The following is a 285,443-nucleotide window of genomic DNA, read 5'->3' as shown; positions in this document are numbered from 1 at the left end:
CAATGGTCTGTAAGTAGTCTATCAAGTGCTGAGGACACAGGACACATGAACCTTTATTCCAGGAGTCCTTGGAGGAGCTTCTCATTTAGTAGCCATCCTTGGTACTTCCTACTTTCCCCGACCTTAAAGGGGATGTTAGGCCCCTGAGTGAGGGTGGGATTCACCCTTGTCTTGCCTGGTACAGTGGAAGGCCCTGCCAGGCTTGGGTCTTGGACCACATACTGTGTTAAACCTGAGCTGTGGGTAAGTCCTCTCCTTCTCCAGGCCTCAGCTACTCACTCCAGGTGACATGGTGTATTAGTTTGTTTTGCATTGCTGTAAAGGGATACCCAAGACTGGGTAATTTATAAAGAAAAGAGGTTTATTTGGCTCTCGGCTCTGCAGGCTGTACAGGCAGCATGGTGCCAGCATCTGCTCAGCTTCTGGTGAGGCCTCTGGAAGCTTCTAGTCATGGTAGACGGTAAAGGAAGGAGCCTGTGTATCAAGTGGTGAGACGGTGCAAGAGGGAGAGGGAGGAAGGGCCAGGCTCTTTTAAATAGCCAGATCTCAGCAGGTGTGGTGGCTCATACCTATAATCCCAGCACTTAAGGAGGCCGAGGCAGGCAGATCACTTGAGGTCAGGAGTTCAAGACCAGCTTGGCCAACACGGTGAAACCCCATCTCTACTAAAAATACAAAAATTAGCCCGATGTGGTGGTGGGTGCCTGTAATCCCAGCTACTCAGGAGGGTGGGGCAGGAGAATCACTTGAACCCAGTAGGCAGAGGTTGCAGTGAGCCGAGATCAAGCCACTGCACTCTCCAGCCTGGGTGACAGAGTGAGACTCTGTCTCAAAAAAAAAAAAAAAAAGAACTCACTCATTACCCCGAGGACAGCACCAAGCCATTCATGAGGGACGAACCCACCCCCATGGCCCAAACACCTCCCACTAGTCCCCACCTCCAATACTGGAGGTCACATTTCAAGGTGAGATTTGGAGGGGACAATACATCCAAACTCTATCAACGGTTTGCTAAACGTGGCAATAATAATAAGGCCACCAAGCAGGCTAGATGCATGTACTAATTCAGTCACATATGTAAAGCAAATACTGGGGGAGACTCTGTCTCAAAATAAAAAATAAAGCCGATAAGTAGGAATCTGAAGCCCAGAGAGGTGATGTAACTTGCTGAGAGTCACACAGCAAGGAACTGCTACACTTGGGGCTAGAACACAAAGCTGCTGCCTGAAGTCTTTGGCTATGGCTCAGAAAGCGTTAAGTCACTGGTGATGATGAGGATATGATGAAGGAGAGTGGCCAGTGAAACCTATAACAGACCCTTCCTCTGGCTCATGGTGAAGGGAGAACAGCCTAAGCTGCTCATCTGATGATGACATTGAGGGAAGCCGGGGCCAGCGGACAGGCTAGTACTTTCCAGTCCTTCTTCCCGGCTGGTCATTTCCTTGGCTTCAGAGCAGCACGGTGCCCACACTCTGAAACACCCACCGCAGGGGACACAGGGCTCTGATCCTTTTTGCGTAAAATAGCAGGATAAGGGCAGGGAATCCTCATGAGGGCTCTTGGGAATTCAGTTCTAGGGAAGAGGGTTGGGCCTGGAACAAGTCCTGGGGCCTTTATTCCTCTTATAAAATCTATGGAACAGCAATAAATTGGCATCAGGTCATCCCTCAACACTTGAGATGGGAGTTCTTCCTGTGCCATGTGCTCAGCCTTCTAGGGCTCAAGGGTCACCTCTTCCAGGAAGCCTTCCTGTATTGTTCTCTCCTCTGCCCACTCCTCCCTGCATTTCTCCACCCCCTTGCTCTGCCCGCACCTCACCTACAGCCCCCAGATCACTGTGCCAAAATCATGGGCCAATGCATCAGTCTCCACCACTTGCCAGGAGAGCCTGAAGTCAGAAACCGTGTCTCCTCCATCCCTGTGCACCCAGGGTCCCATGCAGGGCCCGGCACTACTGAGAGCTCAGTATGGTTGATTCCCTGACTGAACTGTGGGCAGGGGCTAGAGCATGTGTCTCCACCAGAACTGTCTTCCAAAGCCTCCCTAGCAATACCCACAGCAGGACCCCAAACCCTGCCACTGCCTTGAGGCTCTGCCAGGCTGGTCATATCCTAGAAGGAGGTCCCTCGCCTACAAAGTGTTCCTTCATGTATTCAACCATTTACTTCCTCAACAATGTGCCTAGCCCTGCAGTGGGGGCTGGGGACACAGAAATGAAAAAGGCACGATCTTGCCCTCAGGTGGCTCACAGTCAGGTGAGGGAGGCCAAGACTCTCTCCCCTGCCTTCCTCCATCCTTGCCTGTCTTCCTTCTTCTTTTCCATATGTATTTATTGGGCAAGAGACATACAACTATGCAGAGTGACAAGTGCCAGGAAGGTGGCTGTTGAGAGCTCTGCGGGAGTCCCGAAAAGAATCCCCAGTGGTCACTGAGGCCTTGGCGAAGGAGATTTCCAGGAGACTCAGCGTGGATGTCGAATCTTCCTATTGGAGGAGAAGCTGTGAGTCATAAGCCCCGAGCAGCCCTACAGATTTCCCCATGAATCACTCACTGCCCTCTTCTCTTGGTTGGAGGCACACGCCATGGGGAATTCTCCTTCGGACAGGAGGGAGGAAATATGGGGGAAGGGGTAGGAGGACAGGGCTCAGAGTGGAGTCCCCGAGGTAGATTTTCCCGTTATCTTTCTACACCCAAAGCCCTGACCCCAGAAGCTGAGCCCCAGGATGGCCCCGGTCTTGAATGGCCAGGACCCTCGTGTAGCTTCCTGCTTACAAAGTGCTTTCACACACTTTATTTCATCCGCACACCACTGTGTGTTATGGGAAGGTCTCCAAGGGAAACTGCTTCATGAGGAAGGGAAAGAGGCTGGTCGAACAGCAAAGAATCACTTCCCCCTAGCTTGGGACCAGGACCCACCCAGGAGGGAAGGGAATTGTCCGCAGCCTGCAAAGATCTTTCACTTATCCATCACATTCATTGAGCACTCCCCTGCATGCCAGGCACTGTTCTAAGGGCAGGATGGCCAAGGTCCAGGCAGAAAGAAGAGCATGGGGCCCAGTGCAGGAGTGAATGTTGCCAGTGCTAGATAAAGCAATGAGGCCGGGCTGGCTAGAAGAGATGAATGAGGGAGGAGAGTGGCAAAGATGCGGTCAGAGATGTGCAGCAAGACAGTATCAGGTCTTGTAGCCTTTGTTAGGCTGTGTCTTTTAGTCTGAGTGAGATGGGAGCCATGAGAGGGTTTGAATAGAGGAGAAAAATTACCTGATATGCTAAAAGTTTCCCTCTGGATTTTTAAAAGCCTAGCTCCCTTCTAGCCATGGCAGAGCATGGAGTTCAGAACAACTCTACTGGTGAGGACAAGGTAAGTTGGACAAAATATTAACATATTTTCGTTTAAAGGCATTATGACACTAAAAGGCAATGAGGAACTTTGGGACCAAGACCTGGGAAAAGAAAAGTCAGAGGGATGAGCTGGGCGCAGTGGCTCACGCCTGTAATCTCAGCACATCGGGAGGCCAAGGCAGCTGAATCACCTGAGTTCAAGAGTTTGAGACCAGCCTGACTAACATGGAGAAACCCTGTCTCTACTAAAAATACAAAATTAGCCGGGCGCTGTGGTGCATGCCTATAGTCCCTGCTACTCGGGAAGCTGAAGCAGGAGAATTGCTTGCACCCAGGAGGCGGAGGTTGCGGTAAGCCGAGATCACACCGTTGCACTCTAGCCTGGGCAACAAGAGTGAAACTGTGCCTCAAGATGAAAGAAAGAAAGAAAAAGAGAAAGAGAGAGAGAGAGAGAGAAAGAAAGAGAGAGAGAGAAAGAAAGTGAGAGAAAGAAAGAAAGAAGGGAAGGAAGGAAGGAAGGAAGGAAGGAAGGAAGGAAGGAAGGAAGGAGGGAGGGAGGGAGGGAGGGAGGGAGGGAAGGAAGGAAGGAAAGAAGGAAGGGAGGGAGGGAAGGAGGGAGGGAGGAAAGGGAAGGAAGGAAGGCAGTTTCGGTCAGAGGGATGAACACAGCCCTTGGGGCCTCTTTTCCCCAAAGGGTATCTGCCAATTCTGAAATAAAAGGATCAAAGACTAAGAAGTTGAGTGGAACTTTTAAAAGACTCATGGGTCTAATCAGATGAAAGTTAAAGCTCAGGGCACACCAAGGGAGATCCTGGCACACCCCTATGTTTTTGGGAGTATTACCCCCCCAAAAAAAAATCCAGGCTGGAGGGTCTGGTAGATTCACCAAGCTTTTAGTTGAAACTCCAAAGGGATACACCCTTGGACTAAGAATGAACCAGTCATAACAGGATCTAAAGCCCAGCTTCAGGTCATCTCAACCCATCTCAATCTCTGCTTGGATTAAGGTGATGTGGGGTTCCTAACACCCCTAGACACCTCCTACAAATGGAAAATAACATTATCTTAAGCTTCAAATGATCTCTAAAGTTTTTCATATACAATGCCTGACAACCAAAAATATGAGAAAATGAAACATAATCAAAAATCAAGAGAAAAAATAGGCAACAGAAATAAACACAAGGATCCAGATAGTTATTGGTTACACACATTAATTCTGTTTAATATGCTAAAGTATATAAATGAAGCAATAATAACTGAGAATTATCCAAGGCAAATGAAAGGCATCAAACCACAGATTCAAAAACCCCATGAATCACAAGCAGTATAAACAGGAAAAAAAACTATAGGCATATTATAAATAAAACTGCTAAAAATAAAAAACAAAGAGAAATTCCTACAGCAGAGAAAAAATACAGATCACCCTCAGAGGGACAACAAGGCAGTTATAGCTGACTTCTCAGCAGATGTAACAAGTCAGAAGACAATGGATTGTATCTTCAAAGTGATTAAATAAGGTCAAAACTTGAATTCTTTACCCAGGAAAAACTCTTCAATAATGAGGCCGGGCACAGTAGCTCACACCTGTAATCCCAACACTTTGGGAGGCCAAGGCAGGTGGATCAGCTGAGGTCAGGAGTTCGAGACCACCCTGGCCAACATGGTGAAACCCTGTCTCTACTAAAAATACAAAAATTAGCCGGACAGGGTGGCAGACACCTGTAATCCCAGCTACTCAGGAGGCTGAGGCAGGAGAATCGCTTGAACCCAGGGGGGTGGAGGTTGCAGTGAGCCAAGATCACACCACTGCACTCCAGCCTGGGTGACAGAGCGAGACTCCATCTAAAAAAAAAAAAAATTCTTCAATAATGAAGATAAAAACATTTGTAGGGAATTAGAAACTAGAATTTGTTCTCAGAAGCTAATGCCCTAAACGCAACACTAAAAGGATAGCTTTGCCTTCTGGTTGAGAATAGACATAGAGGGGCTGTGCTGAGGCAATGAAGCCAGCTTGGAGGCTGCAGCACTGTAGGCAAGATATGATGGTGGCTGGACCGGAGAGGTAGGTTTGGTCTCAAACTCCTGGCATCAAGTGATCCTCCTGCCACAGCCTCCTAAAGTGCTAGGGTTACAGGCATGAGTCACCATGCCTAGCTCAGAGAAGTGGTTTTGGAAATGATGAGAAGTGATATATTTGGGAAATGGATGTGTTTGAAAGTGGACCTGTCTCAATTTGCCATTGAATGAAATGTAGGTTATGAGGGAAAGGGAGGACTCAAGGGTGTCTCCAAAGTTTTTGACCTGAACTAATGGAAGAATGAAGTTGCTATTAACAAAGGTGGGAAGACTGCAGAAGGAGCTGGTTTTGGGTGACTCAAAGGTTTGTTTTTGGAATTGCCAAATTTGGGAGTCTATTTGACAAACAAATGGAAATGTCAAGGAAGCTACTGGCTATTCAAGTCTGCAGTTAGGGGAGAGGCCTAGGCTAGAGATATGAGTTTCTTTCCTTTTTTCATATTTCCCTTATAATGATGAAGATAATGACAATGATGGTTAAAATAGCTAACATTTATTGTTTACTATGTGTCAGGTACTGTGCAAAACATTTTATACATACTATTTCATTTCATCTTGACAGCTACCATGTGAAGTGAAGCAAATACTTTTTTTTTTTTTTTTTTTGAGATGGAGTTTCACTCTTGTTGCCCAGGCTGGAGTGTAATGGCGCAATCTCGGCTCACTGCAACCTCCGCCTCCCAGGTTTAAGCGATTCTCCTGCCTCAGCCTCCCAAGCAGCTGGGATTACAGGCATGCACCACCATGCCTGGCTAATTTTGTATTTTTGGTAGAGACAGGGTTTCACCATGTTGGTCGGGCTGGTCTCGAACTTCTGACCTCAGGTGATCTGCCTGCCTCAGCCTCCCGAAGTACTGGGATTAACAGGTGTGAGCACCGCACCTGGCCATGAAGCAAATACTGTAACTCCCTTTTTATTTATTTTATTTTTTTTTGACTTGCATCACTTTTTATTACACAAAATAGATTTCAGCCATGTTGCACATTCATTCTCGCTATAGATCTGGCTTTAAAAAAATCCCTAGGGATTCAGTCTCATCGATTTCATGATTTTCCTTTCATTGATGTCATGCCTCGATTGTAGTCAGAGTCCTCTCAAAGGACAAAAGCAGATGTGGCTGCCTTGGATCAGCTGCACACAGTGCACTCCCGGCCTGCCCGCTGGAGGCGCGGCTCCCATCATCTGGACCGCGACTGCTAGGGACTGTCAAAGCGGCAGCATGCCATCGCCTTCTCCAGCCCTTCTCCAGCAGCACAACCAGTCCTCCCAGCTGGTCCTCTGGGGACCAGCCGTCATGGCGACGTGGTGGCAATGTCCCCAGGCATCCGACCATCCTGGGTTTCTCTTTGGGCAGGCCTGGGCCAAGACCTTAGGGGATCTCTGTGTCCACGGTATAAATCTGAATGAGATCAGACACAATATTATCAATGATTGGCTTGATAAGGTCGTCACCAAACACCTGCCACCACGGCTTCTCAGCCTCAACCTCTGCGGGTACCTCAACTCCGTAGACCTGCAGGGCCAGGTAGAGCACCGCCACCGCGATGTGCTGGGCCTGGAAGCGGAGGCACAGCCCCACGTAGTAGCTGTCCCGCAGCAGGGCCCAAGCAGTGACGGCAACCGGGGTCCGCTGCCAGCTGTGGCAGTTCAGCCAGTTCTTGAGGGAAACCAGGTAGTGGAGCAGGTACTTGTGTGGATGCTAGAAGGAGACCTGGAAGCGCGGAACTCTCAGCATGAGAAGCTCACACTGCACAATGCTGTCGCGGAGCTCCCAGAAGCGGGAGTCCAATTCCAGGGGCTCACCGCTTGGGTTAAAATACCTGTTGGACACATTGATGATGTCGCGAGTCCACAGGTGCTGCTCTTCCACTTTGCCGGCCAAGTAAATGGAAGACACGGCAATCAGGTAAGGGTCATAAGCGTCCAGGTTGGTATCGCAGAAGAACTTATGGTAAATGGTGCGAGCAGTGGCAATGGGAACGGACCTCATCCCTAGCTTGACACCTGCCTCCATGATGAACCTCGCCACTCGGAAGTGCACCCTGGCTTCGGGTGCCGGCTGCCCCTCGGGGCCCCGCGCTGCAGGCCCCCCCTCCGCCGCCCTCCAGGGCTTCCATGAGGCCCGGTGGCCCCGGGAGAAGGAGAGGCGGCCCCGCGCGCAGAGGCCAGCAGAGCGGGGGGGTGCTCGCCACTCCTCCGCCCCGCCCCGCAGGGCCCGCACCCAAGGGTCTAACTCCCTTTTTAGAGATGTCAAAACTGAGGGTTTGAGAGGAGAAATAATCCACTCAAAGTCATACAGACACTAGTTGGACCTATCAGTTTTGTCCCAGGTATTTGGAACAGAATCTCAAAATTTCCTTTGGTGGTATGATTTTCACATCTATTGAGTGTTTTACAAACCATGGGTACTTAAAATATGTTTATTGAATGAGTGAATGATTGGTGTCGATCTTGGTGAAACTTTAAATCCCATCTTTGCAGTGTGCTCCACTGCAGAGGGCTGTGCAGGCTGGGAGGGAAGGAGGGCCCAGGGGTCAGAAGTATGCAGTGACCCCACAGGCCCTTTTAGGGGAACCCATTCCTGCAAGAACCAGTCACATCTCCAAAACACCAACCGACCTTCTGAAGGTCCAGGATCCCTCACTGCCTCTTCCCAGAAAGTGTCTATTTCCTCCCCACTTTGTCTCCCTGAACCAGCCTTCAGGAACCCTGGGGATTCCAGGACCCTCCCAAGTTTGGGTATGGAAGGGACTTAGCACTGGCAGATGGGTGGGAGAGGAGAGTAGATGAGGTTCACTGCAGGTTCTTCTTACACATGAGGGTACTGAGGCCCCAAAAGTGGAGCAGGGCTAGATGGGCTCAGAACAGAGGCCACTTCTCCAAAGCTCTGATGGCCCAGAGAAAAGCATTGTCCGATGCGGGCCCAGGGTGCCACTTTGGCGAGGCAGCCCACTTTTGTTTTCCTTTGGGACACTCGGGAGGGGAGCTCCTGCTTGAGGGACAGAATGGGGAGCAGCTGAGTCACAAGAGAACGATATTACTGGGCCATATTACAGATTGGGAAAACAGGTTAAAGAGTTTGACAGCAGGCCGGGCACCGTGGCTCATGCCTGTAATCCTAGTACTTTCGGAGGCCCAGGCAGGTGGATCACAAGGTCAGGAGATAGAGACCATCCTGGCCAACCTGGTGAAACCCTGTCTCTACTAAAAATACAAAAATTAGCTGGGCGTGGTGGCTCGTGCCTGTAGTCCCAGCTACTTAGGAGGCTGAGTCAGGAGAATCGCTTGGGAGAATCGCTTGAACCAGGGAGTTGGAGGTTGCAGTGAGCTGAGATTGCGCCACTGCACTCCAGCCTAGAGGCTGAGCAAGACTCCATCTCAAAAAAAAAAAAAAAAAAGAGTTTGATAGCTTACACACCACTAACAGGTGGCAGAGTCAGGACTTGAACTTAGGTCTAAGCCAACTCCAAATCACATGCTGTATCCACTAGTCCACAAACATACCTCTCAAACCTCAGGTCTTTGCTGCTCTCCTGGCCTTGCAGCCCTCTTTCCAGTTCACCTCTCAAATGGGCAACTGGGTTATATCATTCAGGTCTTAGTTTATCCTGCCTTCATAGCCTTCATCCTTATCTTATTTTGTGATTATCTTATTTCTATAACCCCCTCATATATAGTGCCATGAGATGGCAAGTGACAAAGTAATATTACTTTTGCTGTTTAGCGAAAATAGCAAAAGTAATTTTAGCTACTTATAAGTAGGAATTTTGTCTTGCACCAAAGTATCCCATGAGACTATACTTATCAATATCTGTTGAACACATGAATGAATGAATGAGCGAATGAATGAATGAATGAATGAGTGAATGAATGTGTGGGCCTCCTGCCTAGCTTTAAAAGCCACAGTCAAGGAAAAGGTGGCTATGAGCTTATCTTCCTCGGCAGAGCAGTTTTGTCCACTGTGGCGCTAGCAGAGAGCACACCCTTTGTTCTCCACAGGGTGGAAGACAGCTCCTCGGCGGGCAGAGGGGAGCAGGGCTGCTGGTCTGCACCTACAGGCTGTTCTCAAACAGGCTCACCCCGCAGAGCTCTGGAAAAGAGGTGAGCAGCCCTCCCATCTGCTCTCCAGAAAGCAACCTGCAGAGAAAAACAGCCCGGGATGACCTGGATCCACCCGGCGGGCGTGGGGCGGGGCCGCAGCGGCATTGTTTGCCTCTGTGTATGGCAACCAGAAACCACCGCAGCCAGCACTTCTCAGAGGCACCCCGCCCCCCTTTATTTTAATCTCCTAAACTGATTTGTCAGCAGCAGGAAGTGACATGACAGCTTTCCTCACAAAAGGGAAACTCCTCCGCGTTACCATGGGGATGGAGGCCACTGTAGGATCACAGATTTATATAATCTTAAAGGTGTACACACAATGATGTCATCCTCCGACAGGCCAGGGTAGGGAGGGAAAGGGACGCCAGAGGCTGCAAGTCTAAAGCAAATTAGCTACGATTTGCAAAAATTCCAAGGAAAGGAGAGGATGCGGTGGAGGTGGGGGAAGGGGAGTGTTAGAGGTATAATGAAATAATGGGTGCCTGGAAACCACAGAAAAGCATAAAGTATGCATTGATGCATTTTCTACATCCCAGAATTAGAGAGATGGGAAGAACAGTACTCAGATCCAGTGCAAATTGGTCATTTTACAGGGTGGGAAAACTGAGCCAGGAGAACTGCCAGAAGCCATTAGGACAGAGACAAGGGGATGGAAACATTTCTCCATGGCCCACTGTGTGCCAGGCACTTTACATTCATCAGTCCATGTCTTTCTCACAAGTGAGCCTCAGTTTTGTCCTCTATAAAATGGGGATTGCTGTTAAAGGTTACTTAACCTTAGCAGTACCTGGTACACAGTGCTCACTCTAAAACTGGCAACCATCATTGCCACATTATCAGTATTAAAAGTCTTATTTCAATCTCTTCCTGGGAAACAAACACATTAATAGACTTTAAGTATCTTTCATCACGAGGTATTAATTTTTTCCCAAGGAAAGCAGTTTGAGGCCAAATATGAGATTTTCTGGAGGGTCTGAACACAGTGACTCTGGTACATGGGGATAGGGGGTTATCATCTCTGGCTCTCAGGGCTGGCATGAGGCAGAGTGGCTTGAGCCGGGAGAAGTGAGTGACTTGTTTTCACTGGCGGCTCCCTTAGGCAGCCGCTGTAATTTTCCACTGCGTGGATCACACTGGAGATTAATTTTGGTTCAGCCAGTGCCTGCCAAGCAGAAAGTGAAGGCCCTAGCCCACGGAGAAGTCAGCCATGGCATCTGTCACAGACTCGATGTCGCTGGTACATTTCCACGGAGAGAGAGAGTTACAATAGTAAATTTCTAGGCTTTGATAAAAACACTGGGTACGATTTGTTTTGATAGGCATGAACATACTTGTAATCGGAAACCCAGCTGAGGAAATGAGCTTGCCAGCCCAGGGTAAGTTCTTAGAACTTAGAACACAGGGATCTTTCAGACTCTGGGAGTCAAGTGGCAGACGGTGAGCCAGAGGGGCAAAGTCAAGGGCACTGATTCTGTGTAAAGACCTTGAACAACAGGACAGGACCAGAACCATAGCACAGGGTGCTCCCGGATAAGGCGAATGGGATATTTCCTTTTCTGCTTCCCATAGCACTTTGTCCAGAAACAAAGAATGGGGTGGGGCGCTAAGGGGCCAGTAATCCAAGAGCTTTGCTGTTTCTTAACTCAATATTATAGACTGGATTATGGGTCCGTAGCAATTGCATCTTTTCTGTTTTTTGCCTGCTTGGCAAAGGAGTACAAATTCAGAATATTATCCTAGAACAAGTCAGGTTTAATTGCTTATCTTCAACAAAATTATGAAATCAGAGCAGCAGGTGACCTGAAGGAGGCAACGACCAAAAATGCCACGTCTATATGCAGAAACGACAGCGTGAATGTCCTCCACAATGTTAGCAATGGTCAGGTTGGGGATGGGCTGTTGCGGGTGATTTCTTTACATGGTATTTGCTTATAGTGATTGGATTTTTTTTTTTTTTTTTGCCAATGTATTTAAATTTTCACAATAACAAAAGCCTTTTTAAAAGCAAAAAGATAGGTCAGGAGTTCGAGACCAGCCTGGCCAACATGGTGAAACCCTGTCTCTACTAAAAATACAAAAATTAGCCAGGCATGGTGACGCGCACCTGTAATCCCAGCTACTTAGGAAGCTGAGGCAGGAGAATGGCTTGAACCTGGCAGGCGGAGGTTGCAGTGAGCCAAGCTCACGCCAGTGCACTCCAGCCTGGGCAACAGAGTGAGACTCCGTCTAAAAAAAAAAAAAGCCATGAGATGGGCAGGTGAAAGTCCGAAACAGATGCAGATTCCAATTCTCCTATTTCTGCCACTTAGCCATGCTGGGTCTCAGCATCTCATTTGCAAAAGGCCTTGCTGAGTTTCTCTGGGGGCAGGTAGCACACACCTGCCTTATGTCATGTGTTTGGAAAAACTTTTGTCTCCTCATAACTCCAGCACAGCTCAGAGATGGGAAGGCGACTTTTTATATTAACCTGAGGAGGGTATTAAATGAAGAAGGCAATCCAGGCAAGTGGCTATTTCCTCCTAGCTTTGGCTCTGGGGACACCTTGGCATCCTGGGTGACATGGTAGGTTACAGACCTGCTAAAATGGGCATGGGTAGACACACTGATCCAATACTAAGAGTTCAGCTGTAGCGTCTGGTGTTTCATGATACTCACTTGTCTTCCTCCCTTGCAACCCAGCCATTTCATGGGACCAACGGGCCACCACAGGGCATGGGATCAGATCTCAACACATTCTGCAGGCCCTTGTCGAAATTCTTCCCTAGTTCACTAGTGGGAGAGGGATTGGGTGTGGTTGCCAAAGAAATAAAAGCATTGAAATTTCAATAGAAATGCCATAATTTATTCCATTGTATAAAAAAGTCATCCTTATGTAACAAAATGTCTTCTTAGAAGAAGAAATATATTATTTCAGGTCATAAATAATCAGCAAACATACAACTGTTGGCAACTAAAAAAAACCCAACACTGGTATCTTCCATCAGTGCTGAAAACAAACCTGCTTACGATATATTTACAGGATAGTACAGTACTCAAAAACAAAAATTGAGGTATTTGGTTCTTCTAGGAGTAGACAATGACATTTGTGAAGGCAGACACCTACACAAAAATAAATAAGGTATATTCTCATATGTGTATGTGTCGTCGGGAATGATAATACTGGTAGGTATGTCAAGCATGAAGAGATTCTACAAAAAACAGGGGCGAGCAAAAAGAAACCGGCTCACAGAGTCCTTTCTCTTCTGCCCCATTTTGTCAGATGGACTTGATGTACCCACTCTATATTGGTCCCGAATGTGCTGAGTTCAGCAGATGTCTTGACGCTAAGTCATCACGATGACTGCTTAGGAACCCAGTGGAACTCGGGTGAAGTTAAATAAATAAGGACCAGCCCTCTCGAGCCCCTCCCAGTTATTGCATTTCTCCTCTCAAGGAGCCTGGAGTCCCAGTGGGATGTGAAGAGCCTCACCTCCCGTGGCCTTTCAGCAGCTGGGAGAGGTCGTGATGGGGCTCTGAAGGTAGCTCAGCGCACTGTTCGTGGAGTGGACAGGGATGGAGACGGGGAAGTTGAACACGGTGGTGGTGGAGGTGCCTCGGTCCAGCACAGCCATGGCGGGGCTCCCAGCCTCTGCCGAGCAGTGTGGGGCCAGCACCTGGGACTCAAACTGCAGCAGCTGGCCCATGAAGCTGAAGTTGGGAGAGATGATGCTTCGCCTCTGCTTCACAAACTCAAAGGCCTCGTCCAGCTTGACTCGGTTAGTCCTCATGAGGTAGGCAAGGCAGATGGTGGCTGACCGGGAAATGCCTGCCTGGCAGTGGACAAACACCCTTCCTCCAGCATTCTTGATGGAGTCTGGAAAACAAAAGGAGCAGCTGGTTACTTGAGAGCTCAGGAGAACCACCCCGAGCCCAGGTACAGTGTATCTGAGAAAGGTCATGTGTGTCTTGTCTAGAAATGGTCAAACATCACCACATGCCATCACAGGGATACTGTTCATGGAGGCAACGTGGGCACTGTGCGAAGGATGGCACAGGATTTAAACTCAGTCTGGGGGTTTCCACTTAGCAGACAGATCTCAGTCAATTCAACTTTGTGAGCCCCAGTTTGCAAATCTGTAAAGTGGGACATCGAATCAAATTCCTATCTTACAGGAATGCTGCCCACACCAGACTGATACTGAATGTGTGGAAGAAGGCTCAGAAGACTTCAAGCTCTTGCCACAGAGGTTGGGCTTAGGGGCTAAAATGAGAAGAGAGAGGCAGAAAAGCCCCAGGCATCCATTCCATTTACCTATGAAGTCAATGGCCTCGTTGAACCAGGAGCTGATGTCTGCCTTGTGGTTGTCCTCCACAGGGATGCTCTTGTACTGGTAGTGACCCTCAAAGTGGTTGGGACAATTGGCTGAGACGTTGATCAAGGCAGTGATGCCCAAGGCATCCAGCATGTCCTTGCGGGAAGCGTGATAGGCACTGCCCAGGTAGAGAAAGGGCAGGATTTCCACCGGGCCACCCTGAAATCCAGAAATATCCAACATTCATCAAGCTTGCTCAAAGCTACGGCCAGTGCCCATACCCACAAAAACTTTCTGCTGGAAAAGTCAATTTCAGATACGGAGTGAACTCAGTTGTGTTGCTGGAGGATAAATAAATAGGGAACTAAGCCCATCTGCCTGGGCAGGACCAGCAAGTTCATTTCTGCAGAGCCTACAATTAGAGACTCGGCTCCATCAGACCACTTAACTGTGGATTAAATCATATCCCTGTGTCCCCTCCGTTATAAATAATGATGCAGGTCACTTTCTATATTCTCCCTGGCACTACTCTTCCATGCCTTTGCCAGTTCTTACTTGTCCCCTGTGGCAGGGACACCTACTAACCTGATCGTAGAGTGGGGTACTGCAGGAACTGCACCCAGATTCCGCGCTGTCAGGGACGCTAGTACTCAGGGGAAGGCTGAGCCCCATGGGGGTCGACTGTTTGCTGCACAGCTCTGGGCAGGAAGCCGAAAACGCTTCGTATCCTCCTGGGAATACAAAGACATTTTTTTTTTTTCCCATTAGTGACGCCGGGACAGTGCACCTTCATACAACTCCCCCACCCACCAAAGGCTGGAAGTTTACATCGGAAAGGCCCAGGCAAGTCTTTGTTCCCAGAGCCAAACAAAGCCAATGACAAGTTCCAGAGACAAATGTACTCCAGCGCCCACGCGCTGCAGGTGGGGCGACCTCCCGGGAGCCGAGAGCCAGGGGTACCGGGCAAAACCTCAGGGGTGTGCGGCCCGCCCCGAGCTTCCCCGAGGGCGTACCTTTGAGGAAGAAGACTTGCGCGGCGCGGGCCTCGCGGCAGAGCGCGCCGGCCGCCAGGGCCAGGGTGCCGTCGCGCTTGGCGCCGTCCAGGGCGGCGCTGCGGTCGTCCAGCAACACCACTGCGTGGTAGGCGCCGGCCAGCAGGCGGCCGCGCAGCTCGGCGTTGGGCACGATGTGCTCCAAGCCCATGGCGCCCTTGGCCCGGCGCCGCACGATGGTGCTGAAGCGCACGTTGACAGAGCCGGCGATGTGGCCGGCGTTGAAAGCGAAGAAGGAGCGGCAGTCCAGCAGCAGGCATTGCGCCGCTCGCTCCCCCAGCAGCGCCCGCAGGCCTCCAGCGTCCAGGGTGCCCACTTCCATGACCATGGCCGGCCTCAGCGCCCCCAGCGTGATCGGCCCTGCGGTGCTCTTTGTCTGTCCTCGGGGCCAAGGGCAGGGCGGCGCTTTTCGAGGAAAAGCTAGACGCCCGGGTCTCTCTGCGCCGAACCAAAAGCCGCTTTTGGACTGAGAGTGGAGCGTCACGCGGGGCTCCGGGCTCCTCGGCTTCTTCGCAGTTCCCCCGACTGCCCCTCCGACCCGCGTCGCACACACAGCCCAAATGTCCTTCGCAGCGAGCCTGGTCCGGGGAGCGCGTTTATATGCGGCCTCTGGGGGACTGGGCGGGCCAGACCCGCGCAAAGGGGGAGGGGGGCGTTTGTTTGAATGGTGATCACGTGACGGGGCGGTGACGTCACCCGCCCTGCCAGGCCAGGCGCCGCCGAGCCAGAGGGGAAGACGTCATCAGCCTCGGAGCTGGGTCCGCTCGCCGCGCGCTGGCTCGCGGCCCGGCCCCCGCCCTGCTGTCCGGCCTGCTCTTGGCGCGTCCCCAGGGACCGGGCCCGCGCCGCGCTCCAGGCCCAGCGGGGAGGAGGGCTGGCCGCCAGCTGAGGCTGACCTCCGGGATGCGAGCGGCCGGGAGAACGGGCGACGTGCCACCTGCCTTGGCCTTGCCGCTCCTCCCTCTCTCCCTCCCCGAGTCCCCTTCCCCGTGCCCCTCGGCTGCCGACCTGAACCGAAAGGGGCTTCCTGTGCTTTTGCATACTCTCGTGCCCCCTTCTCTCATTTCCTCATCACTAACAGGCGGGGAAACTGAGGTTCCCCAGGCGAAGCGACTGACTTGCCCAGAACCACACTACTGGGGTGGCGGCAGCAAAGAGGCGCCTAAGATGAAGTTTAGAGAAAAATGAACAACTCTGCCGATAGAAAAGTCGTCCCTACCAAGAACCACTCCAGCGAGTTGGGGCGGAGAGGTTCAGGGCAATGCTTTCCTGTTTCCCAGACTTTAAGGTGGCTTTAAAATACCTACATTTGCCATGAAAGTGTAAGCAAGCAAACCCCCACCGGGAAATAATGCTATTCCTAGTCCTGTGGCCCCCGGAAGACTTGGAGCCAAGGGAGGCAGGTCAGGGGGCTGAAATCCCGGTGAGGAGTCGCAAGGCCCCGCAGTGGATTCCAGGGTTTGGCGTTTGGAGGGGTGAGGGGCGACCCGCAGCGCGACTCGACGGCGCCCCCCAGGGGCCGCTCGACACGTTTCTGTCACCTTTGCTCCAGACCGAGCGTCTCCATTCCTTTCTTTATTATACAAATAGGCAGTATACTGAGTGAGCGCCCACTAAGCTCTGGGCTGGGGGGCTCCAACCCGGAACAGAAGCCGGCCACAACCCTCGCTCCCTGTAGTCGCGGCCGTTATAGGCCGAAAGCAAAATCCAATCCCGGGCCATTCTGGGCGGATTGCCAGGACCTGGATCGCAACGCTTGGGAAGACCCCCGCCCCGCCCAGCGATATCCGTGCCCTGAGTCCCAGTGACGGCCCCCTGGACAGTGGAGCCTGCTGCAGCGACGCGACGCGCTAGGTACACAAACATAAACATTGCGCCACCCACCCGGGTGCCGAGTCAGGAACATTCTGCGGTTTCCTCCCCTCCTGGGGGAGGGGATTTCGCGGGCCACCCTGTGTCGTCGCTGTGCGAGCTGTATCACCAGTGGCAACTTCTGCATTTGCCTCACTTAGCTTGTGTGTTTTCGCCTGCGCAAATGTTCTGCCTGGATTCTTCTAGAAAAGTTCAGGGCATGGAGTGCTTTTTTTAAAAAGGGCGTTTTCTACCTTCATTTGAACATTGGTCGAGGACAGCAAAGAGGTCCTCAGATAAGAGCAACACCCTCCCTGTATGGAGAGATAGAAGAAAAAGAAATTGTTTATACTACTTATTCAGCTGAGGACCTCAACATAGTTTTTGCGTTGAATCATAGAATGTTAACAGCTGCTGACTTTTTACTGCATACCGACTTGATTTGTCCCATTTTTTTTCTCACCAAGAGCATTTATTACACCTTCCCCTACCGAAATTTTTCAAAAAGAAAACTTTTTTAAGAGCTGGGCGCTGTGGCTCACGCCTGTAATCCCAGCACTTTGGGAGGCCGAGGCGGGCGGATCATGAGGTCAGGAGATCGAGACCATCCTGGCCAACATGGTGAAACCCCGTCTCTACTAAAAATACAAAAATTAGCTGGGCATGGTGGTGGGCGCCTGTAATCTCAGTTACTCGAGAGGCTGAGGCAAGAGAATGGCTTGAACCGGGGAGGCGGAGGTTGCAGTGAGCCAAGATCACGCCACTGCATTCCAGCCTGGTGACAGAGCAAGACTCTGTCTCAAAAAAAAAAAAAAAAAAAAAAGAAAGAAAAGAAAACTTTTTAATACCATTATCACAGTAGTAGTGGCACAGAGTCTGGCCCTAGAGCCAGGTGTCTGCTGGCCTCTCTCGCTTTTCTCTCTCCTCCCTTGCTGGAAAGAGTGCAGAGAGTAGACTTGAACCCTGTCATTTTGCTGCTGGATGGTCAGAGGTGAGTCTCAACCCCTACTGAGCCTCCGAGCCCACATCTGTACAGTGCGTCTACACTGGCCCACTTTGTAGATGGTTTGAGGCCCAAGTGAGAGATGGGGGGTTTAGGGAACCCAGGCCCTACCTCACCTCTGCTCTTCATGATTCACTGTATCTCTAGGGTTTCCCCTTCCCAGCAAAATGGTTCTTTATATATCATCATGCCCTGTGCCTTTCAGAGACTTGCCTCAGAACCAGGGAGAAGGTCACTGCAAGCCATCTGCTTATGAGAGACGTCAGTGGACAGGGGCCCAGCTCAGGGAGAGCTCCTCTTTAAGACCCACTAACACACAGTGCTCTTGTCAGTGGGTCACCTGCCCGGAGACAAGTGGTAAACGTGTAGCCACCTAGGCCCCCAATCCAGGCAGTGGAGATGCTGCTTCTGACTGAGGATGGAGCCAAAGAGAGCCCAGCATAATCTGGTCTCTGTACCCACAGAAGGAGTGAGAGACTGGCCTTGTGGGCCTGGCTGCCAGAGGGAGTGAAGCAGATAAATCAGTGTATGTTGACTCAGGGGAGAGAATTGGGCCTTTCTGACCTGGGCTGTTTCCAATTCTACCTAGTCCTGCTTAGGAATCAACCTGGAGACAGTGTGGAATAGCGGGAAGAAGGGTTCAGGGTTCCATACTCCCCAAAAAGCTGGCCTGGATTTTCTACCTTTAATGTGTGGCCTTGAGTAAGTGCCCCCATGGTGCTGAGCTCCACCCCCTCCTTCCCATGATGGAGAGAATAATAATAACATTCACCTCCAGGGACTCTGGGGAGACTCAGTGTAGCCAGGGTTGGCCCTAGCTCACAATCCCTGTCCTAATCCTGCTCTCAAAGGCGGCTTTGGATCTCTCTTGGGATCACAGGAAGAGAAAAGAGTTGAGCTCCCGCTGATGACAGTCAGAAAGAGGCCCCCGCTCACTGTCCGCTCGGTGACCTTGGGCAAGTAGCTTACCATTTCTGTGCCTCTGTTTCCCCGTTTGTAAACTGGGAATAACATCCATTTAGGACCAAGTAAAACAGTGTATAAGAACCTGATGTGGATGACACCCAAAGAGGGTGTTCTCAAGAGGGGGAGCAGGGCCCCACATTCATGTTCCCTCTTTCAGAACCCACGGCCTTTTTCCTATCTCCCCTGTGCTGTTTGGGGGTTCCTCCCCTCAATATCCTTCTATAACTCCCCATTTCTTAGCAAATCCAAAACTCACTGCCACTGGGCCTCAACCATCTATATGGCTCAGCTTCCCACTCTCTGTGCTTTCTCTCTTGTGCTCCAGGAAAATTCTGTGGGCCTGTGTTCCTAGAATGTTCTTGTCCTCTCCCACATCTTTGCTCACATTCCTCCCCCTCCCCCTGCCAGACAGTGGCCCCTCTGGGCTCCCCCACAGTCTTTCCAGGTGAAGACTCCTCTGGTTTCTCCAATTTCTCCCTCTCCTGCGTCTGGAGGACATTGTCCATGTATTCTGATTGTGTACAAGTCACCTGGATCTTTGTCATACTCCCCCCAGGTTGTAAGTTTGTCAGCTTGAGGGCAAGGGGTGTGTTTTTCTCAGCATTGCACTCCCCATCCTACTACCTTTGATGCAGTGCCTGGCACATAGTAGGTTCACAATTTGGGAAACGGTAGAATTGTTTCAAAGGGTACTGTTGAAAAGTGTCAGAAGAGAGAAGGGTGGTCATTGACACTTATTAGGCCTCACCTCTGGGCCAGGTGCATTACAGGTATCATTCCATGAATCTATCAATGATCCTATGAGGTGCTTGTTGTCCCCATTTTATAGGCAAGGAAAGAGGCTCAGAGAGGAGACATGCCAGAGGTCACATGCCTAAGGTTATAAAGCTGATAATCATCAGACACAGATCCAAACCCAGTGCCTGTCTGACTTGAGAGAGGGAGCTGGGCCTGGGTCTGTTGAGGCCTCCGTGTCTGCCAGCCCCATGTCCAGCAGCACTGCCTGAAGCCTCTGCCTCCCAGCTTCCTGGAGCTCTTCTCGCTAGACAGGGTGGTCCCTGGTGTCAGCCCAGCAGGGAGCCTGGAGCCTTCTAAGACTCCCAACTCAGGCCCTAGTGCCGCTGCTAAAGAGACTCTAGCCACTCGGGCCTACCTTGAGGGACTGGCAAGGGGCTGACTTCACCCTCTACACCCAGGCAGTTGGGACAGAGCTAGCTGCCATTGCACAATCTTTACAAACAGATCTCCATGCTCAGACCTGGCAGGGCCCACAGAGCTGTGTCATCCTGTCTAACCTCCTCATTTGAGAGGCAAGGGCCCAGAGAGGTTAGGCAATCTGTCCAAAGTCACACAGTGTTCAGAACATTCTAACTGTAGTCAGCATTGTGTGAGCTGTGTGTCCAAACCCTTAACAGTGTTTATCTGTGGAGGGTGGAGGAGTTCCTCTCATTTTCTTCCTTATGATTCTGAATGATCTGAACTTTTTTTTTTTTTTTTTTTTGAGACGGAGTCTTGCTCTGTCTCCCAGGCTGGAGTGCAGTGGCACAATCTCGGCTCACTGCAAGTTCTGCCTCCCGGGTTCACGCCATTCTCCTGCCTCAGCCTCCTGAGTAGCTGGGACTACAGGCGCCCGCCAACACGCCCGGCTAATTTTTTGTATTTTTAGTAGAGACGGGGTTTCACCGTGTTAGCCAGGATGGTCTCGATCTCCTGACCTCGTGATCCGCCCGCCTCGGCCTCCCAAAGTGCTGGGATTACAGGTTTGAGCCACCGCGCCCGGCCTGATCTGAACTTTTTAAACTTAAATGTGTAACTTTTGTAACAAAGAATAAAAGATAAGATTAGAAGGCAACCATATGTAGGTAACAGCATTGTTGTTAAAACCAAGTTACAGAGTTAGACTGCCTGGATTAGAATCCCAGCTTGCTTACTCACCAGCTGTGTGTATTTGGGCAAGTTACTACCTCTATGAGACTCAGTTTTCTCATCTTTAAAGTGGGAATAATAATCGTATCGATCTTGTAGGGCTGATAGGAAGGTTATGTAAGACAGTGATTGGCACACTAGAGCCTGTGAGCCAAACCTAGCTCACTACCTCCTTCTGTACAAACCACAAACTAAGACTGGTTTTTATATTTTAAATGGTTGGGGGAAAAAATCAAAAGAAGAATCTCATTTTATGACATGTGAATGTCATATAAAATTCAAACTTCAGTGTCCATAAATATTTATTGGAACACAGCCACACCCATTCCTTTACGTGGTATTTGTGGCTGCTGTCACACTACAATGGGAGGTGTATATTGTGACAGAGACAGTATGGCTCAGAAAGCCTCAAATATTTACCCCCGTCCCCTTACAGGAAAAGTTTGCCAACCCCTGATAGGAGCTCATGGATGAAAAGTACTGTAGAACAATGCTTGGCACAAAGTAAGTATTTAGAAAACTTTGTTATTATTATTATATGGATATTTATAAAATCTTCTTCCCTTCCGATGTTTTTAAAAGCAGTAATTGCTTTCATCATATAATTCATTGTGTTGAAGGCACGGTTTTCATATTTTAGCATTTCTCAGAGTGTAACAATTGGAGGCATGTCATTAATTGACAGCATTTTCCTTTCTTAATGGTGCACAAATTAATGAAAGGGCCTCAGAACTGATGACATCTTAGAGCCAGTAGATGCAGTAAAGTACAAAAGGTTTAAGATGGAAAAGAATCAAAGTGCTACAGTCATTCAGTTAACAGCCGTTCTAGTGGTGGGACAGACTTGTTAAGTGCCAGGATAGAAACTGTGTAGCCCAGGAAAGATGCCCAGAGGAGGGGACGTCTGCTTGGAGATGTAAAGGCTGATGTAGGATAGAAATACCTGGAGGAAATGCCTTTGAGAGGTGGGCCTCGGTTACCTACCACTTTCTCCCTGGAAGCCTCACCTCCCCATAAAATAAGAATAGTAATAACCCCTAAAGACCACTTTGTGATTCATTTTCTTTTCTTTTTTTTTTTTTTTTTTCAGTTGGAATCTCGCTCTATCGCCCAGGCTGGACTACAGTGGTGTGATCTCAGCTCACTGCAACCTCCGCCTCCAGGGTTCAAGCGATTCTGCTACCTTAGCCTCCTGAGTAGCTGGGATTACAGGCACCTGCCACCACGCCTGGCTAATTTTTGTATTTTTAGTAGAGACAGGGTTTCACCATGTTGGTCAGGCTGGTCTTGAACTCCTGACCTCATGATCTACCTGCCTTGGCCTCCCAAAGTGCTGGGATTACAGGCGTGAGCCACTGCGACCGGCTTATCAATGATCATTTCTATCTCTCCCACTAGCTTGGAAGCAAGGGCATGGTTTCTTGTCTCTCTTGGTCCCCAGTACAGATCTCAAAGCAAGGCTTGTTGGACAAATAAATGAAGACGAACCCAAGAGCCCAGGAAAGGGACCGGGAACAGCAGGGCCTCCATGACTCACACAAGCTTCATCCCTGAACCAAGGACGCAGCCTGCCAGCAATGGCCCCAAGCCACACCCCGCCACTGGGGGAACTGATGCTGCGGTGAGAGGTGACAGCTTTCTGTTGACTCTTTTTTTTTCTTTTTTAAACAGAATATGAATTGAGACAATTTCATTTTCATAATCAGAACCTAACAGTAACTAATGTTGGTGGAAGCAAATGAGATCACAGTTTGTCTGTTCCAAACTCATCTCTGGGAAAAGGAGGAGGAAAAATTATTGGCACTATGTTCAGAATCATAGCTGAAGATGCAGAAATCGTTCATCCAAATTTTGCCTTTGTAAGTAATGTGGGGGCAGTTCTTATTAGTAGTTGCCGATCTCTACTAAGACACAGTACTTTGCTAGGCCCTTTATATTCATTTCCTGGTATGATCATGACAGTAACCCTGTGAAATGGGTACCCTTACTATCTCCATGTGAAGAAATGGGGGAACTGAGGACCAGAGACGTGAACTAACTTGTCCAAAGACACACAGTAAGGGCTCTGACTCTCCACTTTCTAAGATTTTTGTTCTTATCTCTCCACAGCACATAGCAGGCATAGTATGAAGGTGGCGTGCTGCACAATTTCACTGTTTGTTTCTTGGAATAATAATTTATAGGGGGCTGCTTCTAGATTCCAAAGGAAAGAGAAAAGGAAATATGCCCCAAACTCAGGCTTTCTGCCTGGCCCTGCCTGACTCACTGAGCTGCATTGGACAAATGATTCATTCACTGGCCTTGACCTCAGTGGGTTTGGCCACCCATTGAGAGTGAAGTCACACCTCCAGCACTGCGATGCATTCATTGATCCACTCACCTAGCTTCATGGCAGGCAAGAAACAGGCCTGTGTGAGCCTGCCTGGGATCAGGGACAGGAGAGCACACAAGTGTTTCTGGATATCCTCAAGCTGTAGCTGGGCTGCTCAATTCTTGCCTAGGAGATCCTCCGGGGGCCTGAATTAGTTTGCTAGGTCTTCCGTCACAAAGCGCCACTGACTGAGCGGCTTAAATAAAAATGTGTCATCTCATCGTTCTGGAGGCTGGAAATCTGAGATCAGGGTGCTGGGGATTAGGATTTGAACATACGTTTTTTGGGGGCACACTTCAACCCGTCGGAGGGCCTGTGCCCCCAAAGAGAGCCTCCTGTGTGCAGTGAAGGTGTGAGTTCTAAACATGAGAAAAAAACACCTCTTGTTCTTGGATAGGGTGACTCAATACCACAAACAGGTCCAACTGGCCCAGGTAAATATGTCCGTTTAACATGATCGTCACAAAAATATTGAAGGTAGGTGTTTTTTTCTGGAGTTAAACAAGTTGATTCTGGAGTTGATATGAAATAATAAACAAGCAAAAATAGCCAGAATTGTTTTTTTTAAAAAAGGGCAGTGGGGTGGAGGTAAGCCCTACCAGACATTAAAACATACCATAAAGCTTCTGTAATTGGCAGGGTACAGTGGCTCATGCCTGTAACCCCAGCACTTTGAGAGGCTGTGATGGGAGGATTGCTTGAGCCCAGCAGTTTCAGACCAGCCTGAGCAGTATAGCGAGACTCCATCTCTACAAAAATAAAAAATTAAAAGTTAGCTAAGTCTGGTGGTGTGCACCCATAATCTCAGCTGTTCCAGAAGTTGAGGTGGAAGGTTTGCTTAAGCCAAGGAATCTGAGGCTGCAGTGAGCCATGATGACACCACTGCACTCCAGCCTGAGGGACGGAGTGAGATCGTGTCTCTAAATTTTGTTTTTGTTTTTGTTTTTTTTGAGACAGAGTCTCACTCTGTTGCCCAGGCTGGAGTGCCGTGGTGCGATTTCATCTCACTGCAACCACTGCCGCCCATGTTCAAGCAATTCTCCTTCCTCAGCCTCCCAAGTAGCTGGGATTATAGGTGCCTGCCACTGCGCCCAGCTAATTTTTGTAGTTTTTAGTAGAGACGGGGTTTCATCATCTTGGCCAGGCTGGTCTTGAACTCCTGACCTCATGATCCGGCCTCCTCAGCCTCCCAAATTACTGGGATTACAGGCGTCAGCCACTGTGCCCGGCCTCTAAATATTTTTTTTTTAGTGTTTTAAAGGCTCTGTAATAAAAATGGTGTACCTGGAAACGAATAGCCAGACAGACCAATGGAACACAATAGAAAGTCCAGAAATGTATCCAAGTACACATGAAGATTTGGTGCATGGCCAAGGTGGCGTCTCAGATCACTGGGGCATAAGACTTCTTAATAAGCAGTGCTGCAACCATGGCATTCCATTTGGGAAAAAGATAAAAGTGGATCCATACCTCACACCAAATATCAGAATAAACACCAAATGGTCCAGAGATCCAGATTTTAAAGAATGAAACCTTACAACTTCTTTTTTATTTTTATTTTTTCATTTTTTAAGACTAGTCAACTACAGTAGTGAGAAGAGGGGAAAGGGTAGAACAAGGAGTTTGATCAGTAACTGACAGTCAACAATTCATTGAGATAACTCACTACCTTTGAACCAGCCAAGGAAAGTTTACAACTCTTTTTTTTTTTTTTGAGACAGAGTCTCACTCTGTCACCCAGGCTGGAGTGCTGTGGAGCAATCTCTGCTCATTGTAGCCTCCGCCTCCCGGGTTCAAAAGTCTCCTGCCTCAGCCTCCTGAGTGGCTGAGACTACAGGCACCCGCCACCATGCCTGGCTAATTTTTCTATTTTTAGTAGAAATGGGGTTTCACCATTGTTGATCAGGCTGGTCTCAAACTCCTGACCTCAAGTGATCCATCCGCCTTGGCCTCCCAAAGTGCTGGGATTACAGGTGTGAGCCACCACGCCGGCCAGTTTACAACTTTTAAAAGAAAACAGAGGGAAATGTATTTATAACCCAGGAGAAAGAAAATTTTTTATCTATTTAGGACTCATAAGCCACAAACAATGAAAGAAAATTTTGATAAATTCAACTATATAAAAATTAAAGCCAAATTTTTAGAAAGCTTTTTATGCCTAAAGCTCCATAAGCAAAACTGAATTTTATTTAAAAAAAGGCAAATGGGGCTGGGCATGGTGGCTCATGCCTGTAATCCCAGCACTTTGGGAGGCCGAGGCAGGCGGATCACGAGATCAGGAGATCAAGACCATCCTGGCTAACACGGTGAAACCCCATCTCTACTAAAAATACAAAAAAAAAAAAAAAAATTAGCCGGGTGTGGGGGTGGGCGCCTGTAGTCCCAGCTAGTCAGGAGGCTGAGGCAGGAGAATGGTGTGAACCCAGGAGGTGGAGCTTGCAGTGAGCTGAGCTCACACCACTGCACTCCAACCTGGGCAACAGGGCGAGACTCCGCCTCAAAAAAAATAAATAAATAAAAATAAAAAATAAAAAAAAGGCAAATGGGAAAAAAATTTTGTAATTTACAGATGAAGGCCAATTCCACCAGTCTTAAAGGAATTCTTAAAAACAAAGGATGAAAAAGCCAAAAATATGATTTTAAAATAGACAAAAACTGTGAGCAGATAGTGTACAGAAAAAGAACTACAGTCCTTCTGAACGCGTTAAATGCCCATTCTTTTTTTTTTTTTTTTTCGTTTTTGAGACAGAGTCTCGCTCTGTCACCCAGGCTGGAGTGCAATGGCATGATCTCAGCTAACTGCAACCTCTGTCTCCCGCGTTCAAGCTATTCTCCTGTCTCAGCCTCCCCAGTAGCTGGGACTATGGGCACCCGCCACCACACCTGGCTAATTTTGTAATTTTAGTAGAGACAGGGTTTCACCATGTTGGCCATGCTGGTCTTGAACTCCTGACCTCAGGTGATCTCCCAAAGTGCTGGGATTACAGGCGTGAGCCACCACACCTGGCCAAGATTCCCATTGTTAATCATAATAAGAGACCAGAAAATTACTTAAGAGACTGTTTCTCATCCATCATCAGATTAGCCAAAATCCAAAAACTTGACAGCACCCTCTGGGACAAGGGAACCCTGACTATGGACTGGATATTAGGTGATATGGAATTGTTAACTTTGGTGGGTGCCTAGAAGAATATCTTGTTCTTAAGAGAGGCATGCTGAAGTATTTAGCAGAGAAGGGTCATGATGTTGGCAACTTGGTCTCAAATGGTTTGGGGAAGAAAAATATGCACACAAATAAATCAATTAATCGTGGCAAAACATTAACAATTGTTGAGTCTATGTGATGGGCATAACGGTGTTCACGTGCAATGCTGTTGAGCCCAGAGGGCATTATGCTGAGTGAAATAAGCCAGACACAGAACGGGATCTCACTTACATGTGGAATCTTAAAAGTCGAACTCACAAAATCAAAGAATAGAATGGTGGTTGCAAAGCACTGGGAGGTAGGGGAAATGGGGAGATGCTGGTCAAAGGGTACAAACTTTCAGTTACTGAGGATGAATAAGGGTTAAGGTTAGGGTTAGGATCGAGTACACCTTACATTTATATAATTTTATTTGTCAATTATACCTCAATAAAGCTGAAGAAAGCCACCACTAAGAAAAAGAAAAGAGAAGCAGCAGACTAGGAGAAAATATTTGCAAAACCAAATCTGATAATGGACTTGTATCCAGTATTTGCAAAGAACTTCTACAACTTAATAACAACAGCAACAACAAAGGAGCAAAATCCCTGGTGGTCTAGCAGTTAGGATTAAAAAAGAAAGAGAAAAGAAGCAAGATATATGAACAGCTATTTCTCCAAAGGAGATATACCAATAGCTAATAAACATATGCACAGATGCTCAGCGCCATTAGTCATTAGGGAAATACAGATTAAAATCACCATGAGGTACTACTTCACACACACTAGAATGACTAATCAAAGACAGATAAGAACAGAAGTTGGCTAGGATGTGGAGAAACAGAACTGCTATGGTTTCAATGTCCCCTCTAAAACCTATGTTGAAATTTAATTGCCATTTGCAGTATTAAGTAGTGGGAACTTTATAAATAACCCAGTCTATGGTATTCTGTTATGGCAGCAGAAAACAAACTAAGACAAGAACCCCCATACATTGCAGGTGGGAATATAAAGTGGCGCAGCCTCTTTGGAAAACAGTTTGGAGATTCCTCAAAAAGTTAAACATACAATTACCATATGACCCAGCAATTCCACTCCCTAGGTATCTACCCAAGAGAAATGAAAACAGGTACTATACAAAGACTTGTGAGTCACTGTTCATACAGCATAATCCATAATAGCCAAACACTGGAAACAACCTAAATATCCATCCACTGATGAATGAATAGGCAAAATGTGCTCTATCCATGCACTGGAACACTATTCAACAACAGAAAGGAGCAAACTGCTGACACATGCTGCCATATGGATGAACCTCAAAGGTGGGAAGGTGTAAGAAACCAGACACAAGGAACTAAGTATTGTGTGATTCCACTTACATGAAATGTCCAGAAAGGCAAATTTAGAGAAACAGTAAACAGATTAATGGCTGGGGCTGAGGTGGGAACATGATTATCTGTAAGTGGGCATCAGGGAGGAATCTTCCTGGGAACCATGAGAATGTTCTAGAATTGATTTTTAATTAATTTTTGTTGTTGTTGTTCTTTGAGATGGAGTCTCACGCTGTTGCCTGGGCTGAAGTACAATGGCAGGATCTCGGCTCACTCCGATCTCCACCTCCCAGGTTCAAGGGATTCTCCTGCCTCAGCCTCCCCAGTAGCTAGGATTACAGGTGCCCACCACCACGCCCAGCTAATTTTTTGTATTTTTAGTAGAAATAGGGTTTCACTATGTTGGCCAGGCTGGTATTGAACTCCTGACCTCGTGATCCGCCCGCCTCGGCCACCCAAATTGCTGGGATTACAGGCGTGAGCCAACGCACCTGGCCTTTTCATTAATTTTTTAAGAGATGGGATCTTGCTCTGTTGCCCAGGCTGGAGTACGGTGGTATGATCCTGGCTAACTGCAGCCTCAACCTCCCAGGCACAATCAATCCTCCCACCTTAGCTTTCTGAGTAGCTGGGACTGTAGGCATGAACAACTGTGCCTGACTAGTTTTTAAAATTTTTTTTGTAGAGATGGGTCTTACTTTGTTGCCCAGGCTAGTCTTAAACTCCTGGGCTCAAGCAATCCTCCAACCTCAGCCTCTCAAGTAGCTGGGATTAAAGGCACAGGTAATCGCTCCTGGCTATAAAATTGATTTATAGTGATGGTTGCACTATTTGGTAAAGTTACAAAAAAACATTGAACTGTATACTTGAGTAGGTTGAATTTTACAGTATTTAAATTGTACCTCAATAGATCTATTTTTTAAAAAAGATTCAGGGTTCTTTTTTTATGGTAATCCAGTATTTTATTTGTTCTGCCCATTAATAGCTATTATTTGAGAACATTTACAATATTAATGGAGCTTAATCTAAGATAAATTCAACTTACTTTTGTAAATATCTCAATACTGGGTATTAATAAAAAAAAATAGTCAAAATAATTATGGTCAAAATTGTGCCAAAAACTTGAAAACAAATGCTTCGTATTAGTATGTCTACACACAATTCAGTATTTGGCGTAAAGTTTTTCGGCTGCAAGAAAGGCTGCTAGTTCTACTTCACTGTGGGGAGTATCTCTTAATGCTTGGGTGACCTCTTTTGGTATTCCTTCTGTTGCTGGTTTTTGGCCTAGTTATCTGTGACTGTATGAATGGAGTTGAGTGGAGGGGTATCCATTGTGTTAATTCCAAATTAGAGTGTATAACTTACATAGTTTGGATATTTGTCCTCACCCAAATCTCATGTTGAATTGTAATCCCCAGTGTTGGAGGTGGGGCCTAGTGGGAGGTGTTTGGATTGGGGGGGTAGATCCCTCATGGCTAGGTGCTGTGTTCATGATAGATCTGGTCACACCTGTAATCCCAGCACTTTGGAAGGCCAAGGCGGGCAGATCACTTGAGGCCAGGAGTTCGAGACCAGCCTGGACAATATGGCAAAATCCCGTCTCTACTAAAAATACAAAAATTAGCCAGGCATGGTTGTGGGCACCTGTAATCCCAGCTACTCAAGAGGCTGAGGCAGGAGAATAGCTGGAACCTGAGAGGGGAAGTCTGCAGCAAGCCAAGCTCGTGCCACTGCACTCCAGCCTGGGGGACATAGTGAGATGCCATCTCAAAAAAACAAATAAAATAAAAGTATATGGTACCCCCCACACCCTCTCTCTCTCGTTCCTGCTTTCACTGTGTAATGTGCCTGCTCACCCTTGCCTTCTGCCATGATTAGAAGCTTCCTGAGACCTCCCCAGAAACAGATGCTGGTGCCATACCTCCTGTATAGCCTGCAGAACCATTAGCCAATTAAACCTCTTTTCTTATAAAGTTCCCAGTCTCAGAATTTTTTTTTTTTTTTTGAGACAGAGTATCACTCTGTCCCCCAGGCTGGAGTGCAGTGGCTCGATCTCAGCTCACTGCAACCTCTGTCACCCAGGTTCAAGTGATTCCCCTGCCTCAGCCTCCCAAGTAGCTGGGATTACAGGCTTCTGCCACTGTGCCCAGCTAATTTTTGTATTTTTTTTTTTTTTTTTGAGACAGTCTTGCTCTATTGCCCAGGCTGGAATGCAGTGGCACGATCTCCACTCACTGCAAGCTCCGCCTCCCGGGTTCACGCCATTCTCCTGCCTCAGCCTCCCGAGTAGCTGGAACTACAGGCTCCCGCCACTGCGCCCGGCTAATTTTTTGTATTTTTAGTAGAGACAGAGTTTCACCATCTTGGCCAGGCTAGTCTTAAACTCCTGACCTCGTGATCCACCTGCCTCGGCCTCGCAAAGTGCTAGGATTACAGGTGTGAGCCACCGCGCCCAGCCTCAGATATTTCTTTATAGCAGTGCAAGAATGGCCTAGCACAATAACTGATTTACTAAAATAAGGAATAAGGAGATAGACAATGTAACTGCCCAATAATTTTGAGGCCCATAAGTTAAGCCTAAGGAGTTTAACCATGATTCAGGAATAAAGGCCCACACAATATACAGTATGAAGTTAAACTGGAAACAAGAAAGAAATACAAGGCTGGGCACTGTGGCCACACCTGTAATCCCAGCACTTTGGGAGGCTGAGGTGGGAGGATCGCTTGAGTCCAGGATTTTGAGACCAGCCTGGGCCACATGGCAAATCCCCGTCTCTACAAAAAATACACAACTTAGCTGAGTGTGGTGACACACACCTGTAGTCCCAGCTACTCAGGAGGCCCAGATGAGAGGATCACTTGAGCCCAGGTCAAGGCTGCAGTGAGGCAAGATTATGCCACTGTCCTCCAGCCTGGACGACAGAGCAAGACCCTATCAGAAAAGAAGAGAAGAAGGGGAGGGGAGGGGAGGGGAGGGGAGGGGAGGGGAGGGGAGGGGAGGGGAGGGGAGGGGAGGGGAGGGGAGGGGAGGGGAGGGGAGGGGAGGGGAGAGGAGAGGAGAGGAGAGGAGAGGAGAGGAGAGGAGACAGAAGAGAGAAGAGAAGAAAAGAAAATCCATAAATGCCTCTTTCTGGCAATAGCAAGAGTGAACCTTCCACCATTTTCCCTGTGACTTTGGACAATCTCAGCACGTTGTTCACATTGTTCTCAGCTCAACTCTGGCCAGGGAACTACAGGGTCCAGAGTTCAAGGTTCAAGTTCAATAATTCAATGTTGAACACCTGACCTAAAAGGCCTTCTGGCTGTGCTAGGCAAGGATAGGACCCACTTCTTTTGCCATGGAGCCCTTGCTGGGCGTGGTAGCATTGTAGACACCTCCCCACCCCATGTAGGATGGGTACTGGTCTATATTCATGTATATAGTCAGCTCTCCACTTCGGTGTAAACTTCTGAGGACAAATGGGACTTAATAAAGGCTTGCAAAGTTAGTAAGTGTGATTTGGAAAGCCAGAGCCAAGCAGAAAGAGAATGCCACTTCCGATTTTATTTCGTCAAGGAAGTCTTTGATTGAGATTTACATTAATGTGAGAATAATAAAAAAGAAAAACTTAGCATGGCAAAAGTACAATATATTTAACGTAATGTGATTTTATCCTAGATGTAAGAGAATGCTGGGCAAAAGGGAAAATAGCCCACTTAACGTGAACGAAGTGAGCAAACAACCTACTGTTTCCCTAAAAAGGGTTGGCGGAGAATAGAAAGTAAGAGAAAAATATAGGTAAATGAAAACTTTGGTTGGAGAAGCTGATGCATCTGGAGGATAAAAACATGTTATATGAAAGAAACAGAGAGACAGGAAGAATGAATGAAGAGAAGGAAGGAGAGAGAGAGGAGGCCAGTGTAGGGGGACAGCATAAGTGAGGGGGAGAGAGGAGGAAAGAGTGCAGAAAGGTAGGGGACCAGACTCTGCAGGGCCTCTCAGGCCATCGAAAGGATGGGGGGCTTCTCCCCTGAGTGAAGCAAGAACCCTGGACACAGTGGGCAGAGCAAGGACGGATGGACGTGTATGGTACCGGGACAGTAGGACACACTTCATTTGGGAGGGTGAGGAGGAGATGGGTTCACAAGAAAGTCCCCAGCACAGTGACACACAGTAAGCACCAAGCCCACCACTTATATCATGAGCCCTATTCTATCCCCCAATACCTGCAGGCCCAGAGAGGTCAAGCAGCTGCTCAAGGTCACAGCCACAGAGACACACAGACACACATAGAGACATTTGTCTAGAGGACCGTGGGGAGCCGGGCTAAGCGAGTGGGAAGTCCAGAGGCAGGTTGGCTGCTGGGCAGGAAAGGGCAGAGAGTACATGGTTACCGTGCCACCATTGGCCTCTAAATCTGTTCCTTACCTAGGGGATGGGGGAGTAGCAGTGACATCTCCTACATGAGTCATTTAGGTGGCACACACACACAAAGAAACACACACACAGACACACAGAGACGCACAGAGAGACATAGACACACAGAGGCACACACAGACACACACACAGACACACAGAGACACACATACATACACACAAACACACACAGAGACAGACACACAGACATCTAGAGACACACAGACATACAGAGACACACACATACATACACAGAGACACACAGTTATACAGACATACAGAGACACACACAGACACACAGACACAGACACACACATTCATACACACACACAGAAACACACATGTAAACACACATAATACATTTGTAAACTGAACTGCCAAATTGTCAAAATAACAAATTCCAGAATGAGCTAAGTTTTGATGAAATTCTTTCTGTAGAAATGAACAGAAGAGGTGACACCGGGGCTAACCTACTCAGGAATGACCTGGGTAAGCTCTTCCTAGGACAAGCTGTCACGATCTCCCCAAGGAGAAAGAGAGACTGTGCCATTATGGTTAAAATAAAGGGATATTTCCTTGACTTCCCTCCCACCATTTTCCCAGGCAGAAAGCAGCACAGTGAGATTCAGATGCAAGGACACATTAGTTTTCACCTTGTCAGGCCTCTGAGCCCAAGTTAAGCCATCGTATCACCTGTGACCTGCACGTATACATCCAGATGGCCTGAACTAACTGAAGAATGACAAAAGAAGTGAAAATGGCCTGTTCCTGCCTTAACTGATGACATTACCTTGTGAAATTCCTTCTCCTGGCTCATCCTGGCTCAAAAGCTCCTGCACTGAGCACCTTGTGACCCCCACCCCTGCCCGGCAGAGAATAACCCCCTTTGACTGTAATTTTCCTTTACCTACTCAAATCCTATAAAACGGCCCCACCCCATCTCCCTTCGCTGACTCTCTTTTCAGACTCAGCCCGCCTGCACCCAGGTTTAATAAACAGCCTTGTTGCTCACGCAAAGCCTGTTTGGTGGTCTCTTCACACTAACGCAAGTGAAACACCTCACATGCCACGTGGAGGGCCGGCTCCAACGCTAGCGGCCCAGAGAAGCCCAGAGCAATACTCCATCCCAGGCTCCTCACCTAAGATCTTTCATGATTCCTGCCTCCTGGGTCCCACCTCCAGAACTTCTGATGTCACTCACCTGGGGTAGGCCTGGGCATGTGGACTTTAAACATCTTCACAAGCGTCCCAATGTACAGTCTCAGGGCTGCAAACTACTGACTTAAAGGGTTATCTTTCATGCCCAGCATGTATTATGGAGAGAAAATAGCAAGTCAAGGAATCTGCACGGTGGTTGGCAAATAGTAGGTGCTCAGCATATGTTCACTGGAGGGTTGAAGTATCCAGCATGGATTCCCTCCTGTTATTAGACTTGCCCTTTTCCATGCTTATTTTCTAGCTTTGGCATTCTTTACTCCAAGCTTGTGTGATTTTTTTTTTTTTGAGACGGAGTTTCACTTTTGTTGTCCAGGCTGTAGTGCAGCCTGGACACCGCTGGCTCACTGCAACCTCCGCCTCCTGGGTTCAAGCGATTCTCCTGCCTCAGCCTCCCAAGTAGCTGGGATTACAGGCATGTGCCTCCATGCCCAGCTAATTTCGTATGTTTCGTAAAGACAGGATTTCTCCATGTTGGTCAGGCTGGTCTCGAACACCCGACCTCAGGTGATCTGCCCGCCTCGGCCTCCCAAAGTGCTGGGATTATGGGCGTGAGCCACCGCGCCTGGCCACTTGTATGCTTTTTAAAATCAGTAATAATGGAGACGGTTTGCCAGCTGTTCAAGGACCCACAGGTCAGTTTCTTTTGCTTCCTTTTTCTTTCCCTATTCAAGGGACAGGAAACGCCCATGAATAGCCATGGAAAGGAAACCCCTCAGTTGGGGCTGAATCTGTGAGCTGAAGCCCACAGGGCTGAGCTGCTGAGCCCTCCAAAACCCCTTCAAAAGTCCCTAAGCTCCGCAGCCTGGATCCCGCTGTGGGTTGTGGTAACAGAAAAGCTGGGGAGGCCCTGGAGGCTGGTGGCACTGGTGGGGGTTGGGGGTGGTCCTGGGTTCCTGAGTCAGCTAGCCTTGGAGCTCCACTAGATCACTAGATCAAGGTCATGGAGACAAGTCATTCTAGTGACCTCACACTGACATAGCCACCAGGCCCCGCCTCTGGGTGTTTCAGAGAAAACTCCAGACAGTGGTAGGGAGAATGCTCCAAGGGCTGTGTTATCTAGGGTAAAAGCCACGTGACACTCTGTGAGGGCCAGCTCAGGGTCCTTGGGCTGCTGATAGGGACACCAAGGCTAGGCTCAGGGTCCCTCGGTGCTGGTCCTAAACCACGCAAGCTCCTGAATTTTAGGACCCTGAAATTCATGGCATCCTCAGGCTCGGCTCCCCTCCCTCACTGTCCTGGGACTCTGCCTCGGGCTCTCCTGGCTAGACACAGGGCAGGAGCCAGGTAACTCTACAGCCTAAGGAAGACCCCCAGGAAACCTGAAGCATGGGAAAGCACCGGGAAATCCTCGCTCCAGCCCTAAGCCTGTTGGAGCAGGGTCCTAGCAACTGCTTCCCCAACCAGAAGCGTAGCACCTGCCAGGCCAGGAACTTAGAGAAATGAAGGCCTCCCCTAATCCCAGGGAGGCAATGCTATTATTTCTCCTGTTTACAGACAAGAACCCTGGGGCTGAGAGCCATTTGGTCACATGACCAGGGCCTTCCCTGCAAAAGGGGCAGAGCCAAGTCCCCTGACCCCGAAGTGCAGGCCTCACAGTGCTTTCAGAGCACCTGAATGGTGGAGGGGGCTGAGGGCTTTCTTCCCAGCCCTGTTCATCTCGCCCCAGGCCTCAGCCATGGGCATCTACCCAGGAAGGCCAGGAGAGGCAGGCCTGAAGAAGAATCTGGAAGGAGGAGGTCCACCATGGGGCATCAAATACTTCATTTGTATGCTGAGCCAAGCTGGGCTGGAGGCCGGGGGCGCCTCGAGGGCAAGCCTCTGGGCCGGGAGCCAGGCTGACCTCTGCCCACTGAGACCGGGAAGAGTATGTCCTTTTCTGCCTCCCTCTTTCTTAGAAGTACTCTCAGCCCAATACTTCCTGAGATTTCTGCTGCAGTGCCAAGCAGCCTGCTTAACCCCTCACCTCTCACTCCTTCTGAGGCCACTCAGAACCCAGAGGGGAAGGGTCAGAGGTGCACAGGTGCCCAGGGGTTCCAGGGAAACAGAGCATGCATCCAGCACCCTGGAGGGCTCTGTTTCAGCTTCACCTCTTAGCCTATGCCTTAGATGAACCACTTCACCCCTCAGAGCCTCTTCAGCTTCAAATGGAGTTTGGCAATGACAACAGCCTGGTAGAGCATGCTTGCAGATGGAGCAAAGACAGATGTAGATGGGGCACCAAGCACCTTCTCTGGGCCAGGCACTGGCATTACTGATTGACGTGCATTTCCTATTCATTCCTTGCAATCACCCAGTGAGGTGGAAATTAATATTTCTGCCATTTTATTTTCATGGGACTAAAGCACAGAGAGGGAAGGTAATTGTCCAAGGTCACGCAGCTGGCAGATGGTAGAGCTGGGGGTAGTTGAGTAGAGGCATAAAGAAGTCTCATTTGGCCTCCGATGAGTATTCTCAGCACTTTAGGGGCTTTTGGTAGACTGTGGCTCACGCAGGGATCAGGCCTGGCCCATTCACTCTGCATCCTAGCACAAGCACCTAGCAGGATGCCTGGTGCAGATCGGTACTCTGAATGGCAAGAGAGTAACAGTGCAGACATAGGAAGGAAATTCCCTGGGCTCTGGAGTGAGGACTCCCCTCCGTCCCCTCACCCCCACTGTTTGCCAGCTCTCTCACTTCTCCACTCTGTTACTGCACGATTGTTTCTGCCTCTTGGAACCTCCGTCTCCTCATCTGTAGAATACAATCATAATAATAGTACCACAAAGGGGATTGTGAGGATTCAAGGGTAAGAGGTGCGTATAAAATCCCCTTACACCTGTAATGCTTGATAAATGGTACCTGCCATTATTAATTGGAAATGGGGAACTGTCTGCAAAGGGACTTTGAAGAGCAGACCCAGTGTCTTCGGATATGTTTTGCTGCTATTCAACTTCCTGAGTTCACAGACAGAAGGAGAACTTTCCTAGGTCAGGATGAAGGTGTGAGGGCCTCAGCTCAGAGGAGAGGCTCAGGGATATTTGATGTCACCTTGTGAGCCAGCATGTGATGAGGCCAACCAAGGATGTGAGACATGGCCTGAGACTTGGGTGGGGCCAGCTGGGAGCAGGCTGCCTGCTCTGGCCCAGAAGAACCCGCTGAGGGCTGCCAGCTGGATTCTCAGATCAGAACCTAAGGCTGATGCCAGCCAGGTCGGGGACCTCAGGCAGGTCCTACCCTCACTGCCTTGGCCAGCTCAAAGAGCCTGCCAGGACCACCACCACCCACACCCAGCTTCTTCATTCTGATAGGGAAAAGCAAGGCCCAGTGAGGGGCAGGGACTGGCCAAAGTGCCCAGCAGGCACTTGGCAGGGACCAGGATGCCTGGCTCTTGACCCCAGCCATGCCTGGCACTTGGCTGGGCACTCCAACTGAGGCCACCCTGCCCACCTCCAGTGCCCAAGAGGGGACAGACTGTGGACAGGTTGATTTCTGCCCCATGATTACCAGCACCAAGCTGATCTTCCCTGGTTCAGGCCCTGGCATGTGGTAGGGCTTGGAAATACCCGCTGCTCAAGTGAGACCCTACTTGGTGCTGGGTGCAGGGGGAGGACCCTTGGAGCCTCATGGGGCTGCCCTCCAGGAGACCGTGAGATCACAGAGGTGGAAACCATGTGAATCAGTGAGGAGGGTGACACAGGCGTGATTTATTAGGGTAGCAGATTTATTAGGGTAGCACACTGGTGTGGAGGGTCATGGGCTTTGGGCCGCACTGTCCAGGTTTAAATCCCAGCTCTACCAGGGACCAACTGTGGGGCCTTGGGAAAGTGCCTTAGCCTCTCTGTGCTTCAGTTTGCTGGGTCCTAGAGTGCTGACCCCATAGGGTTGCCATGAGGATTAGTGAGATATATGCACTTGGCATGGCCCAGAGTACAGTCAGCACTCACCCAATGGTGGCCATTGTTGCCCTCCACCATCGTTGTCTCCAAGCCATGCACATGCCTGTATGTGCATGTGGGGTCCCAGAGAGCCGCACTGCTTCCAAAGAGGAGCTGTCACCGCGACTCACTGGGGCAGAGCTTTCTGAAGGGCGTCAGCTCTTCCCTGCTGCTGCTGGTTTTTTTTTTTTTTTTTTTTTTTGAGACGGAGTCTTGCTCTCTCCCCCAGGCTGGAGTGCAGTGGCGCGATCTCGGCTCACTGCAAGCTCCGCCTCCCGGGTTCACGCCATTCTCCTGCCTCAGCCTCCCGAGTAGCTGGGACTACAGGCACCCGCCACCGCACCCGGCTAATTTTTTGTATTTTTTTAGTAGAGACGGGGTTTCACCGTGTTAGCCAGGATGGTCTCGATCTCCTGACCTTGTGATCCGCCCGCCTCGGCCTCCCAAGTGCTGGGATTACAGGCGTGAGCCACCGCGCCCGGCCTGGTTTTTACATTTTTATTTATTTATGTATTAGACAGGGCCTTGCTCTTGTCACCAAGGCTGGAGTGCAGTGGCAATCCTAGCTCACTCCATCCTTAAACTTCTGGGCTCAAGCAATCCTCCTGCCTCAGCCTCCCAAGTAGCTGGGACTACAGGTGTGCACCACCATGCCTGGCTAATTTTTTTGGTTTTTTTGGTCTTTTGCAGAGACAGGATCTCACTATATTGCCCAGGATGGTCCTGGCCTCAAGCAATCCTCCCACCCTGGGCTCTCAAAGTGCTAGGATTACAGGCATAAGCCATTGCATCTGGCCTCTGCTGCTACTGTTAATTCCCTCCGGATCTTTCCAGACGACTCCAGTCCGTCTGAAGCCCCTTAATTCCTGCCCTGGGCTGTCACCCAGCAATTCCTGGGGGTGGGGGCACTGAGGCCCATGAGCATCCTTACTCTAAATGGCCCCAGTCTGCTGGGTGAAGTGAGGTCAGTCAAGAGCCCTGGGCAGTGGAGCAGGGCTTCCATCCTGGCTCTGCCTGTAGTTTGCGGCAGCCTCGGGCGGGGCATCTCTTCCCTCGGGGCCTCCGCATTCTCGTGGTAAGGTAGCGGATGATCTAAAATAAGATTGTGATCTCCACTGCCTCTTTGATGGCACAGACTCCGTTATTCTATTTTTGTGTGTTCTGCGAATAGCATCGTTATCCTCAACAGTAGCGAGCATTTTTATTGAACACCTGTTATATGCCAGAGACTGAACTTGGTGGTTTGTATCACGGTAGCTATCAGTCACTGCATGCTTGGATCCACCAGCCATGAGCGCGTGGCAGGAGCGTCTCATTTAGTCACTACAGCTCCCTTCTGGGGAGGAATTATGATCATTCCAACCATAAGGATGAGCAAAGCAGGTTCCACATGATGAGATGCCCTCATTCTGCCAGTTTGGACGTAATCACCAAACCATACCCAGATCCCACCGCTCTGTGAGGGAGGAATTTTTCATCTCCCATTTACTGATTAAAGAAAAACCAAAACCTGCTGCCCAGAGAGGGGAAGTGACTCAGCCCACATCCCACTGTTTGAGATGGTGGCCTCTGAGGACATTCTGCCTCTACTCTCTATCTTCTTTGATGCCAATGGTCTCAGCTGAGCCTTCAAAGAAATGTGGCCTGGGCTTTGTGACTCCCAGTTCCTCCTCAGAATTCCTCTTCAGTTACTCTGGGCCTACGGTGGACTCCAGGTAACTAAGGGTATAGCCTTTGGCCAGAGGTCTGACCTCCAGATAAACTTGAGCTCTATCTAGGGAAGAAAGGCACAGATCATGGAAGGTCGCACCCTCTCCGCTGCTCCTTCCTCCCTGAAGCTCAAGCAGGGGCTTCTTCCCACCCGGGCCACCTGCTCCGTGATGCACCCATGTTATCTTCTTTTTTTTTTTTTTTTTTTTGAGACGGAGTCTTGCTCTGTCACCCAGGCTGGAGTGCAGTGGCGCGATCTCAGCTCACTGCAAGCTCCGCCTCCCGGGTTCACGCCATTCTCCTGCCTCAGCCTCTCCGAGTAGCTGGGACTACAGGCGCCCGCCACCACGCCCGGCTAATTTTTTGTATTTTTGGTAGAGACGGGGTTTCACCGTGGTCTCGATCTCCTGACCTCGTGATCCGCCCGCCTCGGCCTCCCAAAGTGCTGGGATTACAAGCGTGAGCCACCGCGCCCGGCCAACACCCATGTTATCTTCTTTGTGGCCTGTGACAATTTGCTGGCCCGAGATGAGGAGCTTCATTTTGCAGATGAGGAAATTGAGGTCGAATGGTTTATCCAAGCAGGGAATCACTGAGTGGTGCCCCAGGCAAATAACATTATCAAGGACGCTTTTTAAAATTCCAGCAGACTGGAGAGGGTGGGCTGTTTTTCCACTTTTTGGTAAGGAATTTGGACTTCGACCTGCAGGCCCTGCCTTCAGCCAGGCAGAGGAAAAGGTTGCATGAGAGATGTAGCTCTGATTCAAAGGTCCCTCACGGAGAAGCTTTTCCTTCCAGCAGCCACCACGGAAGGCCGACTTACTTGCTCTTTTCAGGCCTCTATTATACACAGAAGCTGCTGTTTGCTTTCTGAAGGCCCAGGCAAAGTGAAAATAGGAGCACCCATGAGAAAGATGACTCATTCCCTGACGGAGGGACCAGGCCAGCTAGAGCAGAGGGGCCTTGGGAAGACCTGGGCTTTTGTTCCTTTTGGGACCAAAATGAATCACTGATCTCATTAAGTCACACTGGCCAGTCCCAAACTTTCCTGGGTAGAACCACTGCAAGCATCAAATCTTAGGTGAGGCCCCATCAATGGGCGTGAACAGGAGCAAAAAGGCTGAGCTTCTCCTCATTCAAGAGGCCAGACAAGACCTTGTTCTCCTTGGAGCAAAGTGGTAACTGGACCCAGAAGAGGAAGGTCAGGCACGATGCCTCGAACAAGGCTGGTCAGCAAGGTGGTAGCCCCCTACCCAGGCACACTAGTGCTTTGGGACGCCATACAACACACCCACTCATTTGCCCATGGATTCAGACAGGTAGTCAGCAAGCATTGACAGGACATCCAGTTGGTGCCAGGTGTTCTACACGCCATCTCTTCTCCAGACTCTACATAAGAGGAAGAGAAGCCTCATTTCACAGACAAGAAAACAAAGGCAGCTGGGCACAGTGGCTCAGCCCTGTAATCCCAGCACTTTGGAAGGCCAAGGAGGGCTGATCGCCTGAGGTCAGGAATTCGAGACCAGCCTGGCCAACATGGTGAAACCCTGTCTCTACTAAAAATACAAAATTAGCAGGGCGTGGTGGCAGGCACCTGCAATCCCAGCTACTTGGGAGGCCAAGGCAGGAGAATCGCTTGAACCCAAGGGGTGGAGATTGCAGTGAGCCAAGACCACACCATTGCACTCCAGCCTGGGCAAAAAGAGTGAAACTCCCCCACCGCCAACAAAAAGGACAGAAATAAAGAAAAGGAAAGAAAGAAGAAAGAAAAGAAGAAAAAAGAAAAGAAAAGAAAAGAAAAGGAAAGAAAACCAAAGCACTGGCCTGGTTCACACAGCCAGGAATCCATCCCGGAGCTGGCTGACCCTCAGCCTTTCTTCTTTTGATGCTTTCTCTACAGAGACCTACTCTTCATCAGCAGGCACTGAAGGCACATTTCACACATCATCATCTGCGTTTGTCTAGGAGAGCCTAGAAAGCCAGAGATTTTTCTTGACAAAGCAGCCTGGGTTATTTCAGAGGAGGAACCTGCTGCATGGAGAAGCAGAAACTTGGGCCCATCCTCCAAGGCCTCAGCATTCCAGAGACCAGATGTGTGAGCCTGACGTCACCCACCAAGTCGTGGCCCCCTTCCAGGCTGCACTCCGATGGATTGTGACCCCTGTTCCTCCATGCTCTCTCCTCCTCCCTTTCCTCAGCGTGAAGGAGACTGAGTGGTGCTGGCAGCCACTCCCCAGCATCTGGCGGAACATTCTGCCCCATAGTTGAGCTCTTTTCACTCCCCAGCTTCCCCTAGGGATGACCGGTGACTCATATTTCCATTTTCAATGTGGGGCCGGGAGCCCGATCTTTCCATGACCACCAGGACTGCTATATAGCGTCGGAATCAAGGACATGAGCTATGATGTCAGATAGGCCTGAGTTCAAATCCTTCTCTACTGCTTGTTGGCTGTGTGATTTCAGGCAACTAACTCACCCTCTCTGAGCCTGTCTTTCCTCATTTGGAAATGCGGACCACAATGATCCACTCTGATGTCTTCTTTCTTGCAAAAGTCCTTTACCTTTTGCCTGAAGCTCTGAAAAATGAACCGTTCCCTCTATCGGCTTTCTCTTTTAAATATTTACCTTTCATAAGCCAAGGAAAGAGGAAGTTGATATTAGATTTTTTGAAATGGAATAGTAATATTTATATGCCATTTACTATGTGTAAAGGATCTATTATCAGGTGTTATTATTCACCCCATTTTATAGGTGAGGAAACTGAGGCCCAGAGAAGTAAAGTAACTTGCCCAAACCAGTAAGTGGCACAGCTGAAATTCACACCCAGGCTGTCTGTCTTCAGAGTCCGTGCTCTTAATCCCTATAGAGAGAAATGCAAACAAGATGAAATGGGGAAGGCCATGGCACACTGCTGGGCCCACAGTGAACTCCAAGTAAGTGTTTGCTGCTAGTACTATTACTACCATTATTTCACCAGAATGTCTGAGTCTCATCCTTGCACACGAGAAGAAGCAGGGCAGGGATCCCTGCCCTTCTGGCCAAATCCAGCAGTCAAGATGCTCTTGAGTTAAAGAGGCCCAGTTGCTCACCCCAAATGTGGGGGTCCCTTGCATGCCAATGGAATGTTCTTGTCACGTGGCCTGCCAAAGGGGGATGCTGTCCCTTGTCCTTAGGGTGGAAACAGGAGAAGAAGCGCTGGGTGTATATTGCCGCCCCATAGATGTCAGCAGATTTTCAGGTGACTGTCCAGCCCAGGCAGCTTGGCTCCAAGAGGCCAGGTTTAACCACTGGGCTCTCTGCTTCCCTGAGAGACCACTCCTGTCAAAAGGTGAAGCTTGCGATTTGGGCCCCAAAAACAAAAAGCCAATGAGATGCTGGTAACAGAAGCCCTACCAGAGACAAAGTATCCCTTCGTGGTTATAAGCGAAAGGCTGGGCACAGGAGTATCAGGAAAACACAAACAAAAAGAAAGCAGGGCTAGCAATATGGATGACAGACAAGACAGAATTTGAGGAGAAATGCATGAAATTGAGGGATAAGGGGACCTCTTTGTCTCCATGTGCCACCTCCAACTGGCCTCACATTTTTACTATCCTTCCTAGACCTCTTCCACCCCATCCAGTTCTTCTGTGGCCCCTTCGTGGCCAAGGCCCTCCCTCTTCATGCCCCACGAGAGATGAGCCAGCCTCCAGGCCTCCCACTGCTGCTTGGTTTCCTTTCTCAGGGGCCTTTGAGAGGTTGAGATTTTTTTTTTTTTTTTTTTTTTGAGATGGAGTCTTGCTCTGTTGCCCAGGCTGGAGTACAGTGGTGCCATCTTGGCTCACCGCAACCTCCACCTCCTGGGTTCAAGCAATTCTCCTGCCTCAGCCTCCCGAGTAGCTGGAACTGCAGGTGCGCACCACCATGCCCAGCTAATTTTTGTATTTTTAGTAGAGACAGGGTTTCACCATGTTGGCCAGGCTGGACTTGAACTCCTGACCTTGTGATCCACCCATCTCAGCTTCCCAAAGTGCTGGGATTACAGGCGTGAGCCACGGTGCCCAGACGAGGTTGAGATCTTTACTGCTTGGTCTTCTTTGACCAGACAGGGCTATTATCCCCTCTCTCCCCCTGTTTCTGAGGTTCCAACTCTGCCTGTTCTCAGGGCACTAGGGAGCTTGCCTCCCAGAAGGAGTGAGAGCGAGGGTGGACACCCAAAGGCCCTCTGCCTGGCTGGTTGCTCACACAGCTGTCTTTGAGTGAAGCGCCTGGCCCACAGTAGACATCCATAAATGTGTGTTGCCTAAACTCAATTGAACCCTTAGTCTATAAATTCTGTTACTTTAACTTGAAAAAAGTGATGAGGAGGTCTTATCTGACAGTATTCATCCTGAGCTATGGAGATCATTCTAGAAAATTTCCTACCAAATGTTTTCAGCTAGAAAATAAGCTCACTGGAAGCCCCCAAGCCCATGCCTGTCCCTTACTTCCTTCATTCAATGAGCATTGATCAAGATTGCTACCCAGCACTTGATGTAAGAAATGCAAAACTGTGTAAGGCTTCAAGCTGCTAACACTATAGAAAGGACAGGAAGTCGGCCGGGCGCGGTGGCTCACGCCTGTAATCCCAGCACTTTCGGAGACCGAGGCGGGCGGATCACGAGGTCAGGAGATCGAGACCATCTTGGCTAACACGGTGAAACCCCGTCTCTACTAAAAATACAAAAAATTAGCCGGGCGAGGTGGCGGGCGCCTGTAGTCCCAGCTACTCGGGAGGCTGAGGCAGGAGAATGGCGTGAACCCCAGGGGGCAGAGCCTGCAGTGAGCCGAGATCGCGCCACTGCACTCCAGCCTGGGCGACAGCGAGACTCCGTCTCAAAAAAAAAAAAAAAAAAAAAAAAAAAAAAGAAAGAACAGGAAGTCCTCCAGCCACGGGTCGATGTCTATGGAACATCAGCTATTTGCTCCCAGATATTGATTACATACAGTGCAACAGGAAACAGAACACTTCGTGGAGCTCATAGTCTCCAGCGGCGGGTGACAGACATCAAAACCAAAATCACAGCCCCAAGCGCAATCACCCCAAGCCCCCATCACAGTACCAGGCGCCCCATGCAAACAACTGCCTTTCAAGACACTCGCTTCAGAGTTGGGCTCGGCTGGCTAGCACCTCAGCTGCATCACTTACTTTGTGTGACCTTGAGCAAAAGGTATAAACTCCCTGAGGCTTAGTTTCATTTTCTGTAAAATGTAAATAATAATCACTTTCTTCCTGGGGTCATGATAAAAACGAAAAGCAATGACCCAAGTAGCTGGCATATCATTATTGTTATTCTTATCATTATGATAATGACCATGACAATATAATAAATACCAGATGAATGGCACAGAAATAGGAGAGGGAGGGAATACTTCTTCCTGGAGAGAGGGTGGTATGAGGATAATTTTTGGGAGAAGGTGGGTGTTGGTGCTGGGCCCTAAAGGAGGGGTTGGATTTCTATACAAGGAAGTGGCGAAGAGTGAATCAGTTCAAAAGTAGAAAAATGAATGATTCAGAAGGTCATTAAAATAAAACAAATAAAGAATCTAAACCAAATGACTAGGTTCCTTAAAAATAGGACATTGCATTGCCAAGCTAAGAAGCATTAGTCAGGCGGAGGAGGTGGTTACTGGGAAATTTCACCCAGTTCAGCATTACTGAGAAGTTGTGGGTTTCTGAAGCCTTCAGTGGGAGTTGTGCAATCCTGAGGGGTTAAGGTAACCCAAATCCTGGTCCAGGGAGTGAAAGGGAAGTGTTTACGTTGGGGTCAATATTAGAAAAAAGCTCCTTGAAAGGCACAGTGGTCTCCAGGGAAAGCGGTTAAGTGTGTTGGAGGAGTCTGGGGCGGTTCTACGGGCCAGGGAGCATCTGTCCAGGAAGCCATGACAGAGAACATCTGGAAGGCCCGGGATCTGAGTCTGACCCATTCATTCTCCCTGCAGTGTCTTGCAGTCTCTCCTTGCTTCTCTGCGCACTCTTCTGCGACAGGCACACTCCACCTTCCCCATCCAACTGGTGGAGCTTGGGAGATGGGGCTCAAACCCCAGCTCTGCCACTCACTTGCTGTGTGATATTGGGCAAGTCACCTCACCTCTCTGTGCCTTCATTTTCCATCCATAAGAAGGGTGATCATAATAGGATTATGGTGAGAAATAAATGAAACACGCCTGACACATATAGGTCAGAAAATGTTAGTTCCAGCACCTTCTCCCGTTCTCCTCCTTGTCCTGGCCTCATCCTCTCCTTCTCTACCTATTCTGATGATTTCTTGCTGGAGGTGACCATGGATTCTATTGGGCAAATAATTGAACACCTCCTGTCTGGTGTCCTGCCAGACAATGACAAATGTCATTGATTCATTTGTGTCATTCCACTTACATTACCAAATAACTATAACATGATGAGCATTGTTCTTAGAATGAAAACAAAAATATGCTACACAGACAAAGGGACGAGGGGCATACGAGAGGTGCAGAGGAAGAGTCCAGGGACTGGGAAGGGAGAAGCCAACATCTGCAGTGCCCCTGTTGTGTGCTGGGCATGGAGAAGGACCCCCAGGGTCAGGAGGAGAATGGGGCCCAGCCTGGGCTTTGGAGGTGCCACAGCGCAGTGCGAGACAGATGTGCAAGTTGGGGGGCCCAGGAGAGACTGTGGTTTTACTGTCTTGGGTGAGCTGGGGAAGGCTTTTGAGAGGAGATGATAGAGGAGCTGGGTGCTGAAGGATGAGTATTTACCGGGAAAGGCATTTTAAACAAGAACAACCCATGTGAAGGCCGAGCGGCATCAAAGAACACAGTATTTGGGAAATAGTTGGGTGTTTCTTTAGAGTAAGTGAAATTAAACCTTTTCATTTAGCACAGGACCGGACACAGAGTAAGTGCTCAGTTAAGTGATTGAGCATGGGTCCAGCACATTGGTGCTGTTAGATCGTCCATCAATTTGCCCCCAGCTCTAAGCCCATATTCCTCGGGACAGCCCCATCATCTTCCAGGATGAGGGCAGCCTCAGGGTCAGAGGGAGGAGAGAAGTGAGCTACAAACAAAGAGAGGCAGTGGAGTAGGACAGGCCAGGGCTTGTTTCCTGCTTCTCAGGGGCCTGTGCAACATCTTTCCTGCTTGGGGCTGAATGTTCTGTTCCCTTCCCCAGACGGAACCCAAAGGTTGAGCCAGCCCACTGACCCGGGCTCAGCTAACGGGAAAGTGGGCTGACACTGGGCCCCAAGTCATCAGCTCACCCTGGTGAGCCGGGCCCTGGAGATTCCGCCAGCCCCAGGCAGCATTTAGAGAAGTACCAGGTCGAGTCATCAGCTCCGTGTGGTCACTGCCTGCTAGGGCTGCGCAGGGTGAGTGGGGAAATAAGCAGATTGCGGCACTGAGCTGTGGGAACCAAGCGCTGGGGCACTGGAGCTCTCTCCCTGGGTTTGTTAACAGAAGATGGTTATGTAATCGGCTCACTCATACCTTCAACAAGCATATATTGAGTGCCGACTGGGTGCCAGGCACTGTTTCTAGGCTCTGGAAATATAGCTGGGACAGATATAGAGACCCCGTCTCAGGAAGGTGATATTCTGGTGGACAAATGCATGTGAACACTGTCCTCCTGCATTCAGTGAGTGTTTACCGTAAGCCAAGCTCTGTCCCAGGCACTGTGCTGGTGACATCTCATTTCATCCTCTCTGTCACTGTAGGAGGCGATCTTTATTGTTATCCCATTTTACAGAACACACTCTCCTGCCTTAAGAACCCACCAGCAAGAACCTCCTTCCCCACATCTTCCCCTGGTCCTTCTCATCCTTCAGGTCAAATTGCTTCTCAAAAGGCAGTGAGGGCCAGGCGCGGTGGCTCACACCTGTAATCCCAGCACTTTGGGAGGTCGAGGTGAGTGGATCACTTGAGATCAGGAGCTCGAAACCAGCCTGGCCAACATGGTGAAACCCCCTCTCTACTAAAAATAAAATGTAAAAATATTAGCCAGGCATGGTGGCGCACACCTGTAATCCCAGCTACTCGGGAGGCTGAGATAGAGAATCACCTGAACCCAGGAGGTGGAGGTTGCAGTGAGCCAAGATAGTGCCACTGCACTCCAGCCTGGGTGACAGAGCGAGACTCCACTCAAAAAAAAAAAAAAAAAAAAAGGCAGTGAGGTAAGGTGGGGCACAAATGGTGACACCTTGCCTTACTCTCAGCTCTTGGTGATCTAATGGGTCAGGAACGAGGGGCCTGGCATCCTCTGATAACAGTCAGGCCCTGCCCACCCAAAGAGCTCTCCCGAACTCACTGGAACTTAGAACATTCAAATGCTGTCAGAGCCTTGTAATCATGCCTTTTCCAGCATTCCTTAATCATCATTACTCTGGGCTCAGGCATTTAATTGCTCATCAGTTTCTTCATACTTTCACGAATGGAGAATTTCTTCATTCTTTCAGGGCAAGTACAGCCTTTGGTCAAATTGTGCCGTAGGTGAGTCCTCCCTACCCCACCAACTCTACCCCTGCCCCATAACTGGTATTCTGCCATATGCCTTCACTCACTCACGTGAGCCCTGCTGTGTGCCAGGAAATTGGATCAGGAGCCCCAAGGGAGGCAGAGGAAGAAGCAGCCACCATGATCAGGGGCCAGAGAGAAGGTGGCACTGGGGAATTGGTGAGCCCAGGGGTCGTGTCACCCCACAGGGCTGAAAGAAACATTGCCTGCCATCAGCTGCATCTGGAAGGCTAATAGAAGTCATCCAGGTTTAGGGCTGTCTGGGCAGAGAGGAGTGAAAGCACATGTGGCCTTTGGGGAACTTGGACATAGCCAGGGGTGCACCACAACGTCTGGGGGGTAAAGGGGACCAGGCAGCCAAAGGGCAGGCAAAGAGATGAGGGTGGCCAAAAGGGCAAACTCGTGGGAGGTCTTCAGAGTGGAATTAAGAATTTAACTTATTCATTCAAGAATGAATTCAAGTTGTTGAGCCATATTTCTGCCCTAGGAACTGTTCTAGACCTTAGAGAGTTGACTACGAAGAAGAAGGTGAGGCTCCTGCCCTCAGTGGAGTCTACCTGCTAGTGGGAGAGTTGGAGCTAGATTGCAACTGCTCACAAGAACAGGTTGTTTTAGATTTTCAGGAATTTGGACAGCCGTGTGACATCACTCTGATAGCTTGAAATTGGCCACAGTGGGTATGTTTACACCACAGAAATTGGCAGACGCTATAAGGCAGCCTCCCCACTACCCACAACCATCCTGCACCCGTAAGCTGATTGTTAAATATTTGCCAGGATACCACTAGGGGATATAGACAATAAACAAGTAGGCAGATAGGCAAATGTGGTAACAATAGATTGTACGTAAGGGAAAAAAATCAGCAGGGCCTTATGGCACAGAGGGACTGGTGGGATGGGGGTAACCTGGGACGGCTTCTGGGAAGTGAAGTTACCTGAGGCTAATATTTAGATCCTGAGGAGGAAGGAATCAGACTTTTATTTTGTTTTTTTGTTTGTTTGTTTTGTGGTTTTTTGTAGACACAGGGTCCTACTTTGTTGCCCAGTCTAGTCTCAGACTCCCGGGCTCAAGCGATCCTCCCACCCCAGCCTCCCAAAGTGTTGGGATTACAGGTGTGAGCCACCATGCCCAGCTAGAACCAGGCTTTTGAAGAATTGGGACAGTGTTATAGACTGAATTGTTACCCCCTCAAAATTCATATGTGGAAGCCCTAACCCCCAGTACTTCAGTATGTGAATGTATTTGGAGATAAGGCCTTTAAAGAGGGAGTTAAGTTAGAACGAGTCATTACAGTGGGCCCTAATCCAATGACTGGTGTCCTCATAAGAAGAGGAGATTAGAACAGACACCAAGGATGTGTGAGCACAAAGAAAAGACCCTCAGAGGACACCGTGAGAAAATGGTTATCTGCAAGCCAAGGAGAGACCAAACCTGCTGGCACCTTGATCTTGGACACTCAGCCTCCAGAACTGTGAGGAATAAACTTTTGTTTCACTATCACACACTATCCAGTGTATGGGATTTTGTTATGGCAACCTTAGAAAGCTAATAGAGACAGTATTCCAGGTAGATGGTACAGCAAGTGTCAGCAGCCTGGGGACATAGAAGGAGGCCAGTGTGCCTGGAGCACTGCTGGGAAGAGGGGCCTTGATAAGGTACCTTTTCAAAAAATTTTTTGTGGAGACAGGATCTTTCTAGATTGCCCAGGCTTGACTCAAACTCCTGAGCTCAAGAGATCCTCCCACCTCGGCTTCCCAAGTAGCTGGGACTACAGCCACACATCACTGTGCCTGGCTAAAGTACCTGGTTTTCATTTAAGTGAGTTGGTGACCCATTTGGAGAGGTTTTATTTTTTAAATTCATTTGTGACTTATTAAGATGACTTTTTTGGTGATCTAATATTTTCATTAAAAACTTTTAATTGGTATTAATATATAATTGTACATATTTATGGGGTACACGTGATATTTCAATACATACAGACAATCTGTAATGATTAAATCAGGGTAATTGGCATATCCATCATCTCAAACAGTTGTTATTTCTTTGTACTGGGAATTTTCAAAATCCTCTCTTCTAGCTGTTTCAAAATAAATAATAAATTATTGTTTATTATAGTCACCCTGCTGTGCCATAGAACATCAGAACTTATTTCTTCTATTTAACCATTTGTACCCATTATCACCTGTTCCCTACCCCTCCTTACCCGCTTCTCTTCCCAGCCTCTGGTAACCGCTATTCTACTCTCCACCTCTATGGAATCAACTTTATTAGCTCCCACTTATAAGTAAGAACACAGAATTTATCCTTCTGTGCCTGGCTTATTTCACTTAGCATGATGTCCCTCATCTGGAGAGTTTTAAGCAGGGAGTAACAGTATAGAGCTCAACAATAATCATTTCTTCTTCTACCGTATTACGTGGGGGATCCAATGAGATGGTGAGCATTCCAACTGTTAACTGCTCTAAATATGATGAAATGTGAGAGAAATTGGGAGAATGGTAATAACAGGGAACAATCCAACTTAGAACAAGGAGAGTCAGAGGTAGACGGTTTAATGATGGGACGTTCTTCTCCCTCTGTAACAAGCCAAGAGGCAACACACCTGCAGAAATCAGCTTCTAGATTCAATTCACTTCAACAAGCATCTAGTGAGCCATTCCTGATGTGCCAGGCTTGTTCTAGGTTCTGGGGATAACCGAGATTTAAAAACAGCAGACAGTCCAGGTGCACTGGCTCACACCTGTAATCCCAGCACTTTGTGGGGCCGAGGCAGGAAGATTGCTTGAGCCGAGGAGTTCGAAACCAGCCTGGGCAATGTAACGAGACCCTGTCTCTACATAAAATACAAAAATTAGCCAGGTGTGGTGGCACACACCTGTAGTCCCAGCTACTCAGGAGACTGAGGTAGGAGGATCGCTTGAGCCTTGGAGGTTCAAGGATGCAGAGAGCTATGATTACACCACTGCACTCCAGCCTGGTTGACAGAGTGAAAGCCTGACTCAAAAAAAAAAAAACAAAAAAACAAAACAAAGAACAAAACCGGCAGACAAAAATCTCTGTCTTGTGGAGCTGGCATTCTGGGGTGCATGTAGGGGAGTTGGGAGACAGCAAACATGTAGGTAAGATACAGGCTATGTCAGGTAAGTGTGGTGAGAAAATAAAGCAGGGGAGCATGGGGGAGGGTGCTTGGGTGGAGAGGGGTTGCCGTTTTCAACATGACAGCCATGGAAGACCTCAATGAGAACATGACACTGGAGTGAAGACCCCAAGAAGATGACGCGGATGCTGCAGGGCCTGTGGGCCCCAGTGAGATGGGGACCGCTGGAAGGTTGTGGGCAGGAGAGAGACACAATCACTCTGAGTGCTGTGCCAAGAATAAACTCTCACAGGGAGACAAGGAGACTGGGTGGGAGGTTACTTCAAGAATCCAACAAATGCCCTTTTAAAAAATGGAATGGATGACTCCAGGCCTGTCCAGCCCAGAAGCCACATGTGGACATAGTATCTCTTCAACCTTCAAGAATATGTCTCCTAACACATGCAGCCAACTGTGGAAGGGATGTCACAGATCATCATGGGCTGATGTAGCTGTCCAAGCGATGGCATTGAATTTAAAAATTAGGTTGCAGAACAGCATAATCCATTTTGTGCATGAAAAGTGAGTAGGTGATAGATAATAATAGGAGATAGATAGATGATAGATAGATAGATAGATAGATAGATAGATAGATAATAGATAGACAGATAATAGGTAGATGGTAGGGAGGAAGGGAGAGAGAGGGAGTAAGAGAGGACAAAGAAAGGGAGGGAGGCAGGAAGGAAGGGAGGGAGGGAGGCAGGAAGGAAGGGAGGGAGGGAGGAAAGGGAAGGGAACAGAAGAAAAGAAGGAAGGGAAGGAAAGAAAGAAGATATGGAGGGAGGGAGGGAGGAAGGAAAGAGAAAGGAACAGAAGAAAGGAAGGAAGGGAAGAAGGAAGGAAAGAAAGGGAAGGAAGGAAAGAGGGAAGGAAGGAAGGAAGGAAGGAAGGAAGGAAGGAAGGAAGGAAGGAAGGAAAGAAGGAAGGAAGGAAGGAAAGAAGGAAGGAAGGAAGACAGGCAGACTCAATACCCACTTGGTACTAGCTCCTTCAGCTGCTCTCCTGCTGAACTGAGGTCAATCCCACCAGAGCCCATCTCCTTCCAAACCACAAATTCAACCCTATAGTATTGCCAAACATGTGGATTTTAAAAAGTATTTTCTTTATTATGAAATATACATATAAAGAGTATGTATGTTCAGGTCCACCATATTGCCAGAACCCGATGTCTTAATCACACACATTTTACTGCTGTGTTCCTCTAGAGATGGAGGAGGGCGTTGCACCACACAAGGCCCATCAGGGCTTCTGAAAACTCTGCTTAAATGCCCCTTCTCTTTTCCCCAAGCTCCTCTGTCCACGGCATCCCTGACGCCCCACCCTGAGCTGTCTGTCAAACACCCCTCCCAGCTCCGCGGCACTCTGGCTGCCTTGCTTCTCCTTGCTTTTTCTAACATTTCCAAAGCTAAGAGACTGAGAACTGGGCAAAACAAAAACAGTGGGCTGAGGGCCAAACTGAGATGCTGCAGTCCTCCAGGACTTCCCTGGGGGCCTGCTCAGACTCACAAAAAACTCTCTATAGGGGAAGGTTCAGGAGCTTTAGCTTTACCGTTTGCCACCCTTTTGAACAATTTCTTCTTTGGAGATACGTCGGTTTTAGAAAGACAGGAATCATACCCACCCCACCCCGCCCACCCGGCCTGTCACTCCCAGTTTGGGACACAGGGAAAGAGAGCAAAAGGAGGTCCTCAATCCCTGCCTACCCCTTCCTTTCCTACCCCTGATCCAGCCTCTGGGAAGCGGTGTGGACAGCCCAGCCTGAACTTGTCTTGCCCGAACTCTTACCCCCAAAGCTGCCCTTTGGTCATCCCTCAGCCCTAGGTCTACTCTTCTTAGATCAGATGTGGAAAGAGGCCTAGGTAGGCCCTGGAAGTAGATTTGGGGATATTGTAGCAGGGAATTATGTCCTGGGTGCCCAGAGCATGTGGTGTGGAGGGGCAGAACAGAGGGGAGATTAATACTGCATCCACCCAATGATAAAATTACCAGCATGTTTATCCTTTCACCTCTTCCATATTTTTTTTTTTTTTTTTTTTTTTTTTTTGAGATAGAGTCTTGCTCTGTCACCCAGGCTAGAGTGCAGTGGCGTGATCTCAGCTCACTGCCAGCTCCGCCTCCCGGGTTCACACCATTCTCCTGCCTCAAGCCTCCCGAGTAGCTGGGACTACAGGTGCCCGCCACCACGCCTGGCTAATTTTTTGTATTTTTGGTAGACACAGGGTTTCACCGTGTTAGCCAGGATGGTCTCGATCTCCTGACCTCGTGATCCACCCGCCTCGGCCTCCCAAAGTGCTGGGATTACAGGCGTGAGCCACCGCGCCTGACCTGTGTTCTGTATTTTCTATCAAGCAGAACCCTGATGATTTTTGTGTGGTCTCCAAATTGTGCGGCCACATTTGGAGGAATCGAGATGACTACACAGTGAAGCACAGTGAAGGGGAGGCCTGAGGAGCCACGAAGACCTGTAGCACATTCTGGATTTTGTCACATCTTAGCTGGGTGCCCTGAGCAAGTCCCCTTGGCTGTCTTGAGCCTCAATCGCCTTCTCTGTAAAACAGGAATAATAATAACCACGTGAATGGCACAGAGATGTAGTTATTACTATTTTTTAAACGTCAATTGATGCCAGGAACATTCTGCCAGCCCTCCAAGGGTGGTTTCAGCAGGCTTATTTCCTGGTCATAATCACTTCCTCCATCCCCGGCTTCTGTCATGCTCAGCCATGACCTCACCACCGGCCCGCCCTGCCCCTCCCATTAGCTGCGTCACCACTGCCTGCCCCCACTTTTAGCCCAGCCCCCAGCCCAGATCTCAGCCTTAGGTGAAAAGTGTCAGCCCGCACACTTTCTATTTTACCTCTGGCCACTCTTTTAACCTTTACCCTTTCCCTGCCCCCTTTCAGATCCTCTTGCTCACCTCTACAGATGACGTGTAAAAAAGCTCAAATCAGTGTGTTACCTTTCCTGGGGTTATTTTCTTTTTAAACTGAGGTTTTGTCCCTTGGTGAGAAAGCCGGGGTACCGCTGAAAAGAAAACCAGCCTGGGAGGAAGAAACTTGGATTTAAATCTTGCATCTGTACTTTCTAGTTGTGGGGTCTCTGATGAGTTACTTTAGCTCTCTGAACCTCAGGGTCTTCATCTATAAAATGTCCAATGCTTTGGGAGGCTGAGGTGGGGGGATCGCTTGAGCCTAGGAGTCCAGGACCAGCCCGGGCAACGTAGCCAGATCCCATCTCTGAGAAAAAAAACCCCACAAATTAGCTGGGTATGTTGGTTCCCACCCATAGTCACAGCTACTTGGGAGGCTGGGGTGGCCCAATTGCTTGAGCCCAGGAGTCCGATGTTACAGTGAGCTGTGTGATCACACCACTGCACTCCAGCCTGAATGACAGAGCAAGACCCTGTCTCTTTAAAAAAAAAAAAAAAAAAAGAGAATGAATGATTGAACAATTTCTACCCAACAATTTTGAACAATTTTGTATATCGAACCACCAACATGTGTAAGACACAGAAGAGGAGTTTGGTCAGTGATAGGTATGTAACCGCCCAGTGGGTTCATCTTGCCTGCTGCCCAGGGGAACGAAAATAGAGACAGTTTATACACACAGAGCCTGCTGAACAGGAAACCGGAGTTTTATTATTGCGCACATCAGCCTCCCAGAAAATGTGGAGGCTAGGGTTTTTTAAAGATAGTTTAGGGGGCTAGGGTACGGGTGCTGCTGACTGGGTGGGGATGCAATCATAGGGGTGAGGAAAATGGTCCTTGTGTACCGAGTCCACTTCTGGGTGGAGGCCTCGGGACTGGGTGAGTGGAGAGTCAAGGGTCCAGGTAGGGCCATCCATTTGCCAGGAATGCAAAACTCTGAAAAGACATCTTAAAAGGCCAAACTTAGGTTCTACGATAGTAATGTTACTCATGGGAGTAATTGGGGGGTAGTTGCAAATCTTGTGACCTCTGGAATAATGGCTGGTAATCATTTAATGATGCCTACACCTTAGAATTCAGGCCCCTCTCATTCTCCTAAACTGGTGGCCTTTCATTAGTTTTACAAAAGTGGTTTAGTTTTTGGGAAGGGCTACTGTCATTTAAACCAAGCTTGTCCAACCCACAGTCCTCAGGCCATATGTGGCCCAGGACCGCTTTGAATGCTGCCCAATACAAATTCATAAACTTTCTTAAAACATTGTGAGATTTTTTTGTGTGTGTGTTTTTTTTTTTAAGTTCATCAGCTATTATTAGTGTTAATGTATTTTATATGTAGCCCAAGACAATTCTTCTTCTTCCAGTGTGGCCCAGGGAAGCCAAAAGATTGGACATCCTTGATTTAAACTATAAACTAAATTTCTCGGAAAGTTAGCTTGGCCCATACCCAGGAATGATCAAGAGCAGTTTGGAAATTAAAGGCAAATGGAGTTGATTAGGTCAGATCTCTTTTACTGTCATAATTTTCTCACTGTTATAATTTTGCAAAGGTGGATTCAGGTGGAGGCCAGATTATACAGGGCCTAAACAAGCAGATTAATGAGTTTAGACTTCATCTGGAGGGCACTAGGGAGCCATGGAAGGCTCTAATCAGAGGGTGGCACCATTGGGTGGTATAGTTGAGATATGGGAAAGTTTGCTCAGGTGGCAAGATAGGGAGAGGTAGGAGGCAGGGAGACCAGGGAACAGCCATGAGAACTGAACTCGGGCAGTGGCTGGGGAATGGGGACGAAGAAAGGATTCAAGACCCAGCCTGGAGGTGGCATCCTCAAGGGAGGAGGTGTCCTCACACTCCACTCTGCTAGCAACTGGAGGGTCTATAAGCCCTCAGGCCAGCACTGACCACCTGTATTTAGTTCTGGTAAACGAGCGGAAGGAGGAATACTGTGTGAGAGGGAGAAAAGGTGAAAAAGAAAACAGAAATCCTGATTTTTCTGTCCCAATTTTTTGAACACTGATTTCAGCTAGAACAATCAATATACAGCAAAATAGAAGAAAAGGAAAAGTTTTTGTTGAGAAATGGTAATAGCCCACTTTTACTGAGCTCTTGCTGCATGCCAGGCAGCATACTAGGCATTTGACTCTTACCATCTCATTTAACCATCACAGTTAGCTCACGAGGGAGGTATCCCATTCTTTCCTTGTTAAAGATGAGAAGCACAAGCATAGAGGGGTTAAAGATGTGGTCTAAGAGCAAGGATTGCAATTCAAGGTTGTCAGGCCCAAAACCCTAAATTCTTTTTTTTTTTTTCTTTTTCTTTTTTTTTTTTTTTTTTGAGACAGAGTCTTACTCTGCCGCCCAGGCTGGAGTGCAGTGGCGCAATCTCCGCTCACTGCAGGCTCCGCCCCCCAGGTTCATGCCATTCTCCTGCCTCAGCCACCACGCCCAGCCCCCAAATTCTTTTTTTTATTTGATTTTTGTTTGGTTTTGTTTTCTTCTCTTTTCCGAGATGGGGTATCGCTGTGTTGTCCAGGCTGGAGTGCAGTAGCGATATAATGGCTCACTGCAGCCTCAACCTCCCAAGCTCAAGCAATCCTCTTGCCTCAGCCTCCCGAATAGCTGGGACCACAGGTGTGTGCCACCATACCCAGTCAAGTTTTTATTTTTCTGTAGAGATGGGGTCTCCATATGTTGCTCAGGCTGATCTCAAACTCCTGAGCTGAAGCAATCCTCCCACTCAGCCTCGCGAGGTGCTGGGGTTACAGGCATAAACCACTGAGCCCAGCCCCCAAACCCCAAGTTGTTAGGGGAAAACTAAACACCTAGTAAGACTACAACAAAATGAGAACCAGAAATGTGGGTGTCCGATAATAGCAGGTTAGTCACCATAAGGAGAAGAAAAGCACATTATATACAATGTGACTATAAGCACATTTTTAGGAAACCTATACATGGATACAAGATAATATTTACAAAAGCAATCACAAATATAAAGTCTCCAAGATAAGTCGTTGTGGTGTTATGATCTGTATTGATTTTCATCCACAGTTCCTGGTTCATAATCCCATAGCCCTAGTTACAGTGTTTTATTATAATGTTGGGTGAGTTGGGTCTCAGGAAACAAACTCTCCTGACCTCATTTCACTTACTTCAAGGAAGAACTCTAATCTTCCCCCATCTTTTTGACTGTGGGTTTTAAGACCCTCCCCAGAAAGGGTCCTGCCCTATATCCTGGAGGAAGGAATGCTGACTAACATCATTAAGCTTCCATAAAAACCCAAGAGGACGAGGTTTGGAGAGCTTCCAAGTAGCTGAACACGTGGAGGTTTCCAGAGGGTAGCATACCCAGGGAGGGCATGGAAACCCCGCATCCCTTCCCCTATACCTCACCCTACACATCTCTTCTTCTTGGGTTGGGAGAGGATGGCCAGTCTTGGGAGGAGCCCTCACTCTGTGGTATCTGACACTGTCTCCAGGTAGATAGTGTTGAAATTGAATTGGAGGACACCCAGCTGTTATCCATTGCTTGGTGTATGGGGAAAATCCCACACATTTATTTGGTCACAGAAGTCTTCTGCTGTGTTGGTGACTGTTGTGATGGTGTGAGAGCAGAAGAAAAACATGGTTTGAGAGAGGTTTTCCCTGCACGGTTGTCAAGACTTCTTTAAGAAAATTATAAATTATATTAAGTGGCATTAAAGAAAACCTAAATATATGGAGGTGCATATCATGTTCATGGACAGAAAGGCAATTATCTTCACATTGTCCTAATGCTATTTCTTTTTTTCTTCTTCTGTTTTTCTTTTTTTTTTTTGAGAGAGAATCTCACTCTGTTGCCCAGACTGGAGTGCAGTGGTATGATCTCAGCTCACTGCAACCTCCACCTCCTGGGTTCAAGAGATTCTTCTGCCTCAGCCTCCCAAGCAGCTGGGACTACAGTTGTGCGCCACCACACCTGGCTAATTTTTGTATTTTTAGTACAGATGGGGTTTCACCATATTGGCTAGGCTGGTCTTGAACTCCTGACCTCACGATCCACCCGCCTCAGCTTCCCAAAGTGCTGGGATTATAGGTGTGAGCCACTGCATCCTAATGCTATTTCAACCAAAAGCCCCAAGCAGTTTTTCGTATAATTTGACAAGCTGAAACTTCAATTTATATGAAGGAGCAAAGGACCAAGAAAGGCTAAGACTTGCCCAAAACAGAATTCTGGGCAGGTACTTGACCTCCAAATATTGAGATTTACTATAAATAACCACAATTAAGACAGTATGAAGGCCGGGCGCGGTGGCTCACGCTTGTAATCCCAGCACTTTGGGAGGCCGAGGCGGGCGGATCACGAGGTCAGGAGATCGAGACTACAGTAAAACCTCGTCTCTACTAAGAATACAAAAAAATTAGCCGGGCGTAGTGGCGGGCGCCTGTAGTCCCAGCTACTCGGAGAGGCTGAGGCAGGAGAATGGCGTGAACCCGGGAGGCGGAGCTTGCAGTGAGCCGAGATTGCGCCACTGTACTCCAGCCTGGGCGACAGAGCGAGACTCCGTCTCAAAAAAAAAAAAAAAAAAAAAAGACAGTATGAAAATGACATAGAGATTGACAAACAAATGATGGAACAGAATGAAGGGCCTCAAAATGGATCCACACAGGGATCCAGAATACCTGCTTTCTGGTGGAGGATGCCCTGAAGACTCATGGGCAAAGAACAATTTATTTCACAAATAAAGCTGGGATAATTGGCTATCCAAATTGGAAAGACAATACCCCTTAACACATAAAAACTCAATTCTAGGTGGATCAAAGTCCTAAATGTGAAAATAAATCCTTAAAACTCTTAGAAGAAAATGTAGAATATTTTTATGATCTCAGGGTACAGACAGATTTCTTAAGCAAAATACAGAAAATGCAACCACAAAGAAAAAGACTGACATTTTTTTGAAACAGTAAGTATGTGATTAAAAAAAAAAACTGGCACATTTGATAAAATAATTTCTGTTCATTAAAAGACATCATATAGGTCAAGCACAGTGGCTCATACCTGTAATCCCAGCACTTTGGGAGGCCTAGGTGGGAGGATTGCTTGTGGCCAAGAGTTTAAGACCAATCTAGGCAACATAGTAAGACCCTGTCTCTATAAAAAATACAAATTAGCTGTGTGTGGTGGCATGCACCTGTAGTCCTAGCCACTCAGGAGGCTGAAGTGGGAGGATCGCTTGAGCCTGAGAAGTTGAGGCTGCAATGAGCCATGATTACATCACTGCACTCCAGCCTGGGTGACACAGCCAGACTGTCTCTTAAAAAAAATTGTTTTTGTCTGGGCACAGTAGCTCACACCTGTAATCCCAGCCTTTGGGAGGCCAAAGTGGGTGGATCATCTGAGGTCAGGAGTTTGAGAACAGCCTGGCCAACATGGCGAAACCCTGTCTCTACTAAAAACACAAAATTAGCGGGGCATGGTGGTGCACACCTGTAATCCCAGCTACTTGGGAGGCTGAGGCAGGAGAATCACTTGAACCCGGGAGGTAGAGGTTGCAGTGAACAGAGATCACACCGTTGCACTCCAGCCTGGACAATAAGAGTGAAATTCTGTCTCAAAAAAAAATTGTTTTAAATAATAATTTAAAATACATCATAATACATGAAACGATAAGCCATAAATTTAGAGAAGATATTTTAATGTATAATCAATAAATGATTAGTATCCAGAATAAAGTCCTACCAATTCATAACACTAAGATAATCTCATAGAAAAATGGGCAAAAGACTTAAACAGATATTTTACATAACAGGAAACAAATGTGACAAAGGAACTTATGACCAGATGCTCGATTTCATTATCATTCATGGAAATGCAAAATAAAACCACACTGAAATATCATTCTGTACCCACCAAACTGGTAAAAAACAAAAGTCTGACAATAATAAATGTTAGGATGTGGAGCAACTGTGATGACCATATACTCTTGATGACACTGTACGTTGGTGCTGCCACTTTAGAAAATAGAACACTTGGGCTGGGCGCGGTGGCTCACGCCTGTAATCTCAGCACTTTGGGAGGCCGAAGTGGGCGGATCACAAGGTCATGAGTTCAAGACCAGCCTGGCAAAGATGGTGAAACCCCATCTCTACTAAAAAAAAAAAATACAAAAATTAGCCAGGCCGGGTGCGGTGGCTCACGTCTGTAATCCCAGCACTGTGGGAGGCTGAGACGGGTGGATCACGAGGTCAGGAGATCGAGACCATCCTGGCTAACACGGTGAAAACCCGTCTCTACTAAAAATACAAAAAATTTGGAGGGGGCTTGGGGGGCGCCTGTAGTCCCAGCTACTCAGGAGGCTGAGGCAGGAGAATGGCGTGAACCTGGGAGGCAGAGCTTGCAGTGAGCTGAGATCGCACCACTACACTCCAGCCCGGGCAACAGCAAGACTCTGTCTCAAAAAAAAAAAAAAAAAAATTAGCTGGGCGTGGTAGCAGCCGCCTCTTATCCCAGCTACTTGGGAGGCTGAGACAGGAGAATCGCTTGAACCCAGGGGGTGGAGGTTGCAGTGAGCAAGATCACGCCACTGCACTCCAGCCTGGGCGACAGAGTGAGACTCTGTCTCAAAAAAAAATGAAAAAGAAAATAGAACACTCACATCTTATATGACCCAGCAATTCCAACTCTAATTACATAACTAGAAAATCTCTTGTACATGTGCATCAGGGTATATGTACAAGAATGGTCATAGCTGTCGTTTATTAAAAATTCTGGAACCAGCTGGGCGTGGTGGCTCACGCCTGTAATCCCAGCACTTTGGGAGGCTGAGGCGGGCAGATCACTTGAGGTCAGGAGTTTCAGACCAGCCTGGCCAACATGGTGAAATCCTGTCTCTACTAAAAATACAAAAATTAGCCAGGCATGGTGGTGTGTGCCTGTAGTTCCACCTACGTGGGAGGCTGAGGCAGGAGAATCACTTGAACCTGGAAGGCAGAAGTTGTGGTGAGCCGAGATTGTGCCACTGCACTCAAGCCTGGGTGACAGAATGAGACTTCATCTCAAAAAAATAAATAAAATTCTGGGACCATTTTACACACATTAGGATGGCTGTGATAAAAAAAATTTTTTTAAATAAAAATACCAGAAAATAACAGGTGTTGGTGAGCATGTGGGGAAATTAGAACGCTTGTGCACTACTGATGGGAAATGTAGCATGGTACAGAGACTGTGGAAAACACACACTGGATCCTCAAAAATTAAACATAGAATTACCATATGATCCAGCAATTCCACTTTTGAGAATACACCAAAAATAACTGAAAGCAGGGGTCTGGTGCGGTGGCTCATGCCTGTAGTCCCAGAACTTTGGGAGGCCAAGTGTCTCGCGCGTCTGTGTGAAGAGACCACCAAACAGGCTTTGTGTGAGCAATAAAGCTTTTTAATCACCTGCGTGCAGGCAGGCTGAGTCCGAAAAAAGAGTCAGCAAAGGGTGGTGGGATTATCGTTCGTTCTTATAGGTTTTGGGATAGGCGGTGGAGTTAGGAGCAATGTTTTGCGGGCAGGGGGTGGATCTCACAAAGTACATTCTCAAGGGTGGGGAGAATTACAAAGAACCTTCTTAAGGGTGGGGGAGATTACAAAGAATCTTCTTAAGGGTGGGAGAGATTACAAAGCACATTCATCAGTTAGGGTGGGGCAGAAACAAATCACAGTGGTGGAATGTCATCAGTTAAGGCTATTTTCACTTCTTTTGTGGATCTTCAGTTACTTCAGGCCATCTGGATGTATACATGCATGTCACAGGGGATATGATGGCTTAGCTTGGGCTCAGAGGCCTGACACCGAGGCAGTTAGATCACTTGAGGCCAGTAGTTCGAGACCAGCCTGGCCTGAACATGGGGAAACCCTGTATCTACTAAAAATACAAAAATTAGCCAGGTGTGATGGTACGCACCTGTAATCCCAGCTACTTGGGAGACTGAGGCAAGATAATCGCTTGAACTCTCTTGAGGCAGAGGTTGCAGTGAACCGAGATTGTGCCACTGCACTCCAGCCTGAGCGACAGAGCGAAAATGTTAAAAAAAAAAAAAAAAAAAAAAATTGAAAGCAGAAACTCAAACAGATATTTTTTTTTTTTTATTTTTTTATTTTATTTTATTATTATTATTTTTTTATTATACTTTAGGGTTTTAGGGTACATGTGCACAATGTGCAGTTTTGTTACATATGTATCCATGTGCCATGTTGATTTCCTGCACCCATTAACTCGTCATTTAGCATTAGGTGTATCTCCTAATGCTGTCCCTCCCCCCTCCCCCCACCCCACAACAGTCCCCGGAGTGTGATGTTCCCCTTCCTGTGTCCATGAGTTCTCATTGTTCAATTCCCACCTATGAGTGAGAACATGCGGTGTTTGGTTTTTTGTCCTTGCGATAGTTTACTGAGAATGATGTTTTCCAGTTTCATCCATGTCCCTACAAAGGACACGAACTCATCATTTTTTATGGCTGCATAGTATTCCATGGTGTATATGTGCCACATTTTCTTAATCCAGTCTATCGTTGTTGGACATTTGGGTTGGTTCCAACTCTTTGCTATTGTGAATAGTGCCGCAATAAACATACGTGTGCATGTGTCTTTATAGCAGCATGATTTATAGTCCTTTGGGTATATACCCAGTAATGGGATGGCTGGGTCAAATGGTATTTCTAGTTCGAGATCCCTGAGGAATCGCCACACTGACTTCCACAATGGTTGAACTAGTTTACAGTCCCACCAACAGTGTAAAAGTGTTCCTATTTCTCCACATCCTCTCCAGCACCTGTTGTTTCCTGATTTTTTAATGATGGCCATTCTAACTGGTGTGAGATGGTATCTCACTGTGGTTTTGATTTGCATTTCTCTGATGGCCAGTGATGAGGAGCATTTCTTCATGTGTTTTTTGGCTGCATAAATGTCTTCTTTTGAGAAGTGTCTGTTCATGTCCTCTGCCCACTTTTTGATGGGGTTGTTTGTTTTTTCTTGTAAATTTGTTTGAGTTCATTGTAGATTCTGGATATTAGCCCTTTGTCAGATGAGTAGGTTGCAAAAATTTTCTCCCATTGTGTAGGTTGCCTGTTCACTCTGATGATAGTTTCTTTTGCTGTGCAGAAGCTCTTTAGTTTAATGAGATCCCATTTGTCGATTTTGGCTTTTGTTGCCATTGCTTTTGGTGTTTTAGACATGAAGTCCTTGCCCACGCCTATGTCCTGAATGGTATTGCCTAGGTTTTCTTGTAGGATTTTAATGGTTTTAGGTCTAACATATAAGTCTTTAATCCATCTTGAATTAATTTTTGTATAAGGTGTAAGGAAGGGATCCAGTTGCAGCTTTCTACATATGGCTAGCCAGTTTTCCCAGCACCATTTATTAAATAGGGAATCCTTTCCCCATTTCTTGTTTTTGTCAGGTTTGTCAAAGATCAGATAGTTGTAGCTATGCGGCATCATTTCTGAGGGCTCTGTTCTGTTCCATTGATCTATGTCTCTGTTGTGATACCAGTACCATGCTGTTTTGGTTACTGTAGCCTTGTAGTATAGTTTAAAGTCAGGTAGCGTGATGCCTCCAGCTTTGTTCTCTTGGCTTAGGATTGACTTGGCGATGCGGGCTCTTTTTTGGTTCCATATGAACTTTAAAGTAGTTTTTTCCAATTCTGTGAAGAAAGTCATTGGTAGCTTGATGGGGATGGCATTGAATCTATAAATTACCTTGGGCAGTATGGCCATTTTCACGATATTGATTCTTCCAACCCATGAGCATGGAATGTTCTTCCATTTGTCAAACAGATATTTTATACTGATGTTCATAACAGCGTTCTTCACAATAGCTAAAAAAAGGTGGAAGCAACTCAAATGTCCATCAATGGATAAATAAATAAACAAAATATGGTATACACATACAATAGAATATCTTTCAGCCTCAAAAGGAAGGAAATTCTGACATATGCGACAACATGGATGAACCTTGAGGACATTATGCTAAGTGAAATAAGCTAGGCTCACAGAAAGATAAATATTGTATCATTCCACTTATATGAGGTGCCTAAAGTTGTCAAATTCATAGAGTCAGAAAGTAGAATGCTGGTTGCCAAAGGCTGAGGGGTGAGAGGAATGGAGAGTTATGGCTTAATAGGTGCGGAGTTTTAGTTTGGGAAGATGAAAAATTCTGGAGACGGATGGTGGTAATGGTTGCACAACAATGTGAATGTACTTAATACCACTGAACTACACACTTAAAAATGGCTAAAATGAGGCTGGGAGTGGTGGCTCACACCTGTAATCCTGGCACTTTGGAAGACCTAGGCAGGTGGATCACTTGAGTTCCGGAGTTCAAGACCAGCCTGGCCAACATAGAGAAATCCCATCTCTACTAAAAATACAAAAATTAGCCAGGCGTGGTGGCAGGCGCCTGTAGTCCCAGCTACTCAGGAGGCTGAGGCAGGAGAATCGATTGAACCCGGGAGGCAGAGGTTGCAGTGAGCTGAGGTTGTTCCCCTGCATTCCCGTCTGGGAGACAAGAGCAAAACTCTGTCTCCAAAAAAAAAAAAAAAAAAGAAATGGCTAAAATGGTAAATGTTTATATATATAGACAGAGTATAGACATATATACAGATGTATACAACATATACACATGTATATGCTGTATGTACATGTGTATATCATAATAGAAAAATACCAGTAATCATTTAGCTTAATAAAATGTTTAAAAGATAAAAAAAAAAAAAATTCCTGGAAACCACCCACTTGTATATCAGCAGGAGCATAGATAAATAGAGTACAGTATATTCATACAGTATATTATTGTACAGCAATGACAATTAATGATCTAAACCTGCACCATCAACATGGGTGAATCTCACAAACATAATACATGAAAAGGGAAAACTGCAAAATAATACAATCCAATTATATATAAAGGTCAAAAACATTACATCATTTTGGGACTCTGTCTGTCTATCTATCTGTCTGTCTATCTGTCTATCTATCTATCTATCTATCTATCTATCTACAGTAAAACTATATAAAGAAAAGCAAAGGGGCCAGGCGTGGTGGCTCACACCTGTAATCTCAGCACTTTGGGAGGCCGAGGTGGGAGGATTGCTTGAGTTCAGAAGTGTGAGACCAGCCTGGGAAACATGATGAAACTCTGTCTCTACAACAAATAAAAAATTAGCCAGGCATGGTGGTGCATGCCTGTAGTCCCAGCTACTCAGGAGGCTGAGGCAGAAGGACTGCTTGAGCCCAGGAGGTCGAGGCTGAGTGAGCCATGATTATGCCACTGCACTCCAGCCAAGGCAACAGAGCAACAAGACCTTGTCTAAAAAAAAAAGAATGATTCGCACAAATTCAAGATGGTGGCTACTCAGGGTGGGTAGGAAGAGGCACATGATCAGAGTGGGGCATGAGAGGGCTTTTTGGATATTGATGATGGTCTGTTTCCTAAGCTGGGTGATGGATACATGGGTATTCATTCTACATTTATTCTTTAATTTGTACAAATGTGTTATATACACTTTTTGGTATCTGAACGATATCACATAATTATTTTAGAATGCTATATATAGAAAAAAGCTTGGAAGAACTCTAAATATAACAGTGTCTCAGTAGTGGAATTTTCTTTTTACTTTCTACTTTTTGTATTTTTAAAATAGTCTTTTGTACTTTTATAATGAAAAAAAGCATTAAATTACAATAAGAAAAAAAGAAACAGTATTCCCCTCAAATTTGTTCGGAGAAAAGGGAAGTGAGAGAAGATGGGTGAAAGCTCTGGGCTTCCCCCAATTCTACTAGCAATAAAAGATGACATTGGAATTTTGAGGCTAAATGCTACTTAGGAGATAATGAGTTTTAACCGTTATCTCGAGGAGGGAAACGTTCCTCTGAAAAGCAAATTCCCTGGTTCCTTTTCTCAGAAATTCCCTGCCAGTTTCAAGAGTGGGCAGAGAGTTTTGATGTCCTTTGGAAACAAGGGGACATAACCAAGGAGATAAAGCCACGGGACCCAGCCAGTCCTTGATGGGACTGATTTCAAATGAAAATCTTGACACAAATCCCCTTTCAACAGCCTAAAGAGCAGATGAGAGAGATGAAAAAGAGGAAATAACGGAGCTAAGAGAAACTGTAGAGCTGGGAGATGGCTTGAGAATATATGGTCCAACACAGGTAACATACTTCTGGGTAGTGTGATGGCCTTTTGGCTAAATTTGATTCAGGAGATCTTAGGTTTCTCTTCTTAGTACTATCATCTTATGTACCTGGTCTTTTTCCCCTCGTCACTCCCAACACAAGATAACAAACTCAACCATTCTTCTCTTGAGGCATCTATGTGCCCCACAAACACGTATGCAGCACCCACCATGTCTGCAAGCCTTGTTCGGCACCTAGAGATGCAGCTGAATGACACAGTGACTGTCCCTTCAAGGAGCTACCCCTTCAAGGTTGGGAGGCAGATACAATGGCCATTAGAATGGAATGTACAAGACATTGTGGGCCATGCGGAAGGGACCAACCCAGCCTGGGTTAATAGGGAGGGCAACCAAAAAGAGATGGCCCTTGTATGAAGTCGTAAACGATGAGCTGCAACAAGCCAGGCAAAGAGGGGTTAAGGTGAGTTCTTCCAGGCAAAGAGGACTACATGAGCAAAGACATGGAGGAGAAAAACGGCATGGCATGAAGGGAACCGCAAGTACTGTAGTTTATTTCTTTCTGGAAAGGTGACCATGAGGCAGAGCCTGGCCAGGGGAGGGTGGAGAAATTAATGGGAACCATGGCTAGAAGATCCTTTCTCATCAGGTAGAGGGACTTAGACTCTGTTTCTTGGGTACTGGGGAGTCATGGAGGTATTTTAACAGGGAAGGGAGGTGGTCAATGAGTTCTTTGCATTATGACCAATCTTCTATTTAAATGGTCCACTTGATGATGTCAGGGAAAAAAAAAAAAAAGAGAAAGAAAGAAACTATAGGCAGATTAGGGAGAGGACAGATTCATGCTAAACTTGGAGAGACACATCCCTGTCTGAATCCTGCCTCACTACTCACCAGCTGTCATGAGTCGCTTAAACATTCACTGAGCCTCTGCTCATCTGCAAAGTGGGGGCGGTGTGAGCATCCAATGAAATGTTCCATGTGGAAGGCCTTGGCATATAGGCGATGGGTAGATTTGTACTCACCTGATCTCCCAGATATATTGTTAACCCAGAAATTAAGTGGTTGGATAATATGCACAATATCGTTAATCTTAAAAGACTAATAAAGCAAAACACACATGTATGTAAAATGAAGAGAAAGTAGTTGGAAGGAGTCACACCAAATCGAAAATAGGTGTTGCCACTGGAGAGGTGGAAGGAAGCCAAGATTGGAGCTAGAGATCAAAGGGAGATTTAGCCTCATCTGTAGTTTTCATTTGTACAAGGAAAATGTATTCCTACATTACTTTACTTGTGTCCTTAAAAATTAATTTTTAAAGGCCGCATGCAGTGGCTCACAACTGTAATCCCAGCACTTGGGATCACAAGGTCAAGAGATAGAGATCAGCCTGACCAACATGGTGAAACCTTGTCTCTACTACAAATACAAAAATTAGCTGAGCACGGTGGTGCATGCCTGTAGTCCCAGCTACTCGGGAGGCTGAGGCAGGAGAATCGCTTGAACCCAGGAGGCGGAGGTTGCAGTGAGCCGAGATTGTGCCACTGCACTCCAGCCTGGGCGACAGAGCAAGATTCTGCCTCAAAAAAAAAAGAAAAAAAATACTTAATTTTTAAATACCCTAACAAAAGCCCTTGACAGAGAGTAGGTGTCCAGTCTGTGTTATCTCCCTTCCTGTCACTTACACGGTAAAGGTCTTTCCAGTTCCATTTCCTAATTCACCCTCATTCCAACTTCAGTTCAAGGCCAGAGTTATTTCTGGTGCATCATAGTCACTCAATAAATATTCGCAGAAGACCTTCCCTGAAGGGGTCAGTTGATCTCTTGCAAGCGAATTGAAAATTGTCTTGGCAGAACCATGAGCCCAAGGCTTTGATGCCCTGGAGACCACAGAGGAACTGAACTAGTCCTCAGCAGCCATCCTGAGCCATATTGAGGAGCTGCCATCCCTCTAGCCTTCTGGTAGACCCTGAACTCCTTGGGAATTGTCCACTCTTGCTCCTTTCAGGATTCAGAGCTCCTGGCTGGGAAGACAGAGTAATCGCTGCCTTCATTGCCTTCCCAAAGAAAGGCCAAGATTATCCCTGGCACATCAAAGAGCCCAGTCTAACAAAGGAAACCATCAGCAGTGGTGGCCTTTGCACCAGGGGAGGAGGGGGATGCCAGAGAGATTTCACTTCCTGCTTAGGGACCCTTTTCCTTTTTTTTCTTGGGACAGGTCAAAAATCCTCTGTCACGCGTGCTGAAGTACAACGGCATGATCACGGCTCACTGCAGCCTCGACCTCCAGGGCTCAATGAATCCTCCCACCTCAGTCTCCTGAGTAGCTGGGACTACAGATGCACGCCACCATGCCCAGCTAATTTTTGTATTTTTTGTAGAGATGCGGTTTTACCATGTGTCACAGACTGGTCTCAAACTCCTGGACTCAAGTGATTGGCCCACCTTGGCCTCCCAAAGTACTGGGATTACAGGCATGAACCATCACACTTGCCTTCCTTTTTCCTGTTTGAATATCTTGTTTAAATGTTACTTTTTATTTTTTATTTAGTTTTATTTATTTTTATTTTTTTGAGAGAGAGCCATACTCCATCACCCAGGCTAGAGTGCAGTGGCATCATCTCAGATCACTGCAACCTTCATCTCCTGGGCTTAAGGGATGCCCCCACCTCAGCCTCCTGAGTAGCTGGGATCACAGGTATGCACCACCACGCCTGGCTAATTTTTGTATTTTTAGTACAGATGGCGTTTCACTATGTTGGCCAGACTGGTCTTAAACTCCTAGCCTCAAGTGATCCATCCGCCTCGGCCTCCTGAAGTGCTGGAATTATAGGCGTGAGCCACCACAACTGGCCTTACGTTACTTTTTAAATTAAATACATACTATTCCTTTAATTGGATGAGACTGGGTGCATTCAGGGTAGATACAGTATGGTATCCTGTGGGAGTACCCAGGGTAGATAGATAGAGTATGGTATGACCACAGACCATTCTCTTTTTTTTTTTTTTTTGAGATGGAGTTTCTCTCTTGTTGCCCAGGTTGGAGTACAATGGCATGATCTCGGCTCACCGCAACCTCCGCCTCCCGGGTTCAAGCGATTCTCCTGCCTCAGCCTCCCAAGTAGCTGGGATTACAGCCATATGCCACTACGCCCGGCTAATTTTGTATTTTTAGTAGAGACAGGGTTTCTCCATGTTGATCTGGCTGGTCTTGAAGTCCTGACCTCAGGTGATCCGCCCGCCTTGGCCTCCGTGTTGGGATTACAGGCGTTAGCCACTGCTCCCGGCCAAACCATTCTTTTAATTAATTAGATGATGCAAACAAAAGATAAATTTTACAAATGGAAATTCTATTTTGATAACTCTGATTTTGGCCAAATGAGAGTTCTTGGTGAATATATGATTTCGGGGGTTATAGCAGAAAGAACAATGATCATTTGATGATTCCTTTTTTTTGAGACAGAGTCTCGCTCTGTCGCCCAGGCTGGAGTGCAGTAGCGCTATCTTGGCTCACTGCAAGCTCTGCCTCCCGAGTTCACACCATTCTCCTGCCTCAGGCTCCCGAGTAGCTGGGACTACAGGCACCCACCACCACGCCCGGCTAATTTTTTGTATTTTTGGTAGAGATGGGGTTTCACCATGTTAGCCAGGATGGTCTTGATCTTCTGACCTCGTGATCCGCCCGCCTCGGCCTCCCAAAGTGCTGGGATTACAGGTGTGAGCCACCACACCCGTTCGGTCATTTGATGATTCTAAATATGAGCAATGGTGGTATTACTTTTCTGGAGAGGAGGATACAGTTGATGTCTGTATCCTGCCCACATAACTCCTAAAGCACTTCCTGAGGCTTGAGTGAGGATTTATTGAATTTAATTCACATAGGAAGCCAAGTCCAGGGTCTGCTAAAAATGTAACTGTTTTGTACAGGAGGGGAAAAAGTGAAGAGAAGATGGGATGAAGCCACAGAGCAAGGAGAGGCCTCAGTTGCTGTACTGACCAGTCCCCTCACTTCACCAACAAGGCCATGAAACCCAGAGAAGGGATGTGACTTGAGATCCAGCCAGAGCCAGATCCAGAGTTGGGAGGGCGGGGGTGCTACAATACGATCACAGAATCAACACTTGACCCCTCCCAGCGACCTGGCAAAGTGGGCACTAAGTCCATTCTGCAGAGGTGGAAACTGAGGCCAGTGTGGGGAATGGAAATTGACTGGGCTAAGCTTAGAAGCCTGAACTCTGACCCCAAAGCTCTCTCTTGTACCCTTGACCCCCTTGTCTTGTCCTGCAGCTCTTAAGGTTACAGTGAGCCAGTTTTTCATTTTGCCTTTCTCCAACTGAGGCACCTTGGAAAATGGGGATCTGGCTGGAGCTACCTGGAACATTTGATGATTGGGCTTATTTATATCTATAATTATCTATAGAGTGATAAGCACTTATATGCAGAAGGACAGAGCTCCTGTCCTGCTCACTTATGTATCATCAACTTGCTAATGAATGAATGAATGAACAAATGCTAATCCTCACAGATCCCCTCTCTACAGAGGCAGAGGCTGAGGCTCAGGGAGGTGCAGTGACTTGCTTCGGAGACACAGGGATCATGCCAGGAATCGTCAGGCCTCCCTTTTTTCTCAGAGAAGAAAGATTGTTTCTATTTCCTCCTCCGTCATGCTGGGCTTGTCAACCAGCCAGTCACCGGCCCTCCCTGAGGAAGTGCAGCACAGTCACCAGCCAGGAGAACAGATCCACCTGCCCCGGGGATGTCAGCGCTGCCCACACACGGTGCCACCCACGCACTGACACACACTCACATTTGGGCCCCAGACTCCCCAGGTCCAATCCAGGAGCAGGAATGGCAGAGGAGCGTGCAGGGATGGGGCAGGCACTGAACCCCGCTGGGGAATGGAGGGGGAAACGGTGGGACAGGCCCCACCCAGCCCCAAATGTCAGACAACGAAAGAAAGGGTGCAGGTGGGCTCCAGGTTGGAGAGGAAGAAGGTGAGCCAGCAGAGCCAAGTCACGGCAGCCTGCCAAGCCGACTGCTGAGGCAGGGTTAGCACTGGCTAGATGAGCCACTTCACACTTCACAGCTCCTGAAAAGTGTGGAGGAAATGCCCGCCACACCCTACATAGACCAGAGGGCCACTATCTGCTTGAAACAAATGGCCCCTTCCTGGACTCCAGACATGCAAATTATCAGACACTGACTGTAACATAATTATGCTTCCTATGTTTAAGGAGATTAAAAGTCATGCTTGAAAATTCTGTAAGGAGACTGGAAACTATACAAAGTAACTGTGTCAGTCACGTCCTGTCCTGAACATGATGGCATAATCCAGGTGGTTAGAGGGGAGTTTAACTAAGGGATGCTTTTATTTTTATTTTCATCATTTTTTTGAGACAGTCTCTGGCCCAGTCACCCAGGCTGGCGTGCAGTTGCATGATCTTGGCTCACTGCAACCTCTGCCTCCCAGGTTCGATCCATTCTCGTGCCTCAGCCCCCCGAGTAGCTGGGATTACAGGCATGTGCCACCAGGCCCAGCTAATTTTTGTATTTTTAGTAGAGACGGGGTTTCACCATGTTGGCCAGGCTGGTCTCAAACTCCTGACCTCAGGTGATCCACCCATCTTGGCCTCCCAAAGTGCTGGAATTACAGGCATGAGCCACTGCGCCTGGCGAGATCCTTTTAACAGAATGAAAAGAGTATAGGGAAACTACAAGAGATACTCTAGAGCTAGTACCCTGGAGTAAGTAACAGTGGAGTGTTATTACCATCCCAAGGCCTGAAAGGGCAAGGAGAAGAAGTGGTTACTGGAACTAAGAAGAGTGGACCTAGGTGAAGAGTACCGCCTGATAGAAATTATGATGTTCACTGAAGGACACAATCAACCTGGGTGACCACTCAGGGCAGAAGCTGGGCAAATACATACCAAAACTTCATTCTTCTCCTTCCTTCCAATCTACTGCAGGCACTCCCCACAGGCTGAAATCAGTCAGAAGCCAAAAATAAGGAGCCATCAAAACAGGTCAACCTCCCAGCACACAGAAAAGAGTGAAGAAGCAGAGTTATTCTGGAGGGACAAATAGAAGGCACCTGGCACAGTGAAGTCACATGTCTCAAAAGAACTAAACACAAATTCCAAAACTGGAAAATACAATGATAAAATTAATAATTCAATGGTCAGGTTTAATAGCAGATTCAACACAACCAAAGAGAGAATTAGTAAACTAGAAAACAGGTCAGAAGAAGCTATGTAAAATGAACAGAGAATAAAAGCAAGACGAGAGAAGACAGATGACAGGGCAAAGTTAATATCCACAAATAAGTAGTTGGTAATTTTCCAGGACATTGAAAAAACATCAATCCACAGATTCAGTAAGTCCAATGAACCTCAAGTCTACACTCATACTCATTATAGTGACCTGCAGAGACAGAGAGGAGTCAGGGATGATGGTAAGGATAACAGGCAAATGGAAGTTAATGAAGTTGCCCCGGACTGAGAGGAGGAGACTGACAGGAAGGAAAATTTGGGAAATTTGAGGAATTGTCTGCCTGGCCCCTGTAAGCCCTTGTGTTTGACCCCCCTAGTCCCCGAATCTTCTGAGTAGTTCTACTGCCTCCAGACCCATTCCCCACTCCCATTGACTTGGGCCTACCCCCATCTCTTCTCAGGAGACTGTAGCAACACTCCAGTCCATTCTCCACGTTGGCTGCCAGAGTCATGCTTCTAAAAATGGCAAATTGTTGGTGGTGTGATGTGGCCTAATTGTGGGTGATATACTTTCCTACTGCTCTGGTTTCTACAAAGAAAGATTTCCCCTCAATACTCTGGGCTCCCATCAAGCCCCACCATGTAAGATGGGTGAATCCTGACTGGTGAGTGTGGGACTGGAGTCTGAGACGGTGGTGCTCAGCTCTTCCTTTCTTCTCCCTTTTGGGAGAAGACCATCCGCATTTTGCTCTCCCCTCCCTGAGAAGACCTGTACTTTTTCTTTGCTTTTTGTGCCTCCTGTGTGAGTCTGTCTGCCAAATTCTGAGGTTCACCATTAGGAAGCCCTCTGCAGATAGAAATCACATTTGTTCAGAGCATTGGCAGAAAAGAGAAACTATATTGGTTTCCCCAAAACCCCCAAACCAAAATATTGCAATCCTAACTGAAAATGCTTCAGGGCCCCTAACTGTCTCCCAGAGAAAGTTCACATTTTTAACACAGCCCTCAAAGTCCTTCACCATCCAGCCCCTACCTCTCCAGCTTGATATTAGCCCAGGCTACATCCATGCTGTCCTCTTTCCCACCACCCATGTTATTTGGATCCTTACCCAGTATGTACCCAGCCAGTCTCTTGAAGACTACTTTATAAAAGGCAGACTCTCTTTCCTCACTCACATTGGGAAAGTGATATCATGAGCAGCATTATGGAGAGGTCCATGTGAGAAGGACTGAAGCCTCCAGCCAACAGCCAAGTGAGTGAATGTCTATCCCCCAGCTCCAGTCATCTGCAGAGTCTGTAGCGTTGACTGTGCCAGAACCACCCAGCTAAGCTGCTCTTGGATTCTTGATCCTCAGACATGGGGGCATAATAAATGTATGCCATGGTTTAAATCCATCACCCAAATTTTATGTATTGGAAACTTAATCTCCTAATTCATGTTGATGGTATTTGGAGGTGGGGCCTCCGGAAAGTAATTCGGACTATGTAAGGCCATCGGGGTGGAGAACCCATAATGGTACTGGTGGCCTTAAAAGAAGAAGAGGTCAAACGCGGTGGCTCACATCTGTTAATCCTAGCACTTTGGGAGGCTGATGCAGGCAGATCACCTGAGGTTGCCAGTTCGAGACCAGCCTGGCCAACACGGTGAAACCCCGTCTCTACTAAAAAAAAAGAAAAAGGCAAAGAGAGGCCTGAGCTGACATGCTCATGCCCTCTTACAATGCTATGCCTTCCACCATGTTATGACACAGGAGAAAGGTCCTCACCAGAGGAAGGTCCTCACCAGAGGCAGCCCCTCAGCCTTGCCCTTTTCACAGCCCCTAGAACTGTAAGAAATATATTTATTTTCCTTATAAATTCCCTAGTCTGTGGTATTCTGTATAGCAACAGAAAATGGACTAAGACCATGTGTATTGTTTCAAAGTTTTAAATTTTGGGTAATGTATTTTGCAGCAATAGGTAACTAATATACCCAGCCTGCTTCTCTCCCCTTGACTCACTTCTTCATCAGGTCTCAGCTCAGTCTCTTCCTCCTCCCAGAAGCTTTCCTTGACTCTGTCCAAGACACCTGATGGTTTAGCCTCCCAATACCTCCTCTGGCAGCACTGCCCAGACTTTTCTTTAGGGAACCACTCTTCTTCCATCTGAGTCTGTGTGTGTAGGATGAGGGTGACTCCACCCCAGGCTTAAGGGTCTGGCTGCCAGCCTAGGTTTGGCACTCTCCAAACCTCTGGTGCCACTGTTTAGGCTGTGACCTAAGCCAGACCCTTGGGGGGTTAGCCCAGGAGCCTTTCAGGAGGTACGGGGAAGTGGTAATCTTTATCTCCTGGCATTGCTGAGTGGGAAAATATCAGCCTGGAGCTACAGGCACACATTTTGCCAGCACAAGGAGAAGCCTGCCTCAAGATGAAGCCAGAGGGAAAAAAGAAGGACCTGGGGATGGGAAGAGACAGATTCCTGATGCAATTGTTGAAGCGCCTGGATTCAACCGTGCCTGAAATCTAAATCTACCTCTGGACTTTTGGACTTTAATTTTTCTTCTTTCTTTCTTTCTTTCTCCCTCCTTCCCTCCCTTTCTTCCTTCCCTCCTTCCTTCCTTCTTATCTTTTTCTTTTTTTTTTTTTCTTTGAGTGCCGTAGACAGTGTGTGTTGATTTTAGATGATTTCTGGCACTTTCAGCTGAAAGAGTTCAGACCAATTCATCCCCATGGGTGGAATCAGGGACTCCCTCCTAGACTCCCAGATCCTCTGGTACCACCCTTGTCACTGCACTTATCACAAAAAACTGCACCAGAGATACGTGACCCTGTCCCTGTCCCTGATTTTTTTGTGATGGTATCACACTTTTGCTTACCTCCTCCTTTTTTTCTTGAAATTTGAGGTATGTGAGGTTCATTTCTATATCCAGAGTACCTGCCTAAAAGAGGTATTCAGTAAATAATGGTATAACGAACAAATACAAGAAAGGATGAATGAATGAACACATGAGTGTCTTCTAGTTGGTCAAGAGACTTTAATAGAGTGAGAAAGGAGAGTTGTTTCTCCAGAGACCTACCTGCTATGAGATCTAAGTTACACTAAAGTCCTCTCTGAGCTGACAAAGGATTATTATTTTTAAATCTCTCTTCACCCAGACCACAGCTGAACCGGCCGCACCCATGGGACACAAACCAATCTCCCATTACAGAAAAACAAATCTGACCCGGCCATTCTCTGCTTAAAACAACTTTCGGTGACGTTTTTGACAGGAATGGGTGGAAGGGAGTGAGCATTTGGATTCAGAGAACATTCTGTGTTATAGAACATTCATTTGTTTATTCACTGACTCATTAAGCAAGCAATGAATTAGCACCTACTATGTGTGGGCACTATACGTTACTCCATCCTCACAGCAAGCTTTGTCTTAGGGCAATGTATTTGTTATCTGCTACTGCATAACCAATTCCCCTAAACCTAGGGGCTAAAGCAACAAACATTTGTTATCACACAGGAATCCAGGTGCAACTCAGCTGGCTGCCTGTGGCTCAGAGTCCTCTTATGAGGTTGCAGTCAAGCTGGGGGCCAGGGCCGGGGTCATGTCAAGACTCCACTGGAGCAGAAGGGTCCATTTCCAAATTCATTCACAGGGTTGTTGTCAGGCCTTAGCTCAACCTTGTCCAACCTGTGGTCTGCAGGCTGCCTGTGGCCCAGGGTGGCTTTGAATGCATACCAGGACAGCTTTGAATCCAGCCCAACACAAATTCTTGAACTTTCTTAATACATTATGAGATTTTTTTTGTGATCTTTTTTTCCTCATCAGCTATCGTTTGTGTTACTGTTTTTTTGTTTGTTTGTTTTTGTCTGTTTTTTGAGATGGAGTTTTGCTCTTGTTGCCCAGGCTAGAGTGCAATGGTGCAATCTCATTGCAACCTCTGCCTCCTGGGTTCAAGCCATTCTCCTGCCTCAGCCTCCCGAGTAGCTGGGATTACAGGCACCCACCACTACACCCGGCTAATTTTTTGTATTTTTAGTAGAGACGGGGTTTCATCATGTTTGTCAGGCTGGTCTTGAACTCCTGACTGCAGGTGTTCGGCCTCGTCCTCCCAAAGTGCTGGGATTACAGGTGTGAGTCACCGCACCCAGCCCATGTTACTGTATTTTATGTGTGGCCCAAGACAATTTTTCTTTCTTTCTTTTCTTTCTCTCTTTCTCCTTTTCTTTTCTTTCTTTCCTTCTTTCTTTCTTTCTTTCTTTCTTTCTTTCTTTCTTTCTTTCTTTCTTTCTTTCTTTTTCTTTTCTTTCTTTCTTTCTTTCTTTCCTTTCTTTCTTTCCTTTCTTTCTTTCTTTCTTTCTTTCTCTTTCTTTCTTTCTTTCTTTCTTTCTTTCTTTCTTTCTTTCTTTCTTTCTTTCTTTCCTTTCTTTCTTTCTTTCTTTTCTTTGAGACGGGGTCTCCCTCTGTCACCCAGGCTGGAGTGCAGTGGCTCCATCTCTGCTCACTGCAACCTCTGCTTCTCAGGTTCAAGCAATTCTCCTGCCTCAGCCTCCTGAGTAGCTGGGATTACAGGCGTGAGCCACCCTGCCCGCCCCTAAGACAGTTTTTCTTCTTCCAGTATGGCCCAGGGAAGCTAAAAGATTGGACACCCCTGCCTTAGAAGAATCACTTGCAAACTCACCCACAGGGGCTTTTCCTTAGGACACGGAAGCCACACACAGAAGCCAGCTTATCCAGGGTGACTGATCCAAGAGATAGCAAGAAAGTGTCCAAGACGGAAGTCACCATCTCTTGATAACCTAATCTCAGAAGCAACATGCTCATCACTTCTGCCATATTTTGTGCATTAGAAATGAGTCGATAAGTCCAGCCTACACTTGAAGGGAGGAAATTACACAAGGGTATGAATACCAAGAGGTGGGTTAATTGGGGCAATTTCAGAGGCTACCTGCCACAGGTAAGGTATTATTATCCTTCATTTCATACCTAGACACCCAGCTAGTTAAGCAACTGGTCCAGGTCACCCAGCAGAGAGTGATCTGAGTCCGAAGTGGTTTTCTATTTCCCCAGGCTGGCGGGGGGTGAGATGGAGGAAGGCAGGGAGAAGTTACTGGTAGGAAAAAAAAATAATGAGGATGGAGTCTCTGTTATTTATCTACTGCTGTGTAACTAATTACCCACAACTTAATGGCTTAAAGCAAACATTTATTATCTTATAGTTTCTATGGATCAGGAATTCAGGAGCAGCTGAGCTGAGTGTTTATCAGGGTCTCTCAAGAGCCTGTGGTTAAGCTGTGGGCTGGGGATGCAGCTTTGAAGACCTGACCAGGGCTGAGCCGCTATTTCCAAGAGAGTCCACTCACATGGCTGTTGGTGGGAGGCTTCATTCCTCACCGACCAGGTCCCTTTATAATCACGCTTGAGCCTCTTTAGGACAGGCAGTTGGCTTCCCTCAGAACGAGTGATTCAAGAGTGGCTAAGCAGAGCCTCAGTCTTTTGTGACGTAGCCTCAGGAGTCATAACTGTCATTTCTGCAATATCCTGTTGATTACACAGGATAGGTCAGCCCTATTCATTGTGGGAGGTGATTCTAGAAGGGCATGGGAATACCAGGAGATCAGGGTCACTGGAGGCTGGCTACCTACCACAGGGTTCCACAAGATTGATAATCCAAAAACTTAACTTTTATTGTTGTTCCCCTGCTCAAAGAGACCCAGAGCCTTCCCACGTACTGCAGACACAATCTGATTTTCTTAGCTCCATCTCCCACTGGCTCCTGAGTGGATGGACCATCTGGGACTGACAGCCTGGTCTGCTCACAGACCTCACTAGTCCCATGGCGGAGGCCCATGTTGATACCTCCCCTCCCATCCGCTGTTCTGTGGGAAGGCCTGCCTCTGTGGGAAGCCTCCATTCAGACTTCAACGCATAGTTAGTGCATCCCCAGCATGTGCAGGGTCTGGCTGGATGCTAGGATATGATGGTGATACCATCTTCTCTCAGGGAACTTTCTTTCTTTCTTTCTTTCTTTTTTTTTTTTTATTGTTCTTTAAGTTCTGGGATACATGTGCAGAACGTGCAGTTTTGTCACACAGGCATACACGTGCCATGTGTGTATGACATCATCGTTTGTGTACCCATCAACCCATCATCTACATTAGGTATTTCTCCTAATGCTATCCCTCACCTAGCCCCCTACTCCCCGACAGGCTCCTCTCAGGGAATTTTCACTCAGATGGGATAGTAGTTACTAGCGAATTAATAATAACCTAATCACACATCATGCCGAGTTCTCCCAAGGAAACCTACAGGGTACCATGCGATTATATAATTGGGGACTGGCCTAGTCCATGACCATTGGGGCAGTCAAGTAGTTAACCAGGCTGCATAGGTGTATCAGCATTGGGTTTAGGTGTGAGTGTCTGAAAATACAGAATAATAATTGCTTAAATAAGATAGATGTTTGTTTCTCTTGGGCAGGTGTTTGAGGACAGGTATTTTGCCACTTAGAGACGGGAACTCAGGCTCTTTTTTTTTTTTTGAGACGGAGTCTCGCTCTGTCGCGCAGGCTGGAGTGCAGTGGTGCGATCTCGGCTCACTGCAACCTCTGCCCCCCGGGTTCAAGCGATTCTCCTGCCTCAGCCTCCTAAGTAGCTGGAATTACAGGCGTGCGGCACCATGCCCGGCTAATTTTTGTATTTTTAGTACAGATGGGGTTTCACCACATGTTGGTCAGGCTGGTCTCAAACTCCTGACCTCAGGTGATCCGCCCACTTCGGCCTCCCAAAGTGCTGGAGTTACAGGCGTGAGCCACTGCGCCCGGCAGGAACTCAGGCTCTTTTTGTCTTGTTGCTCTGCTCTGTGTGGCCTCCACCTTATGGTCCAGGATGGTGACACCTACATTCCCGGCAGCCAGATGGAGAAAGGGACACAGAAGGTAAAGCAGACATACCAACTATCCCAGACGCTCCACAAGACACTTCCTTTTACTTCTCAGTGTCGCATCTAGCTACAAAGAAAGCTGGGAAATGCAACTTTCACTGTGAGCACCCACATGCCCAGCCAAAAGTTGGGAGCTCTATCCCCACTCGAAAAGAGCAATGATAGTCAACCCTGTCTTGCATTTACTCTGTGCCAGGCATTTGCTGACCTTGGAGATCATCCTAAATGCACACTTGATTCAGTAGATCTGACCTGGGGACAAGAGTCTGTCCTGTGATGGCCATGTGGCTGGTCTGTGGACCACAGTTTGAGGAGGGAGGATGCGAGGTCAAAGATCCATCATTGCATGTTTCCTCCCACACGAGGCCAACAAATGGCTATTTGGAAGCAGTGGCTGCTCAAGGCCCCTTAACTCTCCCTGCTGCCCCTAGGTTTCCAGTTCAGGCTGAGATTTCCTTCTCTCCCCCAACAGTGTCAGACCACTGACACTGAATGAATGAATGAATGAGTGAGTGAATGAATTAAAAGGGAACGCAGAGGTCAGGTCCTGCCATATGCTCCAGGGGAAGGGTTTGGTTCATCATGCCACCCTACCCCAGACCCCATGCTGGTGCTGTCCCTTCTGAATCCTCCTGGCACTGCGGTTCCCCTCTATTTACACAGGAGGAAACTGTCCATTGGTTGTGCTTTTTGAACCCGAGCCCTCACCATCCTCCCCTCGGTTTTTTCAAGCCCTGTGCCACCACAACCTTGGAGAAAGGGCCAGTGACAGTACCTGGGGGAAGTTCAGAGTGAGTTTCCTCTACTCAGGTCTTGTGTGACCTCAACTACCGCCTCCTCTAATCCAGCAGTCACGGAGGCAGCTGCTCTGTATTCCTGAGGAGGAAACTGAGGCTCTAAGAAGGAGACAATTGGCACAGTTCACGTTGGCCAAGCCACAGTGCAGGCCCCATCTGCCTCTGCCACAACCCTGCATGTTCTCGATGGACCTGGTTCAGAGCAGATGCTCTACGAATGCCCACTGGAGTGAACCACAGGGGCAGATGCAAGCAGGGACAGCCACTGCCAGCCTCAATAGTTTCAGGTGCCTGGCACTGTGCTAAGCCAGTCTCCTGTTTCTCAGCTGATCCCCAGGAAAACCCCCTCAAGTAGGTGTCATCGTCTTCTTTGTGCAGATATGCAAAAGGGGCAGGGTGTGGGGGGCGCTCTGAGAAGCCCAGTGGCTTTCCCAGAGAGGCACAGCAGGGGCAGAGGTGGGTCCACCTTAGCAGTCTAGGATGCCCGACCTCTTCCCTTCCCCCACAGTATTAGGCCCTCACTCAGAGCTAGACGCTGTGCACGGCCAAAGTCTGTATCACCCCCCACTCAATCACAGTTCAGTGAAACTGTTTACAAATGCGAAAAAAACGGGGCTCGGAGAAGCAGATAATTTGTCGGAGGTCATCCAAAGAGATGGAGAAGGAAATCTAAGTGAGAGGCTTGAAGGAATGAGTACTGGAGTCCTTGGGGGACTCGCTTCCCTTCCGACAGCCTCGACTCTCCGCCCCTTCCCTGCCTGCCCGCGGGCCCCTTTAACCGGGTGGCGGAAGGGGCGGCCGGGCAGGCGGCGCCCAATGGGCTGCGCCGAGCGTCACTTCCCGGCAGCGGGAGGCGAGTGGCGAGTGGCGAGTGTCAGGGGGGCGGCCGGCGGGGGCGGGGCGGCCGGAGGAGGCGTTGGCAGCGGGCTCGGACCCACGCGGCGCCGCGGCCCGCCTGGCCTGCAGCGCTCCCACCCCCGGCGGCGGCGGCACGATGCCCTTTGACTTCAGGAGGTGAGTGTGGCGACCCCGGCCAGTCGGGAGTTCCCTCAGCGGGCAGAGGGAGCGCCCTGGCACGCCGCGGACCCCTCCCGCCCTGCATGCAAAAGCGGCTCCCCGCCCTGTGCATGCCTCCGCAGGCCCCTAGGGACCCCAGGCGAGCCCCCTGCCGCATACGAAGCCCGCCAGAGCCGCGGAGGCCCCCTCGTGCAGCGGGAGACAAACCCACCCACCTTCCCTCCGCCGAGCCCCCTCCCCAGCCTGCCCGTATACCTTGCATTCCCCGCCCCCACACTAGGAAACAAATTTCCTCCCTCCTCCCAGATGGGAACAGCCCTTACACCCCAGCATCCCTCTCCTCCCTCTACTGAACCTCCTTCGTGGACCCCACCCCAGCTGACAGGTGGGGCAGGGCACCTGGAATGAGTCCGGAGGGGCCTGGGGCCCCATGCAGCCTGCCGGCAGCTGGAGGGTTTTAGGTTTCTATAGCCTGAGGCTCCCTGAGGCCGGGCAGATCAGGAGGCCTGCGCCCGCCCCTCCCTCCCTCAGCCCCAGCCCTGTCCGCTGGGTATGGGCGCACCATGGGAAGGGGAGGAGGCGCCTTGGGTAGGACTCTGCAGAAGGGCCACCGGGGGCTGGCCTTGGCTTTCTGCAGTCACCACAGTGGGTCCTTTGTGGGGTCCAGCTGCCTCATGGTCTAGGTTGCATGGGGCATCCTGGAAGCCTGCGGAGGAAGAGATCTCCACTAGCGTTTCCCTTGAGGTGTGGAGGCCCAGGGGATGTCCTGGCCTGAGGCAGCCACACTTGGTGTCTGGCTGGGAAAAGAGCAGGGCTTTAATGCCGGGAGGAGCTGGATTAGAATCCTGGCTCTGCCCTTTCTACTGAACAGCTTGGTATATTCTAGAAGTTAGGGGCAAGGGCTCTGGGTTCAGAACTTCCTGTCGCTGCTGGGCTGACTGACCTCAACAAGTCTCTGAGCGCTCTCAGTTTCACCACCTGCAAATTGGGGCTAAAAATAAGGTCTCTGCTTGTGACGACTGAGTGCGTGAAACACCCTTAACAGAGTCTGGCATGATTTAGATCTCAGAAATAGGGCATTAGTGGATGGGGGGTGTTCTCCAGGAGGGGTTTTCCACATCCACAAAATAGTGATTCAGATGCCTGTGCCACAGGAGGTATTTCTTCCCCTCTTCTTACATGTGAAGGCAGTGTAAAGTGACAGTCTACCCAGAGAGAAAGGCTCTTAGCCTGCCATGACCCCCATAGCATGGGATATATTGGGGTTTAAGCCCAAAAAGGACACTGGCCATGGACCTCTTGATTGGCTGACATGGTTTTCCATCCTGTCGGGGTCCCTGATACCAGCTAGCAAATGTTTGCCGGCTTCTTGCCCCTGCCGGGAAGCCCTGAAGCTACCAGACCTAGGCAGTTTTGAACAAGGAAAGCCCCTCTGATGGAATTCAAGGCCAGTCCTAATAGCATCAGTTAAGTCTAGGCCATAAGAGCTGTGGTCGGCACATCAATTCCTGGTTCCACAAAGCCTCCCCTTACCCAGGCCGACCGTAGAGATTCCTGCCACCCCCCACCCCTCCTGCCCCTGTGTGATTCAGTAGGTTCCGGTGATTTTGAGCTTGCTGGGGAAATTGCTGTTTTTGATCTTTTAATCCTTTCTCCCTGCACCTCACCCTTCCGTCTTACCGAAGAGGAAATGAGGCTCCAGGGAAGAGGGCCTTATCTTGGACTTTATGGGTGCTAAATGGGAAGGGTGGACTTGGGTCTCAGGTCACACATGGCTCCCAACCTTGTGCTCCTTGAATTGGTGGCTTGGGGGGCAGGTAAGGGAAGTAAGGAAAATGGGTGAGGCCAGCTCTAGCCTTTGGCCTTGGAAGGGCCCTGTATCAGGCATTGATATTCAAAGAGAGAAATGCCCAGCTCGGAGAAGCTGGCTAGTCTGGGGCTCCCTTGGCATACTTCAGGTCCCTGAGTGCCCAGGTGCCAGGGGGCCCAGCTTAACTAGGAAATACTCTCAGGGCTTGGGCTCACTGTGGAATGTTGAGAATGGATTCAGTGCTTCACATTTGCACCTTGGAGGATGAGCCATGTGTGCCCAGCAAACCTGCACTCTTTAAGCTCTGTGAACTACAGGGCTCCAGGACCTGGGTTCTACAGAGGGTTCTACCATCCCCATGCGCCTTCCTCCTCTTCAGTGTGCATTCATCAAGCATTCATCAAGTGTCCAGTCCATGCTCAGCCCTCTGCCACAGGCCCCACCGTGAGGAGGTGGGTGGCATGTGGTCCGGCTCTCTTTGCATTCCAAGAGGAGGGAGGAGTCTTGGTGGGGTCCCAGGAGTGGGGGTGTGCATGAACTGGCACACAAGGAACATCTACCACTGTATACACACTTTGGGGTGCAGACATTGATTCCCTTGTCACCTGAGGGAGTTTTAATCTTCATTTTAAATCAAAGGAGAGGGGAGCTCCACTGAGTGGAAGCCGTTTGCTCTGGCCATGCAGTGCATGAGCTGGTGGAGCTGGGATTTGAACTTGGGGCTGTTAGCTCCAAAGCCTTAGATCTGGGAGAAAAGGGAGAGCTCGGAGGGGCCCACCATCCTGTCAGCTCTTTTAAGAATTGTGGGGAGTGGAGAGGGGTATACCATGATTAGACCTTCTCCCCTTGTTCAAGGCCGGGGAGAAAACCAGCCTTCCTGCTCATATTCCTCTTCTTAAAATGAGAAGTAGAAAAAATAGCTCACTCTTGCCCTTCCCTACGGATACTTCTGATTTTCTTACTGCCTGTAGAGCCTAGTGCAACTGAGTTCTGTGTTTTCCTGTCTGTGAAATGGGAATGAGGAGAGTACTCACCGAAGTAGAACAGTTGAGGGATGAGGCAGTGCAGAAAGCATTTGGACACAGAGTAAGCGCCCCATCCATTTTGGCCGCCATATTTATTTGTGTCATTTTATTTTAGCACCCATCATCTCCTAACACATTATATGATTCACTTAATTATCATACTGCTTCTCCCTCCCTCCCATTAGTACATGAGCTCCTAAGGGCAAGAAGTTTTTATCTGGCTTCTTCAAGGTTGCATCTCCAGCACCTAGAACTGTGCTTGAGCCAAACTCGATCCTTGGAGATGCCTCTTGAAATCTGTCAAGGAAGCCATAGACATGGCGTGACTTGATATGCCAACTTCAGTGGGCAGATTTTCAGCCATTAGTGGAGAAATCTCCCCTCTCCACCCTTGAATCTGCCTTTCCTAGATTGTTTTTGGGGTTAAGGAAGGAGGCAGAATGCAGGGGAGGGAGGCTGAGCTTTCAATGATTTATTGTGTTTGCTTTGCTCTTGTTAAATTGTTTCACTAATGGCTGGATGTTGCAGTTGTGGAACTGGCCTTGTGACCCACATCCGTGTGTGTTGTTTCCAGTTCCGGCTGGCCTGGGGCCAGTAGCACCTGCTGCCTTCTGCACACCAGCCCAGGGTGGGTGAGGAGGGAAGATAACAGCATCCGGCAGCCCTGTGCCCAGGCCCAGTGGTGCCTGAGCACTGCCTTCCGGGAGGTGCAGGTGGCTGCTGTCCCACAGTGACAGCCCCCATGTTGAAACCCCAAGGCCTGGGGGGTGCCGCTGCACTGGCACTGACCAGATGTGCCCTGGGACCGTTGACTTCCCCTCTCGGAGCCTCCATTTCTTCATTTTAAGGAGGGGATGTAAACTTCGCTGCCTCACCTGGTAGACTAGATGTAGGGGCAAGTGTGATCAATGCACACTTGCAGGATCAATGTGCAATGCAACTTGCAATGTAGGATCAGGCTCATAATTTGTGGGGCCCAGTGCAAAATGAAAATGTGGAGTCCCTTGTTGAAAAAGTATTAAGAATTTCAGGATGGCAGCAGCAGTGCATTCAGCCAAGCATGGACCCCTCTGAGTGTGTGAACCTGTGTGCCTGCACAGGTTATGCGGCCCTGATGGGGCTGGCCCTGCTGTAGGGCCTAGGTTTGGCCTCTACCATTTTTCACTCTGGCCTTCCGAGTGGTCTTTCCCCCTCCAGGATACCCCAGACCTCCTCAGGACTCCCTAGTGAGCTTTCCAAAGTTGATCTGATATTTTCATGTCCTGATTTCAGCCTTCAAATGGGTCTCATTGCTCTGAGGATCCAGTGTGAATTCCTTTTTTTAAAAAAAATTATATAGAGATGGGGTCTCGCTATGTTGGCCAGGTTGTTCTTGAACTCCTGGCCTCAAGTAATCCTCCTTCCTTGGCCTCCCAAAGTGCTAAGATCACAGGCATGAGCCACTGCGCCTGGCCCAATGGCCCAGTCTTAATTCCTTAGGCCCCAATAGGGAATGGGACCCTGGTAGCCCCATCAGTTCCTACACCAAGCTAAGCCCCAGCCACCACAGGGACCTCTGAGCACAGAGTTAACATTCAACAGAGAGTAGCTAACATGAATGCCTGTATTTCCACCCTGCTGTTTCTTCCAGAAAGAATTCCAAGGAAGCTGACAAGAACATATACTTTACAGCAAGTTTTAAAAAATATAAATAGGAGCTGGGAGCTGTGGCTCATGCCTGTAATCCCAGCACTTTGGGAGGCCGAGGTGGGTGGATTACCTGAGGTCAGGAGTTTGAGACCAGCCTGGCCAACATAGTGAAACCCCGTCTCTACTAAAAATGCAAAAATTAGCTGGGCATGGTGGTAATCCCAGCTACTTGGGAGGCTGAGGCAGGAGAATTGCTTGAGTCCGGGAGACGGAGATTGCAGTGAACTGAGATCTTGCTACTGTACTCCAGCCTGGCCAACAGAGTGAGACTCTGTCTCAAAAAAAAAAAAAAAAAAAAGTGTCTGTATATGGGCCAGATGTGGTGGCTCACACCTGTAATCCCAGCACTTTGGGAGGCCGAAGTGGGAGGATTCCTTGAGGATTGCAGGAGTTCAAGACCAAGCTGGTCAACATAGCAGAACCCCATCTCTATGGGTGAAAAAAATGGCCAGGCGTGGTGGTGTGCGCCTGTGGTCCTAGTTTCTTGGGAGGCTGAGGTGGAAGAATCACTTGAGCCCAGGAGGTGGAGCCTTCAGTGAGCCATGTTCATGCCATTGCATTCCACACTGGGTAACAGAGGAAAACCCTATCTCAAAACACACACATACACACACACACATACACATATAGGCTTAAAAATCAGGGCAAAAAGAAAATAAAAACTAGACCAGAGAGAAAATTGTGTGAAAAGGCCAGTATTTCATGTTTATTGAACATTTGCTAGTGACAGGCACTGTTGTAAGGCTCTTACTGCATCAGCCCATTTAATTCTCCACAGTCCTACAAGGGAGGCACTGTGGTTACCCCACTTTACAGATGAGCCAGTGGAGGTGCCACAGAGTTCGGAAACACGGTCGTTCCTGTTCCTGGAGCTGGGATTGGAACACTGCCATTTGGCACCAGAGCTCCACTGTGTCCTGTAGGCTCATCTCTAAAGCTTTCTCTTTTCTATTCACTAAATTCAGAGAGAACTGAGAACTCTTCTAATTGGATTCATTGGATTTCTCTTTACTAATCCTCACCCAGCAGTGCTCATTAAGAAGCTGAAAGCCAGCAACTTTTTCCCCCAGCCTCATGTAGCCTGACACCTGATTCTGAAATGGTCTTTAAAGACCCTCACACTAGCTAATGGCATTACCCTCGAGGGGCTCAGTTTTCCCACGCTGACCAGTGGGGGTTTTCCAGCTTAGAGCATCATGTTTACCTGCTCGCCGGGACGTGGAATGAGATGGAATGTCCTCTCCTCCCAAGGCAGTTTGGATTCCTGACTATGGTGCTGTAGCAGCAGGAGACAGGGCTTTAGCCAGCTGTGTCCTGGTTAAGTTACATTCCCCATCTGGTAGTCCTTTCGTATTTTATTTGGAGTTACTCCTAGCCAGTTTTCATCAGGCGTGGGAGAGACAGGCAGGGTGTGAAGAGGGCATTTGGGGTGAGGCTCACCCAGTACATCTAAATCAGTGAGCCTCAACCCTGGCTGTACATTAAAGTGATTCTAATGCACATCCAAGACGGAGGAGAATTGCTCTGAATTGGGAGAACCAATAGCAAGCAGGGCTGAGAGCACCAGGGGAGCCAGGTCGGGTGGCGGTGGAGAGCCTTGCCTCGGGCAGCTGGGGCGTGGAGTTCCAGTCCCACCCATCATTCCTGCATGACCTTTGGCAAATCTGTTACCCCACCAGTAAAGTGGACAGTAAGGGGCCGTAACTTTCTACTAATAACCTTGCTCTTCAAAGTGCAGTCCCAGATGCCAGCTTCAGCAGCACCTCGGAGCTTGTTGGAAGTGGAGAATCTCAATGCCCACCTGGAATCTGAATCTGTAATTTAACAAGATCCCCAGGTGATTCATGTATTCATTAAAATGTATAAAGCCCTGGTCTGTATGATTAATTTGACTCAGTGTCCTCCAGTCTGTGTCCCTCCCTGCTGCACTGGCTGCCTCACTAAGGGCTCTGAAGAGTCCAGCACTGAACGAACCAGAGTTATTTGGTTCAGCCCAGCGTTTGCCACATGTATAGTCTCAGACGCCCTGTTGTTTATGGAGCAGCTAGTACCATTTCTCAAAACACAGTATGGGAAACACAGCCCTAATTGATCCTTTAAGGAAGTGGCAATTAACCTAATTGTCTGTTGTCAGCTTTAACTTTTAGGTCTATTAACTTAATTACATTGATTGTATATGTGGGAAAAGTACAGGACAGGAAAAAAACCTCCAACGCTGGCTGTATTTGTTTAAAAAAAATCTTGACCCATGGGAGAGGCAGGGTGAACTCAGGGTTCTCCATACAGCAAAGAGCCAGGGGACATGTGGGGTCCTTTACAGATACCTCTTCTCCCTCTGAGTGGGCATGATCCTTCCTGTTTTATGTCCAGGGAAACCGACCCTCAGAAATGCTGGGTCACAGCTGGTGCATCTGACAGCATAATCCTCATGCCCTTGACAATTAGCCTTCCTCCTGGCACCTGCCAGGCAGCATAGCTACACAGGAAGGAAGATCCGCTTGAAATGGACAAACCATTCTGTTTCTCCAAAAGGTGGAAACCCTATTCGAGATGAGAGGCCTGGCCGTAATTACAGTTAGTATAGTCAGAGGACCCAGATGTCCCTGATGTACTGGGAACTGGCGTTGTGATAGCCCCTCCATACATTAGGTTTCCTTTCTCAGATTCTGGTCTGGGTCTTGAATATCTTTGGAGGAGAAGTAATGCTCATCTTATTAGCAATACCTCACAGCCCTTCAGCTTGTAATGTCTTGAGCACTGGGCTAGGCATGTCATTGGACTTATAAAATCACACTGGCCTTACAGACAGATACAATGATTCATGATTTATTTTCTTTGTTTTATTTTTAAAGTTAGCGTATGATGTGTGTTTGTGCACTCTTCTATGAAAGTTAAGACTTGTTTGTCATGTAATCACCACCATCCAGATACAGGACAGCTCCATCTCTATCACCCCTCACATCTCATGCTGTCATTTTATAGTCATACCATTCATTTGGTTATTTTTTGTGTGGTAAGAATACCTAACATCAGAGCACCCTCTTTTTTGAGACGGAGATTCATTCTTGTTGCTCAGGCTGGGGTGCAATGGCGCAGTCTCGGCTCACTGCAACCTCCACTTCCCAGGTTCAAGCAATTCTGCCTCAGCCTCCCAAGTAGCTGAGATTACAGGCATGCACCATCAAGCCCAGCTAATTTTGTATTTTTAGTGGAGATGGGGTTTCGCCATATTTGCCTATTTTATTTATTTATTTATTTATTTTTTTTTTTTTGAGACAGAGTCTCGCTGTGTCGCCCAGGCTGGAGTGCAGTGGCGCAATCTCGGCTCACTGCAAGCTCCGCCTCCCAGGTTCACGCCATTCTCCTGCCTCAGCCTCTCCGAGTAGCTGGGACTACAGGCGCCCACCACCACGCCCGGCTAATTTTTTTGTATTTTTAGTAGAGACAGGGTTTCACCGTGGTCTCGATCTCCTGACCTCGTGATCCGCCCGCCTCGGCCTCCCAAAGTGCTGGGATTAAAAGCGTGAGCCACCACGCCCGGCCGCCTATTTTAGATACTTCATGTAAGTGGAATCATGCGGTATTCATTCTGTGTCTGCCTTATTCCACATAACATAATGTCCACCAGGTTCATCAGTGGTGTCACAAATGACAGAATTTCCTTGTTTAAGGCTGAGTAATATTTCAAGGTGTATATATACCAACATTTACCCCTTAATAGACATGTAGGTTGTTTCCTCATCTTGGCAGTTACGAATAATGCTGCAGTGAGCATGGGAGTGCAGATGTCTCTGAGATCCTGATTTCAATTCTTTGGATAAATACCCCAAAGTGGGACTGCTGGATCCTATGGTAGCTCTGTTTTTAATTTGTTGAGAAATCTTCCTCCTGTTTTCCATAGTGGCTTCACTATCTTTCCTTCCCAGCAACAGTGTGCAAGGGTTCCCTCTCCCCACATCTTGCCAACATGTCTTTTGTTTTTCTGGTAATAGCCACCCTAACAGGTATGAGGTGCTATTTCATTGTGATTTTTATTTGCATTTCCCTGATGAATAGAGATTTTGAGCATCTTTTCAAGATCTTGGCCATTTGTATGTCTTGTTTGGAGAAATATCCATTCACATTTTTTGTGCTTTTTAAAATTGGAAGGTTTTTGGCCAGGCATGGTGACTCACACCTGTAATCCCAGCACTTTGGGAGGCCAAGGTGGGTGGATCACCTGAGGTCAGGACTTCGAGACCAACCTGGCCAACATGGAGAAACCCCGTCTCTACTAAAAATACAAAAATTAACTGGGCATGGTGGCATGCGCCTGTAGTCCCAGCTAGTTGGGAGGCTGAGGCAGAAGAATTGCTTGAACCTCCGGGAGGCAGAGGTTGCAGTGAGCCGAGATTGCACCACTGCACTCCAGCCTGGGTGACAGAGTGAAACTCCCTGTGAAAAATTAAATTAAATAAAATAAGAGTTTATTTTTGCCACTGAGTTTAAGGAGTTGCTTATATAGTCTGGATATTAGCCCCTTATCAGGTGTATGGTTTGCAAATGTTTTCTTCCATTCTGTAGTTGCGTTTTCACTCTGTTAATGTTTTCTTTATTAATTCAATTTTAAAATGGTAAGCCAAGGCACAGAGCTGGAATGGGAATGGCCCAGGACACAGCTGGTGAGGTGCGGGGCTGGGGTCCCAGAGCCTGGCACCTCACATGGTGCTATCCTGCTTTGCTGATTTTTCTTGTTGATTTTTTTTATTCTTCATTAGATCTTCTCTCCCCTCCCAGTTTCACACCAGGAGTTACCAACAGATAGAATTACCTAAAATATCCTTTGAGAACTTTGGGAAACCCTGGTGATATTTGGCGTGTTTTGATGTCTTGCTGGGTCCAAGAGTATGTTCTTAGTGTGCAGAAAGAGTCTCCAAGTCTTCAGGGGAAAGTGGTATGTAGCGGTCCAACCCTGGCCACCCTTTCTGAATGGTCTTCTACCTTGTAAACCCCTCTGGGGACTGACCACAGATCCCCTGGGGAATGCTGTCAAGTGCCCTTGGAACTGACCCTCACATTGCACTCATTTGGCAGAGCTCTCTGGATTGAAATCCCTTCCTCAGTGTTTACCAGCTGTGGGGCCCAGGACAAGACACTTTGACTCTGCAAGCCTCAGTTTTCCTCATCTGCAAATTGGGGTGCTCATACTTTCTTTGCGGGGATTTTGTGAGGGTGAGATGAGCTCACATGGAATGTGACACAAGTGTACTTGGAGGTGGGAGGACATTTCCCTCTTCTCTGCCTTTCCTGGCGGCATAGTCCTGTGCCCCTCGCCGAGCCGTGATAGATGTCAGTGGTGGGTCTTCTGGTAGGTGGACATGGTAAAACCAGGGCCTCCGGGGTTTGCAGGGCACAGATGCAATCACATGGAAACACCTGAGATGGTCAGACCCAGAGTTAGACCCCTCTCCCTTTGTGGTACCCACACGGCCATAGACGTCAAACAGCAGTCTGTGGTAAGGGAGAAAGTGGCCAGAGGGTCACACACTCAGGCGCCCCTCCCTATCAGCAAGTACCTCAGTAGGTGATTGGGCAAGATGTGGGCCCTGGCCACCTGGAGCGTGAGGCCCTGTGGGGAAGGGACAGCTGACATGCAGCTCTGTTGCTTACTGCCTACAGATGCCCTGATTTTTCAAGAGACAATGAAAATCTGATAAATTGTGTGAAAATGGTTGGCCACTGATTTCAATTTTATTTCTGTTAAACACCAAACAAATGCTTCTGAGGGCTGACAATAGCCTATGACAGGCAGGGTGCCGCCTGTGTGTCGCACATGGCAGTGTGACCAGGACAGACTCGGGTGGGCAGGACCTTGGGCTCGTGGGAGGTGGCCTAGTGGGCATGGACTTGAAGCTGGAGGCAGAGGAGTGAGGGACCCACAAGTCAATTTCTTTGGGCACAGGCAGCCTCGGGGCCCCATCCCACGCTAAGCCGCCTCCCACCCGGGGCTTGGCCTGGCCCTAGGACCTTGATTCCTTCAGGTGGCAGCTGGGGCTCCCCTCCTCTGATGGTGTGGGAATGGCACCACTGGCCCCTGCCATTGGACCTGCTGTCCTCTTTGGTGATCCTAGGGCTGGCCCATGTCCCTTTGGAGTGACACACCCTCTCTGCAGATCCTTCAATACCTTCGTCCCCGGGGTGTCTTTCAGGTGACTTCCCAGGGCCATGCTGTGATAACAGTAGTGCCCAAAATAGTCACTACTTACCGAGTGCTAGACTAAAGGCTTTTCTTGGATTCCCTCAGTCCATCCTCAAGTCAGGTAGGAGCCATTTCCCATTCCCATCTTCTTGAGGAGGACGCAGGGTATAGAGGGGGAACAGGACTTGGCCGAGGTCACACAAACAGCGGGTGATGCAGCTAAGACCCAAGTGCCTGTCTCTGTGCCAAAGCTGGCTTTCTCAGCCAGTATCATGCCCCAGGAGGGGAGTGTTGTTGCCTTGATTTTCTTGCAACCCCTCAATGGATACCCCCCATCTACTCAGTTGTGTTTACAGTCTGTTGCCTTGGGGGCAACACACTGTAGAAGTGGAAGCCTTGGGGGGCCCTTGTTGCTGGAGAGGAGGCCGGGCCTGGTGACCATTTCCTACCACCCTGTGCATCTGTGGGCGAGAGATTACGCTGAGCCCCTGCCGGGGGAGCCAGGAGGGCGTGCAGCACTTCCTGTGGGCAGTGGGCAGGGCGGAGGATGCTCTGGCCAGTGCCCAGGGCCCCTGTCCACACACCAGGAGCAGGCTGGGCCGTAGAGTCATCTGTTGGTTGAACACATTGATTGAGGGCCTGTGTGCCAGGTATCATTCTAGAAACAGGGGACATAGTGCTGGGCCAAACAGACAACCCCTGCCCTGCAACTCATGATTTAAAATTCATATTTTAATTCTGGTATTTTGCTTCTCTCTCTCTTTTAAGTAAATACACTTTTTATTTTGGAATAGCTGAGATTTACAGAAAAGCTGCAAAGCTAGTACAGACACCCTGCATCTATTCTGCGAGGGTCCCCACCTTCCATTACCACATTCTCACCACTAAGAAGCTGACCTTTGCCCATGAATATTCTCTAAACTCTGGGCTTTATTTGGATTTTCCCATTTTCCACTGATGTCCTCGTGGCACCCCAGGATCCCATCCAAGGTCCCATATTTGCATTCAGAGCCCGTGTGTCCCCAGGCTCCTCTGAGTGGGGGCAGTTTCTCAGTGGGTCCCTGTTTTCTATGATCTCGGCAGCCTTGAGGGAGACAGGCCAGGCATCCTGTAGAATGTCCTCAGCCTGGGTTTGTCTGATGTTTCTTCCTAAGTGGACAGGATTATGGTTTTGGGGAAGCATCCCCCGAGGTGAAGCGTCCTTCTCAGCACATCCCGTGGGGGCCCATGGCATCCATTTGACCTCTCTGGTGATGTCGGCCTTCAGTACCTGGTTAAGTCCTCATTTGGGTTGGTGGACTTTCTCCCCCTCCCCCAATCCCCTGCACCCGTCTTTCTCGTAAAGTGACCCTCCTGGAGGGAAGTGGACTGACTCCCAGCATCTAAAATCCCTTGCGTGATGCTACGTGACTTAACAGTGCCTCTTTCTGCGCTGTCTGTGCAGGATGCCCAGCACTGGGCACTTTGACTCACTTCTGAGCCCAGCAGCATAAGATGGGGCAGGAGAAGGAGCTTGTAAGAACCCATTGTCCTCCCTGGCCTGCCCCTTGTGCCAGGCTGATGTCGGGTGGTTTACAGTCATGATCTCATTTCACCATCATCACACACCTGCATGATAGGAGGAACTGTCTTGGCTCTGAGTTGGGAGACAGCAGAGCTAGGATTGCAGCCGATCTGGGTCCCCACTCCACAGTCTTTGGATTATGCCCTGTGCCCTTTGCAAGAAGAGCCAATAAGAACGGCTATAGGAACCATGTCATAAGAGTAACCTTCAAAGGACTAGGAAGGTTTCTCCCGGCACAGGGAAATGTTTTAAGAGGTGAGCATGAGACTTGATGCAGAGTCTTTTAGGCCCCTTACAGTAGACAGTGGTGGGCCTGTCTGGAGCTCATTGCTGTGGATTCAGGATGTGACTCTTGACTGCCGTGAGGACTAAATAAGTTTGCCTCTGTAAAGCCCTTAGAACTGTGCCTGGCATCTGTTAGGTGCTTGATATCTATTCATTATAGAAAAAAGCACCAGGATATCCAGGCTGTCAGAGAAGATTTATAGATGGGCAGGAAATTGGACTAGAGATACCTCCTTTGTGTTAGCCTAAGTCAGCTAATTCCTATAAACAACCTGCAGATCTCAGTGTTGTAATGCAACACACGTTTATTTTTTGCTCAGTGTAACTTATGCTGGGACTTGATGACTGCTCATGAAGTCCCAACAGAAGATGGGGTGCTCCGCTCCCCCTGGGTACTCAGAGGCCTTGACTCCTTCCGTCTTCTGGCTCTGTCCTCCTCTGGGGTGTGCTGGATCCTCTCCTTGGCCTGGCAGTGGTGGGGAGAGAAAGGAGGATGGGGACAATTGGCTGGCAGGTCAAGATGTGGGGCCATCACTTCTGCTCACACTCCTTTGTCCAGAACTCAGAGACCTGGTCACACCTAACTGCAGGAGAGGTCAGCAAATACAGTCTAGCAGTGTGCCCAGAGGAAGAGGAAAGAAAGTGCTTTCATGGATACGTTCATAAGCATGTCTCTACCATGGTAACTGAATCAGTGCTTTTTACCCTTCCACTATTCTGCTACTATCATCATAATTTTTGGCAGATTCCTAAACAGCATGTGATATATATATATATTTGTTGTTGTTGTTGTTGAGAGGGAGTCTTGCTCTGTTGCCAGGCTGGAGTGCAGTGGCATGATCTCGGCTCACTGCAACCTCTGCCTCCCGGGTTCAAGTGATTCTTCTGCCTCAGCCTCCCAAGTTAGCTGGGACTACAGGTGCACGCCACCACACCCAGCTAATTTTTGTATTTTTAGTAGAGACGGGGTTTCGCCATGTTGACCAGGATGGTCTCGATCTCTTGACCTCATGGTCCACCCACCTTGGCCTCCCAAAGTGCTGGGATTACAGGCATGCGCCACCGTGCCCGGCCACATGTGTTATTTACTTGATATTTTTTCTTTGAATTAATCAGTTTTTGAACTTAACACTTTTCTTGATGAAAGGTGACCTTATAACGTCTTTGAAAATGGAAAAGCAATAGCTCCTGCTGTAAATTGATACAAATAATCTCAATGTATTTGGTTCTCACTAGCTTCTGGTGCCTGGTGAAGTTGCTGGGTCTGTTAAAAAAGAGATATTAGCAAGTGCTAGAGAGAAGAGATGTTGAAGATATAGTAGTACCACCCTGAGACTTTCTCGTTGATATTCTGAGCATACTCAAAAGAGAGCTGAACAGGGAATAACTTTTTACACGGTGAGGTCTGATGTCATTTAACCACCAGGGAAGTGGGGTTCATTCCTTTTTTTCCCTCCATCAAAAATTTATTGGAGGGATTCTGGGGAAAACAAGACAGACACTGTTTCCACCTTCATGATGATTCCAGGCTATTGGGGAAGATGGGCAGAACAGCAGGGAACAAATCATTGCACAAGTGGTTATTTTCCATTATGATGAGTGCTGAGAAGGAAGGCAAAGTAGATGGGGTGACAGAGAGTTTATAGAGAAGGAGCTCACTGGATTAGCTTGGCTAACTAGTACTCTTCCTCAAAAAAGATCTTCCCAGACTGCCTCTTCAACCTAACTTGGGTCACCTGCCACCCCTTTTCTGGCCGCACCTTTTTATGACACCTAGACAGGTCCTTCAGATCACCTGGCACAATTAGCACAGTTGCAGTGATTTGTTTGTGCAGTTTGTCATCTTGTGTCTGTCTTCCTTGGTGGAGTCTAAGTCCTCGAGAACAGGGGCCATATCTATGTGTTCATCACTGGATCCTGGTGCTGAGCCAGGGTCTGCACGCTGTGGGTGGTCAGTAAATATTGATTGAATGAAGGAAGTAGAGAGACAGGGAGGAAGGGTCCAGCTGAGACCCTCCTGCAATGTGGCAGAGGGGTTCACCTCCACAAGAATGGAGGACTTCATTGCTATATCCCTTTGCGTTTGGAAAATGTTTCTAGTTTTCTCCTAAGTGCATCTGAAAGAATTTATTTTGACTGAGTCCTGAGGAATTGGGAAGTCAGACATTACTGAGGCCCTGCCTGAAGGAGGGGTGGGTGGCCCACTACCTGTCCTGATGGGAGGCCACCACATGCCAGCTCCCCTTGCTTGAAGCCATGTTAGTCCCCAGAACAGGACTAAGGAAGCCGCGAGAAGACACCTGACATTCCACCTTTACTCCTGCCTGGGCATTAGGATTCACTGTAATTATTCCCATTTTGAGGAAATGGAGACCCAGAGAAGTTGAAGACCTGGCTCAGGGTCATACCTCTGGCAAAGTAACAAACCCAAGCCCTAGCTCTTCTTTCCGACCCCCAGAAAGTAATGCTTTCGGTTAGATCACCTAACCCTGGAAATCTTAGTTGCCTGTTTTTGAGTTGAGCAACTGTACTCTCTCTAGCAAACTGGCCAGTTTCCCTAATCACCTGGGGCCCTGTGCGGATCCGGGAGAGTCAGATTCAGGTGGCCTGGGAATCTAAATTTTCACCAGTGTCTTCAGTGATTCTTAGGGTCAGGCAAGCTGGGGAGACCCTGAATAAGGGTTCCCCCATTATGTTCCCAGTGTAACTCTGGAACTGGGTACCACAAATCTTTGTTAACCTAGTAATGACCATCACAAAAGCGAGTGATGGGACTAAGACTTCAGAAAGCCCTTGAAGATGTGTGTCCTCTAGGGATCATTGTTTTCTCTGCAGATGAGGAAGCTGAGGCTTTGGGGGGTTGAGAGTTGGGGGTCACACCTGCAGGAATGCAGCTCTTCTGAATTTGAATCCCATACGTTTTCCAGTTGATGGCCTGCCATCATATGTGTCTTGGTGAATGTTAGGTCCTCACATACCCCCAGTGACAGCAGCTGTGGGTCTCCTCTCTGTCCTGGTGCATAGCACAAGACCTCACCCACGCTTTCTGCACTCAACTTGTTTCTGGAAGGAGGAAGGAAGTTGCCAGTGCTAGACATTTGCAGGGGAACGGGGGTGGGTAGGTGGTGATAGTAGAAGTAAAAACATTCGCTGAGCATCTCTGGGGTATTGGGAGCAGTGCTACAAACTATCAATATCTTCTTCTGTTCTTACCCATCAAGTTGGGGCTTTTATTTGCCTCATTTTACAGGTGAGAGAACCGAGGTGGAGTGATCTAATCTAGCGTTGGGTGTGTGTCAAAGTCGTGGGCTGATTAGAATTAGTAAACACGGAAGCTGGAGGGGTCCCGGGATGGGTTCAGTGTCGCCCTGATGTACCCAGCAAGCCAGGTGGCAGGAGCTGGTTCCACCTTTCGGGCCTGCCTGACTTTCCCCAATTCGGCTTCCTTTGGCCAAGCTGCAAAACTGGGTCACACTTGAAGCCAGGTGATTGGTCAAAGCTGAGTTAACCCTGAGTCAAAGGAGGGCATGAGAAGGTTCGCCTACCCGCCCCCTCCCTGCCCCACCCCACCCCACCCCACCCTGGGCCAGGCCCCTCACAGTGGAGCCACACAGACACATCATCCTGCTTGGGCCTCCGCCTGCCCCACACTCACCGGAGCATGACGAGTCAGCCACCCGGGATTTGGCTGTTCTAGAGGCACTGTTCTATGCTGCCAGGCAGACCTGGGACAGCTGGGCTGAGGGCTCAGGGGAGTACAGGGAGGTGGGCACAGTGTAGTGCGGAGAGGCCTAGGTGGACCTGGGTGCTGATCCTGGTGCTCCCACCCACTCGTTGTGTGCCCTTGGGCAGCTCACTTCACTTCTCTGAGTCTGTTTTCTGATCCACAAATGGGGATATAACCCTGACCCCAAGCAGCCGCTGTGTAAACAAGAGCCTCATATAGCCCTAGGTCTTATTTCAGTGTCGAGCCCCTCTTTTCTTCCTGCATTTATGAAACTTCCTGACACATTTGGTCTTCTAAAGCAGAAGTTGCAAACTGGTGGCATCAGAGGTTGAGTTTTGCCCACAAATGTGATTATTTGGCCCTCACATTTTTAAAAAATTGAATTTTATGTCAGCATTTTTGAATGAAAATATTTCACATAAAAATTTGGATTTCCAGCCGGGCACGGTGGCTCACGCTTATAATCCCAGCACTTTGGGAGGCTGAGGTGAGCGGATCACTTGAGGCCAGGAGTTCGAGCCTGGCCAACATGGTGAAACTCCATTTCTACTAAAAATACAAAAAATTAGCTGGGCGTGATGGCATGTGCATGTAATCCCAGCTATTCAGGAGGCTTAGGCAGGAGAATCCCTTGAACCCAGGAGGTGGAGCTTGCAGTGAGCTGAGATTGCACAACTGCACTCCAGCCTGGGCAACAGAGCGAGACTCCGTCTCAAAAAATAAATAAATAAATAAAAATTCAGGCACAGTGGCTCACATCTGTAAAGCCAGCACTTTGGGAGGCCGAGGCGGGCAGATCACCTGAGGTCAGGAGTTCACGACCAGCTTGACCAATATGGTGAGATCCCGTTTCTACTAAACATAGAAAAATTAGCCGGGTGTGGTGGCATGCACCAGTAGTCCCAGCTACTCAGGAGGCTGAGACAGGAGAATCGCTTCAACCCCGGAGGCAGAGGTTGCAGTGAGCTGAGATTGCGCCACTGCACTCCAGCCTGGGTGACAGAGCAAGACTCCGTTTCAATAAACAATAAAAAAATTGGATTTCCAATGCATCTGGAAAAATGGACCTCAGTGGCCACATGGCAGCCCAGGGCTGTTGCTGGGCAGACCTCTGGGACCTTAAAGCGGGAGATATGAGAGCCAGGATCAGGTTGCAGGGCCTAGACAGGGACAGGGGGGTGTGGTCACCTCAGGGGCCTCAGGTGCCCGAGGACCCCTCTGAGACATGAGGACAGTCTTCCATTGTGACTGACTTAATTCTCCCTAGTGAGGAGGTGGCTTTTAGAGTCTGGATGCCCCTGGGTAAAAGGGCTCCACTTACCGGCTCCTTGGGCCAGTCACTGACTTGTCTGTGCCGCTTTCTCATTTGCAAAACAAAGAGTAATGGGTTGTTAGTAAGCACCATGGTAAGCACCCCACTCGTGTCAGCAGCTCATATGAGTCTATCCCAAGTAGGAGATTTGCCCAAGATCTTCTTTGAGAGATGTCTTTCTAAAGGTTCCTGGAGAGATAGGCCTGTGTCTGGAAATCCCAGGCAGGGACTCTGACTGTGATCAGGCCTCCGCCTGTCAATGGGTGAACCAGCCAAAAGGAGACCGCCAAAGCATCAGGGACATTGCCATGATTTGTTTGGGAGGGAGTGTCAGTGTTGCATTTTTTGTACCCCCACTTTGAGCCCTGTGCTTAAAGACACCATCGAGGCCACCCCCTGATGGTCTTGGGAATGGATAGAGCTGAAAAGAGTGAGTCCCAGAGGCAGCTTTCATTTTCCAGAACACAGGCAGGGGCTGCCCAGGTGCCCTTTGTGGGCTTGTTAGCCTGCAGGAGCTGGTTTCTGCTGACTGATGCTAAGTCAAAGAGGTCTCCTGGCTCTAACTCAGACACTTCCTCATACGGTCTTCTTAGTGGGCTTCGTGCTGACAGTGGATGCCAGGGACCCAGGCAGGGAGGTCTCCCTTTTGAAAGGGGCCACTGGCCTTTGGGAAATAGTAGAGACCAGTGATTAAGAGCTTGATCTCCAGAGCCCCTCATAGGCCATCAGTGACATGAGAGCAGAGACCGGCTCAGCCTTGTTCTCTACCAGGTCCCCAGGGCCAAGGACACTGAAAGCCCTTTTTAAAAAAAGTGTTGAATAGTAAATGAGCAGGGTCTTCCTCTTGGGTCTGAACCTCAGCTCTCCTACTTGAAGCCTCTCTTGACTTGCCAACAACTTACCGTGTCATCAGCGGGGATGGTAATGGTACCTTCCTCCTGGGGGACAGTAGAGTTTCAGTGAGGTAACGTGTACATCACTCAGCATGGCACTCAGCCATGCAACGTGCTCAGCACATGTGGCTGTGATGACTGTTTGGTTTGCACAGGCATTTCTATGTGTGGACCTTGACACAGGTTCCCACACAGGACTCTGGCCCCATGGGTGACGGTGTTACAGCTGTCCTTTTGGAATCTTCACCTCACCTAAGCTCCCTGTCAGTAATAGCCCAGAGGAGAGAGGGCATGTGGGTTTGGCCAAGGGAGAGGATCTCTGGGGAAAGTCACCCTGTTTGTCCAAGAAGCGCCTGTGTGTACGTGTAGGTATGAGTGTGCAAATGTGTGAAACTGCGTGTTCATGCCTTTGCTGCAGGCCCACAAGGTGGTTTACCATGTGCTGTTGTTGCCTGGAAAGGTACTGCGCAGGATGCCGTGTGGTATGATGTCCGTGGCCCCAGCAGCCCCAGTGACTGGTGAGCGGCTCCTGGGTCTGCTCCTGCCTCCAGTAGTAGCAGCCACAGGAGTCCCGGCTGCAGCCCCCATTGCAGCCCCCATCATGCTGGGTGTTGGCTTTTGGAAATCCCTGCATACCTGCAAGGGCTCCCGTGGTGGGGGTGGAGGTGGAGGAGCTGGTCAGGCCGCCCAGAGGCGTCTTCCTCAGTGGAGCCTTCTGCCAGGTACCTCTCAGCTGTTTTCCAAATGACTACTTAGCATTTCCCTGCCTCTATCCCCACAGCAGCCCTGTAGGGAAGGAGTGGCCCATTTCACAGATGAGAAACTCGAGGCTTACAGAGTCAGTCTGTGCAACTGGGGCTGGGGGCAATGTGCTGGTTAAAATGCAGATTCCCGTCTCCCGCTTACTCCCTGCCCCGGAGGATGGGATGTGGGAATCAGGGTCCAGGCCTTGGTGTTCTAAGCAGCCTCTCCAAGGAGCTGCGATGTCAGGAGAGTGGGAAACAGAAGCAGGAGCCTTGGGCCTTACAGTTCTGGGAATGTGCTCTGGCCCTGCTGTTTGCTCAGTTGGGGCAATTGCATCAGCTTCCTGGGCTTCCTTCAGCTTCCTCAGCTGTGAGCTGGAGAGAGTAGTGCCCACCTCCAAGGGTCCTGGTGAAAATTCCATAATCAGTTTGTGTATCTCACTTGGGATAGTGGAATGCCTGGAGAGTTCAGTAAAATGGTTTGTTGCTGTTATTCCACGTGGGATTTACTACACAAGCAATTTCAGAAACATCCAAAAAAGATATCCATGTGCATAATTGACGGTAGTGTATCTGCTCATCTCCTTTGAAGTGGGAGTTTCACAGGATAGTGAATCAGGTTGGCTCTACCCCCATTTTAGAGATTAAACTACAGCAGGCAGGGCACGGTGGCTCACGCCTGTAATCCCAGCACTTTGGGAGACCAAGACAGGAGGAGCACCTGAGTCCAGGAGTTCGAGACCAGCCTGGGCAACATAGTGAGACTCCATCTCTACAAAAAAAAAAAAAAAAATATTAGCTGGCCATGGTGGCCTGCACCTGTGGTGTCAGCTACTCAGGAGGCTGAGGCGGGAGGATTGCTTGAGCCCGGTAGGTTGAGGCTGCAGTGAGCTGTGATCACGCCACTTCCACTTCAGCCTGGACAACAGAGCAAGACTGGCTCAAAAAACAAAAAAAGAAACTACAGCAGACCCTGGAATAATGTTTTGTTATAAAACATTGATGAGAAAAAAAAAAATTACTTCCTGGCTGGGGCCACTGTCTGTGTTGGGTTTGCACGTTCTACCCACGTCTGTGCGGCTCTTCTGCAGGCACCCCCACCCACCTACCCCTGGTTTCCTCCCACATCCCAAACCTGTGCCTGTCAGGTTCATCAGCACGTCCCCATGGTCCCGGTGTGGGTGGGTGTGGGTGTGTGGGCGTGTGTGCCCTGCAATGGGAGGGCATGCTGGCCAGGGCTGGTTCCCACCTTGTTCCCTAAGCAGCTGGGATGGGCTCTGGCCACCCGTGACTTGGAACTGGAATAAGTGAGTTAACAGTGATCTTACTTGTTTTGACAAATCTTTCTAAGTGTATGTACAGCTCACATGTATTTTAATGTCTAATAGTAGAAGTGTTTTGATCTTTATTTGGAAGTTTGGTGTTTTTGTGATCAGAAATATGCCTTAGGAAGTTAACTCTTGTTTATATCCATTAGCCTGTGGGGAAATTGTTTTTCATCTTATGCTGTTTCCCTCAAAGTCATGGTTTCCAAGAACCTACCGACAACCTTAAGTGAGGCCTTGCTGTACTGAGGGGCCACCTGGGACTCACATAGGTGTTTAGCTACCAGGGCTCTGGGGCTCCTGAAATGGACCCCTTCAGAGAGCTACCTGGGCTGTGTCCCCCCAATGGACAGGGGTGGGTGTGGGTTGGGATGTCACAGGTCACTGCACCACCTACCACCTCGCTGGAGTGGCATTTCCCAGAACACCAGGACACACTGCCGGGAGAGCACTGGTTTCCAGGAGAGCAGTGGGGGTGGGGGAGGAAGCATGCCTACCTGTCTCCCATACCTGATCTGGACCCAGAGAACAGGGCCCCGAGGTGCTCCACGCCCCATACCTCTCTGCTGGGGGCTCCACCCACAGCCCTTCTGCTGAGATGGTCTCGGGCCTAACCAGGACCTCGCTGGCCCGTTTGCTCACTCAGTCATGTAAGAGGTGTCTGTTGCATGTTTACTGTGTGCCGCGCCCTGTGCTGAGGCTGGGGTATCCGGCTGACCCCACAGACATGGTCCCTGCTGTCATGGGGCTTACAGTTAAACAGGGAAGATGGACAGTTGGGGGGATCGAGAGTTTTCCCAGCAAGAATATCCAGGGAACTCTGGGGATGTTCTGATCCAGCCTTGCGCAGGGTGCGAGGAGGGCCTCCCCACGATGTTCGACTCAAGGCCTTAGTGAGGAGCAGAGCTGGTTTGGTGCTGGGGCAGGGAGCCAGGCCCGTCCAGCACGTGGTGCACCGATGAGGGAATGCACCAGGCAGGCAGAGCCTTTGGGCACGGCGAGGAGTGTGCCCTGTCCTCAGCACAGAGAGGCCACGCCTTGTGTGGGGGAGCCGGGTTCCATGTGGGCTGTGAGCGGCCCGCTCAGCCTGTGCTTCGGAGGCTGGCCTGGGTGCAGCCCGGTGGGGGCCAGGCCAGTGGCTGCCAGCTCCTGTGACGTCCAGTCTTTTTGCCAAGAGGCCTCTTTAATTCACATTTTCCACATCGACTTGATGTTTTGAAAATGTTGACCTTTAGTTCATCAAATGTCACTTATTAAATCATAAGTCACATCCCATTCAATTAAAAAAAAGACAATGGACTGGTGACTCAGTGTGTGGTCTCTTGGCAGGAGAGACCCTGAAGCACTGAGGCCAGAGGAAGACATGCGCCTTGTCAGTGATCCCTGCATCCCTAGGGATGGGCAGCATGTCATTCCTGTGAGAGGCTGGACTAGAGAGAGAGACTGGGTTGGCAGCCAGGCTGGAGAAGCTGTGACCAGGCTGGAACGCCAGGCCCAGGCAGGTGGACTTGAAACTTACTCACAAGAAGCAAAGAGCCCTGTTGGAAAGGTGAGGTTTGGTCAGTCAGGCCAGAGAGGAGTCAAGGCCATGTATGCAATAGTGCTTGACTGGAAGAGAAGCAAATGGCAAAATGTGTACAGGCAGGGAGTGAATCAGGGGGCTTCCTGGAGGAGGGACACTTGAGAGATGAGTTGGAGTGAAGTCAGTACAGGTGACGGGATTCTAGCCAAGGGCTCTGCAGCCCGATGAGAGGCTGGAAGGTGGGAAAAAGCGGGGGATACAATGGGCAGGTGAGATGGGGCTGCATGTGCTGCCTCAGGCACTGGGGAGCCCTAGCCGGTTCTTGAGCATGCGTGTTGCTCAGGAAGAAAAATAAGATCAAGTGAATGTAAAAGCTGCCTACAGCTTGGAGGAGGGAGCACCAAGTCTTTTGGTATGGGTTAGAACGGTTCCCAGAGGCTGTGAGAAGAGGGTTCTCCCTGCCGAGATGACTGTGCCTTATTCAGACCTTCATGGAGATGGAAGACAGACTGTGGAGGCCAACCTGAGACTGAATTGTAGCCTTGCCCTCCTACCCTTGCACCTCAGTATCCCCATTTATGAGGTGGGAGAAACAGTAATCTGCCTCACGGTTGTGCGAAACGTAATTAAGCCGTGCATACAAAATGCCTGAAGCATACTGCAGGCGTGTAGACAGCACTGGGGTAGCCAAGGGTTGCGGTCCCTGAAAACCCCACAACAAGAAGTTCACAGTTGGGGAATTTAAGAGCTTTTTGAAAAAACAGTGTTGGGGCCCCAAGGCCACCAGTAGACCTTAGGAACATGATGTACGCTGGAGTTCATTAAAATAACACAGTAAAGAGACTAGCCACCATGTTTTATGTATCTTAAATTAGGAATAAGGGGAACTTCTTTAAGCCTCAGTTTCCTCATTTGTAAAATGGGGCTAGTGACTGCTTCACAGGGCTGTTGTGAGGATGAAATGAATGGGGCTGAGACACTTGGCATTGGATCTGGCTGACGTAGGGTCTCTGGATATCCCTGGAATGGTTTGATTCATTGCCATGCACCATCCTTCCTCAATAAAGGGGTACACATTTCTGCTCCAGTAGTTTCAAGGAGATGCTTATAAATATGCGTTCTTTCCTTGCAGACATGCCCGGGGTAGGAGACTTCTCTTAAGCCTGGGATTCACGGCCTTGTGTGCAGCAATGAACGGTCACAGCTCTGGCCCCACCCTTTGCTGGCTTTGGGACCTTGGGCAGGTTCTTCATCACCCTGGGACTCAGTTTCCTCATCTGTAACAATGGGCTAATAATGGTGGCCCCCCCCCCGCCACCCTCAAGCATTGTGTGAGGCCAAAATGAGAGTAGTGCACATGAACTACCAATAAAGGCTCAGCCATGGCCATGTGGTCATGGACCCCCTCCTCCTGGGGTCCCACGTGGCCCCAGGACCCCAGGCGCCCTTCTTCCACGGAACTTGGCTTCCTCCCCGGGTTCTTGTCTTACAGCTTACATTATGGTTCCCGGAGTGAGAGGAGTAAAATCGGTCTCCCCATCTGCTCTCTGCTTTGCCTTCCTTTTCACTTTTCATCTCCCCGGGCTGTTCATTCGCTCATTCATTCATGCATTCACTCACTGACACATTTACAAATATTTATACTGGTCACTGTGCCAGGCACTGCAAGACCCGGTGGTGAACAGCAGGGATATAGCCCCTGCCCTCATGGAGTCTTGGGCTTCAGCAATTAAACATCCAATTAAATGTATAATTCTCAGTTGACATGTGACTATAAAGGAAAAAAACAGGGGGCTGTGAGGCCTGCGTCTTCTAGGGGATCGGGGGAACCTGACTGCAGTGGTATTTGATGGCTATCTGAAAGGTGCTTAGGGTTCACTGGACCACTGAGAGGCAGGGAGGCCCAGGTGGAGGGAGAGCATGGGCAAAGGCCCTGAGGTGGGAGGTCACAGGTCGGCCGGCTGAAGTGGCTGCCGGAAAGAGGGCTGGGGAGTGCCAGATCTGGAGGACTCAGCTGGCCAGGCCGTGAAAGCTGCATAAAACACCGTAAGGAGTTTATCCTGAGAAGCTTCAGCCCTTACAGGGCTGTGGGCAGATCCTCATGAGCTCTGGATGGGAAGGGAAGAGCGGACCCATTCGGGGTCTCGGGCAGTGTCTGAGCAAGGGGCCGGTGGTCTGCGCATCTGCACACTAGGCCCTTCCTCTTCAGTCACATGCTACAAGAACATCTCACAAATTGTACTTAGTCCTGAATCCTGGTGGTGACACAGAAGAAAGTCATAGACACTCGGGGTGGGGCAGAGGGGCCCTCACTGAGTCCTCTGCTGTCATCCAGCCCTGATGATCGATTCTAATCCAGGCGGCTTCTGAGGACACGAGGAAAAGGCTGTTAGCATAGGCCCTACCGCGTACCTGGCAGACCCAAGTTCATCATCTCAGCTGACCTTACCAGCCCACCGTGGGCATGGGTGGGGATCCCCTGTCGTCCACGGAAAGAAAACAGGGCTGGGAGCTTGTGAGGGCCCTGCCCAAGATTCCAGGGCCCCTGCCAGCCAGATGTTTGGGGCCAAAGTCCATGCTTCCCTGACCTGTGGGTAACACGGGGGAGAGCACGTTCCTGTTTCTGAAGTACTTTGGACAGTCACACCAGGTCAAAAGCTCTGTGTGGTCAAAAGCTACAAGGCCTGTGGCTGGGGGAGCTGCGCCGAGGACGTGATTTTGAGGCTTTCTTAGTCCAGACTTACCTTCATAGCTTCCTGGGATCTCCCAGGTCTGGGTCGTCATCGGCGCCCTTACCAAGGAGGGCTCTGCTCCCCTAAATGCCCCTGTGCACCTGCCCCAGCCCCTTCCCTCCTCCTGGTGCTTGGGTCATGCCGTTCCCTGTGCATGCCAGTCCCCTTACATGCACATTTTTCCTCTATGATTTTTCCTGTTTTGATGAGACACTGCTCTTGGCCATGCTGGTTCCCAAGAGGGGACCAGGCCCCGGCCTGGCTAGCCGGTCATTCAGGAACTTTGCTCCTAGGCCCAGCCCCACACCCAGCCGCATTCCACTAGGGCCAGAACCCTTGAGCTCCATGTGAGTGGGGCCTGTCCCACCCACCCCCAACTCCCATGGCCGCCTCCTTATCACCCTTCCCAGCTGATGGAAAAGGCCATGTTCCAGCCTGGAATTAGCTTGCCCCATTTCTGTTTTCTTCCAGACTGAAGGGTGGGGAAAAAAATGTCCTAAAGGTCACAGTGCCGTCCCAAGCCTGTGAAGTGTGGCTGCTCTCATTGGCTCAGGGAGCTGTCGCAGGTGCCTGGGGCTGCTGGTTGCTTCTTCGCCACCTCTGAGGGAATCACCTTAAAAGCCCCCTTCTTAGGGCCCCTGGAGCCCTCCGTAGCCCTCCGTAGCCCTCACACCTCCTGCACTGGGTCTGGGCTGGATTGCAGCCCTTACTCCTCTCCTCCACAGGTGCCCTTGGGCAGGGGACAGCCTGCCCAGCTGTACACAGTGGCCTTGCCAAGACCACAGCGTGATCCATAGGTGGTGGCTTCAGGATTTGGAAGCCCGGTTTCTCAACTCCAAACTCCACAGTCAGTACTTTGGGGTTCTGGATTGTTTGTCGGCTGGGTTAGCTCTGTTCTATTTTTCAACTGTTTCTTGCCTTTAAGCTGTGCTTTGCCTACAGGCCTTTTCTTAATTATTCAGCTCTACCAGAGGTGCTTCTGTAGAAAGTACTTGTCCTGAGCAATTTCAAGCTTTTAGTCTTACCTTTGACGCATATTTAACCATCCCATGCTCCTATGTGTTTTTTCATTTCTTATTCATTCTTTCACCGAACAGCATTGATTCAGTGCCAGGGAGGGGCAGGGACAGAGGTGAACAGGACGAGTCTCCAGCCTCAGGTAGCTCAGGTGTGTGAGGCAGTGCGCTCAAGTGGGTTCATCAATTCCCTGACGGGGAACTAGCAGAGGAGGGCAGGAGGGCGTGGAGAGGTGTGGCAACCTTGAAGGACTTTGGTGATGATGATCATAGCCAGCCCTGAATAGGGTTCTCTTTATGCCTGCACCATTCTGCCCCCTCACATCTGTTAACGTGCTTCATCCCCACAACCAGTCATTAGGAACAACTTACACATTGGGAAGCCAAGGCACAGAGAGGTTAATTAACCTGCCCAGGGTTGCCCTGAGCCAGGGCAGAGCTAGGGTTTGAACCCAGGCCTCCCGGCTCCTGCATCTGTCCGCCTCACCACTGTACCACACTGCATGCACGGGAGCTCTCTGGATGCAGGGATGGGAGCAGTGTGTGCAAGCCTCAGAGCTGTGACCGTGAAAGAAACAGACTGCTCCAAGGCTTTGCTGCAGAATCTGGGCCAGCAGATGTCTGGGAGGAAGCCACCCTTGGGCTGGGGCCAAGCATGGGTCCTGGGGTCAGGACAAGGAGAGGGACTGGTGCTTGAGTCCTTTTGGAGCTGCAGATCCACGGTGGGGCTTCTGAATGATCTTGTGTGAGGAAGGAGTCCAGGGTGTTAGCCACGCCTGTGTTTCTTTGTGAGCACAAAAACATATTCCATAGCCAGAGTTCCACAGTGTTTGGAGCTCTGCCTGAGGACCTAGGCTGGGGCTGTGTGGGGAGGAAGGGCTGGCGAGGGCGGATGTAGGCTCAGCCAGCCTCGGCCGGAGAGCAGCCCTGGCACTGACCGCCCGGGGTCACTCTGGGTGAAACTCATCCACCCTCCTGGGCACTCTGCGCTCTGCTTCCACTCCACCGCCGAAAACAAGCCGAGTCCTGCCGCAGCCTGCAGGGCCTGTGGGATGTGTCCTCCATCCGCCTCGCTGACCTCGTCCCGTGCCACCTGCCCCTCCCTGCGTGCCAGCCGCAGTGGCCACCGCTGCTCCTGACACAGGCCAGCCACACACCCACCTCAGAGCCTTGGCCAAGCACTGGCCATTCCCTCTGCTCAGAATGCTCTTCCCGGGCACTTGGCATAGTGGCTCCCTCCTTCCCCTCAGGTCTCTGCCCTGACCTCACCCAGCCTGCAGTGCCCTCTGTCCGGCTCTGTCAGACCCCCGTGTTCTCTTTCATAGCTCCTCCCACCCTCTGGAACAGTGCCATCTCCCTTTGGCTTGTTTATTATCTGTCCCCTCCATGGGAACCTCAGTTCCTCAGAAGCGCAGGCTTTGCCTGTCTTGTTCATGTCTGTTGCCCCAGTGCCATCAATGGAACCTGGCACTTGTGGATGCTGACTACTCGTTGGCTGAATGAATGAATCTCAGTTGCCTTATTTGTAAAATGGGAAGCATCACACTGATCTACTAACGTTGGTGTAAAGATGGAAGGCATGTTATTTGGGTCAAGACACCCAGCACCGTGCCTGACACATAGTAGGTACTTAGGAAGTGGTAAATAATGCGTGTGTCAGCCCAAGTGTGAATTACTGGCCTTGTTTAGACAACGTGTACACGGCATAGCTCTGGTTTTTTGACATTGCCAGGATTGCCTGGTGCTCCCCAGCTCTAAAACTCAGGGTGATAGGTGGGGCAGAATAAGGTAAGGGCAGAAAAGAAAAGAGGAGGAAGTGAAAAGGAAGAAGCCCTTTGCAGTGTGGACTACTTTTCAGTAGAAACGTAGAAAGACATAGTTTACCTCAAGGCCTCGCTTTGCCCACTGGAAAGTTTATAAATTCCTGCCAAGAACTTTTATTCATTTATTTATTTTTTAAATTTTATTATTATTATTTTTAGATGAAGTTTTGCTCTTGTTACCCAGGCTAGAGTGCAATGGCATGATCTCGGCTTGCTGCAACCTCCGCCTCCCGGATTCAAGCGATTCTCCTGCCTCAGCCTCCCGAGTAGTTGGGATTACAGGTGCATGCCACTGCACCTGCTAATTTTTATATTTTTAGTAGAGACAGGGTTTCACCATGTTGGCCAGGCTGGTCTCAAAATCCTGACCTCAAATGATCTGCCCACCGCAGCCTCCCAAAGTGCTGGATTACAGGCGTGAGCCACCTTGCCTGGGCAACTGAGTGAGACTACATCTCAGAAAAAAAAAAAAAAGATGGCACAAGATAAGGGGGGAGATAAGGAAGTGCAGTAGAGGAAGATGTAGGTGGAGACTTCCTTACGGCATGGAGACCACACAAATGGGCATGTGTTTTTAGAAAGGCCCAGTGGTGAGGATGGCAATGGTGGTGAGCACTCCTGAGCACAAAGGTGGATGCCCTTCAGCTGTAAGATCCCTTTTCCTTGAAGAATTCTCCGCAGCAAGCTGGCTGGCCGGCCTTGACTTTTCTCTTCCTGAAGGGAGCCTGGTTCTCTACTGACTCAGCAGGGAACGTGTCCTTTAGTGCCACTTATTGATGTCAGGATATGAAAAACTTCCCCAACCTCAAATTTGGGACGTCCTTACCAGTGTTTCTCAAATTTCAATCACTCTAGGGCCACTGTCACAGTTTGTGCTGCACCTACATCTACTCCTACTGTTATATGCTTTGTATTTTATTTAAATGGACTCACTTTTTATTTATTTATTTTTTTTTTGAGACGGAGTCTCGCTGTCGCCCAGGCTGGAGTGCAGTGGCGCAATCTCGGCTCACTGCAAGCTCCACCTCCCGGGTTCACGCCATTCTCCTGCCTCAGCCTCTCCGAGTAGCTGGGACTACAGGTGCCCGCCACCATGCCCGGCTAATTTTTTTTTTGTAGTTTTAGTAGAGACGGGGTTTCACCGTGGTCTCGATCTCCTGACCTCGTGATCCGCCCGCCTCGGCCTCCCAAAGTGCTGGGATCACAAGCGTGAGCCACCGCGCCCGGCCTAAATGGACTCACTTTTTAAAAAGCTTGCATAGATGAGTTTTAAAAGGCAAACAATTTACCTTCTCTCAAAAAATGGAAGACCAGGATCACCTGCCATGAGTCCAAGGTACCTGTGAAAGTCAAAGCAGTGAGATGAATGTTCTAGCCTAGAGCTATTGCTGGTAGACGGTTCCGTGCCTGAAGCCTAGCCTTCTATTTATTTATACGTACATATATACATACATACAAAGCCTCCCTCCATCACCCAGGTTGGAGTGCAGTGGTGCAATCCCAGCTCACTACAACCTCACCCTCCCCATTAGCAGGGACTACAGGTAGCACACCATCATGCCTGGCTAATTTTTGAATTTTTAGTAGAGACAGGGTTTCGTCATATTGGCCAGGCTGGTGTCGAACTCCTGACCTCGAGTTATCCGCCCGCCTCGCCCTTCCAAAGTGCTGGGATTACAGGCGTGAGCCATCGTGCCTGGCCTAGTCTTCTTTTTATTAAAAAGTGAGATTATTAAGTGTAAAAAGACCTACTAGCACCAAATGGGATTTTTTTCTAAACTCGATTATGAGAATTGAAAGAAAAGTGGAAAAATAATCACTTCTTCTGTGGGTGATTTGTGTTATTTGCTGTCCAATCTGGGTTCCACCTAAAACTGTCTCATGTACACCCACTGTGCAGCCTCCCAGAACCGCCCACCTCCTTCCTGAGGGCCAGGAGTCAAAGGACCCTTGGGCGTGATCAGCCACACGTTCAGGCTGAGTGGCCAGGAATCCTCCTGTGGCCCAGCCTACCTCTCTCTTCCAGGAATTCAAATCAGAGTTTTTGTTGGTCCACATCTGAAGCAACTTCTTCCAGGCAGCTGCCCCGATCTCTCAACTTCATAGCATTTTTGGCTCTTTAAAAAAAAAAAAAAGGAAAAAACCAAACGTGTGACTTTCTTAGAGGTGTTAGAATTATCTTCCTAGTATGTTATTATTCTGACTTAATTCCGAGAGCAGGGCTTTGTCATATGGAGCTGGTACCTACTATGTCACAGCACTGCATGTTGCTCAACAGACCAGGGCTTTTAATCACTTTTGACATCTACTCTCTGAAGAAATACGTTTTATATCACAACCCAGTGTACAATATATGAAAACTCAACATGGCCGGGCGCCGTGGCTCACACCTGTAATCCCAGCACTTTGGGAGGCTGAGGCGGGTGGATCATTTGCGGTCAGGAGATTGAGACTAGCCTGACCAACATGTTGAAACTTCGTCTGTACTAAAAATACAAAAAAATTAGCTGGGCATGGTGGTGCATACCTGTAGTCCTAGCTACTCGAGAGGCTGAGGCAGGAGAATCACTTGAACCTGGGAGGTGGAGGTTATAGTGAGCCGAGATCACGCCACTGCACTCCAGCTTGGGCCACAGAGGGAGACTCCACCTCAAAACACAAACAAACAAACACCTCAACAGTGCTTCTCTTACTACACACAATGACAATAAATATTTTGTAGTCTTTTTTTTTTGGTGTCTTGCTCTGTCACCCAGGCCAGAGTGCAATGGCATGATCTCAGCTCACTGCAACCTCCACCTGCCTCCAGGGTTCCAACGATTCTCATGCCTCAGCCTCAGTAGCTGGGATTACAGACATGTACCACCACACCTGGCTGATTTTTGTATTTTCAGTAGAGACAGGGTTTCACCATGTTGGCCAGGCTGGGTCTCAAACTCTTGGCCTCAAGTGATTACAGGCATGAGCCACCACACCAGGCCGTCTTTTTTTTTTTTTTTTAAATGCTGGTTGCAATCTACTACTTTGATTTCTTAACTCACTAGTCATCCTCATCTGCAGTTGGTAAAAACATTGCTGTAGAGGGTTAAAGCATGAACCATATTAACAGGTCCCCCCACCATTTTTTTTTTTTTGAGCACCTAGTATATGCTGGGCACTGTGCTGAACACTGTCTCATGTTATCCTAACCACGTTTTGCGTATCAGGCCACTGAGTCTCAGAGAGGGACATCACTTAAACCCGGCTCGCACAGCAAATTAGAGCAAATTAAGATTCCAGCCTGGGTCAGCCTGACTTATTTTCATGTCCTTGGGGCCTTGGAGCAGTTCCTTATGTATCTGCCGCAGAGCCTTGCTCAACGCTCTTCCCAGAGGAAGTGATCGAATGAAGGAATCAAATATCAAATTGCTATAGAAAGAAATTCTTTTTTTTATTTTTTATTTTTAAGACAGAGTCTCACTCTGTCACCCAGGCTGGAGTGCAATGGCACTATCTTGGCTCACAGCAGCCTCTACTTCCTGGGTTCAAGCAATTCTCTTGTCTCAGTTTCCCAAGTAGCTGGGATTACAGGCGCCCGCCACCATGTCTGGCTAATATTTTGTATTTTTAGTAGAGACTGGGTTTCACCATGTTGGCCAGGCTGCTCTCGAACTCTTGAACTCAGGTGATCCACCCACCTTGGCCTCCCAAAGTGCCGGGATTACAGGCATGAGCCACCGCACCTGGGCTATAGAAAGAAATTCTAAAACAGTCTCTTTAATATTAAACTTAGCCAGTGCAAAGGGTTCCCAAATGTGGCTGATGACTTGGTTTTCTTTCTTTCTAAATGTTTAAGGAATTTTTAAATTGAGGTATTGCAGATTGTAAAGTGTTCTTATCTTAAGTATACAGCTCAATGGCTTTTTACCTGATACCCCATGTGGCCACCCCCAGATCAAGGTGCACACCACTTTCAGTAACCCAGAAAGCTCCTGCATATGCCCCTTCCCAGCCAGCACCTCTACCGCGGGGTGACTCATCTCCTGACTTCCCTCCCCTTGCCTTAGTCTTGCCTGTTCTTCAGGTCACATATGTGGAATCACACGATCTGATCTGTGTGTGCTGGACTTCTTTCATCCCATGTCCCATCTGTGGGATTCATTCATGTGGTCGGATCAGTGCTTCATTCTTTTTTATTGTTATAGTACCTGATTGGGGTACTTTTGAGCTTATTTTTTATTTCATAGAATATTTTGGACATATAGAATCATACCCACCTCCCATCCTAAGAAGCAAACCTTAAGCCCTTATATTCGTCTTCTGTCTGCACTTTCCATTTTGACCCATCTCCATCCCATCCCAGGAGAAATACTCTCATAAATGTGGTATTTATCCTTCCCATGCAAGTTGGTAAATTTGTACTACCTATGTACAATTTCTTAACGGATCCTTTGAGTGAGTATACACTCTGTTTTTCTTATTTTGTATTGCTGAGTCCAATTGAATTTTAATTTAAATGTTCCAAGTGTTTCTGGGATTCAGAACCTCAGCTCCATGCTCTAGAGGTCAAAAGAGTTGGAGCAAAGTCCAGAATGAAGGGCCAATTGGGGAGAGGCAGGAGGAGAGAGCAGAGTGGGGAGAGAAGCGGAGGGAGGTGGGTGTGGGAGGGGGATGCTCACAGCCCTCAGACAGCAGCCATGACCTGGCGGGGGCCCCTGCCGCTGCCCTGGTTTTTCTCTCATCTTGGACCTATGGGGAATGCACCGTGCCCCTCTTTCTGGCGTAATTTCCTGTGTCCACTGGTGCCACCTCTTTGCAGAGGCAGCCTTCAGAGGGATTTGTGGGGGAGAAGGAGCTTCTCCTTTGGGAAGAAAATGCTTGTGGTCTTCCATGTACCCCACACCCTGCAACTGCATCACAGGGGAAGCACTCCCCCATGGGGGCCAGGCACTGTGCTAAGCCTTTTCCCTGTGCTAACATGTGAACCCCCTCCGAGCAAGCCAGCAAAGTGAGCACTATTTGACAGCCTGAGAAACTGAAGCACAGGGCAGTGAAGTGAATTCCCCGAGGCCACAGCTAGCAAGTGGCAGAGCTGGGGCTTGAACCCAGAAAGGGCAGCTCCAGGCTCACTACCCATATACTCTCCAGCCTATTGTCTAGTAGAGGCACGGGCGGCCCCGGGGCCTTCCCCGATGCTTATCTCATCTCAGTGGAGGTTTTCTTGACTCTAGCTCCAGGCAGGCAGAGACTGCCTTTGTTTGGCTCCCATTTTTATCATTAGCAGAGCAGGTGCTAGTGATATTTGCTGAACAGGTGCTGAATGAATGCACGAACAAATGCATGAATGTGGAAATGAAAAGGGATGCAGATGGAGATGATGCAGATGGAGAGCAGTGGCCATGCAGAGTCTTTGCAGACCTTGGCTTGGCTTCAGGCCGTGGGGGCTCTGCAAGCCAAGGGTTTGAGTTCCAGCTCCAGTGCTTGCCAGCAATGCCACCTTGGGTGACCTTTATCGTGCTACCTGGAAAGTGGGGATGCTGGCAGCCCCTCCCTCCTGGCATCACTGACACTGCGTGGTCAGGGTGTGATCCCTTTGGGTACAGGCGGGGGTGGTGGACCTCCTAGGTAGGCAGGTCCATTTTGGATGAAAGGCCAAGGACGATTCATAGGAGAAGACAGGAGTCCTTGCTTCGCCCCAGCAATTCCACAGAACCTGCTGTGAACTGCTGGCTGTTGCCCGTAACTTTTCCCTGTCCCTATTTCCACTCCTTGGAGGCCGCAAGAACAACTGCTGGCTGGCCTTGGCCACTGCCTCAGTGTTCCAGCCTCTGCCATCATTTGACACCAAGGAGACAGCCAGGCAGGCCTTGGCTCACTGCAGAAGTGTTACTCCACCCCCCAGTCCTAGCCGCCCCCTGTCCTCTGGGTCCTGGCCTGGCTGGGCAGGAGGGCACTCACCTCTCCCTTCTCTCTCTGCCCTAGCATGAACCAGCAGAGGGGCTCTCAATCCTGGTGCTGGGCAGCGGGTCTAGGTTTCCCTCTCCATCTGCAAATATACCCACGATTTCCATTCCCTGCACTCTGTGCTCAGCAGGGCTATTCACAGGAAGCCTGGAGGACCTCTCCTTCACAGTGAGCAATTGACCTTTTTTGAGCACCTACTGAATGCCAAGGGTTTTTTCTACATTTCAATTCATGATCTCATTTATTTCTCAAAATCTCCCTAGGAGGGAGATGTAGTGCCCCTCCCCACTTTACAGATGAGTAAACTGAGGCTCCAAGAGGTTCAGCCACTTGCCTAGCAGAGTCAGGATTTGAGCCGAAAGCTGGGTTGTCTCTATTCCCCTCCATGCTGCTCTGCAGAAGAGAGAAGTCATAGAAAACTCAGGAATGTAGTGACAGTCGCAGTGCTAGTGATGATGATAATCACAGCTCACATCCACCATGTGCTTGCTACGTGCTGGGAGGTGCCATTCATGCCTTACGTGCGTTTCTGCATTTAATCCTTACTCCTGTGAGGTAAGCAGTATTTTAACCCCATTTTACAGATGAAAAACACTGGCGGTTCAGAGAAAAATCTGTCCAAAGTCAGGCAGCTAATGCATGAGACAGCAGAGCCCCTGGCTCTGAAAATCTGTGGGGATTGAAATACCAAGCACACTGGTTCATCCAGACAATGGGATATTGTTCAGGATTGAAAGGTAATGAGCCAGAAAACTGTGAAAAGACATGGAGGAACCTTAAATGCCACTTACTAAATGAAAGAAGCCAATCTGAAAAGGTTCTATACTGTATGATTTTAATTCTGTGACATTCTGGAAAAGGCAAAACTATGGAGACAGTAAAAGATCAGTGGTTGCCAGGGGTTGGGGGGAGGGAGGGATGAATAGGCAGAGCGCAGAGGCTTTTTAGGGCAGTGGAACTGTGTGTGATACTGCAGTGACTGACACGTGTCGTTATACATTTGTCTAAACCCAAGGAATGTACAGCACCAAGAGTGACCCCTGATGTCAAGTATGGACTTTGGGAGACAATGATGAGTCAGTGTTCATTCATCAATCATAACAAATGTACCCTCTGGTACAGGATGTTGATAGGGAGGCTGGCCATGTGTGGGGACAGGTAGGGTATGGGAAATCGCTATCTTCTGCTCCATTTTGCTGTAAACCTAAAACTGCTCTAAAAAAATAGCCTGTGTTTTAAAAGAGGGAAAAAAGAACAACAGGTTCACGATGCGCTTGGTGCTTGAGCCACCACAACCCCCAGCAGTGATGTGCAGCGGGGCGTGGCTCTGCACTGTGTGGGGGCTTCCCTGGCCGGCTTAGCTGTGGGCTCATCTTTTCCAGTGGTTCTTCCAGGCCTGCTGTCAGGTGTAGTTTGAAATCCAGTTCAGGAGTGCACCCTGCGTGGGGAGCTGGAGGGAGGCAGTGGTTGCTGTTGGGTGACTAGCAGAGGCTGAGGGGATGGCAGGCATGCCAGGGCTCTGCCAGTGTATAGACAGATCTTCCCCCCTGGGGAGGAGGAAGGAGGAGGTGAGGGGGTGACAACTACATTCTTTGGTCCCCATTCCCCAGGACAGCATGTGCTCAGGGGAGGCTGGCCTTACCCCTGCCAGGGAATTGCAAAATTCAGCCTCAGTTGAATGAGTGTCCTTTGGAAAAGTACATTTTGCTCAGGAGCCAAGTCAAACGGAGGACTCTGCAGCCAGCACACTGAAGTCGCTAGCCAGGACTCACACCGAGTGGGATGGGGAGGGCCAAGCTGGGAGGCAAGTCATGGCTCTCTGGTGGGTCCAGGCTCCCTCTGGCGCCAGACCCTTCGGCCAGGCTCAGATCCCTCAGCTGGGATATTTTGTGTGCCAGAGGCAGCAGCCTCAGATGGCTTTGTCAGGGTTCAGACTCCCCTTGCTGTTTAGAAAAGATGTTGTCTCTAAGAAGTCATGGAGAAAATGAATCACTGTAAAAATCAAATTTTCTTATCCACTTGCATTATTGGTTTAGAGATGGCTTCTCTCCCAGATAAGTTTTTGGTAGACTGCAGATCAAAATGTTTAGGGGCATCTGGGGGTGTCATGAGAAGAGCCCCAGATGGGACACTCGTTCTTCCTTGTGACATTAGGAATTTGGTACAGCTTTCTGGATCAGTTTTTGCCTTTAAGATGCATCTGGACTCATCAAACCCAGAAAGTGTGGAGCAAATGTTCCTATTCCCATGTCCTTGGCAGACATTGCTAATCTATCTCAGGGCTCCAACAGAGTCAGGTCTCAGGCTTACCAGCCTGGCAACCACTAGACTTGATCCCTGAGATGAAACCTCTTGACCACACAGGAACTCCATGATCTTGAAGCTCCCTTCTGGCTCTATAACTTTTATGTCTCTCTCTCTTCTTGCTATATTTTTCATTCTACTGACTATTCTGATACAAAAATACTTCATGTTCAAGATTTAAGGCCAAGTTCACAAACTGATAATACTCAGGCCAAATCTGACCCACAGAAGTGTTTCCTTTGCTTTGCTCATTATTTTATTTTTAAAACACTTGCCATCATTTTTTAATTGGTGATTTTACCTAATTCCCCAGATTTCTGGTTTCACTTACCTGGCTGCCCTCGGACCCCTTGGTTCCAGCCATGTGCCAAGCTGGGAGGCTTTCTATGGACTCCACAGTTTGCCACAGGCCACACCCAGCCCACTTCTCTAATTTCCAGTTCCTGCCTGTTCTCAGTAGGCATTTTTCTACTCCAGAGAAGTATACTTCTGTCCCACATGTAAGGCCTGGCTGTCTCTCATTTGCGGATGTGAGCTGCTAGGTGACCAATGCTTGGGTCTGTTAATTCACTTGGGATGCTGACGTTTCCTGGAATCTCTTTCAGAGGGAAAGGTGTTTCCTCTCTATGAATAATAACTGCCTGATGAATTAGTTTTACATTTTTATTTTCTCATGTGGGCTTTCCTCAAAGCAGGGGCTCAGTTATGCCATGAACTGTTGAAGAAAGCACAAGTTGGCCGGGCGCGGTGGCTCACGCTTGTAATCCCAGCACTTTGGGAGGCCGAGGCGGGCGGATCATGAGGTCAGGAGATCGAGACCACAGTGAAACCCCGTCTCTACTAAAAAAAAAAATACAAAAAATTAGCCGGGCGTGGTGGCGGGCGCCTGTAGTCCCAGCTACTCAGAGAGGCTGAGGCAGGAGAATGGCGTGAACCCGGGAGGCGGAGCTTGCAGTGAGCCGAGATTGCGCCACTGCACTCCAGCCTGGGCGACAGAGCGAGACTCCGTCTCAAAAAAAAAAAAAAGAAAGCACAAGTTGAGGCGGATGTGGGAAATTTAGCAGGGGGAGCGGGGAGCAGAGCCCTTCCCTCCCTCTTACAGCCACCCCCTTCCTCCCCGCCTGCCTGCCTGGATCTCCTCTGTGAAGCCTCATTGCTGGTGGGTGGTGAGGAAGCTAAGTGGCTCCCCGAGGGTACTCGCCTGCACAGCTCAGGTGAGATCTTGGCTCAGGAAAGACCCACAGTCTTCCCTGGCTCAGCGGGCCTTTTGCTGCTTAAAGATGATGCTCCCCACTTAAGATCACAGTGCCAGCCCCTGGGGAACCCCAAGACGCATTAAGACAACCTCCTGCCCTTGAGGAATTCACAGCTTTGAGGGGAAGACACCAATAGTATTAACGAGGCAGTGTGGGCCGGGCTGTTCGTTTGTGAATGCAGTCCACGCATGTTCAGTGACGTCAATCATCGCATGTGCCCGGTAGTAACAGGGAGACCTCAGGGGCTGCAGAGGTCCCCGTGGGGGCACTTCATCTGGCCTGAGGCTGATTGGAGATGGCTTCTCAGAGAAAGGGATGCGTGAGCTAAGTTTTCAATTGCCCGAGGCCTCTGATCTCACTGGCCACTCCAGCTGTATCAGCCTCCCTGCTGTTCCAGGAACCTGCCAGATACGCTCCCTGCCTCGAGGCCTTTGCACTTGCTGTCCCTTCTGCCTGGAATGCTCTTCCCTGGCTATCCCTGTGGCTACTGTCTCACTTAATTCCGGTCTCCATTTGCATGTCATGATCTCCTTGTCTGATGAGCCCCATCCGAAGGGCCCTGGCATTACACTATTTCCTTAACCTGTTTCATTTTTCTTCATAACACTTGTCAGCACTGACATATATGAGTTCATTCACTGTTGGTCTCTCCCACTAGGAGATAATCTAAATGAAGACAGGGAGATTTGTGTCTGACCTCTGATGTTCTCCCAGCACCTAGATCAGTGCATGGTCCACAGTAAGCACTTGATGATGCAAAGTACTGTGAGCTGATGAAGGAGAGAGAGGGGGTGATGCAGACAGATGGCACCAAGCTGGAATAGCAGTGGTCTTTGGGGAACAAAGAATGTTGGCGGGCAGTGGGGTGGGAAGGAGGGGCAGATAACACACAGCCAAAGACAGATCTGCTAAGACAGGCCCTGACTGTGTCTCTCTTTTCATTTATAACCTGCTTATTATAGAAAAACTGACACTGAGATGTGCCCAAGTGAAAGTGATCACCAACTAGCCTCTCAGCCAGGCCGACAAGGAGAACATTCTGACCCCTTTCCTAAGGCCCTTTTGCCTGGGATTGTGTGGAGAGTCTCATCTTTTCATTTGTGAGCCAGATCTTGCTTTCTAAAGCGCACAGCTGCCTGCCCCTTCAGGTCTCTTTGCTGTGCTCCTAGCCCAGTGCAGTAACCTTGTGTTCAGATGGGCGAGGACATCTACCCCAGCTTGGCCATGAGATAGAGTAACCTTGGGCCTCAGGGGGCCATGAGGCTTTGCAGGAGCTTCCACCCTTTCTCCTCCAGCCTCGTTCCCATGTGTCTGTCTGTACTCAAGGCCTCAGTCTGAGCCACTGTCTCTACACAGTCTTTCCTGAACCTCAGTTTTTTTTTTTCTGTAAAAGTGGGGATGAAGCTAGTGTTTATACCTTGAATGGTTTTGAGGATCAGATTTGAGGATCAGATGAGACAATATGAGTTACTACTTGGGTTCATGGGAGGTGCTCAGTAAATATCATTCTCCTTCCCCTCTTAAAATCTTAATCCTGCTTTTACTCCAGGCCTCACCAGAACTCAACCTTGACTTATTTTTCAAGGTCGCTGAGAGTGTTGTTAAAAGGTGGTCTCAGGCCAGGCTTGGTGGCTCACACCTGTAATCCCAGCACTTTGGGAGGCCAAGGCAGGTGGATCACTTGAGGCCAGGAGTTCGAGACCAGCCTGGTCAACATGATGAAACCCTGCCTCTACTAAAAATTCAAAAATTAGCCAGGCATGGTGGCACATGCCTATAATCTCAGCTACTTGGGAGGCTGAGGCAGGAGAATCGCTGGAGCCCAGGAGGGGGAGGTTGCAGTGAGCCAGGATCACACCATTGCACTCCAGCCTAGGCAACAAGAGCAAAACTCTATCTCAAAAAAAAAAAAAAAAAGAAAAGAAAAAGAAAAAAAAAGGTGATCTCACAGCACAAAGCAAAGCTGAATCAATTGGGTAGGTGGAGGTCAAGGGACACTTGAGGTCCCCCAAAAGGGGCACCTTTCACAGGTATCTTGGCATGGCTCCTTCCCCTAAATACTCCCCTCCTAAACTTAAAAACACTCACACCAACAGTTTATTCTTTTTAAATCTCTGTGAAAGGCCGTGCCTGGCGGGGAGCCACGGGCATGAGAATCCAGTCCCCGGAATAGCTCCTGCCGCTCAGCATTTAAATGCCGTCTGTATTTTTATCCGATGATGGGCCACTTTTGAAAAACCCCGCTCATGCTCTGCCCCTCTAAGAATACATTTCCATTTATAGCATCTGCACACAGGATGTTGTTCTATCCCGGTGTGGGGCCAGGAGGCCGTGTCCTGTTTCCAGTGAGTTGGAAACACTTGGGGGGCCCTTGCTCCCCCCGGCCTAGCACTCCCTGCGGCCTTGACAAGTGGGAAGCCTGACTCCTGGCCAAGCCCTGGCTGCCTTTCCTCTTCCTGTGCAAGCCTGAGCTCATCTGTCTGTTGCAGGTGGGGGAGGCGAGTGGGGGTGAGGGGCTCCTCTCCAGCCTTGCCCGGCCAGGACCTCCAGGTGGCACAGCACCACAGTTCCTCAGCATCGTGGACCCTGCATCCCTCACTCACTCACCCAGTGCCATGGCCTGCTGTCATCATGGGCCCTGCATGGCACAGGAGGGCAGCGATGAGTACAGAGAGCCAAGGCTCCCAGGGCCCAGTGGGGAGCTTTTGGGAGGCCAGGGAGGATCAGGATGAGGCTGGCCAGGGTTCCAGTCCTGACTCTGTTTCTTGTTAGCTGTGTGAGCTTAGGCAAGTGGCTTGGCCTCTCTGAGCCTCAGTTTCTGCATTTGTTGAAGAAACCTCAGGACTAGTAGGGAAGATTCTGTGGATAGAGTAGGCCAAGTGTCTAAGCAGTGCTTGGCCCATAGCGTGGAAGTACAGGAAATGCCAGTCCCCTTTCCCATCCCTCTGTTGACCTGTGGTAACTCAGGTGGGTGCAGGCTGAAAGTCTTAGGAAATCTGCTTGAAGTTAGATACAAACACATGCCTTACACCGTAGGAATTCTAGCACACATGGGCATCTCCTGAACTGTACTTTTCCGCAAAGCAGATTCCTGCCCTGCCCGCCTCACTCCTCACCAGTTTAGTTCATTCTATAGTGGGGCCCTGGAATCTGCAAATTTTTTTTTTTTTTTTTTTTTTTTTTGAGATGGAGCCTTGCTCTGTCCCCCAGGCTGGAGTGCAGTGGCATGATCTTGGCTCACTGCAACCTCTGCCTCCCAGGTTCAAGCAATTCTTCTGCCTCAGCCTCCCACGTAACTGGGATTACAGGCACATGCCACCACGTCTGGCTACTTTTTTTGTATTTTTAGTAGAGACAGGGTTTTACTGTGTTGGCCAGGCTGGTCTTGAACTCCTGGATGTCAGGTGATCCACCCGCCTTGGCCTCCCAAAGTGCTGGGATTACAGGTGCGAGCCACCACACCTGGCTGGAATCTGTAAGTGTAACCAACTTCCCACGATTCTGAGGCAATGGTCCTTGGACCAACATTTTGAGAAATGCTGCCTTCTTCATCCATTGCGCAAGTGCTTCTCCTGAACCTACTCTATGCCGGGCACTTATCTAGGCCCTGGTGATGTAGACAGATGGGGTTCCAGCTCTCCGGTGACTTATATTCTGATGGAGTCAGGCAGTGAGCAGATACACATAACTCAATGTCAGGGAGTGATTTTAAGTGCTGTGAAGAAAGAAGAGGGCAGAGGCTGGGCGTGGTGGCTCACGCCTGTAATCCCAACACTAGGAGGCTGAGGCAGGCAGATTGCTTGAGCCCAGGAGTTTGAGACAGCCAGGGCAACATGGCAAAACCCTATCTCTACAAAAAATACAAAATTTAGCCAGGTGCGCTTGTCCTAGCTCCTTGAAAGGCCAAGGTGGGAGGATCACCTGAGCCTAGGGAGGTCAAGGCAGCAGTGAGCCATGATCACGCCACTGCACTGCAGCCTGAGTGACAGAGTAAGACCCTGTCTCAAAAAATAAATAAATTAATTAATTAATTAAAAGAAGAGGGCAGAGTAAGCACAGGCTCCCCCGAGGAGATGACATTTGAAAATAGACTTAAGGAAGGGAGCAAGCCACACAGAGATGCAAAGGCAGAACCTTCCAGGTAGAATGGCAATTCATTCAAGTTCTCCAGCTGATGAGTGACAGAAAGTCAAGGCCTTTCCATACCTCCTCTGCTGTTTCTTTTACATGCTATGTGTAAGGAGTGCTTTTTTAGCTGAAATAACAGAAAACTGGACTAGAAGAGGTTTAAATAAGAGTTTTTTTGTTTTCATTTTTTTTTCTCATGTAACAAGAAGACTGGAGGTAGCTTGCTCCTGGTGTTGGCTCAGCATCTCAAGGATGCCAGAGTTTTTATCTCTGCTCGCAACTGCACTTTTCCCTTATGGTCTCAGAGGAGTTCCCCCAGCTCCAGATGTTATGTCTGCACCCAAGACAGGAAGATGGGGTTGGGGTAGAAGTGTTAGTGCCGGTGATGTGTGACCCTTTGATTATAAAACCAAAAGCACCCTACCCCCAGCAGGCTTCTGCTTATTATCATCAGTCAGAGCAATGTTATATGGCCACCCCATGCCACAGAGGAGTCTGGGAAAGTGAAAGTAAGTGGTTAGGGTTAAAGGGAATCAGAATCCAACAAGATCTACCTATTGCCTATGGGTTTTCTTGAGACAGGATCTCATCCTGTTGCCCAGACTGGAGTGCAGTGGTGCAGTCATGGCTCACTAAAGCTCAACTCCTGTGCCCAAGTGATCCTCCCACCTCAGCCTCCTAAGTAACAGATTACAGTCATGAGCTACCACACCCGACTAATTTTTTAATATTTTGTGGAGGCGGGGTCTCACTATGTTGCCCAGGGAACTCCTGAGCTCAAGCGATTTTCCTGCCTTGGGATAACAGGCATGAGCCGCCATGCCTGGCCACGTCCTTTATTTATTGAAGAAACTAGGTCATTTATTCTGTAGAATGCCCGCATTATGGATTGGGCTTATTGAATCATGTAACCTGTTCCTGATATTTTCTGTAAACTGGTGGTTAGATCTGGAGCCTTGATTAGACTCAGGGTCAGTTCTCTTGGCAAGAAGCATTCCTGGGTGCCACTGCGTGCTTTGTATTGTGTCACATTGAGAGGTACAGAACAACTGGCTTTCTTCTCTCTGAGATGCTCAGATGGATCACTGCGTTCAGGCAGGCAGATGGATCACTGCGTTCAGGCAGGGGCAGCCTGGTCTATCTGTTAGGAAGCTTCCTGTCATTGCTGATTATTGTCTAGATCCAGGATTTCATCAGGGGATGCACAAAGAGGATTTTTCTAATTCTCTTAGTCTTTCTGCATGCATTCTTTGAAGTTATTCTATAAAACAGAACTTTGCCCTCATCAACTATTTGGCTATCTAGAAATACATTTTATACCAAGAAAAAAAGTCAGAGTAAGTGCATTCTCTTTATTTACCAGTTTTCACAATAATGATTTGGTGGTGTAGGGTCTTAAAGGTGTCCAACAAGGCTTGTAACTTGTTTTTAGGAAGTATCTTTATGAACTCATGGATCACTTAATGTATGGGATGTATTTCAATCATGGCTGTTATTAAAATGTTTTATTCAGACAGCTTTATTGAGGTATAATCGACTTACAATAAATGTCACATGTCTAAAGTGTGCAATGTGAAAAATTTGACGTATGTATACATCCCTGAAACCATTATCACAGCCAAGATCATGGATATCTACACCACACCCCAAAGCTTGCTCCTCCCTGTCCTCTCCGCTCTCCCTGGGCAGCTAATGATCTGCTGTCACTCTAGATTAGTTGGCATGTTCTAGCATTTTATATAGACAGAACCATACCATATGTACCCTAGTTTGCCTGCCATTCAGCATAATTATTTTGAGAATCATCCACGTTGTCACAGTGAGCCGAAATCGCGCCATTGCACTCCAGCCTGGGCAACAAGAGTGAAACTCCGTCTCAAAAAAAAAAATTTAATGAAGCCTAATTTATCATTTTTCTTTTATTACTTGAGCTTTTTGGTGTCTCACCTAAAAAAATAATCTTTGTCTAACCTAAACTTACAAAGATTTTCCCTTATGTTTTCCTCTGGAAGGTTTATAGTAAGTCTGGACATCAGATCCAAATTTGTTCTTTTTCACAGTTGCTTTGGCTGTTCTAAGTCCTTTGTATTTCCATATGAATCTTAGAACCAGCTTGTCAATTTCTACAAAAATACTTGCTGGGATTTGATTGGAATTGAGTTGAATCTATGGATAAATTTGGGAAGAAATGCCATCCTTACAATGTTGAATCTTCTGACCCACTAACATGTCTGTATTTCCATTTACTTTTGCTTTCATGTCTTCTTTAATTTCCCTCAGCAATATTTTCAGTATATGGGTCTTGTACTTTTTTCTCAAATTTATCTCTAAATATTTTTTATATATATATATACTTTTTTTTTTTTTTTTTTTTTTTTTTGAGATGGAGTTTTGCTCTTGTTGCCCAGGCCGGAATACAATGGCACGATCTTGGTTCACCGCAACCTCCACCTCCCAGGTTCAAGCACCACACCCCTGACACATGGACACACACGTAAAATGTAACAGAATGCAGCGTTCTGCCTTGGCCTTTTCCTCTTACTGTATCCTGGAGATTCCCCTGTGACAGTGTCATTCTCCCATCCAGCTGTATCACCCTCTGCCTTATGGGTGATCTGTAGTGTCCCCTTTGGCTGGATGTTTGGATGGTCTCCTGTCATTTGCTATTACAGCTGGTGCTGTGGTGCATAGCCTTGTGCAGACGTCAATTTATATTTTCACCTGGAGTTCACTAAGTGCTATTAATGGGCCAGGCCCTGCGTGACCCACAGGAGATTCAAGGACAAATCTGACCCAGCCCAGCAAGAGTGGAAGACCCTGCAGCCAGCCTGGGGCTGGGCCGGGTATAGTCCCCAGAGCCTGCGGAGATGGGGGAGCTACCTTGGAATGGGGAATGTGGTTTGTCTGGCCTTCTGGAAGCCAAGCAGTCAGATTTGCTCCTCTTCCTCTTTGTCCAGACTTCGTCTTTGTGGGAAGGAGGGAAGGGGAAAGGCCAAGACTTTGTGGTCAGAGAGGGTTATCACGGATGGGAGAGGTCACATGTGGAGATGATTGGGGTAGAAGTGGAGGCTGCTGGAGCTAGGAGGCCATGGCATGGGCACCAGGGTCTAGGGAGAGAGCTGCAGGGAGAAAACCTTATATGCGTTGGTGACATCAGCATTATGTGCTATGTAGACCAGGAGTCGTCACCCAGATTTCTCATAAATCCAGGCCTTCACTCCTTCATCTGCCAGCCTGTCTCCCTCTTCCAGGCAGACATGTGGCCCAGGGGTGAGAAGAAGTGTTCTACTGCCAGACTGTGCCAGTTTAAGTCCTGGCCCTCCATCTTGGGCAAGTAAAACAGAAAGAATGCTACTGTCTGCCATACAGGGCTATGAAAGTGATCTGAGATACTGAACGCAAAGTGTAAGCCCGAGGCCTTGTGCACAGTAAGCCCTCGCGATGAGGGTAGCAGCAGTCATAGCTGTGATTGTTACTATTATTATTATTCCTCCCTCAAAGCTTCTCCATCTGGGCTGGAGACGGAGATGGACCTTTTTTCCTTTGGACAGAGGGAGAGAGTGGTATGAACTCATCTTAGTAGTATGAATGTCAAGGTCAGGATTTGAGGGGGGCGATGAGAATGATTCTAGGGCTCTCTCCCGCCTGCCTCCACTTGGCTCTGGTGTGTTCATTTGCCTTCGTGCCCCCCCAACACACATACGCGCATGCACACACGTGTGCATGCACACATATACACTAGCACAGCGCCCGGGCCAGTGGTTCTCAGTAAGGTGTAGGGAATGAGTAGGGGAACAAACGAGTGAGTTTTTCTCCTCACTCCCTGGCACTCGGCACCAAGGGCTCCGACAGGCTGGTGGCCAGGACTGACCAGCCAGAGTTTCAACTAAAAGCCTTGATGGCTATTTTTGGGACAAATGACCCACCACTTCCAATGACTTGCTCCTAAATGGCATCTAATTTCATTAAGCCTTGGAAACAGTGACATCACAAGTGCCTGCCCAGTAGCCACCCACATATGGCGAACCACAGAGTGATCCGAGATTCGTCTGCAAGAACAGGGGAGAACTAAGGTCCCAAGCAGCAAAAGTTAAAATAGCAAAGCTGAGGCATTCTGCTATGAAAAGAAATTACAGATGAAATCCATTAGTCAGACATTTCCAGCGGCAGTTTCCTTGCTTGGGAGCAGGGGAAGACGTGTTTATCTGGGGCTGGGCTCTGCAGCCATTCCTCACTCTGTAGGCTAGATGTGGCCTGGAAAGTGGATTTCTGTTAAGGAAATCCTATGCTCTCATTGACTTTTAGCACCGACCTTCCCGTACATTCTCATGGAATTCGCTGTATCCTAAGGCGCGAGGAAGCTAGAGACATGGATTTGGCACCTTTTTGATTAACATAGTGACACTTGTACTTACCACACCATTATAGTAAGTCACAAAGTAAATTCAGATGGACTTCATCTTTTCCCTGTGGGTTCCTTTGCTTTGTTTTTTTTCCAAGTGAGCGCTGCCTTCTCAGGCACAGAGCAAAAAGGGAGAGGGAAACACTGCCTAACTCCAGATTTCTGGTCTCCATGGAGGCCATCAAGGCCGTGGCTGTGACATCACCCATCAGGGGCAGGAGCAGCTGGAGGCCCCTCAGAGACAGCATGGGATCAATGGGAAACCTTCCACGTGGGAGGTTTTATTCCGCACACAACAGAGCTTCCCAGCCTCAACCCTATTGACACTTGGGGCTGGTCATTCTTTGTTGTGGGGGGAACTTGTGTGCCATGGAATGTTTAGCAGCACCCCTGGCCTCTACCCATGAGATGTCAGTAGCACCCCCACACCCAGCGACAGCCCAAAAGACAAATGTCCACTGAGAGGCAAAACCTCTCCTGACATGAGCACTATCAAGGATTGATTGGAAAGCTTTTTAGTGGTTTGTTTTTATTTATTTGCCTTATTATTTATTTATTTATTGGAGGCAAAGTCTTGCTCTATCTCCCAGGCTGGAGTACTGCAGAGCTGCGATCTTGGCTCACTGCAACTTCCACCTCCCAGATTCAAGCACTTTTCCTACCTCAGCCTCCCCAGTAGCTGGGATTACAGGCAACTGCCACCATGCTCGGCTAAATTTTGTAGTTTTAGTAGAGACAGGGTTTTGCCATGTTGGCCAGGATGGTCTCGAACTCCTGATCTCAGGTGATCTGCCCACCCTGGGGCTTGTTTTTATTTTTTAAAATTATTATTATTATTTTATTTACTTATTCTTGAGACAGGGTCTTACTCTGTCTCCCAGGCTGGAGTGCAGAGGCATGATCTCAGCTCACTGCAGCCTCAACCTCCCTGGGCTCAAGCAATCCTCCCACCTCAGCCTCCTGAGTAGCTGGGACTACAGGCGACCACCACCACACCCAAGTAATTTTTGTATTTTTTTGTAGAGACAGGGTTTCACCATGTTGCCAGGCTGATCTCAGACTCCTGACCTCAAGTGATCCACCCACTTCAGCCTCCCGGAGTGCTGGGATGACAGGCATGAGCATCACACCTGGCTTTGTTTTTGTTTTCAATACTCTGAGTTTAATTGCACCTTCAACTGAACAAGGCACACCTCTTCTTGAGGCTTTGGTTTTCTCTTCTGTAAAGTTAACACGTTGGACACAGTGATCTCAGAGTCCCTGAGAGAGCTGACCGTGAGGAGTGTTGAGGGCAGGGGGCCCTATGGGGTCTCTGTTTGGGTCCTGCCCCAGCAGGGGATAAACCACGTGCCCAGCTAGCCCCAGTCCCCACTCCCATTCCCTTGACCCCTGGCATCCAGGTTAGTTTTTCTTAAGTCCAGTTTCTTCCTCTCTTGCTTTAATTTTGGCCCATTTTCCTTTTTAAAAAGTGAAAATGTGGCTGGGCGCAGTGGCTCACACCTGTAATCTCAGAGCTTTGGGAGGCCGAGGCAGGCGGATCACCTGAGGTCGGGAGTTCGAGACCAGCCTGACCAACATGGAGAAACCTCGCCTCTACTAAAAATACAAAATTAGCTGGGCGTGGTGGCACATGCCTGTAATCCCAGCTACTCAGGAGGCTGAGGCAGGAGAATCGCTTGAACCTGGGAGGTGGAGGTTGCGATGAGCTGAGATCATGCCATTGCACTCCAGCCTGGGCAACAAGAGCGAAACTCCATCTCCAAAAAAAAAATAAAAAAAGCGAAACTGTCTAAGTATCCACAAAAGTAGAGAAAACAGTACAGGGACCACTGTGTACTCATCACCCAGCTTCACCACTGCCCATCTTATCTTAGTCTCATGTTTAAGGCTAACCAGTGGGCCTTATGCTTGTGCAGATCCATTCATGGACTCAGTTCCCCAAGGGCCTAGGCTGGGCAGCGAGGAGGGCAGGAGAGGAAAGGTCTGGGACCTGTCCTTGAGAACTCATACTCCAGTGGCCGGTGAGGGCTGGGAGGGAGTGTTTCTTAAATAATAAATATTTATTATAATCCGTCCTTTAGCTTTCTGTGTTTGAGGCTAAGCAGTCCAATTCTTTAACTTTTCTTCCAAATATTTTCCACCCAAATGGGCCTGATTTGTCCCCACACTGTGGGGGAAAAGCAACAGGACCATAAATTAGATCCGGATTCAGATCTCTGCCATGGCACTTCATAGGTGTGTGAGCCTAGCCAAGTCTCCCGCCTCTCTGAGCCTCATCTGTAAAATGGAACAATAATCCCTAATTTGCAAGTCAGTCAAGACAATTAGATGTGAACATGCTGGTCAAAGGCCTCTGTGGCCCTAGTATATAGCAGGTTTGCTGTAAGCACCCCTTTCCCTCCTCCATTCTCTTCACCCTTTCCTCCACATTCTCTTGACAGAGAGCTGGCCACAACTGGTCACATCACTGCAGCAAGGGACTGACTAATGTCAGGCAGGGAGGACGGCTCACTTCCTGGTCTGTCACATGCCTAGGGTTCTCACCAGCCTCCTGATAACCCATTTTCTTAGTGACATTCATGCTGACTCACTTGGCTTGTGGTCAGTTCTGAAACCAGGGTCTTTTTGAGCTCTGCCTTTACCCCACCACTGCTGCCCAGCGTGGCTCTGTGGCGTGGGAATGGAGTTAGTATTACAGTACGTAGTGTTGAGGTGGCCACTCCCAAGGAGCCAGAAGCTTTGCTAGATTGGCAGCTTCATGGGGTGGTGTCTGCCTTGATCACTTTCATTTCCCCACTATCTAGAACACTGCCTGATATAGTAGGTGCTTAGCAAATGGCTGTTGAATGAATTAATGAATTTTGAACTGGTCCCTGTCTTCCAGGTGACTCTCATCTGCTCTGGGGCAGCATCCTTAGGAAAGCAGATGAGCAAAACCATGAGACCTTCATCTAATTTACCACAAAGTGAGCTCTAAACTGGTGATTCCCAGAGTACGGGCAGTGGAAGGACAATGCCCTGTGGACTCAGACTTGGGTTTGAATCCTAGCTCTGTCACTCACTGGCTTGGTGACTCTAAGCTTCCATTTTCTCCCTGGAAAAATGAGATATCAGTATTTTCCAGGGTTTTATGAGAAATACATGCAAATATATATGTCAAAGTGCCCAGCATAGAATGGAAGTGATTATGGTTAAGCATCATTTACTCTTTCCTTTGATTGCCTTCTGTAGTTTTGGTCCAAATCTCACCTCTCTCTTAGAGCTTCATCATCGCCCAGCCCGCCTCCCTACCCCTGTCCCCATGCCCAGCAAAGACTTACTTTGCCTGACACCCAGGAGTCAGCAATCATTTGTTAAACCAGCACCTCAAATTCAGATGCCTACAAGGACCAGCCATGTGTGAAGACAACAGGCTAAGTGGGATGGTGATGATGATGATGATGAGGATTACTATTAGAGATGGTGGTCTCACTCTGTTGCTCAGGCTGGAGTACAATGGAGTGGTCATAGCTCACTGCGGCCTCAATCTCCTGGTCTCAAGTGATCCTGCCACCTCAGCCTCCCGGGTAACTGGGATTATAGCCATGCTTTAAGTGTGATTAAGTGGGATCTCTGTCTTTGATGTTTTTTTAAATTTCCATTTGAAATACTTTTTTAACTTTTTGTTTTGAAATAATTTCAGACTTTTCCCCCAAACTGCAAAAATAGTACAGAGTTCCTGTATGCCCTTTACCCAAGCATCCCCAAATGTTAACATCTTACATAATCACAATACCGTGATTAAGAGCAGGAGAATCCATTACACAGTGCTACCGGCCAATCTGCAGATCGTACTCAACTTTCTTCAGGTGTCCCACTGATGGCCTTTTTTCTGATCTAGGATCTCATCGGATTTAGTTGTTATGTCTCTTTAGTCTCCTTCAATCTGTGACAGTTTCCCCATCTTTTCTTGTGCTTTATGACCTGAATGCTCTTGACAAATGCCAGCCAGTTTTTCTTTTGTTTTGTTTTGTTTTTTTGTAGACTGCCCCTCACTTTGGATTTGTTTGATGTTTTCTCATTATTAGATTGAAGCTGTACCTTTTAGGCAGGATCCCCCAGAAGTGGTGCTGTGCCCTGCTCAGTGTGGCATATCAGGAGGCACAGGATGCCGATGTGTCTCCATGCTTCCAGTGCCCACTGTCTTCACCTGGTTAAGATGATGCGTGGGCGAGGCACAGTGACTCATGCCTGTAATCCCAATACTTTGGGAGGCCGAGGTGGGCAGATCGCTTGAGCCCTGTAGTTGAAGACCAGCCTGGGCAACATGGCAAAACCCCATCTCTACAGAAAAATAAAAAAGTTAGCCAGGCATGGTGGTGCATCCCTGTAGTCCCAGCTACTCGGGAGGCTGAGGTGGGAGGATCGCCCGAACCTCGGGAGGTTGAGGCTGTAGTGAGTCATCACATCACTGCACTCTAGCCTGGGTCACAGTGAGACCCTGTCCCTCCAGCCCCCATCAAAAAGATGATGTCTGCCAAATTTCTCCACTGCACAGTTACTCTTTCCATTTTGTAATTAATAAGCGTTTTCTGGGGAAGTGCTTTGAAGGTATGTCAATATCCTATTCTTTATCAAAGTTTTGATTTGTTCATTTCTTTGTTTCTATCTATGTAGATTCCTGCCTTTGTGTTTTATCCAATGGCTTATAATCTGTGATGATTTTTATTTATTTTGATGCTCACATTATCTATTCTTTGGCCAGTGGGAACCCCAAGCTTTTTTTTTTTTTTTTTTTTTTTTAGAGAGACAGGGCCTCACCCTGTAGCCCAGGCTGCAGTGCAATGCTCACCATAGCATTAAACTCCTGGATTCAAGTGATCCTCCCACCTCAGCCTCTTGAGTAGCTAGGACTATAGGCTCACACCACCACGCCCAACTTTTGTTGTTGTTGTTGTTTGTAGAGATGAGGTCTTGTTATGTTGCCCAGGCTTTTCTTGAACTCCTGGCCTCAAGCGATCCCCCCACCTGGGCCTCCCAAACTGCTGGAATTACAAGCATGAGCCACTGACTGTGTCTGGCCTCTTCTTGTCCTTTTGACATGTCCTTTTCATTCTTTGAACACTTTCTTGGTTTCTGACATAAGAAGGTGCTCCAGGCCCATCTTGTATTTTTCCTGCCCAGCCTAGAATCAGCCATTCCAAGGAGCTCTGACTCCTTTAAGTAGAGAATAGTGATTAGAAGCCAAGGTTTGGGTGCTCGTTACACTCACTGCTATTGAGCTGTTGCTGTTGCTGGATTTTCTCTATGGAGAGAGCTAGGAAATGTATGTATATATGATACATATATATATATATATATACATGTGCATATTTCAGTATTTGGGTATATTGAAAATGATTAATTCATACTGATATTTCCATTACCACTATAATACCATGTTTTCACCTCCCTTCCCTGACAGTGAGGCACCTGGCCCCACTAACCTTGTACATGTAAATGTTTGACCAGTCTCTCTGTATGTAACAATTTCCTATCTCTCTCTTCCTCACCCTGACTGAGCTCAGACACTCTGCCCCGAGCCACCACTGCCTCCTCACCTACAGCAGCCTCTGACTTCCAGTTTTGAAACAATGGTTCTTATATTTTTTAAGTTTTATTTTATATATATTTTTGAGATAGGGTCTCACTGTGTTACCCAGGCCGGAGTACATTGGCACCATCTTAGCTCACTGCAGCCTCAACCTCCCAGGCTCAGGTGATCCTCCCACCTCAGCCTCCCGACTAGCTGGGACTACAGGCGCACACCACCATGCCCAGCTAATTTTGTTCATTTTTTTGTGGCGATGAGGTCTCTCTATGCTGCCCAGGCTGGTCTCAAACTCCTATTCTCAAGCAGTCCTCCCACCTCAGCCTCCCAAAGTGCTGGGATTACAGGCATGAGCCATTGTGTACAGCAGTTTCTGTATTTTTTAAACTGTGAGGCCCAGTTTCTGCTTGTCAGTCCCTGATGGTGACCTGGACAAAAGCTGGGCTGTTAGCCACCTGGGGTATTGAGCCCCAGAACACTGCTGTCAATTCAGCTTTAATCTGCACGGGAACTTTTAGATCCCCTGTGCACCCGCCCCCCCATTCCATACTCAGAGAAGCTGAAGCCCAGCAAGGGCCAGGGATTTTCTGCAGGTCTAAGACCAAGTTGGGGTGGAGTGAGGACGAGACCCCTCCTGCTGCAGCCCTTCCCTGCTGCCTCACTACCTGCTGCTCATTTCTCCAGTCTTCTTAGGAGAACCCATGTGCCCTCCCCACTGGCCCAGGCTGGCTTTCCTATGACACGAGGCAGACCACATCCTTCTCCAGCTCTGCAGGGCCTCTCCGCTCAGATGGTCACCGCCTAGGCCCCGGGCCTCATGTCATCTGCAGACACGTCTCATTTGTCCTGTAGAGTGTTGGCCCAGCATTTGAGAATGGTGAACTCCCATGTAAAATTCCATAGTGCTGGCTTCTGTTGGACAATCAGAAGGTCTGGCCTCCCGAGCCGGCATCTCTGCCTGGCAGGCATCAGCGGGGGCTCGATGATGGCCGCCCGCTGGTTTGTTTTGTCTCTGTTCCCTCTCCCCACCCCCACCTCCCAAATTTGCTAACCTCTCACAGTCTCCCACAGTAGACTGCCCGCCGGCCCCCATCGACACTTGGTGTGAGACTCCCTAGCCACAGCCTGGCCCTCAGGACCCTCTCCTCCAGCCCCGCCCCAGCTTTCCATCCTCCTCTCCCTCCACGTCGTGCTGTGCCCCATGCAGGAGAGAAGACAGCGCCCGGCTTCCCGGGTTCGGTCCTACTCTGTCTTTGCTTCTGCTCCTCTCCTTGCCTGGGCTGCTCTTTCCCTCCACCCATCCATCGTCTCCCCCTTCTGCTCTGTGCACACATCACCCACTGTAGGAAGCTTCACCGAGGACCTCAGGCCAAGTCAGGTACCCCCTCCTGAGTTAATCCAGCACCTCGTGATGAGGATGCCACTACCTTCTCCTTCCCTTTCTTTGCCTCTACTGCTAAACTACAAACTCACTGGGCCAAGGGTTGATTTTTATCTCCTTGCCTGAGGGCCTAAAAGAGGGGGTGTGTTAGTAGGCACTGCGTAAATGTTAGTCAAACAAGCGTTAATAATAATAGTAACCACAAATATCCGCGTGGCATTTCTGGGGTGCCAGGCTCCGCCTAAGTACTTTATATGTGCTCAGTCATTTGAGCCTCACCACCATGCTGTGAGATAGTTACTGTTGTTGCCCCCACTTTATAGACAAAGAAACTGAGGCACAGAGAGGTTAAGTGACGGGCCCAGGGTGGCACAGTAGTGGTCATAGTTGAGCCCGGGCACCTGATTCCACAGCAGATGCTCTTACCTCTCACACACCTCTCAGTGTTAAAGCGGCCCCCACTTTCTGACTAAGGGATGTGAGTAAATATGGACAGGTGAGTTGCAGAGACCCCCGACCTCCTGACCACACCCCAGCCCCAGCTTCTAGTACCCTCAGGGGCACAAGCACAGGTGACTGGGAGCTAAGCAGGCGGCAGAGAAAGTGGTACCTTTTAACTTGGCAGCCCGCAGGAATTTTTCTCCCCTGAGGTCTTAGGAAACTGAGCATGTTTCACGTGTAATTAGGGTGAGCACACTGATTCAAGCATCAGCCCTTACGCAAGGTTTCCAAGGCATTGCGTCGGGTTTAGCTGGGCATACTCTTGTTTCCCAATCACCAAAGAGGAACTACACACCAGCCTGTCACCCTCAAGGGCTGGAGCCGCTGGCCTCTCCAGCAAGTCAAGTTCCGTCTGAGAGCTGGGAATGCCGTGTGGACTGAGGAGGGTTCTGTCGATCAAACTCTGCTGTGGGAGAACTGTCTGCTACACAGGTTCAAGTGAAGGAAACGAAGCCAAGTGCGTGGGGAGCCTCCCCTGCGAGCTCTCTGCGTCACATCCTTTACAGACACTTCTTTCCCTCACTCCTTTCCGTGGCCTCGCAGGGTCTAGTAATGGTCCCATTTTTACAAAGGAGGAAACTTAGGCTCAGAGAGGTGAAGTCGTTTGCTGAAGGTCACACGGTGAACAAGAGGACCAACCGAGAGTTGAACCAGGGTAGTCTGATTCCAGGGTCTTAACTCTGAAATAGCTGAAGCAGAGCCAGAATTAAACCCGTGTCTGTCTGATTCCCAAACCCTGAATTCTCCCACTACACCACACGATTTCCCTGTGCTCCATAGGAAAGAAAGACATCTGTCAGCTTCTGGGAGGGAAAGAAACCACACAAGACAGGAACCAGAGCCATCACGAGCTGATGCTGAGACCGTGGGCTCCTGGCAGGACTTTCTGTTAACCTTATGCCTTAGCATTCTTAAGAAGAATCTCCATGAGGCAGACAGCAGGAGCTGGCGGAGGGGAAGGGGGGTGCAGCAGGAGTGGAAACAGGGGGAGGCAGGAAAGGGAAGAGGGGGAGGAGAGGTGACGTGGAGCAAGAATGCAGCATCGTCACATAACTTGAGCAGGGCTGTGCGTTTCCCTGCTTCCTCTAGCGTCAGAGTCACCCCCAATTCAGAGGTTCCATTCATTCCATAATTATCCAGTGCCGACTATGCACCAGGCCCATGCTAGGGTTTGGGAACGTGGCAGGGAACAAAACCTAACTAGGCCCCTGCTCTCGCAGAAGTTACACTCTGATGGAAGACCCACCGATGAGTGGGAAGGTCATCTGGTGGTTCATGCCTGTAATCCCAGCACTTTGGGAGGCCAAGGTGGGCAGATCGCTTGAGCTCAGGAGTTCGAGACCAGCCTGGGCAACATGGCAAAACCCCGTCTCTACCAAACATACAAAAATTAGCCAGGCATGGTGGCGCATGCCCATAGTCCCAGCTACTTGGAAGGCTGAGACACGAGACTCACTTGAACCCGGGAGGCAGAGGTTGCAGTGAGCCAAGATTGCACAACTGCACTCCAGCCTGGGTGACAGAGCAAGACCCTGTTTAAAAAACAAAAAAATGTTATGAAGAAGAGATGACAAGGGGATGTGATCTAAGGGTGTTGTGGGGAGCAAGGGTTCCATCAGAGAAGCATCTTGGAGAAAGTGTCCTGAAAGAGCAGAAAAACTGTGGGAAGAACCATGGTTTGTTGAACCATGTGTCACACGAGCCAGCACCATTGCCTGCTGCCTTGAGACCCACCCTTTGTGCCCACCTCACTCCTGTTCCATTTGCCCTCCACAGGTTTGACATCTACAGGAAGGTGCCCAAGGACCTTACGCAGCCAACGTACACCGGGGCCATTAGTGAGTAGCCACCCTCTGGCCATGCCCTCTGCCCCATCTCCACTGCCTGTGCCTGCTCTCTCTGTGCAGACCATCTGGGCCAGGGAGGAAAGAAGGAAAGACAGGCGGGAGGAAAGAAATGCTGAGCATCTTGCGGGGGCCCTTCAAGCATTTCCTCACTTACTTTCTATCCTCACTGTAACCCCGCAAGGCATAGACACCATCTGGAAGGACATGAAAGAAATTGTCAAGAGTAGCTGCCAGGCTGGGCATGGTGGCTCACGCCTGTAATCCCAGCACTTTGGGAGGCCAAGGCGGGTGGATCAATTGACATCAGCAGTTCGAGACCAGCCTGACCAACATGCTGAAACCCCGTCTCTACTAAAAATACAAAATTAGCCAGGCATGGTGGTACGTGCCTGTAGTCCCATCTACTCGGGAGGCTGAGGCAGGAGAATTGCTTGAACCAGGGAGGTGGAGGTTGCAGTGAGCCAAGATCACATCATTGCACTCCAGCCTGGGCAACAAGAGCAAGACTCTGTCTCAAAAAAAAAAAAAAAAAAAAAAAAAAAACAGTAGCTGCCCCTGGGAGAGGAATTGGGCCCAGGGGTAGGAAGGAGATTTACTTTTCTCTTTATATCTTAGAAACAATTTGAGTTTTCCACCAAAGCATGTTTTTAGCCATTAAAAAAAAAAAAATGACAATCTCATCCAGATTTTGGGTTCTAAAGACCATTCTTCAATAAAAGGAACCATGGCTCCTTGGAGAAATGGCTGATTTCAGGGCTAGGCAGGGTAAAGAAAGAGGAGCCTGGAGTGCCTGGTGTCAGCAGGACCTAGGAGCCAACTTGAAAGCCAGCCTGCGGCAGTTTGAGTAATAAAATAAATAATGACATTATTGGCTTAGAAGCCAGAGAATTAAGAAAGAGTTCTGTGAGTCCTAATTGATATCAATAAATGTGGGAGAAGAGACAAATCCTTTCAGAAGAATTCCAAATAATATACAGGCTGAGTATCTCTTATCCAAAATGCTTAGGACAAGTGTCTCAGATTTTGGATTTCAGCTTTTAGAATATTTGCATTATACTTATCAGTTGAGCATCCCACATCCAAAAACCTGAAATCCAAGATGCTCCGGTGAGCATTTCCTTTGAGCAACATGTCGGCACTGAAAACCTTTCAAATTTTGGAGCACTTAGGATTTCGGGTTTTCAGATTTGGGATACTCAACGTCTATGTAGCTATTCTCCCATCCAGGTGGTGGAGTTTAATTCCCCTCTCTTGAGTGTGGACTTAGTAACTCTATTTCAAAGAATAGAGAATGGGAAGGAAAAATAAAGCCTTTACTGAGGAAACGTGGCAAGTGCCAGGGAGGAACCAAGTGAGAAAGGTTGGCATCACCAGTGATAAGCCACGTGCATATCATGAGCCCCTGATAGGATGCAAGGAGGCATCTTGCCTCCATGGGATCGTCCCAAAAAACCACAGTTCAGTCTAATCATAAGAAAACTCACAATCTCAGGTCAGGGGACATTCTATAGGATAGAATGACCAGTACTCTTCAAACGTGGCAAGGCCTCGAAAAACACAAAAGACCGAGGAACTGTCACTGATAACAGACTAAGGTCCCAGGATGAAAATGCAAAGTGGACTCCCAGATCAGTTCCTGGAACAGAAATCTGGAGTTTGTGGGAAAACTGGTGAAGTCCAAATAAAGTCCATAGCCAAGTTCATGGTACTGTACTAACGTTCATTTCTTCATTTTGACAAATGTAAGATGCTAACATAAGGGGAAGCCCAGTGAAGGGCATATGGGAACTGTCTGTACTACCTTTGCATCTGTGATTATTCTACAGTAAAAAGTTTTAGAAACAAACCAAAGCCACCTTGCAAACAGGGGATGCTTTCGCCTCATTTTCCCAATGAGAAAATGAGCTGAGAGAGGTGAGCTGAAATTTCACAGCTCACAAAAGATGGAGCCAGGACTCATACTCAGGTGGGCCTCCTTGCACCCCACAAGCCCCCCTACTGCCTGGTGTGAGAGAGGGAACTGCCCCCCTGACGGTCCCAGCCCTGCTGCCTGAGCAGGGTCCTGGGCCGGGCAGTTGGTCATATTGGAGTCCACTTCTCCCAGGTCAGGCCATTCTCAGTTGGGGGAGGACCTTGGGGATCCAGCTGGGCTTGTTGAAGCTGCAAGATGCCTTTGAGAACCCTGAGGAAGGGACAGCACAGCCGCGTGGCAGGATGCATGTCACACAGGCTCTGTGTTCGGGCAGAGCAAGGTTCATCCTCCCATTTAGCAGCAGTGTGACTGAGCAAGTCACTCCCCTCTCTGAGCCTCAGTTTCCTGATCTGGGGATTAAATGTGTCCCGCGATTCCCGGGATGTGTCTTGTGCAGGGCACGTGCTAACCCCTCAGTGCATGGATGACTCTCTTCTTCTCACTGTCCTCCCGGAGCCTGCAACCCATGAGGGCCTGTGGCCTGAGAAGCTGTGCAGCTTTGTGCCTTGACCCCCGAGGGAAGGATATGGAGGGGGCCATGAGAGGAAAGAGCCTTGGTAGTTTATGAACCTGATCCAAAAAAATCAAATGAGGCTTCCTGCCCCATTCCTACCGTCCACCAGTGGCTCCATCCTCTTCCCTCTTCTCCATCTCTGCAGTCTCTCCCTTGTCTGGTATGTTTAACAGTCAGGTGTGTATTTTTCTAGAGTTTTAAAAAAATATTTAGGCTTTTTTTTTTTTTTTTTTGAGATGGAGTCTCGCTCTGTCCCCCAGGCTGGAGTACAGTGGCGGGATCTCGGTTCGCTGCAACTTCTGCCTCCCGGGTTCAAGCAATTCTTGTGCCTCAGCCTCCCTGAGTAGCTGGGACCACAGACGCCCGCCACCATGCCAAGCTAATTTTTGTATTTTTAGTAGAGACGGGGTTTCACCATGTTGGCCAGGCTGGTCTCGAACTCCTGACCTCAAGTGATCTGCCTGCCTCGGCCTCCCAAAGTGCTGGGATTACAGGCATGAGCCACTGCACCTGGCCTATGTAGGCTTTGATATACCTATATCACTGTTTGAAACACAAAAGGGAGCATATTCTGATATTCTGCACACTGTTCTTCCCCTGCCTTTCTTCCGCTGATACATCCTGGGCACCTTTCCTGCCAGCGGTTAAACAGCCACCACATTCTGCTTTCCAGCTGTGTCACATTCTGTTATCTGGCTGACCTACGGGGCCTGTGGCCAGCCCCTGAGGGTAGACATTCCCCATTTTGGTTTGCTGGACATCCTTGTCCATATCTTTTTGTATTCTTGTACAGTTATTTCTGTAAGGTAACTTCCCTAGAAGAGGAATTACTAGGTTAAAGAGTATGTGTGTTTTGAAACTTACAAGGTCCTGCCAAAGGGCCCTCCAGGGACATGGTCTGATAGACAGTTTCAGCCACAGCACAGGAGACAGCAAATTTCCTTACACAAGAGGAAAGGCGTGAGGCATAGGAAGCCAGCCCTTAGCTACCATTTAGTGAATAAATATTTATTAACCAGGTCCTTGGGCCAGGCGCCATGCCAAGCCCTGGGACTGTGCTGATGAACGGGGCTTCCATCTTTGTCCTTGAGGAGCACACGGCTGGGCAGGGCGGGCCGACTCGGACGCACACCATTTCATTACTTTGTGATGGGTGCTATTAATAACTGAAGGAAAGATCAGGGCATTGGAGACTCACAGCTCAGGGTTTAAATTTTGCCTCCTCCACTTACGTGACTGTGTGACCTTGGACAAATTCCTTGGCCTCTCAGAGCCTTGGGTCTCAGGTCCAGTGCCCCCTTTGGCTGGCTGTACCAGGTTTCCTACCATCAAGCCTTCTCCTGGGGTCACATTCCTACTGTCCAACGCCTGAGTCAGTTTCAGAAGAAGTCTGGAGTTGGAGAGCCTTAGAGTCTTGCCCAAACATGGACTGAAAAACCTTCATCAAGCCTTCCTATCAGAAGGCCTTTCTGGTTGAAATAGTTTTTACCTCCTGTCATGTTTTTCATTCATGCATTCAACAAATATTTATTTTATACCTTCTCTGAGCCAGGCACTGTGCTAGTCTCTGAGGGCACAGTGGCATTGAGACCTGGTCTCTGTCCTCCTCTATCTGGGGTAAGGGTAACACACGCCATGAACGCGTGTGATCGGGACCTTTGGATCACCGAGTCTCTGCCGAGTAGACTTGGCACTTATTGTGTCCACCTGCTGGGCTGACCAGGCTTCAGTCCGAGCCTTGAAAAAGCACATAGATTTCAGAAGGAGGCCTTTCCATCCCATCCCACCGGCTCTAGTGTGGATAGAATTAGAACCCTGGGACACACATCTACAGGCATGGAACACGGAAAGTAGCTGGGAGACCTGGACCCATCCAAGTCAGCACCGACCTTCATGAACACTCCCTGTTTTGTTTTGTTTTGTTTGTTTTTTTGAGATAGAATTTCACTCTTGTTGCCCAGCCTGAAGTGCAATGGTGTGATCTTGGCTCACTACAACCTCCACCTCTCGGATTCAAGTGGTTCTCCTGTCTCAGCCTCCCAAGTGGTTGGGATTACAGGCGCCCGCCACCGCACCTGGCTAATTTTTGTATTTTTAGTACAGATGGGTTTTCACCGTGTTGGCCAGGCTGTTCTCAAACTCCTGACCTCAAGTGATCTGCCTGCCTTGGCCTCCCAAAGTGCTGGGATTATAGGCGTGAGCCCACCATGCCCTGCAACACTCCCTATTTTGTGCCTGTTCATCATTACAGCATCCAGTGGGTTGTCGGGGCTTGGGGGAGAAGGGTGCAAAAGATTCTGAAATGTGGGTCCTATATGATCCTGGTCAGAAAGTTGCAAGCTTCCAAAGCAAGGATGTTTTGCCTGCTCAGTTTTCCAAGAGGTTTAATAGCCTCAGTTTGCAGATGAGAAAGAGAAGAACAGGAGCCAGGAAATTTGAATTGATAGCTGACCTCTTCCAGTGGATTTGTTCAGCAGCTGGAGAAGACAATTTGAAATTTATCTCTCTGCCGTTCAAAAATGAAAGAAAACACGGCCACTCAGTAAACTGATGTGGAACCTGTTTCGACATAGATTGCTGAGTGAGCAAAGCACGGTGGAAAAGAGTGTGCCCATTATGCTGCTGTTCGCTTAGGGGGATATATATATATATATATATATATATGTTTAAATGTCCATGGATGGACACATGAAACTGTAACAGGGAATCAGGGGCTGCGGATCAGGAGAGACAAACTCACTTTTTTATACAGCTGGATTTTTTTTTATAATACTCATCGTTAACTATTTTTTTCTTTAAAAAAATTTTTTTTCTCGTCTTACGGTGCTGATGATACTTTTTTTTTTTTTTTTTAAGTAAAACCTTTAAATGCTTCCCCGGCACAACTTTTTCTTTTTCTTTTTTTTTTTTTTTTGAGACAGAGTCTTGCTCTTTTATCCAGGCTGGAGTGCAGTGGCGCGATCTTGGCTCACTGCAACCTCTGCTTCCTGGGTTCAAGTGATTCTCCTGCCTCAGCCTCTGGAGTAGCTGAGACTACAGGTGCCCGCCACAACGCCTGGCTAATTTTTGTATTTTTAGTAGGGACGGGGTTTCACCATGTTGGTCAGGCTGGTCTCGAACTCTTGGCCTCGTGATCCGCCCGCCTCGGCCTCCCAAAGTGCTGGGATTACAGGCGTGAGCCACCACGCCCGGCCAACTTTTTCAAAGTTTGGGAGAAATTGGGAGTAATTCTAGTATCCCCCATGTCTCAGGGTGGTTGGAGAGACTCAGTGAGCAGTCTGGGGACATCCTGCCCTTCACTCGGAGCCTAAGTTCTCAGGGCATTGGCTCTAAAACATACGGGTTCCAGTCCTGCCTCTCCTGCCCCCACACAGTGAAGCCTTGGGCCAGCCCCCTTGTCTCACTGTGCCTCCATTTCCACACCCTTAACATGGGCACCGCCCCCCTCAAGGTGGTGGGAGTGTGAGGTGACAGGACATCTGTTAATGCAGTCACAACAGGGCACATAGTAGGTGCCCAGCAAACACTCTCTTTCTTCCCCCTTCCCTCGGGATGCATCTTTAGCTGTTTGTTTTGAAGACAGATAGATGGCTATTTGCTTTGAAGATAGATCGATCAATCGATCAATGTTTGGCTGTTTGTTTTAGATAGGGAGATAGGCAGATAGATATACATAAATAGATATGGACTAAGAAAAATAATAGCGATAACTGGCTGTCATATCCATGACGCTGGCTCTGCCAGTCCAGGTGCAGGCTGCAGAGAATGCAGCAGAATCAGCAAGAGGGATTGGGAAGTCTTCTTTGCAGGAAACTAAGGGTCAACCAATGTGTTGAATCACTTTCCCCAGATCACCAAACCCTTCCCACATCTCTCTGATGTAAGTCCTACTCATGAGCTGATGCTCAAGTAATTACCTGCCGGGCTCTGTTTCAAGCTCAATCCTTGTGTTATTGAGATCCTCAGAGCAGCCGTATAAGGCAGGTACCACCATTGCTGCCATTTACAGGTGAGGAAGTGGAGGCACAAAGAGGTTAAGTAACTCACTTAGGGCCATGCAGCAGGTGAGCAGTGCGGCCCCAGCATGGTCCTTAGTGAGCCCTTGCCCACTAAGCGCCTCTGGGATAAAATCAGGTGTGGCGTATTCAGCCCTCATTTTGTATCCTGGGAGCTGACTCTCTGCCATACACAATACCTATTAGTCCCCAGCCCCAGGCCAGGCACTGGAACTCCAGAGTATTTGTCTTTCTGGATATCAGTCTAGTGGGAGAAACGGCCACAGATAACCGATAAAATGTGGGACATGTTCAAGTAGAGGCTGGGAACACAGAGGAAAGAGTGACCAGCTCCACCTCTGGGAGTAGGGGAAACTTCCCATCAAAAGGGACATTTGAGTCGGGCCTAGGAGGATGAGTAGGAGTTCAGCAAGCAGAGAGGATAACCATGGAGGAGGAGGGATGATGAGTCCAGGCAAAGGAGCAGAAATGAAAGGGGAATAGCATGCAGCTCGGCATGGGTGGGTGTGGCTAGGTGGTTAGACATTGTGGGGAGTGTCAGGAGATGGGGCTGGTGAGTGGAGTTGAGGGCCGGACCCTGGGGCACTTGTTATGTCCTGCCCCCAAGGTGTGACTCCAGGGTCCACAAACCCCAGTGTCTTTAGGGGCCAGGCAGATGAGAGAAAGACAACTGACATGGCCGACCCCAGAACTCTGTTCTACACTCTCTGCATTTTAAACATATTGGACCGGCTGGATGCGGTGGCTCACGCCTGTAATCCCAGCACTTTGGGAGGCTGAGGCGGGCGGTTCACTTGAGATCAGGAGTTCAAGACCAGCCCGGCCAACGTGGTGAAACCCCATCTCTACTAAAAATAAAAAAATTAGCTGGCTGTCGTAGCAGACACCTGTAATCCCCGCTACTTGGGAGGCTGAGGCAGAAGAATCGTTTGAACCCAGGAGGTGGAAGTTGCAGTGAGCCGAGATTGCGCCACTGCACTCCAGCCTGGGCAACAGAGTCTCAAAAATAAAGAAATAATACGCATATTGGACCATTCTTCACTTCCATAAAGAATTATTTCTTCTCTTGAAGCACCGCTGTCTATAGCCCCGTCTAAGGACAGGGGCACCGTGTGGATGGCACCACAGAGGGTGGTGATAAACAGCAACAGGCTCTGCCTCAGCCTCAGAAACAGAGAGGCAGAAGGGAGTGGTGGGGCCTGTGGCAAACTCATGGGCTCAGACCCTCTGTGGGAACAAGGGTTAGATGTTCTGGAGAAGCCAGAACGCTGGCCTTTTATGTGAAATCTGCTGATTGTTCAAGGTGGACTCCAAATTGTGAGATACGTTGTCACTCGAGCCAAACAGAACACATTCGTGGGCCACCAGTTTGCAGCCTCTACTTTTGGCTGGCCTCTGCATTAAAGAGCTCCCCTGGAAGGAAGTGGGGCCAGCCCCAGCAGGATTGCTCACGTCGGCAGGTTGATCCACACTTGGAGGCCAGACCAGTACCCCAAAGGCGGGAGGTGGGGCTGCTTCATATTGAGGCTCGAGTCAGAAGGGGCTTTGGAGGGTCTGTGGGCACACCCCCACGCCCTTGTCCTGGGGCCTCTTTCCTCTTCCCTCTAAGGCTGGTCTCCCTTCGTCAGTGCCCACCACCCTTAACAGTTTGCATTTCTGTTGTTTCTTCCAGTCTCCATCTGCTGCTGCCTCTTCATCCTCTTCCTCTTCCTCTCGGAGCTCACTGGATTTATAACGACAGAAGTGTAAGTCATACTTTCCCGATGGGGCATTCCAGGATGTTCTGGGACCCCAGACAAGAAGAGGGAGGGGTCTTTGGCCAGGTTTGGTGGCTAACACCTGTAATCCCAGCACTTTGGGAGGCCAAGGCGGGCGGATCACCTGAGGTCAGGAGTTCGAGACCAGCCTGGCCAATATGCTGATACCCTGTCTACACTAAAAATATAAAAATTAGCTGGGCATTGTGGCGGGCGCCTGTAATCCCAGCTACTGGGGAGGCTGAGACAGAAGAATTGCTTGACCCTGGGAGGCAGAGGTTGCAGTGAACCAAGAGTGCACCACTGCACTCCAGCCTGAGTGACAAAGCAAGACCCTGTTTCAGAAAAAAGAAAAAAGAGAGAGAGAGAGGGGTCTTAAAAAGGAGAGCAAGTTCCAAACCTTCCAACTTCTGTCTCCAAGCCTGTGGCATCGGTTGCTCTTCTGTTTCTTAAAAGGACTTTAAAGTCAGAGCAAAAGTGAATATTGCCTTGTTAAAGCTAAAGAGAACATTTTGGTTCCATTCCGTGGGGGTTCTCCTGGGCTCAAAGATGAACAGAAATAATTTGCTCATCTCTGCCATCCCTTTGTTTGGCCAGTGGGCTTTTTTTCCCTCTGAATCATCACAGGGTCATTTGATGTGAGAGCTGAAGAGTTCAGTGGAACTAATGGGTACGGCTTCCTACCGGAGGGGGCGAGGTTGCTGACATCAGCGCCCGGCCCCCTGGACTAACCCCCTTCCCATTTCTCAGGCCCACACTTGGTGAGGAATCGGTGCAGGCTTCCTGGCAGTGGCTGACGCAGAGTTAATCCATTCCTGATTCCTAGAATTATCTGTTGTGTGGATAACCTAGTAAACGCTCTGGGGTGTGTGTGTAACAGAATGCCATTGGAATTATGCAGTCACGACCTCATCGGACGCCCCTCTGAGATGGAATTAGACCCAGAAGCTTCCTGCCTTTGGCACTGGCTTGAGGCTTCAAAGCCTTTTCGTTTCTGTGTTTACAGCCCGGAAAGTCATCACGGAGCTGGGCCCTGGCCACCCACTCTCCTGCGCAGCACTGGAATGTTCTTTTTCGCTAATGGGATTTCTTGGTTTCCTTTGCCTCCACTCAGCCACAAGACAATAGGAAACTAAATACATAGCTGCTTAGCCCAAGACGACTCTCATTATACAAGCATTACCACCTTTAGTTCTCAAACAGCCTCAGGAGGGAGCTGCCCCCTCTTTACAAAGAGGAAATTGAGGCCCAGGGAGATGGAGGGACCTGCCCACAGCCATACAGTTAGGAGCTGGCTCCCAGCCCTGCCTGTCTCCCGAGCCCATGTGTGTTCAACCAGCACACTGAGAGGCCTATGAGACGGGAGGGCTGGTCTCACCTTGTTTCTGGATATACCTTTCAGCCCTCCCCTGGTATGGGAGTTTGCCTTTCCTGGTCATTCTGATCCTGTTTTAACCCTGATGGCACCAAAGCCCAGGGGACCTTTTACAGTGGTGGGAGGAGTACAAGATAAGGCATTGGGAGACCCAGGGCCAGGTCTCTGCTTAATTACTACTTTGCTGTGTGACCCTATGCAAGTTACCGAACCCCTCTGGGTCTCAGTATTGGTAGCCAAATGGAGAGTAGACCAGAGTCAGAGCTCCCTTCCAGCTCTGGGAGAGGTTGGTCTGCTTCCCAAGACATGACCCTGTGGCCATGCAGGGTTCCAAGAAGGGGTTTTATTCCCCCCAGGCCTCTAATGGGAGATGGCCATGTCCAAGTCAAGCATCTTCCCCTCTGTACAACTCAGTCACTGGACATCTTGGGATCACCCTATCATGAATCAGAGGTCGAAGCGGGGAGAGCAGCAAGAGGTTGAGACTTGCTGATGTTATGAGGTACCCGTTGTATGCCAGGCACCCACTGGCCTCTGCAGGCTGTACCCCACCCTCTAGGAGGGGACCCGCTTGGCTTGGCAGGCCTGTCATGTTCTGAGCAAGGTGACAGAGGCACACATGTGTCATCTGCTGAGACCAGGCACCAGGCAGGTGGCTTTATGTGCTGTGGGCAGGACACCAGCAGGTGCAAAGGGCCTCAGGCAGGGATGACCTGGTGTATGTGAAGGCAGGAAGAAGGCCAATCAGCCAGGACAAAGCAAGCAAGCGGAGAGGGTAGGAGGTAGAGCAGGCAGGACAGAGAGGGGCCAGGCCTTCTGCGCTGCCAGGTAGAATTGGGACTCACTTTTTTTTTTTTTTTGGAGACGGAGTCTCACTCTGTTGCCCAGGCTGTAGTGCAGTGGCATGATCTCAGCTCACTGCAAGCTCCGCCTCCCGAGTTCAAGAGATTCTTGTGCTTTAGCCTCCTGAGTAGCTGGAATTACAGGCGAGAGCCACCATGTCCAGCTAATTTTTGGATATTTAGTAGAGACAGGGTTTCACCATTTTGGTGAGGCTGGTCTCGAACTCCTGACCTCAAATGATCCACCCGCCTCAGCCTGTAATCCCAGGCTGGGATTACAGGTGTAAGCCACTGCTCCCGGCGTGGGATTCACTTCTTGCTGATGAGCTCGTGGAGCCCAGGGCCGGACCTGCTCACTCACTGCTCTGTGGTTCCACACATGGAGGAGCTGAAAATGCCAGTGGTAGACACAGTCAACAAGCAAACAAAACTAGACAATCAGGGGCAAGTACTCCAAAGACAAGAACTAAAGCAGGGCAGGAGGTAGACAATGAGATGGCTGCAGATACATGATATTTTATGAGGATCAAACAAGATTGTTTAGCTGAAAGCTAACTTAATATAGTGCCGGATATACTTTAATATCATAAGGTCCATATCTCTTCGTGCATTTATTCATTTCCTACATAGTCCGCATCTAACTCTGAAAAGGTTTTAAGGCCGCTCCGCACCAGGCATATAAGTACTCAGTGAATGTGAATTCCTTGTCCCCTCTTCTGCTTTGAGTTAAAAAGACGCCTCTCTTGCCTGCTGCTGACAGCATGTGGGGTGGCATTCCCAGCTCATCCCACATGAGGTGGGGCACTGAGGCAATGGGCTGCCAACAAGAGAGTTTTGACGTCACAGCTTGAGGCTCGAGCAGGTGGGGCCCCACCCGCAGAATGCCCGGGAGCACTGGGGAACGGCCCTTCCAGCAAGCCCAGACAACTCATGCAGCTTCCCAAGGGCAGGGCTGCTGCTTTCTGAAGAGCACAGTGTGTCCCCGCTGCTCCCCATTCCCCTGTGCCAGGACTTCCTCTCCCTCTCTCCCAGGGGCACCCTGGACGCTCTGATCCCACCGAGTCCCTGGAGAGGTACAAAGCTTAGGGATGAGGGGAGGAAGGGGGCCAGGTGCAGTGGCTCACACCTGTAATCCCAGCACTTTGAAAAGCCAAGGCCAGAGGATCACTTGAGCCCAGGAGTTCGAGACCAGCCTGGACAACACAGTGAGATCCTGTCTCTGCCAAAAAATTTTAAAAACATTAGTTGGCCGTGGACGCACACACCTGTAGTCCCAGCTCCTTGGGAGGCTGAGGTGGGAGGATCACTTGAGCTCAAGAAATCCAGGCTGCAGTGAGCCATGATTGCGCCACGGCACTCCAGCCTAGGAGACAGAGCGAGACCCTATCTCAAAAAAAAAAAAAAAGAAAACATGAGGGGACATTTTTTGAGTATTTGCCTTGAGTCCAACCCTGTGCTAAGTCAGTGGCTGGAGAGAGGGAGGGAGGCAGGCATGAATAGAGAGATCTGTGCAGAGCTCAGGCCAGATGCTCCAGCTATGAAGATGCAGTGCCCCTAATGCCCCCTTCCCTCCCTGCTGCCTCCTTACTAAAGTATAGGAGTTGCCCGAAGGGCCTCCGCAGGATGAGCCCTAGGACTTACTGAGTAATTGAGAGGAGAAAGCATCGCATCTTTGGGGTCTTCCAGTTGTCAGAAGCTTGTGACCCCCAGGAAGCCCTGCAGGTTTGGGAAGAACTGAAGGTCACAGTTCTCGTTTTCTGGGTGGCTGGCCCTCTGTGGCAGGTTTGTGGCCACAGTGGGGTCAGTGCCCCCTCCCGCCACCATGAGATTGTAACTTAAGGAAATGAGGTCACCGTTGGTTGGATCAACATGGCTCCAGCCCCAGCCTGTGGTTATCAGTGACATAAGACGCTTATTCTGGCCTGGGCCTGGTGGGGGGTGAGGGGGAGGCACATTTGTTTGGGTGGTTGGGCTCCAACCTGGCTTTGGACAGGCCGGTAATTATCCTTGGGAAAGAGGCCCCACAGAGTGTTCTGAAACTCCATGTTTTCAGGGAGCAGGCCCCTCCTCAGGCAACCTGGCCACAGAATGTTCCAGCCTCTGACTGCCCAGTCTCTCACTGCTCTTAATAATTATTAACCTCATGAGGATTTATACTAATAAAATATAGTAACTGGAACTCTCCATTGATAGTTTATAATGTAATATAACTCATGGTACCTTCCATACTATAACTCATGGATTTATCATGTGCATGCCAACACCTAGGTCAGCACTTGATTTTTATTTTTATTTTTTTTGTTTGTTTTTTGAAACAGGGCCTCATTCTGTTGCCCGGGCTGGAGGGCAGTGGCTCAATTATGGCTCTATGTAGCCTCGACCTCCCAGGCGATCCTTCTGCCTCAGCTTCCCGAGTAGCTGGGACTACAGGCATGAGCCACCACATCTGGCTAATTTTCTAATTCTTTGTAGAGACAGGGGTCTCACTGTATGTTACCCAGGCTGGTCTCAAACTTCTGGGCTCAAGCGATTCTCCCACCTTGGCCTCCCAAAGTGCTGGGATTGATTATAGGTGTGCAGGCTGCGCCCGGCAGGTCAGCACTTCATGATGGTCATCTCACTGGTCATCGCAGAACCCCTCGAGGTAACTACTACTGTTCACCCCATGTTACAGCTGGGGAAACTGAGGCACCAGGCGGCCAAAACCACATGAAGCAGTAAGTGGTGGAACTGGAGTCAAACACAGGTCTGTGATGCTAAGGCCCAGACTCAGCACCTCCCCTCTGTTGTACCCCACTTCCCTGCCCCGAGCATTTCAGGGCCCCAGGCTCATGGGAGCCACTGCTTTTTGATCAGAATAGTTGACTGGAGGAGTTGGATGCACCCTTCTAGGGTGAGGTGGCCAAACAGGCAGATGGAAGCCTGGGAGGTGGGAGCTTGGAGGTCACCTGGAGATCACGGTGTTCTCACAGGCTCACCGTAGGAGGCCCAGAGTGGGGAGCAGTGGCTTAACCAGGAGGAGGAGCTGGAAGTCTCCAGGTTGCCTGCCTTGAGCCTGGGTTGTGAGCCAGGCTGGGTAGAGGGCCCCAGGCATCCCATTAAGGAGCATGAAGGACATTGCTCTCAGCAATGGGAGGCCTGAGGGTGTCTGAGTGTGGAGTGACGGGTTTATGTCTCAGACAGCTCACTTCTTGTGAAGATGGGTTTGGTGTGGGGCCACCCAGAGGCCAAAGCCCTGGTAGGAACTGGGGGATGACCCAAGTCAGAAGGGCCGAGGGTGCTGGGACTTTGGCTTTGGAGCAGGGGTGGGCAGAACCCGGCGACTGGCTGTCAAGGGATGTATTTTAGACATCCACCTGGTTGGTAATAGATGCACATACTTTTACCAGGATGACTGAGGATTTGAAACTCAAGGTTCCGGAGCGCATGCTTGCAGAATCTCCATCCCTCCCTCCACCCCACCCCAAGCCCTTGCGGCGGGCCTCACCGCCACCTAAGTTTCCATTCGATCAAATTTTGAAGCATAGAGGTCAGAGACTTCAGGCAGGAATCTGAACTATTTAAGGGCTCTTCTAAAAGCAAATAAAATTGTTTTGTATAGATGTCATCGAACTCATGCCTCAGACTAGAATTTCAAGGCCCTCCACCACATTCCATTTACACTCCCCCCACCTACACCTCCCCGGGCCCTTGCGTACCTCTCCCTACAAGGCCACTGCCCACCCACACCCCCCACCCTCCCACGCACTCACCACGCTGGGCCTGACTGCCTGACGCCATCTGGCGTCCCCCACCTGGAATGTGCTCCCGACTGCTCCACCAGCGCGCGCCTTCCCCTGCATCCCGGGAGTTCTGCTGAGGACTCCCTCCTCTACTCAGGCTCATTCCACCGAAGTTTGTGAGCACACGCTCTGTGCCGAGGCTCAGGGAGCCCTCATCCTGGGGGTGTTGACGGGGGTGGGAGAGGCTTGTGGGACAGACGCAACTGGACCCCTAAGCACCCCTGTACCCTGCAGGCACCTGGGCCCTGTTGGGAGGGGGCACACCTGAAGATTATGAAAAGGGACTAGGATGCCTGCATCACAAGTCCACTTGAGGGCCACCAGCCCCTCAGCTTTTCACCGATTCCCAACCCATCCAGGCAGTGCAATGCCTTGGAAAGAGCATGGGCTCTGGGCCCCCCGTCCCTGGGCTCGGATCCTGCCTCTGCCTCCTGTTGTTCCTATGATCTTGGCCAGCCATCTGTGGTCCTCTGAGCCTGGTTTCATCGACATGAAGGGAGAACAGTACCCTTATTAAACACTGGATCAACTCATTGAGCATTGATATTAGTAATAATGATAAAAACAGTGGACATTTATTGAGTACTTACTGTTTACTAAGACCACACTTAGCATTGCTCTTGTTCTCATTTGATCTTCTCAGCAACCCCATGGCAACCCCTATGATTGTCCCCATTTTACATCTGGGGAAACTGATGGATGGGAAGCCCCTTGCCCAAGTCAATCAGCCAAGAGGTGGCAGAGCCAGGATTTGAACCCTGGTAGCCTAGGCTTCCCCTGCGCTGCTGTATTTTCTTTACCAAGAAGGGTCTGGAATCAGCCCTCAAGAGAGAGATGAGTCTCACACATACACACACACACACACACACACTCACTCACTCACTCTCCTGCCCTGGGGCAGCCAACAGCTTGACCTGGCAGTCCTCCAGCAGACCTGTGAAGTAGACAGAATCTTTATCCTTATTTTCCTCTTTTTCTCTCCTTTCCTCTCTCCCTCCTTCCTTTCCTTTCTTATTTTCTTATTTTAGTGAGGTATGTGTAACTTACACACAGCAAAGAACACAGATCTTAAGGTAGAGAGGCCTGATGAATTTTCACCTGTGTTTACACACGTAACCATCACTCTGATGAAGACATAATACATTCTATCACCAAAGAAGGGTCCCTTGAGCCCCTCCCAGTCAGTAGCCCCCACCACTATTATTCTGACTTCCATTGCCATAGATTAATTTTGCTGATTTTCAAACTGATTGAAAGCTTTTCCAGTTTTACAGATGAGGAAACTGAGGCTCAGAGAGGTGAAGCAGTGTGTCCTAGGTCTCCCAGCTCCTAAGTGGCAGAGCCAGGAGGTGAGCCCACACCTGTCTGCCACTGCCTCCATAGGCCTTCCCACTGCCCACACTGGTGACAGGGGAGTCGGGCCCATGGAAGTCCTCAAACCACAATGAATCCACAAAAAACATTTCCTTTTCTTCCAGGTGGGTTGATTTCTGGCAGCCCGTTGGCCTTTTAAAATCAGTTCAGCCCTAGCCAATGAAGTTAGTTAGCCTTGGCAGGCCCCTGTCGTGGGGTGGTTGTGGGTGAGCTCGTGGCGCTGGCTAGGGTGGCAGGAAGCCAGCAGCCCTGGAACATTTGCCTTGGACATGAAGGCGGCTTTATTGACCTCATCAGGCGGCCCAGGTGATTGAATTGTGTTTATCCCACAGCCTGGGGCCCTCCAGGAAGGAGCCTGGGAGCAGCCAGTTCTGGCCTTACATAACCAGCTTGGCCAGAGCGCCGCAGGCCGTCCCTGCCCAGCACCGCTGCCCCCTTGTTCTGGGTGGCCCTCTAGCCCTGCGGAGCCTGTTCTCTGCTTATTCTGGTTAGGAAGACAGGGACCCACGCCTGGGAGAGGCTTCTTGGAGCCTTGTGGGTGAGCTCACCTTGGTGCCACACCCGGGATTCACTTTGCTCTTGGCTGAGATCACCTCCAGAGGGTTGCCAGTGGATGACATCATCCCACAATCCCTCAGTGCTGTGCGGAGGCCCAGCCTCACCAGGTGGGAAAGGTGAGTTGCTTCAAGGAAGAGTCTCAGGCGGCTTCCTGGCTGGGAAGGGAAGCCCAGGCTCTCCTTAGTTGACTGTGTGTTAATCACCCAGCAGTTTCATTACTCAACAGCTCTCCAGAGTTGCACATTACAGCTGGGGTAGAAATTGGGTGCTGAAGGCCAGGGCAGAGCATTTGGCTGTAGGGAGGACGATCCTCCTCGGGCCTGTTACTGGCGGGTCTTTGTTCTTAGACCTGGGGTTCTTGGCCTCACGGATTCCAAGGAATGGAACCTTGGGCCATGCGGTGAGTGTTATAGCTCTATTGGAAGCCGTGGGTCACGGAAGAGAACTGTGGAACCCTGCGACTAGTGTTCAGCTCATTTAGGACAAACCCGGCACTTAGCCACACAGGAACAATGGCCAGCCTCTAGCCCGATCGGGAGCGGCAATGGGAGCCTCGCTGGATAAGCACAGCGGACACCCTGCTGGATCCAGAGGGATGGAAGTCAGCGGCGGGTCTGTGACAACTGCAGTCAGCACCACGAGCTAAAGCTCAGCTCGAGCAGGAACAAACATGGACCAGAAGAATGTGCAGTTGCAAGATTTAATAGAGTGAAAACAGAGCTCCCATACAAAGGAAGGACCCAAAGGGGGTTGCCCCATCCAGCTCGAATGCCTGGGTTTATATCCCCATCATTGTCCCTCCCCCTGTGCTCTCAGGCGATAGATGATTTGACTGTTTCTTTACCTCCTGCTTTTAGCCTAATTGGTATTTTAGTGAGCTCCCTTTACTACCTGATTGATCGGGTGTGAGCTGAGTTACAAGCCCCGTGTTTTAAGGTGGGTGTGGTCACCTTCCCCAGCTAGGGTTAGGAATTCTTAGTTGGCCTAGGAAATCCAGCTAGTCCTCTCATAACCTCCTGGGCTCCTGTTTGCCCCTCTCCCTCCAGCTCCTTTGTTCTTGGTGGCCTCTGATTGGGGCCAACACTACAAGCAAGGTCAAGGGCAGGCCCGTGTCTCCCCTCTCCCATCCTAAGGCTTCCCAGGACCAGGTCCCTCCTTCATTTTCTTCCTTGACCCTGATGCTGAGGAGAGGGCTGGGAGGCAGCCTGAGCTGTGGAAAGCCTGGGTTGAGATTCTAGCTTGGCCATTTCCTAGCATGTGACCCTGGTGATGGGACACACCCTTTCTGAGCCTGTTTCCTGGTTTTAAGATGGGGCTCAGGGCATTTCACAGGTGCACATGGGACGGCGTGAATGCACGCAGTAGGCCTCCCCCAGCTTAACGAGTGGGGGCCCATCTGTTGCACTCTTGTCTCTGGGAGTATTCTTGTGGGCCCCACAGAGAAGCCCCAGGTGTCTTTCAGAGCCCACCGTTCCCTGTGAACAGCATCACACCAGGTGCTAGGGGTGCAAAGATGTGGTCTTAGTAAAAACAAAATTCCTTTGCCTTGGTCCGACTCGTTCTTTCCCTAAGATATGGCCATTTACAAAGCTTTCTTGGAGTCTTCATTGCTTAGATAGGGCAGTTCTCTTTTATTTTACAGCCTAGGGACTGGACGCAAGGGGCCTAATAAATGTTTAACCACAGCCCAGCCACCTGAAGCACTGCCCCCTTCAGCTGCCCCCTAGGCCAGGCCTTTAGATTTGGTTCCCTCTGGGTGGGGGGCATTATCTGGGAATCAGATGCGGCCATCAGACATCCAGCAGCTACTTGGGGATGCCTCCAAGACACCTGGGCTCAGCACAGCCTCTGGCACTCAGTACCTCTCCCTGCTGCTGGTCCTGCTCCTCTTCCAAGGGCTCTCAGCCCAAAGAATGGGTCCGGGAAGAAACACAGCAGTGTGTCTGCATTCCCCCCTCGCCTCACCCCCCTCCGCCCCAGTCCCATCCATCAGCAAGTCCCGTCTGCTCTACGTGGGTTCCTACAGCCCTCCTCCTCTCCATTCCCATCCCACCCCATCCAAGGCGCCGCCATCCCCCGCCTGGTCTCCCTCTTGCACAGCAGCCCCTCCAGTGGGTCTTCCTCGCAGCAGCCAGAGGGAGCCCATGGCTTTGCTCATATCAAGTCTAAAGGCCTCAGCCGGGCAAGGTGGCTCACGCCTGTAATCCCAGCACTTTGGGAGGCTGAGGCGGGCGGATCACCTGAGGTCAGGAGTTCAAGACCAGCCTGGCCAACCTGGTGAAACCCCACCTCTACTAAAAATACAAAAATTAGCCAGGCATGGTGGCGCATGCCAGTAGTCCCAGCTACTTGGGAGGCTGAGGGAGGAGAATCGCTTGAACCCGGGAGACGGAGGTTGCAGTGAGCTGAGATCGCACCACTGCACTCCAGCCTGAGAGACAGAGCGAGACTCTGTCAAAAAAAAAAAAAAAAAAATCTAAAGGCCTCGTGCAGCCTCCTTACACTGCAACCACGGTGACCTTCATTCAGTTCCCCAAACCAGCCATGCTCTCCCCAACCTCCAGGCCTTTGCACATGCTGCCAGAATGATGCCTACGCATCCCCCAGACCTCATTCACACCTCGGAGAAGTCTTCCCAGCCCCTTCTCCCCAAAGGTCAGTGGCCCTGTAGTCCCTGTCACGGCCTCCTGCAGCTTTCTGTCAAAGTACTAATCAGCGTTGGGGGTGGCAGCATATTTAGGAGCTGAGTGATGTCTGGTTCTTGTGTCTATCAGCTTGAAGAAGGCAGAGACAGCATCTGGCTGATTCATTGCTGTTTCTGGCTCCTGTCAGGTAGTAGGTACTCAGAAAGTATTTGTTGAGCAAATTTGGATTGCTAACAGATGCCAACACTGTGCTGCTGACAGCAAGGTGGCATGGCTGTCTGTGGAGCCACCTGCCCCTAAATATGGCCAATGCGGTCGACAGAATAATGACTCTCTGCCCCCCGTGATGTCTAGGTCCCTGTCCCTGTCCCTGATGCGTGTGGCCGTGTTACCTTGCATTCAAAAGGAACTTTGCAAATGTGATTACATTAAGGATCTCGAGATGGGGAGAGGATCCTGGGTTAGCCAGGTGGACTGGATGAAATCACAAGAGTTCCTGTGAGAGAGAGGTGGAGGCCAGGCACAGTGGCTCACGCCTGTAATCCCAGCACTTTGGGAGGCTGAGGCGGGGGCGGGGGCGGGGGCGGGGGTGGGGGCGGGGGCGGGGGGGGTGGTGGATCACGAGGTCAGGAGTTCGAGACTAGCTTGGCCAATATGGTGAGACCCCGTCTCTACTAAAAATACAAAAATTAACTGGAGTGGTGGTGCGCACCTGTAGTTCATGGCTACTCGGGAGAAGAATTGCTTGAACCTGAGAGATGGAGGTTGCAGGGAGCCGAGATTGCGCCACTGCACTCCAGCCTGGGTAACAGAGTGAGACTCTGTCTCAAAAAAATAAAAGAGAGAGAGGTGGAGGTCAGAGAAGGGGGAAGCTGCTGGCTTTGGAATTGGGAGAAGGGGCCATAAGCCTAGGCAGGGCCTAGAAGCTGAAAAAGGCAAGAAAATGCATTCTCCCAGGAACACAGCCCGTTTTAGACTTCTGACCTCCAAAAGCATAAGACAATAAAGGTGTGTGGTTTAAACTGTTCACATTGTGATAATTTGTTACAGCAGCCACAGGAAATTAATACAGCCATCCAGTTGTTTCTCAAAACCGGTTCTGCCCCTAGGGCTAAGCATCAGGGAATTCCTGGCTTCCCAGCTGCAGGGAGGGGACCTCAAGAGAGGAGGCTGTAAGGTCCTCTGTGCCTGTTGGCGCCAGGCTCTGATCCCTTATAAGACCCCTATTTCTCATTTTAGTGTTCAAACCACCTTATTTGTAGTGGGTGGTGTTATCCCCACTTAACAGGTGGGTTCACAGAAGTGAGCATAGGAAGTGCCAGAACCAGAATTTGAACTTGAATCTGTCTGACTCTGAAAGGTATGCTCTTACCACTGTGCTGTCCCAACCCACCCCTTCTCTCCTGAGCCCCAGCCTTCCCCTCTTTTTTTTTTTTTTGAGACGGAGTTTCACTCTTGTTGCCCAGGCTGGAGTGTAGTGGTGCAATCTCGGCTCACTGCAACCTTAGCCTCCTGGGTTCAGGATTCTCAGCCTCCCAAGTAGCTGGGATTTCAGGCACGCACCACCACGCCCAGCTAATTTTGTATTTTTAGTAGAGACGAGGTTTCACCATGTTGGTCAGGCTAGTCTCGAACTCCTGACCTCAGGTGATCCACCTACCTTGGCCTCCCAAAGTGCTGGGTTAACAGGCGTGAGCCACTGCGCCCAGCCCAGTCCTCCCCTCTTGAGAGGTAAGGTTGCACTTGAAGAGTGCAGCCTAGACCCGTGCCTGAGGGCACAGGAGGTGCAGGCTCTGCCCAGATGGAGTCTGGGTTATCTAAGTTGTGGTCACCAAGTGAAGTGGTCCCCAGCTGTCCCCTGCAGCTGAGATCTTTGCTGCCATCTCAACAAAGGTTCTTATACTTGTCTTTCCCCTAGTGTGAATGAGCTCTATGTCGATGACCCAGACAAGGACAGCGGTGGCAAGATCGACGTCAGTCTGAACATCAGTTTACCCAATCTGCACTGCGAGTGTGAGTACTCCACGCAGCCCCTCCCTCTAGCAGGACACCTCCTTAGGGCAAATGTGTGTGTGCAGAAATGGCAAGATCTCCAGGACAAGCCAAGCCAACATATGGTTCTCCCTACTCTTTTTTGGAGGAGAATATAATTGAGTATGCATGCACTTGGAGGTTTTCTGGCATAATAAACACAAGACACTACTCATAGGGGTTACCCCTGGAGAGCAGCTGATTTGGTGCAGGGAGGTGGGGTGTCTCTTAGGGTCATGTTACAGCTTCGCAGCAGAGCCTGAGAGTCTCATGCAAGTGATTTGTTGAGGGGAGGAAGCTGTAAGGGAGTGAGAGGCGCAGGATAGGGCAGTACGACAGGATAAGCAAAGATGTGTGTTCAGCTGAAGTCCAAACTCAGCCTGATCTCACAGGATGCTGTGGGGTGTGAATGACACCATAGCATTTGTCACACCCAATAGCAATAGGACCAGGCTGTTATCCATGTCATTGGGTAATGGCTGCAGAGTGGTGTGCGTGGCAGGGGTCACATCACCTCCCAAGCATCTCAAGCGAGAAGACCTCCAGTCAGCCAAGAGCATTCATCTGGAGAAGGGTGCAGCTCTGAGTCATTGGCAGCTGACACCTACGGAAGCTGGAGCAGTCCACCATCCGTGAGAGAGTGCGGGACAGGGCTCAAGAGCACCTGCGACAGTGAAGGGCTGGGAGATTCCCTTTTTGACTTCACACCTATTTTGTTTTAACCAAAAGAATGAATTACTTCTTCTTTTTTTTTTTTTTTTTTTTTTTTTTTTGAGACGGAGTTTCACTCCTGTCACCCAGAATGGAGTGCAATGGCACGATCTCGGCTCACTGCAACCTCTGCCTCCTGGGTTCAAGCGATTCTTCTGCCTCAGCCTCCCGAGCTGGGATTACAGGTGCGCACCACCACGCCAAGCTAATTTTTGTATTTTTAGTAGAGATGGAGTTTCATCATGTTGGCCAGGCTGGTCTGGAACTCCTGACCTCAGATGATCCACCCACCTCAGCCTCCCAAAGTGCTGAGATTACAGGCATGAGCCACCGTGCCTGGCCCAGAATGAATTACTTCTACAAAACAAAACTCATTTAAAGTCTGATTTGGAGTCAGATCCTGGCTCCTTTGCTGGCTAAAACTGTGACCTTGGCTAGGGTGACTTCTCCGAGCCTCAGGTTCCTCATCTGCAAAATGGGCTTAGTAATGTCTGTTGTCTGAGGTTCTTGGGAGAATCTAATGCCATGGTCCCTAGACTTGTCAGCGAGTGGACTGGGCGCCCTCTCCTGGACTGGGGTTCCAGCCGTCCCTCTGCCCAGCCTGGCACGGAGCCTGCTGCAGGCCCTTCTCTCCCCACCCCCTCTTCCTGTTAAAGGACACAGCTGAGAGAACACTGGGTGCATCTCCGGCCAGAGATAGGAAGAGTCTCAGCCCTGTCATTGCTTTTGGTGAGATTTACGTCACAATTTTGAATCCTCGCTGGGCCCCAAGCCAGGGAACCTGTTGAAATAGGTCGGTCTTATTTTTTGTTATTTTTTTCTTTCACTTAGAAAAATAATTCATCTGGCAGATTCTCATTCAGGAGTGACTGTATCTCTGGAACAAGGAAATTCTTAGTCAGACCAGAGGACTGGGACAAGTGTGGTAGGAAAGGGAAGAGATGTGGTTCCAGGAGGGGCCAGGCAACCTCCACCCCGTGCCCTGTCATGCCCTGCTGGATCTGTGGGGCTGTAACCTGAACCCCCAACCCCCTCACCCCTGTTAGAGCCCAGCATTCTGGCTTTTCTTTAAAAGAACTTCACATTTTTATTATAGGAAAAAATGCATGCTCATCATTATACTTCTGGAAAACATAGGGAAGCAAAAGAGATCACCCATAATTCTGCCACCCGACAGCAGTGTCGGTGACATTTTGACATCATTCTGTCCAGCTGGCCTTCCTTTCTGTGTTTCTGAACATAGCTGAGATCATACTGCATGTGTGATCTCATATCCTGCTTTTAAAAATAATATTCTTCATTATACAACTAATAGAATACATTTTAATCTTAAAAAAGACATACATTCAAAAATACAAAAATAATATGTTTTTTATAAAGCAAAAGTACCCCTCCCCTGTCCCCCTTCTTCTCCCAGCATGCCATCTTCCCCAAAGGACACCTCTGCTAGCAGGTGGGGCCCCTGTTCCCCACCCCTACATGCGTGGGCGTGTCTGTGAACATATATTGGGTTTGGGGTTTTTTTGTTGTTATTGTTGTTTTTTCTTTTTACATAATTAATTGGGACCCTAGCATATGGGAACCTTCTGGAGTTTCTTTTTTTTTTTTTTTCTAGCTAGTGTCTTGGAGCTGTTCTGATATTACTCATAATATGAGTAAAATAATAACAGCTGCCGTTTATTCCATTCTTCCAGGCCAGGCCCTGTCCTGCGTCCTTTGGCTATATTAAATGCATTGGGATTTGAGGTGTCTTAGCAGAATGGCTGAAGGGCGTGGGCTCAGAAGCAAATCCACCTGGATTTCATTCCAGGCTCTGGTGTTTCCTACCTGTGAGGGCTCTGTGCCTCAGTTTCCCTAGATGTAGAATGGGACTGATAATATTATCTTCCCCACAGGGGTGTTTAAATGGTGTTTTTTTGTTTTGTTTTGTTTTGTTTCGTTTTGAGACAGAGTCTCACACTGTCACCCAGGCTGGAGTGTGACGGCGCGATCTCAGCTCACTGCAACCCCCTCCTCCCGGGTTCAAGCCATTCTCCTGCCTCAGCCTCCTGGGCAGCTGGGATTACAGGTGCCCGCCACCATGCCTGGCTAATTTTTTGTATTTTTAGTAGAGATGGCGTTTCACTATGTTGGCCAGGTTGGTCTCAAACTCCTGACCTTGTGATCCACCCGCCTCAGCCTCCCAAAGTGCTGGGATTACAGGTGTGAGCCACTGCGCCCAGCCAAGCAGGTGTGTTCTTACATAAAAGGCACTTAGAAGAGAGTCTAGCACATAGTAAGTGCTATTTTAGTTTTCTTTTCTTTCTTTTTTTTTTTTTTTTTTTTTTTTTTTGAGATAGAGTTTTTCTCTGTTACCCAGGCTAGAGTACAGTGGCATGATCTCAGCTCACTGCAACCTCCACCTCCCGGGTTCAAGTGATTGTCCTGCCTCAGCCTCCCGAGTAGCTGGGATTACAGGCGCCTGCCACCACGCCCAGCTAATGTTTTGTGGTTTTAGTAGAGATGGGGTTCGCCGTATTGGCCAGGCTGGTCTCGAACTGCTAGCCTCAAGTTATCTGCCCACCTTGGCCTCCCAAAGTGCTGCGATTACCGGCGTGAGCCACTGTGCCCAGTCCTATTTTACTTTTCTTTAACCCTCACAACAAGCCTGTGATAGAAGAGGAAACTGAGGCACAGAGATTAGGTAACCTGCTCGAGGTCTCAGCGCTAGTAACTCAGCCACTGATCTGCTCTGAGACTCCTCCACTCACCTGCATTTAGCCCATTCTTTGTACCTGCCGCACGGCACTGGGAAGAGGGCTGTTCCACTGGCTCCAGTGACAAGCAGCTGAACTGCTTCCAATTGCCACTATTTCAGATAAGGTTGCCTGAGCAGCTTTGCACACACATCTGGACACACATTGTGGATCTGGAGGACAGGCTGCCAACATCGGAACTGCTGAGTGAAATGCGGACCTGCTTGTGTTTTCTCTAAACTTCACATTACACCATTGGCATTTCCCATGTCCCATGGACCCGTGAGGGTCATTTCGAATGGCTCCAGCATGTTCCCTTCTATGGATGGATGCTCACTCACTTCTCTCTCCTCATCGAGGAACACAGAGTTGTTCCCAATTTTCCCTTTTAAGGTTGTCCCTCTTTAAAATTGCTTCCAGCTGTTCTTCCTCTTTATGGCACCTCCTTTCTAGCGCTCCTGCCAGGGAAATTCCTACATTTCCATAGTTCGCAGGGATCATCTCACCACTGGCTACTTGGACCATCTCTGGGGATGCAGTTGGCATTGGCCTGCCCATTTTGCAGATGGGGAAGCCATCTGAGTCACAGTGAGGTGACAGAAGGCAGGGCCTGTCTTTTCCCTTTGTGCATCCCTGGTGCTTATCACAGGGCCTGGTAGCACAGGCGATGGGTAAAGGAATGTGTGAATGAATAAGTGAATGATGGATGAATGGATGGGGAGCCTGAGCCTATTCACCCCATAAACCCAAAAACTATCTGAAGGCCAGGAACAGTGGCCTACACTTGTAATCCCAGCACTTTGGGAGGCTGAGGCGGGTGGATCACCTGAGGTCAGAAGTTCAAGACCAGCCTGGCCAACATGGTGAAACCCCGTCTCTACTAAAAATACAAAAAAAATTTTTTTGTATAGGCGGGCACCTATAATCCCAGCTACTTGGGAGGCTGAGGCAGGAGAATTGCTTGAACACAGGAGGCGGAGGTTGCAGTGAGTCGAGATCGTGCCATTGCACACCAGCCTGGGCAACAGAGCGAGACTCTGTCTCAAAAAAAAAAAAAAATACTGCCCAGGCGCGGTGGCTCATGCTTGTAATCCCAGCACTTTGGGAGGCCGAGGCGGGCGGATCACGAGGTCAGGAGATCGAGACCACGGTGAAACCCCGTCTCTACTAAAAATACAAAAAAAATTAGCCGGGCGTGGTGGCGGGCGCCTGTAGTCCCAGCTACTCGGAGAGGCTGAGGCAGGAGAATGGCGTGAACCCAGGAGGTGGAGCTTGCAGTGGGCCGAGATTACGCCACTGCACTCCAGCCTGGGCGACAGAGCGAGACTCCGTCTCAAAAAAAAAAAAAAAAAAAAAAAATACAAAGACTATCTGAGATACAAGAGATAACATTTATTAAGCACTTTCCACCTAGTGTTCATCAGACCCTAAGCATTTTCTACATCTATGAACTATTTGATCCCCATAATCTTTCAAGGAAGGTTCAATTATGGTCAACCCCCCATTTTACAGAGAAAGAAACTGAGGCATCCAGAGGTTAAGTACCTGAGGCAGGACCCAGATTCAGAGGACCAGTATGGCAGACCCCAGGGTGGCCCCGGGACCCCTACTATGCACTGCCTCCCCTCGGCCTCACATTTAGCAGAGTCATTACCCTGTCCCCTGTAGTCTTTGGACCCCAGACCATGAGCTCCTGGAGGTCCCCAGCCCGGCCTGCCCCTGGAATGGATGAATGAAAGCTCCCAGAGAGAACAGGCTGGCCCCCATCCTCCCGTGTCTCTGGGTTTGTGACTGTTGTCTCCCTTTGGCTCCTGCAGTGGTCGGGCTTGACATTCAGGATGAGATGGGCAGGCACGAAGTGGGCCACATTGACAACTCCATGAAGATCCCGCTGAACAATGGGGCAGGCTGCCGCTTCGAGGGGCAGTTCAGCATCAACAAGGTATGGAAGCCCTGCCTCAGCCCTTTCTACCTGCTCCCCTTTCCCGCTGTCTCCCCACTCCCTGGAAACTGGTTGTGGAGGCACTAACTCGACCTGACCCCAACACAGCCCCCAGCAAGCAAGGGTTTGTGTCCAGCTGTCTGGCCATTCCTGCTGAGAATCTGGATGGGGGGTCCAGGCTCCCTGGGGTTTTAAGCCCCCGATGGCTGGTTCAGGAAGGAGCTACTCTTCTCTCCAAGGAGGGAGACAATGATGAGAAGACCTGAGGATTTGCAGCCCCCAGCCCTGGGTTCAAGTTCCAGCTCTACCCCCTCTTGGCCCCTACAAGTCACTTGACCCATCTTAGGCTGAGGATGTGATGGTGAAAATAATATCACGATACCACCCACTTCACAAAGTTTGTGTGGGGATTAAATGAGCTAATGCAGATTCATTCATTCATTCAAAAAAATTTTTGAATGAGCATGTTCTCTGTTCCAGGGTCGCTGATAGGCTCTGGGGCAGCATTCCTGGGCTGGTGGGGCTTCCATTCTGGTGGAGGGAGACAGTCTACAAACCAGAAAGCATCAGGGATGCCAAGTGCAGTGATGAGGAATAAAGCCAAGGGGAGTGAGATGAGGTGGGCTTGAAAGTACCTTGTCCGCTCTGAAGGACCATTCAAGGTTCACTGTTGTTTTGTCCTCAGAACCAGGAGCTTCAGATCCTAAGTCAAGTGGGTGAACACAGTGCCCTTGGGAGGGCCGAGGCACCCAGTGGCAGCTGGCAGGGTTTTGCTCAGCACGTGCCGGCCTTCCTGGAAGCTCGGTACTGTCACAGTGGAGCCTCTCAACAACGCTGTGAGGCAGCACCATTTGACAGGTTAGGATGCTGGGGCCCAGAGAGGTTAAGTGTCTTGCCCGAGGTCACACAGCTATCCGCATGTCCCACAACTCCCCTTCCCAGCCCCAGCCAAACTGAGCCACTGGCCACTTCTGGCTTCTCCTTGTCCCTCCTGCAGCCTCTGCTCAGAACGCCCTTCCTCCAGACCCTGACACCTGAGCTGGGGTTGCAAACTCACTGGCCACATCCAGCCCAAAGATAAATTGTTTGTCCAGTATAGCATTTAACTGCATCAGAACCAGTATGAAAAGATCAGGAGTCCAGATTTCTGGCTTTTAAAAGTCAGAGGCTCTCACTACATTGGGTCCGTGTTCCCGCTATGACAATGACCTGGCACCAATGGGCATTGTTCCCCTTTAGAGAGGGCGTGTGCTGTCCCTTCCCACAGTCCCTGGTAGGCGGCTGGAAGGCCAGGCCTAGTCATCTTTCAAGCAGGGTGGACTTCTTACGTGATAGTTCAGGGCTCCCTTAAGTGCTAAAGCAGAAGCCACAAGGCTTTCTTAAGGTTTCAGCTGTTGCTGGGAGAAATCTGCTGCATGTTATGGGTTAAAGTGAGTCTCCTACCAGCCCAGGCCCTCAGGAGGAGGAGACTACCAGGAGGCAGGGATCCTGGGGGTCACGGTTCACTGGGGGCTCTCTCTGCCCATGAGCTGCCACACAGCGCCTTTGCCATGCACCGTAATTTGGATTTTATGGTGGTTGTGATGGAAAGCCATTTGAGGGTTTTGAACAGGGAGGCAATGTAATCAGATTTATGCCTTAGAACTGGACTATCCAATAGGTTGCCACCAGCCACATAAGGCTATTTAAATTAATTCGAATTAAATAAAATTTACAATTCAGTCACTCATTCTCATCAACCACATTTCAAGTGCTCAAAGCCACGTGCTGGCTAGGGGCCACAGCGTTAGACAGTGCAGAGAGAAAGCACTTCCATCGCTGAGGAAAGTTCTGCTGGACAGCACACCCTTAGAAGGATGGCTCTGGTGGCCGGGCGCGGTGGCTCACGCCTGTAATCCCAGCACTTTGGGAGGCCGAGGCGGGTGGATCACGAGGCCAGGAGATCCAGACCATCCTGGCTAACATGGTGAAACCCTGCCTCTACTAAAAATACAAAAAAAAAAACCAAAATTATCCGGGCGTGGTGGCGGGCGCCTGTAGTCCCAGCTACTCAGGAGGCTGAGGCAGGAAAATGGCATGAACCGGGGAGGTGGAGCTTGCAGTGAGCCAAGGTCGCACCACTGCACTCCAGCCTGGGCGACAGACCGAGACTCCATCTCAAAACAAACAAAAAAAAGGATGGGGCTGGGCTGGAGAGGGTTGCAGGCAGTGGTCGTGGCAGTGGAGCTGGGGAGATGTGGTAGGATTAGGGAAGTAGAATCAATAAGACTCAATGAAGAATCGGATGTGGGGGTGAGGGCACATGTGGAATCAAAGAAACCTTTGACATCTTTGTCTTGACAACCAGGTGGTCCTATTTCTAGATGTGGAAGCTGAGAAAAGCCTGGATTCTGTGGGAAGTAGGTAGGGCTGGGCATTGGTCATTCCACTCTGGTTTCCTTTGGTGCCTTTTGGGGTTCCCATTAGGTGTCTACAGGGAGAGGTGAAATTGGAAGTTGGAGGTGTGGAGAGTTCAGGAGAGGGTTCTGGACCACAGATGTTGAGGTGGGAGTCATCAGTGAATAGATGATGTTGGAAGTCATGGGTCCTCAAAGTGGGGGCTCCTTAAGCCTCCAGGCCAGCAGCATCAGCATCACCTGGGAGATTGCTAGGAATGCAGATTCTCAGGCCCCCCTCAGACCCGCTGACTCTGTGCTAGAACAAGCGCCCCTCAGAGATTCTGATGCCACTGAAGTTTGAGGAGCACTGGTTTAAGCAAGATTACCTACGGAGAGGCCGTAAATCCGTGTTCTAAACCTGGGGTCCACAGACACCCCCAAGAAGAGAGGATTGAATGCAAGAGATCTATGAAGTTGGATGGGGGAAAAATTGACATCTTTATTTTTGCTAAACTTGAACTAAAATTTAGCATTTCCATCTGCCATGAATGTAGGCCACAAACCATAGTAGTATTAGCAGTGCCTGGGACCTCCTCAACAACAGAAATTGCCGATATTTATAGCACATTACAGTTGTTGCAGATAATTTCCAGAGACTGTTTATATGCGCCACTGTTTTAAAATTACAGTGATTGGCCAGGCGCAGTGGCTCACACCTGTAATCCCAGCACTTTGGGAGGCCAAGGTGGGTGGATCACTTGAGGAATTGAAGACCAGCCTGGTCAACATGACAAAACCCTGTCTCTACAAAAAAACACAAAGGTTAACCAAGCCTATGCTTGTAGTCACAGCTACTCGGGAGGCCGAGGTGGGAGGGTCTTCTGAGCCCAGGAAGGTAGTGGCTTCAGTGAGCTGAGATCGCACCGTCACACTCCAGCCTGGGTGACAGAGTGAAACCCTTAATCAATCAGTCAATAAAAATTACAGTAATTATTAGACACACCACTAGGTCATCTTATTTGATGCATCAGTAAAGCAGCATATTCAAATGTGGATTTTTAAATATTTTAATTACTATTTAAATATCTCTTTACTTTGTAATCCTATGCATTTTACACATTAAAACATTTTAAGCATTTAAAACATAGGTATCATTAGACCAGCAAAGGATCATCCATGGCACCAAAAGCCTTAAGAACCTAAGGTCTGGAGAGAATTGCAGTTTGAGGACTGAGTTCTGGCGCCCCCCAGTCACTTCAAGGTGGGGAGATGAGGGGGTAACAAAAGGTGCAAGAAGGGGCAGTCAGACAGGAAGGAGGAAGCAAAGGCTGGGCGGAGCCTGCAGCCTGGAAAAGAACTTATGTATAGATATCAAAGAGCAGGACTGGCGCTGCCAGGCTCAGGAAGCAGGGTTGGAATGGACAGTGATCTAAGTGCTGCAGAGAGTGCTCCAGAAAACGCTGATGATGAGGAGAGAAGGGGCCGCTGCAGGAGCCACCTCCTTAAGAAGCAAGGGGAGCCAGATGCAGGCCACAGATGGGGGTTTAAGGCCTTGGAGAGGTTCACAGTGCCGGCAGGCAGGTGGGGGGATTGGTGGGGGACCTCTGCTGGGCCTCTGTCCCCACCTCATCCTCTTGGGGAACCACTACTCACCCACAGGCCTCAGCTGATGTGAGTCCCTCAGGGGAAGTCCTCCCTCCCCTTCCCTGCCCGCCCACATTCACGCCCCACCACGCCCCTCATCACACTGCAGCTGCTGCCTGTGCCTCGTCTTTGACTTGGCCTCTCCCTTTGACCACTGCACTCAGGCTTTCATGCTATTGAGCATCCACCTTACGCCTGGCTCTGTGCTTGGTGCTGGGCTGCAATGGGAGAGAAACAGCCATGCTCCCTGCCATTGGTGGCCCATGGTCTATAACGGGGGGACAGCTAGTGCTCAGGTAAACAGGAAATGTGTGATTTTGATAAAGCAGCCGTGAAGAGAATGACGGGGTGCTGTGGTGGAGAATGAAAGAGGAGACCCCTGAGGTTACAAAGGAAGCCCTGTCTGAAGACTGAAGATGAAGTTGAAGATGCACAGATGAACAGACGTACACGCACACCTCCTCATTGTGGGCCCCCGCCCCCAGGGAGATGCAACCACCTGGGCTGAAAAAATATATATGCCCCAGATGGTGATCAAGAAGGGATCGTGCTTATTCAAGCACCTGGAGTGACAACCCACGAGACAGCCCTGCCACCAAGCCCTCCCACCTCTTGGCAAACATGCCGGAGACTGCAGTCTGCTCCCCTTAGAATGGGCTGTGCTGGAGCCCCCAGCCAGCTCTGGGTGAACTTGTCCTTTGGGGTCAGACAGACCTGTGGTCAAGGATCCCGGCTCCCATGGTCACTGGTTGAATGACTCTGGGCAGTTTAGCTTCTCTGAGCCTCAGTTTCCTCATCTGTAAAATGGGGATAATAATACCTCACAGGCTATGAAACATGAACAAGCTCTGCAGTAGAGACTGGGCAAGAATCCTGGCCTGCCTTATCTCCCATCAGTGCAAAGTTTCCATGACCTCATCAGCTGGCACCCACCTTACAAGTGCGCCTGTGAAAGGCACATGGAGGGCGTCCAAGAAATGGGCCTTCTCTAGTCAGGGGAGTGCCAGGGAGTCTTTGAAAAGCTCACACCAGCCTTTCTTAGACCCGAGTCATGGCTGCCACGTACTGGGTTCTTACCCAGCCCTTTCCACGTATTAGCTCCTTTAGTCTTCACAGTAGCCTGGAGGAAACTGAGGCACGGGAGGTTAAGTGACCTGGTCAAGGTCACGCAGCCAGGATTGTAACGCAGGCAGCCTAGCACCAGGGCCCTGGCCCTCTGAGCTCACTGCCTGTGGCTGCTTCTCCCAACATCTTGGTTACACATGTCATGACCAGCTGTGTCTGTGTGCTCCAGGTCACAGCCTAGGGCACCCTCTGCCCCAGACTCCTGGAGGGAGTAGAGACCGTCCCCCACCCCAGCCCAGCCACTCTTCCTTGTTAAAGATCTGTGCCTTTGAGGAACCGCCCATCAAGAGGTGCTCAAAGAAGCCACCAGGGTCCGTGTGCTGTGATGGCAAGGTCAGCAGCCAGCCCCCACACCTCTCTCCCAGCATCAGGCTGAGACTTGTCCCATGGCCTCCTTATCCGACCCCCAGGAAGTTGGCCAGCAGCCAGATATCAGAGTTTGTGTGTTTTGAGCAGTAGCGGCAGCCCCACCTGAGACCCCACGGTGACCTCGTTTCATCAGCCAGCCCCGCAGGAGGAGGACAGGATGGGGTGAGGGGTATGGGGCCTGGCTCCAGCTATATGTTTTTAAAATCCAGCAGAGACACTGACGTAGGTTCCTAAGTCACAGGCTCTAAAAGCGTTGCTGTTTCTTTCTTCAGCCCAGCATGTGCTGGCATGAGTCAGCCACCTGTGATGGATTTGGTGTGGAGGGGGAGTGGGTTCCTGAGTCACAGCCTCGCGCGGCCCGGCAGGGGTGGCAGGTGCTGAGGGGACAGCCTTCTTGACTCACTTCACTCCAGGAGCACGAGGCCCAGGCCCCAATCCCAGTTCTGAACTCTGCCATGGCCCGATCTGCGGAAGGCCCTGTGTCACTGTGTAGAAAAACTCTGGGAGGACACACGCCTTATGGCTGCGGGTTTCTTACTCCCAGGGGTGGCCAGCAACAGGGTCTTTAGTCTGACTGTGCCTCGTGACTGTTTGATCATGAAAATGTACCCAGGCATTATTTTTATCGGTGAAAATGAGGCATAAATGTTAAAACCCACAGTGGGCTTTTTGTCACGCCCTGCCTGTGAGTGTTCCCTCTCCCGGGAAGGCCCTTCTTGGTTGGCTCCAATGACAAACGTGTTCACCCTACAAACCTGATTTGAGGCCAGCTATGGGCTGCTTTGCATGCATCACCTCAATGAATCCTCCCAGTAACCTTCTGGCTTTATGCCCATTTTGCTGATGGAGAAACTGAGGCACGGAGTGGTTACTGACCTCGCCTAAGGCTGCCCAGCTAGGAAGTGGGGCTGGGCTTGAGGCCGCGTGTAGGACTCAGAGCAACCGCTTCCCCATGGGTTATTGGGTCCCTGGAGCAGGCGATGCTGTCCCTCGAGGGAGATCTTGCCACGCTGTTGTTTCTGCTCCACTCCTGACCCAGCAAGTGTCCCTTCTCCACTGTAGCCTGCACCTCGATCCACTGTGAGTTTGCTGAGGCCGAGGCCACAGGCTGTCAGCTTGATGCCTCCTCTGTCAGTCACAGGCTCGGGCCCTGCTGAAGTAGGAATATTCCTGCAGGAAGTCCACAACTTTGTGTTTGAAACAGACATGCTTACAAAATCAGACTTCGATGGGCTGCTGCACAGTAAGCTATATTCCCTCCTTGGACACAACTCGCACAGTCTTCTTCATTGGGCTGGAATAAGGTAACCCCTGAGTTTTTCAGTGTGGCATTTGGGGACCTTTAATAAACAGCCCCAACTCCTCCCTTGTGCCTCTTTGTTTCCTGCTGCTGCCAGCACCGCCACCTCCATCTCATTTGGAGTTCAATAATACCAGACTCTTTTAGTTCCTTAGACGGCCCACATGCTGGGCAGTTTCTGTCCTCTGCCCCTGTTCATGCTGTTCCCTCTGCCCAGATGCCATTCGCTCTCTTACTGAGTAATGCAGACTCATCTTCAGAGCCTTAACACAGGATGTCCTTCCCCCTGGGAAGCCCTCCCTGAATACAGCCCACACCCTCAATTGAGCTGGGGGCCTTCCCTGTAACCCACATGGTCTGCAAATTCCTCTGGGCCAGGGTGGATCCCACAGAGTCTCATTGTCTGTTCCAAGTCTGTGTCACAGGGGCTTGGCCAAGGCCAGATTCTTGTCTGCTCATCTCCCCAGTCCCAGCATCTCCTGAAGGACTGGCGCCATGTGGCCATCAGCCCAGGCTGCGGAGGCAGATGGCATCCAGGCATCAGAGGAGGGAGCAGCGCATCCAACAGACGTGAGCTCAGACTGCAGCCCTTGACATGTGACCTTAGCAAGTTTTTTCACTGCTCTGAGCCTCCATTTTCTTTTCTGTAAAATGGGAATTATCAGATGACAAAGTCAAAGGATTCAGTGTCATTTGTTTAGTCATTCATTCATTCAATAAGTGTCTATTGAGCACCTGCTATGCGTCGGAGTCTGGGGAGCACAGCATGGCGTGGACATGCTAATGGGAGGAGGCAGACGAGAACAAGATGGGTGTGAGATGGCAGGTGATCCCACAGGCTGTAGCAGGTAAGGGGATGGGGAATGGGGGCCAGGGTGCTCTTTTGCACAGGTGGACATGGAGGGCCTCTCTGTTGGGCCCTGAGGGGCCGAGGGAGGGCCATGTGGAAGAGGGTCCTAGGAGGGGGTGCAGGGACAAAGGCCTGAAATGGGACCACACTGGATGCTGTTCCCGGCACAGCAGGGAGACCAGACAGGAAGCAGCAGAGGACACAGCGGCAGGAGGCCAAGAGGTGGGGACACGATGCTTGGCTAGTGGCCATATGTGGCCTGTGGGGCACCACGAGGACATGGACCTGGACTCCGAGAGAATAGAAGCCGTGGAGGGTTCTGGGCACAGGAGTGATGAGATCTGATGTAGGGTTTAAAAAGATCTTAACAGTCATTATTGGGGAAAGGCCCAGGCTGTGGGCAACGTGGAAGAAGCTGGGAGCCCAGGGAAGAGCCTGCCGTTCTTGTCCACGAAGAGACGACCTTGGACCAGGGCAGCAGAGAAGAGGTCAGGTGCCAGGTGTGTTTGGAAGGTGGAGCTGACAGGGTTTCAGCTGATGGATGGGATGTCGGGAGTGAGAAATGGGGGTTCCAGGATCATACCAAAGGTTCTAGTCTGAGCATCTGGGAGGAGGAGGAGGAGGAGGGACTTCGTGCTGAAACAAGGAGAAGCCACATGGTTGTCACCAGCATCCTTCGTTCTGTAAATACTCATCCAGCACCTCTTGCTGGCTTGGCTTTGCAAGGGCTTGAGACCCAGGGAAGAGACGAAGCTACCACAGTCTGTCCATCAGGGATCCCCTGTCTAGGGCACTGGGGCAAACTTGGGTAGGAAATGATAGAGGTTTGGGGTCCGAGGAAGCCCCATTAGTCTGCAGGCTCAAAGGTCATCCCCCAGCTGACTGTGGGGTCAGCCGCCCAGAATCCACAGAGCTGGAGGGGGAGCAGCTGCCATGAGTCCTGGCTTTGTGCCCATTCCCCAGATGGGCACTTCACATGCACCCTCTCACCAGATAGTCCTGGCAGCCCCCTCGGAAGCTATGGTAGTGCCCCCATTCTGCAGATGAGGAGCCTGAGGCCCAGAGAGATGGGATGACTCCTTTGCACAGTTGAGAATGATACAAGCAGGATCCAAACCCAGATCTGCCTGATTCCAGCGTTCTCCCTGGATCACACAGGGTGAGGCCCCAACGTTCCGCCCTCTGGAGAAGTCAACCAAACTCCTGAAACTCACATTTCTCCCCCAGGTCCCCGGCAACTTCCACGTGTCCACACACAGTGCCACAGCCCAGCCACAGAACCCAGACATGACGCATGTCATCCACAAGCTCTCCTTTGGGGACACGCTACAGGTGAGCAGGGGACACTCGAGATGGCATGGCAGGGGGTGGGCCTTCAGGGGGCTCTGTCACCCAGTGCCTTCTGCCCTCTCTGGGCACAAGGAAGAGTTACCCTTAAGGTGACATCTAAGCCAAGCCTGGAAGGGTAAGAAGGGTTTCACCAGGAACAGTACAGGGAAATGGGTCCTAGGCAGGGGGCGTCTCAAACATCACCCCTCTCCTAGAGCATCCAGCTGGCGGTTTTCATATGAAAGGCCCTCAAGGTTACTTTCAGAAAAATGGATCACTAAGCGTATGTGACACGGCATGTTGTTCTGTGCCGAGATGGTCCAGGGCACAAGGGCTCGCTTGGCAGCTGAGAGGGCCCAGAAGCACTTGCCTGAAGTGGGAGCCAGCAGGTGGGGTGTGTGGGGTGCAAGAGATCCATGTTAGATTGAAGAAGGTGGAGAATGAAGGTCTGGTTGGTGACTCAGAGCACCCATCTGCAGTGAGGAAGATGGACCCAGGAGGCAAGACTATAGGCAGGGAGGTGAGGGAAGGGTCCAGACCAAGGCAGCATGGAGGGGAGAGGAGCAGAGGAGGAGCTGAGGAGCGGGGAGCAGCAGTCTCGCATTGCCGCATGCAGGGGCAAAACAGAAGGACACAGAAACTACAGTCCCAAGTTTAGTCATTAGTGGGGTGGAAATCTGATTTTTTAGAAAATGTACAAAACTTAGCTTAGGGCCCATCCATCCATTCACTTTCTGTCCATCCATCTATTCAACAAGTATTTACGAAGTACCTACCGTGTGCCAGGCCTTGCATACCTTGGTGAGGACAAACATGGTCCCTGCCCACCTGGAGCTTCCAGTCTAGGGGGGAAGACAGATGTTGATCAAATAATGGTACAGGCCGGGCGTGGTGGCTCACGCCTGTAATCCCAGCACTTTGGGAGGCTGAGGCGTGTGAACTGCTTGAGGTCAGAAGTTTGAGACTAGCCTGGCCAACATGGTGAAACTCCGTCTCTACTAAAAATACAAAAATTAGCCGGGTGTGGTGGCAGGCACCTGTAATCCCAGCTACTCAGGAGGCTGAGGCAAGAGAATGGCATGAACCTGGGAGGTGGAGATTGCAGTGAGCCAAGATTGCACCACTGCACTCCAGCCTGGGTGACAGAGTAAGACTCCTCTCAAAAAAATATAAAATAAAAATTTTAAAAAATGGTACAAATAAATGTGAGATAAAGCCATGACACATGACAATGGAAGAGAACATTCTAGCCTTCTTGTCTCCGTAACCACTGTTCTCATGGGTTAGAAATGAAGCCTTCACACGGTCGGTCTCAAGACAGCAAATAGACAAACTTCCTTTTCCTTGTTGAAGAATTGCAGTTCCTTCCAGTTGTTGAGGAATTGCTTGTTGAGAACGTGCAGTTGTGTTAAGTACTCAGTAAACATCAGCCGCCTGAGACTAGGATCAGGGATTACGCCGCCCCGCTGCTGCCTGCTGCTCCTGGAGTGGCCTTCTCCACAGAGTCATGTCCCCACCTACCTCTCTGATGTCTCCTCCTTCCTTCTATTCTAACACCTCGCTCTCCTTCCTCCTGGGGGCCATGTGGGCCTGTCTCTGTACTCAAGCCTTTGTACATGCTGCTTGCCAGTTTAACTTCCCACTTTCCTCCAGATCTTGGTGTCAATGTCATTTCCTCCAGGAAGCCCTCCAGGGTGTCTAGCTTGATAACCCCTGTTAACCGTTCCCATGGTAGCATGCTCCATTTACCAGGTATGCCTTGTCCTTCTTTAGATGTTCCTTGAGGCCAACCTGGTTTTCCATGGTCCTCAGAGAAAAGGTGGGATGTGGTTTTCAGCCCCACTCTACAGCAGGCCACCCCGCTGCCCGGAGGAGGGTTCTCTTCACACCTGCTATATGTTTTCTGCAGCAGAAATGATGGGGGGCCCACAGCTCTGGGGCACCCCTGCCTGGACTCCTCTATGGGCCTTTCAGAGGACCTGGGATCTCAGGAGAAACCTTCTGGGACCCAGAATCCACGTTCACTTGAATGTTCTGTGTGACTTCATGGAAGAGTCCAGCTTAGTGTCAGACAGACCTGATTTCAGAGTTTAGCTTAGCCACTTACCAGCCAGGCAAGTTTTGGTGTCTTTCCAAGCCTTGATTTGCTCTTCTGTAAAATGGGCCCAATAATACATCATTAGGGGCATGAAATGAAATTATATGAAGGGGCCAGGATGGAGCAGCACATAGTAGAGGCTAGAGATGGGCAACAAACTTGTGCCTACTGTATGCCAGGCCCCTACTGCCTCTTGCTCCCCGCAAATCTGCTGGAGCCCCCTTTTATACACTGGTAGGGTTCCTAGACCAGGTGGCACCTGGCCATCCCCCACAACCAGGGCCAGGCCTGGAGGTGGAGGTGTCCTGGGGACCATCCCCTCACTGCATTTTTCCACAGGTCCAGAACATCCATGGAGCTTTCAATGCTCTCGGGGGAGCAGACAGACTCACCTCCAACCGTATGTATCCCTGCTGGGAACAGCCTTCTGCTCCAAGATGCCCAGTACAGCAGGGAGGGGGAGGGCAGAGAGGTGGGGCTGCCTGTCCAGCACCCACTCCAAGGCAGGGAGGCTGCTGCTCACACTCCATTCCCACAGCTAGCCAGTGGGAGGGTGCACCTAGCCCCGTCCAGACCTAGACCCTGACAGAGAAGGAAGAAGGCTTGTCCCGGGGCACAGCAGATGCACGCACACAGTGGATACCAGCTATTACCATTATTGTTGCTGTCATCACAGCCACATCATCATCCTTAGTTGAACTAATTACCTAAGATCCCACAGGGAGCTATGGCAGAACCAGAATCTGTTCTGGCTCCAGGTCACACTGTGAGAACAGGTCTGTGGGTGGCCCAGTCAGCTCTGACCACATGGCTGCCTCCCCCACACCTCACTCTCCTCCTGCTCAAACTCCTCCCATCCACAGTGGCTCCTCCTAGAGTTCTCGCCCTCTTTAGCTCCCCGGCACCTTGGCCCAGATCAAAGAGAACAGCACATCTCCACATGCAGACAGGAGAGCATGCATGCCTGTGCGTGCACACCAACACACATGAGCTCACATGGCCTCAGACACATGCACAGAATGGGCCCGGGAGGCCTGTCTGCTCAAGCAGACCCGCAGACCCACTGCTGCACAGGGTACCTGGATTTTTCTTATTTCCTTACCTGAGCTCACCTTTTAACCCACATCTTTTTTTTTTTTTTAACCCACATCTTTTCTTATTATTTCCTGAAATGCGTTTGCTCTCCCATTGTCAGGGATCCAAGGCAAAGAAAACATCCCTCTGTGACCTGCCCCCTGACAAATCAAACCTCATTTTTCTGTGTCCCTGTAAATCCTGGTCCATAAGCAGAACTCACTTTTCCTTTTTTCCAAGGCATGGATTGCAGTTTACCATCTGCTTTTTGTACTTGACCTTATTACATAGCCACAATTTTCTTACTTTCCAGTTGTAATGGGAGCACAGTTGTCCATCTTGCAGCTCTGCTGTGCTTTTTTTTTTTTTTTTTTTTGAGACAGAGTCTCACTCTGTCACCCAGGCTGGAGTTCAATGGCACAGTCTTGGCTCACTGCAACCTCAGCCTCCCGGGTTCAAGCAATTCTCCTGTCTCAGTCTCCCGAGTAGCTGGGATTACAGGTGCCTGCCACAATGCCCGGCTAATTTTCTGTATTTTTAGTTGAGACAGGGTTTCACTGAGGCCAGGCTGATCTCGAACTCCTGACCTCAGGTGACCCGTCCCCACTCTGCTCTGCTTTTCTAAGGCATTGTCTTCTCACTGAAAGCATCTGTCGTTTCCTGTGTTTCACTGTGGCAGTAATGCCTCTGATACGTACAGGGTTGGCGCTCTGTTACCCGATTGCTTTCCAGCTGTGTCTGGTACCCATTCATGCTGCCTCCAGCAATGGATAAGTATACAGCAGCACCTCCTTATTTGAATGCAAATGTCTGGTTGTAATAGAGGTAGATGATTCTTGGTGTGGTGCTGCGGTCATTGTCGTTTTGTGTTACGGTAACGTGTCATCCGACGTTGGCTGTCCACAAATGTCTGCAGCTACGATGGACCCTCAGCTGCTGGACAGGAAAGAGGATCAAGCTAAGAAGGCCCAGAGTATGCAAGCAGAGAGAGAGTGTGGACAGAAAACCCTGCCTTCTCCAGGGCTAGTGATGAAAGCCATCTCAGGCTGGCTTAAGTGGAGAGAAAAAAGCATGAGATCAAGCAATGGACAGCCGGGGAAGGGCTGGCTTTTATTTCCTCAGCTCCCAAGCTCAGTCCCTGGCACTGGGCCTTTGCCTTTGTAGGTCCCTCTGTGCCCAGGTCTTGTTATGGGGGTTGTTTCTTGGCATTAAGATCTCAGTTCAAATGCCACCGCCTCCAAGAAGCCCTTGCTGGTCACCCTATCTAAAGTAACCCCCACTCCTAAGGACAACCCTGTTTTTTCTTCCTAGCATAAACCACTCTCTGAAATCACCTTGTTCTCTCAGTCAGCTGCTGCCCTTGGCTGTTGCACCAGCTAGAACATAGCACCCTGCCTTGTCCACTGCTTCATCCCCAGGACCCAGCCCTGTGCCCAGGGTATAGTGGGCATATAATCGATGATAAGAGGCCTGGAGGCCACTGTGGAAGAGCTCCTGCCAGATGGTGGTGGAGTGTGGTCATGAGGACCTTGGCCTCCAGTGTCCCGCTCCACTCTTTCTCAGCCCTGTGGTCTTCGGAAAGTCATTTAACTCTGCTAAGCCTCAGTTTCTGCATCTGTAAAGTGGGAAGAATCCTCTCCACCTTAAGCCTTGCCATGAGGATTAATGAGATGCTTGTACAGAGTTTAGTATACAGCCTGCCACATTGTGAGTGCTCAATAAATGTTGGCCATTCTCTTCATTGTCGTCAGCAGCTAACTTCAGGAACGAGATCCCCTAGGGCAGAATCTAAGGAGGACATTTCCTATATCGAATTGTGTCTTGTATTGTGGTACTGAATTGTTTAACTGGTCCCGAATGATATAACTGGGATGAAACCAGCTTGTCATGTATATGTATACACATAATATGGGCTGTCATATATATATGTGTATATGTGTGTGTGTGTGTGTAAGTATACATACACATACATATATATGGGCCGCTGGTTTTAAGAATGCAGATTCTGGGCCCCACTCCAGTGGTGGGATAGGGATGAAATAAGATTGGCCATACATTGGTAATTGCTGAAGTTGGGAAATGGATACGTGGGAGTCCATTATACGATTCCCTATGTTTTAGGTTTGAATTTTTCCATAAGAAGATTTTGCGGGTAGGGGAGGAGGGAGTGAGCCTGAAGGGAATGTGGGCCGGCCTAGACCAGGTTGGAGCCAGCAGTCTCTAGGAATGGTCAACTCACAAGGAATCCACATGGGTGTAATTAACTGCCGTGTCTCCAGTGGGCATTTGGCAAATTGTATCAAAGGCCTTAAAAATGGTCATTGCCTTTGAGTCATCAACTGTACTCATAGGAGAGTAAGCTAAGGAAATAATTAAGAGAGTGTACAAAGATGTAGGAAAATAATGTTCATTAGGTCATTGTTCATAAGAATGAAAATGAGGAACCACGTCAGTGTCCAGCCATAGGGGGTTGACTGAGCATGGTAACTGCCCAAGATGAGCAAGGTGTGTCAGGACCTTGCTGGCATTCAGGCAGCAAACATTTATTGAGCACCTACTATATGCTGGGCATTGGGCTAGGTTCTGGGGATAGAGAGATGAATAAAACGAACTCTCTGCAGAGCTTATGTTCTGTGCCTTAGACCTGAAAAGTTGTTCATGATGTTCAGTTCTTAGAAAAAGATACAGTATGGTCCTATTTTAGGAAAATATAAATATATGTATAAACACGTCTGGCAGTTTATATGTAAGAATGTGAACCATAGTTTTCTGAGGATGGTGAATTTATGGTGATTTTTGTTTTGTCCTTGGTGATCACCTGTGTTTTGTACAATTTTTTTTCTTTTTTTTTTTTTTGAGATGGAGTCTCGCTCTGTTGCCCAGGCTGGAGTGCAGTGGCAGCTCACTGCAACCTCCACCTCCTGGATTCAAGCGATTCTCCTGCCTCAGCCTCCCTAGTAGCCGGGACTACAGGTGTGTGCCACCAGGCCTGGCTAATTTTTGTATTTTTAGTAGAGATGGGGTTTCACCGTGTTGGCCAGGCTGGTCTTGAACTCCTCACCTCAAGTGATGCTCCCACCTCGGCCTTCCTAAGTGCTGGGATTACAGGCATGAGCCTTGTACAGATTTTAACAAGAAATATTACAGGGGTGATTTTGATAAGGCATTCACTTTTTCATTCCTTCAAGTTTTTAACCTAGGGCAATAGGCGTTTGGACACCACTGTCAGGCGTGGTCTTGGGCTCTTGTTTTAAAAATGCAAATTCTGAGCTCCACCCTTGACCCATTTAGTGGGATGCTCCTGGGAAGAGGTCCAGGTGTCTTTTAATCCCAAATGATCCGACTGCTTCTGACATCTGAGAACCATTACAGGGTTGAACAGAGGGATGTTGGAGTCTTCGTGGACGTGGCTCTGTGGCTGCAGGACTTTTCCTGGGTTTTCAGAGGAACCTACTCAGAACAATTCAGGAAGCACTTCCTTTGCTTACTGAGCGATGGCTTTGGCAGGAAGGGGCAGGGAGGGAGTGTCAGGGCAGTGAATGCTGTCTGCATCCCCAGCCTTCTTACAGAAGAAGACTGACTCGACTCTGCGACCAGGCTTAGAACCCACAGGCCTAAATTTCTGTGTTATTTTAGCTCTGTAGTCCGTGACCCGAGATTCTGGAAGGCCCATGAGCTTCCTGTAAGCATCCCAGAAGGCCCAGGAGAGTTCATCTCTTTCCTGAGTGATATTTGGCAGCTTTGGGCCAGCATTCTATCAGCCCAGCATTGGACTCCAGTTACCTCATGCTTATCAGCAGCTAATTCATCTGTGCTTTCATTCATGCCCCTGTCCAGTCATCCTTCCATCCGTTCATTCATTCAGTAAGCATTTGCCACGCTCCACTTGGTACCAGGCCCTGCACGGGGCTCTGGGGACACAGAGATGAGTAAGGCTCCATCCCTGCCTTCAGCAGCTCCCCCATCCAGGAAGAACTGATCTGCCGTTGATTTCTTTCCCCATTTTCAGTTCATCAATGCTTCATTGGTGCAGTTTTTCTGGTTGATAGGCTCTTTGCTTTTTAATACTGAAACCTAGTTTGTTTTCAGAGTAAAACTATTCAAACAATGTCAGAGGATGTACAATGAAATGGGATCTTTCTCAAATCCTGCCTTCCTCCCCAGAAGCTAAAGCTGCCGGTGGTTCCTTAGGCATCTTTCCAGATAATTCTCCTATATATTTACATGGATAGAGAGTGTCTCCTCCTCCCCCAATCCATGGACACATGTGTATCCTGTCCCATGACTTGGTTCTTTTCCCTGTTGGAGAATAGCTGCTCCTAGCACCCACTCTTTTTTTTTTTGAGATGGAATCTTGCTCTGTCACCCAGGCTGGAGTGCAGTGGCGTGATCTTAGCTCACTGCAACCTCCGCCTCCCAGGTTCAAGCGATTCTCCTGCCTCAGCCTCCTGAGTAGCTGGGATTACAGGCACCCGCCACCACACCTGGCTAATTTTTGAATTTTTAGTAGAGACGGGGTTTCACCATCTTGGGCAGGCTGGTCTCGAACTCCTGACTGCAGATGATCCACCCGCCTCGGCCTCCCAAAGTACTGGGATTACAGGTGTGAGCCACCGTGCCCGGCCAACATTCACTCTTTCATGGTTGCTCTGTTGATGGACATTTGGGTTGTTTCCAGAATTTTAATAATGTATACAGTGCAGGAGGAAAGATCCTGATGGATAGAGTCTCCCAATTCCCGGTATCCACGGGGAGAAGATGATGAGCAGCTGGTTGGTGGTAAAACTGGGGAATGAGCCCCCTGCCGTGCCCAGGGAATATAGGCTTAGGGTTGAAATGACATAGAGCTGTCAGCGGGCAGTGCCCATCCCCCTGCTTCATTCTGCTGTGTCCTTCCCGCAGCCCTGGCCTCCCACGACTACATCCTGAAGATTGTGCCCACGGTTTATGAGGACAAGAGTGGCAAGCAGCGGTACTCCTACCAGTACACGGTCGCCAACAAGGTGCGCGGGCGGTGGCTGGGCCGAGCTGTGTGCGGCGGCGCCCTCTGCTGACGTAGAGCAGAGACGACAGGCGGCTGCACCGACGCACTTTCTTCTGGCTGCTTTCTGGAGGCCTTTCCTGGGGGTCAGCTTGGGCCAGGCGCTGTCTCTGGGTAAAATTGAAAGGCCCAGTCCCTGCCATGTGGCAGTCTCAGAGTCAAGGAGAACAGATCTAACCAGGAGATAGGGTATGATGCGTTTGAGAAAGAGCAGGTAGTCTCCATCCTTCAAAGGTCCTGGGGTTGCAGGTCTCAAACAGACCTGCATCTGGTCCAAGTCCTTTAGACACAGACCCCTGGGTGCTCAACACAGACAGACACTCCTGCTCTCGGGGCACAGGCACTTTACCCAAACTCATGAGGCCGCTGAGTCACACCAAGATGGCTGTTGATTAATTTGCTGTTGATTGACAGGGGTGTCCCCAGGACCCCAACACTCAAAGCCATGGAGAAGACGCCAGGCCTTAGTGGGCAGCAGAGCATGGTCAGAGTCTGCAGAGTGGGATGACCCAGCAATTAGTGGTCTCAAGACAAGACAGCCTTGGGCTTCCCCGGGGGTAGCCCACCAATGGGACATGAATACTTGAAACCTGTTGGTTGAAATGTCCCTGCTAGACCCTGGTGGATGGGTTTTTCCCACTTACCACCAGGACTGTCCTTTTTCTTCTGTTCCAAGGCTGCCCAAACCCCTTATAAGTGATACCTGTTTAGCTCAGTTAATTACAACAATAGTAGGAGGCATAGCTGTCACTCACTGAGTACTTCCTGGGGGCTAGACGTGCTAAGCTCTCTTCCTCCATCATCTTCTCGATCATCATGACAGCTCTGATGTTGAGACTGTTATTGAGCCCATCTTGTTGATTTGGCCATTGAGGCACTGAGAGGTGGTTGTAGAGCTATAAAGTGGCTGAGTGGAGATTAGGGCAGGTTTTCCTTGGGCTCCAGAGCCTGGCTTCTTGATCACCTCACGCCTCAGTCTGAGGAAGGGGCTGTGCGTCTGCCCACCTGCGAGCTGCTCTCTGTCTAATGACTTAGTCCCTCTGTTCTGACTTACCCTAAATTGATGTTCCCGGGAGCCCTGTTTCTTTTATTCACTGTTTCACGGGGGGCATCTCATTGTAACCCTCACATGCTCATAGCAGCTAACAGATGGAAAAGCACAGATGCAAGCTCAGGACCACCCTGCAGTTCAAATTCCAGCTCAGTCATTCACTAGCTATTGACCGGGGACATGTCACATAGCCACTGTGTGCCTCAGTTTACTCATTCATAAAATGGAGATGATACTTTATAAGAGTGCTGTCACATGAGGCAATGTTTTCAAAAATGCCTAGCCCACCAAAAAAAAGCCTTTAGGTAAATGATACTGACTGCTGCTATTTTTCACTCTTTTTCTCTGTCCCTCAGCTCTGGGTTGTGACCCAGACAGTCACCCTGCCCCAGCAGCTCTCCTGGAGAAAGCTGGTCTTCCCTTACTCAAAGCTCCTTTTCCCAGTGCTTTGGCAAGGCCCAGCAGCCAGAACAGCTTGCTCAGCTTCTCTATGGCTGCAGCCGCACTCTGCCCGGGGAACAGGCAGCAGTGACCCAGTGGGAGGTCAGGGCTCAGTGTTATTTACCCCTGGAGCGGCCTGGGCTCCCTCAGGCTCAGCATTTGGGGTTGGGGTTACCCAGTGGTTCAATTTGGCCTCCAGCTGTTGCAGACTTTAGCACCTTGAAGTGCCCAAACTGGAGAGATCCCAGGGGTCATCATCCCAGGCCCATCCGTGTTCAGATGGGGAAGCCAAGTCCCTGAGGGAGGGAGGGGCTGGCCCAAGGACGCACTGTTAGCTCAGCCTCTTAGTATCCTTAGTCCCTGCTGTGTGCGTTCTCAGGAAGGTTGGTGGCAGGGTGGGGCCTTCTGGCTTTGCAGTTCAGTCTATTCCTCTGAAGAAGCTAGCCCACTCCCCACACAGCATTTACACCCATCACACACACACACACACACACACACACACACACACACACACACTGGGACTCCTGCTTATTCATCATGTGTGGCTCAGAATGTCCCCTCCCCAGTCTCCCAGATGCCTTCCAGGAGAATGGGTCATTCATTCATTCCCCTCAACTCTCCATGTCCCTCCATCCCACATGCATGGTGTCACAGTGTTAGGGATATTCTTATGTCTTCCTCCTTCTGCAGACTGTGACTCCTTCTGGGGAAAGGGCAGGACTTGCTCACCTCAGGGTCCCCAGCAGCCAGCCATGGGCCACCACAGTGGAGGTGTTCTGCAAACCACTGTTGAATAAATGAATGGATTTCGCATGGCCTAGAGGCTGAAGGAGGCAATAGCCAAAAATTGCACTTTTCCTTTTACAGCTCTGCATTCTAATTTATTTTCTGATTCTGGTGCTGCTTGCAGCTCACATGGCCAATTTCTAAACAAAAATGCCCAGCTGTGCACGGCAGAGTTTAGGGCCTCCAGGGGAAGGGATGTGAGAGAGGGAGTGGGGGAGTCTGGCTTCGTGGGGCGGAGAGGGAGGAAAGTCCTTTCTGGAGGGTTGCTGGGGGGCCCTCTGCAATCCAGTCCCCACCCACCCTGAGACACAGTTTGTACTTCTGATTCTCATATCCTTTACCCCAGGAATACGTCGCCTACAGCCACACGGGCCGCATCATCCCTGCAATCTGGTTCCGCTACGACCTCAGCCCCATCACGGTCAAGTACACAGAGAGACGGCAGCCGCTGTACAGATTCATCACCACGGTGAGTGGCCTGGGGCAGTGGGCCAGGCCCTGAGCCAGCCACCCTGCGCCTGCTCTGGGCCCCTTTCCTTGGTGCCCCTCACCTGTTCTCGCTGAAACAGGATGCAGCCTGCAGGGCTAGGGGCTCTGGCTGGGCACAGGAGGCTTCGACCCCAAGGATGCTGAGAAATGTCAGAAACACATCAGTATCAATGACGTTTTGTCTAGAAAGTGTTTTCCAGAGGGGAATGCCCTGAAATCCATTTAATTCCTGAAGCAAATCTCCATATGGTTCCACTGGATGTTTAGGATTTTCTCCAGCTTTTTATTGTTATGGAAATTATTCTTAGCAGAGTTTATCCTTTAAGGTGTAAATTTTGCACCAAAGATTTAACTCATTTTTTTTCCAGGTCTAATTTCCAGTTATAGCTGCTGAGAGGGTCAGATTTTTCTCTTTCCTTCCTCCCTGTTCTTTATTTTTTGCCATGGTGTCTGCCACATCCAGTTTTCTCTAGGGCAGCTTCAAGCTGATGGTAGTTTTCCTGTATGCTGATTATTTCTGTCACATCTACTGTTTCCTGGCCTCCCATTCAGAAGGTTCTTGGGGTCAGAACAGGAGGGTCAGGGTGCCCTACTTCACCCAAGAGACCCAGGAGGTACTGAAGAAGCCAGAGTTAGCTGAGGTGGAAGAGACAGGGTGGCTATCCCTACTTCACAGATTTGGAAACTGAGACCTAAAGATAAATACAGCATTGAGAGGCCCTTATGCTTCTGTACTTCTTCATACTTGTAACGATGGTTCAAGATCAAGAGTCTTGGCTCTTTCATTTCCCACAATAACTAGGTCAGTATCAGTCAGGACTCTGTTACCGAAGATCTAGAACTAGACCTTGAGCTGGCCTGAGGAGTAGAAGGCTTCAGGCATGGCTGGATCCAGCTTCAAACGTTGCCAGGAGTAGGTCTCTATCTTCAGATCTGCTTTCCTCTATACTGGCTTCATCTTCAAGTAGAATTTACCAGTAGAAATGACCTTTTTCTCAGTCATTCTAACCAAGTCCTAGATAGGACAGAGCTCTCACTGGCCCAGCTCAGGCTTCATGCCATCCTTGTGGCCTGGGAAATCAAATGCTCTGGTTGGCCAGGCTTAGGCCCTGTACCCTCTCTGGTGTCAACCCCATCCAAACCACAGGGACACAGATTGTGAGGAATGAGGTTTCTCAAGAGAAAAGGCAGGGGCCAGCTCCTGGAAGAGGAAAGAGTGGGTGCCAGGAGGCAGAACAGTGGGATGTTGTGACAGGGTCTCTGCCTTCTCATCTGTGACGTAAGAATGATCATCTCTGCTCCTGCCACCTCCCAGGGCCTTGTGGGACTCAGAGGAGATCATGAAAGGAGAAGCTGTTTGCAGATATGAAGAGCCAAGTAGTACGGGGCACAGTGGCTCACACTTGTAGTCCCAGCACTTTGGGAGGCTGAGGCAGGAGGATCGCTTGAGGCCAGGAGTTTGAAGCCAGCCTGGGTGACATTGTCAAAGCTTGTCTCTAAGAATCTTCTTAAATTAGCTGGATATGGTGGTGCACGCACCTGTAGTCCCAGCCACTGAGGAGGCTGAGGTGAGAGTATCACTTGAGCCCAGGATTTTAAGGTTAGAGTGAGTCATGATCATGCCACTGCACTCTAGCCTGGGCAACAGAGCGAGACCCTTTCTCTAAAAAACAAAAAACCCCAGAAAACAGACAGAGAGATACAAAGGGTGTCATAAGTCTGGTGCTTACGTGAGCCTCAGAACAGTTTTTTGCTGTTCTCTTTGACCACATAAAAGTTAGAAACTTCTGTTCAACAAACGGCACATAACATAAAGCAAAAATCTCACACGCAGCTTGGGAAAAGATACTTGCCATACATATGGGAAAGGGGTAGCCTTCAGAATTCATATGTAAAGAACTCCTAGAGATCAGTAAGAAAAAGTTAACAACCAAAAAAAATAGACAAGGCCAAGGACCAGCTCTTCACAGAGGAGATGATATTGGCAGTAAACAGATGCCCAAGTTCACTAGAAATTGGAGGGATGGGATTTAAAACAAGACTCAATTCAGGCCAGATGTGGTAGCTCACACCTGTAATCCCAGCGCTCTGGGAGGTGGAAGCAGGAGGATCACTTGAGGCCAGGAGTTTGAAACCAGCCTGGTCACCGCAGCAAGACCCCCTCCCTACAAAATAAAAGTTAAAAAATTAGCTAGACATAGTGGCGCATGCCTGTAGTTTCAGCTACTTGGGAGGCTGAGGTGGGAGGATTGCTTGAGCGTGGGAGGTTGACACTGCAGTGAGCCATGATGGTGCCACTGCACTCCAGCCTGGGCAACAGAGTGAGATCCGGTCTCAGAAAAATAAAAAAATTAAAAGACCCAACTGAATCCTATTGGACTGACAGAAATTGAAAACTTGCCTGGCTGACACCTGTAATTCCAGCACTTTAGGAGGCCGAGGCGGCAGATCACCTGAGGTCAGGAGTTCAAGACCAGCCTAGCCAACATGGCAAAACACTACTAGAAATACAAAAATTAGCGGGGCATGGTGGTGTGCACCTGTAATCCCCGCTACTTGGGAGGCTGAGGTGGGAGAATTACTTGTACCTGGGAGGCAGAGGTTACGGTGAGCCAGGATCACTCCAGTGCACTCCAGCCTGGGCAACAGATTGAGACTCCGTCTCAAAAAAAAAAAGAAATTGAAAACCTGTTACTACAAAGATTGGGAAGATGTGAAGCCATGGGAACCCACATGTACTACTGGTGTGCAGGGACATGGGTACAGCTACTCTGAGGGGAGATGCACAAACCCCAGGACCCAAAAAATCAGGGGATTTGTGAGCAAATGATTTAACCCAAGACCCCACAGGGTAGCACACCCCAAGTGGGTCTTGGTGCTGATTCTTACTCCAGCTCTCCTACTCCACACCCACGATAAGCCACACACAAAGATACAAGTAGGTTCCCTGGTGCCTCCGTGAAGGTCTAGACCACTCCTCAGAGGCCCTAGGGTCTGTAGCATTAACTGTAGCAGAGAAACCCCCTCCAGCCATGCCTCACAGTAGAGTTTAGAAAGCTCTTCTGTTTCCCCGTTTCTGTTTGCTCCTGTATGGAAAGCAGCCGAGACTCTGGGCATTAAAATCATTTGGCAATGGCTGGGCATGGCGGCTTATGCCTGTAATCCCAGCACTTTGGGAGGCCGAGGTGGGGGATCACTTGAGGTCAGGAGTTCAAGACCAGCCTGGCCAACATGACAAAACCTCGTCTCTAGTGAAAATACAAAAATTAGCCGAGCATGGGGGTGGGCATTTGTAGTCCCAGCTACTCGGGAGGCTGAGGCCGGAGAATCCCTTGAACCCAGAAGGCGGACGTTGCAGTGAGCTGAGCTGATGCCACTGCACTCCAGCCTGGGTGCCAAAGCGAGACTCTATCTCAAAAAAAACAAATAAATAAAAATAAATGGGCCGGGCACGGTGGCTCACGCCTGTAATCCCAGCACTTTGGGAGGCTGAGGTGGGCGGATCACCAGGTCAGGAATTTGAGACCAGCCTGACCAACATTGTGAAACCCCATCTCCACTAAAAGTACAAAAAATTAGCCGGGCATGGTGGCACGTGCTTGTAGTCCCAGCTACTTGGGAGAGTGAGGCAGGAGAATTGCTTGAACCTGGCAGGCAGAGGTTGCAGTGAGCTGAGATCACGCCACTGCACTCTGGTCTGGGCAACAGAGTGAGAATCCATCTCAAAAAAAAAAAAAAAAAGAAAGAAAGAAAGAAAAGAAATCACTTGGCAAGTGGCTGAGAAAATGAAGCGACTTCATTTATTCACTTAACATTTGCTAGAATTCACTATGTGCCAGCCCCTGTAGCAGGCACCAGGGTTGGCTGAATCATACACAGTCCCTGCCTTGAAGGAGCCCCCTGCTGGAGGGGCGGATGAGTGAGCACAGGCAGCATTGACAGGCTGTAGTGGAGATGTGTGCCAGACACTGCAGGCAAACAAGAGGGCGCCATCCCCTTTGTTGGGAAGCTCTAAGAATGGAACCCTGTGATGGGCCTTGAGCTGAGGAGGAAGGGGCCGGGAAAGGGAATACTATGCGCAGAGGTGCCCAGTGTAACATGTCCTGTGAAGGCCATGCCACCTCCTTTGGCAGGTGACGGACTCCCCAGTGAGCCGCTGACCTTCTGAGAGCAGGAGGCTCCAAGAAGCCACGGGGAAGACCCTTCCTTCGTCAGAGACCCAATGCCTCTATGACTCCTCCTTCTCTTCCTGTCCTTGGCCACCAGCCTGTCCTCCATCTCTGCCCCATCCACCTCTGCTCAAGCGTGGGCTGGCAAAGCCCTGGGCTTATGGGCCACACTGCTGCAGGGAACCTCCTGACATCATTAGCCTGGTGGTTCTTCTGAAGGCCCCATGCCACCACCTTGGTTGCCATGGTAACCGTGGGGTCGGCTCTGAAGGAGCCAGCCGGCCGGCTGTCCCTGGCAGATGGCGTCATTGTGGAGCTTCAAAGGCCCTTGTCACAGGGCAGCAGATGTGGGGATGACGCCAGCACTCAGAAACACACATACACACACGGCACAAAGATCCCTGGGAGCCCTCGGAGGGTGGGGTGGGGCCGGGATGGAAGTGGAGGCACCTGCTGTGGCTTCTCTTTCTCTCTTTTTAAAATAAAACACTTGCGTGCAAAGTGCCTAAATGGCAAATGGGGGCCTCTGCAAATAGCTCCTTAGAGGGGCTGCAGATGAAGAGGGGCTTAGGTCAGGATGTCGTCATGTGGCGGCTGCGGGGCTGGGAGGCAGCTGTGGGTGGGCTGGAGGGAGGGAGGGTAGAGGCAGGTGGGGCCTCCCAGATGCATTGCCAAGTGTTAAGTACCTGGCTGCTTCCAGGTTGCCCCTCCAGGGTCTCATTGTCCCAAAAGGGCTTGTTTATCCCCAGCCTACAAGTTTTTCCTCCTGGACATCTTTAGCCAGGCTTCTTGGAGCTCCTCTCTCTCAGCACGTGGGGCACCTTGCTCAGAGTGATGCTCTGTGCTGTATCAGAACATTCCAGTGCCAAGGGAATAAACAGATTGTGTGTGACGACATGCAAGTAATCCCCTCCAAAGTGCTCCCCTCCTACACACACATTTGTCCCCTGCCACTTGCTGTGGCTCCCTTTTTGAGATTGAGATTGCCTTCAAGTGGGTTGTGGTGACAGACTGGATGGCTTCAGAGGTGTCAGATCTCTTTCCTTGCATGGTTTATTTTATTTTGGAGGAACAGCCAGAAGTCACAAAGTGCCAGCTGGGCCAGTATGGCCAGGATGGTTTTTGCCCACCAAGAAGTACCGGATGGCGATGACACCCTCCCATTGCATGCTACTCAAAACCTATCATTCTTGAAGAGTCGCACAGCTCACTTAACTCAAGTGGTGCTCAGGGCCCTTGGCCAGGGCTTAACCTGGGTATGGGGGAGAGTTTCTACAGGCAGCCCCACCCACAGACGTTCCTCTCTGCTGCCCTCCTTCATGCTTTCTAACCTGGGGACTAATCCCCCAGACTTTAGATTGCCCTGCATGGTTGTCAGGCCTGATGATGACCTCCAGGTCTGACTTACCTGTGTCCCCAGCATCCAGTGAAGGGCCTGGCCTGGACACAGGTGCTCAGAAATGTGTAAGGGGCAGCTGCCTAAAGAAGTGATCATATTTTCAGCTGGGCGTGGTGGCTCACACCTGTAATTCCAGCACTTTGGGAGGCCAAGGTGGGCAGATCGCCTGAGGCTAGGAGTTCAAGACCAGCCTGGCCAACATGGCGAAACCTCGTCTCTACTAAAAATACAAAAAATTAGCCAGGTGTGGTGGTGCATGCCTGTAGTCCCAGCTACTGTGGAGGCTGAGGCAGTTGGAGGCTGAGGCAGGAGATCTTGGCAGTGAGCCAAGATCGTGCCACTGCACTCCAGCTCTGTCTCAAAAAAGAAGAAAAAAAAGGTGATCATATTTTCCCTAGCCACACAGGATGAGGGAAAAAAGTGATCATATAGCTACCCTTATTAAGCACCTACTATGTGCCAAGTAATTACATAGTTAACTCCTTTAGCCCTCCCAGCAACCTCTTTAGGTAGATGATTTTGTTCCTGTTTTATAAATGGATTAAACTGAGGCTCAGAGAGGTGGAAAAACTCATCCAAGATCACACAGCCAGTCAATGGCAAGGCTCGGACCTGACCCCAGTGCCTGCCTCTGCAACATCCCCTACCCCCAGCACTGTCTCGGGAGCCTCTATCTTCCAAAACAAGGGCTATCAGGGGTGTTGCAGCAGTAAAGCCCCCAGAAGTCATAGAACTCTTGGTAGGACAGACATCAGGATCATTTGATACAGTGACTTTCATTCTGGGAATCAGAAAGAAATATTAGAGCAGGAAACAAAGTTTTATTGTGAATATGCATGGTGAAATCACAGCTTCACACAAACCATTAAAAAAGCCAACGTCCATCTAAGGCAGATTGGCTGACAGTTTGCAAGTTTTCCTGCCCATATCTAACACCTTTTGTTCATCTGTTTAGGCTTCTGCAAACATTTGCCAGAAACTAAGGCAGCAAGTGCTGGGGGCAGGGAAGAGGGCAGGGGCATTAAGAAGAATTGACAAGGCCGGGCGCAGTGGCTCACGCCTGTAATCCCAGCATTGTGGGAGGCCGAGGTGGGCGGATCACGAGGTCAGGAGTTCGAGACCAGCCTGACTAACATGGTGAAACCCCGTCTCTACTAAAAATACAAAAATTAGCCAGGCGTGGTGGTGCACACCTTTAATCTCAGCTACGTGGGAGGCTGAGGCAGGAGAATCGCTTGAACCAGGGAGACGGAAGTTGCAGTGAGCCGAGATCATGCCATTGCACTCCAGCCTGGGCGAAAGAGCAAGACCCCGTCTCAAAAAAAAAAGAATTGACAAGAGACAAACTTCAAACTGAGAAGGTTCTACCCACTAAGATGATGTGAGTTGGAAAAATGACCATCTTGGCCCTGGAGTGGCAGGAGAGCCTTCAGAGCTCCCATATGCAGCCTCGGTTCTCTCCTCTCTGCCCCCACTACCCTGCTCAGGGTTCCCTCGGTGCTCAGTGTCTCTCTTCCCTGGACCACGAGCTCCGACAAAGCCAGGTTTAGTCATCGCTGGTCTCCAGATCCAGTGCATCAATGTGGGTAATAAGTAGGTGTCAAACAGTGAGCAAATAGAAGGAGAGGTGTACGCCTTGGTTCACCCTCAACCAAGACGATTTCTGTTATCCGAGGGACAGAACAGAACCCATATCAGGAGCTTGGTGATTCAGGTCTGGAAATGTGCGAAACGCTTCAGTTCAGATCCTTCCGTGGTATTCTGAGCTGAACTAGATCTTCAAGAAGGTGTTCCAGAGACAGATTGCTCCAAACTGGGTCTGTACACAGAGAGGGGCCTCCTGGCGCGTGCGTTCCCAGAGTGGGTTCGGAGGCGGAAGAGGAACGTGAGAGCGAGTGGGCTCCATTTTGCACACCAGGCTGGTTTTTATAGATGCACAGCTTCTGACTTCACACACTTTGCTGACGGGGACCCCTTACGTCAGGATATTTGCTACGTAAACCTTAACAGAATTGAGAAGACGGATTCCCTGCGTGGAAGCTATCTGTACATGAAGAGAGGGGCTGGGAAGAGTCTTCCGGCTGGGAATGAGGCAAGGTGGGCTAACAGGAAAAGCAGGCCCTTTGCAGCCTCCCAAACCTGGCTTCTAGTGATCCTTGCTTAGTCGGTAGCCCTATGACTCTGGACAAGTCATTCCCTCTCTGACCCTCTGTGTCCTTATCTGTGAAATGAGGGTCACCTAGCAGTGGCAAGGATTGAATGAGAAAAGAGGAGAAGGTGCCATCTCAAACCCAGCACATAATAGGTGCTCAACCAAAGTGAGGTTCTTTCGAGGTGGGGTGGGTGGGTGGGTATTTTGCAGCCCATAGGAATTGTAAAAATGTCAGCGGGAGGCCTCTACTCTCCGAGGCCCCCGGAGCTCTGCCTGACACCACACTCTCTCCTCCTCCACCCCCAGCCTTTCCAGGGCCCAGTCAACCACTTCCCTTCCACAACTACACCCCCCACCTCTGCCTCCTCCACGACTTGGTGTTCTCATCCCCGGCTCCAGCCTGTCTGCCGCTGCTGGGGCCTGATGAGACTCTAATTCATTATTTATTTCCTCACGCGGCGCCTCCTCCACACGCTTTTAAAGCAGTGCTGACTGAACAGGGAAAGTGACTGAACAGTTCCTGGGCACTTAGGGTACAGCAGGCAGCTGGACAGTGTCATCCCAGTCCTTGCAGTGGGTCCCATTCTACAGATGGGGCAACTGAGGCTCAGAGAGGTCAACTGGCTTTCCCAGCCAGGACCACAGAGCTGGGATTGGACCGCAGGAGTGTTTACCCCAAAGTCCACAATCTTGCCTCCCACGGCGGTGTGTATGGTGCTTCTCCATTGCACGCTATGGGAGAGTAATGGGGAGGGGAGTAATGATGCACTGGGAAGGCGTTCATGCTGGTGGAAAAACAGGCATTTAGCTCCCCCTCCAGTGCGGCTGGCACACATCCTCCCCATATTGTAAGGAATTAAGAACCATAATGAAAATGTGAGGGAAACACACACGCACCCCTTTTAAAGGTAGACAAGCTGACTTCATTCTAGTCACAGTGGAAGGCCAAGAAGCTGACGGGGCCCTTGGGAGGAAGTTGCTGGTTGGGAACAGAGGGGCATTATCGGATGACGTCTGATGAATGCCACTTCCTGCACTGCCCTCAGACTCACTGGGGCCCAGGTATTGAACTGTCTTTGTTTTTGTTTCTGGAGCTGTGGCTGCTGCCCAGAGCAGTGGTGCATGCACTGGCCGAGGTGGCCCTCCCTGGCTCAGCGGTCCTGCTCCCTCATCCCCCAGGGGGGAAGACCCCACTCCAGGTTGTCTCTGAGCCTTGAGGCCTGGTTGGGAGATACAAGAGCGTGGCAGTGGCAAGGGACCAAGCCACTCTCAGTCAATGCCACCACAGTCCTAGGGGGTGAGGATTAGTCTTCCTTTTTGTCTTTTTTTTTTTTTTTTCTGAGATGGAGTTTCACTCTTGTTGCCCAGGCCGGAGCGCAGTGGCACGATCTTGGTTCACTGCAACCTCCACCTTCTGAGTTCAAGCAATTCTCCTGGCCCAGCCTCCTGAGTAGCTAGGATTACAGGCACCTGCCACCATGCTCAGCTAATTTTTGTATTTTTAGTAGAGACAGGGTTTCGCCATGTTGGCCAGGCTGGTCTCGAACTCCCGACCTCAGGTGATCCACCCGCCTGGGCCTCCCGAAGTGCTGGGATTACAGGCATGAGCCACTGCACCCGGCCAGTCTCCCCATTTTTAAAAGTCAGAAAACTAAGGCACCGGGAGCTAGGGTGGCACAAGAGCACATGGATGGGAGGGGTCCAAGCCAATTCTGCCAGCCTCCAAAGCCCAGGCCCTCTATGGCATCACTTTCCAGGTGCAGGGTCTCCAGGCACAGCAACTTAGTGGAGAGGGGCACCTCCTGCCTGCCCTGTCCGGGGTCTCCCCCTTCAGGCCCACCTTTTCATCAGCACTGCCTTCCCTATGCCCCCGCTGACACCCCTAAGCGAGTCACCTTTGCCCCTACCTTGGGTGTGGAACTCTGTGCCTTTCCTGAGTAGTCATTCATTCCCTCACTCTGGAACCCACCCATCGGCTCCTCATTCTTTCTCTCACTCACTCCTTTACTTATTCAACAAACAGGTCTTGTGCACCTCCCATGTGGTCAGTTGTGTCTGCTATCTTCTCTCCCTTGGGCATTCAGGAAAATGAGAGTTTTCCCTATAGGCTTGAGGTGGTGAGATTCAGGGAGCTCCCTCACTGGCCAAAGGATGGAACCCACCTCTGGTCTAAGGTGCTTTGCCCCACAGGGATGTTCTTCATCACAAACACATCTTGGCAGTTGCCTGAGGGGACAGGACACCGTGTCTGGGCCTCAGCTACCTGATCTGTTGAATGGGTTGCTGTGTAACTTCAGAGGGCCCTTAGAGTGCATGGGCCCCCGGCAGCCACAAAGAATCTGCCTGCGGTGCCTGGGACACTCTTGCTGTCCTGTTCTTGTATGACTCGTCTTGCCCTCTGCTAAAAGTGCCAGAGAGAGAATGGAAGTTGAGACCCAAAGGCGTGCTCTGGGGAATAAGTAATATTTTACTGATTTTTCTGGTTAAAGTGGGTCTCAGGTTTAGAAAATCTCAGATCTTAGCCACAAGGTTAGAGCCTTCCAGTGAGCTGAAAGATTAAGATCAGGTTTCATTTACTGAGCATCTACTAGGTGCTAGGTGCTCCAAATGTGTTTTCAGCAGAGCCACAGGGGTTTTCTCGTTTTATTTTTATTTTTATGTATTTATTTTGGCAACAGAATCTTGCTCTGTCACCTCGGCTGGAGTGCAGTGGCTGAATCTCGACTCACTGCAACCTCCACTTCTCAGGTTCAAGCAATTCTCATGCATCAGCCTCCCGAGTAGCTGGGATTACAGGCGCCTGCCACCATGCCCAGCTAATTTTTGTATTTTTAGTAGAAACAGGGTTTCACCAAGTGACCACGCTGGTCGCAATCTCCTGAGTTCACGTGATCCTCCTACCTTGGCCTCCCAAAGTGCAAGGATTGCAGGCATGAACCACTGCACCTGGCTGGCCTTCCCGTTTTATAGATGAAGAAACTGAGGCCCAGGAATGCTCTCCCATGGCTAGAATTAGTAAGTGATGCCACGATGCAGCCTCCAAAGGCTGGGTGCTCTCTGCTGCCACGGCGGGAAAGCCGGGTGGACTCCGTAGCCCTCACCTCATGCCACCCTCACCATGTCCAACAGGGAGGTGCACACCTTCCAGCCCCAGCTTTGTCCTGGCCTCCCCTGGAAAGGCCCGGCTCTCCTCGCTTCTCTGTGTGAACAGCAACAGGCTGTGGGAACTAAGTGTCACGACTGCAATTTGCTTTGTTTTCATTTTCATTCATTAGTGTTCCTTCCAGGCCCCATCCCCACATCCCAGAGAAATGCCAATGACCGTCTTCCCTCCTGCCAGTGGCACCCCTGCCCTCCCCTCTGTGAGTTCCTGAGACCCCGCCAGCATCTCCTCCAGCTGGATCCCATTGTTCCCACATCCTCCCAGGAATCCTAAATGGCAAAGCCTGTCATCTTGCTGCCGCCCATGTAGGGCCTGAATTCCAAGGCAGACACACCCCCTGACACAGCCTGCATCTCCCCATGTTCCAGAAGGCATGGTGACCTTCTAAGACGAGGGACAGCCATGACCAGCCACTTCCCTGAGCAAGTTCAGGTGTGGGAACGCCCTGGCACTGGGCATTTCTGAATCTTTCCATATGTCAGAATCCAGGAAGTGCCAGTCCTGGGAGCGCCAGAACCCTCTCCTGTGACTCTACGTCACCTCATTCCAGTCACCTCCTACTGACTGCCAGTGTGTCAGGGAGGCCTGAGGGATGAGAGATAAAATAATGAAAGCAGGGCCGTGGCAATGTGGGCCTGGCCACTAGAGTTCTCTCAGCAATTTTTTCTTTTAAAGTCACGGGGCCAGGCATGGTGGCTCACGCCTATAATCGCAGCACTTTGGGAGGCCGAGGCAGGCGGATCACTTGAGGTCAGGGGTTCGAGACTATCCTGGCCAACATGGTGAAACCCCGTCGCTACTAAAAATACAAAAATTAGCTGGGCATGGTGGTGGGCACCTGTAATCCCAGCTACTTGGGAGGCTGAGGCAGGAGAATCTCTTGAACTCAGGAGTGGAGGTTGCAGTGAGCCAAGATCACCCCACTGTACTCCAATCTGGGCTACAAGAGTGAGACTCAATCTCAAAAAAAAAAAAAAAAAGACATGATCTTGCTCTGTCACCTAGGCTGGAGTGCAGTGGTGCAATCATAGCTCACTGCAGGCTTGACCTCCTGGGCTCAAATGATCCTCAGCCTCCGCCTCCAGAGTAGCTGGGACTACAGCCACCACACCTGGCCAATTTTTTTTTTTGAGATGGAGTCTCGCTCTGTCACCCAGGCTGGAGTGCAGTGGCGCGATCTCGGCTCACTGCAAGCTCTGCCTCCCGGGTTCACGCCATTCTCCTGCCTCAGCCTCTCCGAGTAGCTGGGACTACAGGCGCCCGCCACTACATCCGGCTAATTTTTTGTGTTTTTAGTAGAGACGGGGTTTCACCGTGGTCTCGATCTCCTGACCTCGTGATCCGCCCGCCTCGGCCTCCCAAAGTGCTGGGATTACAAGCGTGAGCCACCGCGCCTGGCCCAATTTTTTTATTTTTTGTAGAGATGGGGATCTCACTGTTTTGCCCAGGCTGGGCTCAAGCTCCTGGACTCAAGCAATCCTTCTATCTCCCAAAGTGCTGAGATTACAGGCATGAGCCACTGTGCCCAGATGAATTCTCTCAGCTTTGAGGAAACCCCCCTGGAATGTGTAAGGATTTCCCTTCCCCTCACTTCAAGTGAACAGTGACCAGCCCCTTCAACAGATGTGGGGTGATGGGGGTACGCTGAGCAAAATCAGTAGATACTCACAGGGAGTCTGCCTCAGGGTTCCCCCTTAGCCTTCAGGCTTGCAGTCACTCACCCTGTGACTGAGCCAGTTGCATAGCAGTTTCCATGCCCCAGGGCCTCAGTTTCCCCTCAGACGATGTGCTTTCCTGTGTACCTCAATACACACATTGTCTCCCTCTGGTCTAGGCCAGCCCCATGAAAGGAGAGTTGAGACTGGGTGCCAGGTGTCTGTGAGTCATAAGCATTTGGGTTCCAAATTGTGTGTAGATGAATACAGATGTGTTGTATGTGTGTGTGTGTGTGTGTGTGTGTGTGTGGTTATTTTTTATTTTTTGCTTCATTGCACGTAAGTCACATTTTCCTATCTTCTGATCCAAGCTCTAAAAGCGTTTTGTGGTATAAAATCTCCCATCATCTGATCCACTCTACCGAAATAAACCAGCTCCCCTGCCGTCATCTTCCCTGAAAAGTCCCCCTGCGTCACGCTCTGAGGCCGGCAGGGAGGGGCCTTGCCCACTTAAAACACTTCACCATAATCCCCCCAGCGCCCCCGGTCCTCTCCACTCCCTGGGGGGCTGCTCCGGTTTCCCGGGCTGTTATTACTGGAGGACCAGCTGCTCCCCTGCCACCCATCCATACAGACCCGGTCTGTCTGTCCTGGGCCTCACAGGTCCCCGCTTAGCTCATCTCATGGAAATATCATTTAAAAAATAAACACTTGATTCGCACTTCCCTCTCGCCTTTGCTGTGTCTCCTGGCCTCCCACCACTGGGCATCAGTTCATCTATTAAGGTGTTCTTGGCTCCCAGAGTTCCCCAGAGGTTGCGGGTCAGTGGCTGGCCGTCCACCTGTGGTGCCTCTGGGGCTGCTAATGGCCTCTGGGGCCACACAACTGTTTATTTCTTCTGAGTCCTGTAGTCATTTAAATGCCTCTTAAATGTAGCATGGGGGAAAGAGCAAGTGCCACATGCACTGTGTGACCTCGGGCAAGTTATTTCCCTCTCTGTACCCCATGGGTACCTCAGTGAAGAGGCATCTCCTTCATGGGCTGTAGGGCTCCTGCTGCTCCGGGGCCCATGGCTGCTCCTAGGATGGGAGGTGTTGGTTCTTATGAATGACATAAAGTAGATGCTCAAGAGGAAAATATGTTTAAAGTTTTCTTGCAAGGCCTGGAGCAGTGGTTCATGCCTGTAATCCCAGCACTTTGTGGGGGCTGAGACAGGTGGATCACTTGAGTCCAGGAGTTCGAGACCAGCCTGGACAACATAGCGAGACCTCACCTCTACAAATTAACAATTAAAAAAATTAGTCAGGCATGGTGGCACCACCTGTAATCCTGGCTACCCCGGAGGCTGAGGCAGGAGAATCACCTGAGCCTGCGAGTTGGGGTCTGCAGTGAGCTACGATCACCAACTACACTGCAGCCTGGGTGACAGAGTGAGACCCTATCCCTACAAATAAATAAGTTTCCTTGCAAATCTTGTATGAACTTCATTTGTCTTCCATCATCCATGCTTTGATTCTCTGAAGTCATCAGAAAGCAATTTGTAGGCCATAACATTTTGAGTAAAACATAACGTTAGTTTGATTAGTCCCAAATGGTGTTCTGAAGTTTGATTAGTCCCAAATGGTGTTCTGACAACTGCAAAGCGTTGTGACTCAATTAGGTGGGTGTTTTGCACCTGAGAAGCAACAGGGTGTCACATTAAGAGCACATACTCCAAAATTTTGAACCCCTATTCAGCCACTTGCTGTGGCATTGGACGAGGGATTCAGGGTCTCTGTGCCTCAGTTTCCTTGGCTGTGAAATAGGTCTAAGAATAGTACCTACTGCCTAGGGTTGAGCTGGGAATTCACTGGGACGGTCGGCATGGAGCACTGTAACCCACCTGGCCCAGGGAAGGTGCTGCATAAGTATTGTGTATTTTGTTGGGGTTAGTATATTATGATGTGGCAGACAGTTATGAATTACAGACATAACAGGTGACATTCATTATCCCCCTGCTACTGCCATTCTCAACCGGGGCAATTTTGACCTCTGGGGACATTTGGCAAGGTTTGGAGACATTGTGGTTGTCACAACATGGGGGAGGGGGGATGATCGGCGTCTCCTGGGTAGAGGCCAGGGATGCTAAAATCCTTCTGCAAAGGACAGCCCCTGTGGCAACAAATTCTCTGGCCCCAAATGTCAACGGTGCCATTAGAAACCTTGCCCTGGCCAGGCACGGTGGCTCACGCTTGTAATCCCAGCACTTTCGGAGGCCGAGGCGGGCGGAGCACGAGGTTAGGAGATCAAGACCATCCTGGCTAACACGTTGAAACCCCCCCACCCTGTCTCTACTAAAAATACAAAAAATTAGCCAGGCGTGGTGGCGGGCACCTGTAGTCCCAGCTGCTCGAGAGGCTGAGGCAGGAGAATGGCATGAACCCTGGAGGTGGAGCTTGCAGTGAGCTGAGATCACGCCACTGCACTCCAATGTGGAAGACAGAGCAAGACTCCGTCTCAAAAAAAAAAAAAGAAACCTTGCTCTAATAGAAGGTTTCTGGTAGCACCAAAGGCCTCTCTCTCCTTTGTAGCACTTGCCTTGGTTACGATTTTGCATTTATTGGTATGATTATTTGCTTACTACCCATCAAGTCCCAGGATGCCATTTCTTGGCTGTGCGACCTTGGGCCCCTGGGACTGCCTTTCAGAACCTCCATTTCCTTCATCTGCAAATGGGATTGTAAATATGTGATAAATTCAGAGTTGAGGTTAAGACCACAGGCTTAAGTGGTCTTAACTTAACCAGGGTTAAGACGTACCTGTGTTCAAGTTGCATCTCTGCTGCTTACGTGGTGAACTTAGGCAAGTTACCTGATGAACCTCAGTTTCCTCCCCTGTGAAATGGGTCTAATAATTCCCTTCCTCATTCAGAGGGTGAATATGGGAATTAAAGGAGCTCATAATGGTGAAGATTATTTTATTATTATTAAATCTACCATCCAACAACTGGTTTTCTTTGAGCCCTAAGTATGTTCCGGACTTTTGGTGACTATGTAGTGGGTATTATGGGCTTAACGGGCAATGTCTGCCTTGCAGAGCCCATCATCTCATAATGTGGGAGGAGTCTGGCCTGGTGCATCATCCAGCACTGACTTCTGACACTCCCACCCCACCCCTGCCCTCTTACAGATCTGTGCCATCATTGGCGGGACCTTCACCGTCGCCGGCATTCTGGACTCATGCATCTTCACAGCCTCCGAGGCCTGGAAGAAGATCCAGCTGGGCAAGATGCATTGACGCCGCACCCAGCTAATGGCTGAGGACCCTGGGCATCGCCAGCCTTGCCTCCAGCGCCCTGTCTCCTTTGGCCCTCAGTCTGGCCCCAAATCTGGCTGTGTCCCAAAGTATGTGTGGGAAGTGGGGGGAAAGTAGAGGATGGCTCGATGTTTTGCAGCTACCTCTTTTCCCCGCGTTTCTTTTTAGACAAATTACACTGCCTGAAGTTGCAGTTCCCCTTTCCCTGGGGAGCCCCAAGAACAGAGTCAGGCATGGGGTGGGGAGTCCAGGGATCTTGGGGACCCCTCCTAGGAGAGCTGCAGTCTCTTCCCTCAGGGGAACATCCCAGAATGCATATCGATCAGCTTTCAGCCAGGCTTCGACAATCTCGCAGCCCCCACTATGTGGACACACTTATGATTTGGTTTCTCCCCTGGGCAGCCAACCTGCCCCAGAGGCACCAGACCTGGGCCCTCAGCTTTGGGACCAGGCTGCCCAAAGGTACTCCTTTATACACCCGGCACCTTCCACGAAAGATGGTACTTCCCAAGCAAGCCCCTATGATTTGTCACTATAGATGGAACCCTGACTTCTGCCCCATCCCTTCCTGCCCAACCTAGAACCCAGGCCTCAAGTCTTTACCCCACCCCTTTCTTGTTCTTCCAAGAAGCAGATGCCCAGTTGCTCAGCAGCAGCGGTAGAGACTTGAATCTGCCCACCAGTCACAAGGCGGGCCACAGATTCCTCTTTCTCTCTTCTCGTTCCTCTGAACCCCCCACCAATGTGCCTCAGCCTGTGTGCTGTGTGGCAACAGCATTTCTTGGTGAAGGGGCTGGTTCCCACTGCCAAGATCTCCCACCACTCTGCTGGGATCTGCAGTGGCAGGGAGTGCGGGTTGTGTGAGGGGAAGTCATCTTTTGAGATCCAGATAGACATGGTTTGTGCACTTACGTCCAGATGGGAAGCATCCTTCCTGCAACCCTAAAATAATCATGCAGCCTCTCAGATGGACGCCATCAGTCCCAAGGCCTTAGGTTGGAGGAAGCAAAGCAGGCCAGCCCTGTCCTGTCCGTGGACCTCTACCTTCTGGACTCCCTACGGGTGCAGAGCACTTGGGTCTCTCTACAGCCCAGTCATGGCCCACTTGACACTGTGCTCCTCCATCAGCTGGTCACATGCCAACACGTTCCCAGCCCCTGGGGCAGCTCCAGGGTGCCCCACCTGCTCCTGAGGTGGGTCCCTACCCTGCTGCTCCTCTTCATCCTTTCCCTTTTGTCCTGAAAGGGAGGGGCAGTGGTCCAGGCATTAATTCCACCCAGGGAATTTTAGCTATGCCCTCATGTCCCAGGGAGAGAGCCACACGCCTGTTTTCCATTTATAGCAAGATTGTTTGCATACTTTTGTAATGAAGGGGAGTGTCCAGTGGAAGGATTTTTAAAATTATCTTATGGATAGCTCAAGTCTCTGCCATTTGTAATTTTTGGCTCTAAGCTCCAATTGGAGACGCTTCTCCTTGTGCATATGAGTTGACTGATGTTGTGAGTGTAAGTGCATTTGGTTATTTCTGGTATCTGTGGCCACTTGGATGGATTTCTTTTTTTACATTCTGTTCCCCAGTTACAGGAAGGAGTCCCTTTGGTGTGTGAATATGTGTGCCTGTAGAGGGTGGGGCAGGGTGGGGTGGGGATGGAAATGTGTGGCATGCACATGAGTTGAAATTCTACTTTTATGCATTTTTTTGAAAAAAAAAAAAAAAAAAAAAACTCTGAGGACATAGGGGATGTCAGTTTCCTATGGAAGAGACACCTCTGACCCGTTATTCTTATAATCAAAATCTGAAGGGAGAAAAATATTTTAGTTCTTTCCCCACTCATTGGATTCAACTAGATTAAAAGGCTGATTTTCAGAAATATTATGGTGTGATTCTTTCCACCTTGACTGGGGCTGGGTAACCCAAAGGCTGGAATCACAGCCAGAATGGAATTCACTTCTAGAGGAGACAAGGTAGCAGAGTTGAAAAGGAGATCGTGAGGATGATCAGAAAGTCAAACCCCAGCCAGGCGCGGTGGCTTACGCCTGTAATCCCAGCATTTTGGGAGGGTGAGGCGGCTGGATCACGAGGCCAGGAGATGAAGACCATCATGACTAACACAGTGAAACCCCATCTCTACTAAAAATACAAAAAATTAGCTGGGCGTGGTGGTGGGCGCCTGTAGTCCCAGCTACTCCAGAGGCTGAGGCAGGAGAAGGGCGTGAACCCGGGAGGCAGAGCGTGTAGTGAGCCGAGATTGTGCCACTGCACTCCAGCCTGGGTGACAGAGCGAGACTGCGTCTTAAAAAAAAAAAAAAAAAAGCCGGGCATGGTGGCTCACGCCTGTCATCCCAGCACTTTGGGAGGCCAAGGTAGGCCGATCAGGAGGTCAGGAGATCAAGACCATCCTGGCTAACATGGAGAAACCCCATCTCTACTAAAAATACAAAAAATTAGCCGGGCGTGGTGGCGGGCCCCTGTAGTCCCAGCTACTCGGGAGGCTGAGGCAGGAGAATGGCGTGAACCCAGGAGGCGGAGCTTGCAGTGAGCCAACATCATGCCACCGCACTCCATCCTGGGTGACAGAGCGAGACTCCATCTCAAAAAAAAAAAAAAAAGTCAAACCCCCTTTGGCCAGGTGCAGTGGCACACGCCTGTATTCTCAACACTTTGGGAGGCAGAGGCGGGTGGATCACCTGAGGTCAGGAGTTCGAAACCAGCCTGGCCAACATGGTGAAACCCCATCTCTACTAAAAATACAAACATTAGCTGGGCATGGTGGCAGGCACCTGTAATCCCAGCTACTCAGGAGGCTAAGGCAAGGAGAATCGCTTGAACCTGGAAGGCAGAGGTTGCAGTGAGCTGAGATCGCACCATTGCACTACAGCCTGGGGGACAAAGCGAGACTCCGTCTCGGAAAAAAAAAGAAAAGAAGAAAGAAAGTCAAGCCCCCTTAGATTAAGTCCTTCCTTTATTGAGTCCCTACAGAATGTTCTTGGGTCTGCCACCTTCTAGCTGTGCAGCTTCAGTCCAGGTCCTTAACCTCTCGGTGCCTCAGATTTGTTGGGTGAAAATGAGGACAGTAATAAAACTACCACACAGGGCTGTTTCAGAAATAGAATCTATAATATGTGCACAGAAATGATAGTAGAATGAGATTGTCTATGTAGAAGAGTGTTTATTGCTGGTACACAGTAAATTTTCAAAAATGGTGATTGGACCATTATGAGCATTCCCAAATGGGATATAATCTTCTTGAGAACAAGACTAACATTCTTCTTTAGAGCTTTGAGCTAAGGCCTCCATAAATGAAAGGCGATTCATAAATTCCTCTTGATTTCAAAGGACCTGGCACTCCTTTTTCAACCCTAAGCTCAGCAATGAGAGATCATCATCAGCTATGAGCAATGGACTTCCATGGATCTTTCCCATCTTGCTGCCCAGTCCTGCAAGACTTTCATCAGAACAGCACTAATGCGGATAAACACACCAGGGATGAGTGTGGGAGGGAATCAGTCTGCGAGAAATTCTTCATTCACTCTCCCCATACTCTCGCTCTTACATCCTGATACTTGAGTTATGTGTGTTCCCAAACCTGTTTATACCAGTTGTGCTTTTATACTGGAAGGATGTGATTTGGGGAACTATTAGTTAAACCAATGAACTACGAGAAATGAACCTAGTAAAACTAAGTTGAATGCTTTAGAGATACTTGATTAAGGTGAGTTGTTACCCCTCCCAACTCAAAATGCCACTGAATGAGAAGTGAACAAGACAACTGTAAAAGATTTGGGAGGCCGGGCGTGATGGTTCACGCCTATAATCCCAGCACTTTGGGAGGCTGAGGTGAGAGGATTGCTTGAGCCCAAGAGTTTGAGACCAGTCTGGGCAACATGATGAAACCCCGTCTCTATAGAAAAAATACAAAAATTCGTGGGCGTGGTGGCACACGCCTGTAGTCCCAGCTACCTGGGAGGCTGTGGCGGGGGCGGGGGCGGGGGCGGGGGGGGATGTCGGGGGAGTGGTGGAGGCTGCAGTGAACCAAGATCTAGCCACTGCACTCCAGCCTGGGTGATAGAGTGAAACTCTGTCTCAAAAAAGAAAGAAAGAGAGAAAAAGAGAGGGAGGGAGGGAGAGAGGGAGAGGGAAGGTGGGTGTGGAGAGGGAGAGAGACAGAGAAAGGAACAACTGAAGCTTTTTGGTTGGTTTATGTAAGGAAAATGAAGGTGAACACCGATGCAGGTTTCTCAGTGGTAGAGCCTTAGCCCAGGGTCATTGCTGAATGTGTTTTACGCTGGCATACAACATTTAAGGGATGGATGCCATTTTTATCATTTCTCCTTTCAATGAACTTTTCCAATTGTCTAACCAGATGTGGACTACAGTGGTTTCATATAAGAGGATTTCTAAATCAGGATTACAGAGCAAAACCCTCCAGGGGTGCGTGATAGGTTGGGAGCTGTGGTAGTCCAGGCAGAAATGGCTTCCCTGGGAAGGTGTTGAGGAAGAGGCGTCTCTGGAGACGTGCTTCATGAGGAGAGAAGCTGAAGTGTTGCAAACAACACTGGCTGGGGTGGGTGAAACCTGGGAAGAGGGGGTGAAACCTGGGAAGAAATGGGGTGTGGCACTAGGGTTCATAAATAGTAGCTGTGGTTAGATTTTTTTTTTTTTTTTTTTTTGAGACGGAGTCTTGCTCTGTCTCCCAGGCTGGAGTGCAGTGGCGCAATCTCGGCTCACTGCAAGCTCCGCCTCCCGGGTTCACGCCATTCTCCTGCCTCAGCCTCTCCGAGTAGCTGGGACTACAGGCACCCACCACCACGCCCGGCTAATTTTTTGTATTTTTAGTAGAGACGGGGTTTCACTGTGGTCTCGATCTCCTGACCTCGTGATCCGCCCACCTCGGCCTCCCAAAGTGCTGGGATTACAAGCATGAGCCACCGCGCCTGGCCAGATTTTTTTTTCTTTTTCTTTTTCTTTTTTTTTTTTGAGACAGAGTCACTGCCCAGGCTGGAGTGCAATGGTGCGATATCGGCTCACTGCAACATCCGCCTCCCAGATTCAGGCAGTTCTCCTGTCTCAGCCTCCTGAGTAGCTGGGATTACAGGTGCCCACCACCACACCCAGCTAATTTTTGTATTTTTAGGAGAAACAGGGTTTCACCATATTGGTCAGGCTGGTCTCAAACTCCTGACCTCAGGTGATCCGCCTGCCTCAGCCTCCCAAAGTGCTGGGATTACAGGCGTGAGCCATGGCACCCAGCCTGTGGTTAGTTTTTATTACTATATGTTACAAATTACTTTTAAATTCTTGCCGAAAACAATGTGGCAGGCCACTGGAGGTCTCAATCCCTTCTTAAGAAACTGGTCCTTTGTTCCAGAAGGTTCATTAGCTGCTGCGGCAGTTAGATGCAGTGGTTCAGGAATGTGAGTGGGGATGTGTGTGGACAAGAACACTCACTAGAGACCCTTTTTTCTTGCCCCAGCAGTTGTTTCCTGTCAGTTATGGAGTGATGAGGTCATGCACTTCATTCTGGCCAGTCATTGATATGATTTGGCATTCTCTGCATGCCAGGCAAGAGTGACTGCTCTTCAGGCCAGATCTTCCTTCAAGATGGATGTTATCTCCTTTTTAGGAAGGAGGAAACAGAGAGACCACGTAACTTGGCGTGGCCACACAGTGAGTCATGCAGTTAGTAAAGATGGAATTCATACCCAGGTCTGCCTGACTCTGGGATTCTGAAGAATTACATGGTTCTGCCGGGCGCGGTGGCTCACGCCTGTAATCCCAGCACTTTGGGAGGCTGAGGCAGGCGGATCACGAGGTCAGGAGATCGAGACCATCCTGGCTAATACAGTGAAACCCCGTCTCTACTAAAAATACAAAAAATTAGCCGGGCGAGGTGGCGGGTGCCTGTAGTCCCAGCTACTCGGGAGGCTAAGGCAGGAGAATTGCTTGAACCCAGGAGGCGGAGGTTGCAGTGAGCCGAAATTGCGCCACTGCACTCCAGCCTGGGCAACACAGCGAGACTCTGTCTCGAAAAAAAAAAAATCCTGACACCAAACCAATGAGGTAAGTACTATCATTATTCCCATTTTTCAGATGGGAATAAAGTGAGTGACCAAGAGGCTGAATATCTTCTCCAAAGCCAAAGAGCCAGGAAGTGGCAGAGATCCAAACCCAGGCGATTTGGGTGCCAGGGCTCAAGCACTTCCCCATGCAGCCACTGCCTCGAGAAATAAAAAGACTCACCAGACACTTCCTCTGTGCTAGGTGCTTGAGTTCCTGCACATGTTTCCAGGGGTGGGCATGAGACAAGACAGCCAGTCCCACGACATTGTTAGAATGACAGCCTCCGGCTCTTGTCGTCCAGGATATCATTGTGCCTGTTTTAATTTTCCTGAACCACACAGCATGGTAAAAACAAAACAAAACAAGACAAAAAGCCTTCTCTGCTCTGCTTGATCATGGATATTCCTTGATCTTGGGTTCTCAAGATCTGTCTTTACATGGCTTTCCTTCACCAGTGAGGCTCTGAACTTCTTGGCAGCACTCCTCCCCAGATCTCTTTAATCAAGACCTGTACCTGGCTCCGTGTAGGTACCAAATAAATTGATGAGAAAATGAATGAATGTATGAGTAAATAAGTAGGTGAATGACAATAAATGGATATGTGATAGAGAAGTGAGTGAATAAACAGAACCAGTGAGTGAGTGAATGAATGAATGAATGAACTCCTTGGGGCAGGGCATGGGTTTGACTAACACCTAAGGACTGTTCTGAGAAGAACCTCTGACCTTTCCTGTGTGTGCACCATTATGCCAGCGTCTGCTACTGGGTTGCCAATGGGTAATGACTTCCTTTCTTAGGACTGCCCCCCAACCTCCTTATTCTTGGAGCCTGGGCACACGCACAGCTGGGTGGCTCTTCAGCTGATACTGCCTTAACTGCTTTAACTCCGCTTGCTGTGCTGTCCAGGCTTCTGCAAATAGCCCAGATGTGGCCATCCTCCAGAGATCTCCAACATTAACTGTGAAGGGCCCGGAATAAAACCTAGTATTAGTAGGCCAGGCGCGGTGGCTCACGCCTGTAATCTCAGCACTTTGGGAGGCCGAGGCTGGCAGATCATGAGGTCAGGAGATCGAGACCATCCTGGCTAACGGGGTGAAACCCCGTCTCTACTAAAAATACAAAAAATTAGCCGGGCGTGGTGGCGGGCGCCTGTAGTCCCAGCTACTCGGGAGGCTGAGGCAGGAGAATGGCGTGAACCCGGGAGGCGGAGCTTGCAGTGAGCCGAGATCGCGCCACTGCACTCCAGCCTGGGCGACAGAGCGAGACTCCCGTCTCAAAAAAAAAAAAAAAAAAAAAAAGAACACCAGTAAGCGTCTACCGCAGGCCCTACACAAGTAGGCCCTTGTACTCACTGGCATCGCGCTCCCGGGGCCCCCAGGAATGAGGCACTGAGATCCCACCCCAAGCCGCTGGGGGCGCCATTCTACTTCGCTCCTACGGAAATGGGACTTCGATGTCTTTCTGCGCTCGCGCGCCACGGACACTCACTTCCGGCCCTGCGCACTCAGGGTCTGAGGCCGCTAGTAGTTGGGTGAGTGGAGGCTGGAGTTTTCTCGGACTCTGAAACGCACCGCCCCGTGAGACCCTGCCCTGTGTGTCGCAGGAACACATGTCACCCCACAGCTCTCTTTGACCTCCCGACCACTCATTCCTGCCTAACCCTTGCATTCCTTCCTCAGCCTCAAGGTCCCAGTGCCACCCTCTCCCCCACGACCCCTTTAGTCAGGCATGCGACCTCCACACACGTCTCACTTTATGTGATGGACCAGTCGCATCTCTCTCTCCTCCCTCAGTTGCCTTTTCAGAGGCCACCTCCCCCGTAGAGCCTTTGTGCGGGGATGAGGAGGAGTGTCTTGGGTCGAGAACAGGCCCCTGTAACCCTCTGAGCGCCGCTTTATTCCGTCTCTCTCCGCCGTTTATAGAGGGTCACCATGAAGCCCAATCCCTTCGTGACCTCGGACCGCAGTAAAAACCGCAAACGTCACTTCAGTGCCCCCTCACACGTGCGCAGGAAGATCGTGTCATCCCCGCTCTCGAAGGAGCTGCGGCAGAAGTACAATGTCCGCTCCATGCCCATCCGCAAGGTCGACGAGGTCCAGGTACGTCTCCCTCCAGCGCTAGTGGCGCTCGGACACCTTTGCCTAAGAACGTCATGCGTGGAGCATTCACAGACTGACATGCCTCAGGACTCTGGCAAGTAGTGTGACCCTTCAGATGTGTTAGGCCAGTGATAGGGTTCAGAGCCCCCAGAGTGCCTGCGTTGCTTTAGAGCATTTAATTATTTAATAGTAATAATAAAATTTAATAAAACAGTATGTCAGCCAAGCAAAAACCTGCTTTTTTGTTTGTTTTGTAGAGATAGGGTCTTGCTATGTTGCCCAGGCTGGTCTCGGAACTCCTGGCCTCAAGTGATCCTCCCACCTCAGCCTCCCAAAGCACTGGGATTACAGGTGTGAGCCACCGTGCCCCGCCAAAAATACTTTTGATTTAACCTTCTGGCTGCTAGTTTGCCAAGTGTTGTTGCCCAAGGTGGCTTGTTGAACCAGACTGTAGGGGAAGGTGCTGCAGTGAGAGTAGTGTTTTAGTATATTTGGGTGTAGTGGGATTGATGGACAGAGATTTGTGGGAGCTGGCCATGTGATAGCATTGGATTTGGCAGGAGAAATGGTAAAGATGCAGCGAGTCACTCTTTGATAATTTCTAAAAGACTGGCCCATGTGAGAATGTACAAGCCCTCTGTTCTCTGTGATTGAAGCTTAGAATGCATGAGAGGAGGGAAGGGAGTTGGATATGAGTGAAATAAGCAGGGGCTAGATTCATTCCTCAAAGGAATATTTATGGAGCACTTACCAGACATTGTTCTACGACAAGATTGACAAGGCCCTTGTTCTCATGGAGATCACGTTTTAGAGCAGGGTTTCCTAGCCTCAGCGCTATTGATATCTTGGACTGGATAATTGTTGTGGGGGAGGGGGGTGGTGGGAGCTGTCCTGTGCATTGTAGAATGTTTAGCAGCATCCCTGGCCTCTCCCCACTAGATGCCAGTGGCACTCCCTCCCTTCACAGTTGTGACAAGCAAAAATATTTCCAGATATTGCCAAATGCTTCCCTCACTCAGTTAAGAACTATTGTCTTAGAGAATGAAATGACATAAGGTGATGAGGCTTGGTGTATCATCTGAGACACTGGGAACTCTTTGAAGGTTTGGGGATATGTTAAGGAGGAAAAAATGTGGAATTAAGCTGGGAGTGTGACAGGAAGAGTGGAAAGAGTAGTTCAGAGGTAGGATCAGCAGTTTCAACCCCCTCTCTCCTGGATCCTTCCCATCAGACATGTTCTAGAATGGGGGAATTGCAAATACTTATGGGGGATAGGTAGGGATAGCTCACTTCCCTAAATAAGGGAAGAAAAAAAGAAAATGGCAAACTGGAAAGCTCAAGCCTCACATATAAGATATAATCATCTACCTTTAGCTCATTGATGCCTGGGGGAAATGCAGGCCCATTGTTAGATTCTTGGATTTTCAAAGAGAGCTGGAAAATTTGGATTCACTTCCCTAGCCCCACATTTCCTTCCAGCTACTACACTTTGTTCTCTATTCATAACCAACCTCCTCAAGAGAGCTGTCTACACTTCCTCATCTCCCATTCACTCTTGGATACTCTTCAGTCTATTCCCTGTCCCCACTACATTATAGAACCTACCTTGGCGTAGATCACTAATAACCCCTTCGTGACTGAATCCAGTGGACACATCTAGCATCTCTTCCTGCTTTGTGTTCTCTACGTAGGAAAAGAATAGGTAATAATCCATTCTTAGAGCTTTAAATGTCTGCTGTGTGCTAACAACTCCCTCTTTTATATCCCAGTCCAGACCACTTTAGACAACCTATATATCTGACTACCTATAACACAGACCTATAAATCTGACTACCTACTGAACGTCTCTATTTAGGTAGCCTATTGACATTTCAAGCTTCTTATCCAAGAGTACTCTTGATCCTAACACTCTCACTGCCTCCAGAATCCAACTCTCTTCCCATCTTCCACATCTCCAGTAAGTGCCATTTATATCTCCCCAGTTGCATATGCCCCTAAACCTTCGTTATCTTTAACAACGCTCTTTAACCCCCTCTTGTAATCTACCATCAAGGCTTGTTGATTCTACCTCCAAAGTAAGTCTTGAACCTATTTCCAGTCCAGTTCAAGGCAGCATTGCAGCTCTCTTACCTTTGTCCATTTTCCACAGAGTGGTATTATTTGCAAATTAGGTCCTATTTAAAACCTTTGGCAGGCTGGGCATGATGGCTCACGCCTGTAATCCTAGCAGTTTGGGAGGCCAAGGCGGGTGGATCCCCTGAGCTCAGGAGTTTGAGACCAGCCTGGGAAACATGGTGAAACTCCATCTCTACTAAAAATACAAAAAATTAGCCAGGCATGGTGGTGCACACCTGTAATCCCAGCTACTCAGGAGGCTGAAGCATGACAATCGCTTGAACCCGGGAGGAGGAGGTTGCAGTGAACCAAGATTGTGCCATTGCACTCCAGCCTGGGCGACAGAGTGAGACTCTGTCTCAAAAACAACAACAACAACAACAAAACCAGCCAGGCACAGTGGCTCATGCCTGTAATCCTAGCACTTTGGGAGGCCGTGGTGGGCAGATCATGAGGTCAGGAGATTGAGACCATCCTGGCTAACATGGTGAAACCCGTCTCTACTAAAAATATAAAAAATTAGCCAGGCGTGGTGGTGGGCGCCTGTAGTCCCAACTACCTGGGAGGCTGAGGCAGGAGAATGGCGTGAACCCAGGAGGCAGAGCTTCCAATGAGCCAAGATTGTGCCACTGCACTCCAGCCTGGGCGACAGGGTGAGACTCTGTCTCAAAAAAAAAAAAAAAATCCTTTGGCAGTTTTATATCTGCCAAAACTGACCTGTGCATTTTACTGTATGTAAATGATGCCTCAGTTAAAAATAAAATGATTTCAAATTGTGTTCATTGCTATGAAGAAAATGTAAAGGATGCTATGATATTGATTAAAGGACCTGAGAAGGCTTCTCTGAGGAACTAATAAATTTAAGAGAAGACCTGAAAAATGAGGAGTTAGCCAGGTGCTTACCAATGGTGCCTGATGTGCTTATAAAATCTAAAATCATGGCCAGGCATGGTGACTCACACCCGTAATCCCAACATTTTGGGAGGTTGAGGTGGGTGGATCACCTGAGGTCAGGAGTTCGAGACCAGCCTGGCCAACATGGTGAAACCCCGTCTCTACCAGAAATACAAAAATTAGGTGTGGTGGCACACACCTGTAATCCCAACTACTCGGGAGGCTGAGGCAGGGGAATCGCTTTAACCTAGGAGGTAGAGGTTGCAGTGAGCCGAGATTGTGCCACTGCACTCCAGCCTGGGCAACAGAGTGAAACTCGGTCTCAAAAAAAAAAAAAAAAAAAAAAAAAATCTAAAATCATTGACTGCAAGGCCCTGTATGGGCCAATCCTGGTCTACTTCTCCATCCTCATCTCCTCCTAATGCCCATGTGCTCTACACTTTAACCATACTGGGCTTCTGGGGTCTTTATATACACCTTGATCTTTTCTCCCACTGGAATGTTCTCTCTGCCTGGAGTGCTTTTCTTTCTCTCCTTTACCTAGGTAACTCCTCATTTTTCGGGTCTTACCTTAAATGTCCGTTCCTCAGAGAAGCCTTCCCAGATCTTTTAACCAATATTATAGCATAGCATTCTTTATTTTTTCTTCGTAGCAGTAAGCACAATTTGAAATAATTTTATTTCTAACTGAGGCATAATTTACACACAGTAAAATGCACAGGTCAGTTTTGGCAGTTGTAAAACCAAATAGCCATTACCCTAATTATGATTAGACCGTTAAAAAGACCATTTTTAATCATCCCAGTAAGTTCCTATGTGACTTATTCCAGTTAGTGCTCATATATTGTATATGTACTCATCAGGCTAAGCTCCATGAAAGCTGGCCATCAGGCTAAGCTCCATGAAAGCAGAGAGTTCATCTTGTTTGTTGTCTGACCTCAGTGCAGAGCCTGACACTTGGAGAGGAGAAGGGTCAGTCAATATTTGTTGAATGAATGAAAACAATTTTTTGACTAGATAAGATGTAGAAGGTGAGATAGAGAAGGAGGGCAAAGAGGGAGAAGGAGCTGCTGTTGAAATATATATATATATATATATATTTTTTTAATAGAAACATTTATTTATTATTTATTTAAAAATAGGTATTGCTTTGCTGCCCAGGCTGGTCTCAAACTCCTGGCTTCAAGCAATCCTTCTGCCTTGGCCTCCCAAAGTGCTGGGATTACAGGCATGAGCCACAGTGTCTGGCCTGTTGCCTTTTTTTTTTTTTTTTTTTTTTTGAGACAGAGTTTCACTCTTGTTGCCCAGGCTGGAGTGCAGTGGCACAATCTCGGCTCACTGCAACCTCCGCCTCCCGGGTCAAGCCATTCTCCTCCCTCAGCCTCCCAAGTAGCTGAGATTACAGGCACACACCACCACGCCCGGCTAATTTTCATATTTTTAATAGAGATGGGGTTTTACCATGTTGGTCAGTCTGGTCTCGAACTCCTCACCTCAGGTGATCCACCCGCCTCAGCCTCCCCAAATGCTGGGATTACAGGCGTGAGCCACAGCGCCCGGCTGCCTGTTGCCATTTTTTGAATGCCTAAGAGGTATGAATTGTTTCAGCCAAAGGCCATACTGGCTGAACTCTTCTCCACCAGGGAAATAAAATAGCCCTGATTGGGTTTGTTAATATTGCCTCCTCTCACAGGATCTTCTGAATCTTACTTACCTTCCTCCTTCTCTGAGTAGGTGATGGTTCCTCCTACTTTACAGAGAAAATTGAAGTTATCAGCCAGGAACTTTCAGAAATCGTGGCTCCACACCTACACGTTTACCTGTAGTTCCACCCCTCTTATTTTCTTTCCCTCCTGTTACAATAAAAGAAATATCCCAGTGCAGTGGCTCACGCCTGTAATCTCAACACTTTGAGGGGCCAAGACGGGTGGATCGCTTGAGGCCAGGAGTTTGAGACCAGCCCGGCCAACATGGCGAAATTCCATCTGTACTAAAAATATAAAGATTAGCTGGGCGTGATGGCACATGCCTGTAATCCCAGCTACAAGGGAGGCTGAGGCAATGAGATATCACTTGAACCCAGAAGGCGGAGGTTGCGGTGAGCCAAGATCACGCCACTGCACTCCAGCATGGGTAACACAGCAAGTCTCTGTCTCAAGAAAAAAAAAAAAAAAAAGAAATATCCCTATTTCTGCCTAAGCCTAATCCATCTGCCGCTGGGTGCCGCTCCATTCTTCTCTTGGAGCTTTTTTGGTCCTTTATCTTCTTTCTCTGTAGTTTCTTTTACCCTCTTCCTCCATACTTGTTCCTTCCTATCAGCATTTAAACAATCATGTTTTCCCTTCTTTAAAAATAAAAAATAAAAAAAAAGTTCCCTTAGCCTTCCATCCCCCTCAAACATCTATCCCCTTCTCATCTTCAGAGCCAAGCTCCTTTGGACTGTCTTTTCTCACCTTCACCTTCTCCCCTGGTACACTCATCACTTTACTGTAAATGGCTTCCATCCCACCACTCACTAAAGGCATTCCCGCCACAGCCACTGGTGATGACCTTGTTGTCAGATCTGTTAAATACCTTACCCTCTGTGTACCTGATAGTCCCACAGAATTTGACATTCTTCTCTTGGCTGCTGTAACACCACACTTGCATGATTTCCCATTCACTCTGGCTATGTTAATCTCTCACAAGCTCTTCCAAAATGCTGGCTTTTCTCACATGTGTACATTCTGCCCTTTTCTCATACCATCACTCCTTGAGCAAAATGAAGCTTCTAATTGCCTCTCTGTGGATGACTCCCACGTCTCTATTGCTGGCCCAGTGCATTCCAGCTGTGTCTGAATTCTCTATTAGAATGTCCCCAGATGCCTCAAATTTAGCATGTTCCAAACTAAACTATTTCCTCCTAAAATATGGGGCTTCCCCAATGTTCTCTGCGTCTGGCAAAGGCATTTCCATCCATCTGGTTGCCCAAGCCAGACTCTGAGTATCATCCTTCCCTCTTCATCCTCACCTCTCCAGTCTAGTCGACCAGTCGATTTAGTCTTATCCTGTCTCCTATCTTCCTCTTCACTATGTCCAGAGGTTATCCACTTCTCTTTTTAAAAATTTTTTAAATTAATTTTTAATTTTATTTTATTTTGAGATAGGGTCTCACTCTGTTGCCCAGGCTGGAGTACAGTGGTGCAAAAACAGGTTGCTGTAGCCTCAACCTCCTGGGTTCAAGTGATCCTCCCACCTCAGCCTCCCGAGTAGCTGAGACCATAGGCGCATGCCACCATGTCTGGCTAACTGTTTTTTTTTTTTTTTGTAGAGACGGGGTCTTGCTGTTGCCTCGGCTGGTGTCCAACTCCTGGACTCAAGCAGTCCACCTGCCTCAGCTTCCTAAAGTGCCAGGATTACAGGCGTGAGCCACCATGCCCGGCCTAAGATCTTTCTTCAGTCTTGGCCAGGGGCAGTGGCTCACACATGTAATCCCAGCACTTTGGAAGGCCAAGGTGGATGCATCTCTTGAGCTCAGGTGTTTGAGACCAGCCTGGGCAACATGGTGAAACCGTGTCTCTTAAAAAACATGTATCTTTCTTCAGTCTTGATGGTAGTTAACAAGACTTCTTCCAGGTGTGTCCCGAGAGTCTCTGGTCATGTGGTCTGTGGTAGATTTTTCATTGAGATATGATTGTCCTCTTCAACCTAAAAATCGCCTTGGAAAGTAAGCCGAACAAGCTATATACGTAGACATTTTAGGAGTATTGGGGCTCTCTAGTTCTTTATAAGTGGTATTTCCTCTATGCTTATTAATCAGAGTCACATCGTACCTGGTGTTTTTTTTTTTTTTTTTTTTGAGGCGGTTTCTCACTCTGTCGCCAGGCTGGAGTGCAGTGTGGCACCATCTTGGATCACTGCAACCTCCGCCTTCCGGGTTCAAGTGATTCTCCTGCCTCAGCCCCCTGAGTAGCTGGGACTACAGGCGCCCACCACCACGCCCAGCTAATTTTTGTATTTTTAGTACAGACAGGGTTTCACCATGTTGGCCTGGATGGTCTCGATCTCTTGACCTCATGATCCACCCACTTTGGCCTCCCAAAGTGCTGGGATTACAGGTGTGAGCCACCGCGCCCGGCCCACATGCATAGTGTTTAATAAGCTCTTGTGGCTGGGCATGGTGGCTCACACCTGTAATCCCAGCACTTTGGGAGGCCGAGACAGGCAGATCACTTGAGGTCAGGAGTTCGAGACCAGCCTGGCCAATATGGCGAAACCCGATCTCTACTAAAAATACAAAAATTAGCCAGGCCTGCTGGTGTGTGCCTATAATTCCAGCTACTTGGGAGGCTGAGGCAGGAGAATCACTTGAACCTGGGAGGTGGAGGTTGCAGTGAGCCAAGATCATGCCACTGCCCTCCAGCCTGGAAGAACAGAGCGAGACTCTGTGTCAAAAATAAATAAATAAATAAATAAGCTCTTGCTTTCAAGGAAACCCTAATCTAGTTGGTTTTTGAATAGAGTAGATTTTTAGTACAGTAAAACAGCCTGTGAGATTTTAAATTTTTTTTCTGACTTTAAAATATTTGTATTAAATGTAGAAATGTTGAAATTTAGAAGAATATAAATCTAAAAAAACAGTCATCTATAATCCTACTTCCTGCCTAATGGTAGCTGTTACCAATATTTTTATATATATATTTTATCCCACTGTGTCCTGCTATATATATGAAATGTGTGTGTATGTATACATATATACACATATGTACATGTGTATGTATACATATACACATATGTACATATGTGTATATGTATACATATGTGTATATATCACATAAATATATGTGTGTATGATACATATATGTATATATTACATATAAGTACATATATGTATGTATATGATACATATATATGACATAAATACATATACATGTATATGCACATATGTAATATACATTATGTATATACATACACACATATAGTTTGAGTATCTCAAATTCAGAATGCTCCAAAATCTGAAACTTTGTCAACGTGATGGTCAAAGGAAGTGCTCTTCGGAGCTTTTGGGATTTCGGATTTTCAGATTTGGGGTGCTTAGCTAGTAATGCAGATATTCCAAAATCCCAAAAACCCTAAATCCAAAACACTTCTGGTCTGAAGCATTTCGAATAAGGGATACTTGACATATATATATGTATATATATGGTTCAGAGTATATTCTATATGTAGTTTTGTATTCTTTTTCCTCTAAAGCTCATATCGCACATTTCTGTGGGATCCAGGTAAAAAATCTCCACCCGGCCGGGCGCGGTGGCTCACGCCTGTAATCCTAGCACTTTGGGAGGCCGAGGCGGGTGGATCACGAGGTCAGGAGATTGAGACCACGGTGAAACCCCGTCTCTACTAAAAATACAAAAAATTAGCCGGGCGCAGTGGTGGGCGCCTGTAGTCCCAGCTACTCCGGAGGCTGAGACAGGAGAATGGCGTGAACCCGGGAGGCGGAGCTTGCAGTGAGCCAAGATCGCGCCACTGCACTCCAGCCTGGGCGACAGAGCGAGACTCCGTCTCAAAAAAAAAAAAAAGTCTCCACCCAACCATAACACAGCACAGATTTATATCAGAAAAGTAGCTAATTTTTGACTGCCAGGATTAAGCTGCTTTTGACAAAGTTATATGTTTAGCCCATGTGTTCCTCCTGATGGTTAGCTTCCTCGTTATGATCATGCACTACAAATGGAGGGGGATTCTCTTTTGTGTTTTCTCTTGGGTAGTTCGAGGACACTACAAAGGTCAGCAAATTGGCAAGGTAGTCCAGGTGTACAGAAAGAAATATGTCATCTACATCGAGCGGGTGCAGCGTGAGAAGGCCAACGGCACAACCGTCCACGTGGGCATTCACCCGAGCAAGGTATGGTCAAGGACTGAGTGGCAATAGCAGCCATGGAGTGTGTCAATACTGTTAAAAGTTATTGGTATTTTGGTACTCCCTGCACAGTTGGCTGAGGCGGGCCAGGTGGACTTGACTGATTCAGTAGCTTTGTGATATCATCAAAGATCCAGATTTTTCTTCTCTTTTCTGTTTTGCCTTTCTTGGTGATGGCTGTGTCTTTTTTTTTTGAGACGGACACTCGCTCTGTCACCAGGCTGGAATGCAGTGGCGCAATCTTGGCTCACTGCAACCTCTGCCTCCTGGGTTCAAGCGATTCTTCTGCCTCAGCCTCCTAAGTATCTGGGACTACAGGCACACACCACCACGCCCGGCTAATTTTTATATTTTTAGTAGAGATGGGGTTTCACCATGTTGGCCAGGATGGTCTTGATCTCCTGACCTCGTGATCTGCCCACCTCAGCCTCCCAAAGTGCTGGGATTACAGGTGTTAGCCACCACGCCCGGCTGATGGCTATGTCTTTAAGCTGGTTGCAAGAGGCTTCCAAGTGTTCCAGGCATCACTTCCCCTACCACATAATATTCAGAGGCATAAGAGAGAATATATCTTCCTGTAGCCCTCATGCCTACCTGGTGGAACATGCTATTTCTCCTTTGTGTTCCTATTTTATATTGTGTTATAGGGTCTGTTTTCCTTGCAGAGTTTCAGTTCCTTAAAAGCTGAATGGCTGAGGTCTTACTTAACTTATGATGTCTATATTGCTCAATAGCTGGTGGGGATGCGGAAATAAAGATCTGTTTTCTCACTCCTGGCAGGTGGTTATCACCAGGCTAAAACTGGACAAGGATCGGAAAAAAATTCTTGAACACAAAGCCAACTCTCGACAAGTCGGAAAAGAGAAAGGCAAATATAAAGAAGAACTTATTGAGAAAATGCAGGAATAAATAGAATCTCTTGTGCAACCACGGTTTAACCGGAGATTTTGAGGCTAGTGTGTGTTTCTTTCGAACTTTTCAGAATGTCTCTGGAACATTTCATTTCCTGTTTTGTTACCTGTGGCTCTGTAAATCTACTTTTGCAATTTTAATTAATAATTTTATGAGTAAAAATGGGAAATGCTTCCTAATTCCAAATAGTATTTGCATTGTTTTATAAATAAATTCCACTTACTATCAATTCCCTTTTGCCGGTCTTTTCCTATTTAATGTGTGGAACAGCAAAATCGCAGGGGTAGGGTTAAATGGCCCTCCTCTTGCCTGGACTCTTGTGCTGCTGAAGTAGAAAGGGCAGGGCTCTAGTCCTATACAGACAGGCCTCATCATCTTGCCCAGGCTGGTCCTGAACTCCTAGGCCCAAATGATCCTCCTGCCTTGGCCTCTCAAAGTGTTGGGATTACAGGCATGAACTGCCATGCTCTGGTCCTTGACGCAGGGATTTGCCCCACTCAGTAGCAGTCGTAATGTGCACTGTCACATCTCAGGCCTGATAGATTGCTCTCTGGCCTCCTGACTTGTGCTTCCCCAGCTTTCTCTCCAAGTGCCAACCAAACCAAATCATGTGCAGCTCCCTGAACAGGCTTATCTTCTCAAAGTTTTGACTTTGCAATTGCCATTTTCATGTGACTAAAAAGCCCGTTTTCTTCTGGAACTAACTTGAGAAACTGGCAGCCTACAGGAAAGATTTAACTGAGATACTGTTTTTCCACTATATTTTATAATTTTAAAAAATTTCCAACATTTAAAATGTGGGAGACTTCACAGAGAATCACCTGCTTCACCTGGCTCCATGGGGCTCTCCCTCTTTTGCAGTGTTAAGTGCAGCCAAGGGCTTGGCGGTTCCCTCTCCCACCTGCTCTGCTCCCATACGCTTCTTGCCTGGCCTCCATTGGCCTCCGCGTTAGACTCCTGGTCTAACTTTCAAGGAACTACATCTTCAAGATTTAGTTCCTTTGGCCAGGCACAGTGACTCATGCCTGTAATCTCAGAACTTTGGGATACTCGTGGGAGGATGGCTTGAGCCCAGGAGTGTAAGACCAGCCTGGTTAACTACTGAGACTCCACCACTACAAAAAAAAAAATTAATTTTTTTAATTAGAAAAAAAGATTTAGGCTGGCTGGGCGCAGTGGCTCAAGCCTGTAATCCCAGCACTTTGGGAGGCCGAGGCAGGCAGATCACGAGGTCAGGAGATCGAGACCATCCTGGCTAACACGGTGAAACCCCGTCTCTACTTAAAATACAAAAAAATTGGGCGGATCACGAGGTCAGGAGATCGAGACCATCCTGGCTAACACGGTGAAACCCTGTCTCTACTAAAAATGCAAAAAATCAGGCGGGTGTGGTGGCGGATGCCTGTAGTCCCAGCTACTCGGGAGGCTGAGGCAGGAGAATGGTGTGAACCCGGGAGGCGGAGCTTGCAATGAGCCGAGATCACGCCACTGCACTCCAGCCTGGGCAACAGAGCGAGACTCCGTCTCAAAAAAAAAAAAAAAAAGTCCATTTTGGCCGGGCGCGGTGGCTCACGCTTGTAATCCCAGCACTTTGGGAGGCCGAGGCGGGCGGATCACAAGGTCAGGAGATCGAGACCACGGTGAAACCCCGTCTCTACTAAAAAATACAAAAAAAAATTAGCCGGGCGTGGTGGCGGGCGCCTGTAGTCCCAGCTACTCGGAGAGGCTGAGGCAGGAGAATGGCGTGAACCCGGGAGGCGGAGCTTGCAGTGAGCCGAGATTGCGCCACCGCACTCCAGCCTGGGCGACAGAGCGAGACTCCGTCTCAAAAAAAAAAAAAAAAAACAAAAAAAAAACAAAAAAATTAGCCGGGCATGTTGGCGGGCGCCTGTAGTCCCAGCTACTCGGGAGGCTGAGGCAGGAGAATGACGTGAACCCGGGAGGCGGAGCTTGCAGTGAGCCGAGATGCGCCACTGCACTCCAGCCTGGGGGACAGAGCAAGACTCCGTCTCAAAAAAAAAAAAAAAAAAGAAAAAAAGATTTAGTTCCTTTGTCTGAGAGGTATGTGGTGAATAAAACTTTTTAGAAAATGTATCTCCAGGCCGGGCGCGGTGGCTCACGCTTGTAATCCCAGCACTTTGGGAGGCCGAGGCGGGTGGATCACAAGGTCAGGAGATCGAGACCACGGTGAAACCCCGTCTCTACTAAAAAATACAAAAAATTAGCCGGGCGTGGTGGCGGGCGCCTGTAGTCCCAGCTACTCGGAGAGGCTGAGGCAGGAGAATGGCGTGAACCCGGCAGGCGGAGCTTGCAGTGAGCCGAGATTGCGCCACTGCACTCCACCCCGGGCGACAGAGCGAGACTCCGTCTCAAAAAAATAAAAAAATAAAATAAAAAAAAAAAAAAAAAAAAAGAAAATGTATCTCCAGGGCCACATCCAAAATCCTCTGTCCCTGTGGAAAAAAAACAAAACAAAACTTTTTTTTTGAGACGGAGTCTCCGTCTTGCTTAGGCTGGAGTGCGGTGGCGCTATCTCAGCTCACTGCAACCTCCACCTCCCGGGTTCAAGTGAACCTCCTGCCTCAGCCTCTCAAGTAGCTGGGATTACAGGCGTGTGCCACCACGGGTTTTCCCCATGTTGGCCAGGTTGGTCTTGAACTCCTGACCTCAAGTGATCCGCCCACCTCAGCCTCCCAAAGTGTTGCAATTACAGGGATGAGCCACTGCACCTGTCCTAAAAAAAAAACACAAAAAATTTTTTTTAAAGAGAGGGTCTTGTTCTGTCACCCAGGTTGGAGTGCAGTGGTGTGATCTCAGCTCACTGCAGCCTTGACAGCCTAGGCTCAAGTGATCCTCCCACCTCAGCCTCCCAAGTAGCTGGGACTACAGGCATGTGCCACCACACCCAGCTAATATTTAAATTTTTTTGTAGATATGGGAGTCTCAGTATGTTACCCAGGCTGGTCTCAAATTCCTGGCCCTCAAGTGATTCTCCTGCCTTGGCCTCCCAAAGTGCTGGAATTAGACATGAGCCACCATGACTAGCCTAAAAAATAATAATGTATTGATTAAAATGTATCAAACAGCTTTTTATGACTTTCTAGTAATGGCTTATCTGACACTCTGGAGTTTCTTAATAAATGTTAATTGAATCAGTGTTGTTTCCCATTTTGACTGATGAAGAAAACAGACTTAGGTTAACTGTCCAAATCACAGCATAAGAAATGAAGCCAAGATTTGAACCTGAGCCAAATTGCATCAAAGGCCATTCACTTCCCACATTAGCCACTTACCTTTAGTCTTCCTTCCTTCATTCTTGTCAACCTTTCTCTGGAGTCTGATAAGAGACTGGACATTTATGTGGAACAGACAAGAACCTATGTGTTTGCAGCCAGTAGTGCTACTTAGAAAAGCATTATCTCCAACTGTCCAGGTCTAATCCTAGCTCTGCCACCTGGCAGTCGTCAGCCTTTGAGAAAGTTACTCGTCTCTGGACTTCCAAACAGATGATAATACCTGCTCTGCCTTCCTATCTCATCGAAAATGCAGTGATAAAATGGCAAGATCAGATGGCCGTTTCTGAGTACTCTTTGAAAGCTATGAGTACACAAATGTTAATTTCACTATCATTGTTCAGTTTACTTATATGTCCAATTCTGACATTCACTCTGCACTCAAAGAGGCAATTATTTTTCAGAAAAGAAATCAGTGAGTTTGGCAGGGCGCAGTGGCTCACACCTGTAATCCCAGCACTTTGGGAGGCCAAGGTGGGTGGATCACTTGAGGTCAGTAGTTCGAGACCAGCCTGGCCAACATGGTGAAACCCTGTCTCTACTGAAAATACAAAAATTAGCTGGGTGTGGTGGCACGCGCCTGAATCCTAGCTACTTAGGAGGCTGAGGCACTAGAATCGCTTGAACCCGGGAGGCGGAGGTTGCAGTGAGCCAAGATTGCGCCACTGCACTCTAGCCTGGGAGACAGAACGAGACTCCATCTCAAAAAAAAAAAAAAATCAGGGAGTTCAAAAACCACAAAACTCAAGATGTGTTCTCTGACTTGGCATTGGTACACTGAACTCACTGATACAAGGTAGACAGATACTGTCCTGTCCTTGGAGTCAGACAGATTTGGGTTCAAATCCTGCTCTTGTCCTTGGGAGGTCATTTTTCTGATTCTCTGTTTTTCTATCTATGTAAAAAGCTGCTAGGCACAGTGGCTCACACTTGTAATCCCAGCACTTTGGGAGCCTGAGGTGGAAGGATCGCTGGAGCCCAGGAGTTTCAGACCAGCCTGCGTAACATAGTGAGACCGCATATCGACAAAATAATTTAAAAACTAGCCAGATGTGGTGGCCCATGCCTGTAGTCCCAGCTACCCAGGAGGCTGAGGTGGGGAGGATTGTTTGAACTCAAAAGGTCAAGATTGCAGTGAGCCATGATGACATTGCACTCCAGCCCAGGCAACAGAGCGGAACCCTGCCTCAAAAATAAAACAAATAAATAAAACAGAGTAGGTGCCCACCATACAGCAACTGTATTATCATTAACATGCTGAGCTATGTATCTAATGAGTATAATGAGTAGGTTAACTAGTAAATTCTGAAATTTATATTTTCTAATTTGATTCTTGTCTTTGTTCTCAACCAATACATATTTTAGGACTCTAAGAGTTGCATGAAAGTCAGATTTCATACTAAACTCACAGCTCCTTACTCTATAGTCTGATACCTGGTCTGAGCTCCAGGCTCCAGCCATTACTTTCATTAGTAAATTTAAGTTATGATATCATCTAGGAATCAGACTTGGCTTGTTTTCAGCAACTTATTCCAAGAAAAATGACCAATAAGAGCTTTGAGAGCTGCAATCCCCCTATAGGTATCCAAATCATACCACACTGCTTATACTGAGCCAGGTTGATAATAATAATGCATGATCAAGAGCAAGAACTAGGCCTCGAGTTCTAATCTTAGCTCTGTCATTTCCTAGCTGTGTGACCTTGTGCAAAGTGCTTAACCTCTCTGGGCCTCAGGTTTGTCATTTATAAAATGGAGATAAAATTAGTACTTACATCATAGAGTTGTCAGACTTATTACTTGAGATAATGTGTGTAAAGCACAGAGTGCTCAGGAAGTTTTAGCTATTGTCTCTTAAAGGAGATTGGCAATGGAGTTTGTTCACAGGAACATAGAGAAAAGTTTTTCTCCAGGGAGTTGAGACAAATACTGATTCTTGAAAAAAGGGAAGGGTTTAAGGGCAACAGTGATGTGTTTGGGCTGCTGCAGGAAATGAGGATTGGAGAATGCCAGATGGGTGGGCCTGCCTATCAAAGTTCAGGATATGGGGTATTAGCTTGTTTTCTGGAATGAATGAATTATACAGTTTTCTACTGACCTTTTCATCACATTTGCAGATGTCCATTCCCTTGAGTGGTTCCCTTCTGCTATTCTGGGAAGATGCCAAACTTTTAAACTTCAGATAATTGCTTTTGAATGTCTGCTTTCACATTGCATAGGCGTGAGATGTTCAGCCACATAATTTTTTTTTTTCAGACAAGGTTTTCCCGTGTCACCTAGGCTGGAGAGCAGTGGCATGGTTTCAGCTCACCGCAACCTCTGCCTCCCAGGCTCAAGCGATCCTCCCACCTCAGCCTCCCAAGTAACTGGGACTATACAGGCACATGCTACCACTCCCAGCTAATTTTTGTGGTTTTTGTAAAGACGAGTTTTCGCCATGTTACCCAGGATGGTCTTCAACTCCTGGGCTCAAGCAATTCACTTGCCTTGGCCTCCCAAAGTGTTCAGATTACAGACATGAACCACTGCACCCAGAAGCCACAGAACTTGATGTGAGTTGGATGAGCAAGTAATTGAATCTTCCAGGAACCAGAGAGAACCCTACTAACCAAGAGTCCACCATTCTCTGCTGATGCTGCAGACTTTGAGCAGTTTCTATCTGATAGTTTACCAGAGTCTTGTGCCTTGTCCTTTTAAACTGGTATTTTTTTAATTAGATAAGTAGTGCTTATATATGGTACAAAATTAAAAGGTAAAACAAAAAAGTAGATGGTGAAAAGTATGTTTCTTTGTCACCTTGAGTCTCAGTCACTCAGTTCTCTCCAGAGGCACTGTTTCCAGTTTCGTTTGTATCCTTCCAAAATCAGTATTTATTATATTCATGTACAATTGAATGTTTATTGAAAGTTTGATCCATGAGAAAGTCTTCATGAGAAAAGCAGGCCATCCAAATTTAAACAGCTATATAAGGTTGATTTATTATCTGAACACCATAGTAACAAAAACATGCACAGATAAGAAAATATTCTTTGCCATCAGAAATAACTAAATTGGCCGGGTGCGGCAGCTCACACCTGTAATCCCAGCACTTTGGGAGACTGAGGCAGGAGGATCATGAGGTCAGGAGATCAAGACCATCCTGGCTAACATGGTGAAACCTCATCTCCACTAAAAAAAAAAAAAAAAAAAAAAATACAACAATTAGTCGGGCGTGGTGGCAGGCACCTGTAGTCCCAGCTATTCAGGAGGCTGAGGCAGGAGAATGGCGTGAACTCGGGAGGTGGAGCTTGCAGTGAGCCGAGATCACACCACTGCACTGCAGCCTGGGTGACAGAGGGAGACTCTGTCTCAAAAAAAAAAAAGAGCCCGGGTGCGGTGGCTCATGCCTGTCATCCCAGCACTTTGGGAGGCCAAGGTGGGCAGATCACAAGCTCAGGAGATCAAGACCATCCTGGCTAACACGGTGAAACCCCGTCTCTACTAAAAATACAAAAAAAATTAGCTGGGCGTGGTGGCGGGCACCTGTCCCAGCTACTCGGGAGGCTGAGGCAGGAGAATGGCATGAACCTGGGAGGTGGAGGTTGCAGTGAGCCGAGATTGCACCACTGCACTCCAGCCTGGGCAACAGAGCGAGACTCCATTTCAAAAAAAAAAACACTAAATCAACCATGTTCCAATTTATTCTTAGCAAGAGGGTGGCTAGTTCTAGAATAGGCTTTTAAAGGTCTCATCTTATGCAGCAGATGATGTCTGAATCTTGTGAAGTTGTGTGTAATTTAGGATTCTTTGTATGCCGACTTATTTCTTAAAATAGGAGAGGCTGTCAGTCGGCGCCATGTGTGAGCTGGTTGCTCTGTGGCAGTGGTGGCGGCTGGACTCCAGCACCATGAGTGGCTTCAGCACCGAGGAGCGCGCCGTGCCCTTCTCCCTGGAATACCAAGTCTTCCTCAAAAATGAGAAAGGACAATATATCTCTCCATTTCATGATATTCCAATTTATGCAGATAAGGATGTGTTCCACGTGGTAGTTGAAGTACCACGCTGGTCTAATGCAAAAATGGAGATTGCTACAAAGGACCCTTTAAACCCCATTAAACAAGATGTGAAAGAAAGAAAACTTCGCTATGTTGCGAATTTGTTCCCCTATAAAGGATATATCTGGAACTATGGTGCCATCCCTCAGACTTGGGAAGACCCAGGGCATAATGATAAACATACTGGCTGTTGTGGTGACAATGACCCAATTGATGTGTGTGAAATTGGAAGCAAGGTATGTGCAAGAGGTGAAATAATTGGTGTGAAAGTTCTAGGCATATTGGCTATGGTTTACGAAGGGGAAACCGCCTGGAAATTTATTGCCATTAATGTGGATGATCCTGATGCAGCCAATTATAATGATATCAATGATGTCAAACAGCTGAAACCTGGCTACTTAGAAGCTACTGTGGACTGGTTTAGAAGGTATAAGGTTCCTGATGGAAAACCAGAAAATGAGTTTGCTTTTAATGCAGAATTTAAAGATAAGGACTTTGCAATTGATATTATTAAAAGTACTCGTGAACATTGGAAAGCATTAGTGACTAAGAAAACAAATGGAAAAGGAATCAGTTGCATGAATACAACTGTGTCTGAGAGCCCCTTCAAGTGTGATCCTGATGCTGCCGGAGCCATTGTGGATGCTTTACCACCACCCTGTGAATCTGCCTGCACAGTACCAACAGACATGGATAAGTGGTTCCATCACCAGAAAAACTAATGAGATTTCTCTGGAATACAAGCTGATATTGCTGCATCGTGTTCATCTGGATGTATTAGATGTAAAAGTAGTAGTTTTTCAAAGCATTAAATTTGTAGAACTCATCTAAGTAAATTCTGCTGTGACTAATCCAATATACTCAGAATGTTATCCATCTAAAGCATTTTTCGTATCTCAACTAAGATAACTTTTAGCACATGCTTAAATATCAAAGCAGTTGTCATTTGGAAGTCACTTGTGAATAGATGTGCAAGGGGAGCACATATTGGATGTATATGTTACCGTATGTTAGGAAATAAAATTATTTTGCTGAAAAAAAAAAGAAATAGGAGAGGCAACATGGCTTAGTGGAAAGAACAGGAGCTATGAAGAGCCATGTTCAGATCTGAGCTCTGTCACTGAAAACAGCTATGCTTTGGACAAGTTACAAGCCTTTTAGGACTGGGTGCAGTGGCTCACACCTGTAATCTCAGCACTTTGGGAAGCCGAGGCAGGTGAATCACCTGATGTCAGGAGTTCGAGACCAGCCTGGCCAACATGGTGAAACCCTGTCTCTACTAAAAATACAAAATTAGCCAGATGTGGTGGCGGGCACCTGTAGTCCCAGTTACTCAGGAGGCTGAGACAGGAGAATCTCTTGAACCCAGGAGGCAGAGGCTACAGTGAGCCAAGATCGTGCCACTGCACTCCAGCCTGGGTGAGACAGAGCAAGACTGTCTCAGAAAAATAAATAAATAAATAAACCAAATCTAAGCCTTTTTGAATTATGTACAATAGATTTAAAAATACCTATATTCAGTGTCATGAGCATTAAATGAGACAGATAATTCAAAGCACCTAGTCCAATGTCTGGCAGGTGGCAATCACTCCAGCAATGGTGGCAGCAGTAGTACTGGTGGCCATACACAGTGCACATTCCGTATATACCACTGGGCTAAGGAGTAATAAATCCTGCTAGGGTTTTCAGCTGCCCCAGTAACTTCCAAGCTTCCAGAGTAGCTTGAAAAGGGACTTTATGACACCATATCTTCGTGACTCTGCATGCCTGTTTTTACCTACAGGACTGAGTTTAGGAAAGAAGGGCTCCTCGGCTTGTTGCACAATAGTGTTTCAGTCAACTCTTGTTTACTTGATGCTGCTGGGGGGCCTCTGAGGCTTTTCCTCTAGTGGTGCTTCTCAAACTTTTTGGTCTCAAGACCTGTTTGCACATTTAAAAACTATGGAGGACCTGGCCGGGCGCGGTGGCTCAAGCCTGTAATCCCAGCACTTTGGGAGGCCGAGGCGGGTGGATCACAAGGTCAGGAGATCGAGACCATCCTGGCTAACACGGTGAAACCCCGTCTCTACTAAAAAAAATACAAAAAATTAGCCAGGTGCGGTGGCGGGTGCCTGTAGTCCCAGCTACTCGGGAGGCTGAGGCAGGAGAATGGCGTGAACCCGGGAGGCAGAGCTTGCAGTGAGCCGAGATCGCGCCACTGCACTCCAGCCTGGGGGAGAGAGCAAGACTCCATATCAAAAAAAAAAAAAAAAAAAAAAACTATGGAGGACCCAAGGACTTACATTTATATAGGTTATAGCTATTGATATCTGCCATGTTAGAAATTAAAACTTCAAATTTTAACATTAATTTTATTATATTATTATTGTTATTTGAGACAAGATCCCACTCTTCACCCAGGCTGTAGTGCAATGGTGCAATTAGAGCTCACTGTAACCTTGAACTTGTGGCTTCAAGCAATCCTCCCTCCTCAGCCTGCTAAGTAGCTAGGACGAGAGGAGATAGCACCATGTCAAAATTGTTTTTTGTAGAGATGGGGGTCTCACTATGTTGCCCAGGCTGCTCTGGAACTCCTGGCCTCAAGTGATCCTCCTGCGTTAGCCTCCCAAAGCGCTGGGATTATAGGCGTGAGTCACTGCATCTGGCCAACATATTTATTTTAAATTCATATAAAAAGAGCAACAAGAAACCCATAACATGTTAACATAACATTTATTTGAGAAATAGCTGTTTTTTCCAAAACTAGCAAGAAATGTAGTTGGAAGAGTAACACTGTGTTACATTTTGGGAGAATTCCTTGACCCCTGGTTTAATAAAAGACAAATGCATTCTCATAATACTACTTTATTCAATCTGATGTGATATGTTGTTTTAGATGAACTATAGGAAGAAAATTCAGCCTTACAGAGATTCACAGTTAGAAAAGACCTGCTGGGGTGGCCGGGCGTGGTGGCTCATGCCTGTAATCCCAGCACTTTGCGAGGCCAAGGTGGGTGGATCATGAGGTTAGGAGTTTGAGACCAGCCTGGCCAAGATGGTAAAACTCCATCTCCACTAAAAATACAAACATTAGCTGGGCGCAGTGGCAGGCGCCTGTAATCCCAGCTACGCAGGAGGCCGAGGCAGGAGAATTGCTTTAACCCAGGAGATGGAGTTTGCAGTGAGCTGAGATCACGCCACTGCACTCTAGCCTAGGTGACAGAGTAAGACTCCATCTCAAAAAAAGAAAGAAAGAAAAGAAACGACCTGCTGGGGGAGTCTTAGGGACTCCCCAGGGGTCCTTGGACCACATCGCTCAGAGTCCGATTTGTTTCCTGAAGACTTTAGCACCCTGAGGGCAGAGTATTTCTTCATTTGATGGGTCACTGAAGGGGGACAGTTTTCATTTGGTGTGTGATAAAATGCTTTTGACAGATTGGCTGATAGAGGGAGCTATAGGTCAATACTAGCCCACATATATAATACTGAGATACTAACTTCTCCTTTCACAGATGAAACCGACAGATTTAGACAGAATTGGTGTCTAAAGAGTTACATACGGCCAGGCGTGGTGGCTCACACCTGTAATCCCAGCACTTTGGGAGGCTGAGGCGGGCGGATCACAAGGTCAGGAAATCGAGACCATCCTGGCTAACACGGTGAAACCCCGTCTCTACTAAAAATACAAAAAACGAGCTGGGCGTGGTGGCAGGCGCCTGTAGTCCCAGCTACTCGGGAGGCTGAGGCAGGAGAATGGCGTGAACCCGGGAGGCGGAGCTTGCAGTGAGCCGAGATCGTGCCACTGCACTCCAGCCTGGGAGACAGAGTGAGACTGTCTCAAAAAAAAAAAAAGAGTTACATCCCTGGCTGAGTGCGGTGGCTCACGCCTGTAATCCCAGCACTTTGGGAGGCCGAGGCGGGCAGATCACTTAAGGTCAGGAGTTTGAGACCAGCCTGGCCAACATGGTGAAACCCTATCTCTACTAAAAATACAAAAAAAAAATAGCCTGGTGTGGTGGAGGGCGCTGGTAATCCCAGCTACTCAGGAGGCTGTGGCAGGAGAATTGCTTGAACCTGGGAGGTGGAGGTTGCAGTGAGCCAACGTCGTACTACTGCACTCCAGCCTGGGCAACAGAGCGAGATTCCATCGAAAAAAGAAAGAAAACAGGAAGGAAGGAAGGAAGGAAGGAAGGAAGGAAGGAAGGAAGGAAGGAAGGAAGGAAGGGAGGGAGGGAGGGAGGGAGGGGAAAGTAGAAATGAACTTCTTTCTCTAATTTTGTTCTGACTGATCTCACCCCTTCTTAGCTACTCAATTCAGTTGCACAATTATTTATTGAGCACATTCTATGTAAAAGTCCTCCCAGAAACGAAGATCAGTGAAATAGTGCCTATTCTCAAGGAGTCGGCCCTCTAGTAGAGGGTTGGTCAAGATACATATTCAACAAATCCAAAGAGATGCACTAACAGCATGAAATGGGTCTTGGAGAAGGCGGTGCTTGGACTAGAACTTAAGGACCATAGGATTTCTGCTGGGGCTAAGTTTTGGGGAAGCATTATGAGCACAAAGGAGACAAACTGGTTTCCTACATTGCTGATCAGGTTAGAGGCTTAGAATCATGTCTGAAAAGTTGGTACAGATGTTGAAGATTATTGGTCCAGTTTCCCATTTAATACAGGAATCCATTCTACTTGATGAAAGAAATCAGGAGGTAATGCAATGTGGCTACTGCAAGGAAACCACGGTCCCTGGTAAAGCACCTTGCATTTAAAGATCTGCTTTCTATCTCGCTTTCACCTGTAAGCTTTATCATCAAGCTCCTCAACCTGAGAACTGGCTTCCTTGTCTATTCCAAGCTTGGCGCATACTATAACTAACATATGTGAAAATTCTCAGCAAGGGTTATAAGCCCTGTTTATCAGCTCAGCACGGTGGCTTATGCCAGTAATCCTGGCACTTTGGGAGGCTGAGGTGGAGGATTCCTTCAGGCCAGGAGTTTAAGACCCGCTGGGGCAACATAGTGAGGCTCTGTCTCTACAAAACATTTTAAAAATTAGCCGGGTGTGGTGGTGCACACCTGTAGTCCCAGCTCCTCAGGAGGCTGAGACAGAAGGATGGCTTGAGCCTAGGAGTTCCAGGCTGCAGTGAGCTATGGAGTACCACTGCACTCCAGCCTGGGTGACAGAGCAGGGCCCTATCTCAAAAAACAAACAAACAAACAAAACTGTTTTACTTTTTTTTTTCTTTTTTTTCTTTTTTTTTTTTTTTGAGGCAGAGTCTCACTCTGTTGCCAAGGCTGGAGTGCAGTGATGCGATCTCAGCTCACTATAACCTCTGCCTCCCAGGGGTTGAAGCGATTCTTGTTCCTCAGCCTCCTGAGTGGCTGGGACTACAGATGCATACCTGGCCGATTTTTGTATTTTTAGTAGAGATGGGATTTCACCATGTTGCCCAGGCTAGTCTTGAACTACTGACCTCAGGTGATCTGCCTGCCTCGGCCTACCAAAGTGCTGAGGTTACAGGTGTGAGCCACCATGCCTGGCCTGTTTTTCTTCTTACTATTCTGGCTAATTTCTACTTGTCTTTCAAGGCTCAGTGAGGACTAGTTGGGTAGAAAGTCTTGCAGGGTCGTCGACTTAGTTTGACACTGCATAGAGTAGCCTGTCTGCAAGGTCATCTGCTCCCCAGAATGTGAACTCCCTCAGGGGTGCCTGATTGACTTCTGTAACTCCAGAGCCTGGCACAGCACACAAGATAAATAGTAGTGTGCTAGTTAAGAGCTCTGGCCTTGAAAATCAGATAATCAGGGGTTGAATCCTGGCCCTGCCACTTACTATGTGACTTTGGGCATGGGCAAGATCCTTAGCCTCTTCCCTGGGCCTCAGTTTCTTCAACTGCAAAGTGGGGATAATAATTACAATTACCTCATAGGCTGAAGTGAGGAGTTCAACACGGGCTCATGCACTTTTTTTTTTTTTTCTTTTGAGACAGAGTCTTGCTCTGTCGCCCAGGCTGGAGTGCAGTGGCACAATCTCGGCTCACTGCAACCTCCACCTCCCGAGTTCAAGCGATTCTTCTGCCTCAGCCTCCTGAGTAGCTGGGACCACAGGTGCGCACCACCACACCCGGCTAAGTTTTGTATTTTTGGTAGAGACAGGGTTACACCATGTTGGCCAGGCTGGTCTCGAACTCCTGACCTCAAGTGATCCGCCGGCCTCAGCCTCCCAAAGTGCTGGGACTACAGGTGTGAGCCACCGCACCCGGCCTGGGGCTCATGAACTTAAAGATCATGGCCCAGTGCCAGGCACACGGGAATTCAGAATAGTAATAGACAACTATTGTTAAGTTCTCTATGTCTGTTGTGTAAGTAGATGAGGCTGTAGATAACTGCACTCTTTGTCTAAAAGGGCCAAGTTCTCATCAGAACACTTTGCTGAGCTCCTGGTGACCGAATCCCTAGCTCTGGGGTGAGCGACATGCCTCCAAAGAGCTGCAGCCAGGAGACAGCCAGGCGAAGGAGGGGCTCTGCCTCTGGGCTCCCCGAGGGGCGGAGGCCGGCGCGCGGGCCACGTGGGGGCGCGGGAGGCGGGGCTTGCACACGCTGGTCACGAGGTCAGCTATTGACACTTCCTGGTGGGATCCGAGTGAGGCGACGGGGTAGGGGCTGGCGCTCAGGCGGCGACCATGGCGTATCACGGCCTCACTGTGCCTCTCATTGTGATGAGCGTGTTCTGGGGCTTCGTCGGCTTCTTGGTACCTTGGTTCATCCCTAAGGGTCCTAACCGGGGGTAAGTGCGCGAGGCCAGCCTTGGGAGGAACGGGCTGTGAGGAGCGAGCAGGCCGGGGCGGGGAAAGGCACGACCCCCACACGGGTCAGAGAACGTTGCATGGGCGCCCCCCGCGCTGCAGAGTCAGGCCCCCGACCCGGCGGAACTCCTTGTGTTCCTTTTCGCAGCAGCTTCAGTGTCCTCCGGCCTGAGCGAGTGGAGGGTGACCTTTGGTGGACCCCCCTTGGAAACGAGTTTCAGGGGAATTTTTTTCTCATCATAGTCCTGTGTGGGGAGGTGCAGTCGGAAATGAGCAGGCCGAATCTGGGAGAAACTGGGGTTTGTCCCTAGTCGACTGTCCCCCTTTAGCCCTGCCTTCCACCCACATGAGGCCTCGTTTGCCTGAACTTAAGGATCAAATAAATAAAACAGAAATTGGCTTCTCTGCCTCCCATGGTGTCGCGGTTGCGTACAGAACAAGCTCGTTCGACAACATTGAGCCCAGGCCTTGCATCTAGTGGGCGCCAGGAGGCGGTTGGGGCCTGATCTAAAGCGAGATTAATTAGCAAAGAGCAGGAGGTATTGTTGAGAAACCCCTGCGTCATGCCTGTTGGAGGGCGCTCCGGCTCTTGTGAGTGTAAGAAGTGCTTAGAATGATTGGCTAAGAAAGATTTTTTTTTTCCAGACTTCTTTGTTGGATAGAGCTTTGTCTATTTTGGAATTAAACTTTTTAACTGTAGTATAAAATAGAGCCTTAATCTTCAAAGGAGCCTTGGAACACCCTCTTCCTGGTTCCTCTTTTGCTTTTCAGTCATTTTTTTTCTCAGTTCAAGATGATGAGAGGTGAAACTTCGACTGAAGTCAGTTTGTCAGAAACACCATCTCTTGCTTTATTCCTTGAACCTAATTGGTGGCTTCATAGTGCCTGGCTTTCATAGTACCTTGTATGCACAGGAGGCACCCAATAAATACCTGTTGAGTGGATAGTTCTATTGTCTTTATTAAAAGAAAAAGATTTTTGGCTAGGTGCGGTGGCTCACGCCTGTAATCCCAGCACTTTGGGAGGCCGAGGCGGGCGGATCACGAGGTCAGGAGATAGAGACCATCCTGGCTAACACGGTGAAACCCTGTCTCTACTAAAAATACAAAAAAATAGCGGGGTGTGGTGGCGGGCGCCTGTAATCCCAGCTACTCGGGAGGCAGAGGCAGGAGAATAGCGTGAACCCGGGAGGCAGAGCTTGCAGTGAGCAGAGATTGCACCACTGCACTCCAGCCTGGGCGACACAGTGAGACTCTGTCTCAAAAAAAAAAAAAAGAAAAAAGAAAGAAAAATATTTTTATTACTTCCCTAATATTTTGTGACCTGAAACCCTTTTGCTCCCTGGAATACATTTTCTTTATTAGTCTAAAATTATGTTTTTTTTTTAAAAAAGGAACATGGTAGATGAATTTTTATCATTTTTAAGTATCAAGTTCCTCCTCTCTGGTAACACCAGTTTTATGGGGTCATCTACCTATAGAGGTTGATGGACAGAGTCAGAATTCTGGCATTATTAAAGCAATTGTATTAACCAAAGTTAATTAGACTTGTTTTTCTTACTGAAGTTAGAGAACAACAAAGTGCTGCTTTGTTGTGTTTATATCTTCAACTGTTTCATTACCCTACTGTCTGCCTTTATGGCCTTCGTACTCAGAAAAGCATTTATTAATGTGCCAATAGCACTGACAATTCCTTTCTTAAAGACCATTCTCTCCCCTTCCTTGGGATGTCATTGCCATTATCCATGGTAATGAAACCCATCCTGTTTCCACTTAGCCCTAGTGAGTGTCATGATTCGGGTATTTGACCAGCTAGTGATATATAGACATGTGTCACTTAACAAAAGGGATACATTTGAGAAATGTGTTAGTAGGGCTTTTGTGTGAACATCAAAGAGTTTACTTAAACAGATGGTACAGCCTACTACACACCTAGGCTATATAACCTACTACACACCTAGGTTCTACACAACAGGTAGAACCTGTTGCCTCTGGGTAGGCTACACGCCTGTACAGCATGTTACTGTCCCTAAATACTGTATAGACAAATGTAACACAATGGTGTTTGTGTAACAAAATGTCCTTAAATACTGTATAGACAAATGTAACACAATGGTGTTTGTGTATCTAAACATAGAAAAGGTACAGTAAAAATACATATCAAAGATTTAAAATGGTCCACCTGTATAGGGCACTTACCATGAATGGAGCTTGCAGGACTGGAAATTGCTGTGAGTGAGTCAGTGACTGGTGAGTGAATGTGAAGAACCAGGACATTGCTGTGTACTATGGTGGACTTTAGAAACACTCTACACTTAGGCTACATGAAATTTCTGAAAAAATATTTTTCTTTCTTCAAAAATAACCTTAGCTTCCTGTAACTTTTTTACTTAAACTTTTGAATTCTTTTTAACTTTTTCACTCTTTCGTACTAACACTTGGCTTAAAACACAAGCGAGGCTGGGCACGGTGGCTCACACCCATAATATGCAGCACTTTGGTAAGCCGGACAAGAGGATTGCTTGAGACGAGCCTGGGCAACATAGCGAGACCTTATCTCTGAAAAAAATTATTTTTAATTAGTTGGGTATGGTGGTGCACACCTGTGGTCCTAGCTACTGGGGAGGCTGAGTGAGGGGGAGTGTTTGAGACCAGGAGTTCCAGGATGCAGTAAGCTATGATCACACCACCTTACTCCAGCCTGGGCAACAGTGAGACCCCGTCTCTTCAAAAATGAAACAAGTCCAGTGGCAGAGTCTGGGGAAGAGGCTGCAGGCACCGTGTCCATTTTCATAGATGGCAGGAAGAAGCCCCTGAAACAGCCCAAGAAGCAGGCCAAGGAGATGGATGAGGAAGATAAGGTTGGTTTTTGTTTTATTTTGTTTTGTTTTTGAGACAGAGTCTCACTCTGTCTCCAGGCTGGAATGCAGTGTTGTGATACTAGCTCACTGCAGCCTCCGCCTCCTGGGTTCAAGCAATTCTCCTGCCTCAGCCTCCCGAGTAGCTGGGGTTACAGGTGCGCACCACCATGCCCAGCTAATTTTTGTATTTTTAGTAGAGACGGGGTTTCACCTTGTTGGCCAGGATGGTCTCGATCTCTTGACCTCATGATCCGCCCATCTTGGCCTCCCAGAGTGCTAGAATTACAGGCGTGAGCCACCACTCCCGGCTGGAAAATAAATTGTTTAAACAAAAAGAGGAGCAGAAGACACTGGAGGAGCCGAAAGTGAAGGCCATGGGGAAGGGGCCTCTGGCTGTAGGTGGAATTAAGAAATCCAGCAAAAAATAAGCTGTTCCATGTGCCTGAGGTGATCGATGGTGACCCTTGATTCCATTTGTATTTAAACATCTGGATTCCCTGCTATAACATCTTTTTTTTTTTTGAGATGGACTCTCACTCTTTTGTCCAGGCTGGAGTGCAGTGGTGCCATCTTGGCCCACTGTAACCTCCACCTGCTGGATTCAAGCAATTCTCCTGCCTCAGCCTCCTGAGTAGCTGGGATTACAGGTGCCCACCACCATGCCTGGCTAATGTTTGTATTTTTGGTAGAGAAGGGGTTTCACCATGTTGGACAGGCTGGTCTTGAACTCCTGACCTCAGGTGATCCGTCCACCTCGGCCTCCCAAAGTGCTGAGATTACAGGTGTGAGCTGCCACACCCAGCCCCCTGCTATAACATCTTTTGCCACCTATACTTAGAATGAAGTGTTGTCTTGGAGCCTGTTGTACGTTGTACATGTAAGAGTAAACTTTTGAAAACAAATCAAAACACACACAGACACATTGTACAGCTGTATAATTTTTTTTTAAGAGTCAGAGAGTCTCACTTTGTCACCCAGGCTGGAGTGCAGTGGCTCCATCATAGCTCACTGCAGCCTTGAACTCCAAGGCTCAAGGGATCCGTCCACCTCAGCCTCCCCACTAGCTAGGACTATAGGCGTGCACCACTACACCCAGCTAATTTGTTGTTGTTGTTGTTTTGAGACAGGGTCTCTCTTTGTTGCCCAGGCTGGTCTCCAACTCTTGACTTCAAGCAGTCCTCCCACCTTGGCCTCCCAAAGTGCTAGGATTACAGGCATAAGCCACCTTGGACCTAATCAATTTTCTTTCTTTATATCCTATCCTATAAGTTTTTTTCCATTAAAATTTTTTTTAACTTTTTTTTTTTTTTTTTTTTTTTTTTTTTTTTTTGAGACAGAGTCTCGCTCTGTCGCCCGGGCTGGAGTGCAGTGGCGCAATCTCGGCTCACTGCAAGCTCCGCCTCCCGGGTTCACGCCATTCTCCTGCCTCAGCCTCCGAGTAGCTGGGACTACAGGCGCCCGCCACCGCGCCCGGCTAATTTTTTGTATTTTTTAGTAGAGACGGGGTTTCACCGTGGTCTCGATCTCCTGACCTCGTGATCCGCTCGCCTCGGCCTCCCAAAGTGCTGGGATTACAAGCGTGAGCCACCGCGCCCGGCCTTTTTTTAACTTTTTAAACTTTTTTTGTTAAAAACTAAAACACAAACACATTATTCCAGGCCTACACAGGTTCAGGATCATCAAGATGTCATTAGGTGATAGGAATGTTTCAGCTCCATTATAATCTTATGGGACCACCTGTTATTTATGCATTCATTGACTGAAAGGTCATTATGTGGCAATTGTCAAGTGCCTGTATTATCTGGGTCCAGTTCACAGCCTCTGCTGCAGTCCTTGCTTTTCCTGCTCTTGGCTGGATTGAGCAGGTCTTGAAACAGTGTCTCTCCTAGGAAGAGTTGCTATAATACATTTTGAGGAACACTGCACCTAGGCAGATGATCCCTGTGACCCTGACGATTTAGTTAACTTTTCCATGTTCCCATTTCCTCATTTTAAAATGGAAATATGCTTTTCTGTAGGGATTTTTTAGAAAAGGAAATATTAGTGCACAATTTAATTAACTTTTCCATGTTCCCACTTCCTCATTTTAAAATGGAAATATGCTTTTCTGTGGGGATTTTAAAAAAAGGAAATATTAAAGCCGAATTAGTACTAGTTCCCTTTTACCTCTTGAAAATACTGCAAATCAAATTTTTCAGGATACATGAAGGAGCTGAAGTGCTTCACACTATAGTGAGTTGGGGTTTTTTTTTTGAGACGGAGTCTTCCTCTGTTGCCCAGTCTGGAGTGCAGTGACACGATCTTGGCTCACTGAAACTTCCACCTCCCAGGTTCAAGCGCTTCTCATGCCTCAACCTCCCGAGTAGCTGGGACTACAGGCACACATCACCATGCTTGACTGATTTTTGTATTTTTAGTAGAGACAGGGTTTCGCCATGTTGGCCAGGCTGTTCCCGGACTTTTGGCCTCAAGTGATCCTCTCGCCTCGGCCTCCCAAGGTGTTGGGATAACAGGCTCCAGCCAGTGTCCCTAGCTTGTGGTGAATTTTTAATACAGGGGAGCATTTCTGATTTAAATTATCAAAAATATCTTCAAAAAAATAAAAATGGGCCTGACATGGTGGCTCACACTGGCACTTTGGGAGGCTGAGGTGGGAGGATCACTTGAAGCCAGGAAATAGAGACCAAGCGTGGGCAATAAAGCGAGACCTGGTCTCTACAAAAACAATTTTTTAAAAATTATCTAGGCATGGTGGTGTAGACCTGTGGTCCCAGCTTCTCAGGAGACTGGGTGGGTGGATTGTTTGAGCCCAGGATGTTGAGGCTGCAGTGAGCTATGATCATGCCACTGCATTCTAGCCTAGGCAACAGAGTGAGACCCCATCCCTTAAAAAAACATTCCCTTCTGCCCTTTCTTTTCCCTGCCTTATCAGGTCCTATAACCTCCTAATTACCCAACTTGCAGCATTCTGGTGTGCAGGGGTCTCTTGGGGAAGATCAATTAACATCAAATACATCTCTGTTTCTCTCCCTTCTTTCCTCCTCACAGGGTTTCTTTATCTCCTTACTGAAGATTTTTTTTTTTTTTTTTTTTTTTGAGACCTAGTCTTGCTCTGTCACCCAGGCTGGAGTGCAATGGCATGATCTTGGCTCACTACAGCCTCTGCCTCCCAGGTTCAAGCAATTCTCCTGCCTCAGCCTTCCAAGTAGCTGGGATTACAGGCATGCGCCACCATGCCCAGCTCATTTTTGTATTTTTTAGTAGAGATGGGGTTTTGCCATGTTGGCCAGGCTGGTCTCAAACTCCTGACCTCAGGCGATCCACCCACCTTGGCCTCCCAAAGTGCTGGGATGACAGGAGTTGGCCACTATGCCCAGCCGAAGATTTTTTTTTAATTTATTTTTTAAAACAGGGTCTTACTTTGTTGCCCAGGCTAGAGTGCAGTGGCACAGTCAGTCATAGCCCACTGCAGCCTCAACCTGGGCTCACACAATCCTTCTGCCTCAGCCTCCAGCATAGCTGGGACAACAGGCATGCACCACCATGCCCAACCAACTAAAAAAAAAATGTTGTAGATACTGGGTCTCGTTTTATTGCCTAGGCTGGTCTTGAACTCCTGACTTCAAGCAGTCCTCCCACCTCAGCCAACCAAAGTGCTAGGATTACAGATGTGAGGACTGTGCTTAGCCAGGAAAAACTTATGAATCTTTTCTTTTATTAAAAAAAAAAGTAGCCTACGATCACTTGGAAAAAACTCTTCAGAATTTATGGATGACCTAAATAAAGCCCCTTGCTCTTTATTTTTGCAACTGAAAAGGGCCAGCTAAAATCAGGTCTGTGTCTGAAATCAGCTTTCCTGATTCCTGACCATTCTAGTTTCTCATGATTTCCCTCTTTTCTCTAAAGGAATCCATAGATTCTCTAAAGCTTCCATTTTCTCACAGTGGCTTCCTGACCAGTAGATGTGGGGGAGGAGAAAAGGAAAGAGCACAGAGATGAGTTTGCCAGTTCAGTGGACTCCACTTTGCTTTTTTTGTGGTTTGTTTTAATTTTTTATTTTTTGATTATTTTATTTATAAATAATAGAGATGGGCTAGCCGGGCATGGTGGCTCATGCCTGTAATCCCAGCACTTTGGAAGGCTGAGGTGGGCGGATCACTTGGTCAGGAGTTCAAGACCAGCCTGGCCAACATGGTGAAACCTCATCTCTGCTAAAAATACAAAAATTAGCCAGGTGTGGTGGTATGTGCCTGTAGTCCCAGCCACTCCGGAGGCTGAGGCAGGAGAATTGCTTGAGCCCAGGAGGTGGAGGTTGCAGTGAGTTGAGATTGCGCCTGGGCGACAGAGCGCAGCCTGGGTGACAGAGCGAGACTGTGTCTCAAAATTTTTTTTTAAAAAGTTAAAAAAAAAATACAGATGGGATCTTGCTCTGTTGGTCAGGTTGGTCTTAAACACCTGGCCTCAGCCTCCCAAAGTGCTAAGATTACAGGCTTGAGCCACCATGCCTATTTTTTTGTTTTGTTTTGTTTTTTTTAAAGAGTCTGCCTGTGTTGCCCAGGCCTCGAGTGCAGTAGCGTGATCATATCTCACTGTAGCCTTGATATCCTGGGCTCTAGTGATCCTCTGAGTAGCTGGGACTACAGGCATGCCACTGCGTCCAGCTAACTCCCCTTTTTTCATGAACAATTTCAAACATGTAGAAAAGTAGGAAAAGTAGTATAATAAGTGCCACATATTACCTCCTAGACTCAGTCATTGTTTAACATATTCAGATTTGCTTCATCTATGAGTGTGTGTATATATAATTTTGCTGAACCATTTGAAAGTAAATTGCAGTTATTGTGGCATTTCACCACTCAGCCTGCAGCTTCTAAGACCAAGCACATTAGGAGCTGATACCTTAATGAGGGAGCTTTTATATGAAACTATTAATATTAAGCAGGTAATACAAAGGAGCCTCAGCTCTTTCAGTTCTATGAGATGGTCTTTTGGAGAAGAGAGAAGACAGGGAAGAGATTCCACAGTGGAGCACGGACTGGGGAAAGATGAGTAAAGGCTTGGAATTGAGAATCCTAGATGTAATGTGTTTTGGGGGACAGTGAAGGCACCTGCCTTCGGCAATGAAGGACTGATGTTTGAACGTAAGGGTAGGTGAGGAGGATGGGTGGAGGGAGTCAGTTACAAATGAAGCAGGGGACTCAATTCTGTAGGTCTTCAAACATTTTTATTGTGCAACTGTCAAAATTTCTTTAGCACAATCCCCCATACATATTTATTTATATTTTATAAGTGTAATATATAAATTATGTATTTCAAGGAATCTGACCAACTCTTACTACCTGCACTGCTGCCAGCCTGATCCACTTGGATTATTATAATTCCTCTTAACTGCTTTCTCTGCTTTCTTTTTGCCCCGCTTCCCCCAGTCTCTTTCATCCCAGCAGAGAGATCCCATTAGAATTGGAATCAGATTTTGTCAGTCCTCTCCTCAAATCCCTCCAAATAACTTCCCTTTTCTTTATTCTTTATTTATTTATTTTTATTTTTATTTTTTTGAGATGGATTCTCACTCTGTCACCCAGGCTGGATTGCAGTGGCACGAGCTTTGCCCACTGCAAGCTCCGCCTCCAGGGTTCACGCCATTCTTCTGCTTCAGCCTCCCAAGTAGCTGGGACTGCAGGCACCCGCCACCACACCCAGCTAATTTTTTTGTATTTTTAGTAGAGACGGGGTTTCACCATGTTAGCCAGGTTGGTCTCGATCTCCTGACCTCGTGATCCACCCGCCTTGGCCTCCCAAAGTGCTGGGATTATGGGCATGAGCCACCGCGTCTGGCCATGACTTCCCTTTTCACTCGGAGTCAAAGCCTTTTAAGAGTGAAAGTCCTTTCAGAGGCCACATGGCACCTCTTTGACCTCACCTTTCCCCAGGCTCCTTGCTCTGCTTCAGCCACACAGACCCCTTCCTCTTTGAACTCCAGGTACCCTCTCACCGCCTGCCTTTGACATTACTTCTGCCTGGAACGCTCTGTCACCTTGTTCAGGTCTGCACTGAGACGCCACCTCCTCAGCAAAGCTTTTCCTGACCATCCTCTAAAATTGCAAACACAATCTCCAACCCCTGGTAGACCCTGTCTCCCTTTCCTGCCTTATTTTCCTCCGTCAGCACTTACTGGCCATCTGGCATATACAGGTAGATAATTGTTGTTTGTTGTGTGTTCATCTTGTTTGTTGTTTATCTCCGTCAGTAGCACGTAAGCTTCATGAGGCAGTGGTTTTTTTATGTATTTATTTTTTTGAGATGGAATCTCGCTCTCTCGCCCATGCTGGAGTGCAATGGCGCAATCTCGGCTCACTGCAACCTCCGCCTCCTGGGTTCAAGTGATTCTCCTGCTTCAGCCTCCTGAGCAGCTGGGATTACAGGTGCAAACCACCACGCCCAGCTAATATTTTTGTATTTTTAGTAGAGACGGGGTTTCACCATGTTGGTCAGGCTGGTCTCGAACTCCTGACCTCTTGATCCGCCGACCTCGGCCCCCCAAAGTGCTGGGATCACAGGCGTGAGCCACTGCGCCCGGCCATGAGACAGTGGTTTTTATCTGTTTTGTTTACTGTTCTCTGTCCAGCGCCTAATACATACACTGGACACTCAGTCAGTGAAAATCTGTTGAATGAGTAAATGAATGTGCCAATATATTAACCAAAGAAAATACACATACAGTGGCTCATGCCTGTAATCCCAGCACTTTGGGAAGCATAGGTGGGTGGATTACTTGAGGCCAGGAGTTTGAGACCAGCCTGGACAACATGGCAAAACCCCATCTCTACTAAAAATACAAAAATTAGCTGGGTGTGGTGGTGCATGCCCGTAATCTCAGCTACTTGGGCTGAGGCAGGAGAATTGCTTGATTCTCCTGCCTGGATGACAGAGTGAGACTCTGTCTCAAAAAAAAAAAAAAACACACACAGAACTTCTAAAGGATGAGTTAAAAATAAATAAAAATAAGAGTTCTGGGCCAGGTGTGGTGGCTCACACCAGTAATCCCAACACTTTGGGAGGCTGAGGCAGGAGGATCACTTGAGGCCAGGAGTTCAAGTACAACCTGGTCAACATATTGAGACCCTCCCCACGCCCCGATCTCTACAAAAAAATTAAAAATATTAGTGAGGCCTGGTTGTGCACACCAGTAGTCCTAGCTACTCGGGAAGCTGAGGCGGGAGGATCAGTTGAGCCCAGGAGTTGGAGGTTACACGGACCTATGATCACGCCACTGCACTCTAGCCTGGGCAACAGAGACCCTGTCTCTAAAAAAAATAGGAGTTAGAATATTTGGTTCCCAAGTTCTAGGAAATGGTCTTGCTCTTCTTTTTTTTTTTTTTTTTGAGACGGAGTCTTGCTCTGTCGCCCAGGCTGGAGTGCAGTGGCGCAATCTCGGCTCACTGCAAGCTCCGCCTCCCGGGTTCACGCCATTCTCCTGCCTCAGCCTCTCCGAGTAGCTGGGACTACAGGCGCCCGCCACCACGCCCGGCTATTTTGTATTTTTAGTAGAGACGGGGTTTCACCGTGGTCTTGATCTCCTGACCTCGTGATCCGCCCGCTTCGGCCTCCCAAAGTGCTGGGATTACAAGCGTGAGCCACCGCGCCCGGCTGGTCTTGCTCTTCTTAGGATGTGGACATGCCTGTTGGAAACCAAATGATGGTTGATGGAGGGGGGACGTCAAAAGGTCTTAAGTAGAGAATCCTGGTGATTGTTTATAGAATGAATGAGAAGGAGGAAAGTTTGAATTTGCCAGCAATTAAGCCAGGAGAACCGGGTGAATTTTGTTGCTGACAGTGGGAATGGGAAGGAGGAAATACACATGGGGAGAGATGCTTTAAAGTATAAATCCACAGTATTTGGTGACTGTGGAGGTGCAGAGGAGGCATGAGCAAAAGATGATGGATTTGAGGGTAGGTCGGATGGGTGAAAATGGCAGAGCTTCTGAGGAGTAGGAGATTCAGAAGGGGAGCTTTTAGAAAGAGATGGGAAGAGAATAGCATGAACTGAGGTTTAGAAATGTTGAAATTCTGCTGATGAGAGATCAAAGTGTAACTTTTTCCGACATGAATGGAGATGGGGAGAGCTCATCGCTGGAGAGTCATATTTTTAGAAGTACAGTGTTAATTTCATTACAGAGACTACCACCAAATGGGGTAATTACTTAGGTGTCAAAACTAATTGTCACTGCGGCCTTTCCTGTTCAGTTTCAGATAGATTTGGATTGGACATCTACACTGTGGCATCAACACATATCTCTTTAAATACAAATGTTTAATTACATAAACTTTTCCCAGGTGCACCCTGGGCACACCGCAGTTTGCTGGATATTTGAACAAATACAGATCCAATTTCTTGGTGTGCAGTCCGTGCCAGTTTGATAATCTGGAAAGGGGACTTAAACCATTCTGTGATGTTTGCATAGTTTGCTAGTTATTTAATGACATTTGCATTTTTTTTTTTTTTTAGGGTTATCATTACCATGTTGGTGACCTGTTCAGTTTGCTGCTATCTCTTGTAAGTAATTTTTTCTTAAGTAATTATTCTTGGTATTTGTAATGTGTGCAATTTACACATTTGTTTTATTGGAGCTCATCCCTCATGTAACATCTAGAAATAGTGTCCTAAAATTGAAAATATCACACTTTTCATATGCTTAGTATATTTATGTAGAGTTGTACAGATACTCTATCCTTCTGGGAATACAACTGCAGTTTAATTAGCACAAATGTTAAAGCTTATAAGTAGCTGGAAATTATAATATACTGTTTTATATTTTACTATGGTGAAGTATTTATTTATTTAATTATCTTTTGAGACAAGGTCTCGCTCTGTCGCCCAGGCTGCAGTGCAGTGGCGTGATCTCAGCTCACTGCAACCTCGGCCTCCTGGGTTCAAACGAGTCTCATGCCTCAACTACCTAAATGGCTGGGGTTACAGGCACACGCCACCATGCATGGAACAGAAATTGAGCTAGAATTATAACCAAGTAGACTAAGGATAATTTTTAACAATTCATTGTAAGCTGTATCAAAATATATGTATTGATCACATACCATAAAAATAATCCTAAGGATTTCTTTCAATTTAGGTTTTTGAGACAGGGTCTTGCTCTGTCACCCAGGCTGGGATGGCTCAATCACAGTTCACTGCAGCCTCAAACTCTTAGGCTCAAGCGATCCTCCTGCCTCTGCCTCCCAAGTAGTTGGGACTATAGTCATGCGCCACCATGCTCAGCTAACTTTTTTATTTTTGTAGAGATGGAGTCTTACTGTGTTACCCAGGCTGGTCTTGAACTCCTGGCCTCAGTGATCCTTCCATCTTAGCCTCCCAAAGTGCTAGGATTACAGGCATGAGTCACTACACCCAGCCAGGATTTCTTTCTAGAGTTTAGAACCAGTGATTCTCTTTTTGAAGAGAGCTTTCTAGCTTCCTGAGACTTCAGAGACATGGAAAGTATTGGTGTTCACAGAAGTGTTGTTTAGTGCCCATGTGAGGTAGGAAGCAACAGTTCTGACCCATCCTATAGATGAAAGACCATGACTTTTTTTTCCAGAAACATTTTAATAAAAATTGGCCATTTCCAAGAAGCACCCACTGCATGCCCATTAATAAAAGAGGACCATAACAAAATAAAAAATTTACCATATAGCTGTGATTTAAAATAGCTGTGATTTAAAGAGAAAATGTGGACACAAGCACATCAGCAAAGTCCAATATTAAAGTCACATTCTGGCCAGGATCGGTGGCTCACGCCTGTAATCCCAGCACTTTGGGAGGCCGAGGCGGGCGGATCACCAGGTCAGGATATTGAGACCAGCCTGGCCAACATGGTGAAACCCATTCTCTATTAAAAATACAAAAAAAAATTAGCTGGGCGTGGTGGCACACACCTGTAGTCCCAGCTGCTCGGGAGGCTGAGGCAGGAGAATCACTTGAACCCTGGAGGCAGAGGTTGCAGTGAGCCGAGATTGCACCACTGCACTCCAGCCTGGGCGACAGAGCGAGACTCCGCCTCAAAAAAAATAAAATACATACATACATAAATAAAGTCACATTCCTTCTTATGGGCTATGATTAGGAATCTGATTAGATATCAGAGTAAAAATACAAATGCTGAACTATTTAGGTCAAAGAACCTCTATAGAAGCATCTGTCTTCAAAGGCATTCCAATTGGAGACTCAATTTTAGAATAAGGCATAACACATATGTTAACAGAAGACATACAAGGTGATGAAAGAGGGATTCTACAATTCCCCACACATTCTGAACCTAATAAAACAAATCCAGATTTTTTAAAAATTACTTTTCTTTAAACAGTTGCCAAGACTGAAATCAAAGAGAAATAGAAGGCACAACAGTTTTGCTCTGGTTGTTATCTGGGTTTGGGGAATTTTTTTTTTTCCCAAATACAAATTAAACATGAAAAAACTATTTCAAATAAACAGTTCAAGAAAAGCCTATCAGTTGCATTCTAGACATTTAAAACCTGTATCGCAATTTAAATTTTAATGGTAAAAACAGTAGGTTTTAGAATTGTTTTGTGATACTATATCAAAAGAAAAATTCTATTCCTTTAATTCAGTTTTTAAACATACCAGTGAGAATCAAAATTGTCAAATTTTCCAATGACAAATTCTCCACACCAGAAGGTAGTCATGACTCTCAAAGAAGAAGCAATTTGGGTTTTTCCTGCCTTCAAAATGTTATCAAGTCTTATATTTCTCACAGGTTTTTGAAACACGTAGAAAATAAGAAATATTCCAATGAATGAAATATACCAAATGTCAGTAATATGCAAGACACATTCCTTTGGGGAAATGGCTATTAAAAAAAAATCCAGTCTGTATATGCAAAGTAAGCAAGGAAATTCAGTCTTTTTTTTCTTCTTCAAAAATCTGTTACTCCTAAAATATCATTCTACAAAATTGGAAGTGAAAGACTAAAGGTCAGGGGCCAGGCGTGGTGGCTCATGCCTGTAATCCCAGCACTTTGGGAGGCCAAGGCAGGCGGATCACCTGAGGTCGGGAGTTCAAGACCAGCCTGGCCAACATGGTGAAACTCCCGTCTCTTCCGAAAATACAAAAAATTAGCCAGGCGTGGTGGCAGGCACCTATATTCCCAGCTACTCGGGAGGCCGAGGCAAGAGAATCGCTTGAACCTGGAAGGTGGAGGTTGCAGTGAGCCAAGATCGTGCCATTGCACTCCAGCCTGGGGGACAAGAACGAGACGGTGGCTCACGCCTGTAATCCCAGCACTTTGGGAAGCCAAGGCGGGCGGATCACAAGGTCAGGAGATTGAGACCATCCTGGCTAACATGGTGAAACCCTGTCTCTACTAAAAATACAAAAAAAAATTTAGCCGGGCGTGGTGGCGGGCGCCTGTAGTCCCAGTTACTTGGGAGGCTGAGGCAGGAGAGTGGCATGAACCCGGGAGGCAAAGCTCGCAGTGAGCCGAGATCGTGCCACTGCACTCCAGCCTGGGCGACAGGGCGAAACTCCGTCTCAAAAAAAAAAAAGTTGTAGGCCAGGCATGGTGGCTCACGCCTGTAATCCCACCACTTTGGGAAGCTGAGGCGGACAGATCACTTGAGCCCAGGAGTTCAAGACCAGCCTGAGCAACATGTTGAAACCCTTTCTCTATAAAAAATTATCCGAGTATGGTGGCACATGCCTGTAGTCCCAGCTACCAGGAATGTGGAGGTGGGAGGATCACCTGAGCCCGGGAAGGCAAGGCTACGGTGAGCCGTCACTGCGCCAGTGCACTCCAGCCTGGGGGGCAGAGTGAGACCCTGTCTCAAAAAAAAAAAAAAAAGTTGTGATAAATGATGTTGACTGTTTAAACACTAAGGTCCAGCTGATGAAACTTTAAAATTTAGTCTTTTTTTCTTTTTTTTTTTGGTTAGAGTGTTAAAAGAAGCTTGTTCAGGTGATAACTTAGCCTCCAGAGTGGAACACAGGTTGCATGTGGAGGGAATTCTTATCACTGTGTTTGGCTCTACTAAAGAGTATATGAAGCCTGGTGTGGTGGCTCACGCCTGTAATCCCAGCACTCTGGGAGGCCAAGGCGAGAAGATCACCTGAGGTTAGGAGTTCAAGGCCAACCTAGCCAACAGCCAACCTGGTGAAACGCCATCAATACTAAAAAAAATTTTTAAAATTAGCTGTGTATGGCGGTGTGTGCTTGTAGTCCCAGCTACTTGGGAGGCTGTGTGCTTGAACCCGGGAGGTGGATGTTTCAGTGAGCCAAGATCGCTCCACTGTATCCAGCCTAGGCATCAGAGTGAGACTCCATCTAAAAAAAAAAAAAAAAAAAAAAGAGTAAATGAGGGCAGATACATGTATCATCAAGAACTTATTTTAGTATGATGATTGACCATCAGCCTATCCTACTGAATCGCCTATGGAAATCAGAATAAGGGAGCGCCATATCAATCCAGGTGTCAAGGATTGGTCTGTCATTGAAAAGGCCTTTGTTTTTATTGCTTTGAAGATTGCTGCAATGTGAGCAGTAAGGTCAGTGGTGGTACCTTATAAAAGGGAAAATGGGGGCCGGGCATGATGGCTTACACCTGTATTCCCAGCGCTTTGGGAGGCCAAGACGGGCAGATCACAAGGTCAGGAGTTTGAAACTCCTGGCCAACACGGTGAAACCCCATCTCTACTAAAAATACAAAATTAGCCCCATGTGGTGGCGGGCACCTGTAATCCCAGCTACTAAGGAGGCTGAGGCAGGAGAATCACTTGAACCTGGGAGGCAGAGGTTGTAGTGAGCCGAGATTGTGCTATTGCACTCCAGGCTGGGCAACAAGTCTCCATCTCAGGAGGGAAAAAAAGCAGGGTGGGGGGAATGATTGCACAAAGGAATGACTTGAGATTTAAACCAAAAAAGGACCAAAATATTTTGTGACTTCCTTGTTCTCCATAGTCTTTGAAATGTGGTTAATTTTCATGATGTTCTCTTCAAAACAAAACAAAAACGTTTCTAGTCAGTCTCATGTCTTGTATTTCCACTTTTTTTTTTTCTTTCTGGACACAGAGTCTTGCTCTGTCACCCAGGCTGGAGTGTAGTGGCGCTACCATAGTTCACTGCAGCCTCAAACTCCTGGGCTGAAGCAATCTTCCTGCCTCAGCCTCCTGAGTAGCTGGGACTACAGGCACACACCACCACATCTGACTAATTTTTTTAAATTTTTAGTAGACGAGGTCCTGCTATGTTGCCCAAGCTAGTCTTGAATTCCTGAGCTCAAGCAGTCCTCTCACCTCAGCCTTCCAAAGTGCTAGGATTACAAGCGTGAGCCACCACGCCCAGTCATATTTCCACTTTCAAGTATAAAATGAATAATTGGATTTGAGCCCTTGCCTCTTGCTGTCTGTCTAGACGTTAGTCCATTTTTTTCTTTGTTCCCAAGTTCTGGTGACTCCTCTACTGACAGTGGATCAGCACTGTTAGTGGTGTATTAATAAAGGTGGTACACAGTGTTCCAACATTAAATGCTTCTGGAGGCCATTTTATGGGGAAATCAGCTGGATAGTATTGACTTTATGAAATCATTTTTCTTTTGTTTCTTTGAAATCTGATCATACATCCTATTTAGCATGATATCTGAGTGAAAAATGTGGACGGAATTCAAATCCCAAATATTTTACATACCTTATTCCACAAAGGAGTGAGATTCTATTAAAAAACAAAATTGAAATTCAAAGGAAACTTCACTGTTTGGCACTGGTACATTTTCTTGAAAATGCCCCTTTTCAAGTAAGGCACACCCAAAGAGACTTTGGCTTTCAAAGTCATGTTTTGAAATGCATTCATGGACTTTTAAATTGCCTTCTGTTTGTTGCAGTTTTTTCTGTTGCCAGTTTGTTCTAGTTTAAAGTTTGATTCTGTGAGGCTTAACTTGTTTGAGCTCTGTATAAATTAGGTTCTCTGCCAGTAGAATCCAGTTTCTGTTAATAGTTCAGCAGAGGAAAATCTGAATGTTATATCTGGTTCCCGCTTTAAGGCACAAGATCACTTTTGTCTCTTAAACATACAGTCTTGTTAAGTTACTATACTATATTTCTGGTCTTAGGTTAATTTTTAATGTTGAATTTTGTTGTTGTTTACTCAGAGTCACCAAGCTCACATGAAATTAGAAATGTATTGTGAAGACACAGTTGTTTCTTGGAAAACATGCTGTGTCTTAGCACTTGACTAACTGTAAATCTTACTGGCATCATGATATAGGAAAATAAATACTATGTAAGAATCAGGAGACCTAGGTTCTTTTAGGCAAAAGGATACTTGGCACGATTATGTTGTAGGGTGGTTTTGTGAGTTTTAAGTAAGATGCTGTGTGTGAAAACTTACAGTAAAGCACAATAAAAATCAAAGTAATATTATCAGTGATTTTTTTTTTTTTTTTGAGATAGTCTCACTCTGTCAACCAGGCTGGAGTGCAGTGGTGAGATCTCAGCTCATTGCAACCTCCACCTCCCAGGTTCAAGTGATTCTCCTACCTCAGCCTCCTGAGTAGGTGGGACTACAGGTGTGTGCCACCATGCCTGGCTATTTTTTGTATTGTTAGTAAAGACGGGGTTTCACCATGTTGGCCAGGCTGGTCTCAAACTCCTGACGTCAAGTGATCCACCCACCTTGGCCTCCCAAAGTGCTGGGATTACAGTGTGAGCCACCGCCCCCGGCTAATCAGTGATCTTTAAAATAAGTTATTTTAATTCAAAGGACTGTGTTATTTGTAAGCACAGTTTGCTTACAGGGCTGGTATAGTGAATATTTTACTTAGCCTTATTAGAATTCATTCATTCAACGTGTATTTATTTAGCATTAGTAGGCACTGGATCTGGACACTACTAAAAATACAAAATTAGCCAGGCGTGGTGGCACAGTGTAGCAGTGAATAAACAAAGCAGACAACCTCCCGTCCTCTTTAATGAAGAGAAGCAGATAAATCAAGAGCCAGAGAGGCCCAATCACTCCCCTCATTGCCTTTCATTTCCAAATACTCATTTCCACAGATGCCTACTCAGTTATGACCTCAGAAGATTCCCCCTTACTCATTCTTTAGCCCTCCGTTGCTGTCCATCACACAAGGACCTGCACAGCCCACAGAAACTCCACCTCACATGTCTAGGAATTTGCAAATCCAGAGCTGAGCCTCACCTCCCTCACTGGCCTTTCTGGGTCCTGGCTCTAGAGCTAGTTTGAGCACAGGACATAATCACTTCCCAGGGGCCTGGGTGCACCGCTTTGGTTTCCAACCAAGTAGCCACATGTGGTGGCTCACGCCTGTAATCGCAGCGCTTTGGCTGATCGGTTTCAGGGCTATTTAACATGTATTTCCTTTTTAAACTTTCTGGTTTTGAGCTTTTTTTTTTTTTTTTTTCGAGACAGAGTTTCACTTTTGTTGTCCAGGCTAGAGTGCAATGGCTCGATCTCAGCTCACTGCAACCTCTGCCTCCCGGTTTCAAGCAATTCTCCTGCCTCAGCCTCCCGAGTAACTGGGATTACAGGGATGTGCCACCACGCCTGGCTTATTTTGTATTTTTAGTAGAGATGAGGTTTCTCCATGTTGGTCAGGCTAGTCTCGAACTCCTGACCTCAGGTGATCCACCTGCCTCAGCCTCCCAAAGGTTTTGAGCTTTTTAAACATACTATTTTCTCTATATATAGAAAGGTTAGGATAATGAACCTTCATTTGCTTACTACCCACCTTCAAAAATGATCAACTCATGGCCAATCTTGTTTTATCCCCACACTTTTCCTCTCCACCCCAGATTATTCTGAAACAAATCCCAGATATATCAGTTCATCTGTAAACATTTCAATATGTGTCTCTAAATTTTAAAAGTACAACCACAATACCATTATGCACAAAAAACTTAATTCCTTTGTATCATCAAATATCCTATCATATTTAAATTTCCGTAATTGTCTCATTATTTTACAGCTTGCTGGAATCAAGGTCCACATAAAGACCACACGTAGCAATTGGTGGATGTCTCTCAAATTTCCCTTTATAGGCTTCTCCATATCTTTCTCTTTTTTCTTGGAAATTTTAATAGAAAAACTGGGTTGTTTGCCCTTTAATGTTGCAGTCTGGTCTTTGTTAATTGCATACTCATGGTGGTAACACATTCTTCTGTATTTTCTATGAATTGGTAGCCATATCTAGAGGCTGATCAGATTTAGCTTCAATTTTTTGACCAGTCTCCTTCATAAGTGGTATTGAGTACTTCCAAGAGGGGTACGTAATGTCTGATTTTTCTTTGTATTATTGGCCATCATTTATAATATTCTGTTTCTGTAATTTCTTATTCATTAATTAGCTAGACGATATCCAAAACAGAAGCCAAGTCTGGTGGCTCATGCCTGTAATCTCAGCACTTTGGGAAGCTGAGGCAGGAGAATTGCTTGAGGCCAGGAGTATGAGACCAGCCTGGACAACATGGTGAAACCCTGTGTCTGAGGAGGAATCAGCCATAGGGGAATTGGAGGGAGGGCTTTCTGCAAATGTAAAGGCACTGAGGGGTAAAGAGCTTGGGATAGCCGGGGACAGGGGTATCGCACCTGTAGTCCCAGCTACTTGGGAGGCTAAAGCAGAAGGATCGCTTGGGCTCAGGAGTTTTGAGACCAGCCTGGGCAACACAGCAAGGCCCTGTCCCTTTTTTCTTTCTTTTTTTTAAGCAGCTTGGAATGTTCTGGCAGGGTAGCGTTGGGCCTAATAGTGAGGTGGGGAGTGGTAGGTTCAGAGTTTATGTAAGGCCCAGGCCAGGTGGGATTTTATGATGTGTAGGTCCTTGTGTGATGGACAGCAGTTAGGGGGCTGAAGGATGAGTGAGGGGGAATCTTCCGAGGTCATAACTGAGTAGGTATTTGTGGGAACAAGTGGATGGGGGAAGCTGGGAAGTGAATGAAGGGGCTGTGAGGGGAGTGATTGGGCCTCTCTGGCTCTTGATTTGTTTACTATCTGCTTCTCCTCATTAAAGAGGACATGGAGGTTGTCTGATTTGTTAATTCATTGCTACACACCTAGTGCCCAGATCCAGTGCCTGCTGACGCTAAATAAGGAGTTTGGATTTCATGTCAAGTGAATAGGAGATGCTTTAAGATTTTTAATGAAGGAGTGGTGTGAATGGGATGATCACTCTGGCTGCTCTGTGGAGAACAGACTGTTTGGCGGGGAGAATGGAAGCAGGAACACCTGTCAGGAAGTGACTGCATGCATGCCAGTAGGAGATCACCATGGTTTGGTCTGAGGTGAAGAGAGGCACACAGATTTGAGAGCAAATTTGGCAGGTAGAATTTATTGGTCATACTGATGGATTAGATGTAGGAAGAATCAGAGATGGCTCCCAGTTCTAGGTTGGGCCATTTACTAAGATGATCCTGACTTGGGACAGGATGAATTTGAAGAGAGATTCAACTGGTACATGCTAATTAGGACTGAGATGGCCATAAGATGCCCAAGAGTTGTCAAACAGGAACTTAGCTAAAGCAGAGAGATTTGAGGCCATGAGAACACATAGAATTACCTAAGGCAGTGGTTCTTTGCTGGGGTTGCTGCTGGCATCCAGGGATAGAGGCCAGGGATGCTGCTGAACATCCTGTACTGCACAGGACAGCCTCACTTTCCCCTAGTGAAGAATGATGCAGCCCAAAATTTCAATAGTGCTGAGGTTGAGAAACCCAGCACTAAGGGAAGGGGTAGAAGAGAAAAGTAAAGAAAAGATCCGACGAAACCTGAGGAATGCCAACATTTTGATGTTGTGTAGATGAGGAAGAGTCAGAAAAGGGCAACCTTGAGCCTCCTTTGGTGAATGAGGGCGGTGCCTGGGAAAGCATGGAGGGATCAGGCTGGTAATCAGCAAGCTTGCACTTCATTTGCCTAAGGACATGCAGTTGCACTTCTTTTTTTTTTTTTTTTTTTTTTTTTTTTTTGAGACAGAGTCTTGCTCTGTCGCCCAGGCTGGAGTGCAGTGGCACAATCTCGGCTCACTGCAAGCTCCGCCTCCCGGGTTCATGCCATTCTCCTGCCTCAGCCTCTCCGAGTAGCTGGGACTACAGGCGCCCGCCACCACGCCCGGCTAATTTTTTTGTATTTTTAGTAGAGACGGGGTTTCACCGTGGTCTCGATCTCCTGACCTCGTGATCCGCCCGCCTCGGCCTCCCAAAGTGCTGGGATTACAAGCGTGAGCCACCACGCCCGGCCAGTTTCACTTCTTTAGAGTCAGCTTTTCACAAGGTTGGGTGAAAATTGTTAAGAGGCAGCACAAGGGGAGCAAGGTTGTTACTAACTCCAGTCACCAAAGCCCGAGGTATCTGGCCTGTAAAAATATCTCTGCTTCAGAGAGCCTGGTGAGAAGGGATGGGAAGCTGGGTTTCAGTTAAGCTAGAGGGAAAGTGCTGGAAGAGGAGGTACATGAACAAGTAGCAGATCATTGAGCAAGAGTTACAGAGAACACAGTGAAAGGATTTGGAAGAAAGGGGAAGATTTGGAAGAAAAGGAAGGGATGCACCATTGTTGCATCAAATGGTGAGATGAGCGCGGAGCAGTCTGGGGATGGGGTCATAATAAATGGTCCTGGGAGGTTTCAAATGCCGGTAAAAATTGAGGTAAGGAAAGATATGAGACCTGTTGAACTTAGTTTTTATATTCTGTTCTTAGGCGAGAACTGGGACCTGAAGGCTTTCCACAATAGCTTGGCAGGGGAGAGGGTTTTGGCAGTTAGGCATGACTGCTTCTCAAGGCTGTAGGCACTAAAATGGTACAGGTCATGCTTTGTTTTTGTTTTTCTGTTTTGTTTTGCTTTGTTTTCCCAATATAGACATCCAGTTGTTGCTGCACCAACTTTTGAAAATCCTTTCTCCGTGAAATTGCTTTGCATTTTCATCTAAAATTAGTGACTATATCTTATGAGTCTGGCTCTGGATTGTCTCTCTGTTCATTGATCTCTTTGGCCTTATGATAATATACTGTCTTGAGTATTGCAGATTTATGTTAAAATCAGAAAGTGTGAGTCCTCCATCTTTGTGCTTCAAGATTGTTTTGGTTATTCTAAAATAGCCACATATATTTTAAAATCAACTAGTCAGTTTCTACGAAAAAAAAAACAACCTGTTGGGATTTTAATTGGGATTGTGTTGAATATATCAATTTGAAGAGAACTGACATCTTAATGATGTTGGGTTTTCTAATCTCACTGGTATCTCCATGTCCAGCCTCATGGGATCTCTTCATTTATTTAGGTTTTCTTTTGTTTCTTTCAAAAATGTTTTGTAATTTTTGGTGCAGAGATCTCACATGTCTCTTGGATTTTTGGGGTTTTCGTTTTTTAATAGAGATGGCATTTTGCCGTGTTGCCCAGGATGGTCTCGATCTCCTGGGCTCAAACGATCTGCCCACCTTGGCCTCCCAAAGTGCTAGCATGACAAGCGTGAGCCACTGCACCTAGTATGTCTCTTGTTATTTTAATGTATCAAGTATTTTAATGTAATTTTTGATGCTCTTTTAATGAAGTAGTTAGGAATTTATCAATTTTTATTAATCTTTTCAAATAATCAAAATTTTATCTTGGTTACTACTTTCCTGTATCTTTTTGTCCTTCTATTTCATTGACATCTGCATGTTATTATTTCTTTCCTTCTTACTTTGGATTTAATTTCGTCTTTTCTAGTGTAAGTATTTAATACAATAAAATTCCCCCTAAGCACTGCTTCAGTGATATCCCACAAATTTTGATAAGGTGTATTTTCATTTTACTCCATTTGAAATATTTTCTAATTTCTTTTGTAATTTCTTTTTTTTTTTTTTTTTTTTGAGACGGAGTCTTTCTCTGTCCCCCAGGCTGGAGTGCAGTGGCGCGATCTCGGCTCACCACAACCTCCACCTCCTAGGTTCACGCCATTCTCCTGCCTCAGCCTCCCGAGTAGCTGGGACCACAGGCGCCCGCCAACACGCCCGGCTAATTTTTTGTATTTTTTAGTAGAGACGGGGTTTCACTGTGTTAGCCAGGATGGTCTCGATCTCCTGACCTCGTGATCCACCCGCCTCGGCCTGCCAAAGTGCTGGGATTACAGGCTTGAGCCACCGCGCCCGGCTCTTTTGTAATTTCTTAGACCAATTGGTTATTCAGAATTGTGGTGGTTAATTTCTAAATATCTGGTGCTGTTCCAGATGTCTTCTTATTGTTAATTGATTTCTCATTTAGTTCCATGTGGTCAGAAGATATACTCTCTAAGATTTCAGTCTTTTGAGATTGGGACTTACTTTATGTGTATGGACTATCTTGACAACCATTTGTGTGCAGTTGAAAAGAATCTATATTCTGAAGTTGTTGGTTGTAGTATTCTATATCAGGTCAAGATGGTTCAAATTTTCTATGTCCTTATTGTGTGTGTGTGTGTTGTTTTATCTACTACTTTTAATTATGAAAAGAGGGATGCTAAAAATCACCAGCTATGATTGTGGATTTTCCTGTTTCTCCCTTTCTTTCCTCTTGAATTCTGATTGATTTACCCTTAATTCAAGATATAATCCTTTAGGATCCTAGTTTTTGGAGGGGGTGAAGATTTTATTAAACTGTACTCTGGGCCGGACACGATGGCTCACGCCTGTAATCCCAGCACTTTGGGAGGCCGAGGCGGGCGGATCATGAGGTCAGGAGATTGAGACCATCCTAGCTAACACGGTGAAACTCCGTCTGTACTAAAAAGACAAAAAATTAGCCAGGCGTGGTGGTGGGCGCCTGTAGTCCCAGCTACTCAGGAGACTGAGGCAGGAGAATGGCGTGAACCCGGGAGGCGGAGCTTGCAGTGAGCCGAGGTCAAGCCACTGCATTCCAGCCTGGGCGACAGAGCGAGACTCTGTCTCAAACAAACAAACACTCTACTCTGGATGGGCCCTGAGCCTTGTCTACTGTTTCCTGTGCCCTGTGAGATCTGTAAACAGAAGCTCAAGTCTATCTTGTTTGTTACATACACTCAAGGTGTAGAAAGCAACCTGTAGTCACCTTCCTCTCTGAGTACCTGCCTTCAGTTGGGTTTTGGGGGTTTTTCTTTGGCCTGAGAATTGCTTGAATTTCTTATGGATACATTTGAGATGTTTGTTTGTAGGGGAAGGGAAGGGAAATCTAGGCACCTGGCCCAGCATATTACTTGCTATATGGAAAAGTTTATTTTTCTTAGTCTGACTTTATAATTTTTTCCTTTATAATTTGGCAGATAAGAGGAATTTTAGACTTTGAGCTGGAAGGTCTGCTGTAGAAAATAAGTATGGAGAGAAAAAAGGAAAGGTATTTCAAGTTTAGAATTGGCAAAAATAGGGTATATTCCTTTGGTAGTGAAATAGCCATAGGTTGGCATTAGGTTAATGGAAAACATGTTTATGACTTTTTTTATTTTTATTGAGACGAGGTCTCGCCATGTTGCCCAGGCTGGTCTTGAACTGCTGAGCTCAAGCATTCCGCCCATCTCGGCCTCCCAAAGTGCTGGGATTATGGGCATGAGCCACCGCAGCCAGTCATGTTTATGACTTCTAATCTGAAGCTTGGTCTCCTCTTCCAAGCTCTCATGGCTATCAGAATTCAGTTCTATGTGCTTATAGAACGGAGATGGCAGTTTCCTTGCTGGCTGTTAGTTGGGACCACTGTCAGCTCCTAGAGGCCACCTTCATTCCTGGCCATATGGCCCCTCCATTTTCACAGCCAGGAAAAGAGAATCTCCTTTGTGTCAAATCATCTCATCCTATAGCAGTCTGCAGTCCAATAAGGAGATAGAAACCGCATAGTCGGTTAAGCAGGGTGAAATAAATATAAAGAATTATTTTTTTCTTTTGTGAATTAGGTAGCCACGTAAACCAAAATAGGTTGAGAAAGATTTCAGAATTATTATTATGGCAAAGAGTTACTAAAAGATATAAAGAAACTATATTTGGTTCCCTAGGACTGAGGGAGAGTACCCAAAGACAGACTTGGAAGGGATTCAGACCTCACTAGAGAAAGTATGGTTGAGCCCACCAGATAGCAAAGGAGTTTGTTGGTTTGGCCAGACCAGGGTTTGCCTGGAGTTTCTGGGCAAGCAGTTGGCCTCTTCTGGAGTACAGGCAGGGGGCGAGGTCATCGGGAGCATGGATGTAGTGGGAGTCCCTGTCCCCGTACGAGCAGGAGGCCTTCAAGGCCCGTATGCCGGGCAGGGGCTTTGCTTATAAACATGTGGTGAGGGTTCTGAAGTTATTGCCAGACCAAGGCTACAAGATCAAAGAGGTACCATGTTCTGGTCTTGAGCCACAGTAGGCTTCACCAGATGTTCTCACACCCACTCCACGACCTCCAGCCTACGCCTGAAATGTCCCTCCAGCTTCTTCTACTGAGAAAGCTTAACAGCGTGCTCACTTTACAGGAGAAATAAAGTAATTCACTTGTTTATCACAGAGCACACATTGAATTGCACTTCATTTGCCTAATGTTCAGAGCTGAAAGGCAATAAATTCGTGACTGAAACACACTCCAAATGTCTTTATCAGGGAGAGTCCTGTTCCTTTTTTTTTTGAGACAGAATCTTGCTCTGTCGCCAGGCTGGAGTGCAGTGGCTCAATCTCGGCTCACTGCAACGCTCCGCCTCCTGGGTTCAAGCGAGTTTCCTGCCTCAGCCTCTCTAGTAGCTGGGACTACAGGTGTGCGCCACACTGCCCAGCTAATTTTTGCTGTTTTAATAGAGATGGGGTTTCACCATGTTTGCCAGCATGGTCTCGATTTCCTGACCTCGTGATCTGCCCACCTCAGCCTCCCAAAGTGCTGGGATTACAGGCATGAGCCACCGTGCCCAGCCGAGTCCTGTTCCTTTTAAGAACTCAACTGGGCTGGACACGGTGGCTCACACCTGTAATCCCAGCACTTTGGGAGGCTGAGGTGGGCAGATCACGAGGTCAGGAGATTGAGACCATCCTGGCTAACATCGTGAAACCCCATCTCTACTAAAAATACAAAAAAATTAGCTGGGCGTGGTGGCGGGCGCCTGTAGTCCCAGCTACTCTGGAGGCAGAGGCAGGAGAATGGCGTGAACCCGGGAGGCGGAGCTTGCAGTGAGCAGAGATGGGGCCACTGCACTCCAGCCTGGGCGACAGAGCAAGACTCCGTCTAAAAAAAAAAAAAAAAACTCAACTGAGGGCTGGGTGGGTGACTCATGCGTGTAATCCTGGCACTTTGGGAGGCCAAGGCAGGCAGATCACTTGAGGCCAGGAGTTCGAGACCAGCCTGGGCAACATGGTGAAACCCCGTCTCTAATAAAAATAGAAAAATCAGCCAGGCATGGTGGCATGTACCTGTAATCCCAGCTACTCGGGAGGCTGAGGCAGAAGGATTGCTTGAACCAGGAAAGCAGAAGGTTACGGTGAGCCAAGATCGCACCACTGCACTCCAGCCTGGGCAACAGAGCAAGCCTGTCTCAAAAAATACAAATTAAAAAAAAAAAAAAAAAAAACTTGCCTGAAGCCATGCCCAGTGGTGGCACCTCATGCCTGCAATCTCAGCTACTCAGGAGACTGAGATGGGAGGATTGCTAAGGGCCAGGAGTTCAAGACCACCCTGGGCAGCATAGCAAGATTCTCATCTCAAAGATAAAAACAAAAATTTGCCTGAACAGGTGACATTCACTCAGGATAGCCACTTCCCTTTTTTTGAGACAGAGTCTCGTTCTATCACCCAGGTGGCTGGAGTGCAGTGGCACAATCTTGGCTCACTGCAACCTCTGCCTCCCGTGTTCAAGTGATTCTGGTGCCTCAGCCTCTGGAGTAGCTGGGATTACAGGCATGCACCACCACACCCGGCTAATTTTTATTTTTAGTAGAGACAGGGTTTTGCCATGTTGGCCAAGCTGGTCTCCAACTCCTGACCTCTGGTGATCAACCCACCTTGGCCTCCCAAAGTGCTGGGATTATAGGTGTGAGCCACTGCGCCCGGCCTCTTTTGTTTGTTTGTTTTTTTTTAGACGGAGTCTCGCTATGTTGTCCAGGCTGGAGTGCAGTGGCACAATCTCGGCTCACTGCAACCTCCGCCTCCCGGGTTCATGCCATTCTCCTGCCTCAGCCTCCCGAGTAGCTGGGACTACAGGCACCCACCACCACGCCTGGCTAATTTTTTTGTATTTTTAGTAGAGATGGGGTTTCACCGTGTTAGCCAGGATGGTCTCGATCTGACCTCGTGATCTGCCCGCCTTGGCCTCCCAAAGTGCTGGGATTACAGACGTGAGCCACCATGCCTGGCCTTTTTTTTTTTTTTTTTGAGACAGAGTCTTGCTGTATCACCCAGGCTGGAGTGCAGTGGCGCAATTTGGGCTCACTGCAACATCCGCCTCCTGCGTTCAAGCGATTCTCCTGCCTCAGCCTCCTAAGTAGCTGGGATTACAAGCACGTGCCACCACGCCTGGCCAATTTTTGTATTTTTAGTAGAGACGGGGTTTCACCATGTTGGTCAGGCTGGTCTCAAACTCCTGACCTCGTGATCTGCCTGCCTCGGCCTCCCAAAGTGCTGGAATTACAGGCGTAAGCCACCGTGCCCGTCCTGGATAGCCACTTTGTTAAAGCCAGCTGTATCAGATAATATAATCTAACCATGGAGTGACTATTCTGTCAGATTAACTGAGTTTTTACAGGGTGTGTATACTAAGTGGTGGGAACCTCGGGAGAATTGAAATCTGCCTGCTACAGAGTGGGTGGTCGCGGGAGAGGAGGTGGAGATGAGAATGACTCAGTGCTACGTGAGAAACTCCTTTGTGAAGTAAATAGGTTGTAGTTCATTCTGTGGCTTGAATACATTTTTAGCTGTCTTACAGAGAAAGAGAAGGAATAACCAGTGTTTATTGAACATCTATTTGTCAGCCACTGCATAGAGCACTTTACTTATATTATCTCTTTAAATTGTAATACCTTAAGGCAAGGATTATTATCAGCATTTTACAACAGGAGGCCGTGGGCTTGGGGTTGTAAGGACATTTGCCTGGATTCAGTTCACCGATATTTAGTGTTGCTGGAATTATAATCCAACTCTGTCTAATACCGAATCCCATGTTTTCTAGGAGCATCTAATAATGTTGCTCCTCTTGAAAGTGTTTTTATCATTCAGTTGAGATGAGAGGTCATTTTAGTGGCGCTAGGGCAAATCACTTGCCTGCATTTCTGCTGTCTCTTAATGAGCTCACCGACAGAGGTCACTGCTGTCATGGCCCTGGCTGGAGGGACAGTGGATCAGAAGAGAGGTCCTGGCCAGACTTCCCCATTCCAGCAGGGAAGCTGAGACTGCTCAATCTGTGTGTCACCAGGAAGTAACCTGTGCCTTTGTTCCCTGTTCTTATATCTGAATGTGGAACAGAAGAACAAAGCAGGGCTTGAGAGAACTGAGTATAGTGGCGAGGGCATAGTTTATGCTGGGAGAGTTCTAGTAACCAAGAGCTGAGCTCCTAAGAAGTGGCCAGGGAGCGTTTATAGTGTGAAGGCACCCATGCATATCTCTACGAAAACATACTCTACTACTCTCCTTGGCTTATTTCTCACAGCTCATGAGTCCCTTTGGGTTGGCCCCTCAGCCAGCTCCTTTTCGCATCCTCAGAGGTTGACATGGAACATGGCACTGCTAAATGATTGTGGAATAAATGAAGAATCCCTAGGCTGCCTGATTTATCTTTTTTTTTTTTTTTTTTTTTTTTGAGACAGGGTCTTTCTCTGTTGCCCAGGCTAGAGTGCAGTGGCATGATCATAGCTCACGGCAGCCTTGACCTCCAGGGCTCGAGTGATTCCCACCCCAGCTTCCGGAGTAGCTGGGACTATAGGCATGTGCCATCAAGCCTGGCTAATTGAAAAAAAAATTTTTTTTTATAGAGACGGGGGTCTCACCATATTGTTCAGGCTGGTCTTGAACTCATAGGCTCAAGCAATCCACCTGCCTCAGCCTCCCAAAGTGTTGGAATTACAGACATGAGCCACCGCACCTGGCCTGTTTCATCCTTAATAGCCTATAGAAACAGCCTGGTATAATGGGACTCAGGAGTCCTGGACTCCCCGCTTCCAGCTTCCCCCTTCACTAATTTGCTGTGGGGTATTAGTAAGTTCACTAGGACTTAATTGACTCATCTTTAAAATGCAGAACTTAGACTTGATCTCAGATCCATTCCAGCTCTGCAGTTCTCTGAAGACATTATTGCACTGTAGCTGCCTCAATTGTTTGAATAATCGCAGATTGGTTATTAAGGCTGGCCCTCAGGTTATGAAGACATGCGGTACAGTTTGGGCAAACATGAAAGGTACATTTAGTTCCTTTTCTTGTACACATGAAGTAATAGATTCATTGGAATATGATCTCTTCCTCCACCCACTTCCATCAATTCAGAGTGGATTTTTTTTTCCCCTTCCAGTTCTCTGCGTGTTTATCAGCTTTAAAGGGAAATTTTAAGTCAGGAGGTAGTCAGAGGGGCAGGCACAAAGCTCAGCGGGTTAGGGGGGTAAATTCCTCTGTGAAATTTCAAATAAACCAGACTAGACTGTTTCCCAGGTAATTTTTTTTTTTTTTTTTTTTTTTTTTTGAGTCTTGCTGTGTCACCCAGGCTGGAGTGCAGTGGCCCGATCTCGGCTCACTGCAACCTCTGCCTCCCAGGTTCAAGTGATTCTCCTGCCTCAGCCTCCCGAGTAGCTGGGACTACATCCATGTGCTACTGTGCCTGGCTAATTTTTATATTTTTAGTAGAGGTGGTGTTTCCCCATATTGGCCAGGCTGGTCTTGGACTCCTGACCTTAGGTGATCCGCCTGCCTTGGCCTCTGGAGTTTTCTTGAACTGTGGTTTCTTGTTTTTTTTTCTTAAGTGAGATGTGTGTGGTGTGTGTGTGTACACACATATGTGTATGCATGTGTACTTTGATAACCATATACAGAAGGGTGAAATTGGACCCTTTCTGTCACCATATATAAAAGTCAACTCAGGATGGATTAAAGATTTAAACAAGGTCGGGCACGGTGGCTCACACCTTTAATCCCAGCACTTTGGGAGGCTGAGGCGGGTGGATCACCTGAGGTCGGGAGTTCGAGACCAGCCTGACCAATACGGAGAAACCCCGTCTCTACTAAAAATACAAAAAATTAGCTGGGCATGGTGGTACATGCCTGTAATCCCAGCTACTCAAGAGACTGAGGCAGGAGAATCGCTTGAACCTGGGAGATGAAGGTTACGGTGAGCTGAGATCACGGTGAGCCATTTCACTCCACACTGGGCAACAAGAGTGGAACTCCATCTCAAAAAAAAAAAAAAAAGAAAAGATTTAAACATAAGACCTGAAATTATAAAACAACTAGAAGCAAACATAGGGACAACTCTTCAGAGCATTGGTCTAGACAAAAGTTTTATGACTAAGACCTCTAAAGCACAGGCAACAGGCTGGGTGCGGTGGCTCACACCTGTAATCCCAGCACTTTGGGAGGTTGAGGTGGGAGGATCAATTGAGCCCAGGAATTCGTGACCAGCTTAGGCAGCATAATGAGACCCTGTCTCTACAAAAAAATTTAAAAAATTAGCCAAGCCTGGTGGCACGTGCCTGTGGTCCAAGCTACTCAGGCGGCTGAGGTAGGAGAGTCGCTGAAGTCCAGGAGCCTGGGAGATCAAGGCTGCAATGAGCTGTGATTGCACCACTGCAGTCCAGCCTGGGCAACAGAGCAAGAAACTTGTCTTAAAAAAAAAAAAAAAAAAAAAAAGGTACAGACAACAAAAACTAAAATAGACAAATGGGACTATATTAAACTAAAAAGCACTGCACAGCAAAAGAAACAATCAACAGAATAAAGAGACAACTTATTGAATGGGAGAAAATATTTGCAAACTACCCATCTGACAGGGGACTAAGATCCAGAATATATAAGGACCTCAAACAACTTAACAGTAAAAAAACAAATAATCCCATTGAGAAATGGACAAAGGACATGACTAGATATTTCTCAAAAGAAGACATTACAAATGGCTAGCAGTGCTCAATATTATTAATCACCAGGGAAATGCAAATCAAAACTACAATGAGATATCATCTCACTCCAGTTAGAATGGCTATTACTAAAAAGCCAAAATATGGCCATGCATGGTGGCTCATGCCTATAATCCCAGCACTTTGGGAAGCCAAGGCAGGTGGATCATCTGAGGTTAGGAGTTTGAGACCAGCCTGGCCAACCATGGTCAACATGGTGGAACCCCATCTCCACTAAGAATTAAAAAATTAGCTGGGTGTGGTGGTAGGTGTCTAATCCCAGCTACTCCTGAAGCTGAGGTAGGAGAATCACTTGAACCCGGGAGGTGGAGGTTGCAGTAAGCCAAGATCATGCCACTGCACTCCAGCCTGGGCCATAAAGGGAGACTCCATCTTAAAAAAAAAGAAAAAAGCCAAAAAATAACAAATGTCAGCAAGGATGCAGAGAAAAGGGAACTTTTATACACTGTTAGTGGGAATGTAAATTAGTACAGCCAGTATAGAAAATGGTATGGAGATTTTTCTTTTTCTTTTTTTTTTTTTTTTTTTTTTGAGACAGAGTCTCGCTCTTTCGCCCAGGCCAGACTGCAGTGGCACTATCTCGGCTCACTGCAAGCTCTGCCTCCTGGGTTCATGCCATTCTCCTGCCTCAGCCTTCTGGAGTAGCTGGGACTACAGGCGCCTGCCACCGCGCCCGGCTAATTTTTTGTATTTTTAGTAGAGACGGGGTTTCACCATGTTAGCCAGGATGGTCTCGATCTCCTGACCTCGTGATCCGCCCGCCTTGGCCTCCCAAAGTGCTGGGATTACAGGCGTGAGCCACCGCGCCCAGCCTGGAGATTTTTCAAAAAACCAAAAATAGAACTACCATATGATCCAGCATTCCCGCTACTGGGTATTTATCCAGTGGTAGAGAAATCAGTATATATCAAAGGTATACCTGCACTCTCGCATGTTGATCGCAGTGCTATTCACAGTAGCAAAGACAGAGAATCAATCTAAGTGTCCATCAACAGATGAATGCATGCAGAAAATGTGTATATGTACACTACGGAATAGTATTCAGCCATAAAAAAAGAATGAAATCATGTCGTTTGCAGCATCATGGGAGGAACTAGAGGCCATTATCTTAAGTGAAATAAGCCAAGTGTGGAAAGACAAATATCGCATGTTCTCACTTATATGTGGGAGCTAAAAAATTTGATGTCAAAGACATGGAGAATAGAATGATAGATATGAGAGACTGGGAAGGAAGGAAAGTTGTGGGAATAAAGAGTAGCACCATGGGTACAAACATGTGGGGTTCCCATACAATGGGCACAAACATTAAACAGGAAATAAGTTCCTTCTATGTTTGATTGCAAAATAGAGTGACTATACTCAGCAACAGTACTTTGTGTATTTCATACTAACTGGAAGCGAGGACTTGAAATGATACCAACGTAGAGAAATGGTAAATAAGAAGAAAAAAATGTTTCTAAATACTGACCTGACCAAGAAAGGGGTCTTCATTCTTTCTTCTGGATATTCTTTAGTGAGGGCACCAAAGGCTTGTGTTGAACTTAATCAGTGTTCAATGGATGGATTCTCATTTTCTGAATTCTCAATTTAGATTTAGCTAAATTAATGCCTTCTGAAATGTTCTCAGTTAAAATATTCCAGAAGGTCACTTTTTAAAGTGGGAACAGTAATCTGATCTGATTCCTGGTCCAGGATCTACTACTACCTAATTAGCATTGTGACCATAGGCCAATCACTTATACTCTCTCTGCCTGTTTCCTAGTACAAGAATTAAATGAAAGGTTATATGTGAAATTGTGATATTGTGAAATATAAATTTAGTCTTTGTCCCCATTTCCTAGTATACAACTCCTAAAATCCGTAGAATCTCCAAAGTGACATGTTTCTTTGTATGCTAATGAGTCGACTGATGATTGGCAGCCCCTTGGTAGCTCCAGGATGGGATCTAATCACGAACCAAAGAAGGATTAGAGGGTTGGGACTTTCAGCCCCACAGCCCAACCATAGGGGAAGGGGGAGGGGCTGAACCTTAAACTGATCACCAATGGCCAGTGATGTAATCAATCATGCCTACACAATGAAGCTTCCATAAAAACCCAAAAGGATTGGGTTCTGAGAGGTTGGGGAAAGCTGGAAGCTATTCCTAGAGGCTGGTGTTCCCAGGAAGAGCATGGGTACTTTGTGCCCCTTTCCATAGCTCACCCTGTCCATCCCTTCATCAGTTTCTTGTGTAGTATCTTTTGTTAGTTTGTTTGTTTGAGACAGAGTCTCACTCTGTCACCGAGGCTAAAGTGCAGTGGTGCGACCTTGGCTCACTGCAGCCTCTGCCTCCCAGGTTCAAGTGATTCTCCTGCCTCACCCTCCCAAGTAGCTGGGACTACAGATGTGCACCACCATGCCCAGCTGATTTTTGTATTTTTAGTAGAGACGGGTTTCACCATGTTGGCCAGGCTGATCTCGAACTCCTGGGCTCAAGTGATCCACCCGCCTTGGCCTCCCAAAGTGTCAAGATTACAGGCGTGAGCCACCGTGTCCAGATTGTAATATCTTTTATAGTGAACCAGAAAACGTGTTTCCCTGAGCTCCGCGAGCTGCTCTAGCAGATTAATTGAACCTAAGAAAGGTTGGAGCCTCGCCGATTTATAGCCAGTTGGTCAGAAGCACAGGTAGAACAACCTGGGGCTTGCGATTGGCATCAGAAGTGAGGGGCAGTCTTGTGGATCCAAGCCCTCACCCTGTGAGATCTGATGCTGCCTCCAGGCAGATAGTGTCAAGATTGAATTGGAGGACACCCAGCTGGAGTCCCCTGCAGAATTGATTGTGTGCTTGTTGGTGGGGAGAAATCCCCACACATTTGGCTGTAGAAGTCTCTTCTGTGTTGATTATTGTGGTGTGAAAGCAGAGGAAAAGGAGTCAATGTTTTTTCCACTCAGAAATAGCATCAGTATATTTTAAAAGTTCCCTGAGTGATTATAATTTGCAGCTGGGGAGGAGAACCACTCCGCTACAACATCCTACAAAGTGCTGGGAAGTGGTGTTTTCATTCTGTGCTATATTATTGGTAACAAAAGGAGATAGAGGCTAGTTTAAATTCTAATGGATTTTTTTAATATTTCTAGGCATTGGCCAGTTGTCTCAGTCTCTTACGAAAGTGTTTTTTCAGGCAGCTTGTATTGCCTGCTGGGATTGGGGAAGTCCTCGGTTAGTTTGGAATTTTCCATGACTCTTAGCTCTGCACCATTAGCGTCAACTGCAGTCACAGAGCTTTTCAGTATGTCTGCCTGTGCTGTTCTCCTTTTTTTATAATGTCAGATGGATGATGTTGAACCTCGACTACAAGTCTTAGTATTGTGTTTGTGTTTAATACCCTAGTTCTAAGGATGGATCAGAGAATCTCATCTGAATGAACTTTTTGTTTATTAAGTGAGTCAGCTTGAACTATCTGTTTTGGCCTGGTTTCCTCAGGTGTCATGTTTCCTGTCACAAAATCACCTTTTGTTTCTGTGGGCACAAGCTTCTGATGTGGTGCTGGCTAATTCTCCAGCAATCTCTCCATTGGTGATCGGAATCAGCCTTTTTATCCTCTGATTGGAAAAGCTCTAAAAATGACAGTAAATGAAAGAAAAAAGGTCCACCCAGATAATGGCCTAATTGGGGCTTGGCTAGTTCCCTGCTTATAGGGAAATTTAAAGTCCTGAAAGTGTAAATAAAAGGAGACTGCTGTAGTGATATATCCATTTACCCTTAGAAAGTGATTCCTGGCCAGGCGCGGCGGCTCATGCCTGTAATCCCAGCACTTTGGGAGGCCGAGGTGGGCGGATCACCTGAGATCAGGAGTGCGAGACCAGCCTTGCCAACATGGTGAAACCCCATCTCTACTAAAAATACAAAAATTGGCCAGGCGCGGTGGCTCACGCTTGTAATCCCAGCACTTTGGGAGGCCCAGGCGGGTGGATCACGAGGTCAGGAGATCCAGACCACGGTGAAACCTCGTCTCTACTAAAAATACAAAAAAATTAGCCGGGCGTGGTGGCGGGCGCCTGTAGTCCCAGCTACTCGGAGAGGCTGAGGCAGGAGAATGGTGTGAACCCGGGAGGCGGAGCTTGCAGTGAGCCGAGATTGCGCCACTGCACTCCACCTGGGGGACAGAGCGAGACTCTGTCTCAAAAAAAAAAAAAAAAAAAAAATTAGCCAAGTGTGGTGGCAGGCGCCTGTAATCCCAACTACTCGGGCTGAGGCAGGAGAATCGCTTGAACCTGGGAGGCAGAGGTTGCAGTGAGCCGAGATCGTGCCATCGCACTCCAGCCTGGGTGACGAGAGCGAGACTTCGTCTTAAAAAAAAAAAAAAAAAAAAAAAAGCAATTCCCGGTCGGGTGCAGTGGTTCACGCCTAATCCCAGCACTTTGGGAGGCCAAGGTGGGCGGATCGCAAGGTCAGGAGTTCGAGACCAGCCCGGCCAACATAGTGAAACCCCATCTCTACTAAAGATACAAAAATTAGCTGGGCATGGTGGTGCGCGCCTGTAATCCCAGCTACTCGGGAGACTGAAGCAGGAGAATTGCTTGAACCCAGGAAGCGGAGGTTGTGGTGAGCTGAGATCGTGCCACTGCACTCCAGCCCGGACAACAGAGTGAGACTCCTTCTCAAAAAAAAAAGAAAAGAAAAGAAAGTGATTCCCTAGATCCCGGTGCACCATGCAGAAAGGATAGCAGTGTGTTACCAAATTTCACTCTCCCGGATTGGGAGTTGGAGGTTAGTTGGGCTTGTTTACCTTAACCCTGCCCTCCTCCCCACACCACTGCCCACCAATGAAAGAAGTTCAAATTCTTACACAGTTGACCTTTGAACAACGTGGAAGTTAGAGGTTCCGATCCCCTGCACAGTTGAAAATCCATTTATAACTTTTGAATCCCCCCAAATTTAACTACTAATAGCCTACTGTTGATCAGAAGCTTTACCAATAACATAGTCAATTAACACATAATTTGTATACATATTATATCCTGTGTTCCTATAATAAAGGAAGGTAGAGAAAAGAAAATGTTAAGAAAATCATAAGGAAGAGAAAATATGTTTACTATTTTTTAAGTGAAAGTGGATGAGCATAAAGGTCTTCATCCTTGTTGTCTTCACACTGAGTAGGCTGAGGAAGAGGAAGAAGAGGGTTTGGTCCTGCTGTCTCAGCTGTGGTAGAGGCAGAAGAGGTGGAGGAGGTGGAAAGGGAGGTGGATGCAGGACAGGCAAGCATATGAGCAGACCCAGGCATCCAAGTCGACCTGCATGTTTCAAACCCGTGTTCAATGGTCAACTGGATTTTGAGTAGGAACTAAAGGCAGTGTGTATTCTGGTTCATTCCCCTGTCTGTCTTCCTCCTTCCCTGACCACCCTGTCGAAATAATGCCCCCCCAAGCCATTCTCTATTCCTTCTCCCTGCTTGATTTCCTTCATAACAGTTATCACCTGACATTCTGTTATGTAAGCTCTGTGAGGATAGTGACATTTCATTTTTTGCCATTGTATTTCTGAGGCCTAGAACCTAGTAGGTGCTCATTAAATATTTCTTTAGTAAGTGAAGAATGGTTTGAATACCCAGACGTTTGCATATTTTTTTCTTTGCTTTTGTCTGAGCTAAGTGATTCTCAAACTTTATTTGGCATATGAATTACCATATCATATATAAGACCCTTTATACAGAACTTTGTGAGCAATATAAGAAAATTTTAAAGATAAATCTATGCTATTTTTCTTTTCTTTTTTTAGAGACAGGGTCTCGCTCTGTTGCCCAGGCTGGAGTGCAGTGATGTAACTATAGCACTGCAGCCTTGAACTCCCAGGCTCAAGGGATCCTCCCACCTCAGCCTCCCGGGTAGCTGTGACTACAAGTACAAGTCAGCAAACACGGTGAATTTTTAAAACTTTTTTGTAGAGACGGGTTCTCACTGTGTTGCCCAGACTGTTCATCAACTCCTGGCTTCGAGTGATCCTTATCCTCCCAAAGTGCAGGGATTATAGGCATGAGCCACCACATCCAACCTATTTTTCACTTTTAACTCTGAAGTAAGATGTGACACCATTGTACTTCCTTTGTAGTTAGTCTGTAATACAGAGGAATACCTCGTTATTTAGATTCTGAAGTAAACTGGGGAGAAGGTAAATGCCCATTCTGTTAAGTTCCACAGTAGGATGTGTTACATATTTTCGTGGTGATGGGGATTAGAAAAGGGGACCTTACATGTTATAGTCTAATTGGAAGGTGATAAGCTGCAATCAAACCTTGCCTGTACCAGTAAAAATGGGTGTGTCATATAGGTTGTGGGTCTTAACATTTGGAGAATGGATAAAATAAGACATATTTTCCCTGAGGTTGGGAGTTGTGATGATGATAAATTGAGATTAAGTGAAAACCCTTTGAAGCGAAGATATCATGAATTCAGGAAATCTTGGATACTTGGAAAGATAATCAGGTAATGAGAGAAAAGTCAGAGACTTACTGTGACGAAGCCCCACTGCTTTGTGATATGTCACAAGATGAAGGCAGACTACGTCCTGGGAAACATTTTGTTATCAGACATGCTGCCGTTAGCACAATGTATATGGAAGGTTTGGCGTGAATGCAGTAGATTTAAGTTTTGCTAGTGTACTTTTTCCATGCCAATTGAAAATGGTCATGTTCTAACATGATTTCACCACTTTGTTGTTGTTTCTCTCCCATCCTTCTTTTAGTTGGCTGATTGCAATTCTGGCCCAACTCAACCCTCTCTTTGGACCACAATTGAAAAATGAAACCATCTGGTATCTGAAGTATCATTGGCCTTAAGGAAGAAGCCATGCTCTACAGTGCTCAGTCTTTGAGGTGACTATGCTCTTGACCTTTCTTATCAGTATGGTCACGCAGTCAGGGTTTACCTTGACTTTTTCTCACATTTTATGGCCATTTTAACACATGGCAAGGGCAAGCTGCTGAATGCAAACACGATCTGAAGAGCAGAAATAAAATTGGAACTTAAGCCTTTCCTTACCTAAGTCTCAGTAAGATTCTTTTTAGATTCTGCTATCACCCTGCCTTTTTAAGTAAATACAGTTTAATTAACAAAATTAAGCTTGCATGCACTCTTGCAGAGGCAGATCAAAAAAGTAACTGTTTATACTTGGCATTGTGAGATCCAGCAACTTTAAAAAGTGGCTGGCAGATTTAAAATTGAGCAGGTTTCTTTCCAGCAGTAGTCAGCCATCCGGACAGAACCGTTCCTGTGATGGTGTTACACTGCTGGGAGAGGAATGTCTTGTCTTCATCCGGTTGCCTGCGCCACTGTTCTGGTGGCGTCTGGCACTGGTGCAAGACAGAGCTGTGCTTCCCCGAGAGTGTGCTAAGCATTCACTTTGGCTGCTTAGTTCTAGTCTGGGAGCAGACAGAGAAAACAAAATTAAGGTTTTTGAATGCTTTGGATGGAGAAAGGTGCCTGCGTTCGTTTGTTTTGTGTTGCTATAAAGGAATACATGAGACTGGGTAGTTTATATTTGGCTCACAGTTCTGCAGGCTGTATAAACATGACACCCGCATCTGTTTGGCTTCTGGTGAGGCCTCAGGAGGTTTTTACTCATGGCAGAAAGCAGAAGGGGAGCAGCCGTGTCATATGGCCAGAGAGGGAGCAAGAGAGAGAGAAGGAGGTGCCAGGCTCCTTTAAACAAGCAGCTCTTGTGTGCACTAACAACTACTTCACTCATTACTATGGGGAAGTGTATTAGTCCATTTTCACGACGCCGATAAAGACATACACAAGACTGGGTAATTTATAAAGAAAGAGAGGTTTAATGGACTCACAGTTCCTCGTGGCTGGGGAGGCCTCACAATAATGGCAGAGGATGAAAGGCAGTTCTTACATGGTAGCAGCAAGAGAGAATCAGAACCAATCAAAAGGGGTCTCCCCTTATAAAACCATCAGATCTCATGAGACTTATTCACTACCACGAGAACAGTATGGGGGAACCACCCCCCATGATTCAGTTATCTCCCACCAAGTCCCTCCCACAACAATGGAAGCTACAATTCAAGATGAGATTTGGGTAGGGACACAGCCAAACCATATCGGGAGGGTACCAGGCCATTCATGAGGAATCCACCCCCATGATCCAACCACCTCCCACCAGGCCCCACCTCCATCATTGGGGATCACATTTCAACATGAGATTTGGAGGGGACATATAATCCAAACCTTATCAGTGCCTTTTGAAAATCAGTCTTCGGTCGAGTGCGGTGGCTCACGCCTGTAATCCCAGCACTTTGGGAGGCTGAGGCGAGTGGATCACGAGGTCACGAGATCGAGACCACAGTGAAACCCGTCTCTACTAAAAATACAAAAAATTAGCTGGGCGCAGTGGCGGGCGCATGTAGTCCCAGCTACTCAGGAGGCTGAGGCAGTAGAATGGCGTGAACCCAGGAGGCAGAGCTTGCAGTGAGCCGAGACCGTGCCACTGCACTCCAGCCTGGGCGACAGAGCAAGACTCCATCTCAAAAAAAGGAAAATCAGTCTTAAGGTTGCAGCTTCTGTTTGTCCTGAGGGTCAGAGAGGTTAGTAGTGGTATAGTGGAAAGATTTATTCACTGGCCAAGAGTCAGGAAACCTCTTATTTAATCTGTTCATTGTTTTCATTATTTTGTTAAATGAAAGTTAGCTTTAAATGCCTTGACTAGATTTAGGTTCAACTTTCTTGGCTCTTTAGGTGTTACTGTAAACTGTGTATTGCCTCCCATCTGGAGAAACAGGATGTCTGGCTCTCCTATTTTTGGTAAGGCTGATGTGATCACTGGGTTCAGGTAATGACAGCCTGGTTCCTTCATTTGTAAAGTTCTTTTTATCAAGTGATTTTATCCATTGATGATCATAGCCTGAATTAATCATTTTAGTTGAAATGGCAAATGGTGATTTGCTGCTGCTGCTGGCTTTTTTTTTTTTTTTTTTTTTTAATTGAGACAAAATCTCACTCTTGTCACCTAGGCTGGAGTACAGTCCATAATCACGGCTAACTACAGCCTTGACCTCCCGGGATTAAGCGATCCTCCTGCCCCAGCCTCCTGAGTATTTGGAATTACAGTCATGAGCCACCATGCCCTAACTTTTTTGTTTTTGAAACAGAGTCTCTGTCATCCAGCTGGAGTGCAGTGGCACCATCATGGCTCACTGCAGCCTCACACTCTTGGCTCAAGTGATCCTCCTGCCTCAGCCTCCTGAGTAGCTGGGACTACAGGCACACACTACCGTGCCTGGCTAATTTTTTAATTTTTCATAGAGACAAGGTCTCACTATGTGATCTATGTTTTGGCTAATTTTTAAAATTTTATTTATTTTTTATATAGAGAGAGGGTCTCTTTCTATGGCCCAGGCTGGAGTGCAGTGGTGTGATCATAGCTCACTGCTGCCTTGAATTCCTGGGCTCCGGAGATCGACCTGCCTCAGCCTCCCTAACAGCTGCAGGCACGCAGCATCACATGTGACTTTTTTTTTTTTTTTTTTTTTATGTGGAAACGATGTCTCACCATCTTGCCTAAGTTGGTCTCAAACTCCTGGGCTCAAGTGATCCTCCCACTTTGGCCTTCCAGAGTGTTGGGATTATGGCCATCAGCCACCATGCCTGGCCACAAATGATGATTTTTCCAGTTCTATTTTTATTTATTTATTTATTTTGAGACAGAGTCTTGCTCTATCACCCAGTCTAGAGTGCAGTGGCACGATCTCAACTCACTGCAACCTCTGCCTCCTGAATTCAAGTGATTCTCCTGCCTCAGCCTCCCAAGTAGCTAGGACTACAGGTATGTGCTACCACACCTGGCTAATTTTTGGTTACTTTTAGTAGAGATGGGTTTTCACCGTGTTGGCCAGGCTGGTCTCAAACTCCTGACCTCAGGTGATCCACTCACCTAGGCCTCCCAAAATGCTGGGATTACAGGCGTGAGCCACCATGCCTGTCCGATTTTTCAATTGTATTATTACCTCTGCATTTGATGAGCTGAAATGCTTCTATAAAGATAACTTTCCTGCTAGGCACAGTGGCTCATGCCTGTAATCCCAATACTCTGGGATGCTGAGGCAGGCAGATCACTTGAGCCCAGGAGTTCGAGACCAGCTTGGGCAATATTGTGAAACCTTGTCTCTACAAAAAATACAAAAATTAGCCAGGCAAGGTGGTGCACACCTGTAGTTCCAGCTATTCAGGAGGTTGAGGTGGGAGGAGCACTTGAGCCTGGGAGATGGAGGTTGTAGTGAGCCGAGATCACACCACTGCACTCCAGCCTAGGTGACGAAGCAAGACTCTGTCTCAAAAAAACAAAAAAAAAACTTCCTCATCAACAGGATGATCTAATAGACTTGAAATACAGATCATGGGGCCAGGCGTGGTGGCTCACGCCTCTAATCCCAGCACTTTGGGAGGCCAAGGTGGGCGGGTCATGAGGTCAGGAGATCGAGACCATCATGGCTAACACGGTGAAACCCCTTCTCTGCTAACAATAGAAAAAGAATTAGCCAGGCATGGTGGCAGGTGCGTGTAGTCCCAGCTACTCGGGAAGCTGAGGTAGGAGAATGGCATGAACCCAGGAGGTGGAGCTTGCAGTGAGCCAAGATCACGCCACTGCATTCCAGCCTGGGCGACAGAGCGAGACTCCATCTCAAAAAAAAAAAAAAAAAAAAGAAACACAGATCACACAAAAATACGGGAAAAGCAGAATACAGGTTTAATTCTTTTAATTTTCATAGTAAGATGTTGGTGGCCAAGTTCCAGGGTATTCAATGAGATTTTTTTTTATTTTAAATAATTACATTTTTTACCCTTTATATGGTTGTGTTTTTTTGTTTTTGTGGTGTTGTTGTTGTTGTTGTTGTTGTCTAGGAGATCCTGTTTAGGATGGCTTCTATGTACTTCTGGTGTTCGTTTTTGGTAGTTTCCTTACTTTCTGGCAACATCAAGATGTCTAGGCCCCTCTTGTATATTTTCTGTCCGAGACTTAGATTTAGCTGTTCCTTGAATTGGTTTCTGAATTCCCCACTAAAAGGATGTCTGGTTTACTAGTCAGTTCTCAGGCCCATTTGACCCTGGTTCTGTTCAGTGGAAATGGCATTTAAGAATCACGATATGAGTGCTAGGTGCGTTTGTTGTTGCCTGGGATAATTAAGCATAATTGCTTCTAAGCCTTTTCAGTGGAAAGAACCAGGAAGTATGTATTTTTCAGAAGAAAAAAATCATAAGTTTACATTAGTATTTTCTCTTCAAATATAACATTACAGAGTTTTTATTTCTTTGTTTTTTATTTTTCTTTTTTTTGAGACGGAGTCTCGCTCTGATGCCAGGCTGGAGTGCGGTGGCGTGATCTCGGCTCACTGCAACCTCTGCCTCCTGGGTTCAAGCGATTCTCCTGCGTCAGCCTCCCGAGTAGCTGGGATTACAGGTGTGCGCCACCACGCCTGGCTAATTTTTGTATTTTTAGTGGAGACAGGGTTTCACCATGTTGGTCAGGCTGGTCTCGAACTCTTGACCTCGTGATCCACCCACCTCGGCCTCCCAAAGTGCTAGGATTACAGGTGTGAGCCACTGTGCCTGGCCTTCTTTCTTTCTTTCTTTTTTTTTTTTTTTAAAGACAGAGTCCTCCTCTGTTGCCAAGGCTGGAGTGCAGTGGCAGTATCTTGGCTCACTGAAACCTCCATCTCCTGGGTTCAGGTAATTCTGCCTAAGCCTCCTGAGTAGCTGGGACTACAGGCACACGCCACCACGCCCAGCTAATTTTTGTGTTTTTAGTAGAGATGGGTTTCGCCATGTTGGCCAGGCTGGTCTTGATCTCCTGACCTCAAGTGATCTGCCTGTCTCGGCCTACCAAAGTGCTTGGATTACAGGTATGAGCCACCATGCCTGGCCTGAAAATCCCTGTTCCTTAATAACAGTAACTTTTATTATTCTACAATGTATATAAAATACTTTTTTTTTTTTTTTTTTGGAGACAGGGTCTCTGTCACCCAGGCTGGAGTGCGTCACCACAACCTCTGCCTCCTGGGCTCAAGTGATCCTCCTACCTCAGCCTTCTGAGTATCTGGGACTGTAGACACGTGACACCACGCCTGGCTAATTTTTTGTATTTTTGGTAGAGACAGGGTTTCACCATGTTGCCCAGGCTGGTCTCAAACTCCTGAGCTCAAGCGATCCAACTGCCTTGGCCTCCCAAAGTGCTGGGATTACAGGTGTGGGCCTCCATGCCCGGCAAAATACTTTGAAGATAACACCAGTATAACTAATAGATATGAGTTCATCAAGTGCTGTTTTCTGAGGTCACTTAAAATAACAGCTGGTACAGTGGTATGTGCCTGTAATCCCAGCTGCTTGGTGAGGTGAGGCAGAAGGATCTCTTGAGCCCAGAGTCTGAGACATGCCTCGGCAATATATCAAGACCTCATCTCAAATAATAATAATTTTTTTTTTTTTTTTTTGAGACAGGGTCTCACTGTTGGTCAGGTTAGAGTGCAGTGGTGTGATGTTAGCTCACTGCAACCTCCGCCTCCTGGCTCAAGCAATCCTCCCACCTCAGCATCCTGAGTAGCTAGGACTGCAGGTGTGTGCCACCATGCCTTGCAAATTTTTAAATTTTGTATGGAGACTGTGTTTCACTGTGTTGCCCAGGCTGGTCTGAAACTCCTGGTCTCAAGTGATCCACTCGCTTTGGCCTCCCAAAGTGATGGGATTACAGGTGTGAGCCACTATGTCCGGCCTGTAATTATTATTATTTCCCCTGGGAGTTTCGTCACCAGTTTGATATACAATTAGACTAAGTTGTTTGTGTTCAATTTATTGTATTTTCTTGTTTTATTTGCTGCTGTTTTTTGAATATATAAAACATCTCCAAAGTCAAATTATGAACAAGATATATTCAGAGAAACCTATCCTTTCACTGTTTCATATTTTGCAAAGATTAAGCAAATGCATATATTCATTCATATGTATATACACACATACACACTGCTGTTATAGAAAAGATAATCAGCTACATATACTGTTCTGTACCTTGTTTTATTCACTGAACAATATATGCTAGAGATTGCTGCATACTGGTGTATAGAGATGTTTCTCATCTCTTTATAGCCATTGATAATCCTTTTGGGTTATTTCTAGTCTTTTGCTATTACTGATAAAGCCACAGTGCCATCCTATGCATATGCCATTTTCTGTTTTTGCTGATGATCTTTAATGTAGCCTCCTTGAAAATGCAATCTCTGGTTTAAAGATATATGTGATTTTTCTAGATACTGTTGCATTGTCTTCCATAGAGATTATACTGTTTTGCATTCCCATCAACAGTATATGAGTGGCCGGGCGTGGTGGTTCATGCCTGTAATCCCAGCACTTTGGGAGGCTGAGGCGGGCGGATCACCAGGTCAGGAAATCGAGACCATCCTGGCTAACACAGTGAAACCCCATCACTACTAAAAAAAATACAAAAACATTAGCTGGGCGTGGTGGCAGACGCCTGCAGTCCCAGCTACTTGGGAGGCTGAGGCAGGAGAATGGCATGAACCTGGGAGGCGGAGCTTGCAGTGAGCCAAGATTGCACCACTGCGCTCCAGCGTGGGTGACACAGCGAGACTCCATCTCAAAAAAAAAAAAAATAGCCGGGCGCGGTGGCTCACGCCTGTAATTCCAGCACTCTGGGAGGCCGAGGCGGGTGGATCACAAGGTCAGGAGATCGAGACCATCCTGGCTAACACGGTGAAACCCTGTCTCTACTAAAAAAAAAATACAAAAAATGAGCCTGACATGGTGGCAGCTGCCTGTAGTCCCAGTTACTCCGGAGGCTGAGGCAGGAGAATGGCGTGAACCCGGGAGGCAGAGCTTGCAATGAGCCGAGATCGCGCCACTGCATTCAAGCCTGGGTGACAGAAAGAGACTCTGTCTCAAAAAAAAAAAAAAAAAGAAAAGAAAAAGTATGAGTTTCTGTTTTGCCACAACCTGAATTTTGCCAATTTAATTTCCCCTTAAATATATATATTTTAGGCCAGGCGCGGTGGCTCACGCTTGTAATCCCAGCACTTTGGGAGGCCGAGGCAGGCGGATCACGAGGTCAGGAGATTGAGACCACGGTGAAACCCCGTCTCTACTAAAAATACAAAAAAATTAGCCGGGCGTGGTGGCGGGTGCCTGTAGTCCCAGCTACTCGGAGAGGCTGAGGCAGGAGAATGGCGTGAACCCGGGAGGCGGAGCTTGCAGTGAGCCAAGATTGTGCCACTGCACTCCAGCCTGGGCGACAGAGCGAGACTCCGTCTCAAAAAAAAAAAAAAAATATATATATATATATATATATTTTATATATCTGTTTATACATACGTGTGGGTTTTGTTTTTGTTTTTGTTTTAATAGACGAGGGTCTCACTCTGTTACCTAACCTGGTCTCAAACTCCTGGCCTCAAGCGATCCTCCCACCTTGGCTTCCCAAAGTGCTGGGATTACAGGCATGAGCCAGTGTGCCTGGCAATAATACCAATTTTTTTTAACCTGCCTTTTTCATCAAGTTCTGTTTTCTACTCTTTATTTCAACTGTAGTGAGTGTTAGGTAAGGCTGTTGATTGGGGTTTAAAGCTGAGAACTTCAGGCCTCAGTTGGATCTAGTTCCAGCATTGTTTTTCACTTAACTTCTCTGAGTTTCATTTCCTTCCATGATAATGAGAGAATTGGGCCCTTTGACACTAAATAACACTGGGTGGGTGGATCTGAAGACATTTTATCTGCTTATTCTTTTCACTGTCATGTCTCTGTCAACCTGATTGACAGATTCCTCATGTTTTCACTCTGGTCCACAGCACACACTCGGGCTGCTTGAAACCCCTTATACTAAAGATGGTTCTTTTAAAAGCAAAATGCCAGGGAAGTAGGAGGGCAAGCCAGGCAATCCCTAATTATGAACATCATGTCATGCCTATTCTGCATTTAACAGAATTACAGTGGTATCGTAACCTAAGACTTTGGAGTTAACACATCAAGAGATCTAATCTCTGCCTAGCATTAGAACAGACAGACTTAAGACAGGATGACTTCACTTTTTGGATGGTAAAGTCAAAGGATTGAGCTTTGTTTAACCTTTCGAATTTTGAACTTTTACCTAATGGTGAGATGATAAAGGAGTTTAGAAAGTAGATTTGGGTCTGACCTCACCTGATAAGGAAAAATGTTTGGTTTAGTACATGATTTCTTTTAAGAGGCCAGATTTGGAAAGTAGGTGTAAGCCAGACATGGTATTCAACAGAGAAAAATGAGGACCAGTTATGAAAGCTTTAGAATAATTTTATATAGATGAAATGGAATCAATCCAAAGAACACACTGTTAAATACATAGCTGATCTTTTGCTGCTGTAATCAATGTAATTGTCATGATTTTCTTTCCCGAATTGAAGAACCGAACCACAGCCTGATGAGAGGCTGAGTTACAGCACGTTATGTTTATTGGCTGCAAATAAACGTGTCCAGTACTCCTAAGAGCAGTGCTCACTCCATCCCTGGCTTTTCCAGCCTTGTCTGCTTCCCTTAGATTCCTGAATGTGACTTCCTAAGATGTATGTGGGACTCTAACGTCAAGGTTGCTGTTTTTGTTGATGTTCACTTTCCTATAGCCTCGTGGGGTGTGCTGCTACCATGGAATCTCCTTGGAGGAGTAGCTTCGGCTTCAGACCCAGTGTCCTGGAAGTTACTTGGTTTAGCACAGCATTGTTACCTGGTAGATGATCTGATATGGTTGACCACAGTCTGAAGGCATAGAAATGCTATCTATTTTATTATAAAGTCTGGGCCAGGAAAGAAATAGAGGATATGATAATTAGGCCTCTGCCCTGTGGGAGCTATTTTTCTACACATTCCAAAAATACTTGAGTGCTTGTGAGGTGTATAGTACTGAAGTAGGGGACGACTGGCCTCCAAAGGGGTTTGTGATCTGTTGGGATGTTGAATTAAGCCATACTTGGGAGAAGTTCAACAGTGCAAGGTGTTGTGTGGTTAAAAAGTAAATCTTTTACTCTGAGTACTCTGGCTGGGTATTCTGCTGCCATTTCAGACTCAGCCATGTCTCCATTTCAGTTCCCAATATCATAGTTTTCCTTGTCAGGGTCAGAACCTGTCACGTCACTTTTTTCTCCTCTTCCTCAAATCCATTTGCTCTCATTATATCTCTTGTGTCCGCCCTTCCTTTCCATTCCTCCTTCAGGCACCCTGATTTCTGCCCCAACTTACTACAGCTCTGAATTATGGCAGGGGCTCCTCATCTGGTCTCCCTGGCTCTACCGTCATCTATCTACAGAACACCACCCTGTTTATCTTCCTGAAATAGATCAGCTTGCCTCAGAAACTGTCAGTAGTTCTGTGTGGCCTGCAGCAGGGTTTTTTGTTTTGTTTTGTTTTGTTTTTCTGTTTTGTTTAACCTAAGGTCTCTGATTGTAGAGAGTGCATGCCCCTTGAAATGCGATATAAAATGTTGTAAGCACACAACTTTTGCCAGGGCCACCAACAGTCCCATGAGCCACAACAGATAAGAACGGCTAACCTGCAGGTCATGTCCAGCTCTGACTTGACTGTCAAGGCCTTCCCTCCCCAGTCTGCCTTCCTTCTCACTACCTCCCCCTCCAGGCCCTCGTGGTGTGGGCCCTTGTTCTTGACCTCATTAGCTTTACTTGGTTTTTCCTGACTCTCACTACCCTACTACATTCGTTAATTTAGAAAACAACTTAGTAAATACACTCTCCTGTGAAAATTCCTTCTGCTTTCTTGCCTCAGTTCACCCATTCTCTCTTAATTATTTCTGATGCTTTCTCTTTCAGTGCCCAGCTGGCAAATCCTAGCACTTCCTTCCTTGGCTACTTTGTTTCAAAGTGATTTCTTTTCTTTCTAAACATATTTAGCTCTCCAGTTTTTGCCATTCATTTGGTACATTGCCTTGAATTGTTAAATACATGCTTAACTCCTTGTATTTAATCTCCTACAATATATAGCCTTACATATCGTAGTAAAGAAGGAATTATTTTGCAAATTTATCTAAAATTTTTAAAAAGATAAAAATTAAGCCTAATATATCATTAAAGAAGTATATTAACTTACTTTTCCCCGAACAGATTTCTTGGTTCTAGACTTAATATTTTTATGTTATCTTCATTGTCAGTTTTTTTTTTTTTCTTTTTTGAGACAGGGTCTCACTCTGTTGCCCAGGCTGGAGTACAGTGGCATGATCTTGGCTTACTGCAAACTCCGCCTCCCGGGATCAAGTGATTCTCATGCCTCAGCCTCCTGAGTAGTTGGGACTACAGGAATGTGCCACCATACCCGGCTAATTTTTGTATTTTTAGTAGAGACGGGGTTTCACCATGTTTGCCAGGCTGGTCTTGAACTCCTGATCTCAGGTGATCCGCCCTGCCTCCCAGAGTGCTGAGATTACAGGTGTGAACCACTGCACCTGGCCCATTGGCAGGTTTTTGTTTGTTTGTTTGTTTGTTTGAGATGGAATCTCGCCCTGTCACCCAGGCTGGAGTGCAGTGGTGCAATCTTGGCTCATTGCAACATTGACCTCCCAGGTTCAAGTGATTCTCCTGCCTCAGCCGCCCGTATAGCTGGGACTACAGGCATGCACCACCACGCCTGGCTAATTTTTGTGTTCATTTATTTATTTATTTGAGATGGAGTCTTGCTGTGTCGCCCAGACTGGAGTGCAGTGGTGCGATCTCCGCTCACTGCAATCTCTGCCTCCCGGGTTCACGCCATTCTCCTGCCTCAGGCTCCCAAGTAGCTGGGACTACAGGTGCCCACCACCACGCCTGGCTAATTTTTTGTATTTTTAGTAGAGATGGGGTTTCACTGTGTTAGCCAGGATGGTCTCGATCTCCTGACCTCATGATCCGCCCGCCTCGGCTTCCCAAAGTGCTGGGATTACAGGCGTGAGCCACTGTGCCCGGCCTAATTTTTGTGGTTTTTTTTTTTTTTTTTTTTTTTTAGGAGAGATGGGGTACATCATGTTGGCCAGGCTGTTCTCGAACTCCTGACCTCAAGTGATCCACCCACCACGGCCTCCCAAAGTACTGGGATTACAGGCATGAGCCACCGCATCTGACCCTTTGTCAGTTTTATCTGATAGTAACCTTATGACTCTTTTTTTTTTTTTGAGACGGAGTCTCAGTCTGTCGCTCAAGCTGGAGTGCAGTGGCGCAATCTTGGCTCACTGCAAGCTCCGCCTCCCAGGTTCACGCCATTCTCCTGCCTCAATCTCCTGAGTAGCTGGGACTACAGGCACCCGCCACTATGCCCGGCTAATTTTTTGTATTTTTAGTACAGATGGGATTTCACTGTGTTAGCCAGGATGGTCTCGATCTCCTGACCTCGTGATCCACCCGCCTCTGCCTCCCAAAGTGTTGGGATTACAGGTGTGAGCCACTGCGCCCGGCCATGACTCCTTTATTTTGCAAAATGAGAACATGGACTCTTTGATTAAGTTCTTCAGCCCCACCCCCAATCAGCTATTTCTTATCAAAGATGATAAGAATACAGGCTTCCTGGCCAGGCAAGGTGGCTCACGCCTATAATCCCAGCACTTTGGGAGGCCAAGGTGCGTGAATCACAAGGTCAGGAGATCGAGACCACCCTGGCTAACACAATGAAACCCCGTCTCTACTAAAAAATACAAAAAATTAGCCAGCCACAGTGGTGGGTGCCTGTAGTCTCAGCTACTCGGGAGGCGGAGCTTGCAGTGAGTAGAGATCGCGCCACTGCACTCCAGCCTGGGTGAGAGAACGAGACTCTGCCTCAGAAGTAAAAAATGCTTCCTTAATTTACTCCAAAATCAGCCGGGCACAGTGGCTCACACCTGTAATTCCAGCACTTTGGGAGGCTGAGGTGGGAAGATTGCTCAAGCCCAGAATTTCGAGACCAGCCTGGGTAACATGGTGAAACCCCATCTCAACAACAACAAAAAATACAAAAATTAGCCAGGTGTGGTGGCACACGCCTGTAGTCCCAGCTACTTGGGAGGCTGAAATGGAAGGAACTTGAGCCCAGGAGGTGGTGGTTGCAGTGAGCCGTGATGGTGCCACTGCATTTACTCCAGCCTGGGTGACAGAGCAAGACCCTGTCTCAAGAATAAATAAATAAATAAAAATAAAAATTTATTCCAAAATCAAACCACATGCCTTTGCCATGTAACATAATGCACATTTACTTTTATTTTATTTTATGTATGTATGTATGTATTTATTTATTTATTTATTTTGAGACAGAGTCTTGCTCTGTCACCCAGGCTGGAGTGCAATGGTGTGACCTCAGCTCACTGCAACCTCCGTCTCCTGGGTTCAAGCCATTCTCCTTGCCTTAGCCTCCCAGGTAGCTGAGACTACAGGCATGCACCACCACGCCCGGCTAATTTTTTTGTATTTTTAGTAGAGATGGGGTTTTACCATGCTGGCCAGGCTGATCTCGAACTCCTGACCTCAAGTGATCCGCCTGCCTCGGCCTCCCAAAGTGCTGGGATTACAGACGTGAGCCACTGTGCCCGGCCTACATTTATTTTAAACTGATATCATTGATCTTGAGTGAAAACTATCCCCCATTTGTATAGGTTTTTCAAAAGTGAAGGCTTATTTTTCCCTTTTTTGATTGTTTCTTTGTCACAAAATGCCTGTACTATGAAGAAGTCTAATCAGTGTGCTCCTCATGGAAAATTAACAGACAAACCATATATATTCACTACTTCAGTATTCTCAGATAAAATTTATTTTATTGGCTGGGTGTGAAGGCTCATGCCTGTAATCCCAGAACTTTGGGAAGCCAAGGCAAGAGGAAACCTGAGCCCAGGAGTTGGAGACCAGCCTGGGCAATATAGCAAGACCCCATTTCTATGAAAAATTTAAAAATTAGCCAGGCATGATGGCGTGGGCCTATAGTCCCAGCTACTTGGGATGCTGAGGCAGGAAGATTGCTCGAGTCCAGAAGGTCGAGGCTGCAGTGAGCTGTGTTTGTGGCCACTACACTCCAGGGTGGGTGAGAGAGCGAGACTGTCTGAAAAAAATATTATTTATTGATTAGAGACAGGGTCAGGCTCTGTCACCTAGGCTGGGGTGCAGAATGGCATCATCATAGCTCACTGTAACCTCAAATGCCTGGGCTCTAGTGATCCTCCCCCCTCAGCCTCTGGAGTAGCTGGGACTACTAGTGTGTGTCATCATGCTGTAGAGAGTCTCGCTATGTTGCCCAGGCTGGCCTCAGGCGATCTTCCCGCCTTGGCGTCCCAAAGTGCTGGGATTACAGGTGTGAGCCACCACGCCTGGCCTAAATTTGTAATCTGCCTGGTACTGATACTTGTACAAAGAGGCTGTTCTGCTGGCCTAAGGAAGAGAACAGAAAATTATCCCTAGATTAAGTGAAAGATATTATGAGGCTTTCACACTACTACAAGAAACACGTAGCTCTGGTCATTACCACTCCTTGGCCTGATGCTGTTTTCCTAGTATATTGTAAATATAGTCTGTTTAGAGCATGATGGCTCATGCCTGTAATCCCAGCACTTTGGGAGGCGAGGGTGGGCAGAACGCTCGAGCCCAGGAGTTAGAGTCCAACCTGGGCAGCATGATGAAACCCTGTCTCTACAAAAAAATATAAAAATTAGCCGAATGTGTTGACGTGCACCTGTAGTTCCAGCTACTTGGGAGGTTGAGATGGGAGGATCATTTGGGCTCAGGAGATTGAGGCTGCAGTGAGCCGAGATCACACCACTGCACTCCAGGCTGGATGGCAGAGCAAGACCCTGTGTCCAAAAAAAACCAAAACCAAACAAAAAAAAGATGGTGTTGAATTTAAGCTGCTAGAAAAAGAAAAGTGTCATTTGTCACCTACACTCGAGATAGCCAGAACGGGGAGCAAGCTAGAGGGCAGCTATAGAGGGAAGGGAAAAATACAGACTCTTGAAACTGCGGTGAATTCATTAGATTCCAGCACCATCAATCTCAGTCAGATTCATTCTTCCTGCTTTCTGTAACATAGAGTGTTACTTGTGCTCCTCATTTCAGCAGTGTCGTTGGTTACTGGAACTTTTGCCACAGCCCTGCAGAACCTGGCCAAACTTGCACCAAATTGATTATCCTGTGTTTCATATTTTGTTGAGCATCTATGCATTTTAAAGTGTTGGCCTGGTTAACTTTCTTGATGTTAACTTTTTGCCTTCCTGAGGAATGTATGAGGACTGGTTTTGTTTTGCAGGTCGCGAGAAGAGAATGCCTTCTAGATGCAAAATCACCTCCAAACCAGACCACCTTTCTTGACTTGCCTGTTTTGGCCATCAGCTGCCTTAAATGTTAACAGCACATTTGAATGCCTTATTCTACAATGCAGTGTGTTTTCCTTTGCCTTTTTTGAAAACTTCGGTGAATTACGTGCCTACATAACCTGAACTGTGCTGACTCCACAAAACGATTATGTACTCTTCTGAGATAGAAGATGCTGTTCTTCTGAGAGATACGTTACTCTCTCCTTGGAATCTGTGGATTTGAAGATGGCTTCTGCCTTCTCACGTGGGAATCAGTGAAGTGTTTAGAAACTGCTGCAAGACAAACAAGACTCTAGTGAGGTGGTCAGTAGGAGAGCATGTTCAGAGGGAAGAGCCATCTCAACAGAATCGCACCAAACTATACTTTCAGGATGAATTTCTTATTTCTGCCATCTTTTGGAATAAATATTTTTCTCCTTTCTATGGAAATCTGGGCTCGGTGTTTGTAAAGTTCCTTTTTATAAGCTTTTCTATCGCTGCATGATGCCTTTTTAAAAAATGATTTTGTAGTCTAAACTTAGGTTGAGTATATAAACCCTGCCATGTAGCTTGAGATGCCTGAAAAGACTGGTGAGTGCTTTTCTTAATCATTCAGTAACCATTTGAGTGCCCACTGCAGCCAAGGCACTGGAGGGATCAAAGATGTGTAAATCGGAATCCATGCAAGTTCACAAGCTATTTGGAGAGAGAAGGTTAGTATACATAGAATTGTAATATAAGGTTGTGTTGGAGCATTGTCCTTAAAGATGGTAACATGAGGCCGGGCGCGGTGGCTCACACTTGTAATCCCAGCACTTTGGGAGGCCGAGGCGGGCGGATCACGAGGTCAGGAGATCGAGACCACGGTGAAACCCCGTCTCTACTAAAAATACAAAAAATTAGCCGGGCGTGGTGGCGGGCGCCTGTAGTCCCAGCTACTAGGGAGGCTGAGACAGGAGAATGGCGTGAACCCGGGAGGCGGAGCGTGCAGTGAGCCGAGACTGCGCCACTGCACTCCAGCCTGGGCGACAGAGCGAGACTCCGTCTCAAAAAAAAAAAAAAAAAAAAAAAAAGATGGTAACATGGTGAGCAGTTCAAGGATACCTGCCAGCCACAGAACAAGGCAGCAAATGCTCCTGAGATGGAACCATCACAGCCTCAGACATAGGACTAAAGAAGTTGAGAGTGATTAAAAAGCCAGGGGCAGGAGACAGTAATTTTGTGTTTCAGTAGCAGGCATCTCGATACACTAATTTGAGAGCTTTATTACTTTTAAGAAATTAAAAATTAAAATGAACCTAAATTTTCACCAGCTCATGGCTTTTTGACAGCCAGCCAACAATGGATTTCCTGTTTTGCAGTTTGTACTTTCTATTCCTCCCAAACTGTCTGAACTCATTACTTTGCTATTCTTATGACCAAAGTGAGTTTCAAGTTGAAGTGACTCTCATTTCTTTTCATTCTTTACTTTTGTTTTGCGCAGTCTGTTAGGCAACTCCATACTTTACATTTCCAGCAGGAGGGCCACATTAGCTAGTTTCATGGAATCCATGAAACATTGCTGATTTGAAATTGAAGGGGCCATGGTGATATAGGCTAACCCCATCATTTTATGGATAAGGAAGCTGAGCCCAGACAGGGAGAATTTCTCGCCCAGCTTAATGCAGTTGGACAGAGGCAGACAAGGGAGTAAGATCCATGTTTTCTTTCTTTATTTTTTTTCTTGAGACAGAGTCTCACTCTGTCGCCCAGGCTGGAGTGCAGTGGCGCGATCTCAGCTCACTGCAACCTCTGCCTCCCGGGTTCAAGCAATTCTCCTGCCTCAGCCTCCTGAGTAGCTGGGACTACAGGCACCTGCCACCATGCCCGACTAATTTTTGTATTTTTAGTAGAGACAGGGTTTCACCATGTTGGTCAGGCTGGTCTCCTGACCTCGTGATCCGCCCACCTTGGTCTCCCAAAGTGCTGGGATTACAGGCGTGAGCCACCGCGCCCTGCCGTCATACTATTGTTGAAATGAGGGAATGACGAAATCAGCTCAGGTTTTGTGAGAGGAAGCTTGGTAAATTCCCTTTGCTCAGGAAGTCACTTTACCCTCGAGCCCTGGTTGTTTCATTTATTAAATTCTTGAGAAGATTCAGTGCCATTAATACCTAAACCCAGGCATATGTTCTCTCCTCACCTCACCCTTAATAACAGAACGGTTTTGTTAACATCATTCCTAACCGTTCCCTCACTCCATCCAGTGTTTGTCAGGGCCCAGACTGGAAGGACCTCCATTTAGCCCATTCAGAGGATACCGAAAATGTCCCTGTGCTCCAGAGCCCTTCCAGGCGAACGTGATGTGGCCTCCTGGGACAATCACTAGATTAGCAGAGGTCCTAGGTTTGCCATCTTACTCCCATCACTCGCTAGCTGTGTAACGAAGCAAATCATTTCATTTCTGACTCTCAGTGTTTTCATCTGTAAAATAGGGATAATACATACCTTTTCTACTATACGAGGTTGTTACCAAATGAGATTTTGGTGGGGAAGATGATTTGTGAATTATAATAATTATAATAATACATCAAGAGTATTTTCCAAATAAATGACCAAATCCCCAGGGTACACTGACAGTACTTTTCTATTAAGATAGGATCCAGAGGGACAGCCCAGTGATTTTTTTTTTTCTGTGTAGGGTTACACTTTGGGTTCTTTGTGTTTTGTTTTGTTTGAGACAGTTTCACTCTTGTTGCCCAGGCTGGAGTGCAATGGCATGATCTCAGCTCACTGCAGCCTCCACCTCCCAGGTTCAAGCAGTTCTGCCTCAACCTCCCAAGTAACTGAGATTACAGTAGGCCGTCTCCATGCCTGGCTAATTTTTTGTATTTTTGGTAAAGACAGGGTTTCACCATGTTGGTCAGGGTGGTCTTGAACTCCTGACCTCGGGTGATCCACCCACCCTCGACCTCCCAAAGTGCTGGGATTACAGGCGTGAGCCACTGTGCCTGGTCTGTGGTTACACTTTTGATTAGTCATTTGTACTTGGAAGTAGAGGTTTGCAGAAAAATAAAAGGCACCCTTATTAGGCCCCCAGGCCTGAGTTCAGAGCCAGAGCCTAAGTGGCTGGACCACACCCTTCCTGCCCTTCCTTCTAGGTTCTACCAACTCTTATACCAGGGTGGAAGTATTTCTGGCATGATTTTGAAGATGAAGTATGAGGATTGATTGGTTTCTTTTAGCACTGTTTTTGTTGTTTTCTTTAAACATATAATGATGTCTAGACTTGTGTCACTGCCCCAACTTAATAATATTTTATCTTTGATGTTGCTTCAAAAGTAGCACCTTTTTGTTTAGCCTTTTTTTTTTTTTTTTTTTTTTTTTTTTAGCAACGGTAGGTGTTTGGTCATGCTGAAGCAAATTTAGAATTTGAGAAATGATTTAAAATTGTTGCCAAGAATCATGAAAAATTTGGCAAGAGTCAATTGCTCCTTTATTAACATAAATTATATTTAAAAATATATGTCTACACATTTTAGAACAGTTTCATACTCCATCCTCTATGCAAAAATTATTTTTGGTTTGGGAGAACATATGTGTTTAAAATGGAGATGGAGGCCAGGCATGATGGCTCACACCTGTAATCCCAGGACTTTGGGAGGCCAAGGCAGGCAGACCACCTGAGGTTGGGAATTCAAGACCAGCCTGGCCAACATGGTGAAACCCCATCTCTAC

General features: G+C 48.2%; 5 protein-coding genes, 1 non-coding gene and 1 pseudogene across 9 annotated transcripts; 5 read left to right on the top strand and 2 right to left on the bottom strand.

Moving 5' to 3' along the window:
* Window positions 1-6,068: 6,068 nt before the first annotated feature.
* On the bottom strand, window positions 6,069-7,536 carry LOC129486008 (cyclin-Q-like; annotated as a pseudogene).
* Window positions 7,537-12,340: 4,804 nt separating this feature from the next.
* On the bottom strand, window positions 12,341-15,535 carry DUSP1 (dual specificity phosphatase 1). The gene is made up of 4 exons (XM_055285236.2): window positions 14,826-15,535; window positions 14,398-14,543; window positions 13,812-14,031; window positions 12,341-13,373 (listed from the first exon to the last, which is right to left on the bottom strand). Exons 1-4 carry the CDS (start codon window positions 15,190-15,192, stop codon window positions 13,003-13,005), a joined length of 1,104 nt encoding a protein of 367 aa, XP_055141211.1. The 5' UTR covers window positions 15,193-15,535; the 3' UTR covers window positions 12,341-13,002.
* Window positions 15,536-80,207: 64,672 nt separating this feature from the next.
* ERGIC1 (endoplasmic reticulum-golgi intermediate compartment 1) lies at window positions 80,208-199,297 on the top strand. 4 transcript variants are annotated; one of them, XR_010121665.1, is made up of 11 exons: window positions 80,225-80,387; window positions 135,295-135,356; window positions 143,540-143,612; window positions 156,119-156,213; window positions 161,495-161,619; window positions 162,305-162,477; window positions 167,025-167,099; window positions 168,312-168,378; window positions 168,903-169,283; window positions 169,456-169,785; window positions 170,329-170,444. XR_010121665.1 is itself a non-coding variant. In XM_055284776.2 (10 exons), the coding sequence occupies exons 1-10, from the start codon at window positions 80,368-80,370 to the stop codon at window positions 197,406-197,408; spliced, it is 873 nt and encodes a 290-aa protein (XP_055140751.2). In that variant the 5' UTR covers window positions 80,208-80,367; the 3' UTR covers window positions 197,409-199,297. The 4 variants fall into 4 exon arrangements, 3 of the variants coding, with proteins under 3 accessions (XP_055140751.2, XP_063498706.1, XP_063498704.1); XM_055284776.2 differs by lacking the exons at window positions 162,305-162,477; window positions 167,025-167,099; window positions 168,312-168,378; ... (1 more) ...; window positions 169,456-169,785; window positions 170,329-170,444 and adding exons at window positions 170,513-170,617; window positions 173,052-173,112; window positions 178,689-178,789; window positions 181,452-181,574; window positions 197,301-199,297 and having other exon boundaries at window positions 80,208-80,387; XM_063642634.1 differs by lacking the exons at window positions 162,305-162,477; window positions 167,025-167,099; window positions 168,312-168,378; ... (1 more) ...; window positions 169,456-169,785; window positions 170,329-170,444 and adding exons at window positions 170,513-170,617; window positions 173,052-173,112; window positions 178,689-178,789; window positions 181,452-181,574; window positions 185,728-193,462 and having other exon boundaries at window positions 80,233-80,387.
* A 5,385-nt stretch (window positions 199,298-204,682) lies between these two features.
* RPL26L1 (ribosomal protein L26 like 1) lies at window positions 204,683-215,638 on the top strand. The gene is made up of 4 exons (XM_055285230.2): window positions 204,683-205,018; window positions 205,410-205,590; window positions 214,346-214,482; window positions 215,278-215,638. The coding sequence occupies exons 1-4, from the start codon at window positions 204,941-204,943 to the stop codon at window positions 215,404-215,406; spliced, it is 525 nt and encodes a 174-aa protein (XP_055141205.1). The 5' UTR covers window positions 204,683-204,940; the 3' UTR covers window positions 215,407-215,638.
* Window positions 215,639-222,074: 6,436 nt separating this feature from the next.
* On the top strand, window positions 222,075-223,783 carry LOC129486004 (inorganic pyrophosphatase-like). The gene has a single exon (XM_055285231.2). It carries the CDS (start codon window positions 222,537-222,539, stop codon window positions 223,455-223,457), a length of 921 nt encoding a protein of 306 aa, XP_055141206.1. The 5' UTR covers window positions 222,075-222,536; the 3' UTR covers window positions 223,458-223,783.
* A 5,525-nt stretch (window positions 223,784-229,308) lies between these two features.
* ATP6V0E1 (ATPase H+ transporting V0 subunit e1) lies at window positions 229,309-282,176 on the top strand. The gene is made up of 4 exons (XM_055285232.2): window positions 229,309-229,500; window positions 240,886-240,933; window positions 267,156-267,285; window positions 281,681-282,176. The coding sequence occupies exons 1-3, from the start codon at window positions 229,397-229,399 to the stop codon at window positions 267,247-267,249; spliced, it is 246 nt and encodes an 81-aa protein (XP_055141207.1). The 5' UTR covers window positions 229,309-229,396; the 3' UTR covers window positions 267,250-267,285; window positions 281,681-282,176.
* On the top strand, window positions 267,646-267,846 carry LOC129487065 (small nucleolar RNA SNORA74). Its single transcript, XR_008659192.1, has one exon. It is a non-coding gene; the product is annotated as a small nucleolar RNA SNORA74 (small nucleolar RNA).
* Window positions 282,177-285,443: the final 3,267 nt, after the last annotated feature.

Source organism: Symphalangus syndactylus, chromosome 7 (genome assembly GCF_028878055.3).
Source record: "Symphalangus syndactylus isolate Jambi chromosome 7, NHGRI_mSymSyn1-v2.1_pri, whole genome shotgun sequence".
Taxonomy (NCBI): Eukaryota; Metazoa; Chordata; class Mammalia; order Primates; family Hylobatidae; genus Symphalangus; species Symphalangus syndactylus.
The sequence above is the reverse complement of the archived record's forward strand: the minus strand, read 5'-3'. Positions and strand labels throughout refer to the sequence as shown.

What these genes read in the sequence shown, in the direction of transcription:
- ERGIC1 (XM_055284776.2), top strand. Translation starts at nt 80,368, where the DNA reads ATGCCCTTTGACTTCAGGAG. An exon ending in AGTACACGGTCGCCAACAAG is followed by an intron (nt 178,790 to 181,451) that starts GTGCGCGGGCGG and finishes CCTTTACCCCAG; the next exon opens with GAATACGTCGCCTACAGCCA. An exon ending in TGTACAGATTCATCACCACG is followed by an intron (nt 181,575 to 197,300) that starts GTGAGTGGCCTG and finishes GCCCTCTTACAG; the next exon opens with ATCTGTGCCATCATTGGCGG.
- LOC129486004 (XM_055285231.2), top strand. Translation starts at nt 222,537, where the DNA reads ATGTGTGAGCTGGTTGCTCTGTGGCAGTGGTGGCGGCTGGACTCCAGC.
- ATP6V0E1 (XM_055285232.2), top strand. Translation starts at nt 229,397, where the DNA reads ATGGCGTATCACGGCCTCACTGTGCCTCTCATTGTGATGAGCGTGTTC. An exon ending in CCTAAGGGTCCTAACCGGGG is followed by an intron (nt 229,501 to 240,885) that starts GTAAGTGCGCGA and finishes TTTTTTTTTTAG; the next exon opens with GGTTATCATTACCATGTTGG. An exon ending in TCAGTTTGCTGCTATCTCTT is followed by an intron (nt 240,934 to 267,155) that starts GTAAGTAATTTT and finishes TCCTTCTTTTAG; the next exon opens with TTGGCTGATTGCAATTCTGG.
- RPL26L1 (XM_055285230.2), top strand. Translation starts at nt 204,941, where the DNA reads ATGTCTTTCTGCGCTCGCGCGCCACGGACACTCACTTCCGGCCCTGCG. An exon ending in CTGAGGCCGCTAGTAGTTGG is followed by an intron (nt 205,019 to 205,409) that starts GTGAGTGGAGGC and finishes CGCCGTTTATAG; the next exon opens with AGGGTCACCATGAAGCCCAA. An exon ending in TGGGCATTCACCCGAGCAAG is followed by an intron (nt 214,483 to 215,277) that starts GTATGGTCAAGG and finishes CACTCCTGGCAG; the next exon opens with GTGGTTATCACCAGGCTAAA.
- DUSP1 (XM_055285236.2), bottom strand. Translation starts at nt 15,192, where the DNA reads ATGGTCATGGAAGTGGGCACCCTGGACGCTGGAGGCCTGCGGGCGCTG. An exon ending in GCAAGTCTTCTTCCTCAAAG is followed by an intron (nt 14,544 to 14,825) that starts GTACGCCCTCGG and finishes TTGTATTCCCAG; the next exon opens with GAGGATACGAAGCGTTTTCG. An exon ending in GTACCCCACTCTACGATCAG is followed by an intron (nt 14,032 to 14,397) that starts GTTAGTAGGTGT and finishes TCTGGATTTCAG; the next exon opens with GGTGGCCCGGTGGAAATCCT.